This window comes from Xyrauchen texanus, chromosome 7 (assembly GCF_025860055.1).
Source record: "Xyrauchen texanus isolate HMW12.3.18 chromosome 7, RBS_HiC_50CHRs, whole genome shotgun sequence".
NCBI classification, from domain to species: domain Eukaryota; kingdom Metazoa; phylum Chordata; class Actinopteri; order Cypriniformes; family Catostomidae; genus Xyrauchen; species Xyrauchen texanus.
Window position 1 is genome coordinate 43118179 of NC_068282.1, and position 270391 is coordinate 43388569.

The 270391-nt window shown below is 38.1% G+C and overlaps 7 protein-coding genes and 3 non-coding genes across 17 annotated transcripts; 8 read left to right on the top strand and 2 right to left on the bottom strand.

Moving 5' to 3' along the window:
- The first annotated feature begins 1184 nt into the window (after positions 1-1184).
- Positions 1185-57327, top strand: LOC127646359 (myosin-9-like). The gene is made up of 41 exons (XM_052129917.1): positions 1185-1329; positions 13240-13571; positions 14838-14994; positions 15159-15186; positions 15808-15901; positions 18346-18366; positions 18685-18777; positions 18865-18928; positions 19059-19157; positions 19266-19409; positions 20714-20809; positions 22964-23235; positions 23351-23524; positions 23615-23788; positions 23896-24010; positions 27733-27923; positions 28017-28138; positions 28298-28367; positions 28479-28639; positions 29271-29379; positions 33445-33576; positions 33684-33890; positions 34806-34943; positions 36132-36255; positions 36463-36634; positions 36915-37127; positions 37461-37605; positions 37869-38075; positions 44794-44898; positions 44980-45132; positions 45866-46114; positions 46201-46413; positions 49356-49568; positions 49730-49891; positions 52209-52337; positions 52485-52573; positions 52708-52831; positions 53061-53269; positions 53463-53571; positions 55931-56103; positions 56244-57327. Exons 2-41 carry the CDS (start codon positions 13245-13247, stop codon positions 56350-56352), a joined length of 5886 nt encoding a protein of 1961 aa, XP_051985877.1. The 5' UTR covers positions 1185-1329; positions 13240-13244; the 3' UTR covers positions 56353-57327.
- On the top strand, positions 24093-24233 carry LOC127647108 (small nucleolar RNA SNORA79). Its single transcript, XR_007971000.1, has one exon. It is a non-coding gene; the product is annotated as a small nucleolar RNA SNORA79 (small nucleolar RNA).
- A 5451-nt stretch (positions 57328-62778) lies between the features above and the next one.
- On the top strand, positions 62779-85204 carry slc25a38b (solute carrier family 25 member 38b). 3 transcript variants are annotated; one of them, XM_052131115.1, is made up of 9 exons: positions 62779-62947; positions 63315-63404; positions 63596-63730; positions 69791-69915; positions 74306-74390; positions 75861-76040; positions 82422-82590; positions 82727-82893; positions 82977-85203. In XM_052131115.1, exons 3-9 carry the CDS (start codon positions 63716-63718, stop codon positions 83097-83099), a joined length of 864 nt encoding a protein of 287 aa, XP_051987075.1. In that variant the 5' UTR covers positions 62779-62947; positions 63315-63404; positions 63596-63715; the 3' UTR covers positions 83100-85203. The 3 variants fall into 3 exon arrangements, with proteins under 3 accessions (XP_051987075.1, XP_051987076.1, XP_051987074.1); XM_052131116.1 differs by having other exon boundaries at positions 63318-63404; XM_052131114.1 differs by lacking the exons at positions 62779-62947; positions 63315-63404; positions 63596-63730 and adding an exon at positions 64482-64591 and having other exon boundaries at positions 82977-85204.
- Positions 85205-87309: 2105 nt separating this feature from the next.
- rpsa (ribosomal protein SA) lies at positions 87310-92761 on the top strand. 2 transcript variants are annotated; one of them, XM_052130242.1, is made up of 8 exons: positions 87310-87390; positions 89748-89919; positions 90902-91020; positions 91349-91594; positions 91773-91901; positions 92071-92239; positions 92408-92449; positions 92606-92761. In XM_052130242.1, the coding sequence occupies exons 2-8, from the start codon at positions 89787-89789 to the stop codon at positions 92698-92700; spliced, it is 933 nt and encodes a 310-aa protein (XP_051986202.1). In that variant the 5' UTR covers positions 87310-87390; positions 89748-89786; the 3' UTR covers positions 92701-92761. The 2 variants fall into 2 exon arrangements, with proteins under 2 accessions (XP_051986202.1, XP_051986203.1); XM_052130243.1 differs by having other exon boundaries at positions 92411-92449.
- LOC127647107 (small nucleolar RNA SNORA62/SNORA6 family) lies at positions 89521-89662 on the top strand. The gene has a single exon (XR_007970999.1). It is a non-coding gene; the product is annotated as a small nucleolar RNA SNORA62/SNORA6 family (small nucleolar RNA).
- Positions 91126-91266, top strand: LOC127647106 (small nucleolar RNA SNORA62/SNORA6 family). Its single transcript, XR_007970998.1, has one exon. It is a non-coding gene; the product is annotated as a small nucleolar RNA SNORA62/SNORA6 family (small nucleolar RNA).
- Positions 92762-94587: 1826 nt separating the features above from the next.
- On the top strand, positions 94588-107071 carry ttc26 (tetratricopeptide repeat domain 26). Its single transcript, XM_052130556.1, has 17 exons — positions 94588-94966; positions 97631-97777; positions 97959-98051; positions 98192-98306; positions 98396-98445; positions 98536-98681; positions 100164-100335; positions 101138-101315; positions 101409-101464; positions 101568-101621; positions 101729-101792; positions 102398-102486; positions 102562-102645; positions 102749-102818; positions 102958-103064; positions 105511-105644; positions 106595-107071. Exons 1-17 carry the CDS (start codon positions 94964-94966, stop codon positions 106704-106706), a joined length of 1674 nt encoding a protein of 557 aa, XP_051986516.1. The 5' UTR covers positions 94588-94963; the 3' UTR covers positions 106707-107071.
- Positions 107072-108577: 1506 nt separating this feature from the next.
- ubn2a (ubinuclein 2a) lies at positions 108578-144414 on the top strand. Of its 2 annotated transcripts, XM_052130971.1 has the most exons (17): positions 108578-109192; positions 117386-117502; positions 119195-119296; positions 119572-119700; positions 119810-119910; positions 124572-125088; positions 125622-125692; positions 125810-125939; positions 128415-128524; positions 129001-129111; positions 129192-129332; positions 129426-129473; positions 129562-129607; positions 131279-132586; positions 133545-133752; positions 134027-134095; positions 142835-144414. In XM_052130971.1, exons 1-17 carry the CDS (start codon positions 108884-108886, stop codon positions 142879-142881), a joined length of 3564 nt encoding a protein of 1187 aa, XP_051986931.1. In that variant the 5' UTR covers positions 108578-108883; the 3' UTR covers positions 142882-144414. The 2 variants fall into 2 exon arrangements, with proteins under 2 accessions (XP_051986931.1, XP_051986932.1); XM_052130972.1 differs by lacking the exon at positions 134027-134095.
- Positions 144415-147435: 3021 nt separating this feature from the next.
- Positions 147436-230439, bottom strand: myh10 (myosin, heavy chain 10, non-muscle). Of its 4 annotated transcripts, none has more exons than XM_052130057.1 (43): positions 230291-230439; positions 228289-228663; positions 221516-221672; positions 194753-194780; positions 192380-192482; positions 189516-189545; positions 188536-188553; positions 185583-185675; positions 184920-184983; positions 183940-184038; positions 183647-183790; positions 181878-181973; positions 180858-180976; positions 177623-177775; positions 176887-177060; positions 176503-176676; positions 175729-175843; positions 166384-166577; positions 166045-166166; positions 165825-165894; positions 163808-163968; positions 163587-163695; positions 163285-163416; positions 162579-162785; positions 162190-162327; positions 161842-161965; positions 161541-161712; positions 160826-161038; positions 159924-160068; positions 159500-159706; positions 159029-159133; positions 157977-158129; positions 157208-157456; positions 156868-157080; positions 154544-154756; positions 154077-154238; positions 153714-153842; positions 153384-153472; positions 153085-153208; positions 151312-151520; positions 150392-150500; positions 149748-149920; positions 147436-148212 (listed from the first exon to the last, which is right to left on the bottom strand). In XM_052130057.1, exons 2-43 carry the CDS (start codon positions 228640-228642, stop codon positions 148077-148079), a joined length of 5979 nt encoding a protein of 1992 aa, XP_051986017.1. In that variant the 5' UTR covers positions 228643-228663; positions 230291-230439; the 3' UTR covers positions 147436-148076. The 4 variants fall into 4 exon arrangements, with proteins under 4 accessions (XP_051986017.1, XP_051986016.1, XP_051986018.1 ...); XM_052130056.1 differs by having other exon boundaries at positions 189516-189548; XM_052130058.1 differs by lacking the exon at positions 189516-189545.
- Positions 230440-234050: 3611 nt separating this feature from the next.
- pa2g4a (proliferation-associated 2G4, a) lies at positions 234051-255404 on the bottom strand. Its single transcript, XM_052131047.1, has 13 exons — positions 255201-255404; positions 252964-253092; positions 251940-252045; positions 249948-250017; positions 249723-249815; positions 249527-249590; positions 249085-249163; positions 244884-244962; positions 244578-244711; positions 238837-238931; positions 238609-238736; positions 238462-238515; positions 234051-235386 (listed from the first exon to the last, which is right to left on the bottom strand). Exons 1-13 carry the CDS (start codon positions 255283-255285, stop codon positions 235324-235326), a joined length of 1179 nt encoding a protein of 392 aa, XP_051987007.1. The 5' UTR covers positions 255286-255404; the 3' UTR covers positions 234051-235323.
- Between the last annotated feature and the right edge of the window lie 14987 nt (positions 255405-270391).

A 270391-nucleotide genomic window follows, 5' to 3' on the forward strand; every position in this document is an offset into this window, starting at 1 on the left:
GGGCGATGGATGAAGGAAGGTCCGGAAACATGATAGCAGGTGCATTCTTGCCAGTCTAATGTTTGGAAGGGTCCATCATGCAGAAGTAGCAGTTGCTTGAGTGGTCAGAGGGTTATCTCAACATTCTTGAGATTGTGAACATCATGGCTCTCTTTTCCCCTCTCCATGACTAATGTGTAAGAGATTCTCGCAACATTTTTTTTTCAACAACATTGAAAATTATAAAACTTTACAAATTTAAAAAATTTACAATTTAAAAAATTAACAAATTTTATGAAAATTCCCGGGCAACAATTGTCCATCTTACCTTCCAGAGTTTTTTTTTGCCATGCTCGCAGGTGAAATGAGGTGCCCAGGGTTTGTCTTGATCCCTGACGGGCATGCCGAATTGTGCCTTGTAGGCCTCACACATCTAAGCAGATGCTTCCACGGAGTACTTTTTTGCTCTTATCTTGATAAATTGGCCCAGACATAGCAAAATGCGTCTGCCAGATGCTTGCAGCCTCTTGATGCCATCTCAGATAAAAGCTGATGTGTATCCATTTAAGCAGCTGGAACTAAACTAAACTGGTGGGCTTAAGGCCCCTGTATTTATACTACTAATTATATTACTGGAAAGTTCTGGAAGTTACTCCAAGTTTACTCAGCACTGAATCTATCTGGAATGTTCTGGAAAATAGGTCAATTTCAAAATATCACTGTCCTGGTCACAAAAGCAAAGTTTGTGGGGAATAATAGCCATTTTCTATACTTTTGAGGCATAAACAATTTAGAAATAACACCCCTGGAACCAAAAAAATAAATAATTGTTACACAGTGTATTCTTTCAAAGAGCGTGTGTCCTGCAGTGGAAGCATGAATAGCCTACACATGGCCGATGTCCGAAATTCTGCCTTCACGCAGAATCTTAAAAATGTCTTATCATTTACAGGTTTAGATAAAAAAAAAACTAAAATGCAACGTGGACTCACACTTTTGGACCCAACGGTATTTGTAGCATTAAAGTCCACCTTAAGCTAACTGTTTTTGCACGCTGAAAAAAAAATCACTAATCAATGAAAGCGTATCTCTTTATTGACGCTTTCCTAGAAGGGTTAAATGAATAAAAGTAGGCGGGCGCTGTAGAGAAACCGCCACGCCCACACAGCTGATTTAAGAGTCAGAGGGAGTTTGTCTAAAGAAGAGAGAGGAAACTGGTGAGGCGAACGCAGATGAAATTATCACGAACTACACAGTTTTTCGGATAAATTCGTCGCATCCGTGCCATTCTCTGTAGCAAACTTGGAAATTTGGATCAAGCAGATCTTCTCAACTATAAGAAACCACCAGGTAAATGTTACATTCTCACCTGAGCGCGCACACCTGAACCTGTTCTTCACAATCAGCCATTGCTCGCGCTACTAAACATATTAACATTAAATAATACAATTCTTTCAGGTGTTTTAAAACGTATTTTTTTTGTTGGATACTACTAATAATTGTACAATTGAGAGACTTTGTGAAACATTTAGAAGATTGGAGTGTTCTAACGTACGACGTAAACATTTTTTTTGTTGTTTTTATTTTTGTATATATAAATGTTGTTGAAACCCAAAACATTGCATTATCGCGCAATTCAACATATTCCCCTCTGAGACTTAAGACGAGCTTGTTTCTGCGTGTGCAACACACTCAGCCTGCTTTTGAAAGAAGTTTCAAGAACAGACACGACTTCTGCTGATTTGCTCAGCCCTGAGGATACACATTCGGGGAACATGAGTTCTTTCAAGTTATGTAACTTTGAACATTTAAAAAAAAGTTATGATTATTATTACTAGCGCTATTTGACTGTGTGTGTGTGTGTGTGTGTGTGTGTGTGTGTGTGTGTGTGTGTGTGTGTGTGTGTGTTTAATGTGAGCATTGGTGTGTCTATGCTGCTTGTTGAATTTATCTCAGAGTTGATTGCATTTGAACTGTAAGCAAGGATTGAACATCAGGCATGGGATGAGAGAATGTGCCAATGGAGGGATCAAATAAGGCCAGTAATCACAGAAGAATCTGACTGCAGGACTGACTCCTTAAGGGTGAATCTCATGAAAACATGTCCAGGTTACATTTCACCCCTTATACATTATGTGTATGTACAGAAAATACTGTCTCGCTACAAAAAAAATACATATAAAAAATATTAGGCTTTATGTCTTCAGACAAAATATAATCTCTTATTTAATTTTTTTTTTTTTGGAGGGTGAAATATTACCTGTATATTTTCTTGAAAGATTTTGAGATTCCCCTTAACATATTTTGTCAGGTCTATTGTGTATTTGTGTTGATTAGACTAGTCTCATCAGGTTTGACAATTGGGAGAGGAGTGATTGTTTAGGTGAGTGAATGTCTTCCATTTAAACAATTAACAGGTTTGGGCTGATGCACCGTTGTCTGCTGTTCTCCTGTTACTTTTTAATAGATTCAGAGAACAAGCTGTAACGTGTTGCATTCTAAGGTCTTGCATTAAAGCCTCAAGCTTTGGAGGAAGTGTGTCAGTGTGATTAGGCAACTTCTATATCGACAGCCTCTAGAAACCATTTCACTATTTATTGTTCCCTAATGGATTACACTTGGTTCCTCTTTGCTCAACGAGTTGTTCGACCCTTTTGTCATTTAAAAGTCCTATAAAGAACTCCGTTCATGTCCCTTTTATACTGTATTGTAATCAGGTGACACATCTTCATTGGGAACCCAATAAGAGTGCACAACGTGCACACACACACACAGTCATTTGCATTTAATCACAGTGACTGTTTCTGAGCTGCTAATGAACTTGTAGACAGAGATGACACCCGGCTAATCTACTTATCCCTCTTAGTCTTTATCGCAAAAGTATGCCAAAGCTGTCTGTTAACAGTTTTCTTTTTCTAGCTACAGTACCTTTCTTCTACTCTTTCCCAGTCTCACCTTTGACCACATTCCACTCACCTCTCATGGCATCTTTTTGTTTTCTTTTTTCTGTCTCGCTGCGCTCCATTAGGAATTGGATTAAATTAGTATTTAGAGGTCAAAGGCAGTTAGCATGTTCATAGTATAAATAGGCAGAGGACTTTCACTCCAAGAAGCCTTGAATTTCCTCCCCCTGAGGGACCGGTAGATGTAGGACACTCGACACTGGCATACTCGAGTCACATTAGATTATTCCCAACTTCAGGGCATGAGTTGGTTATTGTGTTTGTGTGTATACATTTAATTTTCATTCACTTTATTACTCTCCCAGTAAGCACACAAATATTTTTCAACCAATTATTGATGGCGACCAACACTTTAGTTATGCTGCATCTTAGTCTCCGAATGAACGTTACTATAAATGCATTTTTGCATTTAAAAGTCCAGTTTTACATGCTGCGTTCCACATTTTGCTACAGTTACCTGGTGGAATTAACACGAGGCGCTACAACAATTGTGTATTTATTCACCTTCATACAAATCACTGGTACTATGGCTGTTTAGGACTTTATTGCATATTCTCATTCTCACTCTTACTCCGACCCTGCTATATTATCTCAAAACACTTACTCTTAATGCATCATTTGGAAAAACAATACATTTTAATGCTTGTACTACAGGCCCTCCTACATTTTCACATTTATTTCATTGTGATTAACTTCCTCAGAAACTCGCCTGATAGTGTTGGACTTAGGACTCGGAGACCAAGCCTCTCCCGAGCAAGGATGCTTACAAAAGTGAAAGTGAATTGAAAGTGTCATAGAAGTGACACTAATGACGTGGTTGCTTCAATAAGTGTGCTTTTAATGTCGAAATTGCTTTTAAAACCCTATCGTTAGGATTGGGTTTTGATTAAAGGTAAGGACCTGTAGACCGCCCCCTTCAAATTTTATATATGTCTATGTATAGACGTTGTGTGTTGAAGCAAAACAACAGCGATTGAGGATATTTTATTAAATCGGTTGTGCTTAAAGGGATGATTATCAAAGATAAATGGCATTTTATCTAATAATTGTGCATCTGCCTTGGTAGGACTGAAGGGTGTGTGGGCAATGGTCATAGGTCATGCATTGAAGAGAATGATTGCTTTGGCTGCTGTATGCAAAAATTTGTATCCCAAATGTACATCCATAGGGATTCACGAACTTAAATTCTTTAATGGGATATACCTTACACCGATGCATATTAAAAAGAAAATCATTAACACATCTGGTTTGTGCTTCAAGTGCAATAAAGTAAAAGGCATGTTCATTCACTGTTTTTGGTATTGTAACAATTTTGCCATACTAGGAGAAAATACATGGTATAAGAGATTTTGGACTGCATTTTTGATATGACCCCCAGTATGGGCACACAGTATCAACATGATGTAAAACGGCTATTTGTTATCCTGGTCTATTTAGCCAAAACATTTTTGTTGCTTTGGTTTGCACCACAGGCACCATCTCTTAAAATGTGGACCTTGCAGGTCACTATATGGTTACCACTTGAAAAGATCCCCTATGATAAACACAAAAAAATCTGACAAATTTTTACATATATGGTCTCCCCTTTGGGACAATTGTTAGGCATGTGAGTATTCTCATTTCCATGCACATTTTCCTACTCCAAACCATATAAAATTGAATGCTTATTGGATTCAATAATTTTCAGGTGGCATGTATTTGTGTAATGAGGGAGGGTGTGCTGAAAGTGACTAACCCCTTATATCAAGGTGTGCATAATTATTAGGCAGCTTCATTACCTTTTAACTGACTCTGAAAAGCGAAATATTGTAAAATGCCTTTCAGACGGATGCAACACTCTTGAAATGGCTAAACTATTGAGGCGTGACCACTGGACAATCAAATGTTATGTTGAGAATGGTCAACTGGGGCGCAAAAAACGCATCGAGAAGAAAAGTTTCAAATTAACTGCAGAAGACTTAGAATAATTAAACGTGAAGCTACCAGGAACTCATTAACCTCCAGTGCCACCATATTCCAGAACTGCAATCTAGCTGGAGTGTCCACAAGTACAAGGTGTCAAGTGCTCATCGACATGGCCTAGACAAGGTCAAGGCTGAAACATGACCACCACAGAATATATTCCTGAGGTGACGCGTCAAGATTGGGTTAAGAATTACAATTTACTATTGCGCACAGTCTCTGTGTTTACATCCACTTCTCACTGTACACGTTAGATGCACTCCACGCGCCAACTAGGACCCCTGGGCTGCAGACCACATAAGCCCGTGGAATAATGCAACCCTGATCACCACATTGTTTTGCAGCGCTGTTGCTAAACAGCAGTGCAGGAAACAATGAGAGGGGAGATATCTAGAGAGAATCTAGTAGTAAAAGGATTCATGTTAATCGGACCAGTACACAAAGATTGATCCATTGCTTTTCAGAATCTATACTGAATCGACCAAATAAAATAAAAAAAATCTTTTTTTTTTTATTCGGCTCTAATTGATACAGCATAGTGAGACATCGCAATATGTGGATGTGTATATAATTGTATCACTCCAGTTTTGGGTAAATTAAATTATGGTCACACGTTTTCGATTTTCCAATGCGAACCTACGCAGGATATTATCAAAATAACGATTTTTAACACTGTTGATCACTTGTAATCGTGACACGAGTTACCTAGAGAGGATCTACTGTATGCAGTGTTTTTAGTTCTTTCAAAAATAAACTTTAAACGTCAAGAAGAGATGCTACGGATTAAACCGTTTCAGCCCAAATTCCCAAATGAGTATGAATAACATCAACGAGGACACCTTAATTTGCTCCAAGGTCAATTCAAGCTAATAACTCAAAGTTAATTTGTATATTGTTTCAGTTCTTGGTAAAGGCAATTAATCAGTTCACTGCATGATAGTAAGAACAGTTCTGGTTACTTACATGCATGTTATCAGGTGTGTAATCCCTATCAAATTACAGTTTTCTCTTCAGGTGATTTTGAATTGGAATAAAAGAAAAACGATCATCAGTCTCCATAGTTTTCAATCAAATTACTGTGTAATTGAATGTTTTATTTTACAGAAACATCAGATAAATATGCATTCAATGACTCTTCAGCCAAGAATATTATCCAATGCATTTGAGAGAATGCATTCATTCCTATGGGGAGTTTGCAAAGCTTGTCAGAGCAAGGGGGCAGAGCTTAGCAAAGGGTCAATTCTGAATTTTCCACTAACGACTTGAGACTGCTTGGGAATTTTGTGCTCCCACCTCATAATTGCGGTATTTCTAACTCTACTTTAAGGCCGCTTTTGACTGGCATATGGAATCAATAATGATTTGCCAAAAAATATCAACTAGGTATTTCTGCAAACTCTTAAAGAGTGCAAGAAAATTCCACAAGGGACCGGAGGCACTTCATTACATTGTTAGTTTTAAGGTAAGTGTTTGGTTATGCACTTAATTTCTTTGCTGGCGGCTTGGCACTCCCGCCCCTTTTTGGAACTTGGCCTGCAGCTCTATCCTTCTCAAAAAACTGAGGTAGTACCTATTTAGAAGAATACCTGATCATGTGTGGGTATTATTTTTGTTATGGTATTGCTGAGTACAGGAATATGATACTTGATTGAGTCATGTAGAGCTTTGTATACAGTTCAGAAAATAAATTCTTACAAGATGCTGTCATGCTGCCTCATTCTCTTCCTGAAATTTAGTCATCTGATAGTCTGTGAGTGTTTTAAAAGCACAATGCCCTGCTGTAGAGCTAGGTTAAAGGAACTTTTGGGCTTGATGGCGTTTGACTGATCACTAAATATTGAATTCATAATAGGTATGGTATTCTTATAATCTATGCAGTCAAAACTCATATTGATGGAGCCTTTTAGGTTATGACACATCTTCCTAATGGGCACTGGAAAAGAACTGTTGCATAATTTATCAGAAGGCAAACTGTTTCATATTTGCCCTCCTGATTATTTCTTAAGTAGCCTCTTGTATTACAATGATTCATCTCTGAAAACGTAAAGCCATAGAGCTCAAAGCATTTAATATGGCATTATAAGCCATATTAGGTTGCATTTGTTTTTGACTAATGAAAAGTGTTTGCTTGACACTTACTTCTGAGGTCTGGAGTGTTGCACGGGATGTGGCATATAACGAGATTTTCTTTGCCCTAACTTGTTTTAGGAATTACTCCTGAGCAGATGTGCTCTCCACTTCAAAGGAATAGTAGTTGCCGTCCGGAGTCGGTGTACACATCAGCACACAAGATCTACAACATTGTTGGTGCTATTTTTCAAACCAAGAATTAAATATTGGTCAAACTATGTTTATAAGATGTCTAATGGACTGAAGGCTTTTTAAATGCTTGTAAAATGGTGAAATCTTTGTATTCAAAGGATTGCCCTGTCAAAAGGTGTAATGGTAATATGGGAATATTGTATTGTACCACCTTCCATATAGTCAGATATTTCCAGCCACACAATTTAGTCTTTTATAAAGCACTCCCTATTTAGCAATATGAAGCAAAGTACTCCACTTTGAGACAAAGTCTGAAATGAGTACGGGATTGTATGGATTTCCTTTAATGAGGGGTTGAAGGAATTTGACCCTGGTGTGGGGAATTATTAGGTAGGAGGATAGAAGATGAAAGATTTCAGATAGTGGTGGTAGTAGTACTGTCTGTTACAAAGTTTGTATTTTATCCAGGTGTTCTACGTATACAGAAAATTTGCATACTATGCACAGTATAACTACTGCATAGATATTAAGAGTAACTACTGCTGCTACATTTTTACTGCATTTTGTCTTGTTAAAAAAAAAAACAAAAAAAAAACATGATCGTACCATGTGTTTTTTTTTTTTTTAATTACTGGATTGCTGGTGTGGCTGTTGCATTATAGGGCAACATTCAATATGTTTATATGCACTAAAGTTTGACTTCAGACTAAAATTATAATTTTCTATTTATTTTTTTAAATGATTATACTTCGTTTCACAGCAGCTTTACAGGAAGTTATGCATTAACATAAAAAATCTATAAATTAAAACCGTAATATGTCAGTTATCATTGTGTGGTTTGATTTAAATGATTTGTAAAATATGTATAGAAATTAAATAATTGTTTAACCCCTGTGAGCAAGCTGAAGGAAACTGTTACTTTTAATTAAGCGTTAAGGTCCAGTGTTTTAAAAGGTTTTATGAACTTCAAGATAATTGACAAGACTTAAGTCCATCCTGGATTAACTGTGGAAGTTTACATGGATGCATTGTCCTTTTTGTTAGTTGGCTGATGAAGGCTTTTGTTGGCAATTAAACTATAGTCCATGTATTCCATTTCAAGAGTGTAGTCCATCAATAGACAAAGTTGATGCAGGCACAGATAAATGAGGTGCATTGCAGTTCAACCTGCAGGTCAGTTTGGTGGGGTCCATACTTAGTCCAAGGTTCAGGCAGTGGCACAAGTATCTGTCTTACAGTTGGAAGTTGGCATCAGTTCATCCTCTGAAGTCAAAACGCTGAAATGATACCTGGCTAGCACCGGCTGCAGTTTGTCATCTATGTGACCTGTAGCAGTGGAGTCTGACACAAAGCAGGAACAGAGCTGGATCTGGCAGGCTCTGGTAACCTTGGGATATGAATCTGGTTGAGACATGGAAACAAATAGAATAATATTGGCGTGGATGCCATTCAATTATATGCAGAGTTCTAGATCATGATTGATGTTTCTGCTTCTGGCAGACCTAACTAAAGCAGCCTAACTCTTGAGTTGAAGGATAAATTAGGTGTGTGCCTGGCTAAATAGATTAGTCTAGACTTAAACTGAGTGTGTCTGCATCCCGAATGGTGTTTGGGAGACTATTCCATAGTTTTGGCGCCAAGTATGAAAAATATCTAAATTTTGATATTCTTTGAGTTATTAACAAGCCAGTATTTGATCATAATGAAAGTGACAAACTATAGCATGTCAGAAGGTCACTAAATTACTGTTGAGCTAGACCATTCAAGTCTTTGTATGTTGTTAACAGAATTTTAAAATGAATATGAAATTGAACAGGTAGCCAATGTATAAATGATCAAATTGGGTTAATATGTTCATGTTACTTAGTTCTAGTCAATTGAAGTGTATTTATTGAACTTGCTGGACATTCTCCCAGTAATAAATTACATTTTAATCTGGACATTCTCCCAGTAATGAATTACATTAATCTAGTCTTGATGTAATTTAAATCATGAATGAATTTTTCGGCATCAGCAACCGCACATGTCGTAATTTTAGCAATATTTCTCTGGAAGAATGCTGTTCTACAAACATTTGAAATTAGATTTTCAAAGGACATATTTGTTTCAAATATAACACAAGTTCTTTGCAGAAGATGAAGTAACCGTACATCCATCAAGAGTCCGATTATATTTAGAGGTTTTTGGTCCAAGCATTAGTACCTCTTTTGTTGGAATTGAGTAGGACATTTCTGGCCATCCAATATTTAATTTCATTGATACACTGCTAATTATGAGAATTGTGAAATCTCTAAAAGTTTTGAAGAAATATAAAGTTTGGTATCGTTGAAATTTATTCCATGATTCCTCCTAATAACTTCCAGGGGAAGTATGTATACACTCTAAAAAAATATTTTGGCCTATTTGCAAGATGTATCCATTTCAATTGAAGAACAAATTTTCATCTAATTGAATTGCTTAATCTTTAACTAAATAAAATGTATAAATTTATAAAGTTTTATTAATTACATTTTCTTCAAGACCATTCCATTCAATTAGATGGAAATGTGTTATTCAACTGAATAAATTTCAAAAATAGGCAAAAATATTTTTTAGAGTGCAAGGAGAAAAGCAAAGGTCCTGAAACTGATGCCTGTGGCACTCCATAAATTTGTTTGATTTGACAATTCCATCGTTTACACACAAACTGTGGTAGCGATCTACTAAATGGGACCCAAACCATGCTAATGCAAGTCCACTAATGCCAAAATTTTTCTCCAGCCTATTCAAGAGAATGTCTTGATCTATTGTGTCAAAAGGCAGCATTAAGGTCTAAAAGCACTAGAAGAGAAATGTAGCCGTGATCAGATGAAATTTGTCTCTGTACTGTGATGGGGCCTAAATCCTGACTAAAAGTCTTCATATGTATTCCATTTCTCTGTAGAAATGAACCTTGTTGGGAGGACACTACCTTTTCTAGTATTTTTGTAATAAATGGTCAATTTGTTATTAGCCAATTATATAGTTTCTTGGGACATTTCCTGATAGCAAGGTGTTAATATTAAGAAGAGGTTCTGAGACGTGCTAGGTCTCCGTGGTAACTCAACAAGCCATGTGGTAAGATATGTGGATTGACTAAGTTGTAGCAACACCACCACCTCAACCCTTCAGGCAAGGCTCATGTTTATAACAATAACCAGAGGGAGTAGGTTAATTTAAAATATTCATCTGGTTTAAGCCAGTTTCAGTCAAACATAGCTCACCCAAACTATGATCTTTTAATGGTTTCATTTACAATTAGCACTTTGTTAGATGTTTAGTAGTCGTGTTTTTTTTTTTTTTTTTTTTTTTTTTTTTTTCTTAATGATTTGGTGAGTTTTGTTTTTGGAAGTTCGGGGAATGGACACGCTCTGTATCACCTAGATATCTCTGTTGTAGTTTGTGGCTGGTTACGTCTCAAGGCAGCTAGCAGCTGTTCAGATTAACCAGTTTGTCTGCTTCCTGACTTGGGGCCCCAGTTAGTCTCATACTATCATTTAAGACTGAGTAAAATTACTAGAGGAGAGGCGCGCCTTCCCTGGAGGGATGGAGTCCGTCGGTCTTAAGTCAGGTCTACCCTGAAAACTCTTCCAATTGTCTATAAATCCTATGCTGTTCTCCAGACACCACTCAGACCTCCATTGACACTTATCTACTATAAACCTCATGACAAGGAGTGGGCCTGAACATATTACAGTGTCTGACATCGTTTTTGCTATGGTTGTTCTTGAGTGGTGAGCGATTGTGAGTGGTTAATAATCAGATGTTGGATATTGTTGCAATAATCCATGTAAAACACAGTGGAGAAAACGAATACATGCAGTCGAGATGTGAGATATAGACAAGCAGAAAAGGAAATAAACTAGAGCAACTGTGCACGCAGTATAATACACCGATGAAACGGTAGAAAAGCGGAAAAACGCCAAGCATGCAGTAAAATGCAAAGGATAAAAAGAATGAATGTATAAGAATAAGAAATTCTAAGCTGTCTAGCAAGCTACAAACACTCGTGCAGCATGCCATAAGCAGCAATTTAACAGTATTTAACCTTATGCATTTGACTTCAAATATTAAATTACTCGTCACGTATACTTGGACAGATCAATGAAGATTGTACAAAATCATTGTACATATTTGTACCCTTGCTGTTGTACCTTAAGTGGTACCACCTGTATCTTGACTATAACTGAACTGGTAAACATACTGTAAGATTATATATGCAGAAGAATTCCACCAACTTGATTTGAAATGAGAAAAAAAAACAGCCTTTCACTTTGAAATGTTTCAATGTCATAAATCACCGGCATTCACAAGAACCCTCACCCAGTTAAAGCAGACTTTTCTTCTGTGCAAGGTTACCATCAGATTTGCACAATGTCTTTAAGACATTTCATCGTAATCTAGCCTTGCTAGATAATGCTGAATCACTTTGAACTGTGGTAATGATTGTACCGGACAAATTAATGATTATAGACTGATGGAACTCTTTTTAAAATGTGTGTAGCGACGTGCAATCACCTATTATTGATATAATCTTTAAAATTTGTATGATTCATCTCATTCTACTAGGAATGGTAACTAACGCTTAACTTGATAAAATACAATGTGTAAAACCAATGTGATTTTGTAACCAGGGATTTTCATGGTTTTTTTTACCTACATGTATAATATCCATAAAGTCATATTTGTTATGTAACCCAAATTTCATGTCTCTTGTACCATTTGCAAGATGTAAAGTTCATGATTAAATATGCACTTTTTAAGCAGGCAATGTTTGAAACAAAGGACCAGAACTTCAGAAAAGACAGCCCAGTTGACCATGTGACTCTGAAAATTCACTTCTGATTGGTGCAGGACACCTTTTGGAGGATGCAGCCAATTTCAGTTCAAATAGTTCCAAACAGGAAGAACACGTTCTCTTGCTTCGTCCTCTGTCTATTCAGCTGCTCTTGCTCTTTTCTTCGCTTCTCTTCACTATTCTACGGCCTGCACATGCTTCGTCTGGTCACTCTGCTTACGGCCAGGTCCTCCCATGTGAGATCCTCTGCCTCGCTTCACAGCTAAAATAATCTCATACAGACAATAAATTCGATCATACAGAAATTAAAACATTAACGGAAAGATCTTTTAGACCAAGAACCAAACATCACAAAGAATGCAAGGAAACGCCACAAAGACAAGCAAGTACATCTCCAATATTGTGCTCAATGTGCTGGTGTATTATCAAATAATTTGGGTAATCCGATAGCAAATTGATGTAGACTCCGATTAAATGGTTCTTAAGGTATTGTCAACTGACTCCGTAGAGGTGTGTGTGTGTGTGTGTGTGTGTGTGTGTGTGTGTGTGTGTGTAATTTGACTTAAAAATAGTAATCGTTTGTCTGTGTTCAAAGACGACTTGACTGGAATATTTTTAGATAAATAATCTCATCCCTGTTTCTGAAAGATTTCACTTCAAAGCTGTACATAAATATGTGTGATTTTATTATTTTCAATAAGCCATGAGAATAATATTACTCCAATAAGTGAATTAATCATAATTCACTTATTAAAGCTAATTCCTTGCAGTAGAAATTGTGAGCAGATACAACTAGACGTTGTATTACGATTTCAATGGTGGAGAATCTATTAAGACAAATAATCGAGTTATTCATCTAATTTATAATGGCTGTTGAACGCGACTAATTCCGTTATATATTTCCTTCCCTAATAAGGTACAACAAAGACCAATCTAGTCCATAGCTCACATACTCAAGACCCTAAATTTAGCATGCGTGCAAATTGCCCTACATACAGTAGTGGTAAAATGCATGCATAATACGCAGTCCACATCTCTAAATTATATATGTAATACCTTTTCAATACTGAGTGTTTGCAGGAGCATGAAACATGAGTAATCTTTTCATTTAACGGTTTAGGAGTTGAGGAAATTCTTAGAAACCGCTCCCCTTTAAATCTTCCTCTTTCCGTAACGTTATACTTATAATGGGGATGTGTAAAATATGAGAAGTTTGAAAAAAAACCTAACCACAAATGTTTTCTCTCCTACGTGTAGCCAAAATGTCAGATGCTGAGCAGTTCCTCTATGCTGACCGCAACTCTATCAATGACCCTTTGGCCCAGGCTGACTGGGCCTCTAAGAAGCTTGTATGGGTTCCCTCAGAAAAGCTTGGCTTCGAGGCCGGCTCCATCAAAGAGGAGACGGGAGATGAGTGTCTAGTGGAGCTTGTAGACTCTGGCAGGAAGATCAAGGTGAACAAGGATGATATCCAGAAAATGAACCCGCCCAAATACAGCAAGGTGGAGGATATGGCAGAGCTCACCTGCTTGAATGAAGCTTCAGTTCTGCATAACTTAAGGGAGAGGTACTACTCTGGACTCATCTATGTGAGTGTCAGAAATGAGGCTGTTTTTAATGTGGTGTTCCAATTTAGAAAGTACATGGGTGTGGTGGAAGTTACATTTAAGCATAGCTGTCATAACACTTATCGAATTTTAACTTTGTCCAGATCCATCATGGTGCATGTTGAACATTTGATGTCATAGAATGTCAATGCAGGAATGTAACATTCGTAAAAGTTGAATTTTATGACTTTGTAGTTTCAATGGAAAAATTTGAATATTGTATGACCATGTTACAAGAAGCATCTAGTGCAAATATTTGTGATTTGGTTACTGAGCTCTGTTCCAAAACCTAATGAGCTGCCTATATAGGCACTGCAGTACTAAAGGGGCAGTAAACCAAGAATTGTTTCTGCATCCATCTGCACAGTTTAAAAAATAAAATTCAGTGTGCGATGGAAATCTTTGACCATTTGTGCCTCGATTCTAAAATGGCATGCCAACACATCTCATCTCTGCATTTTTTTTCCATTTGTTGTGCTGTATCATTCATTGTTTTCTGTCTGAACAGTCCCCAAGACTGTCATAGAACCTCATAAGTGACTGATTTGGAAAGCTATACATAAGCAGCAGCTCTGTGCACCACACAAATTGCACACTTTATGCAACATGATCACATGGCATATCAGCATGCTGCTTCCGAATGTTCACGTACCATGAAATCAACTGCTCAATTGCTGACGATCGCCGTCCCATCAGACACTTTTGCATCAATCAAAAAGTATTCACCTTTCTCTGTGGCTTTACTGACAGCGTGTTGCGTGAACAACCTCAGAGACCGGTTCTTGTCCCATTGAAACCAGGAAGTAATGGTATTCACAAACCATGGTGAGCGCAATTTGGAGGCAGCATTTTCGCGCTTATATTTTTGCTCCACTGACAGATGGGGTTTGGGTTATAGATCAGGGTTTGTAAAATATGCGTTCCTTTTGACTACATTTCAAGTAAAAAAAATGTTGCCGTCACACTGTCGACATTTCACCTCAGCACTTCCAGCTTCGGCCATTGGTGGCAGTGGTTCAAATTTCGATAAACACTGATTTCATCAATAGAAATATTGACCTCATATTGTCGAATTCAGTGAGATCAGTCTGCTTCACATGACGTGAAGTTTACTCAATTAGTAAGGTTTGACTACCTCAATGCTCACTAGGTTTTGGAACGGAGCATTGGTTAAGAGTATTGGTCAATAGGAAAAAAACACAAGGTGCTTTTCATGTGAAATGGCATATTGCAAAAACATTGTTGCAGACATACTCTGGCCTCTTCTGTGTTGTGATAAACCCGTACAAGTATTTGCCCATCTACACTGAGGAGATCGTTGAGATGTACAAAGGCAAGAAGAGGCATGAAATGCCTCCTCATATCTACGCCATTACAGACATGGCCTACAGGAGCATGATGCAGGGTGAGAACTGAAGTATTACATTGCATGACATTTTGTTCAGAAACAATTAATTTTAATTTGGTACTGTGCTAAAATGGCACTTGCTTCATTTTACACTTGCTGGCTGGTTGCTCTGTTTATTCAGTAGATTTCAATGCTTATTCCTTTTTTCTTAATCTATTTAGATCGAGAGGATCAGTCCATATTATGCACGTAAGATCTACTTGACACTCCAAAAAATACCAAAGTATCAATATAGACATATTTTAAAGGAATTTAATGTCAAAATAATATCATTTACTATTGTTTTTTGTAACCCATATCACTTATGTGAAATGCAACAGGAGAATTTCTGAATATCTCAGGCCATCTTGTCAATACAATGCCAGTTGCTAGTGCATTACTGTTCTATCGAATCTCACCGATTTACATTACAAAAAGAATTAAAAACTAGCAAAGTGAACCAAGCTCATTCGCAAGTCCGACCCTCACATGGCACAACGCGACTCCCCGATATTGTTTCACTTTTAAGAAAAAAATAAGTATCATTAAAATTAGTTCATGTGACTTATGTCAAATTGCTTGAGAAACAACCCGACTTAAGTCCTTTTTCAGTAAAGATCTTGACGTCCATTGCGTGTGCATGAGAGCTCATTCACAGTGGCAGATTTGTCAAAGAACTTTCTTGTTATTTTTAAACATCGACCGCCGTATTTATTCATAGAGCATCTCCTTTTGTGTTCCACAAAGTCATACAGGTTTGGAATGATACAGGGAAGTTAAAGAATTTTAGTTTTTGGTATCAAAATGGTTTGTATTTTTTGTTTTATTCAGAGGTGAATCAGGAGCTGGAAAAACTGAAAACACCAAAAAAGTAATTCAGTACCTTGCATACGTAGCATCATCCTTCAAAACAAAGAAAGATCAAGTGAGTATCAGAGTCCTGAGAGTTGTGTGCTCATGGGGGTGCAGGTTCAAGTTAAGCCCTAATCCTGATCTTTCCACTTTCCGGTCTACTTCCAATGTCCTATATATGTAACTGTATAACACTTATTGTTATACCCACTTTTAATAGCAACCATTCTATCTCCCTGCTCATGCAAAATATTTTGTTCAATCTTTTTCCCTTTTATCCTCATTTCATTAGTTTTTTTTTTCTCTCCCCAAGTCAATCTAATCATTCAAATTAATGAGTGACATTATTTTTGTATTATATTTCAAAAATAAGTGAAATGACCAATAATATTGCATACTTTGACCCACTAAAATGCTCATTCTACAGTAAGGAATTGATTTTGAGATTCACGCAGACATCTGATCTATGAAACGTTAACACCTACTGTAATTTGAGGCTAAATTCTGACAATTGTAACTCCCATCAGGTTTTTGATTCAAATTCAGTCATCTCTTGGAATTTCTGAAGGCAAACAAAACCATTTATACAAGTACCGCTTGAGAACCCCTGCTCTACAGCCGTGGCCAAAAGTATTGGCAGTGACATCTTGTTTTGCAAAGTTTGTTGCTTCAGTATTGGTAGATAATTTTCACATGTTTCTATGGTATACTGGAAAACATTAAGCATTTCATGAGTTTTAAAGGCTTTTTGTGTGTATGTGTGTATATATATATATATATATATATGTGTGTGTGTGTGTGTGTGTGTGTGTGTGTGTGTGTTTTTGCCAATAAGAGTCAATATTTACAGTGTTGACCCTTGTTCTTCATAACCTCTACAATTCACTCTGGCATACTCCATATCAGTTTCTGGGCCAAATCCTGACTGATGGCGATCTATTCTTGAATTATTGCTGCTCTGAGTTGATCACAATTTGTGGGCTTCTGCTTGTCAACTCGCCTTTTTTAAGGACAGGTTCTCTGTAGGATTAAGATCCGGGGAGTTGCCTCTGTTTTTCTTGGAGAGAAGTGGCTTCTTTTGCTGCCCTTTTCACCAGGCCATTGTCAAAGTCTTTGCCTCAATGTGCGTGCAGAACAACCTGCTGCCAATATTGAGCGAGCTCTGCACTGGTGGTGACACGATTCCGTAGCTGACTCCTCAGGAGGCGACGGTCCTGGCACTTGCTGGACACTCTGGGATGTCCTGAAGCCTCCTTCACAGCAGTTGAACCTTTCTCCTTGAAGTTCTTGTTCCGGTAAAAATGCAGCAATTTTCTTGGATGTGAAGCCATTTTGATACAAAGCGATGATGGCTGCACATCTTTTAGAGGCAACCATTGCTAACAAGAACACTATTATTGGAAGCACTTCTTCCCTCCTTTTATAGCAATCAGTCTGATCTTATAATCCAATCAGAATGAAGTGATTTCACCTAACTAGTACACGTTCACACTTTCCCAGGTGCTGCTGATATGATTGAATTTTTAGCTGGTCGTTTTGTGCCAGGGCCAAAAACGGTGAAATTTGGGTTACGATTTATTTGTTAGTTTAGTTTTTTTGGCCAATGAAGCTTTTTGAAATTTATTTAAAATGCATCTGATCACTCTGCACAATCTAGAAACAATGTGAATCAACACCACAACAACTGAAGCAGAAAACTTTGTGAAAAGTTTCCTGACAACACTTTTTGCCACGGCTGTACATGTTTAAAAAAATGTCTTCAAAATTAACTATTTATTAAGGGCTAATATTTGCACCTTGATTTGGTTTTAAGGGGAATTTTCAGAGAAAGGTAAATCTCTAAATGGTTGTTGATGGGAGAAATGTCTAAACCAACTTGGAATATTTTAATAACCATGTCCAACAACCATATAAAGTGACATTTATGGGAGAAACTTGAATCAATTAATTGAAATGGAATGACAAATTACGTCTGTTGTCTCTAAAAACAAACACCAAGAAAAGTAATTGTAAATGATGTACAATTAATTTGATTTTTGTTTTTTGAGCGGATTTAAATTTGCCTCCATTTTTGGAATTGTTGATTTTAGTAATTGTTCTTTCCTTCAAATACAATTTCCTATTAGCCACACATTAAGTGTCTCTAGAGAGACCTAAAATAAATATGCAATAAAAACAAGAGACCAGTTAAAGAATTTTTGCACATTTTAAATATCTGGGTTATTTAACACTGAGACATTTATGCCCCAAGCCCGGTTTAATTTCTAACCCTGATTAGAGACTACTCTTAGACCAGAAAAGTTGGAATTCTGTCCTTTTCACATTCCTATATAAGGTGTAGACCTGTTATCAAGTGGATCTCTAATGACTATGCAGAAATGCCTGCAGTTTCGATCATGGAATACATCAAAGCCTTGTAAAGACTTGTTATGCCATGTGGTTGCCAAGTTTGGCATGTTTCTGAATCTGACTTTATATTTTAGCCTATATTTTGAAACTTTGTTTTTCATCCTCCAGAGCAACATCACCCTGTCACATGTGAGTTTTACCTCTGTCCAACCATATCTTCCTCTACTTTTAAAAAGTATACACCACCTCTTCTGGTCCTGACCCTCTGCAGGCTTAATTATATGGTGTTATGTTGCAACATCTAACTGCTTTAGCCAATTGAAATTCTAACACTGGATTAATAGCATTGGAAGAATGTACTCTAATTTGCAACTGCTTCAAAAATGGGTGTCTGTTTTCAAAGCTTTTTTTGAAGCTACACATTCACTTATGGCTTTTGGGTTTATACAACTGTGAATTGTATCTTTTTAGATTACTTTTTATTTTTTTTGAAATTCTGTCTGCTAGGGTGAGTTGGAGAAGCAGTTACTCCAGGCTAACCCAATTCTTGAGGCCTTTGGCAATGCTAAGACGGTGAAAAACGACAATTCCTCTCGATTCGTAAGTGCACTCAGACAAAAATCCACTTTGCTTCTCTGAAAGATTGCACTAAGCCTCAACACAAATCAATAAGCTTTTCTTTTACAGGGCAAGTTCATCAGGATCAACTTTGATGTCAATGGTTACATTGTCGGAGCCAACATTGAGACCTGTATCCTTTTTATTGACTGAAAAGTCACTTAAGTCAAAATTGAAATATTTGTTTGCTTGTCTCTTATAGCTCTGATGCATTATGCAACATGCTGACTTATTCTCTTAATACCTTAACAAGCAACTTTCAGATCTGTTGGAGAAGTCTCGTGCTATCAGGCAAGCTAAAGATGAGCGAACCTTCCATCTTTTCTATTACTTGCTCTCAGGAGCAAGTGGCAAGTTGTACAGTGAGTACCCCCTTAAATTTTACAACCAAAAATCAATCTCACCTTTGGTCTTTCTTGCCATTTTAACTCCCAAGCAAAACTTGTAATGTCATGTTTGTTTTTCTTCAGATGAGCTGTGCCTTGAGGACTATAATAAGTACCGTTTCCTTACAAATGGAAACGTGACCATTCCTGGACAACAGGATAAAGAAATGTTTGCAGAAACCGTAGATGCTTTTAGGATTATGGGCATCCCTGAGGATGAGCAGACAGGTATAGCGACTCCGAATAATGCATGCTTTCATCTGTGGTTATTGTAAAAAGCATGTAATTGCCTAAACAGTTCAAATTAGGGATGCACCGATCCGATATCTGGATCAGTATCGGCTCAGATACTGAAGCTTTTAAATGGATCGGGTACTGTCCGAGCCCGATCCAAATCCAATATGGTGTGTTTGTCATATTCGTTACTGTCAAGCTAAAAAAAAGACATGAAAGAACCATAAAAACACCATTTAAAGTAGTTTATATGACTCGTGCATTTTAATCCAAGCCACTTGAAGACAAGTGATAGCTCTGTGAATTACAAAAGGCTGTGTTAAGTAAATGTATAAAATGCACGAGGCAGCTCCAGCGCGTTAGTGAATGGCGCTGCTCTGTTGACTTCGGATCAGTATTGGCCAATACTGAGATTTACGATATCGGGATCTGAGAATTTTTTTTTTATCTGCGCATCCCTAGTTCAAATGTGTCATGGGTTTGGGTGAAGTTAAAGTTTGTGGCTTTCATGTGTTAAACTCTAGTTTTAAGACCAAAACAAACTCTATATGAACGGAGATAGTTCTAGCTATGCAAGTTAGATTTTGTGCACTGTTGTGTTCCAAAATGTGTCTAACAATTCAGAATACAACATTACGCATTGCATTCTCAACATTGCCACATGGGTCAATATAGCAATATTAGTCTGCTTGACTGCTTCTACTGTGAGTTTTGTCTTAAGACAACTACCGTTATGGTGGAGCATTAGATTGAAGAGATTATTGCTGAAAAAGTTAGTCAACATTTACAGTAACTCCCTAAAATAACACCAACCGTTCAATGGCACAGACGTTTGAAGGTAACTCTAGCCATTGCTGCTGATATGGTGTCAAAAACATAAATGAAGGTAACTATTGCCCCCTTGAGCACTGAGGTTTATTCTTGCCATGGTAACACTGCATGTTTGCAATGCATTTGTCATATTCGTGCGTAGAGTGTCTCAGCCTTTAGTTTTATTGACTGTATCTGAAGTTTTGATTTGAGTGTTGATCTGCTATTATCTCAGGTCTGTTGAGCTGTAACACCATGTCCTAATCTGCCAACGTGCGACAGAACATTTTGTTAATATTTTTGTTTCTATTTCTGTGGTGTTAACATGGGTAGCCCCACCCACAGTGAAAACTCATTGGTCCAAAATCCTGTTTCACATGTTTGTTAATGATATACAATGTAATTTTTGTAATTTGTGTGGCTGTGATTTTGAACTTGTGCCTGGTTAGGACACTGTGTAAGGTATGTTCTTTGGTAATGTGTCTCAGGTCTGTTGAAAGTGGTGTCTGCAGTGCTGCAGCTGGGAAATATGAGTTTTAAAAAAGAACGCAGCTCGGACCAGGCCTCCATGCCCGATGACACAGGTTAAATATTTTTTATTTATTTTTTTATTTAACTTCCAAATTATTTTAACTGACACAATTAAGCATTTTAAGCATACTTTCATTGCTAATTTCGTATATATTCTGCCAATTATCACATTGGTTCTCATTCACTAAAGCGTACACTATTTTTCTGTGTGCTTTAAAAATATTCATGGAAAATGTATGCCATTCGTAACAAGTGCATATGCACATGAATTAGTTTTTGACTTCATTTTAATGTTAATGAATCCAGATTATTCTAAATCATGCTACTGCAGTTAGTAATTTGCATAAATCAAGTGGTTGACCGATATAGCACCAAGGACGATTGAAAATGGCCACTTCTGAATGTTTTTAAATGATCTGCATTGGCCAATTTACCAAGGGGGCACCAAGAATCGCCTGCTTGAATGTAAAGGAGACCTATACAGTACTGCCGCTCCTATATGCATATTACAGTCTGCATACTGCACCAACTCAATAGGGGGACTCCGGAAGTTAACCGCCTGCCCTTTCTTGCACATACGTTATTGCTAATGCGCATATGCCATTCGTGGGTTGCTGGACTACCGTGTGCACAGTTAATATATTAGGAAGGAGGAAATAACTTATTCATGTGCAGATACATTACTAAAATTGGTTGACTTAGAAATGGGAAGAAACCGCTATCTTTAAAGCAATCTTTTTTTTCTTTTTTTTTTAAGATTCTTTTTACAAAGTTAGATTTGTGAGAACATGACAAAATATAGTGGTTAAGAGTTTATTAATATTTTTCGTTTTTGCAATTTTATGTGTTATTTACTATATTAAATTGTGATCTATCGGCCAGCCTGCACTCTGGATATCTGCATCGACCATTTAAAAAAAAAAAAAAAAACACCCGTCGACCACTAACGCGTTTTTATGTAGACATGGACTACACATTTTCAGCTGCAGACCTTTTTTTTTTTTTTGTTGCTCTAAAGTAAAACTTATTGTAGGGTCACCTATTAAATTTCTACTAATAATTAGGGATGTTGATGTAACATGTTAATTCAGTGAGATTTAATTGGATAAAAAGGGGTGTTGGGACAACTCTAAAAGGGTGTGTCATTTACAGTTATGGGTTGGGGGCTTCCAATCTTTGCTGGCAGTTTGGAGCTACTGTGACTTTTTGGATCTCTGTGTTCAGCTGTATCCTACTCACCAATGGATTATTTTAAGCTTGAAGTGCCACCTGTTTTATCCTGAGGGCAGCAAGCAAAACTCCAGCTGTATAGCCAAGGTGCAGTTTAGACAGGGAAGAAACCTCACTCGACGCTTAAGATGAGGATGGATGTGTTCTTGCGTTGTAACACAGTCTGGAGCACAAATTCTAAGGCAGAGATCTGAAGAAGGGATTTTCTAAGTTTTAAATGACGTTTAACTTGACACAGCGACTTAAAAACAGTATGTTGATGACATGACACAACCAAAGGCGCTCGAAGCGTCCGTCTAACGCAGGTGTACATTGAAGCCTCCTTAGACAAAGCCCTTAAAAATGTGATTGACGAATTAAATTGCATAATGATTTGCTGTGAACTCTAGGCCAATGATGGGCTTCTGTTCAATAATATGTAAATAAACAATATATTGGATTCTAAAGCCACTTTTTGTGCTGTCTTATCAGTACTTGTCTGCCACAATGTGCTGCATTTTAATTATCAATTGTTTTTATAATATAAATATTTGTAATTATTTCATCATTAGACATTAAATTGTTATTTGAGGGGCTTTAATTGCCATTCATTTGATTTAAAAATTAAGTGATTGACAGCTCAATTAATAAAATATTAAGAGAATTTTGGCTGACCACATTCTATGTTTTTAATGCTTCAGGAGTCTGATGTTGCTTCCATGTGTTTGCAGTTGGTTCTAAATATAAATTTCTGAATCGTTAATTTAAGTGCAGACTTATTGATGAATCGTGATTTCCAAGTCAAAATATTTAAACGCAGGTTCTCCTGTATGTTTAGTGAATGAGGCCCGTTGTTTAGTTCTCCCATTTGGTTCATCTTAAATGGTAAACTTACAGGTTAGACTTATTGATTGCTCAATCCCCCATTAAAGCGTTTTAAACCTTGCTTTGCATATGCTTGATTAAACCAGCCCTAAATGTCCAACTTCTCTCATTAGCTGCCCAAAAGGTGTCCCACCTCATGGGCATGAACGTGACAGATTTCACACGTGCCATACTCATGCCACGCATCAAAGTGGGCCGCGATTTCGTTCAGAAGGCTCAGACTCAGGAACAAGCAGAGTTTGCTGTGGAGGCTCTGGCCAAAGCCACTTACGAGAGACTGTTCCGCTGGCTGGTTATGCGCATCAACAAAGCTCTAGACAAGACCAAGCGCCAGGGAGCTTCTTTCATCGGAATCCTGGATATCGCCGGATTTGAGATCTTTGAGGTGTGATTGGTTGGAAAGCCTTTTGTGATCGAGAGTAATCTTTCAGATGTCTTAATTTGACGAACATCTAAATTCTGATTGACCATTTTACTGAAATCTCACTTTCTCTCTGCAGTTGAATTCCTTTGAGCAGCTCTGTATCAACTACACCAATGAGAAGCTTCAGCAGCTGTTCAACCACACCATGTTCGTCCTGGAGCAGGAGGAGTATCAGCGAGAAGGCATCGAATGGAGCTTCATTGACTTTGGCCTTGACTTGCAGCCCTGTATTGAACTGATTGAGAAGCCTGTGGGTTTATTCTTTCCCCTCTAAATATTTGTAGAAACATTTGTTCAATCATTTGAGACATTGACAATCTTATGTAATTTATTTTCTCAGACTGGTCCTCCAGGAATCCTAGCTCTTTTGGATGAAGAGTGCTGGTTCCCCAAAGCCACTGATAAGTCATTTGTGGAGAAAGTTGTCCAGGAACTGGGCAGTAACCCCAAATTCCAAAAACCCAAGAAACTCAAAGATGATGCTGACTTCTGTGTTATTCACTATGCTGGAAAAGTGAGAGCTCTTCTGAGTCTTTGAGGAGACACCTTAGTTAATTAACCCTTCTTTGAATTAATATTAAATCTTTGTTTAATACACCTTTTTTGTTTTGTCCATTACAGGTCGATTACAAAGCAAATGCATGGCTAATGAAAAACATGGACCCTCTGAATGACAATGTGGCCACTCTTCTCAATCAATCAACAGACAAGTTTGTGTCTGAGCTCTGGAGAGATGGTACGAGACTTTGAAGGCAAAAAATGTAGTGGTTTAAGGATGTGTTAGTCCTGACTCCTGATATTAATGGTCCTCATGAATTTGATGACAATCCACCTGCTACATTGAGCTTTTGTGTGCCAGGCTTTTAGGTCATCATAGAGCAAAATGAGTCTCGTTTTGCCAGTGTGTATTATGCAGGTGGTCTGCTACTGTTCATACTGGACACTAAGACTCCACAGTTCAGCATGAAAATTCTTAAAGAAATTTACCGGGTTCAATAAAAGTTAAGCTCAATTGACAGCATTTGAGATGTTAATTACCACTTTGGTAGTTTTATCTCATCCCTCTTTAAAAACAAAAAAATCACATGTACACTGAGGCACTTGCAGTGGAAGTAAATGTGGCCCATCCACAAAATATTGAACTACAGTTTCAAATGTATAGCTTCAAAACTTGAACATATTGTGTTAATGACTCTACATCATGACAAAGTTGAAATCTATGACAAAGTTGAAATATCTATCACACTAAACTCATTTTTATTGTCTGCTTGCATTCACAATGTCTGGCAATTTGAAAACCAAACAGAAATATTCAAAAATATAGCTGCAAGCCGCAATTCTGGGGCCAAGCACTGAAATGGCAAGTATTGCACAATATTAATCGCAACCCAAAGAACACTTATAATAAACCCTGAAAACCACACAAATTTCACATTGCCTCAGGATGATTTGAACCTACGACTTTGCTTTCAACAAGTCTGCAGTCCACTGCACCACAGAGCCACAACATTGTCCGTTACCAAAGGGTCATGCCAAGCATGAAGCAATCACAGCCAATAATCATAGTCGCCATATTCAACTTCGTATTTATGTAACTTTTCAACAAAATGAAAACCTAAAATAAATTGGGGAAAAGACTAGAAACCAGTCAGTAAGCACAACAAAAGATCTCTAACAACCGACATTTTAACTGCATGACTTGTCGCGGTGGGGCACAAACTTGAAGTTTCAAGGACATGAAACTTTTAAACTGTAAATGTCATAATCCAAGATGCATTGAATTTTAAAGTGTGTGGTTCATTTGAATCATTAAGTGGAGAGTAATCGGACAAATGGAAGGCTCAGACAAGTGACCAGCGGGCTCTGTGCCCTTTGCTAGTTTTAACACTTAGTGACATAAACCGAGATTTGATGCACACTGTTCCATAACTGTTCTAGGAGGACAATATGTAAAATAATAAAAAATACATTAAAAGAGGCTTGCATGCTCAAGTTGATGCCCGCGAGCTAGGGAGTCAATTTAGTGCGAGAAATGCGGCGAGAGATGTTGAATATTGTTGCTGACTTGGAGGCTCTTGCCATGATGTGTCGATCTATCACTGCCATGGAACCAAAATTCACTGAAATGGTTAAGATTGGTGATGTAGAGTGAGTGATCAATTATCTGGAGTAATCCGAGAGAGGATTATTTGCTAATGTGCTAGCTAATCTGCTAGTAAGGTGGATTGAGCGTGTCTGGGAGAAGTTTGAGGACATGGGGAACTATAGCCGGCGGAATAACATTGGTTTCCTCAGGGGGAAGAAGGACAGGATATGTTGAAATTCCTAGATGGGCTCCTTCCGAATCTGCTCGACATGGCAGGCCATAAACTGGAAATTGATCAAGCTCTGAGATCCGTGGAGGGAGGCACACCCCGATCAGTCCTAGCCAAATTTCTGAGATCATCCAATAAAGATCTTGTGTGATGCGTGGCGAGGAGTAAAGGAAGGCTTTCTTGGAATAATCGTAGCATTTTCTTGTTCCCAGACTTTGCAAATTCAACGAGAGGAACGTGATCGATTCAAGGAATTCAAGAAACTTTTCCATCAACGGAAGTTCACTTTTGCACTGATATTCCCAGTTAAATTGAGAATGAATGCTAAGGAGCACCGTAAAACTTTCACATTCCCACAAGTGATGTTTTTCATAAAGTCAATGGAGTAATCTTGTCGTACTCCCTTTGCAGCCAAATTGACTGGCTCACTGAACATTCGTTTTGCTCTCTGAAGCCAAATTGTCCAGCTCACTGAACATTCGTTTGGGTCTCTGAAATTAGTTTTTATTTTTTTGTGCTGGTTCTGCTGAGCAGCTGGAGGTTTTGTAGAGTGGCTCAACTTCATGGCAGTTTTATGGATGAACCTACATGCTCTTTGTACTTCCTATTGGCTGGAGTTTGTTTTATAGATTTATCTTTTGCTGTGTAATTCTGCATAAAAAAAAATTGTATAGAAACACCAGACTTGAGTAATCCGACAGCGAAATTGTCACGGGGGCTCGCGTGCGTGGACTGAGTTTGGTAGGATGGACAGCATGGCATTGTCGTGCGTGGGGTAAATGTGCGCATTTTTTATTTTTCCTGCTTTTGTTCTAGGGGAAGTTTGGGTTTTGATGTTTGCACCAATGTTGAAAATTGGTCTTTTTATAATTGGTGCATTTCATATGCTTGAGAAATAAACATTCTCTGCAGGAAGCTGAGTTGTTTGTTTTTTTTTTTATAGTGCTGGCTCGAGTAAGGGCAGGAGAGACATGCTGAAACATCTACAATTCAAATGTTTCAAACAGAGTAAAGATAAATTAGGAAGAGTCATTATTGTTTTAGCTGAAATTCAGGGACAAAGTCTTATTCTGACTAATTTTTACGCACCTAATGTTGATGATCAGGCCTTTTTTTTTAATAGATCTTGAAGGGATGTTTCAAGCCGCTGGCACCCCTCATGATATAATATTATGAGGAGACTTTCAACTTTTGATGGACTCCATCCTTGATCAAAGTGAAGCAAAAGTGTGCAAGCCCCCTAGAGCAACACTGACACTTCACAGGTTGTGTAAACATCTTGGTCTTAGAGATATGTGGATACTTTTGAACCCATCTGGTTTAGTTTTGTACAATTTGATTCTGCATTATCTGATGTTGATCGAATTAAAAAAAAAAAATGGAATCCATAAAAATGGATAATATAAATTTTCCTATGTACAGATCTATGGGCTGCCATAGACTCTCATTGTGTAGGAAGAATAATAATACTAATGTATACAATGGGTGCCACAGCGCCTTCGGTGCTTGGCCTCTAAAAAAAGCCTTCTGCTATTTTCTTTGTGAAACCAGGTGTGTAACACCTTATTGTTAATGTACTGACATAATTGCCCACAAGTAGTAACATTAATGATTAATAACTAGACATTCATCCACCTAGAACAGTAGTCACACCATAAAAAGGATGATTCCTTGGTGTAACATCCTCATGATCATTATAATGTGTGGTTCTCAGTGGATAACATGGTGAGTTGTGCGTGGATGCCACATGACGTTGATATACAAATATAAATGATCTAATCTGTTTACACATGGTGATTGTAATGCCAAAATTTTAATGAGTAAAATGCACAACAAATCATCAATTCCCATATTTTTATCCATTAAGTAAACTTTCTTTTAATGTATTTACCGGTACGCAAAATGGTAGTTTACACCATTCAAATGCATATGACATCAAATCAAGAATTAGGTCAGAAGTAATCCAAATGCAATCAGATTAGATTACTTTTCAAATTTTAAAATTGAGATGAGTCAATTATTTTGTTTGATTCTAAAATGTATGCAACAAATGCTGTCAAATTTTACCTTAACTTGTATTGAACCATTCCTTTTACAATTCTTGTTGGTTTCCATGTTCTGATTTGCTCTTGTCTTTTATTAGTGGACAAAATTGTGGGATTGGACAAAGTGGCAGGAATGGCTGAATCAATGCATGGTGCTGTCAAGACCCGTAAGGGCATGTTTCGTACAGTTGGTCAACTGTACAAAGAGCAGCTCTCAAATCTGATGACCACCCTCAGAAACACCAACCCCAACTTTGTCCGATGCATTATCCCCAACCATGAGAAGAAGGTGTGAAGGAATTACATTTGTTCTCCATACCAACAAATGTACTGAAAAGGCCTTCTTTTGACGGTTTCACACAATAATTAACTTCTCCCTTAGGCTGGTAAATTGGCTCATAACCTGGTTCTAGATCAACTGAAGTGTAATGGAGTTCTAGAAGGAATTCGGATCTGTAGACAAGGGTTCCCCAACCGCGTTGTCTTCCAGGAGTTCAGACAGAGGTGTGCATTTATAGCCGGATAAAGTTTTAATATTTTATTGAATGAATGGCACACTTAAATTACTTGCAGTGTGTAATTTAGTTAGACATGACCATTAAGTTTCTGTAGGCTCCCTTTGTCCTTCTAGCCTTTACATACATTTCCCCATTGTACTTTCAGATATGAGATCCTCACACCAAATGCAATCCCCAAGGGATTCATGGATGGAAAGCAGGCCTGTGTCCTCATGGTAACAGATTACCTCTTATCTCAGTTTGTCAATCAACACTCTATTAAAATGTTAATGTGTAAACATGTCTCTCTCATGTAGATCAAGTGCATATAAAATTATCTCCCTCAGATCAAGGGCCTGGAACTGGATTCTAACTTGTTCCGTATAGGTCAGAGCAAGGTGTTCTTCAGGGCTGGAGTTCTTGCCCACCTAGAGGAAGAGAGAGACCTGAAAATCACTGAAGTTATCATCACCTTTCAGGCTTGGTGTAGAGGCCATGTTGCGAGGAGGTATAGACTTTATTTTTATTTTTTTTCTCCCAATTTGGAATGCCCAGTTCCCACTACTTAGTAGGTCCTCGTGGTGGTGTGGTTACTCACCTCAATCTGGGTGGCGGAGGGCAAGTCTCAGTTGCTTCCTCTTCTGAGAATGTCATTCCAGGCATCTTATCATGTGGCTCGTTATGCATGACACAACGGAGACTCCGCATGTGGAGCTACTCTCCTCAAGCCACGCACAACTTGCCACATGCCCTATTGAGGGTGAAAACCACGAGGAGGTAACCCCATGTGACTCAACCCTCCAAGCAACTGGGCCAATTTGGTTGGAGTCTCACTGCACACCCTGGATTCCATCTCGTGATTCTGTGAAAATGCTCTGAGCTACCCAGGCCCCCCAGGAGTTATAGACTTAACATTTTATGGCTCTCCTTCAGCTATTGGGATTTGAGAATTACAAGACAAAATGATAATCTGTGTTTGAAGTTTTAATAGCTTTAACTTAATGTTGTCCTAGATAACAAATGATTGAAGATGTCTGAGCTGAACAAAATTCTTATGAGGTGTTAATTGAACAGGGTTGATTGACAATGAGAACATGTCTTGAAATATTATTTTTTTTTATTTATTTTTTTGTACATAGAGCCTTTGCCAAGAGACAGCAGCAGCTGACGGCCATGAGGGTAATCCAGCGAAACTGTGCGGCCTACTTGAAATTGAGGAACTGGCATTGGTGGAGACTCTTTACCAAGGTACATATCAAAAAATTAAATACACCTCAACTAGGAAAATTAAAAACTATATTAGTACACCATTGTGAAGTAATTTTTATTTATTTTAATTTTTCTTGGCCTTAAAAAAATAAATACAATTTGAATTCTCTCATTTACTCTACCCTCACGTCATCCCAGATATGTATGACTTTTTTTCTTCTACAGAACATAAGTGAAGCTTTTTTTGAAAGAATATCTGGAGATGTGTGTATATAAAGATCAATATAATGCAAGTGAATGGGGTCCAAAACTTTAAACTCAAAGGCAGCATAAAAGTAATCCATAAGACTCCAGTGGTTTAATCAATGTCTTCTGAAGCGATGAAATGGGTTTTTTTTTTTTTTTGGTGAGAACAGACCAAAATATATCTCCTTTTTCACTATAAATCTTGACATCAGCAGTCTCCTTGGCGATCATGATTTAAAGCTCTTTTACACTTCCTAGCACTCTACACACGTCAAGCACTAGGAAGTGCACATTGTGCTTTGCGACAGCAATGGCAAGATATTTTTTTGTATTTTGGCCTGTTCTCAACCAAAATCGACTGGATCACTTCAGACATGGATTAAACCACTGGAGTATTATGGATTACTTTTATGCAGCCTTTTGGTGCTTCTTGGAGCTTTAAAATTTTGGCCACCATTCACTTGCATAATCTCAGTACTGTAGGCACCTTTTATTCTTCAAAAAGATGGTAAATGTCTGAAAGCTATCATTCTTGAGAAAAAATTAATGTTGGCATAAATAGTTTGGTAATTTCTTTCTTAATAAAATAAGCAGTGAGCCAGTCGTTTCAGAATATTAATATTTGGAAAAAACATGCAGGTAGAGAATCTGTAATGTCAAAACGGAGGACCCATTTTGACCCTCACGACTGTGTGTAAAATTGAAAATGTAAGATTGTTGATATTTTTAAGAAACCCATAACTCTAAAGCTGCATTCACACTGCCAGCTACTTTGTCGCTGCATGTCACCAGTGGCTGGCGGTTGAGTCGAAGTTGTGTGGAGTCTATAATGAGCACTATTTTTTTAATTTTTTTTTACAGTTAATATTAAAATGGTAGGATCACATGAGCTCTATCATCTCTCGTATTGGCCGTCGCTCTTCATTTGCATAAAGATAAACATTTCTCAACTTTGTTGCGTCACTGGACACGCCCACATCTGATTGCCATCACTTAGTGTTGCCGGAAGTTGCCAGCTCACATTGAAAACTAATGAGAGGAGTTTGTCGCTTGCAGTGTGAACAATGCTTAAGACAACTTTTTTCATCGTAGTGACTAAAATAAATGTTATTCTTGCCTCTTAAAATGTTTGAATTAAGTTTTCAATTTTTCATGTTTTACACTAGATTTAAATATTTTGAATTATCTTTGACAACCTTATTTTTCATCCATCCATCTTCAACCGCTTATCCGAAGTCGGGTTGCGGGGACAGCTTTGCCTTTCGGCTCAGCTCTCTTTTCGTGACAACTGTGCGATAGAGCGAGTGCAATACCTGCCCCGATTCGCCGGCCAACCTCCCGCTCCATTGTCCCCTCACTTGTGAACAAGACCCCGAGGTACTTGAACCCCTTCACTTGGGGCAATACCTTCTTCCCTACCTGGAGTACGCACTCCATCGGTTTCCTGCTGAGAACCATGGCCTCAGATTTAGAGGTGCTAATCCTCATCCCAGCTGCTTCACACACTGCCAAGCTATCCAGTGAGAGCTGAAGGTCACAGACCGATGATGACATGAAGACAACATCATCTGCAAAAAGCAGCGATGTGATCCTCAGCCCACCAAACCGCACACCTTCCCCACCCTGACTACGCCTCTATATCCTGTCCATGAATATCACAAACAGGATTGGCGACAAAGCGCAGCCTTGGCGGAGACCAACCCCCACATGGAATGAACTCGACTTTGTGCCGAGGACCCGGACACAGCTCTCGCTTTGGACGTACAGGGATTGGATCGCCCTAAGAAGGGACCCACCCCGTACTCCCGCAGCACCTCCCACAGTCTCTCCTGGGGGACCCAGTCATACGCCTTCTCCAGATCCACAAAACGCATGTAGACCGGATGGGCATACTCCCAGGCCCCCTCCAGGATCCTTGCGAGAGTAAAGATCTGGTCCGTCGTTCCACGGCCAGGACGAAAACCGCATTGTTCCTCTTCAATCCGAGGTTTGACAATTGGCCGAACCCTCCTCTCCAGCATCAGCACCATGGAGTAAACTTTACCAGGGAGGCTGAGAAGTGTGATACCCCTGTAGTTGGCACACACACTCTTGATCCCTCTTTTTGAAGAGGGGAACCACCACCCCGTTCTGCCACTCCTTAGGCACTGTCCCGGATTTCCACGCAATGTTAAAGAGGCATGTCATCCATGACACCCCCTCCACATCCAAAGCTTTCAGCATTTCTGGTCAGATCTCATCAATTCCTGGGGCTTTGCCACTGCAGAGTTGTTTGACTACCTCAGTGACCTCCCCCAGGGAAATAGAATCTGATCCCCCATCAGCCTCCGGCTCTGCCTCTAGCATAGAGGGCATGTTGGGGTTTAGGAGTTCTTCAAAGTGTTCCTTCCACCGCCCAATAACCTCCTCGGTTGAGGTCAACAGCGTCCCATCTTTGCTGTATACAGCTTGGATGGTTTCCCGTTTCCCCCTCCTAAGGTGGCGGACGGTTTTCCAGTAGCACTTTGGTGTGGACCGAATGTCCTTCTCCATGGCTTCTCCGAATTTTTACCACACCCACTGCTTTGCCTCCCTCACGGCCGAGGCTGCAGCCCTTCGGGCCTGTCGGTACCTTGCAGCTGCCTCCGGAGACCTCCGGGACAACAAATCCCGGAAGGCCTCTTTCTTCAGTCGGATGGCTTCCCTGACCACCTGTGTCCACCACGGTGTTCGAGGGTTACCACCCCTTGCGGCACCTAAAACCTTTGGCAATGGAAGCTTTGAACATTGCCCACTCCGGTTCAATGTCCCCAACCTCCGCAGGGATGCCTGAAAAGCTCCGCCGGAGGTGTGAGTTGAAGATCTCGCGGAGAGGGACCTCCTCCAAACGTTCCCAGTTCACCCGCACTACTCGCTTGGGCTTCCCAGGTCTGTCCAGAGTCTTTCCCCACCCCCTGACCCAACTCTCCACCAGATGGTGATCGGTTGACCTGCCCCTCTTCACCCTAGTGTCCAAAACATATGGCCTCAGATCCGACGACACGATTACAAAATCGATCATCGACCTTCGGCCTAGGGTGCTCTGGTACCACGTACACTTATGAGCATCCTTATGTTCGAACATGGTGTTTGTTATAGATAATCCATGACTAGCACAGAAGTCCAATAACAAACATCCACTTGAGTTTAGATCGGGGAGGCCGTTCCTCCTAATCACGCCTTTCCAGGTGTCCCTGTCATTTCCCACGTGTGCGTTGAAGTCAACCAGCATCACTATGGTGTCCCTACTGGGGCCCTATTTAGGACTCCATTCAGGGTCTCAAAGAAGGCCGAATACTCTGAACTGCTGTTCGGTGCGTATGCACAGACAACAGTCAGAATTTTCCCCCCATAACCGGTAAGCGTAGGGAGGCGACCCTCTTGTCCACCGGGGTAAACTCCAACGTAGTGGCGCTCAGCTGGTGGCTCGTGAGTATCCCCACACCCGCCCGTCGCCTCACACCCTGGGAAACTCCAGAGAAGAATAGAGTCCATCCCCTATCCAGGAGTACGGATCCAGAGCCAAAACTGTGTGTCGATGTAAGCCCCACCAGATCCAACTGGTAACGCTCCACCTCCCTCACCAGTTCTGCCCCCCAGTGAGGTGACATTCCACGTCCCCAGAGCTAGCCTTTGCTGCCCGGGTCTGGTCCGTCGAGGCCCACGGCCTTCACTGCCACCCATATGGCAGCGCACCCGACTCCTGCGGTTTCTCCAATGGGTGGTGGGCCCAAAGGATGTTTATTTTTCAATGACAAATATTTCATGTTTATTCATTGGTATGAATGTATGTTTGTTAGACCATGATGAAAACATTCTCTTTATCACTTGGTTCTTTAGGTGAAGCCTTTACTACAGGTGACCAGAGAGGGAGAGGAAATGGCTGCTAAAGAGGAAGAGTTTGCCAAAATGAAGGAGAGACAGCAGCAAGCTGAAGACCAGCTGAAAGAGTTTGAGGCCAAACAAAAGCAGGTATACATGCCTGTCTCTGCAGATTTAAGTTGCTCTACAGCATATGTTTTTATGCCACTCTCTGATGACTTGTGTCTGTAATCTCGTTTTTTTATTCACATTGATAGTTAAATGCAGAGAAGTTGGTGCTGCAGGAGCAGTTGCAGGCGGAGACCGAGCTGTGTCAAGAGGCTGAAGAGATGAGGGCACGTCTTGCTTCACGCCAGCAGGAACTGGAAGAGATCCTACATGACCTGGAGTCTCGTTTGGAGGAAGAGGAGGAGAGGGTCACGCAGTTTCAAGCAGAGCGGAAGAAGATGCAACAGAACATTGGGGTGAGGAAGTCGAGGCAGGGCTGTAACTACCACAGACACAATGTTAAGATTAGAGGTCAATCAATATGGGTTTATAATGGTAGATATGCTGTTATTTGTAGACATTAGTCTTGAAAATGTTTTCTATAGAGTATCTGTTTTCTAGAGCTAAACCGTCAGTTCCAGAAGTAAAAAGCCCATTTTCTCCAGAGGCGAATTGATTAACAATAACTGAAAGCTGATACCTTAAGCTCGGAGGATGTAAATCGACGTTGAAACCGCTTTTTGCTATTTTATTTTAGTTTTTTAAAGACTATTTATTTCCCAGTGGAAAAACTACACTGCCCATTAATCCTGAAACGAAAACATCAACAATCAAAGAACCATCGACTATCCACTCGCATGATGCACTGCAAGTGATGTAATCAAGTCCATCTCCCTACACACACTATAAATGTATATTAATCGGAATATTTTGAATTGACTCAAATATATCGTTTCTATATTTAACTACTTTTAAATCAATAGTTTTATATTTTTCCACTGTCGATTACGTCATTCTCAGTGCTTCATGGGACATTTCCTCATGAAATGCCAAGTCTTTAACTTTTGACTTTGTCCAAATATTTTATTGCTTCAAATCAAAGATTCTGGTAGCGATTTCTCCTGAGTTGTTTGGTTTGATACATGTCCTAGCAATCTAATTTAATCAAGATTCTCTGGGAAAATATACTTACGAAACCAAGAGAGCTGAAGGGCGCTGCTGCACTCTATAGAACTTTTTGGGGTCGTTAGGTTCTTTTTAAGCTTAATTTTTATTTGAGAAATCTACCATTAGGTCATGCTGACGGAGAGTAAGACAGAGTATTTCTACCTTGAGATGATGTAAATCTGGACTAGCAATAAACTTAAAAAAAATTTTAATAATAATTTCAGGACCTGGAACAGCAGCTGGATGAGGAGGAAGCGGCCAGACAAAAGCTGCAGTTGGAGAAAGTCACCATGGATTCCAAGATGAAGAAGCTTGAGGAGGACCTTATGCTTATTGATGATCAGAACATCAAGATCTCCAAGGTTGGACTAAAATTCATTATGCTTTTGCAAGACTTTATTTCATAGTTAAAATACATTTCTATCCCAGCTTAATATGCAGAGATGACTATATGTAAGCCATTCATAAGTGAATTTTCTTAAACCGTGAACACCGTATCTCTGTGGTGCTGTGAAAATTCCTCTTGAGCAACACGTTTAGACAAACTCAACCAATGGTGTGATTTGGTGGCAGGACTGTGTTTGACCATAGCCAGGTGAGGGGTGTATTTAGAAAGCTGTTTTGAAAACTCTTTATTTTTGCTATTCCATTCGGTGGTGCTGGTGTGGCAGAAATTCCATACTTCGGGTTCAATACAAGTTGAGATGAATTTGTGGCATAATGTTGATTACCACATAAGTTAATTTTGACTTTGTGTAACCCAGATTGTTTAGTTTTTTTTAAGAAGGCCCTTAAAATGGAAGTGAATGAGGCCAATCTGTAAACAATAAAAGGTGCACCCAGTACCGTTTTTGTCTGTGTCCTTTTGGACTTGCACTGACCCCTAGCGGCATGGATGCAGCATTTCAAAGAAATTATTTTCAGTTTCAGATGCCATTGTGCAAATTTAGTGTTCACAGTCAGCCATGATTACTTTAATTGAGTGAGAGTCAAATAACAGGACGGTTACTGAGATTAAGAGAGGAGTAGTCAGCTGAGAGATTCATGTGATTCCAACATGGCATCTCCCGTGTGGGAACCCTCCATGCTTTTATAAGGTTACTGATATGACTGGAGTCTTATGTGAGTGGTCATGAGTTCCTACATGTATTGCAAAATTAAAATGTAATTGTCACTTTTTAAACAAAAATAGTTTAGCCACAATAGATTTTTTTTTTATTTTTTAAATCAATTAACCTTTTCTGTGTAAAGTTAGTTTCGATTTTACAACTTAATTGCCACGACATAATGACGTAATCCCTAAAATTGAATAATCAAATTATAAACGTCACATCTCTGGAAGTGAACCGGGCCAATTTTTGGAGGGTTTATAAGCAATGTAAGTGCCCCACTGTAACCAACATTTTCACTTAAAACATTTGTATTTGTTTTTTGGTAATCAACATTATGCCACAAATGCTGTCAGTTGATCTTAACTTTTATTGAATGATACTTTTTCCTTAGTGTTTTTGTCCTGGTGGTGATCATTGTGTACCCATCACTGTTTATAGGAGAAAAAGCAACTAGAAGAGCGACTCGCTGAGTTCACCTCTAACCTTGCTGAAGAGGAGGAGAAATCCAAGAGTTTACAGAAACTCAAGAACAAACACGAGGCCATGATTACAGACTTGGAGGGTAAGTATTGGTCTATCCAGGATCCTGAAATAAGTTTGCAACATTTTTATAAGATGCAAAAGTGCACATGGTCCAAATATAACCCAAAAGCTTCAGCTTTGTAGTAGTAGTAGTAGTATTAGCTTCATCTAAAGTACATATTTGCTGCCTTTTTTTCCATTTTTGTTACTTCTACCATAAATTTCCACCCCTTATTTGTACTCTCAGATCGCCTAAGAAAGGAAGAAAAGCAAAGACAAGAGCTGGAGAAAAACAGGCGAAAGCTGGAAGGTGATTCTACAGAGCTGCATGATCAGATTGCAGAGCTACAGGCTCAAATCGCTGAGCTCCGTGCTCAACTAGCAAAGAAAGAGGAAGAGCTTCAGGCCGCACTGGCAAGGTGAGTAAGCCTTTTTCTTATTGGCCATAAACCCAACGTACACCCAAGTCTGTAGAGGGATACATTAAAACTGCATGGCTACCATACTTTTCTGCCATGAGTATACGCCCTCAAACGTTTTTTGCAAGCTTAATTCCAGTCATGATTACACGGCTCTATTTAGTAAATTTAGATCACAGTATGGGTCAGTAGAGGCAAATTTATCTTGCCTTGAAACCTTGAGTTATACATTATTCATGCCTATATCTCTAGCTGATACTATAAATATTTCTGATTGTAGGATTGAGGAAGAGGCTGCACTAAAGAACGCTGCCCAGAAGACCATTCGTGAGCTGGAGGTTCAGATCTCAGAGTTGCAGGAAGATCTGGAGTTGGAGAAAGCTGCTCGAGCTAAAGCAGAGAAACAACGCAGGGATCTGGGAGAGGAGCTGGAGGCTCTGAAGACTGAGCTTGAAGACACCCTGGACTCTACTGCAGCTCAGCAAGAACTCAGGTCAGCCATGAGCAAAACTGATGGGGGTAGTAAAGAGCTGACTTCAGATCAGTTTAAGTGTAGCAAAGTGCTGTATCTTTTTTTTTTTTTTTTTTTTTTGGAAAGCTGCAGATTTCTTTCCCTTACAAAGAATAATTCTGCAAATCTAAATGTTATTTTCTTTCTGATGGTAATTATTCCTTATCTTGGCTTAATATGCAAAGCGAACTAGAAGTAAACTATTTTTAGATTGATTTTCACCTAAAAGTTTAACACTGGCACCATTTAAGCATTTATATTTTTGAGAAATATTCTGCATCACCATCTCCAAAATGCTCCCAACTCTGTCTGCAGGGCAAAGAGAGAGACTGAAGTTACTCAGCTGAAGAAGTCTCTGGAAGATGAGGGTCGTGCACATGAACAGCTCTTAGTTGAAATGCGACAAAAACACAACCAGGCTTTTGAGGAGCTCAACGAGCAGCTAGAGCAGGCCAAGAGGGTAAGAAACACCGGCCTCTCCTTAAGCATTGTTATTAATAATCCTGCTTTAAGAAATTAGGACATGGATATTGTCCTTCTAGTTACCACCTTCAGTGGTGATCCTGTAATATCACAGTTTGTTGTTGTATAAAAATGTGAATTCTAACTTGCCAATGAAAACTGGTGAAATACCAAAAACTCTTGAGTGGATCTCCTTTCCATCCACAAAATGACCTTGTTGGATGCGTTTACTAATTATTTTCCTGTTGTTGTGTCCCTCAGAATAAGGCGTCTGTGGAAAAAGCTAAACAGTCTCTGGAGAGCGAACGCAGTGACCTTCAGATTGAAGTTCAGTCTTTGTTGCAAGGTAAAAATGATTCAGAGCACCGGCGGAAGAAAGCAGAATCCCAGCTTCAAGAGCTACAGGTCAAACACGGAGAGAGTGAGAGACAGAAACATGAACTGGCTGATAAAGTGGCGAAGATGCAGGTATTAAGACCAAAAGGCCTCAGTTTTTGGGTGATTCTAACAAGAGCTGACAACAGTGCCGAGAAACTGCATTTGCACATTAATATAAATATCATTTGGATTTTGGTAATATTTCAATGACAAATTATAGACTTTAGATTTTTCCCCCGACCTGAAATAAAGACATCTGATTTTTAAACCAACGTTGTCTCTGTATGTTTTGTGATCTCTTATGGACAGCAAGGCACAGTCAGTATGACAGTCATTTTATTTTTTTATACAAGTTTGTGCTAGATGGACATCTTTGACTGTTGCGTAGTCTAGCTGTTTTCTCAGCATCTCGTACAGTGTTTTTATTTTATTTTAATTTTTTTAAAAAACACTTGTGAAACCCGGATCTCTTGACAACCACATTGTTTTAGTAGCACTGCATCTGTTTTAGGCCATAAATGTTAGTCATCATCTGTGATTGACACATGATTTAAGTGTGATCAAGTCACTTACAGACCTTTTCTTTGAAGTTATAGCCAATTTTACAACTGTTTTCATGACGAAGTAATGACGACAAACCCTAAATCGACTGTAATAATGACTATTTAAACACTTTACAGCTCTAATAATAAACAAGTTCTCTTACGAGAGGTTCTCTCGTATTGCGTAAGCTAGCTTACGCTACAGGAAAGATTAATCTTTTCTGAGATATTGAAGCCAAAATATGATCCTTAATTTTGTATCCACTGTCAACGCAGTGCAGCAGCTGCATACCTTGAGCGGGCTAGTTGGTTGCTCTGCGGCAACTGCTGCAGCCTATAGACGAACTTGAGTGAACTTGCGTCCAATGAGAGGCGCCTGCGCCGTCACTGTATCAAAGCCCGCCAGAATGGGTGTGGCTAGAGTGCATATAAGCGTAAGTTCGTAGGCTGGAACCCTGATTTTCATCTATTCAGCAACGCTCTTCGCATCTCTGAACTGCAGAAGCCGCGTCGCCGTTCGAGGGGCATCTAGCAAGCTTGGACAGCGCTCGAAGAAGCCGGCCGTCTTTGCCACCTTCAGCCATCCTGCAAGCTACGCCATCCGGCGACGTATCCTTTTTAGAGCAAGCTAGTTCCTCAGCGAACTTCACAAAAAGAGCAACGAGCGTCTTTTTAAAGATGCCTCGCACCACCTGCGCCTCATGCCGCGCCCCTCTCGGCGCCGGAGACCGCCTCCTCATCTGCGCTCTCTGCCTGGGACTGGAACATGCAGAGCTCGCCCTCGCTGACGGCGGATGCGACCTCTGTGAGGAGCTTCCGATGTCGACCCTGCGGGCTCGACTCTAAGCACTCAAGACCGAAGCCGCTGCGCCACCTTTCGTTTCGCCGCGCAGAAAGAAGCGCCGCTCCCAAAGGCTGGCGGAACCGGTGTTAGAGGCGACTACCTCGCCGGAGCCTCTCCCTCGAGCCTCGCTTTCACCCTCCCCGCCCCGTGGAACGCTCCTCTAGGCTCGCTTCGGTGGACGGCGCCACCGAGAGGGGCTACTCTTCCATCCCCCCCGGTCGAGGATTCGGTAGCAGCACACCTTTGCCCGCCCTCCGCGAGATGGTGGTCTAAGCCAGTGCTCCCGTCTAAGGCCTGCAGAACTACTTCCGCCTGTGTTGGCGCGCCTATGCGCCGCCCGCCAAGCCGCATCTGCTCTGCATTCCATGGCCGTCTTACAGATCCTCCAAGCGGACCTTCTTCGAGAGTGGGATGAGAAAGGCAGGCACCCAGAGGCTGTTTCAGATCTAAGGAGCGCGACGGATCTCGCCCGCCACGCCACCAAAGCTGCAGCTCAAGCCCTAGGGAAGTGCATGGCCACGCTGACTGTGACCGAGAGACACCTATGGCTAACGCTAGCCGACATGGGAGAAGCTGAACGCTCCACGTTCCTCAACGCGCTGCTCTCCGTCCGGTCTCTTCGGTTCCGCGGTGAGTGGCATTGTTGACCGTTTCTCAGAAGTCCAGAAAGCCACCCAAGCCATGAATCTCTTCCTGCCTCGTCGCGCTAGCTCCTCTGCAGGCCGCCCACGTGACCAGCCTCCTGCATGAGCCTCTTCACAGCGCCCAGCTCAGCAAAGCCAGACTTCTCAGCGTCGACAGGGCGGCCGCCCTAGATCGCGCTCAGACAGCCGCCGCAGACCGCCGCCCCCCCGCGGGCCTCTGCCTAAGATTGCGCTGAAACCTGAGCAACCGAAGTCCTCCTAGCTTTGTTGAGGAAGCGGCGGCTCAGTCCGCCCGTGGCGGACCACCGTCAAAGCTTAGCCCCTGTCAGTCCCCTTCTCTCAGGCTACTGCAGTGGTGGATTCAGCAGCCAACAAGCCGGTGATACTGCCCGCTTGCCTGCACTCAAATGCGTTTTCACGGCGACCCAAAGAAATCTTGTAAAAGCAAACATCCCTTATGTGTAGAAAATGTGCCCACAATCCAGTGTTCACCCCTACACACAAGCATTACACTTCCGTGTCCCTATCAGAGCCCACTCACATAAAGCGGGCACAGCCAGCTCAGTGTTGAGTCAATAAACACGCCCACGAGTCCGTCGTGGCGCCCTTCTCTGCCCGCTCTGTCACACGGCCAGCAAACACCTCTCTGTATGTAAGTCCCATGCCCGTGACTATGCTCGCACATCACTTAACAGATGTGACTTTCCCCATTCACCTCAATCGGGAAGTCACTCACAGAACAGCCTGTCCCTGCTGTCTGCGAGCAGTCATGCATAAGCACAGTAAGCGCTCTCACACATTTCTGTTCAGCTCGCTGTGTGCGGCAATCAGGGCGACTTGGCCATTCACCCTCTAGCGTTACGCTTCAAAGCATGGAAAGCTATCCCAGGGATATCCAAATGGGTGTTAAGCACAATAAAACAGGGCTATTTGCTACAGTTCGATCGCCGCACTCCCCGCTTCAGAGCTGGCTCGAAACTACTGTGAACACGGAAGCAGCCTGCATGCTTCGTTCAGAAATAGCAAACCTTCTGTGCAAAAGGCCATAGAGAGTGCCACCTTCTCTGAGCGAGTTGGGGTTTTACAGCCGTTATTTTCTTGTCCCCAAGAAAGGCGGCGGCCTCAGACCAATATTAGATCTCAGGGTTTTGAACAAGGTGCTCGCAAAAAGACCGTTCAAAATGCTTACAATCAGGAAACTCCTCGCGCATATGCGCCAGGGGACTGGTTTATTTCTCTCGATCTGAAAGATGCCTACATTTCAGATTCAGATAAATCCCGTCACAGGCCATTCTTGAGATTAGCCTTCAGCGGCCAGGTTTATCAATACACCGTCCTTCCGTTCGGCCTGTCTTTAGCACCCGTACTTTCACGAAGTGCATGGATCGCGGCGTTCGCACCCCTCGTGAGTCGGGGCTTGCGAATTCTGAACTATTTGGACGATTGGCTGATTTTGGCACAGTCACATCACGGAGCTTCTGTCTCACAGGACAGTTCTCCTCAGTCATCTGAACAGTTTGGGTCTTGCAGTCAATTGGACCAAGAGCTCACTACAGCCCAGTCAGGCAATTTCCTTCCTTGGAATAGAACTAGACTCCATGGCGATGGCGGCTCGCTTATCTACACAGCGCGCAGCGCCGTGTTCAGCGACTAGCAGCGTCCTTTCAGATGAACAGCCTCACGCCTCTGAAAAAATTTCAGAGAATGCTAGGTTACATGGCCTCAGCCGCAGCAGTACTTCAGCTGGGTTTACTGTGCATCGCCCGCTTCAGCATTGGCTAAACACCCGGCGTCTCGCCGGGCTTGGGCCGCGGGCGCCAGCCGATCAGAGTGACTCAGACTTGTATCTCAGCTCTGCATCCCTGGGCAGTGGCGAATGGTATCAGCGGGGAGTGATGATGGGAGCTGTATCTCGCCGAAAAGTCATCTCGACAGGCAGCGTCCAACACGGGTTGGAGCGCGGTCTCGCGAGGGCTCTCCGGTTTTTGGCCTATGGTCAGTTCAGGAAAAGCTTCACATAAATTGTCTGGAAATGATAGCGGTCGAGTGCGGCTGCGTCGCTTCCTCCCGGTCATTCAGGGTCACCACGTCCTGGTCCGTTCGGACAACAGATCTGTGGTATCCTATCTAAACGTCAAGGCGGTGTCAGATCCAGGAACCTCTTCCATCTGACAAAACGCATACTGAGTTGGTCTCAGTGCCACCTGCGCTCGCTGAGGGCGACTCGCATGCCAGGCCACCTGAACGATGGCCCAGACAGACTGTCCAGAGACTGTTTCCCCAGGGGAATGGTCCCTGCACGCTCAAACAGTCCAGAAGTTATGGAGCATATTCAGCAGAGCAGAGATAGACCTCTTTGCGTCAGAAGAGAACTCTCACTGCCCAGTATTTTTCTCAAAGCGAGGACGCGCTGGCCCAGGACTAGCCCAACCGCCTGCTTTACGCCTTCCCTCCCATCTCGCTATTGCCACAGGTAATGCAGAGGATCAGGAAGCAGCGTCACTCAGTGCTCCTCATAGCCCGGCTGGGAGAATCAGACATGGTTCCGGAGCTTACGCGGCTGTCACTGACAGCCCGTGGCCCATTCCAGTGAGAGCAGATCTCCTCTCTCAAGCTCGCGGCGCGATCTGGCATCCCCACCCAGAGCTGGGCTGCATGCGTGGGTGATCAGCGACTACCCATCGCTTTGCCAGGAGTAGTAATAAACACTATCATACGCGCTAGAGCCCCTTCCACGAGAAGACTCTATCGTCCAAATGGTCTGTGTTTTCAAAATGGTGCACCGACAGAGACCTGGACCCACGGACATGTGGGGTGTACGTGCGCTGCTCGTGTTTTTACAAGAGCTGCTGGATAAGGGCAGATCCCCATCCACGCTCAAAGGTATGCGTGGCGGCCGTCACGGCATTAGCTGAACCCTGCGCGCCAGTCACTGGGGAAAAAATGAGCTGGTCATCCGGCTTCCTCAGGGAGCTAGAAGGATGAACCCCGCGCCCCCATCGGTTCCTATCTGGGATCTTTCTGTAGTTCTCGAAGCTATGAAAGCCCCCTTTCGAACCGCTTCAATCCGTGGATTTGAAATACCTTTCACTCAAAACAGTTTTCTAACTGCCCTGTCATCAGTTAAGCGTGTGGGAGACCTTCACGCGCTGTCTGTCAGCTGCGTGTCTTGAGTTTGGACCAAGTGACTCCAAGGTCATTTTAAAGCCTAGACACGGCTATGTCCCCAAGGTGATCGGTACTCCTTTCAGAGCACAAATCATTTCCCTATCGGGCTGCCAGCATCCGATGTAACAGCGATGCCAATCTCCTTTGCCCAGTAGTACTGCGCGCTCCGCCTCTTTCAGGCGCTCTGAGCAGCTTTTCGTTTAGATTGGGGCGCACCAAAGGTTTAGCCGCCTCGAAACAGACACTGTCTAGATGGATAGTGGGCGCTATTGCTGCGGCGTCTGGCGTCAAAAGACCTACCATGCCCGTTAGGCATAGGGCTCACTCCACTAGAGGCATGGCCTCCTCGTGGGCATGGTCCAGCGGGATTTCCATTCACGACATATGTGTGGCAGCGGGCTGGGCTTCCCCTCCGCCTTTGTCAGATTTTACAATCTGGAAGTGCCCGCCCTGCAGGCAAAACTAGTAGTGGTTTAATACGCTACAGCTCCCTGGTGAGCTGCACTGGCGGGACACATTCCACACAGACCGGCACGCGCTCTGTCTTCCCTTCCCACTATGTGCTTCTGTATTACACACACACTGGCCGCACTCTTGCTGGCCAAATATTGTTCCCCACTCACAAGGGCTCCCCGGGTCCCCCACCCCGGGGCTCATGCAGTGGATGCTTGGCGCGCGGCGTTGACAATGGGTCCCGTGGCGTAAGCTAGCTTACGCTATCATGAGAGAACCTCTCGTAAGAGAACGAATCGGTTACCTAACGTAACCTCGGTTCTCTCTAGATGAGGAGCGAGTATTGTGTAGCCGGCGTGCTTTCGGCGTCACGGCGACTTTACGCTTCATTCAATGAAAACCAGGGTTCCAGCCTACGAACTTACGCTTATATGCACTCTAGCCACGCCCATTCTGGCGGGCTTTGATACAGTGACGGCGGCGCCTCTCATTGGGCCGAGTTCACTCAAGTTTGTCTATAGGCTGCAGCAGTTGCCGCAGAGCAACCAATGAGCTCGCTAGCTAGCCCGCTCAAGGTATGCAGCTGCTGCACTGCATTGACAATGGATACAAAATTAAGGATAATTTTTTGGCTTCAATATCTCAGAAAAGATGAATCTTTCCCGTAGCGTAAGCTAGCTTATGCAATACTCATTCCCTCATCTAGAGAGAACCGAGGTTACGTTAGGTAACCGATTCGTTTTAACTGAAGAATTAATGTAAGTGCTTTATACAATAAGCTTCAAATTTCTGTTTATACCCTCCAAATATTTGCCCCCATTCACTTTCATTGTAATTGTGTCACTGAACCCTTGATATTAGCTTTTTTTTTTTTTTTTAAGAAAAAGGAAGATAAAGTCGAAATTAATTTGTGATAATCAACATTATGCCACAAATGCTGTCGATTTGGCTTGTATTGAACCCGGAACATTCCTTTTTAATGCTCCTAAATGTAGGCTTAAGTATTCATGCAAAATAACATTTTATGTTTATTTGGGGTTAAATATAACCAGGAATATGCCCTTTTAGCACAGAAAGATGACAAATAAAAAAAAAACTGTAATATTGGCAATTGTCTGGTTCATTTATTTTTTTATATTTGTCTTTTTAATATTCAGGTGGAGCTTGATAATCTCCATGGCACCCTGAGCAAGGTGGAGAGCAAATCAATCAAAGCTGTAAAAGATTGTTCATCTGTGGAGTCTCAACTTAAAGACACACAGGTACAACTCAGTTATACATGCACCGTTAATTGCATCACTACTATCCAGTACACACCAACCTCTTGTTTCCTCTCTGGTTAGGCATTGCTGGAGGAAGAGACCAGGCAGAAGCTTGCACTTTCCACTCGTCTTCGACAGATGGAGGATGAACAGAACAATCTAAAAGAGATGCTGGAGGAGGAAGAGGAGAGCAAGAAAAATGTTGCAAAGCAGTTGTACACCGCTCAAGCTCAGGTGTGTGCCCTTCTATCTGTAGACCCATTCCTGGTGGAAGATGCTGATCTAAGAGCTCTCTTTGCATGTGAAGTTTTTATAAGCTAATATACATTTAGAAGCTGGCCAAAGATCAGCCAAACAACTCTGGTAGTAATGTCTTTGGTTATCTAGTCACAAGTGGACAAGAGCTAAATATAAGCATAAACTGGGTCGCATTAGCGCCAGCTTCGATTTTTGATGGGAATGACAACGAGGTTGTGAGGGATAGACGTACAGTCTCTTCAATAGGTTGTACTGCAGTTTAAAGTCTTAATCATTCTGTGGGCAAAACATTGAAAAAAAAATTCTAAGAACATTCAGTTGACAACTCATTACAACATCAATTGTGGAGTCATTGCAGGAAAACTACGACAAATCATGAATATAAAATGTTCCTCTTCTGTATGACATCAAAAGATGACATGTCTTACCATAGTCCAGCCACAGGAATCCAAGGGCTCTCTTAGTTTCAACCTAGGGGTTGGACTCGTATTGTAACTGCCCAGTCTACAAGAGCGTTACACAGAAAACGTGCGGCCTTGCATTTACGTGCATCAGCACAAAAGAGGATCAGGTAGTCTAGAATGTCTTGAACTGATCACAGTGGTCCAATGCTTGAAAGACCCCTTAATACACGTGTATGTGACCGTTTGCCTCTTACCACTTGTAAAACATCGGTCTGAGGTGAGTGTTTTTTTGTTTTGTTTCTCAGTTGACTGAGATGAAGAAAAAGGTTGAGCTGGAGGCCCAGACAGTGGAGAGTGTGGAGGAAGGGAAGAAGAAATTGCAGAGAGAGTTGGAGAGCATGATGCAGCAGTTGGATGAGAGGAATGCTGGCTTCGATAAACTGGAGAAGACCAAGACGCGTCTGCAGCGGGAGCTAGATGATGTCCTTGTAGACCAGGATCACCTCCGTCAAACTGTTCAGGAGCTGGAACGCAAACAGAAGAAATTTGACCAGGTAGGTAGCTTTCTTCAAAAAGTTGAGAGAATGGTGTATATGATCTGGTTATTTGTAATCTCCTTCAAATACCTTGATTTGTGCAGATGCTTGGAGAGGAGAAGAGTATCTCTCTGAAGTTTGCTGAGGAGAGGGATCGTGCTGAAGCAGAGGCCAGAGAGAAGGAGACCAGAGCCCTTGCACTGACCAGAGAGCTGGAGGCCATGACTGACTTAAAGGATGAACTGGAGCGGACCAACAAGCAGCTCAAAGCAGAGATGGAAGACCTAATGTCATCCAAGGATGACGTCGGCAAGAGTGTATGTGATGCTCAAGTGCTATAGACCCATGTCAAAAGAATGTGTTAAGACCATATCTGTTCCAAAAAGTGGTGAGCTATTTTCATAGACAGCATGATAAGCTTCCATTGCGAAGACTGGTCCAAAAGTGAGAGCTCGCTCTCAATTAATATATAAGATGATACAAAAAGTGGTTTTAGAAATCCATGTTAATTATTTCCATATTATTGTACATGAGCCTACAGTCCACAGCAATCCATATTGCAATTTAATTGGTCAGTCTGTCCTGAGATAAATTTATTATAAGGGCTTCTCAGGACGCCTCAATATGCACATGCGTGAGACGGACTCTTGGAGTGTCTCCATTTGGTTGTTGCATCATAAATACCTCCTTTTTTAGGTCACTTAAGTTAAATGTAGTTTGAAACTTTGAAAACCACATGTCAAATCCCTGCATTCCAAAATGTGCACAGTCCAGATTAGTTTGAAACCACAAGCCTAGAGTGTTTTTTTTTTTTCTGGACAGCTGTGCATTCCCTATACTGCTGGACTTTTGCTTACTGCCCCCTGCTGAAACAGGTGGTACTTCAAGCTTGCATTGTTCTGATCGTTGGAATATTTCTTATGGTCCATGGACATGATTATTTGCGGTCCAGGTTAGGGTTGCACCAGCTGTGCATAAGTTCTCACGTAAGTTAGAACGTAAAGTTCTCACTAAGGGCTTAGTAACCTCTAGTTAGTTTGTAACCAAGTAGGTGCTTAATTTGGTTGCACCACCTGATCTTAAGGCAAGACGTAACTAGTAGGTCATAAGCTCTCCGTAAAGTAATCTGTAGTCGCATATGACGTTTACCCGTAATGGTCCAATAAGCAGCCTTCAAATTTGTACACAAGTGTTAAAAAGCTGTGAACTTCAATCCGATCTTGTTATGGTTGATGTTTAAACAAAATCAAACTTGTTTGTTTACGAAACATCTCTCTCTCCTAAATGTCAGCATCATAAAATGTCTAAATGATTGCCGGTCATGCAAAACATGAGCTCACTGATCACAAAATATCAGTCTGCTGTTTTTATTCCACCCGTTATTTCTGGTCTGAGGCTTCCGTAAATATTTAGTTTATACGTAGGGTTACGTTCTACCTAAGTTTAATTGTGCAACGCTCAAATATTTAGTAGTGTGTAAATTGTGACTTAGTGCCCATTTATGCCACAACTAGTTTAAGTTTTAACTTGTGAATAGCTTGTGCAACCGGCCCCAGGGATGTGATTTTTAATTATTTAAAAATAATGCATTTAGAAAGGAGATGCAAATAATCACACTAATTATTAGGTATGTCAACTTAAATTGTTAATTCATAGATGCCACATTCTAAGGTCCGTTCATACCAAACTTGTTATGCGTTTATCTGCCTATGCAAGCTTTTCTGGTTCAGTCTTCTGAAAACCGTTTGCAAGAATTGGTTTTGTCTGAGAACGCTGCAAATGACCTCAGACCATCACAGTAGGTGCTCCATTTAGTTAGCTTTATTTCCAGTTTGCGCTTAACCTGCATGTTGAATGGAACACTACGGGTCCACATATATAAACTCAGCAAAAAAGAAATGTTCCTTATTCAGGATACTGTATTTTAAAGATAATTTTGTAAAAATCCAAATTACTTAACAGATGTTTATTGTAAAGGGTTTAAATCTTTTCCATGCTTGTTCAATGAAGCATAATTAATGAACATGCACCTGTGGAACGGTCATTGAGACAGTAACCGCTTACAGATGGTAGGCAATTAAGGTCACATTTATAAAAACTTGGGACACTTAAGAGACCCTTCTACTGACTCTGAAATACACCAATAGAAAGATGCCCAGGGTCCCTGCTCTTCTGCGTGAACGTGCCTTAGGCATGCTGCACGGTGGCATGAGGACTGGAGATGTGGCCAGGGCAATTAACTAGTGTCCGTACAGTGAGACTCCAAGACAGGGAGACCGGAAGGACAGCTGATTGTCCTCGCAGTGACAGACCATGTGTAACAATCTGCACTTCCGAATATCACACCTGCAGGACAGGTACAGAATGGCAACAACAACTGCTCGAGTTACACCAGGAACGCACAATCCCTCTATCAGTGCTCGGACTGTCTGCAATAGGCTGAGAGAGGCTGGACTGAGGGCTTGTAGTCCTGTTGTAATGCAGCTCCGTGCCACACATCACCGGCAACAACGTCGCCTATGGGCATAAACCTACATTTGCTGGACCAGACAGGACTGGCAAAAAGTGCTCTACACAGACGAGTCATGGTTTTGTCTCACCAAGAGTGATGATAAACGAGAGTCCGACCATCAAAGGAATGAGCATTACACTGAGGCCTGTACTCTGGAGTGGAATCGATTTGGGGTCAGTCTTGGTCTGGGGCGGTGTGTCAGAGCATCATCTGAACTTGTTATTGCAGGCAATCTCAATGCTGGGCATTACAGGGAAGGCATCCTCCTCCCTCATGTGGTACCCTTCCTGCAGGCTCATCCTGACATAACCCTCCAACATAATGCCACTAGCCATACTGCTTGTCCTGTGCATGATTTCCTGCAAGACAGGAATGTCAGTATTCTGCCATGGCCAGCAAAGAGTCTGGATCTCAATACCATTGAGCACATTGAGCCCCCCTTTTGTAAAGTAACACATTTGTTCAGTTTCTGTCTAACAGAAATTGAATTTCACAGGCATGTGACTTAGTTGTTGAATCTTTTTGTTCATACAAATACTTACACATGTTTAGTTTGCTGAAAGTAAAAGCAGTTGAAAGTGAGAGGATGTTTCTTTTTTGCTGAGTTCTATATCTATATATCAATCATAACTTGATCACTACCTCATTCAGTGCAGTTGTGTTTTTTTTTTTTGGCCAATTGTTAAAGATTGAGGCCACATTTTAGTCTTCGATTATAGCCCCCAACTCTGTTTTGTTTTCCTTCAGGTGCATGAGCTTGAGAGGGCCAAGCGTGGGATGGAACAGCAGTTAGAGGAAATGAAGACTCAGCTGGAAGAACTAGAAGATGAACTGCAGCTCACAGAGGATGCTAAACTGCGTCTGGAGGTCAACCTGCAGGCCTTGAAGGCCCAGTTTGAGAGAGACCTACAAGGCAGAGATGAGCAGGGTGAGGAGAAACGGAAGCAGCTAGTCAAACAGGTAATGTGCTAAACTCTACATCCCACAGACAAATTGTGGTATTAGGTTTGATAAATGATCAGCCTTTGACTCTTACAGGAGGAATTTGGAGAACTGAAATTGAACATACTGTTCAACTAATTTATATATAACTTTCTTTTGTTTCTCACTGTCTCTGTCAGGTCCGTGAGATGGAGATTGAGCTTGAAGATGAAAGGAAGCAGCGTGCTCAGGCTGTGTCTGTGCGCAAGAAACTTGAGCTAGACCTGTCAGAGTTAGCCGCTCAGATCGACTCTGCAAACAAGGCTCGAGATGAGGCCCTCAGACAGCTCAAGAAACTACAGGTACCTATTTATTTACTTTTTTTTTTTTTTACACTGAGAATTGTCATAAGGAACAAGGCAGTTATAAAGGGGATCACACCATGAAGAAGATTTGGGTTCCAAAATGTTATTTTGATACGTAGAGATGCAAATTAATCTAAGGTTAATTTAACAATGTATGTAGCTTTTTTTTTTTTTTTTTTTTTTTATAAAAGCAGCCCCCACTCCCCTGTAACAACAACGGCCAGAGTTTTTCTGCGCTTCAGCAGTGCTAACAGCAACCATGATTTCCCATGAGTTGTCCACTTGCTCTAGTGCTGGCTGGCTTGTATACAGCTTTTTTCTGCCTTTTATTGATTGGAACTAGGCATGTGATGGTATAAAATGTTCACGTCACTAATTGCTCAAGCTTATCAAGGTATTCAGTATTATCACTATTGAATTACATTACAAAAATGGATTGAAAGAAACTTTGAAAAAAACAAACTTGTTATAAAAGAGAAGGATGCCAAACTGCCCTTTTATATGAATCGATAACAAAGAACTTTGAAAATAACCCTGAACCTAAAAAAAAAAAGCCCTAATAGAACAACTAATTGGCTACAATAGTATGCATGGTTTTTCTGGATGGCAAGTCAGTTGCTTACATACAGCTAGGCGCTATCTACAAATTTTACAACTGCAAGTTCACTGGATGGTAATGTACGGTTACTTTTGCATTCCAACTTGAACTTTAATATCGATATAATCATTGTGCCATTACAGGACTTAGTATTAGCCGATTACAACTGTAATTTAGTTTAATTACATGATGCAAATGTAACTGTGTAGCTAGCAGAGTTTTAGCAATTACTCTTCAGCGCTTGAAAGAAAGATACACATCTGCAAATGGCAACAACAGTTTACTCTGTCTTGGTTGTCACTTAGCTTGTTGTCTTTTTAGTGTCCTCGCTCTCTCAAAAATTGCAGAACTGTCACAACTTCAATTTATATCGCTTATTTATTTATTTATTTTATTTTATTTATTAGTTTATTTGTCAGGGACCATACACATTTCAAGCCCTGTACCAGAGTTAGCTATACGGCTAATTTACATCTGTGGTCCCTGGGCAAGGAAAAGTAAAAAGACAACATAAACACACAGTACTTACATAAAAACCAGAATACAAATATACAATATATAAAAAAAGTCAATGATCACATGTCTGATTCGTCTTCAGCCAAGTCTTTACGGACATTTTAAAACTGCTAAGGCTTGCACAGTCTCTAATATAATGCGGGATTAAGTTCCACTTTTCAACCACTGCAAATGAAAAAGCTGATTGTCCAAATGTAGTTTTCCTAAATTGAGTGTAACAGTCACCTCTCACAGAAGCCCTGGTGACCCTTACATTATCTCTGCAAAATGACACACATTGCTTGAGTGGGGGTGGTGCAAGATCATGTATCAATTTATATACATCAGGCACATGTCAGCAAAGCTTAAAAAACTGTCAAAGGTTAATAAGTTGTATTTTTTTATAATGATACAATGGTGGGAGTTTCTCGTTTTTTTATCCAACACTTTCACCGCTACATTTGCATGGGATGATTGTCCAGCAGATGAGTGAACATATTTGAGTTGTTCCTGTGTTTTGCTGCCACTTTTCTGGTACTGTAGCTCAACTGGTGGAGCATGGCGCTAGCAATACCAAGATCATGATTTAGATTCCCAGGGAACACAAATTGATACAATGTATATCTTAAATGCACCAAGTCTCTTTGGATAAGTGTCTGCCAAAATGCATAAAATGTTTTACACAAATGAAAACCATCTTCGATCAACAATCTCGCTGTATTTTTATGGAACCAAAAATAATTCTGAATTACCATGTAAGAAAGCAGATAAAAGGTCAGCTGCATTCCTCCTTCAGCCATGCTTCTCATCCACATTGGTTTTGTTTACATCAGGGTGCACATTTTATGCAGTATGTGTTGTGAATCTTGATTCGTTGATGGGGAAAAATTGCATTGCAATCAGAAATTAAATGATTTGGCTAAAAGATTGTATAGAATTATTTACGGTATTTTGAAGAGCTCACAATAACAATATTGTGTATGTTATTTAGTGATGCACCGTCACATGCCTAATTGGAGCACACCATTTCTTTTAAATATAACTATATAAAATGTATATTTAAATATACAATATAAAATGTATATTGTTTGCACATTAAAAGTTAAACTTTTCTAAAACCAGGAAATTCACACCACAAACCCCAAATAAATATTGAAAACGGTGAACAAAACTATTAAATGAGTCCTTGGAACACAGTAAAACTCTGTTCTAACTTTACAGGCCCAGATGAAAGAACAAATAAGAGAGTTCGAGGATTTGCGTCTGTCCAGAGACGAGTCCCTTAACCAGTCCAAAGAAAATGAGCGCAAGATCAAGAGCATGGAAGCTGAGATTATGCAGCTACATGAGGTCTGTCTTATGCATTTTTCCTTTTGATGCATCCTGGGTCAGAATTGTATAAATTAACTCTTGAGTTCATTTCTAGTAGAGCACAACATTTCATTTTGTTTTCAGTAGGAAAAGCCATTTGGAACATGTTTCACTCTTTCTCTGTAGGATCTGGCTACTGCTGACAGGGCAAAAAGACAAATTCAGCAAGAAAGAGATGAGCTACAGGAGGAGATCAATAGCCAGAATGCCAAGAAGTGAGTCACCTGCTGTTAGTGTGATGTATTGTCTGGTAGGGTATCCTGCACATTGATGGGTAGTCCAAAATTCAAATGAAAGTTTATGTATATCTTGCCATGTAGAATGGCTTATAGTGGCTTTTCTGTGTCAGCTCTCTGGGCAGTGATGAGAAGAGGAGACTGGAGGCACGTATTGCTCAGCTTGAGGAGGAACTTGAGGAAGAGCATCTCAATGTGGAACTGGTCAATGATCGAGCAAAGAAAGCAATATTGCAGGTGTATCATTGAGGGGTTGATGGGGATGTATGAATCTAAGATTTGGAAAACATCAGATGTTTTATTGTATCTATATCAAGAACATTTTTTGTTTTATTCCAAGTCCTTCAGTATCACAATGAATGCAGTTTGCATTGGAATTGCGATTTGGCTGATCTGTCCCATAGAAATGAATCTTGATGTCATGAGGCTCTTTACTAGTGTTAATGGATTTTTGTTTTAACCTCAGGCTGAGCAATTTACAGTGGAGCTGTCTGCAGAGCGCAGTAACAGTCAGCGTCTGGAGGGAATGCACTCTCAACTGGACCGCCAGAACAAGGATCTCAAGCAGAAGCTGCAGGAGCTGGAAGGCACTGTGAAGAGCAAGTACAAGTCCAGCATTACTGCTTTGGAGGCCAAGATTGCACAGTTCCAAGAGCAGCTGGATACTGAGATTAAGTGAGTGATGGTAGAGATGGTTTGTAAAGTCAACTGTCATGCTTGACAGGTACTGGTGTAACTGACTGGCTGTCATTATGGACCATTTAGTTGTGAGCTTGAGTTACAAGATCTTCCTTATCAGTAAATTATTTGATGCCGTCTACTTAAGTGAAACTTTATTTACTTGGTGTCTGTGTGCTTAACTCTTCAGGGAGAAGCAGCAGTCCACTAAACAAATGCGCCGTATGGAGAAGAAAATGAAAGAGGTGTTACTTCAGGTTGAGGATGAGAGGCGCAACGCTGACCAGTTAAAAACTGAGGTGGGTCATAGTGTCGATTTATTGTACAATAAGCAATGTGAGCTTGTGTAAAGACAAGGGAGGAAATGGTAAGGAGGATATGCATTCTCTATAGATGTTCAGTGCATTCTCTTTTCCATACATAAAAGTGGATTTAGATTTATACTGCCAAATGCAAAAATTACAAAAGCGCCATAAATGCATCTAATATAAATTGTGCACTATTTTCCAAGCCTTAAAAATCAAATTGATTTGTTTGAGGGACAGAGAGGTAAAGGCTGGTTTATGCTTCTGTGTCGAACCTATGCCATAGGAATGGTGGCCTACACAGTGGGTTGCATTTTATAGTTTCATGTTGGTGTGTATGCTTTGTTCTGCGAGTACACCAGTGTTGAGCGAAAATGCCTTGATTTTGAAAATAATTATACATTTCATAAATAAACACAAATCAATGTAATGTGTAAATTCAAAAGGATCTAGTAATTTGGTATATATATATTTACACACGTGTGTGCATATATTATACGCATATATACACAGGGTTGTGAGGGTTACTTATGAAATGTATTTGACTAAGAATATATGCTGTAAAATGTCATTTGTAACATATTCTGTTAGATTACTCAAGGTCAGTATCGTATTCTAAATACTTCGGATTACTACTTCAGCACTGGTAGAGAGATACACATGTTAGAGATACACATGTTAAAAATACAATCTCTGAAAAACCTAAATATCTTATGCTGTGCTGTTTCTAAAACAAGAGAAATCAAACTGATCTTGTTTATGATTTTTGCCCTAACATTTTCTTGATTTAAAAAAATAAATAAAAAAATATGATCGTGCCTGGTAAAATGGCTAGAAATATAATTTTAGCTTGGCGCAAGCCTGACTATTCGCACAACATTTAATCTGCTCCCAACTAACTTCTCTGTCTGCTTGTATGAATAAACACATCATAAGTGTTTCACCACTGTTCAAATGCAATTTATGTATAAATGTTTTCCATCTGAAAGGACTGCATTTTATTGTCATTTTGTTTCTTTAAACATTTAAAGTAATCAAAATCCTTTTTGAATGTAAATATTCTAATTACAATTATTTAAATTGTAACTGTAATGGAATGTATGTAACTGTATATAGTTACATATACTTTGCATGTAATGGGATTACCTATTTAAAATCCTGTGTGTGTGTGTGATATTTATTTTTATATATTATGTTTGACTGATAATTCCAAATGCTGTCCATCATTTTGACAGACAAGAGAACAATTTAAAACTAGTGCGGTTTTTTTTTTTTTTTATATTTTAACCATTTTAGGTACTTCCCGCCCTTTCTGATACAGAACCCCTTATAGGACAGGGTGGGAATGTTTTTCTTATAGTTTTGTCAAGTTTACCATGGTTTTCCATTTTAACCTTGATATACCTAGTAAAAACCAAAGTAATAGACGGGAAAACAAAAACCTATGTTATGGTTTTACAACACATACAATGATATTTGTAGTAAAACCATAGTAACCACAGAATTACTATGGATAATCTATAATAAAACAGTGGTTACTATATGGATACAGTATACTGTATTAAAACTTTGGTTTCTGCCAAAAAACTATAAATAAAAAAAATCTACAACATTCATGGTTACTACAATATTACTATAGAAAATGTATCTCTGCCAAAAATATATGGTTACTACAGTCTACAACATTACAAATAACAATTTAACTATGGTTTCTCTAGTATAGTAAAACGACCACAATTATTTTTATTACCATAGTTTTTGTTTTCCTGTCATCACTGTAGTAAAAGTATGGTAAATTTATTGCGAGGGCACAACCATTTCAGAAAAAAAATTCCTGCCCTGTTCTCAGAGGGGCTCCGTACTATCCCCTCTGTGAATAATAATAATAATAATAATAATAATAATAATAATAATAATAATAATAATAATAATATAATTATAAAGTACATAATACAATTTTTTTTATTTATTTTTTTCGAAGTTAAAAGTCTGCCAAATGCGTTAATGTAAAATAAAAAAAGCATTCTTTTTGATCAAGTAGGCGCACCAGTTCTCCCAACTATTAGGCTATACTTTAATTTAATCTCAGCACAAGGTCAACATTTAGATCTGAATTCTTATTTTAGGGGAGTAGGGCGCTGGGAATAATCATACTCCAATTCAGACAGCAGCAAATATGCCTGGTATGAAAACCACCTGGTGTGCAAACTTATCATTTGTGTCACTTCATGTTGATATTAGACACCAAAATAAGTAACGTCAAGTTGATGTGTATGCATGTGCGCGTTTCCATATTTTCCAATCCGAAAATACATTATGATTCCGATTCATGATGTAAAATGAATTCTTTCAGACGGAGAAACAGAACACCCGTTTGAAGCAGATGAAGAGGCAGCTTGAGGAGGCAGAAGAGGAGTCGACTCGCGCTAACGCCTCCCGCAGGAAGCTACAGAGAGAACTGGAAGATGCCACTGAATCTGCTGATGCTATGAAGCGAGAGCTCGGCACCCTAAAGAACAAACTCCGGTGCGTACTCTGCTCCTTTACACTAATTGCATAGTATCTTTTTAAGCTCCCAAGTTTAAACATTGTCTGTGAAAGAATTTGTATACCATACATGATGTCTAGTATTCACAACTGTAATGATGATCATGTGACTCCTTCAGACGTGGAGATATTTCTACTAACGTACGTCGCACAGTTGGACGGTCTGGTGTGGGGAGTGACGAGGAGATGGACCTGAAGAATGAGGTATCAGACACGACCCCCGAGTAAACTGCCCAGTTCCAGAAGCCATTTTGCTTTCAGCATATGAAAGCTGAGCTCTTGGTTGTTACAGTTGAGGACCTATTTATTATATGCCACCAAGCTTGTGTTTTTTTTTTTTTTTTTTAAATGCGTTGAGGGCAATTGTACTGTTTGCTTAAACTACACAAATTGCGGTGAAACCCCTTAAATACTGATTTCTCAATCTGCATTAAAGACCAAGTTATGCCGGGCAAAAATCTAACTTTATCCTTCCTATGAAACTTAAATGGTTCATATGACAATGTCTACCCTGTTGATTGACTGCCTTAAAATGCATTGAATAAATATTGGCTATATGTATTTTACACAGGAGAATAAATATATGATATCCATTTCCAAAGTATTGAAATGTTAAGAAATATGTTTGCAATTTGATTGTTACCTATCAGCTAAATGGAGATTTAAAGCTATTGTAGTTTTTGTATTTTAAAAAAGCACCTCATCTCCAATTAAGCCTTTCTGTTATAGTTTTTCTTTGGAGATTTGTTTTTCCACTACGTTCACTCTGTTTTATTCACTCTGATAAAAAAAACTGTGCCTTATATCTATAAAATTGCATGTTTTTGTAAAGTTCTCACTCAACACTTTTTACTTTGTTCTAAACCGTTCACACTTTCTGTGGTGGGTTGTGTAATAGTTCAAAATAAATGTAATTTATACTCAAATTTTTGCTGCTTTTGGAATGTATTTTGCTAACATGCTGCTTTTCTGTCATGTTTGCCTGAATATTATGTTCTGCTGTATGTTTGTAATATTCCTCTTTTTTTTTTTTTTTTTTTTTTTTTTTGTCTTGATGGGCCTATAAACTGTCAAGAAATTTTCCAACGCAGTGATGAAATTAAGAAATTTCTTTGTATACTTGAAAGCCAAAAATTGTTTCCCTCTCTCTTAAAACCACATGCAAATTCATTGTATCAAATTATTAAACTTTTGTCTTTTATACCCTCATTGTACCCGTTTTGAGTCACAGTGGTATTTCCCATTGGGGTGGGGTAGACTAATGGTTAACTCAATGAAGCTGTGCTTATCTAATACATGATTTTCTAAAGCCTCTACATCAATATGATCAACCTTTTCACTGTTGCCTATATTTCAAAGTATGGGTATTTGCTGAAATGAAGCAACTTGCGCATGCTTAATTTCGTACATTATTTCTTAGAAAAATCCCATTGAATTGCATGCATCAAATATGATACAATGGAGGGTATTGTATATCTCAATCATCCAAAGGAGTAGATTTGGCTTGAACGTTGGAGGGGGTTCAGCGTGAAGCATTTACATGTTTCCATTGACATTGGTATAAATAATGGGGGTATACTCTCTTCCCTACACCCTGCAATCATCATTCAATTCCATTCATGCCCTCCAAAAAAAGAGCTTTGAAAATACTGAAAAATATTTTTTACAAGATGTATTTAAAGTGCGAACTGATACTTAATGTATTTTTCTATATGCAGCCTGCATTGTCATTTTAAAAATCTCATTGCTTGACATTACTATATATTATTGAGACCAATCAAAATAAGTTTTAAATGTCAATAGTGCTTTGTGTGTTGTGTTTGATGTGCTGAATGGTAATGTAATTTCTACAGACAAAGGTGAGGAAGTGGTCATGGCCAAACTCCCAAATTTATCTCTTTAAATTTGGCCAGGGTGTCCTCTTAAACTGATAGTTCACCCAAATATGAATTCTCTCATTTACTCCCCCGTCAGGGGTGGACTGGCCATGGGGAGCCCCGGGACATTTCCCATTGGGCAGGCCACAAAACTGGGCTGAACAGGTGGTGATAAGCTGAAATGTTATGTGACTGGCTGAAGAGGACTGCAAAACTGCACCGTGATGTGCTGAAGGGGGCAGGTGTTTATGGGTCTGGTGTTTGAACCACACAAACTTTTTTCCATTTGTTTTCATTGACCTCCATTGATTTTACATTGAGGTAATGTCATTTTGATCTTTATTTGCATTACAAGTTTAAGATGTAAGTTTTCTGGCATATTACAGCTTTCTTGTAAGTCTTTATATGAGCCAGGTCAAATTGACCTGAAACAAGTTCTTTGTTACTTCAAGAGTAACGGTCAGTATCTGGTGTGGCCACCAGCTGTATTAAGTACTGCAGTGCTGCATCTCATGGACTGCACCAGATTTGTCAGTTCTTGCTGTGAGATGTTACCCCACTCTTCCACTAAGGCACTTAGTGGACATTTCTGGGGGGAATGGCCCTCACCCTCTGATCCAACAGGTCCCAGATGTGCTCAATGGGATTGAGATCCAGGCTCTTCACTTGCCATGGCAGAACACTGACATTCCTGTCTTGCAGGAAATCATGCACAGAACGAGCAGGATGGTCATGGAGGGTCATGTCAGGATGAGCCTTTAGGAAGGGTACCACATGAGGGAGGAGGATGTCTTCCCTGTAACGCACAGCGTTGAAATTGCCTGTAATGACAACAAGCTTAGTCCGATGATGCTGTGACACACTGCCCCAGATCATGACGGACCCTCCATCTCCAAATCGATCCCGCTCCATAGTACAGGCCTCAGTGTAAACTTCATTCCTTAGATGATAAACGCGAGTCCGACCATCACCCCTGATGAGAAAACCGCGACCCATCGGTGAAGAGCACTTTTTGCCAGTCCTGTCTGGTCAAGCGAAGGTGGGTTTGTGCCCATAGGCGACGTTGTTGCCAGTGATGTCTGGTAAGGACCGGCCTTACAACAGGCCTACAAGCTCTCAGTACAGCCTCTCTCAGCCTATTGCTGACAGTCTGAGCACTGATAGAGGGATTGTGTGTTCCTGGTGTAAATCGTGCAGTTGTTGTTGCCATCCTGTACCTGTCCTGCAGGTGTGATATTCGGATGTACCGATCCTGTGCAGGTGTTACACATGGTCTGCCACTACTGAGGATGATCAGCTGTCCTTCCTTTCTCCCTGTAGCGCTGTCTTGGGCATCTCACAGCACAGACATTGCAGTTTATTGCCCTGGCCACATCTGCAGTCCTCATGCCTCCATGCAGCATGCCTAAGGCACGTTCACGCAGATTAGCAGGGACCCTGGGCATCTTTTTTTTGGTGTTTTTCAGAGTCAGTAGAAAGGTCTCTCTTTTTTTGTGTCCTAAGTTTTTATAATCGTGACCTTAATTGCTTACCGTCTGTAAGCTGTTAGTGTCTTAACGACCGTTCCACAGGTGCATGTTAATTAATTGTTTATGGTTCATTGAACAAGGATGCAAAACATTGTTTAAACCATTTACAATAAAGATCTGTAAAGTTATTTGTATTTTTTCAAAATTATCTTTAAAATACAGTGTCCCAAAAAGGGACGTTTCTTTTTTTGCTGAGTTTATATACACTGATGGCCAATTTTTATAAAAATGTACAGATTTTGCTCTTATGGAAAGAAATTGGTACTTTTATTCACCAAAGTGGCATTCAAGTGATCACAATGTATAGTCAGGACATTAATAACGTTAAAAGTTACTTTTGCGATTTGAAACAAATGTCAGAACTTCGACTACTTCAAAGTGTTCTCATAAAAAAGTCATCCATGTGCAGCAATGACAGCTTTGCATATCCTTGGCATTCTAGCTGTCAGTTTGTCCAGATACTCGGGTGACATTGCACCCCACACTTCCTGTCGGGCACTTCTCACGCACCTTGCAGTCTAGCTGATCCCTCTAAAGCTCAATGGGATTAAGATCCATAACACTCTTTTCCAATTATCTGTTGTCCAATGTCTGTGTTTATTTGGCGCCACTAACCTTTTCTTTTCTGTTTCAAAAGTGGCTTTTTCTTTGCAATTCTTCCCATAAGGCCTGCACCCCTGAGTCTTCTCTTTACTGTTGTACATGAAACGTGTTGAGCGGGTAGAATTCAATGAAGCTGTCAGCTGAGGACATGTGAGTATTTCTCAAACTAGAGACTCTGATGTACATATTCTCTTGTTTAGTTGTACATCTGGCCTTCCACAGCTCTTTCTCTCCTTGTTACTGTAGAGCCAGTTGTCCTTTGTCTTTGAAGAATGTAGTGTACACCTTTGTATGAAATCTTCAGGATTTTTTGGCAATTTCAAGCATTGTATAGCCTTCATTCCACAAAACAATGATTGACTGATGAGTTTCTAGAAAAAAATGTTTATTTATTTTTTTGCCATTTTTGAACTAATATTGACCTTAAGACTTGCCTGTCTATTGCATACTCAGGCAACTCAAATATTGTGTTAAGCTTCATTTAATGTATCAAGTAGCTTTCAACTGTGTTTGATATAATGGCAAGTGATTTTCTAGTATCAAATTAGCAATTTAGCATGATTACTCAAGGATAAGGTGTTGGAGTGATGGCTGCTGGAAATGTAGCTTGTCTAGATTTGATCAAAAATTACTTTTTTCAAATAGTGATGGTGCTGTTTTTTACATCAGTAATGTTCTGACTATACTTTGTGATCAGTTGAATCAGTTTGGTTCATTAAAGTACCAATTTCCTTCTGAAACAGCACAATCTGTACATTATTCCAAACTTTTGGCCACCAGTGTGTGAATATGAAATAATATGAAAATATATATATATGTATATATATATATACATATATATATATATATATATATATATATATATATATATATATATACTCACCTAAAGGATTATTAGGAACACCATACTAATACTGTGTTTGACCCCTTTCAGCCTTCAGAACTGCTTTAATTCTACGTGGCATTGATTCAACAAGGTGCTGAAAGCATTCTTTAGAAATGTTGGCCCATATTGATAGGATAGCATCTTGCAGTTGATGGAGATTTGTGGGATGCACATCCAGGGCACGAAGCTCCGTTCCACCACATCCCAAAGATCCTCTATTGGGTTGAGATCTGGTGACTGTGGGGGCCATTTTAGTACAGTGAACTCATTGTCATGTTCAAGAAACCAATTTGAAATGATTCGAGCTTTGTGACATGGTGCATTATCCTGCTGGAAGTAGCCATCAGAGGATGGGTACATGGTGGCCATAAAGGGATGGACATGGTCAGAAACAATTCTCAGGTAGGCCGTGGCATTTAAACGATGCCCAATTGGCACTAAGGGGCCTAAAGTGTGCCAAGAAAACATCCCCACACCATAACACCACCACCACCAGCCTGCACAGTGGTAACAAGGCATGATGGATCCATGTTCTCATTCTGTTTACGCCAAATTCTGACTCTACCATCTGAATGTCTCAACAGAAATCGAGACTCATCAGACCAGGCAACATTTTTCCAGTCTTCAACTGTCCAATTTTGGTGAGCTCTTGCAAATTGTAGCCTCTTTTTCCTATTTGTAGTGGAGATGAGTGGTACCCGGTGGGGTCTTCTGCTGTTGTAGCCCATCCGCCTCAAGGTTGTGCATGTTGTGGCTTCACAAATGCTTTGCTGCATACCTCAGTTGTAACAAGTGGTTATTTCAGGCAAAGTTGCTCTTCTATCAGCTTGAATCAGTCGGCCCATTCTCCTCTGACCTCTAGCATCAACAAGGCATTTTCAGCCCACAGGACTGCCGCATACTGGATGTTTTTCCTTTTCACACCATTCTTTGTAAACCCTAGAAATGGTTGTGCGTGAAAATCCCAGTAACTAAGCAGATTGTGAAATACTCAGACCGGCCCGTCTGGCACCAACAACCATGCCACGCTCAAAATTGCTTAAATCACCTTTCTTTCCCATTCTGACATTCAGTTTGGAGTTCAGGAGATTGTCTTGACCAGGACCACACCCCTAAATGCATTGAAGCAACTGCCATGTGTTTGGTTGATTAGATAATTGCATTAATGAGAAATTGAACAGGTGTTCCTAATAATCCTTTAGGTGAGTGTATATATATATATATATATATATCGTTTTTTCAAATTATTATTTCATATATCAAGCTTTATTAAACATAAACACAAGGGTGAACATATGAGCTTAGAACCAAAAGGTTGTAGGTTTGAATCCCATAAATTATTTATGCCCTTGAGCATGAATTTACCAGTAATATGTGTTTTACTTTGGATTAAAGCATTATCTTAATGACAGGTTAGTAAATTAAAATAATTAGTCTTCTGAATTTGTCTATGATTCAGTTCAAAAGGCTATTGATGTTTTATTCTGATGTGAAGCATTAGGGGTCTTTAATTACTACCCTTTTTTCTTTTTACCAAGGACCTACAACTGAATTTCAACCGAATTCATAACTCAATTTCGTACACCATTTATTACAAATAACATATGATGGTGTTCATAAAACATTTGCATCAGTTTTCCATTGGGGGTGATCAGACAGGAATATTCGAGCTGAAACCGGTTCACACCCGTTGTTCTGGATACTACTACGGAGATCCGCAAAGAAAACGTCTTTACGCAAACAACGCAGAACTGTCTTACGCAAGCGTGACTTCAAACTCACGGTCGGTCTCATCCGAAGAGTGTGAACATTCTTGTGTAGCGTATTCTCCCACCATTTTGCCGGAAATTTGTCTGTCCTGTCATAATTGGTCTGCCGTTTAGAAAAATACGTAGTTTTATACAGGAAAAAACGGAACAGAGCTGTATGTAAGTTAAAGTATTATAGTTTGTGAGGCAGTAAACGCTTAAGGCAGTGTTAGCATTTCCAGCTAACTTACAGAAATCAGCTAACGTGCTGTTGCGTCAGCTGTATCCCCCAATATTTTAGTGTTTTTGTATTTTACATGGAAACTAATATGGTATAAATTGTAAACATTTGCTGAATATTTAAAACAAGTTACTCTGGGTCACCACTGCAGTTGGCATTAGCTTGTGCTCAGATCTGGATTTATATTTAATATTTACATTAATGTTACTATAGTAATATATCTACACGTATCCATTAAACTCCTTGCATTAAATGCTGGTTAGCTGTGTCTAAATCGACTGTTCTTGTCTCGTGGTCTTCAACCAGCAGTCTGCGTGAAGTGTCAGAAAGAGCGAGAATCAGACATGATGAAGACCATCCCTCATTCACTCTTCTTCTTCGGCCCTTAACATACAGGTGAGACAGTTCAAACTTGTATAATTAACTTTAAACATCATTAAATCTGGCCACCAGTCACTTGTGTTTCTACTAGAGACTCTATGAGCTCTAATGCACTTCACTCCAGTTTCTCTGTAATGCATGCTTGGTTTTGTGTTACATTAGTGGTGCTTGTCTGATCAGGTTGGGTATTAATCTCTCTCATGCAGTCTGGAAGCTTTAAAGTGCCAGGTACCACAACGGCCACAGAGGAGAGGGAAAGGAGGGAGTTGAGCCTTTCCTCTGCGCAACCTTCATCATCACTATTATCTTCCTCCTCTCCATCTGCAATGGAGATTGCCCTGGTGAGTTTGTCATATTGCTGTTTTATTTTTTTTATATAGATATGTACTGTTAATGTTGAATAACTTATAATGGTGTGCTGATTTTTGTTTTGAATGTCTGAAATATTAAGGTTGCTTCAACAGGCGCATCACTAATCTTTCTTGTTAAACCAGACTGCTGATTGGCTGTAACATCAACATCGCAGTGGTTGATATTACTAATTATATTTAAAGGATGTTTCCTTCTAGGTAGGCTATTGAATAAGGAATCTGACTTTTGTTTGTCTTTTCTGTTGGAAATTTGGAGTCAGAGAGAGGGTACTTTGAATGATGAAACTGTACTAGCAGCACGCTGTGACAACACACAACATCTAACCCTCTTTAGGTGGAAAGAGCATATACAGATTTACAAGTCATTATTTTTCTTTGCTGTGCATTTGTGCTAAACCTATGTTGCAATTATAGAATACATGCATTCAAAGAATGACCCACATTTCTTTGTCACATCCACACAAGCCCCACAAACACGTATGCCTTCGGCAACTGTATGACTCATGCTGTGCTCTAAAGACATGATGTTTTGGTGAGGAGGAACACAAACAGCAGAGTCAGAATGTATGTTTAGGTGCGAGGCAACGATAAGGAGTATGGAAATGCAGAGCTTGGATCAGAAAACATGGAAGCTTGTTGACTAAGCCAGTGAGTCTCCTGATGTGGGTGGGAGGGGGAAAAGCGAGATTGCTGGGCTTTGTGTTTCAGAGAGGAGAGAGATGGGGGCTTATTCTGTCATGTGCTGTTAGTGGCAACAGAAAGAGTGAGAGAGAGAGAGAGATGCAAGAGAAAAAGGACCCACAGCCCAAATCTGCCAGCAGCCTTGGAAAGGTAGGGCAGATTAGTCAGTGCCTCACTGTGTATCTCTGTGGATTTTCCATAGTGTATGTTTTGTGTGTTTTTGCACATCTGTGTGTGCATCTGCCCACCATGGTCACTCTTGTCTTGATGTTTTCATGCTTCTGTATGAATCTCAGCACTTTGAGAAACCTGTCGGCAGTGCCGATTGTGTTGATACTTAATGTGTCAGTTTGTGGTCGTGCATTGTAGTTGGTGTGATTCACTTTTATTGTAAGTGTGTTTTGACCTTGCAATGCACAATGTATTGTTTTCATTTTGCATACATTAACATGCAAATGACACATTGCATTGTAAGATTTGGTCTCTATGCAGAACACCAAATGCAGGATCACTGTCCAGGTTGAATATTCTGTGCCTGAGAATATGATAATATCCTTTTATATCTGGGGTGTCAGTGTTGGTCACTGTGGTATTTTTGGTCTTTATGCAGTTAATGGTGACTGTTTGAGAAATTATGGCCATTTTTCTATTTAAGTCTGTTAAAGGGGGTATATCAACAGGATTTCCTTGGTCTTTTTAAATGAAAAAGTCCAAAGTACTACTTTAACATTCACAATAAAAAGCTTCCTCTGTGCACCCAGACCTTTTATGAAAACTAAGCTGCAAAAACAGATCATCCAGAAATTATGAGTTTTGTGACATCACAACCATGAGCACTTTATCATGAATTTTACCTGTCAATTTTACCTTTTGAACTTGTCCACCTATGGAATAGAGATCAGTCTGGTTCCGGAAGTAAAAAACGCATTTATTTTTATATTACAAATGATCTTATAAAACTTCTAAATATATACTGGGTATCACCAGCCATGATATGTATTGCGAAACAAGTGTCACGATACATATATCAAGATTTGATTTATCTTCATTTCCTGATTTGATTTAGATTTACAAGCTTTTAATTGCAATTCATTAGGGTATATTTCAATTATTATGTCCATTTTGCTCACAGTATGAAATAAATTCTCTTTCAGATAATGTTGTAATTAATAAAACAGGCGAACTTTTAACTTGATAAAATCAAATCTGTAAAATTAGTATTTCTGTAATTTACCACTTAGTTCTTTTATCATTTTAGTCATTATACAGTTTATTTTGCACAAATATATGCTGATGAGCCAAAAGGTTATGCCTAATATGCTGTTGGTCCTCTGTGTGCCGCCAAAACAGTGCCGACCCTCTGAGGCATGGACTCTACAAGATCCCTGAAGGTGTCATGGTATCTGGCACAAAGACATTAGCATCAGATCCTTTAAGTCCTGTAAGTTGCCAGGTGGAGCTGTTGTAGATCAGACTTGTTGGTCCAGCACATCCCACAGATGCTCAATTGGGTTGAGATTTGAGGAATTTGGAAGCCAGGGAAACACCTTGAACTCTTCATCATGTTCCTCAAACTATTCCCGAACAATGTGTGCAGTGCGGTAGGGTGCATTTTCCTGCTTAAAGAGGTCACTGCCATCAGGGAAAACCATTGCCATGAATGGGTGTACCTGGTCTGTAGTGATGTTTAGGCAAATTGAAGTCCACATGAATGGCCGGACCCAGGGTTTCCTAGTAGAACATTGCCAAGCATCCCTAGGTATACGGTACATGGCCATCCTTGTGATGTAAAAGAAAGTGTGATTCATCGGACCAGGCGGTCTTCTTCCACTGCTCCAAGGTCCAGTACTGATGCTCGCGTTCCCATATGCAGCAGGTGTGATGCACTGTGTATTGTGACACATTCTTCCCAAAGCCATCAGTAAAATGTTCTGTGACTTGTGCCATAGTAGACCTTCTGTCAGTTCGGACCAGACGGGATAGCCTTCATTGGCCTCACGCATTGATGTGCCTTGGGCACCCAACACCCTATCGCTGGTTTGTGGTTTGTCCCTTCCCGGACCGCTGTCTGTATGTACTCACCACTGCTGACTGGGACTCCACAAACCTTGGTGTTTCAGAGATGATCTGACACTGTCATCTGGCCATAACAATTTAGCCCTTGACAAAGCCATTCAGGTCTTTACCCCTGCCCTTTTTTCCTGCATTCAACATTTTGACTACGAGAACAGGTTGTTCGCTTACCATCTAATCTACCCAAACTTTGAAATGTGACCTTGTGATATATATACACAGTACTGTCCAGAAGATTTAGGCAAAATGTTGCATAGTGAGTATGTCTTCAAAAATAATGACATAAATAGATTTCATTTATCAATTAACTTCATACAAAGTCTAGTAAACATAAAAAAGCAGTATTTGATGTGACCACCTTTGCTTTCAAAACAGCCCCAATTCTCCTTGATGCAGTTTTTCTTGGTTGTTGGCAGATAGGATGTTCCAAGCTTCTTGGAGATTTCGCCACAGTTCTTCTATCTATTTATGCTGTCTCAATTGCTTCTGTCTCTTCATGTACAGTGAGGAAAATAAGTATTTGAACACCCTGCTATTTTGCAAGTTCTCCCACTTAGAAATCATGGAGGGGTCTGAAATTGTCATCGTAGGTGCATGTCCACTGTGAGAGACATAATCTAAAAAAAAAAATCCAGAAATCACAATGTATGATTCTTTAACTATTTATTTGTATGATAGAGCTGCAAATAAGTATTTGAACACCTGTCTATCAGCTAGAATTCTGACCCTCAAAGACCTGTTAGTCTGCCTTTAAAATGTCCACCTCCACTCCATTTATTATCCTAAATTAGATGCACCTGTTTGAGGTCGTTAGCTGCATAAAGACACCTGTCCACCCCATACAATCAGTAAGAATCCAACTACTAACATGGCCAAGACCAAAGAGCTGTCCAAAGACACTAGAGACAAAATTGTACACCTCCACAAGGCTGGAAAGGGCTACGGGAAATCGCCAAGCAGCTTGGTTAAAAAGGTCCACTGTTGGAGCAATCATTAGAAAATGGAAGAAGCTAAACATGACTGTCAATCTCCCTCGGACTGGGGCTCCGTGCAAGATCTCACCTCGTGGGGTCTCAATGATCCTAAGAAAGGTGAAAAATCAGCCCAGAACTACACGGGAGGAGCTGGTCAATGACCTGAAAAGAGCTGGGACCACCGTTTCCAAGGTTACTGTTGGTAATACACTAAGACGTCCACGGTTTGAAATCATGCATGGCACGGAAGGTTCCCCTGCTTAAACCAGCACATGTCAAGGCCCGTCTTAAGTTTGCCAATGACCATTTGGATGATCCAGAGGAGTCATGGGAGAAAGTCATGTGGTCAGATGAGACCTTTTGGTCATAATTCCACTAACCGTGTTTGGAGGAAGAAGAATGATGAGTACCATCCCAAGAACACCATCCCTACTGTGAAGCATGGGGGTGGTAGCATCATGCTTTGGGGGTGTTTTTCTGCACATGGGACAGGGCTGACTGCACTGTATTAAGAAGAGGATGACCGGGGCCATGTATTGCGAGATTTTGGGGAACAACCTCCTTCCCTCAGTTAGAGCATTGAAGATGGGTCGAGGCTGGGGCTTCCAACATGACAATGACCCGAAGCACACAGCCAGGATAACCAAGGAGTGGCTCTGTAAGAAGCATATCAAGGTTCTGACGTGGCCTAGCCAGTCTCCAGACCTAAACCCAATAGAGAATCTTTGGAGGGAGCTCAAAATCCGTGTTTCTCAGCGACAGCCCAGAAACCTGACTGATCTAGAGAAGATCTGTGTGGAGGAGTGGGCCAAAATCCCTCCTGCAGTGTGTGCAAACCTGGTGAAAAACTACAGGAAGCGTTTAATTGCAAACAAAGGCTACTGTACCAAATATTAACATTGATTTTCTCAGGTGTTCAAATACTTATTTGCAGCTGTATCATACAAATAAATAGTTAAAAAATCATACATTGTGATTTGTGGATTTTTTTTTTAGATTATCTCTCTCACAGTGGACATGCACCTACGATGACAATTTCAGACCCCTCCATGATTTCTAAGTGGGAGAACTTGCAAAATAGCAGGGTGTTCAAATACTTATTTTCCTCACTGTAATCCCAGACTGACTCTGTGTTCTTCTATTCTAAACCTTTCTATTTGGAAAATAAATGTTTGGGAGGCTAAAATGTATATTTCCTATTGACACTCTAAAGCTGAAAATATAATTAACCATCTTTAGACAAATGTTTTTGTGAAGCATCTTATGTGCCTAAGACTTTTGCACAGTACTGTGTAATATATATATATATATATATATATATATATATATATATATATATATAGCCCATCAGCGACCAGCCATTGTCATGACACACTGTTAATGAAACTATTGTGTTGATCTCCCTAATTTTTCTATACTAATAATCAGCAACCCTCAATGTACCTTATCACCAATCTTGTACCTTTTTTTTTAAATCAAAGTTTTGAATGTTATGTTTCACATCAGAGCTGATTGGATTGTTGCATGGCTTAGAACTCTTATGAAGGATTTGATTAAATCCCTATTGAAAAAATGAATGGGAAATGAATTAGTTGTTCTGGAACTAAGACCACTGAAAAAGTGGGCGGGCACTGTTGTGCTCTATTACATCGGTATTCAGAGGTCAGCCAATCATAACAGACATTATATACCCAACATGTAAGTCTTAAAGGTGCTTTGTGTAACTTATTAAACGTTAAAAGTTGTTCTCCCAGAGACCTCTATAAGAAAGCCATTCGTTGATTCCCCGAAAAGTGTAACACTCAAAAAACACAATGTTGCTTGTTTAAGCATCCTGACACATCACTCAATGGCCTGAGCTTGGGGTAGGACTACCTGTTTGTAAACCTATGGCAAATGGGGGAGTATTCGAGAAACCTGTTTGGTTCCATTATTTTTGCAATTTTGTTGGATGTCACTAATGGTGCAGAATTTGATACACATTTGATCTTTATAGTTATACAAGTAAAAACAACATGTTTGACTATAAATGTCAGAGAGAGAAGGAAAAAGGGTAATCCAAAACTAATGTATGACTAAATGGTTGCTTATAGCCCCTTTTAAAATGTAGCCTGAATTGTGTCCTGGATGTTTCTGTACCTTCTTATCTCGTCATTCTTCTCACAGTCTTTTAACTTCTCTTTAGATTTTCCCCCATATTTACTGACCACCCATTTTATTCTTCTCTTGCTTTAACCTTTGTCCTTCCTTTTAGTTAGTCCTTGCTTTCTTAAATTCTGTCTTTCTGGGTTTGTTCTCTCAGGCTCATCCTGCCCTGAAGGCCTTTATGTGTGGCTCTCTCAGTGGCACCTGCTCCACTCTGCTGTTCCAGCCGCTAGATCTGGTGAAGACAAGACTGCAGACCCTGCAGAATAACAGGCACCCTGGGTAAGACACAGACAACATCTGGGACCCACACTGACCACGTCTAGACATAAGCCTTCAGTTAGGCTGCTGTCCTTGTCTAATTGATCTTTGTCTGGTATTAGGTTTCAGAGCGGTGTTTCAACACATGATTGACAGATAATAAACATATTCTGTCTACACAGAAATAATGCATGGTACTTTAATTTAGCCTCCTGACGTGTGCTAATTAGTATGTCAAATTTAAATACATTTTAGTTCTGTCTAGGGAAAAGGCTATATAGAAAATGTGTCTAATGCCAATACCACCAATAATAACTGATGGATAACTGTTTAGTACTTTTGAAACCTTGTATAAAAAATTAAAAAAAGATACTGTTTGAGTTGGAAAAATTGAATTGAAATTATTCCAATATCAGACTAATATGAAGAAAGAAAAAAAAAAAATGCTAATATTGACGACATACCGATATGGTCACATGCATTGTGCATCCCTGTTTCTGTTATTTATAGTTGACTTAATGTGTCATTATTTAGTGGTTTGATTAGACAAGTATTCTTATTACTATTGTTCATTCCTGGGTTAGGGCCTATTCTCACAAAATGTCTGACGAGACACACTGCCAAAGAAAGGTCTATTCACACCAAGATCAAAAGGAATGAATAAAATCAAGTGAGAGGAGTTAAGAATGCTGTTGCATACGTCCCTTGTCTTCTTTCTTCATATTTTTGCATGAATTTTACTTAAAGTAAATTCCAAACCAAGCTTCTCATTGTTTAATGTCTGGGTGTTATAAAACAAGATACGGTGATATTAATTGCATGAAATGATGTTCATTAATTAAAACAGTATACCATAAAATATGAAGCATAACATTTAAAATAATATAAAAGACGTAGCCTCATGGTCTTTATTTTTATTTTTTCCCCCCTTTTTTTTCTCCCAATTTGGAATGTCTAATTCCCAGTGTACACACAAGTCCTCGTGATGGTTTAGTTACTCACCTCAGTCCGGGTGGCAGAGGACAGATACCAGCTGCCTCTGCGTCTGAGACAGTCTACTCGCACATCTTATTACGTGGCTCACCAGGAGCGCAACGTGGATGCACAGTGCGTGTGGAGGCTTCACGCCACCCACTGTGGCAACCATGCCCAACTCACCACGCACCCCACCGAGATCAAACCACCTTATAGCAATCACGAGGAGGTTACCCCATGTGACTCTACCCTCCCTAGCAAAGGGGCTAATTTTGTTGCTTGGCCCAGCTGGATTCACACAGCACGCCTTGGGATTTGACTCCAGGGGTGGTAGCCAGCGTCTTTTAACACTGAGCTACCTGGGCCCGCAGCTTTTCTTTATTTAATTATTGAATATTTGTATTGAATTCAGGTTTGTGGTGAGAAAAAGAGCACCATTAACGGAATACTTTGTGTTATTTTATCAATGCAATAATAATATCAGTGAGGTTCTGTAGTTTGTTTGTCTACACTCGTAGTAAAGTATTGCATGTAAAAAGTATTTTTATGTGTTATTTCACTATGTGCATAGTCGAACTGAATTGCTGCACCTCATTGCTATTTTTACTGCCTGGATAATATACGGTAACAGGCACGGTAATATAACTATGAAATAATGTACATTAAGACAAACACCATGTTATATAATATGAGGTATCGGCACACTACGTAAGTATTCTAATTAAGACATTTTTTGTTTACAGCTTCTGTATTGTTTATTTACTGCATATTTGCATTGAATTAAGAGTTTTTGTGCGTGAGACCAGTGAAAGAGAAAAGCACCTGTTTGCTAGTTGATAGGCGCCACCAATGCACTGGATTGTGCAGCAGCAGCAACTCTAGAAAAATGACAAACAGCTCATCTCTTTGATTAGTCAGTTTTTAATGCAGTCGCAAAAAAAAAAAAATCACCTGTTGTTCCTATTCAACAGCTTGTTCAGAATGAACATTTGCAACAAAAATTCGGTCTTGGTGTTAATAGGCCTTAAGTATTAACCTTCAATGGGCACATTCTTGTACTGGGCATATTCACTGGATATTGTAATGTATTACCATTTAGGCACATATCCACATTTATCTTGATCTTGAAATTTTCTGTAGCAATTTTCGGAGGCAAAAGGGAGGTACATTTTTTTTGTATGATGTGTTTTGATTGTGAGTGTGCCTGTGTGTATTTATATAACTGTGCCCTCTGTGTGTCTCTGTATGCGGTGTGGGTGTGACACTTTCTCTTATTAAACTGTCTGCCCCTCTCTCAGTTCTGCAGAGAATAACACCTTATCCATGACAATTTTTACGTACTCATGAATGGCTGTTATGCAACGCATGTTGAGAATATATATACTATTCTGATTTTATCATTATTTCCATGCACATTTTCCAACTTCAATCCATATAAACTTGAATGCTTATTGGATTCAATACTTTTCAGGTGGTATGTATTTGTGTAATGAGGGAGGGTGTGCCGAAAGTGACTAACACCTTATATCAAGAGGTGCATAATTATTAGGCAGCTTCATTACCTAAGGTAAAATGGGACAAAAAGTGATTTAACTGACACAAAGTAACTGTAAAATGCCTTTGAGACACATGCAACACTCTTGAAATAGCTAAATTATTGAGGTGTGACCACTGGACAATCAAACGATTTGTTGCAAATAGTCAACTGGGGCACAAAAAACGCATGGAGAAGAAAAGGGGTTTTTATAAAAAATTTTATCAAATTGAGGTTTAATAGCATTTTGGATTGACTGAGAGCATCGTGTTTGTTCAACAATAAAATTAATCCTGTGGAATAAAATTTGCATAATTGTGCACATACCGTATATACAGTATCATTTAACATATCCATTTCAATCTCCACTCCATACCGCATAATGATAAAGCAAAAACAGATTTTTAGCGAACTTAGCAAATGTATTAAAAATATATATATAAAAAAAAACGAAATATCACATTGACATAAGTATTCAGACCCTTTACCATGACACTTGAAATTTAGATCCGATGCATCCCATTTCTCTGGATCATCTTTTAGATGTTTCTATACTTTGATTGGAGTCCATCTGTGACAAATTCAATTGATTGAACATGATTTGGAAAGGCAGACACCTGTCTAAGCAAGGTCTCACAACTTAAAATGCATATCAGAGCAAAGACCAAGCCATGAGATCAAAGAAACTGCCTGCAGAGATCAGAGACAGGATTGTGTCAAGGCACAGATCTGGGAAGGCTACAAAAATATTTCAGCTGCATTGAAGTTTCCCACGAGCACAGTGACCTTCATAATTCGTAAATGGAAGAAGTTTGGAACAAACAGGACTCTTCCTAGAGCTGGCCGCCTGGCCAAACTGAGCAATCTGAGAAGGGCCTTGGTAACAGAGGTGACCAAGAACCCTTTTTTCTCTCTGGTTGAGTTTTTCAGAAATCATGTCTGGAGATGGGTGAATCTTGCAGAAGGACAACCATCACTGCAACACTCCACCAATCTGGGCTTTATGGCAGAGTGGCAGACCTCTCCTCAGTACAAGACCAATGAAAGCCTGCTTGGAATTTGCAAAAAAAAAAAACCTAAAGGACTCTTTTCTGTGAGAAACAAGATTCTCTGGTCTGATGAAATGAAGATTGAACTGTTTGGCCTCAATTCCAAACGTCATGTATTGAGGATACCAGGCACCACTCATCACTTGCGCAATACCATCCCTACGGTGAAGCATTCAGCGGCAGGGACTGGGGGACTGGTCAGGGTTGAAAGAAGGCAGCAAAATACACAGATATCCTTAATGAAAACCTGGTCCAGAGTGCTCAGGACCTCAGACTGGCCCGAAGGTTCACGTTCCAACAGGACAATGACCCTAAGGACACAGCCAAGACAATGCAAGAGTGGTTTAGGGACAACTCTGTTAATATCCTTGAGTTGCCCAGCCAGTGCCCAGACTTGAACCCAATTGAACATCTCTGGAGTGACCTAAAAATAGCTGTCCACCAATGGTCCACATCCAACCTGACGGAGCTTGAGAGGAATGGCAGAAAATCCCCAAATCCAGGTGGGCAAAGCTTCTTGCATCATACCCAAAAAGACTTTAGGCTGTAATCACTGCCAAAAGGGCTTCAACCAAGTACAGAGTTAAGGGTCTGAATACTTATGTCAATGTGATATTTCAGTTTTTTCTTTTTAATAAATTTGCAGTTAGCAAAAATCTTTTTTTTTTTTGCTTTGTCATTGTGGGGTGTAGATTGATGTGAAAAAAATAATAATTTGAAGCATTTTAGTATAATGCTGCAATGTAACAAAATGTGTAGAAAAAAAATGATGGGGTCTGAATACTTTCTGAATCCCTTTTTTGTCACTCTGTCCATTTCCCCATAACCATTTCTATTTTCATCTCTCACTCAGAGCTCCTAAAGTGGGGATGATTGCAGTCTTTTTCAATGTGATACGCACAGAGAAGCTGCTTGGCCTCTGGAAGGGGGTTTCACCGGTGAGTCCAGTGTGCTAGCAGAGGCTCATTTTGTTTTCAAGTGTAGATATTGACGAACTTCGTCAGAGTAGTTGCCATATTTCATTTAGTGAAAATGACAATAAGGCTGTGAAGGATGGAAGTTCAGTTCATTCAATACGTCATACTGTGTATCTGGACGGAACTTTGAAAATTTGCCTTTCGAACTCCACAAACAATTCAAACTCAAAAATATAAATTAGACCTAATCTTTGACTTTAAATGTATAGTTCTCCCAAAAAAAAACAATTCTGTGATTTACTTTTTATGTACTGAATGTCGATCCAAACCCGACTTCTTTGTAACACAAAAGGAGATGTTAGGCAGAATGTTAGCCTCAGTGGCCATTCACTTTCAATTCAATCTTTTTGACATATATTGAAAGTGAATGGAGATTGAGACTTTCATTCTTCCTAACGTCTCCTTTTGTGTTCCATGGAAAAAAAATGATTATACAAGTTTGTAACAACATGAAGGAGAGTGAATGATGAGAAATTGTTAATTTTTGGCTGAACTATCCCTTTAAGACATAAGACACCTTGACAGACATCTGATAAATTGAACAGATTGCACTACTCTCTAGGGCTAGGCGATATACCGAATATTCACTTTATAATTGCAGTGATTTTGCTGAAATATCAAATTAATCAATATTGCGGATATCACAATGAATTGAACACGCTTTTTATTTGGTAATTTAGTTTTATAGAGTGCCTTGGTATACTTATTTCACGAACCTTCAGGACTGCACAATTAATAATAATGGTCAAAAATTATTTAAGCGCAAATGGTGCGCTTCAGAAGAAACCAGTGACACGCTGATCGGTGTGCATTCGTGAGGTAGTGCTCGTATAGCAGTTCACTTTGCATTGTGAAGTCAAAGAACTGCAAGTTCAAGCATTCGTGCAATTCCAAACATTAATTTATTAATAACAATAAAGTTATGCTAAATCTACAAACCAAGCACAGTATAACAGAAAAGGTGACAGCATTTCACCAGATGCGGAACATTGTTAACTTTCAAATACACACAGGACTTTCAGTGTCAAAATAAAAGCTCCAGCTCAAGGTGAAGTAAATAGAACAGAAATATATTACTTTTGATTTAATAATTGTAAAATATTAAATCTACTTTGCTACAATGGCTGTTTGGATGAAATGATAGTTTATCTGATCAAAATAAAATCATAATAATCAAAACTTTTTTTTTTTAGATAAGATCAAATCATTTTAGATAAGATAATAATTTTTTTAAGCCATATCACCCAGCCCTACATCTACTCCATGGTCTATGCTGGCATGGCTAAGGCTTCAATTCTCAGTGATCCATAATTACATATTCATGACGTCTATGTATTGTCTGAATTAAATGCAAAACTTTATTGACACCTGTTGTTTGTTGCTTGATATTAAATAGAAGTGTTTCAATGTTTGGCTCTTTCTTTCCTGCAGTCATTTATGCGCTGTATCCCTGGTGTAGGGATCTACTTCAGCACATTTTACTCGCTGAAGCAGCATTTCTTCCAGGATGGCTCTCCAGGTGCTGGGGAGGCAGTGTTACTTGGGGCGGGGGCTCGTTGCGTTGCAGGCATTGCCATGCTTCCCATCACAGTCATTAAGACTCGTTTTGAGGTGAGGATCATTTCTGAGCACAGCATAAACTTTGAGAATGGAAATACAAGAAATATTCTCAATTGTTTTTCTCAGTTTATTTACTTTTACTAATTTGACTTTATTTAAAAGAAGACTTGTATATGATTTATTGCATTTCCAAGATTGGGTTTTATACAACTTCGGGCACTTTTATGTCCCAGGGGTGGATTTTTATTAATATATTTATTTGAACTTTTTATTTTTGTTATATGATATTGTATCAATACATTAGGTTTATGTATCGATATTTATATTAAACTAATTTCACTTTCATGTCCAAATTTTCAAGGAAGAAGCAGCAGATCGTTTAAAATAGTGCTAACTTTGAAATCTTGTTCCTCAGTGCAGTCAGGTATGCTTCTATGATGCGTGAGAGAGACTGAAACTGATCCTGTTTCTCCCGTGGACACGCTGGGCATTTCTCACGCATTTGAAATGAGGGCCGACATTTTTAACCCTTTTATCCTTGCTAGCTAATTTATTAAAATCTTCTCATTTTAAAAATATGTATCATTTAAAAGCTTGGAATTTGGACTTGCCGCTATTTAAGGTTTTGCAGATGTAACATGAACCAGAAATGTTCCTATATTAAAGATGTATACCAATTTGATTGAGAAATAAATTAAAATGTGAACCACATAATGGGAATAGGTAACATTATAGAGATTGAATAGTCATGATTCATAACCTTATAAGTCTCAACTCGTAAAATACAACAAGCACATTTGTGTCACTCACAAACTTAGTGTTTTTAGCCATCTCAAATCAAACCGTGCTGCAAGTAACGATGTGCAATTTCCCACTTTCTTCACTTCATGTTCCATTAAGTAAATAAGTGAAAATGATCTCACCCAAGTAACATGCATACATGGTTTCTGTTGCATTTTCATTTATTGTCTTATTAAACATAAACAGAATATGGGAAACGGCATGTCTTTGTTCACAGCAGGTGATCCCGAATTAAATCCAGAGCCAATACAATGTAACAAGGTGCAGAAATTTTTCTATACTCCTCACAGAGTGACATGAGGTTGGATCGCACTCTGTGTGCCCGAGTCTCTACCTGACGGAAAGATGCCAAAGAAGTTAAAAGATTCTCAGCCCCAACTAAATAAACCATACCAAATTATCATTGAAAATATTGGCGCTAATTTTATTATCGGCATGATGATATTTAGATTTTCAAGGTTATCGACCAATAATAAATCGGCAGCCGATATATCGTGCATCCCTTATAGAGCCCGACCAATATGGGATTTTTGAGACCGATACCGATTTTAGAGGGGGAAAATTCACAATTACTGATATGGTGGCCGGTATAGTTAATTTTGAGCTGGAATGAAAACAGACCTTTTCTATGTGGATTGTGCACCGATTTAGCACCGAAATGACTATGCAAAGGTACTCAGCTGCTTTCTTTAACAAATATTTCTATCAAAGAATATGTTATGTTATTATTATACATTGTCAACAAATTCTAGAAATGAAGACTTAGAAAATTAAGAAAAAATAACACATTAAACACAATAAACATCAGTACTGTATGTTCAGTATCAGTCAGTTTCTGATCATTAAAATAAAGAATAAATAATAATATAATAAACCGCTAAATAAAAAATCAGTACTGTATGTTTAGTATCAGTCAATATCTGATCATTAAAATAAAGAATAAATAAAATAAATGGCTAAATAAACATCAGTAGTACTGTTTAGTATCAGTCAATTGTTGACTATTTTAATACTGCCAGTCAATTAGGTGTAGGTTTTAAAACAAGAAGCATTTACACCTGCCGAGTCAAGAGATAGAACGGCGGCAGCGGTGTTACACAGTATTTTGCTAGACAAGTTCAACGGTGGAAAACCAGTCTTTTTTAAATATTACATTTTATAAATGCAACGACTGGAATTGTTCTGTTGAAGGGGTACCAAACTGTGAATCTTGAACAAAACAGTTTGGTGAATACATGTTTTCACATAAGCTTCCAATCAGCTGACAAGCTAAAGTAGCTACGTGGTTGTCTAGTTAGCTATAAGCTTGTTGCCATGGATAGTAAAAGATGGATGTTGTTTTATTTTAATTTCCAGCATTGCATCTCACCAACTAGGTAAGAACGTAGCGTGAAATCAACACTCAATAGACACAATCCACCACCGCACCGTTGTCTGCTGAGCTCCAAAAAGATGCTCTGATGTTTAGCTTTCAATCTGCTACTTTACTGACTGCACTGTCAAACTATAGGTGGCTAACATAGCAAACAGATGTGATAAACACAAGTAAAATGGACATTATTACTGAGATATACCCAATTTAATTGGAATTAAATGCTTGTGGATCAGAACTGGATCATGATATTGTGATATCCTATTGTGACACATGTATCATATAACTGTCATGGATTGAAGGATGAACACAAATGCTGAAAGGCAAGAAAATGGCTTTATTACAAAATAAGTCAAAAATACAAACCAAAACTCCCACAAGGGGGAAAAACAGAAAATAGAATAATCAACTTCAAAAACCAACCGAAGTCTTCAGGAAATCCAAGGAATACATCGACTGGAGATCCCATGACTCAACAAAACAAACTGGCACAGAACAGAACACAAGTAGGACAAAGGCACAGACTTAAGTAGGAAAAATTTGGATAGGGAGTAGGTTTTCAAATGTTTTCAAATGCCTCTTTATTTAGATTTTTCTGTTTTAACCTTGTCCTAGATCCAGTCTTTCAATATTAAACTATGGAAAATCCATTATAAAAAATACAAATTATTGCATATTATAAACTGATAATCTAAAAAAAAAAGAAAAAGAGTAAAGCAAACAATTGCAATATTTATCTTTTAACTGTCCAACTGTTGTGGTGTCATTTCCACCATGCCAAAAAATGTTGCCTCTGATAAAAAACAAAAATTCAGACTTTAGTGTACTTGTTAATATTCCGGGTTCAATGCAAGCTAAACTCAATGAACAGCATTTGTCATAATACTGATTACCACAAAAAATAAACTTCCCTTATTTTCCTTATATTAATTTGGGTTTCAGTGAAGCACTTACTATGGAGGTGAATGGGCCAATCCATAATGTTACAATACACACTATTTCAAATTGATGGCCTCAAGACATTTACAATAAGCATGGTAATGTAATTTTAGTGCAACAGAATCGCTTGAAAACCTTTTCTGTGTAAAGTTATAGCCAATTTTACAACTTCATTGCCATGACAATGTAATGTCAAGAAACCCTACAATGACTGTAAAAACAATGGTTACTTTAAACAACTTTACAGCTCAAATAATACATGAGTTTTAACAGAAGAATTAATATAAGTGCTTTTATAAAATTATAAGCTTCACATTTATGCCTTTTTTAAACCCTCCAAAAATTGGCCCCATTCACTTCCATTGTAAGTGCCTCACTGTAACAAATGTTTTCCCTTGAGCTTAACTTGTGTTGAACCTGGAATATTTCTTAAACAAAAGTGTGAGCGAAGAGTATGCTTGAGATTATACACTCACCTAAAGGATTATTAGGAACACCTGTTCAATTTCTCATGAATGCAATTATCTAATCAACCAATCACATGGCAGTTGCTTCAATGCATTTAGGGGTGTGGTCCTGGTCAAGACAATCTCCTGAACTCCAAACTGAATGTCAGAATGGGAAAGAAAGGGAAAGAAAGGTGATTTAAGCAATTTTGAGCGTGGCATGGTTGTTGGTGCCAGACGGGCCGGTCTGAGTATTTCACAATCTGCTCAGTTACTGGGATTTTCACGCACAACCATTTCTAGGGTTTACAAAGAATGGTGTGAAAAGGGAAAAACATCCAGTATGCGGCAGTTCTGTGGGCGAAAATGCCTTGTTGATGCTAGAGGTCAGAGGAGAATGGGCCGACTGATTCAAGCTGATAGAAGAGCAACTTTGCCTGAAATAACCACTTGTTACAACCGAGGTATGCAGCAAAGCATTTGTGAAGCCACTACACGCACAACCTTGAGGCGGATGGGCTACAACAGCAGAAGACCCCACCGGGTACCACTCATCTCCACTACAAATAGGAAAAGGAGGCTACAATTTGCAAGAGCTCACCAAAATTGGACAGTTGAAGACTGGAAAAATGTTGCCTGGTCTGATGAGTCTCGATTTCTGTTGAGACATTCAGATGGTAGAGTCAGAATTTGGCGTAAACAGAATGAGAACATGGATCCATCATGCCTTGTTACCACTGTGCAGACTGGTGGTGGTGGTGGTGTGATGGTGTGGGGGATGTTTTCTTGGCACACTTTAGGCCCCTTAGTGCCAATTTGGCATCGTTTAAATGCCACGGCCTACCTGAGCATTGTTTTTGACCATGTCCATCCCTTTATGGCCACCATGTACCCATCCTCTGATGGCTACTTCCAGCAGGATAATGCACCATGTCACAAAGCTCGAATCATTTCAAATTGGTTTCTTGAACATGACAATGAGTTCACTGTACTAAAATGGCCTCCACAGTCACCAGATCTCAACCCAATAGAGCATCTTTGGGATGTGGTGGAACGGGAGCTTCGTGCCCTGGATGTGCATCCCACAAATCTCCATCAACTGCAAGATGCTATCCTATCAATATGGGCCAACATTTCTAAAGAATGCTTTCAGCACCTTGTTGAATCAATGCCACGTAGAATTAAGGCAGTTCTGAAGGCGAAAGGGGGTCAAACACAGTATTAGTATGGTGTTCCTAATAATCCTTTAGGTGAGTGTATATGAGGCAGAAAAATTGAAAATGTAAAGTAAATTTCACTTGTGAGTAGGGCTGTCGATTTAACACTTTAATTCAGTGCGATTTAATTATACAAAAAAATAATGTGTTAAAAAAATGTATGCAATTAATCATGTCCCGGACTATAATAAGGAATATTCCTTCTGTCTAAGCTATTCAAGCATGAAGTACCACCTGTTTCTCCAGGGGCAGTAAGCGAAATTTGCTGTGTAGGCAATGCCCATCATATACAAACAGAACAAACCACACGAGAGCAACACAAGTTGAGAATAAGTTGATGGAGTGCAAATCATAAAGCAAGGATGTCAAGATGTGATTTTCTAAGTTTCAAACTTCCTTTAACTTGACACAGCAACAATAAAACGATATGTTTGTGATGCAACGCAACCGAGATGCTCCAAAAGCATCCGTCTGATGCAGGTGTACATTGACGCGTCCTTTGAAAAGCCTTTATAATGAATCACGGATTGATTGGCGAATTCAGTTGCAAAATCTATTGTTAACTGTAGGCCATTGATGTTCATTTTTTATGTTCACTAATATGAAAATAAACAATATATAGTATTCTAAACTAAAGCCAAAATAATGTAATGCATTTTAATTATCTGTATTTTTATTTTTTATAATATATGCAAAAGTCTTAAATATGATGCTTCTCAAAAACATTTGTCTTAAGATGGTTATTTATACCTTCAGCTTTAGTGTGTCAATAGGAAATATACATTTTAGACTCCCAAACATTTATTTTGCAAATAGATTAGAATAGAATTATAACAATTAAGAACTATATGGTCCCCACAGAGCCCCCCACTGAACATCAAGACAGTCTGAGATTACATAAAGAGACAGAAGCAATTGAGAGAGCCTAAACAGATAAAAGAACTGTGGCAAATTCTCCAAGAAGCTTGGAACATCCTATCTGCCAACAACCAAGAAAAACTGTGTCCAGGTGTACTTAGGAGAATTGTTGTTGTTTTAAAGGCAAAGGTGGTCACACCAAATATTGATTTAGCTTTTTTTATGTTTACTAGACTTTGTATGATGTTAATTGAGGAATGAAAACTATTTATGGCATTATTTTTGAAGACATCCTCACTATGCAACATTTTCCCAAGTGGCTAAAACTTTTGCAGAGTACTATGTTTATTTAAAATTATTTAAATATAGCTATTTATAATTATTGAATCATAGTATATTTAATTATTGTAATTTTAGGGACTTTCTCTGCAAATATTTATGAATGTGTTTAATCGCTATTAATTAATCGGCAAACCATGTAATTAATTTGATTACAAATTTTAATCGATTTGCTCAATCTACTTGTGAGCAAAATATTTTTATTGGGCATCAGTTCCAATTAATATGTAATTTTGCCAAAGTATGCAAAAAGTGTGAAAATATTTAATTGTTTGTATTTGTGATACATAAAACATTAGCTATGCCTTAGCAAGACAAAGGAGTACATTTCCTGTGATTTATGTACATATGCTGTTGAAAAATCTTTGTAGACTAAACAAACAAAAAAATTGTGTGAATTTGTTTTTATTCGATTTGAAATGAATCCAACGAATTTACAACTGGGTTTATTTTATTTCAGAGTGGACGATATAACTACATTAGTGTGGCTGGAGCTCTTAAAAGTGTGTTTCAGAATGAGGGTCCTAGGGCTCTTTACTCTGGGCTCACAGCAACTCTGCTCAGAGACGCCCCATTCTCTGGCATATATGTCATGTTCTACAGCCAGGCCAAAAAGGCTTTATCACAAGGTGGGTTTTATCACAAGGTGGGATACATTACAAACACTGTAATGTATCACTTAAATGTATCTACATTATCCATTTTGTTTGGAGTATGTACAATTGTTTTAAATGTCCCCTCTCTCTCTCTGTTTCCCTCACTCAGAGATTAGCTCGTCACCCTTTGTCCCACTGGTTAATTTTGGGTGTGGTGTAGTAGCTGGTATTTTGGCCTCTCTGGCCACTCAACCAGCAGATGTGGTAAAAACCCACATGCAAGTGAGCCCAACCCTGTATTGCAAGACCAGCGATGCCATACGCTTTGTTTATGCTGTAAGTATCACAGAACAAAACATATACTTTTTAGCATTCAGTGACCATTGTCAGATACAGTTTTATGTTTCTCCTCATTTTAGGAGCATGGCTTGAGCGGGTTCTTTCGGGGAGCAGTTCCTCGTTCTCTCAGGAGAACTCTCATGGCTGCCATGGCCTGGACTGTGTACGAGCAGCTGATGGCACGCATGGGTCTGAAGTCCTAAACCTGCCCTACACTCTTTATCTGTTGACTTTCATACTGTGTGTCGTTTACAGATAATGTATTTGCAGATAATTGTAGAAAGATGCTATTCTGTCAGCCTTTAAGGGTTTGACAAAAACGACAGCAGCTAGAACTGGGTACGGTACAGGAGACAGATAGGTTGTATGTGTGTGTGAGAGTGTCCGTGTATGTTTGTGTTTTCAAGTGCAGTGAGTCTTTACCCTGTGACACCTCTGAGAGTGACATTAGCAACTTGCCACAGTGTGTCTGTCAGCATAAGGCTGTTGACGCCTGGATATTCAGACGGGTGTACAATCAAGAATAACAATGAGATCTACACAGGCAAACCATGTACTGTCAGCTCACCCAAAACACTCCTTTCAAAAGAAGAAAATCCTCATTTTGGCAAACAACCAGTGAACTTACTAGGGCAAGTGCCCACCTTTGCTTTGTTGAGTTAGAAATGTGTAACCCAACAAAGCATCTTGTCTCTTGTTTCTGAGACAGTTCTTGAGCTTAGTTCTTTCAGTCAAAATCCTTTTTAGGCTTAACAGGTGTCCAGGGTACTGGCTTTACTGAACTGACTTAATTCTCCAGTGCTCAGACAATCAGACTGAATTACTCCAGGGTTAAGGAACTGAACTGACACTACATGAACGTCTTACAGACAGACTTAATCGGCTTTCGAATTATATTAATGCATTTTTATGCAATGATTTGTCCTATGCTACTGATCTCTGAGATAGGAGAGAATGGAAAGGTTTTTAGTACACATTCCAATACACTGGATTTCTTTGTTTTCTTTCACAAAATGAAACTGCAGTTTCCAGGGCACAGACAAAGCCAGGACTTGATTTAAATTTAAAACAAAATTAAGAGATAGACATGGAAACAAACGTAATATTATAACCAAAACATAGGACCTGTTTTTATAGTTACAGAGAAAGCATGATTTTTGAATGGGAAAGTAGTCAGACCTACAATACCTTATTTATTAAATTATTATTTGATTTGATTGATGTTGTTTTTTTTTAATATAATTTTAAGACACAATGGTTGCATCAGGTGCTCATTGTGAACACATCTGTGTAATGCTAATACTGCATCCGCCATAAGCTTTTTCCTCAGTCTCTTCAGCATTCTGTATTTTGCCTATGAATACTTTTCACATTTAGTGTTTGGGGTGTGACTTTACTCCAACAGTGCACAAATTAACCTTGAGAGTTCATATTTGCACTAGAATTGTTTTGATTGAGTTGCATAAACCATTATCATCAGTTCAGTACAAGTTATGCTCAGTCGATTGCATTTGTGACAATGTAGATTACCACAAAAAAATCATTTTGACTCATCCCTCCTTTGGGAGGAAAATAGCAAAATGAGGCACTTACAGTGGAAGTTAATGGGGCCTAATTGTTAACAGAGCTTAACTTTTATTGAACCCAAAATATTACTTTTAATCCTTACTGGAAGTGCTCAAGTCATAATTTCATACATTCATCAGAATTCACTCCAGTAATTTAATGCTGTTTTTAATGTTTAAATTGTTAACATTTGGTTGGTGTCTGCCTATATACTGCAGAATGCAGTTTAATCCCCATATATTATAAACTAAGTAAGTGTTGAGGGGAAAATGGAGCCAAATAATATTAAATTTTTTTTATCTGTTTTGAGGTGGATTTGTAAGTTTTTATCACACTGCACACTACATAAACCCAAAAGTCATAGTTTGTGAAAGCACTTTAAATTCTGTGACATTAACTCCATGAAACCTGAAGCTGGTTGGTATGTGTGTGTTGGTCAGATATGTTGTGGATCCACATTGCTGTGTGTATGTAAGCCATTGTACTTTGTGCAGTACAGTGAAGATATTATTTTGCCTTCATGCAATCAGTATTATCTCTTCAGCATTTATTTTCTTATTGACTTGATTGTTGACATTTTGTAAGTTTGTGGGTGTACTGTATTTGCACATGCAAATGTTGTGCCTATGTTATATGTGAATAAATCTGCCCCATTATATAAAGGGTAGTGATGTGTTTGCTGTTTTTGCTCAGTACATAAACCTACACTACATTTTTTTTTTTTTAGGCTTTTGCCACTGGATTTGAAAATATTGTGTAGTGATGATGGACAAAAATCTGTAATGTTCATTTTTTTCCCCCAAATTATGAGAGAACATAAAACCTTCCCAATTATACACATTAAACAAGCTTTTGTATATGTGATATTTCACTTTTATACAAGTGGTCAAGTATAAATGTCCCAAAATAGAGTCTATTGTTCTTTCTTCTGGGTGCTGCTGATGGCTCTGTCCTCAGACATCCAAACAGCGGAAAGTGGTGGGATGAGGATTCCTGGAGAGGCTAAATAACCACAGTGACACATCAAAAGGGGAGCATTAATTCAGGAAGACCTTTATTACTTTAACGACCATACCACATCAATTACGTTATCTATGAGTTATGGAGGGCTCCTGTCATCTTTTATTCACCCAAAATGTACAATGACCTTAGCATAAACCATTAAGTCCTTTTTAAACTGTTTATTCATAATGAAAACTTCACATCAATGTCCTTAGGTAGCCATAATATTTGTTTAATGGAGTGCTACAAAAAGCATAAAAGGGCAGCATAAAAGTAATCTATATGACTCCAGAGGGTAAATCCATATCTTCAAAAATTATAATAGGTGGATGAGAAACAGATCAATATTATATATATATAGATATATATAGATATAGATATTTATTTTATTTATTTTTTTTACAAAGGGGTCTCCGTTTGTTCCTGGGAAGCATCAGATGCCTTAACCCCGCCCCCACCCTAATCCTAACAAAATGGAGCCTGAAAAGGCCAAAGTATACTTCACTCATTCACTCTGCGCACAGTAAGTGTGACTCAAATTTCGTCCGCGCGCCACTGGTCCTCGTCAGTGTGCGTAGTCTGAGAGTGTATAAACGCTGCCCATTGACTGAACTAATAGTGTAACAATGCTGTTGTAGTATTACTTCAGAAAAGTATACTCAGAAAGGCAACGCTGGGTGCGATCCAATCCGGAACACGCAAAAACGAAGTATACCTGGACCTTAAGGAACAACCAGAGGCATATTTCTCCCATCGCCCCTTTGAATCTCCACATTCACTTTGGGGTGGAGCGGAATTATAGGGTTCAAAAAGTGTTACCATGAATGCAAACTTTTATACAATGAAAAATACTCTATTAGCATAACATAAATATATAATTCCAACATTATTTTTAATGTCCATGTACTTATAATAAAATATTTGATGCCATGAGTGTACCTTCATTTACTATTACTGTTATTTTGAATGGCCATGGAAAATGAAGCAATGTGATAACAACTGTACCTGGTCGCAAAAAAGTAGTCTGTTACCTGATGAACTTTCACCTTTTGCTGACCCTTTATGCTTTGCATAGATAATATGTGTTTCTAAATCACTTGCACCTTCATTACTAACACATAAGTGCCATCTTTACATGTCAAACATTCTGCTTCGCACGGATCTCAACCTGGACGAAAACATGGGATTTTTTGTGCAAATCTTCTGTAAATGTACACTTTAGTCCGGGCATTGTTTCCACTCAGCTGTATTTGGTGTTACTGTCAAGCAACTGTTTAATGCGAATACAACAGCGCTTCGTGCGTTCGTGGGGAGATAGACAGGCAGGAATTTGACCAATAGTTGCTGCAAGCCTCTTATAATTGACCAATTGGTGTGCGATAAGGCGGGACTTACAGGGGTTAAAGCAATTCAATTACGCGCGCACACACAATCAAGTATTAGACCAGATGCAAATCATAATGCACTAGAGCCGAATCCCCGACATTTTCGCAAATTTAGAAATCCCGGCCGGACACTTTTTTTAAGGTCCAAAAAAAGAGGACGTATGTTCAGCCTAATAGTCACCCTAGGATAGAGTGGTCTCTAATTATCCTTAACATCACAACCAAGGAGCCAATATTGCCTCTAAATGGAAAAAGTATTTTTTTGACCCTGTTGTGGACCCATTTTTATTCACTCAACAAGGGAAACACTTAATAAATCCTTAATTTAAAAAAAATCGAAACAGTTGTGGCACGCTCAGATATGCTATCATCCACCAGTAGGAGGTAGTGCGAGTTTGAATCGATTTGATCGATGGAGGGCAGAGAACAAGAAATATGCGCTGTTTGATTGGTGGAAACCCAAGTATATATACTACGTAATTTCCTCACACCGCCCTCTTTTTGCCGCGAGGTGCAGAACTCCATACGGCGTTGTCTCGTGGTGAGTTGAATTTTTGCACATTTGCCTACTTTTGAACGTTTTTCCGAGTCAAACGTTTCTCGGTGAATGTTATTATTGTATAAAAGTGTAAGAAGTCTAATTACACATGAAACCCCCGTTTAAAATAATGTTTAAAATACAAAGGCCTTAAATGTGATGTCACGCGAAGAAGCGTGAGCACTGTAGTACAGTGCGTACGGTGGTAAAGTATCAGATCTAAACACGAGTTTAAGGCTCATTGTGGGGCAAATAGCCGTTTCGTAAACCCGGTTTACCCGGGACAGTCTGATTTAAGATGTGTCCCGACAATTCTCAAAACAAATTTAATTTATGTCCCACTTCATCTGGTAGGCTCACTTATTTATTCGTTGTTTAAATAGCCTCATGATCCATCTCACTATTGCGTCTGGTATCTTTTGCAGAAAAAATTTCTGTCCTTTAATCAAATCAGATGAACTGTGTGGTTACCTGGACAACGTCATGAGCTTGGCACTCGTGCTCATTGTCGTTCTCTCAGTCAGCGCTAGTTCGAAATGCCCAAATAAACATGTTTCAACAACGAGCTGAAAGCCGATTTATTTATTCACCTGAAATGTGAACACGTAAACTGTTTTGCTGTAACGGTGAATGAGCACCGTTAAAATAACAAAACTATATATACAGCTAAGTGCAGAAGTGTGCATACTCATTTTTGTTTTACAAGTTCATGCGCCCATTTCAGAATGTAGACAAATGAGAGAATCTCATTTGTTGTACTACCCAACATAACACATTTACTATAATTTACACGTCCTGTTAAAGTTTGCATCCTCTTGTTTCTTGTGTTGCCTTGAGCATCAATGAATGTTTGCACCTTTTGTAATGGTTATGTATTCCTTGAATTGTAAAAAGATGGATGTCAATATCATCTAGCCAGTGCTTAGTAAAAGATTACATGTAATCTGGATTATGTAATCAGATTATAAAAATAAAGTACATTTTGATATATACAAATAGTTCTTTAGTTCTTTTTCTCAAAGGAATGTCTAAAGATGAAAAGTTGTCTGAAATTACAACTCCTTTCACTTTTATTTTATCCCCTTTTTCTCCCAATTTGGAATGCCCAGATCCCACTACTTAGTAGGTCCTCGTGGTTGCACGGTTACTCACCTCAATCCAGGTGGCAGAGGACAAGTCTGTTGCATCCGCTTCTGAGACGTCAATCTGCACATCTTATCACGTGGTTCATGCTACTCCATGATCCACGTGCCCCATTGAGAGCGTGAACCCCTAATCGTGACCACAAGGTTACCCCATGTGACTCTACCCACTCTAGCAACCTATTTGCTCAGGAGATCTGGCTGGAGTCACACGGCAAACCCTGTATTCGGTTGGTAGTCATCGTCAATACACGCTGAGCTACCCAGGCCCCAACTGTTTTCACTCTTAATAAATAATTTGCAGGGATAAGGTAGGGATGTGAAAACTACCAATGGATTAGTCAGTGCGTTGTCTGAGCTAGAAATTACCCACTACTGCGCATGAATACCCTGGATGTCCGATTATAAATATTGCTGATGCGTGACATGTAGTTTACGCAAATCCACCGGTTTGAGCCTTTTTTACAGGTAAACCTTATTAAAGCAGTGTCAGGCAGAATAACTTCTTACAAATACGCTCCACAACACCTCTCAAATTAACTTCTGGATTATGCTTAACAACAAACTTTGATCACAGCATAGGATTTTGAGGTCCGACAGTGAACAAACGACACTTGATGGCTTATGCATTTGACTTAGCTTGCATGGAGAACTGTTCCTGTATGTTTTGTGTACAGTATGTGTGTGTTAAGGGTGAGACTGTGCAGAAGAGATTCACCATGGTTTCAAGTGTTTCACATAACCAACTGTATGGTGAGGTTGTGGCTAACAACAGCCTTAAACGCACGCACTGTGTTTAAATCCCTTTTCTGTAAACGCCTCATATTAAAACACCTTTTTCGAAACCGGCGTGGCTATACACGCACTAAACCAGACATCAAACATGACGTCTTGTGCAACTAGCCCATTGCCCCGTCACGCACTAATGTAGATGAATATTGTAGACCATTTATTTTACTTTACAATTTTTTTTTAAAATATATATAAACATTATGCACACTGTTAAAGCCTGGCACTGATGTTGGTGTTTGGGTGTCGGAAGTGTGCTAGAGTGATTTAGCTGGGTTTTCGCTAACGCCATGAGGGCTGATGCGCCCCATGACTGGAGTTTGATAGTGACCTGAGCTACATAAAGTTAGAAATACTTGTTGGACTTATAGCCTTACATGGTTTAGTTTTTTTCTGATTAGTGTCTGTGGTTCTGCATTTCCCTTCCAGCTCTCCCACTAAACTCGTTACGCAGGGAAAGTTGTCACGATGTCCGGAGGTCTGGATGTCCTTCAAATGAAGGAGGAGGATGTGCTGAAGTTCCTGGCTGCAGGAACCCACCTGGGAGGAACCAACCTTGACTTCCAGGTGGAGCAGTACGTCTACAAGAGAAAGAGTGACGGTAAGCGGTTCAGGATGACTGAAGATCAGCTAGACTGAAATGAGTTTAGACCAGTGATTTAAAAGTGCTGTGTAGGTATGGCCAGCTGAATTGACTTAATAATTTGCAGGATAGAAGTTGTTGAATTGCTATTTATATTATGAATGGAATTATTACATGTGAATGTAAAAAAAAAATCCACTAGAGAAAACGTTAATTCTTGATAACAAATGACGTCGCAGAACGTCACTTGCAGAAACGCATTCCTGATATAAAAATATCTTTTCAATTTGTAAATTAAATCTTGAAATTGGTAACTGCATTTTCACTGGTAGAATTTCACAATGATCTGTCATTCACACATCAGCAATGCGCATCTTGTAGAAGTGACAGTTACTAGTTCAAATGTCCATTTCTTGATATCAAATTTAATTACAACTATTGAAATGTTTTTTTTTTTTTGTTTTGATATTTATAAATCTTATCCAAAATAGTATCCAATTAAAGATGTCTAAAGGTTTTTTTTTTCGAACAACCCATTACAGATATCAGAAATTAACATTGCCATTAGTGAAAACCAAATACTGTTGTTATAAATTTCCATTTCCACTAGTTGCAATTCCATTCTTTATATAAGGAATGGACATTTGTATTTGTAACAGTTTAGTTATTAATATATTTTATTAGCAAGAAATTTTAGAAATCCATTGTTTTGAATAGGAGTGGATGGCATCAGTCTACTAATCTACTGTGTAAATGCTGCTACTGAAATCAGTTAGTTTTTACTCGTTGAAAACATTTTTATATAATGTATATTTCTGTGAGTGACTTTTCGGTAAAGATTTAGCTTTTTAACTAGTAATTCTAATAAATGTTTAAGCATTTAACTAGGTGGATGATAATTACATAGATAAACGCATTCTAAGATTCACAAATCTAGATCGTTATTAGATAGTGTCGGAAGAACCTTTTGGTTTGTGAATAAAACCTTTCTTTTCTGCAGGCGTGTACATTATCAATCTTAAAAAGACCTGGGAGAAACTGCTGCTGGCTGCTCGTGCCATCGTTGCCATCGAGAACCCAGCTGATGTGTGCGTTATCTCATCCAGAAACACTGGCCAGGTACTGCAAGCCGACTCTTATTACCAGTCAGTCATGCTACTTTTATCTGAGAAATACTCATTTAAAAATGAATTGGTGCTTAGACTTAAATTGCAACAATTTCAGGTTGCACATTATTAAAACCCAGCACTGATATCGGTGTTTGGGTGTCGGAAATGTGCTAGAGTGAATTGGCTGGGTTTTCGCTAACACCATGAGGGCTCTTTGCCCCATGACTGGGGTTTGATAGTGACCTGAGCCACAAGTTATTCACCTCTCAGTTTGAGTTGTGCTGGACTTAACCATTTGCATTGAAAATTGTTATTTTCACTCTTGCTGTTTCCTCAAGAGAGCTGTGCTCAAGTTTGCATCTGCCACTGGTGCTACCACCTTCGCTGGTCGTTTCACTCCTGGAACCTTCACCAATCAGATTCAGGCTGCTTTCAGAGAGCCCCGCCTTCTGATTGTGACAGATCCTCGTGCTGATCACCAGCCGCTGACTGAAGCCTCTTACGTCAACATCCCAACCATCGCGCTCTGCAACACAGACTCCCCTCTGAGATACGTCGACATTGCCATCCCATGCAACAACAAGGTACTAATGACAGAATAAATCCACAAGGTTTGTGTTTACATGGAATTTAGGTGTATTTTTCTCTAATGTGGAATAATGGCCCAAAACGTGGAATAATGGCCCAAAAGGATAATTTGTTTCTCATTGTATACTGTGATTGCTCCATGTGAGACTTAATTGTTCTGAATGCTTGTTTCAGGGTCACCACTCTGTTGGTTTGATGTGGTGGATGTTGGCCAGAGAGGTGCTGAGGATGAGGGGCACCATCTCTAGGGAGCACACATGGGAGGTCATGCCTGATCTGTACTTCTACAGAGATCCCGAAGAGGTACAATGCTGTCCTTTGTCATTGTTAAATGCATGCTTGCCTCCCTTGATTCATGCTTACCGATGTTTTCTGTTTGGAACCCCAGTGCCAACGCATCCTTCTAGTTGTCATTAAAGCATAGCTAGTACTTTGTTTGTAGATCATCACTAATTCTTTGTTCCACCTCTAGATTGAGAAGGAAGAGCAGGCTGCTGCTGAGAAGGCTGTGGGTAAGGAGGAGTTCCAGGGTGAATGGACAGCTCCAGTGCCCGATTTCAACCAGCCTGAGGTTGCTGACTGGTCTGAGGGTGTTCCGGTTCCGTCTGTGCCCATTCAGCAATTCCCTGCTGGCATAGAAGGTAAGTTGATTATGTTTGGATATCATAATTTTCAGGGGACATCAGCAATTTAGGGCTGTAGTTTTAACTTACCTTCTCTGTAGTCATGAGATTAGCTCGAGTATGTTTGTGGGCAAACCTTATGATTCTGTGAGACCACTGGACTGACTAATATATTACCATTCACAGCAGATGCTCCTACCAAGGCTGCTCCAGCAGAGGCATTTGCAGGCAAGTTATTTTTTCCTGTTTATTGCTGAATTTACATTTACTCGAGACAAACAAATGAGGGTCAAATTCACAAGAATGTCATAGAATGTACTGTAGAAAGTCTGCTTGTGGAATATAACATTGGGTGTAATCTTTAAACCCTTCTTTCTTAAACAGAGGACTGGAGTGCTCAGCCTGCCACTGAAGACTGGTCTGCTGCCCCTACAGCTCAGGCTGGAGAATGGGGTGGCACCACTGCAGACTGGTCTTAAGTGAAGCATCTACCACGTGTCTCTGTAACGCCATTGAATCAATAAAATTGATTGTTTAAAATCTTGTTTCTTATGTTTTTTCTTTATAAACTGTATAATTGCTTGAGTAGCAGTTAGGGATCATAAGCATAATAAATATTAAAATGTTTGTTCAACTTTTAAGCATCAATTAATTCTTATGGACATGCTTAAAGGTGAAGTTCACCCAAAACTGAAAGTTCTGTCGTTACTTGCCCTCATGACATCTCAGATGTGTATTACTTCTGCAGAACGCAAAAGATAGAGTATATCTGCCCTGTAGGCCCATGCAATGCGAGTGAATGGTGGCTAGAACTTTGAAGGTCTAGAAAGTATTTAAAGGCAGCATATAAGTGATCCACATGGCTCCAGTGGGAAAATGCATATCTTTAGTATGACAGTTGTGGGTGAGAAACCGATTAATGTTTAAAAGTGCACCTGGTAATTGTTTTTTCCTCAAGTTTATTTCAAGACATTAATTGTTAATTTTGTAAGCCAGAGCTGTATTTTGCAATATACTGTATGTGGGAAATGATGACCACTCATAAAAAATTAAGACTAGTCATTAACTAACCTGTATAATAAAGCAGTTTTATTCTACATGGAGAGGGGCTGCCATGTTAGAATCGCATGACCAGCCGAATATTAATATTATATTAATATTAGGAGGGGTGCGGGAGAGTCCAATATTTTGGGCTGCAGTACCCATTTTAAAAGCTTGATGTCACTGTTACATATTTCTCCTTGAAGGACTTTAAATCACTACTTTCACATTCATTTTATTTTTGGCAATTCACATTTTTTGTGCATATCTCCACCTAGTGTGCGGGGAGGAGAATTTATTGTAAAAAGGGACTTGACTATTATTCAGTTTCTCACCTACACCTATAATATCGCTTCTGATTACATGGATTTATCCATGTGGATAACTTTTATGCTGATTTAATATGCTTATCAGACCTTCAAAGTTCTGGCCACCATTCACTTGCATTGTTTAGACCTAAAGAAATGAGATGTTCTTCAAAAACACATCTATGATGGCATGAGGCTGAGTAAAGGAGAGAATTTTCATTTTTGGGTGAACTTTACCTTTAAAACCTAAATGCAAGGTTGATTTAATTGATAACACTGTACAATAGCAATGTGTTTGTTAACGTGAACTAACAGTGCATTTGGACAGTATCTTAGTAAATGTTGATTTCTACATACGGACATTTTTGTAAACACACAATTCATAAATGCTGTAAAAATCTAATTGTAAGCGCTTGATACCTAATGCATCAACTAATGTTAAATAAAACCTCATTGTCATCCATTTAAATAATAGACCTATTGTGACATCCATTTCAACAAGTATTTCACCTGTATGGGTGGTGTTTTGAAGCTGAAGTAACCTTTTGATGCACTATCAAGAGAATGCACCAATTCACAGTGTTCATTTCCTTTTTATTTCTTTAACATTTTTACACCTTTTGACACCCTTAGTATAATTACGTGTCTATAAAGGTTATTTCAAACTTAGCATGTTTCGCAGTGAAATTATTTTAGCACCACAGATTTATCCAAGCAGTGTAGAATAAATGTTAATGAAATGGAGAGCTTTAGAGATTTTCTCTCTCTCTCTCTATATATATCAACATTTCTAAAATATCCATCAGGAATCTTTGTCATAACTTATCAAAATTTCTTTAAAATCACAATTTTATTCACATTTCTATTAAAACGACTAAACTGAGCAAGTACCATATCACATGCCCAGACCACCGATCTATCTATATAGATCAGTATATGATATATCTATATAGATCAGTGGCCCAGACGCCCACCTCATATTTAAAAACGCGTTGCATAGCAACAGCGTGACGCAACACCGCTAAACATGTCAAACTCAGGCGAGATTAGCTAATTAGAAGAATATACACCACATAACGAGCACATTTATTTACATTACATTTATTTGATTTAGTTCATAAGGTGTTAGTGGATGTGTTAATGTAAAGAAAACGCGCTCTGTTGAAAAACTCGCACAGAAACGCAGGCTTGTTCGCTAACCTTAGCTAGCTGGCTAATTCACTCCAACCAGCGAAGTGAATCTGTATCTGAATCTGGGATTGATTAGTTTGTTATTGGTTTGTACTTGTAGCTCTAGTTGTCTGCTTTATGAGTGCCAGGGAAATGACTGTCTAACCATCTGCGAGTTTCAGGATTTTGTTTTTGTTGGAGAAATTGAAGCATCATCATCATCATGGTAAGAAGAAGCTATCAACAAACTCATGGACAAGTCTTGTTTATGCACTGGTTTTATGTGTGTTATTTAATTTATAAAATAAAAAGGACAAGCAAACACAAGTTTTAAGTTGACGTTAACGTATACATACAAGACATTTTTAATGTGGATGTTTTTTTTTTTACCTCTACTGCCAGTTATTAAATGTAACGTTCATTTTTATAATTTTTACAATTATATATATATATATATATATATATATATATATATATATATATATATATATATATATATATATATATATTATACACTCAGCAAAAAAAAAAAAAGAAAAGAAATGTCCTCTCACTTTCAACTGCTTTTATTTTCAGTAAACTTCACTACGGAAGAGGATTAGGGCCAAGCAATAATTAAAAAAAATAAAGCCATCTCGAGAATAAAGTCATTATAATGCGAGATTAAACTTAACGAGTTTTTTCTCGAAACACAACGACTTTATTCTCGATATTTAATGAGTTTATTCTCAAGATTGTATTTCGACTTTTTTCTCGACATTTAACGAGTTTAATCTCGCATTATAATGACTTTAATCTCGAGATGGCTTTATTTTTTTTATTATTGCTTGGCCCTAATCCTCTTCCGTATGCTTCTGAGATGTATAATAATAAAAAAAATGTTTTAAATAGATTAAATCATCAAATGTTTAAATGCTACTTAACGTAAAGAAAAGTTGTTGTTTTTTTATTAATTTTTTTATGTACAAATATGCATAAAAAATACACAAATATTTTAAGCTTATTAAAATTATTAATTGATTATTTTACCATACTTCAATGCAGTGGTAATTTAGTATTCAATTTAACACTACATCAGGAGACTTGTTTAATAGTAAAATAAAATATTTGGGAAAGAGATTCTAAAAGCTTATTTTAATGTTGGCTGCAAAGTGGACACGTTTATTTTATTCTCAGAACATTATCAACCTGTTTACATGCTCATGGGCCATGATTTGGGTCTTGTCAATGTTTGGCACTCTATTCAGCACACCACTGAATAAAACAGGCTGCATGACACTGATAAATGTTTACTGCCAGAGTAACATTCACATACAGGTGTGAGGGACATCATCAGTTTACAAATAACACAAAGTCTTCCCTGTAATGCCCAACATTGAGACTGCCTGCAATGACAAGTTCAGTCCGATTGTGCTGTGAAACCACCCCAGACCATGACGGACCCTCCATCTCCAAATCAATCCCACTCCAGAGTACAGGCCAGGTGTAATGCTCATTCCTTCTACGATAAACTCAAGTAAGATCATAACCCTGGTGAGACAAAACCATGACTCGTCAGTGAAGAGCACTTTTTGCCAGTCCTGTCTGGTCCAGTGAAGGTGGGTTTGTGCCCATAGGCGACATTGTTGCTGGTGATGTCTGGTAAGGACCGGCCTTACAACAGGCCTACAAGCTCTCAGTACAGCCTCTCTCAGCCTATTGCGGACAGTCTGAGCACTGATGGAGGGATTGTGCGTTCCTGGTGTAACTCGGACAGTTGTTGTTGCCATCCTGTACCTGTCCCGCAGGTGTGATATTCAGGTGTACCGATCCTGTGCAGGTGTTCTTACACGTGGTCTGCCACTACTAGGATGATCAGCTGTCCATCCTTTCTCCCTGTAGCACTGTCTTGGGCATCTCACAGCACAGACATTGCAGTTTATTGCCCTGGCCACATCTGCAGTCCTCATGCCTCCATGCAGCATGCCTAAGGCACGTTCACGCAGATTAGCAGGGACCCTGGGCATCTTTCTTTTGGTGTTTTTCAGAGTCAGTAGAAAGGTCTCTTTAGTCTCCTAAGTTTTTATAACTGTGACCTTAATTGCCTACCGTCTATAAGCTGTTAGTGTCTTGATGACCGTTCCACACGTGCATGTTCATTAATTGTTTATGGTTCATTGAACAAACATGGAAAACTTTGTTTAAACTTTTTACAATAAAGATCTGTAAAGTTGGATTCTTACTAAATTATCTTTAAAATACAGTGTGCTGAAAAAGGGACGTTTCTTTAGTCCCTCCTTTTCTTTAAAAAAAATAAATAAATTCTGGGTTTCAGTAAGTCACTTACAATGAAAGTCAAAAGGGGCAACCTGTAAACGTTATAATACTCACTACTCAAGTATAGCCACAAAATGTAAACAATGTGCATGTTAACATGATTTTAGTGTGATAAAATCACCTGCTTACATTTTCTGTGTAAAGCTATAGCCAATTTGACAAAATGTGTTGCCATGACGATGTTATGTCAAAAAACCCTAAAAAGAAAATTTAAACAACTTTACAGCTCAAATAATACAGAAGAATTAATGTAATTTTTATAGAATTATAAGCTTCACATTTCTGGCTTTAAATGCTCCAAAAATTGGCCCCATTCACTTCCATTGTAAGTGCCTCACTGTAATTTCGATTTATGCTTTTTTGTTTAAAGAAAAGTGGGGATGAGTTGAAATAATTGTTTGTGGTAATTAACATTATGCCATAAATGCTGTCAAATAAGCTTAACTTGTATTGAACCCGGAATATTCCTTCATAGCAAGACAATAGCAAATAGTTTGAATGAACTTGTCTAGTAGTTAGGTAACTTAAATGGTAAGGACTGCTCCATGGTAAAACTGTTGTTTCTGTTCTGAAGCTCTTGTCTCGGATAAAACCTGCAGTTAGTGGCGAGGTGTCCTCCAGTTCTAGCGAGAAGAAAAGAAAAACTAAAATGAAGAAGATTCCAAGACTTGAGGATTATCTAAGCCAAAGAGACTACATGGGAGCCCTGACTCTTTTAGAGGTACGGACAACAACCACCTAGGTAAATGAGACCGGCTTCATTTATTCCATTTTGAGTTGTATAATTGCATATTATTGGAGTGTTTTCTCACAAACTATTTAAATAAGCAGTAAACAATGGAGTTCAAATTGTGGTGCAGCTTCATAATATTTGCATGACCTTGAACTCTCTGTATCTTCAGTTCCAGCATAATGGAGGTGTGTCAGTGGAGCATTCAGACCTTTGGATCGGCTTCTGTGCCTTTCATTTGGGGGACCACAAGAGAGCAATGGAGGTTCGTGAAAAAGAGAATAGTAATAAATTAATGAGCAAGATGAATCTGAGAGAGTGTGACTTTATGAATGATTGTATTTTGAAAAAGAAGTTGCATTTAATGCATATGATATTTTGTTACATTTATTTATATATGTTTAGGAGTACAAAGCCCTCACTCTGATGCCAGATTGTGCAGTTGATGTGTGGGTATATCTGGGCTGTGCCCTCTTTTTCCTGGGGCTTTATAAAGAAGCTGAAGAGGCAGCACTAAAAGGTCTGTCATTCCCTTCACATGCCACTTCATTTTCTGCACTTTTCATGCAAGCAAATTATGCAAACAATGCCTGCTTCAATATATTTCAGGGCCGAAGACTCAGCTTCAAAATCGCCTGCTATTTCATTTAGCACATAAGGTCAGTTCTCCCACTACTTTGCATTATCATGATGTGTAAATAATGGTACTGATGAGGACATCATTATCTGCTTTGTTTTTTTCACTAAAGTTTAATGATGAAAAGAAGCTGATGGGTTTCCATCAGAACCTGGAGGATGTGACAGAAGATCAGCTGAGTTTGGCCTCCATTCACTACATGCGCTCTCACTATCAGGAGGCCATTGACATCTACAAACGGATCTTATTGCAAAACAGGTGTATCAGTACCTTCCTAACCAGCACCATCAGCAAATCTACAGATGAACCATTAAATCCCGACAGAGACACATTTCCATTATAATGCATTCATATTTCTTACAATTAAGGCATGGTCAAAAGTAACTTTACACGACAAAATTCCGCAGGCAAAGAAGGTGTTGCCAGATGTTGATCACGTGAGAAACCAGCAAAAAATGTATTGCCATGCAGCCTCTTTTTAATGCTGCACATTATACTCTAGGAGAGTGAAGTTAAAAAGAAACTTGCCGCTAAAATTATATCCTTGTTGATTGTGAATAGCTGTGTACAAGCACTACCCACAACGAACAACTTCCTATTGGTCAATTGTTGAATTTGCATGTCAAAGTTCACTAAACTTGTAATCCACACGAAATGCGGGAGGGAAAATTCTCCAAGACCTAAGTCCATCGCACAATATTCACTATCACATCGATTCCAGTTGAGATTACTGTATTTCATACAAGGAATTTCGCTGTGCGAAGGTAAATTTGACCGTCTCTGTAAAGGGATAGTTCACCCAAACATTTTTACTTTGAAGGTCCAAAAGCACATAAAGACAGCATAAAGGTAATCTATGTAATCCAAGACTCCGGTGATTAAATCTAATCTTCAGAAATAATATGATAGGTGTGTGAGAAGCAAATCAATATTTAAGTCCTTTTACTATAAATTCTCCCTGCCCAGTAGGTGGCGATATGCACATAGAATGCAAATCGCCAAAATCAAAAGAAGAATGTGAAAGTGAAAATGGAGATTTATAGTAAAAAATGGACTTGAATGTTGATCTGTTTTTCGCCGACAATATGTGAGAAGAGACCACAAAGTCTCCAGAAGGTGTTTATAGTGCGAAAATCTGACTGCACATTAACCCACTATACCCACATTTATTTATTCATTTGACTTCTTGACAAATGAATAAATAAATGGACATAAAATATTGATTTGAGTTTAAATGATTTTATTAGCTTGCTTGTAAAAATCATAGAGTGATATGAGAAGGAGAGAAAGATGACTCACTATACCCGGATGACTGTGAAATATCACTCAGTCACCGGATGTGTAGGCATTATTGAGAGTTATAAGACCACTGGATGTTGTGATTGACCAATCAGAATTTAGATTTCCAGTGAGCCGTGTAATAATCCCTTTATACAACAGTAACGTAATTGTCATTATATAACAATATATGTTTAGCTATTTAGTTTGTTTTCGCTCCAACCCTGAAAATAGTTCTAAAAGAACTATAAAAGATGCCAAAGCAGGATCATAATTGGAATTCTATACAAATAGTGAAACGTTTCAGTGCTGTTATAGGAAATATAACTACTCTTGAAGCACACGTATCCAATCAGATAGTAGTAGTAGCAGATAGTAGTCCAGAACTAACAATTGTCTGATTAGAAATATGATTAAAAAGAGTAATTTTGAATAATCATTTTTATTTTTTCTATTCCACAGAGAGTTCCTTGCCCTGAATGTGTATGTGGCTCTGTGCTACTATAAATTGGATTATTATGACGTATCTCAGGAGGTTTTGGCTGTGTATCTGCAGAGTATACCTGACTCTACCATCGCACTCAACCTTAAAGCCTGCAACCACTTCAGACTCTATAACGGCAAAGCTGCTGAGGTCAGCCGCACTACCATATATGTTTATACACTGTTTTTTTTTTTCATGACATATGGGCCTAGGGATACATCATTGGTAATAATTGGACTAATACAATAAAAAGTGCAGGTTACAGATAACTTGTATTGTAATATTTGATCATCTTATTACCACATGTAATGTACCATGCAAATGTTATTTTGATGATTAAGATTTTAATGACATGAATTCATGATGTATTTAACTTTAGTAATGTGACATTTTGAATCAAAACTTTATATTTAGCAAGAAATAAATTATGGCAGATCTTGAGTTTATCCATCGGAATTTGGTTGGATCATGGAAACGTTAGGCTATGATATGCAAGGGATAATGTACACTTGTCATATTTTCCATGAACAGTCCACCAGTTATTATTTTGTGATAATGACTTGTTTAATGTACAATATCTCATATATTACATGTCTATTTAAAGGAATAATTCACCCAAACATTTTAATTCTCTCATCATTTACTTACCCTCATGGCATCCCAGATGTGTATGACTTTCTTTCTTCTGTTGAACACAACAACATTTTTTAGAAGAATATCTCAGCTCTGTAGGTTCATACAATACAAGTGAATGGTGGACAGAACTCCAGTGGTTTAACCCATATTTTAGAAGTGAAGCGATAGGTGTGGGAAAAACATGCACTAATAAATTGCATTTATTAAAAGGTAAATTGGGTCCTTTTTTATTTCAAATAGTGTTTTATTTCATGTGTGTTGAGGATGGAGGTTGCTTAAATGGATACAAAATAAAAATTCCCTCTTGGCTCTACAGACGGAGTTGAAGAACCTGATTGATATCTCCTCCAGCTCTTTTCAATTTGCTAAGGAGCTTATCCAGCACAATCTGGTGGTGTTTCGAGGGGGTGAGGGGGCTCTCCAAGTTTTACCTCCTCTGATTGACGTCATATCAGAGGCCAGACTCAACTTGGTCATCTACTATCTCAGACAAGGTGTGATGATCAGGCATGTTCTCTTGTCTTAAGCAGATACACTTGAGACTGGCTTATCAGGTTTGTTTAATAACTTTGTCATTTCACCTCTAGATGACATTGAGGAGGCCTACAAACTAATCAAAGACCTTGAGCCCACCACACCCCAGGTATTTATTTGACTTCTTTTCATCTCTTTATTTATTGCCATTGACTGAAGTAGGGTTCTCTAGGTGTTTAAAGAGCGTTTTTAACCTCTGATGTCATTCGCAGGAATATATTCTGAAGGGAGTGGTAAATGCTGCTTTAGGACAAGAAATTGGATCGGTTTGTAACTCTTGTTCATAAAAGTCTTTTCTCACAGCATTATCTTGGTGCATGCTTCCACTAGTATGTGTTCTCAAATCTCACTATATGCTTATGTATTTTTACAGAGAGACCATTTAAAAATTGCCCAGCAGTTTTTCCAGTTGGTTGGAGGCTCAGCCAGTGAATGTGGTAACATCTTTGTTTAGGCTAACAATAACAGTATTAGTGCTGGTTCAGCAGCCGGCCCCTGTAGTCTGTGGACAGAAGCCAATGGCAGATTTGCTGTTAATCTAATCCTAGAATGAAAAGCACCTTTAAAGGTGGCTCTCAATTCAGTTTCCTCTATATTTTATGACTAGTTTTTTTGTTGTTTTGACGCTAAGGATGCACCGATACAAAATGTGTGTGCCAATACAATATCTAATTATTAATAATAATTAATATCTGCCAGTACCGAAGGTTTGGTGTTTCTGCTTTTTTATGCTACCTTGTTTCAGATCACTGATAATTAACTACAGAACTTTGAAATAATTTAAAATAATACCTTTATTTTCTATGTCTCTGTATGGCTTCCATTTTTAGAGTGTATGGTCTTGGTTAAAAAAAACAAAAAACACATTATTACTAACTCACATTAAAGGGATAGTTCACCCCAAATTGAAAATGCACTTACACCCTTGTGCCATCCCAGATGTGTATTTTCCCATTGTGGAAAAGCACTTATAGTTATTTAGATGTACAGTTGTAAAACACAATTAATGCAGTTTCTCCTCTCTCTTTGTTGATTCCATAAGACACAATACCTGGAAGACAGTGTATGGCTTCTTGTTTCTTCCTGCTGAAGCAGTTTAAAGATGTGTTAATATATCTCAACTCAGTCAAGGTAATTTACATACTCTATCATTGTGTTTGGATACAGAACAGAAACATATTAAATACCCATATTTTTCCCCTGTAGAATTACTTCTACAATGACGACACTTTCAACTTCAACTATGCCCAGGCCAAGGCTTCCATGGGAAACTACCGGGAGGCTGAAGAGGTACGACATGAGTGCAGTTCAGTACATTTGATTTGGCAAACACATCTGAGTATGTTGATGATTCTCTTGGGCTTTGGCACTGAATCTGCATTTATGTGAACAGGTGTTCCTGCTCATCCAGAGTGAGAAGATCAAGAATGACTATGTTTACCTTAGCTGGTTGGCACGCTGCTGTAGGTTCAACAATATTGCTTCTAAAAGTTTCACTTTTTAAAGTTGTGTCTCAGATCCTTGGAGTGCTTTTTTTGTTTAGTCTTACTTTAGATTAACCAGACCACTGACTCACTGATGTCATTGTCCTCTCTGTTGTAGACATCATGAATCAGAAGGCTCGTCAGGCCTGGGAGCTTTATCTGAGGATAGAAACCTCGTCTGACTCATTCAGCCTTCTGCAACTCATCGCAAATGACTGCTATAAGGTGCTTGAATATGACCTTAGCAAATGCATATTGGAGTTTCATTCTGACATTGCCAGTCATGACAACAAAAACATTATCATTTATAGATCAGCTTCAACGTATTACTTTCAGTTGCTAATTTTAAGGGATGTTCCGTGTTCAATACATGTTAAACTCAATTGACATCTGTGACAGGGCGGAGGGTGGGGCTGGGTTGTGATTCCGCACACCCGGCCTCTAATCAGGCTAATCAAGCCTCAGAGATGGATAAAGGCCGACTGGAAGCTGCAGCGCGACAGAGAGAGAGATTTACGGACAGCTGTCCAACACCTTTGTGTGTTTGTCTTTTTGTTTAGTTCTTCGTTAAACTATTATTTATATCGTCAAGCCGGTTCTCACCTCCTTCTTTCCTTTAATCCCTTTACAACATAATTTGTGGCATAATGTTGATTACCACAAAAAAATATTTAGACTCGTCCCTTGTTTATTTAAAAATACAAATATTACAGAATATAAAATGTAAGTGAATGGGGCCAGTCCATAAACATAAAAAAATACACATACAGTATTTCAAAAGTATAGCCACAAGATGTAAACATTATACATGTTAACATAATTATGAAGTCATAAAGTTGCTTACTATCCATATCTATGTAAAATTGTATTCAATATTACAATTTAGTTTTCATGATGATATAATGCTGGTAAATGCCATAATGATGGTAAATCATTGATTTTATGACACTAAAGCCATTTTTACACATATAATGTTTACGTCTTGTGGCTATACTTTTGAAATACTGTATGTGTATTTTTACATTAATAAACCGGCCACATTCACTTCCATTGAAATTGCCTTACTGTTACTGCGATTTTTGCATTTTTGTAAATAAATGACGGATGAGTTTAAATTACTTTTGTGGTAATCAACATTATGCCACAAATGCTTATGATCATTACTTGTATTGAACCTGGAACATTCCTTTAAGTGTATTTTCTATCAACCTCCTGAGTCCTGAGTGTGTCTGCTGTGTGCATTTTCCATTCCCCTTTTTGATTTGCAACTAGTAGCCTCTAAGAGACATGCCATACCAATTTTTTATTTTTTTGACCAAATACTTCTCCAGCTTTTGGATGGATCTATTGATTCTCAATGTGATATTGCACAGTGAATCTAGGATATTTTAAGGAAAATGAGCCCATAGTCCACTTATGTGGTCACTGTGTTTAACAGCGTGCCGTTTCATGATAAATCTGTAAAAAAAATATTAAAATGGCATATCGGATGAAACTAGAGACTACTCTTTTGACTCTAACCGGGTTTAATGTAAAAAAAATTGCGTTTTTTTACCAGATGTAGTTTTGTTGGCATTCCTACAAAGACAAACTCAGCTGAGATCAGTGCCATGTTGTTTTTTCACATGACTGGGTGTGTCTAAAGTTTAACCCTTTAATGACAGACTAATGACAGCCTAGAGTCTCCTGAACTGAGATCAGTCAGTTTAAATGAAATTAAATTATGCATAGCATATAGCAAAGCCAAAACATAATGTCCACACATGTGGACGTGGGGGTCTCAGGAGCATTCAGCTACAAGAGGTCATATGTTACAGTGATTTTACCACAGGTAAGTGTGTTGTTGAGCACAAGCAAAGCCTTTACCATGAAAAAGATCACTGTAATGGCACGGCCAATCGTGGCTTATAGCATTTAAAAAAACACTGATAAATGATAAAAGACACAAAAGGTCAACTAGATAAGTAAAGTTTGTCATGACAAATTTGTTTAAAAGTTTAAACTATAAAAGCTTGAATTTTGAACGGTTCATAGGCTCTGAAGTCAGTCAGTCATATAGAGCGACAGATAAACCACGAAATCTCAAACATTCTCTGACAGTCTCAGCCCATTTGAACATTCCATAGATATCCACTGTGAGAAAACGTTTAAGTTTGAACATTTTGAAAAGTTGTAGCACACAAAGCCAGAACAGTCTGAAGGTCTGTCCCAAGTTTGGTGGATGTTGCTTAAAAGCTATTGGAGGAGTTACAATTGATCATTATTTGGTCTTTGTTTAGGGATTTTGGAAAAACCATAACCAAACCTGTAGAACAACAGTTTGTTGGCTTTGTCAAGCCAACACAATAAATAGTTCAATTTTAAGCAATGCGGTCACAGATTTGTGTATATCAGCTGTTCTACGTTAGCTTCGGATGTGGTAATAATAAATCATAATAATCTGTAAAATCTGTCGTAATGATAGAATATTAGAGTTGTAAAACTATTCAGGCTGAATATTCTTTAGGGTGATCTGTAGATAGGAACCTGTCTGATCATACAGTTACAAAAGGGTTTGCTGATTCAACTGACACTATAAAAAGCAAAACTACCTTTTGTTTCAAAAGTGTTTTTGTATGATACAAGGTTTCATTAGATGTGTAATACTGTATATATAATGTGATCTTCTCAGATGGGGCAGTTCTATTATGCTGCTAAAGCATTTGATGCTCTTGAGAGATTGGATCAAAACCCTGAGTACTGGGAGGGAAAGCGTGGAGCATGTGTCGGGATCTTCCAACTCATACTGGCAAGCCGAGAGTCCAGGTATGAATTTATCCCATGCATTAGACATGACATGGTAGATGCAAGTTAAAGGTGCTGTAAGCAATTTTTTTCATGGAAAGGTATGCAAAATGTTTTCCTACTCCCTGGAAGATATTAATGAAATAAGTGTTGTAAGATATCTCACCTGTCTCTGTGACAGCACTAGACTCTGTAAACAGCAAAAAAAAAAAGATTGTCTGTGAACCACAGACAATGATGCTCTCGACCTGTCAATCATTTTGCATATTCTCATAGTGTTGTAGTTGCAGTGAATTATTGAGGCTTACTGCCAATTTTAAGCTATGTTTTTCATAACAGTTGACAGTAGAGGGCACTATTTTGCTGCTTTTGTTTTAGACAACAGTTTCTGCACAATGTCAGTCTCAATAAAGCTCATTTGTTATCTTTGGAGTGCAGTTTTTGGAAAGAGGGGGTGTGGCTAACTGATTGTCTGAAATTGCTTACAGCACCTTTAAAAGGGATAATTATTAGATTTTTAATGCTTAAAAAAATTATAAAGTATTGCAAAAGCAGACGTTATAGTCTGAATCTGTGCCTATTATTATATTTGGATTGTGTATTTTTATTTGCAGAGTTTTTACAAAGAGTGTTACAAATTAAATATAAATAAACCATCGTTTTTTTATATCTGCGTTTTTATGTTTATTACCGATATGCCGATATTTAATTTGGTTAAAGAGCTCTTGTTATGGTTTTTCAAATATTACCTTTCATAGAGTGTGTTATATAGCTGTTTGTGAATGTAAAGAAGTTTAAAAAATCAAAGTGCACGAAATCACACAAGTTATTGACTCCCAAAAGAAATAACCGATTCTGAACACCTGAAACGAGTCGTTAGTAATTCCAAACTTACTTCCTGTACTAACCTATGTAATTTGGTAACAAAAACCCACCTATGCTTATACATATTTGGTTTTTGTTTGTTATAGAGAAACACTGAAAGAGGTTTTGCCAATGTTGAGGAGCACTGGTAACCCACAAGTTGAATACATCATCCGCATTATGAAGAAATGGGCCAAAGACAACAGAGTGGCACTCTGATCGCCATTTACACAATACCTACTGCAATACTTGTGTGCTTGAGTGTGTATAAAATCAATGTTTTTTATGTCTGCTTGTTTTTATCTAAAACAAATATGACATGATCATATAAAAAAATATTAGTTTGTCTAACATTAGTGTCATGTCATATTTTCACAATGCTACAATAATTCTATGGCCTCAATTTAACTTAAAGCAGTTAACTCTATGAAGTGTTGTGTTTGTTACCTTATAATTGTTTTTATATTGCCATTGTCACAAAGAGAAAGCTTTATATTTACAATGTATCCACATCAGTTAATGTACATTTTATATATATATATATTTTTTTTGATGAACAATGCAACAAATAAAACATGTCTTATCATACATCATGTAAAATATGCCTTTGAATGTTTTATACCACAGAAATTAGAGCTCACTGAATGTCTGCCAGTGTTTCAATCTTACAATTTTAACTGAATGGACTGTGGATCTCCACAAGTCTGGTTCATCTTTGGGAGCAATTTCCAAATGCCTGAATGTAGCACATTCATCTGTACAAACAGTAGTATGCAAGTATAAACACCATGGGACCATGCAGCCATCATAAATGTTTGGCCATAATGACCATTTTTATGTTTGGAGGAAAAAGGTGAGGCTTGCAAGCTGAAGAACACCATCCCAACCGTGAAGTATGGGGGTGACAGCATCATGTTATGTGGGTGCTCTGCTGCAGCAGGTAGTGGTGCACTTCACAAAATTGATGGCATCATGAGGAATATATTGAACCAACATCTCCAGGAAGTTAAAGCTTGGTCACAAATGGGTCTTCCAAATGGACAAATGGACAGTGACTCCAAGCATACCTCCACAGTTGCAGCAAAATAGAAGCTTGTGGAAGGCTACATTACATTTCATTAACGTTACAATCATTTCTATTTGTTAACATTAGTTAACATGCACTAACAATGAACAATATTTATTATCTATTTATTAATCCTAGTTCATGTTCAGTTCAACATAGTAAAGAAAATGTCAAATTAAAAGTTGTTTTTTTATTAACATCAGTTAATGCACAATGAACGGACAATAAAATAACTAACACCAACAAAGATTAATAAATGGTGTAAAAATGTATTGTTATTTGTTAGTTCATGATACCTAATGCATTAACTAATGTTAGCGAATGTAACCTTTTTGTAAAGTGTTCCCAACATTTCTTTTGTAAATCTTTTGCACGAGTGATATTGATGACTAAAGAAATTCTGTTTATGAAATAAATGACCATTTTAAAGAGAAAAAAATAAGCAAATATGATATCAACGCACCAATAAACATCCTTCAAAAATTTAAACTAAGAGTTTCTCTTAATTTTGTCCAGAGCCCTGGCCACATTTTGTTCAGAAAAATGACACCAATAAAATGCCAATACAATGTAATATATTGGTATTATATATATGATAAAGTTTTGTGGTGTGCTATTGACATCGTCTTGTTATCCTCTCCATATCATTTATTTCGATAATTGAATGCACTTATTTCAGACAGCCACCCTTTCAAAGGATTAACCTGTTCCTCCTTCAATGTCAAATCCAAATAAATATAATCACCTAACATCTTGAACAACAATCTCTCAAAAAAAAACAGTTCCTCAATAAGTTCTATTTCTAGCTATTAGTTCAATTTCAAGGGAATCCTTTCTCATCTCTAATTGCTCATTGAGCGTCTGTTGCCGGGAGGCCCGCCTCTGATTGGACACGCGGTTGCAGTCGGCGTCCTCCGATTGGCCAGTCCGACCTCTCTGTCGTGCACGCCGCTTCCGGTGTCCGTGTGCGCGCAGACTCAGTTCGCTCGTCTCAGGTCTTTTATTTACTCTCGCTCATCTAAGATGGCTGTTCGGAGTGCCTCGGTCCCGCGAGCGTAGCGATCGAGGATGCTTGCGCTTCCAAAATCAACTCTCACCCGGCCATCTCTTCCCATACGCATCCACCCGTGAGGTGCGGAGGGACTTGAGCATCCGTAAAGCCTCCAAACGCCCCTTCCATCCGGCTTGAAGCTCTTTAAATCAAGTTGTTTGGCGAAGTCAAGCCGCACCACTGAGTGAGTGAGTGAGTGAGTGAGTGAGTGAGTGAGTGAGTGAGTGAGTGAGTGAGTGAGTGAGTGAGTGAGTGTGACCAAGAGCCCTGAACATCCAAATGGCCGAACCGAGAAAAGTGCAGTTTGTCACCATGTCGGCCCTGGCAGGCGGTCAGTGTGCGGAGGGCAGGAGACGGCTTTTGGAGGAGGACGGGTCTGCGGAGAGGAGCTTTGACAGAGAGAGCGGGATGAAATTGACGGGCACCGCGGTGACGGCTGCTGCTGCGGATGATCGCGGGGGTTTGATCGGGAAGAGAGACAGTGATGAGCCCAAAGGGAAGACAGTGCGGCTCAATCTGTGTCTGTCCGAGCCCAACGAGCAGTGCTCGGCCGAGTTCAACTACAGCGAGCTCATCCACTCTCAACAGGTACCGAAAGGAGGGGGAATAACTATTCGGACCAGTTTAGGGAATATTAGATTATACTGTATAACCTTTACTTGTTATTATAAAGAGACTGCGTGTTGCATTTTCTGCTGAGTTTGCTTATGCATTAGCCTGTTAGCAGACCTTATATGGGAAAGGATTCCAATAAAACGTTCTCACTACTAGAGCTCAATTTAAATGGCAAGTGTGGCAGATTTTATGAGGGAGTGTGTAAGGTAATATGCGGTGGATTTAATTTATGACGTGTGGTAGATCCCGTTTCATTTCATGAAGCTCATAAACTTTAAACCACTTTGTTGTGTACGTGACCCTAGTTGCCCACCAGGGTGCCTTTAGGAGTGTGCCCATAGATTGCAATTCAAGGAATAGTTCAGCTAAAATTGGATATTTCTCCCTGATGTCATTCTAAACTCATGTGACTTTCTTGCTTCTGTAGGGATGTTTAGCAGAATGTTGATGCTGCTCTTTTCCATTCAGTGGAAGTAAATGGGGACTGAGTTTGTGGCGCCACCAACACGCCAAAAAGTTCCATAAAAGTAGTCTACAGTAGAGTTCTGCTTCTGGCCCGAACCGATGAGTTCGGGACTGTTCACACTGAATGGGGTTTTGCATGTGTTTGTTTCTGTTCACTTGTTTTTCTATGTAAACGTGCTGGATGGACTTCTTTTTTTTTTTTACCTCTTGCAGTTGCCTACGATGCTTAAAGCTACATTATGTAACTTTTTTGTATGTTATTAATAAGAGAGTGCAACAAAAATCCAACTTTCAAACCATGTCTTTACCCAAATACACTTTGATAAACCTATAATAATGATTTATAATTTCAGAGTTGTTGGGATGGATTTTGTGGGAAATTACATACATGCGCCTTTCGCCTGTGCGCGTTCACGTCATATCCGTACACAGAGAAAATCGGCTCTGGCTACTGTAGCGTGAGTATGGTGTGGGAGTAGCATGAAGCTGAACATTTGTCACAACGAATGAGAAAATTTATCATGGATCAAGTTAAAATGGCAAACATCCGGGGAATAACCGGTTGTAAAAACAAAGAAACCCTGAACCGAGCAGAGTCTACAAGCAAAAAGGGAAAGCGACATAGTCCTTAATAAATTCTGAATCCACATCGGCTTGGCTTTTCAGATGTGTACAACTTGGAGATCTGAATGGATTTAAAAGTGGCCCAGAGATGGCTTATTTCTTACTCAACAGGCAAGATATTTTATTGATATGGTTTATGTATAGTTTCATCACAATACAATCTTATATCGATTCTCTTGGCCTGCAAGCCGATATTTGCCAATACTTCAAAGTTTGCCCTGCGATCGATATTATGTGCTTATTTTACGCATTCAATAATTATTATTTTTTTGCCGTCAAATGCAACCAAAATATAATTTGTATATTTTTTTCTCTGAAAAGTGCAAATTTAGTATCACATTGGGACATCCTCAATAGGTATGCACCGATACCACTTTTTCTCTTCTGATATCGGAAATCTCAGTATCGGCCGATACCAGTGTTTTTTTTTTTTTGCATAATCAGTTTAGAATATCTTCATTGTATGTAACTAATTGGGAGTACTCTTTAATATGTAATAAAACACAAATCTCTACCTACACATTATTTCAATATAAATGTATAGCTTATTAATAAACACTTTATTATTAACTAGTATACTGGATAATGTAGCAGCAAAATTAACAGTAATTCCAGTCTTCAAGCCTTCTGTAGAAAAGAAACCAGTGTTTTATTTTTGCCTTTTTTATTTATTATTTGTTTCCAAAAATGTTTCAACTTGCATCTGGACTTTAAAGGATTCAGATCTCTTTTTTTTGTTCAATTTGGTTGTAAGACATCAGTCCACTTTTCATTCACACAGTTATTTTTGGAACCCATTTAACTTAAATATTGTTATAAATTGTAAACAAATACTAATGATGGCAATAATAAGTTGTTATTAATTTTAATTTTAAATACAATAGTAATATATTTAAGTTGTGCACTTTTTAAACCCTTAGGCTTTTATTTTGACATTCTGAACTCTCCAGGAAGTCCTATATGTGTCTGTTTGTAGGCAAGTTCACAGTAGTTTAATTCTCTTCTTATTGAAATTCTGGTAAAATGCACCTTCGGTGCCGTTCTAAATGCATATTATATGTGAATCGAACTATTGAGCATCTACATCTGAGATGTTGTTCTTGAGTAGCGCTCCTATTGCGCACTGTGTAAAGGCTAAAAATAGCCACGAGTGAATCACCCAAGGGCTGTGTGTACTTATGTGTGTGTCAACAGAGCAGCACCAACATTCACTAACGTGCTAGCACTGCACGTGAATACTACAGTGTTTCCCACAGGATTTTGTGAGACTATGGGTGGTGGACCTCCGACCCTCTAGGGGAGTCTGGGGGTATGCTCCCCGTAAGAAAATGTTGTACATTTTACAGTTAAATACTTCCCTCTGGTGCACTTTGAGAGCAAAATTATGAGGCTAACCTTGTACTCTTGTAAACCGTTTTGTGCTCTTAAAGCTACAGTAGGCAACTTTGAAATAAATTTAATTGTGAGAAGCAGCGCCCCCAATTCTACCATATAAATGATGCTCTTCACCCCCAGCCAGGGTTTCTTGGCAGCTGTTCTCAAACAGAGCCAAGGCCTGCCTTTCACTGAGTCTGTGGTGCTAACTAATTTCTCACAGGGCCTCATTTAACTTTGACACCATGTTCTTTATATAGAATTATTTTTTTCAACGAATAAATACTTTTCGTGCTCTAACCATTCTAAAAAGCAGGGTACAAACTAGTGATGTCAGTTTCAGCTTTTAATCTTTTATCGTTACCTTAGCTTAGACTGTTAATGATAGCTAGCTAGTGAAGCCATAAGCAGTGTAACTTTATGCCAACTAACCTAGTAATGCTAACTTTAATTAATCATCATGATTGTAACTTTTTTTTTTCTTTTGTAACCCAGCCAACCTTTATAGCTATTATATTACATTATATTGTATTACATTACACTGTAAAATACATTACAGTATATTGTATTATATTCATTATATTATGCAATAGTCAAATATTTCTGCCTTCAATTCACTTTCACACATTATTTTTAGGCTCACTGATTAACTCACAATCCCTTATTTCTCATGAAGGAAGACCTTGAGATTCTGTTTCTTAGATGTATCATCTCCACAGAAATAAAGCAGGGCATCTCCTCTCTCTCTGCCTATTATTAAACTGTGAATAAACCCACAATGACCACGAATATTTGACAGTACCTGGCTGTTATAAGTAAAACTGGAGTGCTTTTTTTTTTTCTTTTTTTTAAATGTATTAATACGTTTATACCTTGTTTATATTTTTGCGGGAGTTTAGTGCAAGTCTCTGTAGACGGCGTGCACATCAGAGCGCTTGCGAAGTGGTTCATCTTCACATGACGTCCGCAGTGCGGTTCCCTGAGATTCTCGGAGTTCAACTGAATGAGACACGTGTTTTTTCCTGCACTCATGAGACATCATGCAGGGAAAGACGAGGCTGAATCTAGCTTCTTAATCAACCGCTTTTTATTTAGTAAAAGGGACTCTGTGCTTTGAAACTACACAACTCTATCACTGGAGAGTGAAATGTTAATATTTACTTGTTGCCCGTAGCAAATAACAGACATTTTTTGGTTGCATAATGCGACATTAACTGCAATGTAGAGGGCTGGTTAACGTTACTTACCTCAAAAAAGTGTCATACTCCTCAATCAAATAACGTTACACGGATCCAGGAATACTCCAGTGCAGGTGTGTGTGTGTGTGTGTGTGTGTGTGGGGGCGCGTGAGTTTACAGCAGCGGGGGAGGAGCTGACTGGCGCATGAGAGCGCAAAACACAACCTTTTATTTTATGTTATTATGAGACTGAGAAGTGCAAAAATATTTTAGATGAGAAGTGTACACATTTTTTCGGTTCATTATGAGACCTTGCGGGGCAAATTGAACTGTGGCGGGCGCCATAGTCTAGTCAATTTATGGTAAACACTGTACTATATTACTATAAAATATAATATACTATTTAGGCTACTTATTAAACACAGCCTTTTGTGATTCACAGAGCTATCGCGTGTCTTCAAGTGGCTTTGAGTAAAATGCACGAGTCATATGAACAACTTTAATGGTGTTTTTATGGTTCTTTTATGTCATTTTTGGAGCTTGACAGTAACGAACATGACTGGTGCGTACACACTGCCAGCGACTTTGTCGCTCCAGGTCGCCAGTGGCTGGCGGTGAAGTCGCTAGTGGGCGTTCCCACTACTGGTTGCCTAGTAACATTTATAAATGACATTCACGGATGTCATTCCATTGCTGTTGACAGCGAATCTCTTTTCTTGCAACTAAAAACAAACATTTTGGAGGGAAAAGACTAAATATAAATGGAATCAGTACATAAAATGCTTTATATCAAAGATGAAATAGAAACAACCCTAACCGCGATCTCAGATACACTTTTCCATGCAGTATTTTTCTTAAAAATGTCCTTGTACGTGGGAAGAGACATATCATAGAGCACTGGAAATTTGCTAACAGCAAGAATTAGCCTTTCATCCATCTTTCCGTTACTGCAGGAGCTGAGAGCGAGAGAGAGAGAGAGAGAGAGAGAGAGCAGAGAGAGAGAGAGAGAAGGATCACGTGAGCTCTCCCGCCTTCTCTCCTATTGGCTGTCGCTTCCGTAAGTCGCTCTTCATTTGAATAAAGTTGAACTTGTCTCAACTTTGTCGCGTCGCTGGACACGCCCACATCTAGTCGCCAACGGTCGCGACAGCTCGTGTCGCCGGAAGTCGCTGTGCTCTCATTGAAAATGAATGGTATGGAGTCGCTGTCTCTGTGTACGCACCTTTACACACAGTGTCGGATTTGGATCGGGCTTGTCGGACCGACACCCAATCCATTTAAAACATCAGTATCAGAACCAATACCGATCCAGGAAGTGATCATCAATCGTTTGATTACAGCTTTATTTTTCAGTTTAATCCAAATCAAAATACTTACATTCCCATGACTTGTTTCCAACTATCCGTGCTATCTGCAATTTTCTTGGCCACAACTTCCACAGTTGTAATACAAATTCAGTTACATTTAACTGGGATAAATGTTAGTAAGGGTGTTGTGTAGATGTTTAAAATATTCTTACTGTTGCTGCAGCTGAGCAGGTGTTTCTCTTTCCCTCGTTAGTGCTGTTCAGAATGTCGGTGTTGTCAAGACGTTTAACATGGTTGAACTTCTCCATGGTACATTTAAATAGCAAATTCTCATGTAAAATTCAAATGGGTCGCATGCGCAACTATATCGATGGAAGCCTGTATTAATCGCGCATGTGAGCCGCTCTGCATTTATCGCGAGCACTCACATTTTAAAGGTGCGTACACACTGCCACCGACACCATCCCATTCATTTTCAATGAGAGCACAGCGACTTCCGGCGACACGAGCTGTCTCGACCGTTGGCAACTAGATGTGGGCATGTCCAGCGATGCGACAAAGTTGAGACAAGTTCAACTTTATTCAAATGAAGAGCGACTTACGGAAGCGACAGCCAATAGGAGAGAAGACGGGAGAGCTCATGTGATCCTCTCTCTCTTAGCTCCTGCAGTAATCAGGGGACCTGATGTTTATCGCCGCAGATAAACAGAGGCTATGGCAAAGAGCACGCCTTGTTTCTCATTCATCTTTGATATAAAGCATTTTATGTACAGATTCCATTTATATTTAGTCTTTTCCCTCCAAAATGTTTGTTTCTAGCGGCAAGAAAAGAGATTCGCTGTCAATAGCAATGGTATGACATCCGTGAATGTCATTTATAAACCTTACTAGGCAACCAGTAGTGGGAACGCCCACTAGCGACTTCACCGCCAGCCACTGGCGACCTGGAGCGACAAAGTCGCTGGCAGTGTGTACGCAGCTTAAGGAGCGCCCGGATGAAGTGCTCGCACTAATCCTGTCACTGGTCTGCAGCTCGCGTTTCGCAAGAAGCCCGGTTAATGTGCACGCACTGATCCTGTCCCTGGAGCTCTCGTTTCGCGGAAAGCTCAGTTGACGCTTGCGCACTGATAGCAGAGCACAATTTGGCTTCACATACCCTGTGCACATTCTTGTCCCACATGAAAAGCATATTTAGCGCTCCTAAAGTGAAATTAATGTAATAAGGTTGCTTCATCACCTGATGGAAATGCGTACGAACGTGGCTGACATGAGGATTAAAATAACGTTGGATCATTGGTTAATGGATCGATGGATCGTTACACCCCTATTGACCACTTGTTGGTATCAATTACATTTGATAAATTAGTTAACTCAAACCAGCTCATCTGGCACCAACAATCATGCCATGGTCCAAATCACTAAGATCACGTTTTTCCCCATTCTGATGGTTGATGTGAACATTAACTGAAACTATTCCAGTCATTCTTAATACTTTTTTTTTTTATTTTAAAGAATTATGTAGAAATGAGAAATGCAATTCTTATTTTATTTACTACCCTCTGCTGTCTGTTATCAAATAATGAGATAATTTAATATTTGTACAGAGCAGATATAACAAATCAGAAATACATTTAATACAGTTTTTGTAAAAGGTGTGTTTTTCAGGCTTTTTAGAGACATAAATCCAATGCAATAATAGATCCTTACTCCATTATAAATAAAGAAATCTAAATCAACACAAAATGTGATGGCATATTTAATTAATTATTTTATAACATTCCACTTATTACAACAAAACTTGTGTAGCTTTAATTATACATTGTCATGTGAACAACCAGTCATTAACTACACTTCTTGATTTTAATAGAGACACAGGTCATCAATAAATAACCAGTAACTGTTCCAGAGACCGTTTAAACTGTGTTTTGTAGCCTAATGTTGTACTTCAAGCTTGTGAGACTTCAACAATTGGACATTCATACCTTGCACCTCAGTATAAGATTACATTTATACTGGAAGCGCTGTATGTTTTGTACTGTAGATTCAAAAGAACCGGCTCATTAGGTTGGTTCTTGTGGGATCGGACTATACCGGAAGCGGCATATGTTTTGCTCTTTTGATTCAAAAGAACCGGCTCCTTTGAATAATTATTTCAGGAATCGAACTGTACCGGGAGCGCATGTTTTGCGCTTTAAAAGGGCCAGCTCAAGACTTGTTCGATTGGGAGTTAAATACACTGGTCGAACTGTGTGTTTTTACGCTGTAGAGTCAGTAGAGGGTCAACACAGTATATGAGGACAATGTTCCAGACACATTGTTGGAAAATTGAATGCTGGAGAACGTTAATAGAACCGAACGTCACAAAGATCATATGATTCCGGTATTTTTTTAAAGAAAGGTCCTGAACAAGAACCAGTTCTCAACCCTAACGCAGTGGGATTCGTACATCAGATGGAATCAGTTTTTGGTATAGGATAATTTTTATAAGTACAAGTAGAGTGTGGTATCGGACCCGATACCAGTATCTGTATCAAGACATCCTTAACTTTTGCAGTGTTTCATTGTTTGGAAAGAACAGCATGAATATTTTTCAAAGCATCTTTTTTGTTCCACAGAAGATAGAAAGCCGTATAGGTTTATAATGACACGAGGGTGAATAAATAATGACAGCATTTTGCATGAAATATTTCTTTAACTTTTTTTAACGGTGTTTGTTTTATGATAGTAGACCTCGTTTTTGACAGCTGCGTTTGTCAAATGTCAAACGGATTGGTTTCTTTAAACTTTTAAAGAGTCCAGAAACCAATTTTATTGTTTTTGTATTGGTCCACGGTGTAGGGACCTATATATATTTACACTCTCAATTTATAATTGAAATTTATGCATGCATTCCCCCAATTTTGTGGAGAAAATCATTTATTTTCTAAGACGTATACCTTAAATGTGAGTCGTTTCCCTGAAAAGTCTAAACCATGTGACACTATCAAAACATTGCTCTTTATTTGAGCATCCAAACCAGCCAGACATGGCAGTGTTAGCTCAGTTAATGTTTTTTTTTAATCTTTTTCTGTGGAGCTCTGTTTGTCGACTTATGGAGTGTTTAGAAAAAAACAGTTTGAAAATGTTTGCAAATTCACATGTTGATGATTCCAGATTAGTAACAGCAATTACACTTTCCAATACCCAATATAATGGTAACATTTGTTGTATTTTCACAGGCCAAGAAGAATCCACCAGGATCTAAATCTTCCCTGGATTTAAACGACCCCTTCAATGACAATGAGAGAGAACGTCTAAAGATAGAGGCCTTGACTAAAAAGTTTGAAAGCAAATATGTAAGTGTTTTTATATTGATTCTGTGTTTATGAAAATGCATTTTCAAATGCAGAAGTGGGCACTCAAATGCCAAATGAGAGCTTTCTAGACTTGCCACGGTATCATAATTTTCACACTGGTGCGGTGATCATGTTTAAACCGACTAACATCGGTATTACCACTGGTTGGATGCTAGGTGGTACTTTTGGGTAATTTTTGTTAAGCAATTGCCTGCGCAACAACGCAAGGCAGCTTGATTTCAAACTTTGAAATTTATTTTTTAGTTATTTTAACTAAAATATCAAATGAAACAAAAAAAAAAACTGAAGTGCAATTAAAATGTGTGTTGTTCAACTTTTTGAAAGATGGCTTTTCAATAGTTGTGGAGGGCAACATCTCTTTGGCAAAGAACCTACTTCATCTGTGCATTCTCTCCATCCTGGGCTGCCGGTCGGCTATTTCATTGTCCCGGCAAATACATCACTTCTTGTGGGTTGTTGCAGGTTTAATGGTGGTGTTTTATTACCTTTCATCCCAGGACCCAGTTTAGCTGCTTCGAAAGAGTAATGACTTTGAATGTGTGAATATATTTGTTTTGTTCCCTCTTAGGGCTGGGCGATATGCAAGAAATATGTTCATGATATTTTTATAAAAAAAAAATATATATATATCACAATTTCCAGTTACATCGTCAACCCCCCTGCTGAGGAATCGGTGAATATTCTTGCTTTAGTGATTTTGCACTATTTTGATTTATTTAAAAAACAAAAAATTTAAACCAAAGACATTTCAAATTCAAATTGCACTTCAAACGAAACGAAAAAGCAATTAAAATGTATCGTCAGGCAAGAATTCGTCTATGACAATGGTGGAAAATTACTAATGCATATTAAGCTCTAAAAACAATTCTAAATGTAAACATAATAATAATTATAATGATGATCATAATCACTGAAATATATATCATGGTTTGAGGTGAATGTGTGTTTGTATTATTTTAATCACAGATGTATAGTCTATACTGTATATAGAGTGACCCTGCAGAGTTGCGTTCACAACGAACTGCTCTGTGGAAATAAAACTCAAAGCTCGTCCTGAGCTGAGATGAGGACATTTACAGCATTCTTATAGACGATACTATTTCAGAAGACTGAAACAAAGAAAGAGTGAGAACCTTTTACATACGTTTGTTCCACGAGACTGCATGCCTCCAAACAAACAGTGCAACAGACATGTACATTGACGGCTTTTCTGTCATCTGTTCTAAAAAATATAATAAAGTGTGTATCTTCAAGCGCATGTCTGTGTGTCTTAACAGCATTTCTCATGTCATTCTGAATCCGAGACGATTTTCAGTTACCCACCATGCATATTATATTCGCTACATGCAATTAAACATCTTCTGTCAGTGCGTGTACTTTGCTGCCGGTGTAATTTGATATGTTGGTAAAGAACATCTGGCTTTCAATGCATTATTTATGTTCATTTGTCATGGGTCACAAACTCTTCATTAGGCAACTATTCTTTATTTAAGGCTATTCTATTCGTTAGGATATTGTTTTGATATTGGAATTTCCATTCATAATGTTTCCACCGGTATAACATTTCACACCGGTTTTGTCCCTTGTTTACTGCGTAAAACCGATAACACCGTACACACTGGCAACCCTAGAGCTTGCATAAGACATATCCATCATTTTCACACTTTACAGGGTAACGTTGGGAAAAAGAAGCGGAAAGATCGGATGCAGGATTTGATTGACATCGGCTTTGGCTATGATGAGAGTGACCCCTTCATAGACAACTCAGAAGCTGTGAGTGGGCACTTGCCATGGCAACAAGCATTGGCATTTAACATGCAGTTTACCAAGTCCCTTTCATTGTGCTCAAAACTAAAAAAAAATTCATATTAAGATGGTTTGTTTGAATAAGTGTCATTGATGGATTCAGGCTGTGCTTTGGTTTGAAATATGTGGTTTTAAAGATTACTTTTTAAGTTTCTGAATTCATAGAAGCCTCAATATTTGACATACAGGCAAGACGCAACCAAACGTACCACTAGCGTAAATCATTGTCGTCTTTCTATCAGTATGATGAGCTTGTACCAGCGTCTCTGACCACCAAGCTTGGAGGATTCTACATCAACACGGGTACTTTACAATTCAGAGCTGCCTCAGAATCTGAAGGAGAAGAGGGAGGAAAAGATAAAAAAAACAGGGTGAGTTCCCCTCATTTTTAGGTGACACAATAGATATATCATGGATCTGTTAAGAGTCTGTTTTTCATAATATCTATGAAATATTATATATGATGCTCTCTGTTTGTAGATGAGTGATGGAGAGGAGCCACTGATAAAGAGAAGGAAGAAGAGGGATGACACCAGTATAGAGGAGAAAAAACCCAGGAAGTACAATGTAACCAAACAAGGGTGAGAAAGTGTTTTTGTACATATGGAGATAAATAAAGCAATAAGTCAATTTAAAGGAATAGTTCACTGAAAAGTCTCTCATTTACTTGACCTCTTGCCAAAATGTAACTCGTTGACTCAGACTCCAGGTTGGGAACCACTTTAATATGGTTTCTTATCCTCGTAATTGATAAGTCACAATCTTAGCCATTTGCATTTGTCACAACCCCTGCAATTAGCTCCTATCTCTCTCTTTTTTTTTTTTTTTTTTTGTTAGTTTACATTTTAAGCCAAGGCAGCCTTCTATTTTTCTTTTTTCTAACTTTTTGAGACTTGTTATGTAAAGTATTTGAATTCCCAATTATAATATTTATTATATAGAGTACTGTGCAAAAGTTTTAGGCACTTGTGAAAAACAGCACCAATTCTCCTAGGTACACCTGGACACAGTTTTTCTTGGTTTTTGGCAGATAGGATGTTCCAAGCTTCTTGGGTAATTCGCCGCAGTTCTTCTATCTATTTCGGCTGTCTCAATTGTTTACGTCTCCATGTAATCCCAGACTGACACGATGTTCAGTGGGCGGCTTTGTGGGGGCAATGCCATCTCTTGCACGGCTCCTCGTTCTTCTATTCTAATCTTTTCTATTTGCAAAGGTAATGTTTGGGAGTCTAACATTTATATTTCCTTTTGACACACTAAAGCTGAAAATATAAATAACCATCTTAAGATAAATGTTTTGTTTTTAAACATCTTATGTGCCTAAGACTTTTGCACAGTACTGTATAATTATTTTAAGTTTTATTCTAAATTTCCTTTATTTGTGGGGCCTTTTGCAGTAAATGATATGAGATTAATTGCGATGAATTGAATTAATCGGCACATGTAATTAATTGCTATTGAAAGCCCTAATAATAATCCAAATGAACATTTCTTCAGCACAGTAATGTAGGCTGTGTCTCGTTTGGAATGCTGCGTCCTCCGGAGGCTGCATTTGTCAGCCACATACGTCATCGAGGCTGTCTTATATAATAATTTTTTTATTGGGAATGGAAAAAAGTTTAGCAATTGTATAAATGTAAGTGCATATACATAAAAGGCATTAACAATAGATAGAGAAAAAAAAAAAAAGAATTGAAATGAGACGTATGCGGCCGACAAATTCAACCTCCGGAGGACGCAGCCTTCCAAACGAAACACAGTGATAGTTAAAAGTGCTGTAAGCTATTTTTTTTTTCGTGGAAAGGTATGCCAAAAAAAAATTCCTACTCCCTGAAATATATGTTAAAGTAACTTTTACGTGGTGAATTCCATTTAAAACAGGCTGGGTTGCTGTATTGGACCTGCACTATTCATTAAATTGTTTTCAATAAATATGACTTAAATATTCACTAACATTGATTCGGTGAATGTGTGTCATGTTCTATATTTAATGTACAATTATCAAAATTCTAGCCAGGCACGTCGCAGGTAAATGCCCCATTTCAGTGGAATTTAGCTTTGGATTTGTAAAAGATTAAGCATTTTAAATGTGTCGCATAAACCAATCTGAAGGTAGGTTTCTTTTTAGACTAGTCGACTTCAAAATTTTCATTTAAACATCAGTAAAATTTGTCTGATGCTTTCTGTCTGTCAATAATTTGTGTTCTCAAAGTATTGTAGTTTCAGTGGATTATTGAGGCTTAAATGCCATTTTTATGCTATGTTGTTCATAACAGTTGAGGGTGCTATTTTGCTGCTATTATTTTTGAGAACCATTTTTGCTCTATATTGGTCTTGATAAAGCTCATTTGGTATTTTCGGAGTGTAGGGTTTTGAAAAAAGGGGCGTGGCTAATCCAAGGCTTCAGCTTGTGGAAATTCTAGAATTGCTCAAATTCGCTTGCAGCACCTTTAACTAGCAGAACTGTTGGCTGTTTACAGTTGCCTATCAACATGGCAAATTGCTGTATTAATATTAAAGGTAGATTAATCTTTGCCGATATTTTCTTTTGGAACTATCTGGTATAGAACGGCTTGGATCTACAGTTAAACAGCTGCCTTAGAGGTGAAATAAAAACAATCACTGACACCTCACGGGGACTTCTTGCTTTGAAATCTTTTAACATTGACCATATCCATACATATTTTTATCCTTCAATGCATATTTTGTTCTTTTTTTATAGATAATAAACTGTCCTAAATTAAAGCGAGCGCATGCAAAGAAAATGCGACCATATAGAAACGTGCCCTACAGCACATACATCGTGTCACCAACTTTCTTGTGAATAATAATAATAATAATAATAATAATAATAATAAAAAATCCTTTATCTGGTCAATATAGGTAATAAAAGTTTATGCATAAAATCCTCTTTCTTTTCATTTCTTTCTTTTTCCTGTTTATTATTGGGATTTTGGTTGCACAAGAGACTGCATTTGGAATTTTGTTCATTTTGGACAATTGTGGCCTTTATGTTGGTGCCTGTCATAGATGAAATGTTTTTTCTTTTAAAAACTATCAGCCAAATCCACTTACGGTCGACTTCTAATTAAAATAGTTTCCGCAGGTGTCTGTTTATCAGGACTTTACAACGGCCTTGAGCACAGCTAATCCAATCAGATTTTAGAGTCTGAACTAATTGTATAAAATGTAGTTTTGTAAAATTGAAGTGTTTGTTTGTTTGTTATATAACCCTGGAAAAAAATCAAGAGACCTCTGCAAAATGATCAGTTTCTCTGGATATACTATTTATATGTAAGTGTTTGAGTAAAATGAAAACAAAAATTTTCTTCTATAAAGTACTGCAACATTTCTCCCAATTTCCAAATAAAAAATATTGTAATTTAGAGCATTTATTTGCAGAAAATGACAACTGGTCAAAATAGCAAAAAAGATGCAGTGTTTTCAGACATTAAATAAGGCATGGAGTATTGTCCTGCTGGAAAATCAATCCTAAGAGTTGGGGAAGATTGTCACTGCAGAAGGATGCAAGTTTTCTTTCAGGATAACCTTGTGTGTGGCTTGATTCATGCATCCTGCACAAAGATGAATTTGCCCTATTCCAGCCTTGCTGAAGCACCCCCAGATCATCAGCGATCCTCCACCAAATTTCACAGGGGGTGCCAGACACTGTGGCTTGAAGGTTTCTAACCATTAGATGACCAGGTGGAGGATAGGTGATGATCTGGGGGTGCTTTCTGCAAATAAATGCTCTAAATGACAATATTGTTTGGAATTTGGGAGAGATGTTGTCAGCACTTTATAAAAAAAAAAACAAAAAAAACATTTTGCGTAAATATTACACACGCATTCCTATAAATAGTAAATCCAGAGAAACTGATAATTTTGCAGTGGTCTCTTGATTTTTTTTTCTAGAGGGGTGTGTGTGTGTGTGTGTGTGTGTGTGTGTGTGTGTGTGTGTGTGTGTGTGTGTGTGTGTGTGTGTGTGTGTGTGTGTGTGTGTGTGTGTGTGTGTGTGTGTGTGTGTGTGTGTGTGTGTGTGTGTGTGTGTGTGTGCCTATGAGCCCAAAACATTATGACCCCTAATGACGCGAATAACATTGATCTTCTCCTAACAAGGCCACGTGTCAAGGTCTGGGTAGATTTAGACGGTAAGGGAACCATCAGTTCTTGTAGTCATCGTGTTGAATGCAGGAGAAATGGGCAGGAGTAAAGACCTGAGTGACTTTGGCAAGGGCCAAATTGTTATGGCCTGATGACTGGGTCATCTCTGAAACGGTGTGGCTTGTGGGGCGCTCCCAGTCAGCAGTGGTGAGTACCTACTACCTACCGACAGTAGTCCGATGAGGGACAAACCAAAAATCAGCAACAGGGTGTTTGGTGCCCAAGGCTCATCGATGCTCGAGGGCAACGAAGGCTAACCCGTCTGGTCTGAACCGATCAGAAGGCCTACCGTGGCACAGGTCACAGAAAATCATGCCTAAAATGCGCACACGAGCATCAGAACTGGACCTTGGAGCAGTGGAAGAAGGTTGTCTGGTCCGATGAGTGTACGTGTGCTCCATTTACCTGGTGAAGTGATTGCTTCAGGATGCACTGTGGGAAGACAACAGGAGAGAGAGTGATTCTCTGGGCAATGTTCTGCTGGGAAAACCTGGGTCTGGCCATTTAAGTGGACATCAATTTGACACGTGCCACCTACCTAAACATTGTTGCAGACCAGGTACACCCCTTCATGGCAATGGTATTCCCTGATGGCAGTGGCCTCTTTCAGCAGGATAATGCGCCCTGCCACACTGCACACATTGTTCGGGAATGGTTTGAGGAACATGATGAAGAGTTCAAGGTTTTGCCCTGGCCTCCAAATTCCACAAATCTCAATCTGATTGACCATCTGAGGGATGTGCTGGACCAACAAGTCCAAATACACAGCGGCTCCATCTCTTAAATTCTAGGACTTGAAGGATCTGCTGCTAATTTCTTGGTGCCAGATACCACAGGTCTCCTTCAGGGGTCTTGTAGAGTCCATGCCTTAGTGGGTTGGTGCTGTTTTGGTGGCACATGGAGGACCAACAGCATATTAGGCAGGTGGTTATAATGTTTTGGCTCATCAGAGTATATCATATGAATCAACAATATGTTTCTTCAGTTGAGTTTCATTAAATTAGAAATATTAAGTATTGTGAATTAATGCTTATTACACTTTGTATCTGTGTGTATGTGGCGTGATATTTGCTCACAGAGTGGCTGCTCGCAATCTTCACCGTCCTGAGAAAAAAAAGAGGAAGAAATTGATGAAGGATTCGCTTTGTCTGGCTGCAATGCTTCGCCGTTTCACACGAGAGAAGGAAGAAATGTGGAAACGAGACCCCAAACCGACTCATCTGGGCCCTGGTCTCACCTGCACCCCCAACCCCAACAACTTACTACAGAACTCTCATCTCCACAGCAAAGCCAACAACCATGACCTTTCGCTAACCGACTTGACAGCCGATCCCGCGATGATGTCATTGCTAGGTACGGCCAATGAAAGTGAGCTTCAGGATCTCATGCAGGACCTGGACTTCAGTTTTTTGGATGCAGTAACCCAGATGCCCCAGCCAGGCAGGGAGAACGGGCAGATCGGTGTGGGGTCGTCATCTGAGCACAAGATTGGTGGAGGTGGGCTGAGTCGAGGGCAGGCGGGGTTCATCTCTCCTCCGCCTCTCCCAGAAAAACTTCCAGCCCCCTTGATCAAACGCATAGAGGACCTACGGACTGTAAGTCTGATTTTATTTACATTTTTTTGCTGCAGTCTTTATTTTAGGTAAAACGCCATTCCAAGCATTTTGAACATCCAATAAATGTCATCGGACCCTGTTTTTTTGTGTTTGGATGAATTTATGAAAATAATATAAATGCCACTGAATATTTTTATGATAGTTGCACATTATGCAACTGCATTTTCTATTTCCATAACCTCTAAATTAGGGGTGGGTGGTATGACCAAAGTCTCATATCATTGAATGAGGAATTTTATGCAATACAAATGGTATATCAAGATGTAGTTATTTTAGACATTTTTAATCGAATACTTAAGGTACTTTATTTCATTTATTTTCATTTATTTGTTCTCTTTATTTGTAACTTGAAGGATGCCTCCAAAAGATAACATTATTTTAATGGAAATAATGTAAAGCAGTCCTGCACAGTAATATAAATGTAGATTTCCATTTTTAAAGCACTTCAGGGAGTTCATGTTCTGACAGTAATGCCATTCTCCTGCATAACTTCTTAATTTATTTGAACTCAGGCATCGAGGCAATTTGATCAGGAAGGCAGAAAGAAATTCTTCACTCTGGATATGAATAACATCTTGCTGGAGTAAGTCAAATCTTAGTCTGATATCATTTAAACTTTTATTAAAGAACTTTAAATGCTTAGAATGATATAGACTGAATATATCTTTTCTTGATGAGTACCATTTATTCCTCTCTTCAGTATTGAGCTGCAGGTTCAGGAACAGCCAGCAGATGTGCGTTCGGAGGTGTACGCTCACCTGGAGGCCTTTGTGCCCTGTAACAAGGAGGCACTACTGAAACGACTCAAGAAACTGAGCCTCAACATACAGGTGAGGAATTGAGATTAATTTAGTTTTTCTGGGCTGAAGAGGCTAATAAGATTTTACAATGGAAACAGAGAAGCCTACTTAGAAAAAAATACAAAATATTAATAACTACAGTCTTGACCAACACATACAAGGTATCGTTTAAAGCTTAGAAGCTGAACTTTACCATGCATGTAGGCATTATGACAAAACTGAACAAGTGCATTGAAATTTGCAGACAAATAAGCAGTGATGTTTTGATATTTTATTAAAGGGGTCTTGAAGTGATATTTTTTGATAATTTCTTTATCTTCCCTGAGGTCCAATGATAATGTTATACGTTTTTTCGACTAAAAATCGTAATTTAGTATTACATGATCGTTTTCCACCCTGTTTTTGGCAGCCCCTCAAATTCAGCAAACTCAATCAGAAGATAATGAAAAAGCCCCTCAACATTATCAAATCAAATTGCAGGGTTTACACACAATGCAAATCCAACACATTGCATCTGAATATATTAAACTGTTCATCTCCAGCACAACTGTTAATACAGGGCACCATAAACTATCAAGCAATCATGACATTTAAAACATTAATGAATTAAATGGTTTAGCTGTCCCATGCTTCAATAACAATTCTTTTGCAAAGCTGGAATTGTATTATGATGAAATGACATACATACTGTAACGCACTAAGGTGCACATTGCCGGAAACACACCAAAACGGTCAAAGACATCCATCGTAAAAGACGTCCTATGTTTACATATACCAACAATTCAAAATGGTGCATGCATGATGTGTTTGTGCTCGAAGCAACACAGGCAGCAACTGAATGAATGAGAATTGCTTCTCCCTTTCAATGTTGTAACTTGACACCGCGATTAGATACATGGTAGCGGTCAAAGAGTTGTAGTTCATTGTAACAGTTCAATGGAAAGGAGGAAGCGAGAACCAGCTTGACAATATAAGTAATATTTTAATCAAGTACTGAACCAAACAAGACCCACTCAAAGGTGTCGGGCAGCTTCCCGTAACTCACTCTCTCTGTTGTTCTCCGGTCGCCTTTATCCCTCTCGGGCTTCATCAGCCCAATTAAGGGCTCGGTGTGCAGAATCACGACCCGGCCCACCCTCCGCCCTGCCACATTCATGTTCATATACAAAATGATTCGAAATAGTCCAGATGGGTCACTTTAGATGTTATGTTAGGAATAGTTAGCCATGGAAGTCCCGCTCTCTTGACTTGGCGGGCCAAGGGTGCAATGACGCATGCTCTGCGATGTGTAAATAAAAATGACCAATGTGACGTCACGAACAGACAGCTTTCAAAATCAGATTTTTCAGCAGGGTGGCAACTATAAATGCTCTTTTTAGACCGGGGATTACATTTTGAGTTCTGAAATTTACGGTATGTTTTTATAGTACGGTTACGTCTTATAAATCTAAATATCAAGGTAAATGGATTCTCCATTTTCACTGTAAATATTATTGAAATTGGTAAAAACATCTAACTGATCAAATAGCCATGTGTCATATGTCGTTGGAAAGCACTCAAAGAGTAGAATACAACCAGCTTTTTCGGTTTACTCACAGATAAAATATAGCGAGTAATGGCTAGGTACATGTCTTTGATATACCTGTTACATGTAAACAGGTGTTGCTTTATCCTTTATAGCCATGTTTTCACTTATAACTTCACGAAAAATAAACGCAAAATATTCCATAAAAGGAGACGAGACACTATGTAATTGAATACATATTTCATTATATTATCCACATGAAGCTCAATGTGTATCCGACTTAAACACTAGAATAAATTATATTTGTAATTTTACAACTTTTGAATGCTTTGTCGTATCAACACAACATTTTAGCGTGCCATGGGTGACATGATTGGGAACAAAATAAGAGCAGTTTTTTGGAGCTACCATATTTAAACCCTGAGATATTTAACATAAAATAAGAAAAAAGTAAATTTTTGGCAATTTTTTTTCAGCAGTTTCTTAGGCTGAGAGTTTCATAATTTATCATAATCTATATCATTAAAAATTTGAAAGGTTTTCTTTAAAATGATACAAAACAATTTAACTTTTTGTGTGTGTAGGGTTATAAGCCTTTCTTTTTGGCCAATACCACTGAAACAGGAAATCTTTAATACCTTCAGAGCTTAAAGGGTTAAATAACAGGACAAATCTCTCAAAAACATGTCCAAGCATGTAACATTTGACCTCAAAATCAGGGGAAAAAAATATATTTTACTAAAGAAACTGAAGCCTATTTTTTATTTTTTTTTCCATTTACAATTAAGCAAATTTCCACTCAAATTGTCTTTACCTAATAATTCTCTTTATACATTATGGTTCTCATTAGATTCTAATAACTGCAATACAGTGATTTGTGAGAACGTGCTTACCATAATTTAACTGTACAAAAAAACTTGCCTGAAAAAACTTTTAACACGTCTCCATATTCTCCTCTTCTCTTCCTATCTGTTCTTCAGGATGACCGTCTACGCACACCCCTACTAAAACTCAAGCTGGCCGTGTGCAGTGTGATGCCAGAGCAGATTGCCAGATATAACATGGATTGCATGGCAAAAGCTGCAGCCAAGTAAGCAAAACATTTTTCAAAGCTACAATATATGCTGGAACACCTGTATTTCATTGTTTTTATCGTACTATTTTAGATTTCGGTCCACTTTATGTTAGGTGTTTAACTACTATTTACTGACATTAAAATACATACAATGTACTTATTGTGTATCTACATGTTGTTCTGCAAAATTCTCACAAGATTTCCATTTACTGCTTCTGAGGTGGAAACTGAAAAGGTTGTAGTTTAAAACCCCAGAGAGCATGATTATTGAACCACCACCATTATGCTGTTAATTAAATATCTTATTGTGACATTTTAAAGTGGGATGTGTGCTTTTATTAAATGTTGATCAAATGCGATTGATGAAAATAAGAATTAGCTTGGTTTGACTTTGGAAAATGTGTAGCAACAATCATAATGGTGTGGATTTTTAGAGCTCAGAACTGAAGCTTCATTTAAGACGTGTGTGTGTGTGTGTCTCTCTCTCACAGGCAGCAGAGTGAGGATGGAGAGAAAAATGGATCAGAGGATGATGATGAAGAGAAACCGGGAAAGAGGGTGATGGGACCAAGGAAGAAGTTCATATGGGATGACAAACTCAGGTTTGTTCTGCTTGAAGCTATTGGTTGTCAGTTGCGGTATTTAAGGTTTCCCCATAAATGTTTGTGTTTGCTTTCTCTAGGACTCTGTTGTGTAACCTGGTGCGTGTGAAGCTGAGCTGTTATGAGCTGGAGCAGTGCTCTATGTCTTTGGAGGACTATCTCAAAGCCTTCATGGAGAATGAAGTCAAACCCCTCTGGCCTAAAGGCTGGATGCAGGCTAGGTGTGTGCCTGAATGTGTGCAGCTAATATTGTGTGCTGGGTTTTAACAAAAAGCTGGTAAAATATGTAACTAGAAACATTTTTGTTTTTTTAGGATGCTTTTCAAAGAGAGTCGTGGGGTACATGGTCAGCTTACAGGCCTGTGAGTATATCAACCTCCTTGTATGTATTTACATTTGTATTAGGTTCTTATAGATTTGAACTCCTGATTTTGATAATTTTTTTCACAGGGGCAAGAAAAGGATTGTTCCATCACCAAAAGCTGCCAAAATTACGGTATGTAAAACAGGGGTGGGAATCAAAAGGGACCTGACAATACCAATTTATATTGATATCTTGGTCATGACATAATATTGTCATATTTGTTTAATGCATTATGATGCAAATCTATAATTGCAAAAAAAAAAAAACATTTTTCATCTGCGCTTTCACTTCAGTGGTTTTTGCAATTATGTTCTTAGCATGTTCTGAGTTTGGATTCTGGTCAAATAGAAATAATCGAGTGTAGGTTGAACTAATGGTGCAGTACATTTCACCTTCATACAGGCTTGCTCTGTCAAAAATGTTAATGTGAAAATGGTAGTTAAAATACTGGTCCCCACTTTATATTAGGTGTCTTTAGCTACTATGTACTAACATTAAAAGACATGCAATACAATGTACTTATTGTGTAACTACATGTTGTTCTGCAAAATTTTCACAAAATTCACATTTGCTGATTCTGAGGTTGAGGTATGGGTAGGCTTAGTGTTTAGATTAGGATTAAGTATGGGGTAGGGTTAGGTTTTGGTTTAGTGATAAGGTTAACAGTGTAACTACAGATGTAATTAGATGCTAATTCTTGAAATGCAAGTACAATGCAAAAACACACATGTACAGAAGTGCAATGCATCAAATTCTTAAGTACGTTCCAGGTTTTAATAGAAGAACTAATGTATGTGCTTTTATAAGCTTCACATTTCTGTTTTTTAACCCTCCATTCACTTCCATTGTAAGTGCCTCACTGTAAGATCGATATTTGCTTTTGAATAAAAAAAAAAATGTCTCCCCAATTTTGAATGCCCAATTCCCAATGTGCTCTAAATCCTCGTGGTGGCATAGTGACTCGCCTCAATTTGGGTGGTGGAGGACGAATCTCAGTTGCCGCCTGAGACCGTCAACCCATTCATCTTATCACATCACTTGCTTAGCGTGTTACCACGGAGACATGGCGTGTATGGAAGCTTAACGCCATCCACCTCGGCATCCATGCACAACTCCCCACACGCCCCACCCAGACCGAACCACATTATAGCGACCACGAGAAGGTTACCCCATGTGACTCTACCCTTCCTAGCAACCGGGCCAATTTAGTTGCTTAGGAGACCTGGCTGGAGTGATACAGCATGCCCTGGATTTGAACTCGCAAACTCTAGGGGTGGTAGTCAACGTCAATACTCGCTGAGCTACCCAGGCCCCCCAATATTTGCTTTTTATAAAGAAAATGATTTTTTTTATGGTAATCAACATTATGCCACAAATGCTGTCGATTGAGCTTGACTTGTATTGAACCCGGAACATTCTATTAAGGTTCAAGTTTAGGGTTACATTATTGAGAGGCATTTGCATGACTCACTCTACCATTTCTGAATATGTTGAGCTCTATGGCGTAAAGTGGCTGCATTGCCCCTGGTTCTGTGCTGTGCTCAAGCATTGTAACGCGGTACTCAGAGTTCAAACAATTTCAACTTTGACCCCATTGCCTCTGACCCTTTGACGTGTCGGTCAATGATTACTGGACAATATTTTGGCAATGCCAGCACTAAAATCAATAGGAAATTCTATGCAATGTTTTTCATCTCGTTTGACAGTGATGTTGAGCAGTGCGTTGATCCTGATTACTTGACTTTGTTTTTGTATGGTGTGATTACTTGAGTTCAGTATTTGTATTTTTCTTCCCACGATCAGATCCAGGAAGTTGGCTGGATGCAGAAACCTGCTCCAGGTATCGGAACCTCTTCTGCCTCTCCTGCCTTACCTGCTACTGTGTGCAGACTGCCCTCCTCCCCCTCTGAACCAATCTGCCTCTCTGATTCACTGGATGAGGATCTGGCTGCTAACTCTCTAGACTCAATTTCTCAAGCTCTCGCTCTTCTCAGTAATGCTGCCAAGGGCCTCATGCCAAACAATGGCATTCCCACCTCCTCTCCTCCCGGAATCATCGGATCCTCATCTGGAGTCAGCCACTACTCTACTCTCTCACATTCCTCCCTTCCAGCAAAAATGGAGCCTTCGGGTATCTCTCTGGCAAATAAGAGCAGTTTAAATACCTCTCCCTCCCTCTCCTCTCCTCTAACCACATCTCCTTCATCTTCCATACGAGGAGAGACCATTGGGTTGCTAAAGGACAGTGGGTCCTTGCAGATACACCCAGTAACGTCCACTCACAGAGCGGGAATGAATGTGGGACAGTCTGCTAAGCCTCGCCCACCCCCTACAGCCTCACCCCTCTTGACTCCCCAGCAGAGGTCTTTTGGGGCAATGGGAGTGAAGCCGGTTCGGACTCTGCCTCCTTTTGGACAGGCGAAAAACTGTGGTAACAAATCTGGTACTAGCGGCAGTGTAATATCTGGTACTGGTGTTTCTCAACAGCCTCGTATGAACACTTACCCCTCTCACATGAACCCCAAAAGCTCTCAACAGTCACGGGTTCCCAACTCTCCCCAACCGACACCCTCTTCCACTTCCACCCTGTTGTCGCAGGCCAAGCCCCCCACTATGCCGCACAACCAGACAAACTTTATTACGCCCATGCAAGCCACGCTCACTAGGTCTTCCCACAGTAGCAGCTCTCCTATTATCAAACTAACACCACGCCCCCCTGCACCGACTCCTCCACCCACTTCCTCTCCCTCGCCTTCATCCTCCCTGACTCATCTGAGACCCCAAATGATCACCAACCCAGGCCTCAGACCGCCGTTTAACGCACAGGGATCTGGAGTGAAATCCGGATCAGGACAGGCGAGCTACAGTTTCACGAGCGGACAGAAATCCAGTAGTCCATCCAGTGGTAGTGCAGGTAAAACCAGTACTACTCCAATGGCCACACCCATGTCTGCTGGTGTCCAGGACAGCAGCCCCTCCCCTTCAGCAGTACCAGCTAATCACACCCAGCGGCAGAGGACAGTGGGAGGGACTAGTCAGAGTGCCAAGTCGTCAAGTCGGGCATCAGCCATGACACTACCCTCTTCAACTGTCTCCTCTCACCTGGCACAGGTGTGTGCAGCACCCTCTGTTCTTTACAGTCTTTTACTCCATTACAATGCCCAAAACTTGTTTTATACATATGCATAGCTATGATAAACCTGTTTCTGCAGTTAGCCCTAAGTGGAAGCTGTTTACATGTACATTTAGTAGACTGCTTTATCCGAAGCAACCAATGTATACATTTTATTAGTATTTGTATTAGTGTTGTCAAAAGTACCAGTACTTCGGTACCAAGGCAGAGCACTAACCTACTTTAAAGCACATATACACATGTACAGTAGACATGCACACATGTACAGTAGACTATATATTTATGTACCGGTAATTAAATCACAGCATTTGCACTTTAATCTCAACTCAACTTTATTTAAATAGCATTTAAAACAACAGAGTTGACCAAAATGCTTCACAGTAATAATATTTTCAACATAACATTTAAAAATGACCACATACACAAACACTTCAAAACTGGGACCTACATTTAATTTGTCAGACTCAAAGGTGACTTAACAGTCTTCAGTGATCCCACTAGGCCATGTCACAAACTGTTTATCTGGAAAAGTGAAGCTTCCATCAAAAAAAGAACGTCATAATGAAAGCAGGATTCATAATAAATTAATTTACTTTTTATTTGTTTGAATAATAAACAATTAATTCATGTGCCAGATTGTTTTCCATACAAATTTAGCATTGGTGCAAACATTTTTTGCAAATGTAGTTTGTTTTTTTTGGTTATTTCTTTTTAATTGTTTGGATGGCAAACAGTACAATCAGGTGTCCAGCATTTGTTTTCAGAGAATCATAAGATTTGACGGGACAGAATTTTAAACTTTTTTTGTTTAGTCACACTGGACTTTGTGTGAAAAGGGCTTTATGTTTCTTTTTTAAGTTATTAACAGATGAATGTCTAATATTTCCAGTCATTTCTAAAACAATGAAGCACTCGTTGAATGCTCTCCTCCTCCAGGTGTCTACAACTTCAGGAAGTAACCAGTTGGGCTCAGTACCCCCCTCTCTCCCCCTGGGTTTTGGGATGCTTGGGGGTCTAGTGCCTGTTTCTCTGCCCTTCCAGTTCCCCTCGTTACTCAATTTTAACCCCTCAGGCTCTGGAGTTCCTGGCTGCAGCAACATGGGGACGTCAGCCACTACAATCTCAGGATACACCCTGGCACAGAGTGAGTGACTTAATGTGACCTGACATGTACAAAAAAGTTTTCCTCTAGTAGTGTCGTGCTTGTATGTTTGCTTGTATCATATTTTGATGTGTTATGCTTGCGTTTTTCCTGCATCTCCCTAACCCTTTTGACCTTTTATCTGTTTTTTTCCTTCAATTTTCTACCTTCACATCATCTGTTTGGTGCTGTTTTTCTACAATCTTATTTGCTCCTGGAATGGTCTGCACTCCTTTGTCCATCTTTCTTTCTACCTGTCCTGCTGTCCTGTCCCCAGATCTGTTTAAGCGTCTGCAGCAAGGGTCTCAGGTTGCTCTACCTCCCCACTTGCAGCTTGCTTTCTCAGGTAAAAGCTGCAAAAAAAAAAACCTTCAGCTCACTGTCTCTGTCTTGTTATAATTTTGGCTCGTTGTAAGTTTACCCCCCTAAACTCCCCTTTGCTTGTAGGAACCCTCTTTCTTTGCTTTATCTAATATTTGATGTCATAAAACCTATTGAGCTGCATTGTTTCAATCATCTACGTAGGCAGTTCCCTTATTAAAGTGGAATCTTAAGGCCAAAGTATACTTTTATGGTGGGGTTGTGCAGAATGAATGAATAGGTACTTAATTAATCTAGTTATGTTTATATGGTTATAATATAGCGGCCTAATATCTATAGCCCAATATTTGTGATTTTAATAGTAGTAATTTAATAAATACACAAACATTTTCAGTCATTAAACACACTATGAAGAACTTTTTATTTATTTGTTTACTCCCGTTAATGTGACACTTGGGACTGCCGCTCTGAAATGATGATGTCCAGAGATTGGATTGCATTCGTAGATTGGACTAGTACGGTCTTTAGCTCCAATGCATGGAGCTAAAGAGACCTTGTTAAAAAAATAACTTCATAGCATTGGTGGATTATTGTGATTGGACTGCTAATAATTAACATCAGAGAAATGCAGCCTCTTACTTGTGGCCGTTTATGGGAACCTGAATATATTAACATGATTCAACAATAGAGGCCACTGTTGTCCCAAACATTGCAAATGTACAGTTCTATACATCTAATTGGTAATTTGTACTCTGACATAAAAGATCTCGTGATCCCGCAGACAATGATCCACAACCCACTTTTGGGTCTCAACCCAGTGGTTGAGAAACCATGCAATGATATGAACAGTGCAAAATTATTACCTGTAATCAAAATGAAACTCTTCTGATGTGTCTAGATTTCAAAGAACTTGTTCAGTTTTGGTCATAATGCCTACATGCACTTCACATTAATGCTTCTATGCTTTAAAACAACACCTGTTTTGTAGGCTTGGGATCGATGCCTTTTTCACACGTTCTTTTCACATGGCACATTCTAAAATTCTAAATAATTATTTATTTTCTACAAAGGTAAGCACACAACGCCAACGCTCAGGGTCAACATTCTGAAGTACCACGGAGCACATGTCGCATAGTTTACAATTAAATTCGACCCAAATCATTATCAAAGGACAAAGCTTATTTACTCTAGTATAACTGGATGATGCATTGTGTATAAGTATCTTTCATAGAGCCTACACAAGGTATTTTCTGTAACAAGTATGTCTTTTTGTGGTTTGACAGCTTTAATGAAAGTCTTATTCAATGCTACATACAGAGAAATTTCATCACAAAGTTTCACTAATCTCACTAACCTGCAAACTCTTCAACGTCACTGTTCATTCTTGAAGAAGTACAAAAACTGCCATCTGTGCCACTTCAGCTTGTCATGTGTGTGATCGTGACTGGTACCACCTTCACTAAATGGTATATCACCCACTTGTGGTCCCCCAACGCTATTATGCCAGACTGTTAAACAGATGCCAACTGAGTGAATTAGAAAGCACGCTAATTAGGCTTCTAATTTAAATGTCGGCTAATATTAATATATCAATGGCTTAAAAATATATTGATAACATGCCAATCAATATATTGATATTTTATGACATACCTACTATTTTGTGTTGGTCAAGACTGTTGTTATTAGGGCACAAGGACTAAAAGTGCAGAAACCCTGTTGTTCTTCTAAGGATTGTTAGGTCCCAAGCACTGAAAGTGTGGAGGCCTTGTTGTCCTATTGTTCTTCTGAAGATAATTATTATTAGGGCCCAAGCACTGAGGTCAGTTATTATTAGGGCTGAAGAACTGAAAGTGCGGAGGCCCTATTGTTCTTCTAAAGATTCTTATTATTATTATTAGGGCCCAAGCACTGAAAGTGCCGAGGCCCAATTGCTCTTCTAAGAATTCTTCTCCTTTTCAAGGTTTTCTGTACTTTTGGGGTACTTAACATGTGTGAAATCTCTTGAAAGTTTGCACACACATCAGAGCCGTCGGCCATTAGGGCTGGGCAAAGTTCCCTTTAAAATGGGCATGTAAAGGGGTGTCTGTAGCTAGCACCCCCATTTTCACCTTGTCACCAAAATTGGTACATATATAGTTCTCATCAAGCCGGACAACTTTCAAAACAGGAAGTTGGCCATTTTGAATATTGCAGTCTCTGAACTTTTGAATACTCCTCCTAGGGGATTCATCAGTGTTACTCTGATTAAAAAGGCATATAATTGCAGTTGATGAAAATGTGTAAAATGACAAAAACATGTAAAACTTTAACAGACCAAATATTTGAACACGTGTTTTAGCCATTTTAGGATATTGTATTGTTTTTATGGAAACTACGTATTTGCAACACAAGTTACGCATTCTGGCCAACGTAAATTCTATTTATCCTCGTCAATTTTTCATCTCGTCTTCGTTATTGTTCACAAAAAATAAATACATTTTTAACGTTTTAGAAAAACTTCGTATACCTTAGCCTTAAGGCAGCATATTTTTCTGCCTCCTGTTTTAAATAGATTTGATGACTAATAATGTTGCTTAAATAGGCAGCTTATTTGGTGTTGGAAGTAGGGCTGAAATGATTAGTCAACATTATCGACAACAAAAAAATGTCATTGTCGAATAGTTGTTTGATCTCATTTAACATGTTATCATATAAAACTAATGACGGCGAGCGAGAGGAGCACTGCTGCTCATGCCTGATTGAGGAGAGGAAGAAAACACAGCTCACAGTCCATACGCACTCCAAACAGCTTAAGGTGATGTAGATCGCAAAGTCTCAAGAAATTATACAAAATAAGTAAATACAGAAGCACTGTCATTGTTAAATAAAGCAGAGCCGGAGCTGCTGTCCCGCTAAAGTAAAACTTGCATGTTGAACGTCTTTAACCCTTGTGTAGTCTTAACATTCTGTATACTCTCCTTGTCCTAAGGGTCAAAAATGACCCACCTTCACCAGACCCCTAAAATAAAACCGCTTAATTGAATTTGAAACCCCATCTATTTTGCATGAAGAAACAACCTGTCATTCATCACAAACTTTGTGAATATGTGGGTTTTACCTCTTCACAGTGCAGAAACGCATGTTTTTATTACAACACACCTGTCATAATTGTTTTCTTTAGTAAAGGATTATTATTATTATTATTATTATTATTATTATTATTATTATTGATAAAGGTACTGCATAGGGGTAAACAGTAATTGTTTAGCAAGATATAGCACTTGTATAGCCTAAGAAAGTAGCAGAAATGTGCAGAAAGTAGTTTTGAATGCATTTTATTGAAGGGGAACAATAACAGTCTTGAACTTTTTTTGACAACATAGTGATATATTCTTATGTATTGTACAATGAGGATTTCAACTACAATATACTAGTCTTCTCCCATTTTTCAAATCATTGCACCCACCCACAAAGTGTATTAACAACAACAATGAATAAGAATAAAATAAGAAGATAGATACAAAACAAAAATGTGAAGAACATAAATCAATCAACTCTTATTTAGCACACGTAGGACAGTATGCAAGTGTGTGCACGCATGGACTTTGCAGATGTATTTCTCACATGTGCAGCACATAGTATTTGTTTTACAGTCTTTCTTTGAGGGGCAGAATTGGCATCTCCTCCTCTTGCCTGCTGCAGCCTCAGGTGTATCAGGACAAGATTCAGCCCCTGAACAGCTTTCACAAGCGCTGCAGAGGCTGCTGTGCGGGGAGGCGCTCCCTTCTTTGCATGTGTAGGGTTACAAGGGCCTTTACCAGCTGCTCCAGGAACACCCTCTAATTACGCTTATCAGGCATCCAGGTAGGGTTGATCTTGTTCCATATCATGAAGGCATTGTATGAGGACACATCAATGATGTTATGGAAGATGACCAGGCGCCAACGGCAGTCATCCTCCTGCAGCTGTACGTTCCAATCACCTTGTCCTGGTAGTCCACGCCTCCTTTGTTGTGGTTGTAGTCCAGGATGATAGCTGGCTTCCTGTCCTCACGATCACTGATCTCAGCCGTTTTGTGCAGTGTACTCAGGAGGACCACATTCTTGTTCCTTTTTGGAAGGTAAGAAACTAGAGTGGTGGTGGTGGGGGTGAAGGCAAATTTAGATGAGAAGGCCTCTCTCCACAATGTTGCAAGGAGTCCAGGGGGGAGCTCAGGCTTGTTCTTTCTTACTGTGCCAACCATGGTGATCTTCCTATTCAGGAGCTGCTGGATGAGTTAAAAAGAGGTGAAGAAATTGTCACCCGTGATATTGTGCTCCCTCAGTCCATCTGTCACATCAAGCACAACCCGCATCCCCTGGTTCTTCTCCGGGCCTCCACTGGTCGGCTTCCCTGTGTGGACTTGCATCTTCCAAGCGTAGCTAGATTGTGCACCACAGGCCACCCATATCTTGATGCCATACTTTGCTGGCTTGCTGGGCATATACTGCAGGAAACGACAGCAACCTTTTGACAAAAGAGATTACTATTAGTATAAGTGTCACATAAATGATCTAATGATATTACAGCAATACATAATAAAATTACAATGAAAATAAATTATATTACAGATATGAAAATAAAAATGTACCTCTGAATGGAACCAGTTGCTGATAAACTGTTACTTAAGGCCCAGGGTTGTAGAGGTATGGCTGCCATACCTCTACAACGCTCCACCCACTTCTCCCAGACCTCTCTTATGGCCGCCAGTTTGTCTCTTATGCGTCTTGCAGGTCTTGACTCATGGTTATCAAATTGTAGCATTCTTGAGAAAGTGTGAAAGACTTTCAGTGGCATCGTGGCATGGAAAATCGCCCTTCCACTCTCTGCATTCCAGAGACTACACCTGCTGAGATTGGCAATTAGGCACACGGGTCAATCTAATCCATCCTTTTCCAGTTGTCTCCATATTTATGGAAACCCTCCAAATTTGTCATCTATAGGATTATTTTTTCAATGGATGGTGTGATGAACATGTAGAATATTGAGGCGATGTCCTGGGCATGGGCAACTGCATGTCTTGTGGGCCCTGGGGTCATCCTTATGACATTTTTGCAGCCATCCTGCCCTGGTTGACATATGGTGACAAGGACCATGTTATTTTGCTGTTCTTTGACAAAAATGTCTCTTTCAGCTTGGGGGATTTCTTCATCTGAAGATGATGCATCGTGCTCTGGGTTGTATTCTTCCCCATCTTCTTCAGATACCTCCTCTTCTAAATCATTGTTCTCTTGCTCCTCCTGGACATCTGAAAAAAATCAGATCTATGACCTGTTGGGCACTGAAATGTGCACTCATGGCTTCAGCAAAAAGAGAACTGGGGGTACTGTTATTTGCAGCAACTTTATAGCCTCTGACTGCATTCCCCATGAGTAAACAATGCTTTCAAGAAATGTTTATTTTGTCTGTGAACTTGAGTCATGTGTGGGGTCGTGGAGGGGAGATGCTGCACATGCACAGAGTTTTAGTTTTGTCTGAGTTCAATCAGTAGCACACAATCTCAATTTCTCTCTCTCTCTGTGTGTGTCACTTTGTGGGGACCAAATGTCCCCATAAGGATGGTAAAACCTGACATTTTTGACATTTTGGGGACAATTTGTCGGTCCCAATTAGGAATATAAATCATACAAAATTATGTTTTTTGAAAATGTAAAAATGCAGAAAGTTTTCTGTGAGGTTTAGGGGATGGAATATAAAGTTTGTACAGTATAAAAACCATTATGTCTAAGGAAAGTCCCTATAAAACATGGAAACACAACGTGTGTGTGTGTGTGTGTGTGTGTGTGTGTGTGTGTGTGTGTGTGTGTGTGTGTGTGTGTGTGTGTGTGTGTGTGTGTGTGTGTGTGTGTGTGTGTGTGTGTGTGTGTGTGTGTGTGTGTGTCTCTCATTGTGGTTTTTGTGGTGTGTAAATGATTTGATAACTGCTGGGTCAATGACCCTAAGACCTTTTGTACCCTGGTGGCGTACAGCTTTCATGGAAATATGAACAAAGGCAATGTTTCACTTTCTAATGTTGGGATTACTCTAGGAAAAGTCATAAATTTCAAGTTGAAAAATAATTTAGCTGGGTTTTCTCTGCTGGTAAACATAGTGGCGGGTCATTTTTGACCCTTAAAATAACACAAGGGTTTAGGAAAAACCAAGGCGTTATAACTTTAATGCATCATTTATTAAAGTTCAGATAATAAGGAAGCAGGTAATTTAATAAAGTACAAATTCCAAAACTGGCATTTCTGTGTGTTGTCCGCACCTCTTCTATGAGGAGTGAAGTGATGCACCCTCTTGCGTGGAGAAGCTTGTCCCTCGTGCATGCCCTTGATGACTGCAACAAAAAACGTTGTTGTTGTTTTGGCTTGTTTTCCACTATAAATATCTAAAACTCCTTTAAAACAAGGTATATTTACTTTAGGAACTATACTGCAGAAGAATAAAATATTATCAGAATGTTTTGAATGTATGATTAAATATTCGTTACATTTTTAGACTTGCTTTCAGAGAATACATCTTGAAAATACATATATTTTGACTACTGCACTGTCAGAAATATAACCAAGTAAAAAAATACACTTATATTTAAGATACAGTCAGGTCCATAAATATTGGGACATCGACACAATTCTAATCTTTTTGGCTCTATACACTACCACAATGGATTTGAAATGACACGAACAAGATGTGCTTTAACTGCAGACTTTCAGCTTTAATTTGAGGGTATTTACATCCAAATCAGTTGAACGGTGTAGGAATTACAACAGTTTGTATATGTGCCTCCCACTTTTTAAGGGACCAAAAGTAATGGGACAGATTAACAATCATAAATCAAACTTTCACTTTTTAATACTTGGTTGCAAATCCTTTGCAGTCAATTACAGCCTGAAGTCTGGAATGCATAGACATCACCAGACGCTGGGTTTCATCCCTGGTGATGCTCTGCCAGGCCTCTACTGCAACTGTCTTCAGTTCCTGCTTGTTCTTGGGGCATTTTCCCTTCAGTTTTGTCTTCAGCAAGTGAAATGCATGCTCAATCGGATTTAGGTCAGGTGATTGATTTGGCCATTGCATAACATTCCACTTCTTTCCCTTAAAAAACTCTTTGGTTGCTTTCGCAGTATGCTTCGGGTCATTGTCCATCTGTACTGTGAAGTGCCGTCCAATGAGTTCTGAAGCATTTGGCTGAATATGAGCAGATAATATTGCCTGAAACACATCAGAATTCATCCTGCTGCTTTTGTCAGCAGTCACATCATCAATAAATACAAGAGAACCAGTTCCATTGGCAGCCATACATGCCCATGCCATGACACTACCACCACCATGCTTCACTGATGAGCAGTTCCTTTCCTTCTCCATACTCTTCTCTTCCCATCACTCTGGTACAAGTTGATCTTTGTCTCATCTGTCCATAGGATGTTGTTTCAGAACTGTGAAGGCTTTTTTAGATGTTGTTTGGCAAACTCTAATCTGGCCTTCCTGTTTTTGAGGCTCACCAATGGTTTACATCTTGTGGTGAACCCTCTGTATTCACTCTGGTGAAGTCTTCTCTTGATTGTTGACTTTGACACACATACACCTACCTCCTGGAGAGTGCTCTTGATCTGGCCAACTGTTGTGAAGTGTGTTTTCTTCACCAGGGAAAGAATTCTTCGGTCATCCACCACAGTTGTTTTCCGTGGTCTTCCGGGTCTTTTGGTGTTGCTGAGCTCACCGGTGCGTTCTTTCTTTTTAAGAATGTTCCAAACAGTTGATTTGGCCACACCTAATGTTTTTGCTATCACTCTGATGGGTTTGTTTAGATTTTTCAGCCTAATGATGGCTTGCTTCACTGATAGTGACAGCTCTTTGGATCTCATATTGAGAGTTGACAGCAACAGATTCCAAATGCAAATAGCACACTTGAAATGAACTCTGGACCTTTTATCTGCTCCTTGTAAATGAGATAATGAGGGAATAACACACACCTGGCCATGGAACAGCTGAGCAGCCAATTGTCCCATTACTTTTGGTCCCGTAAAAAGTGGGAGGCACATATATAAACTGTTGTAATTCCTACACCGTTCAACTGATTTGGATGTAAATACCCTCAAATTAAAGCTGAAAGTCTGCAGTTAAAGCACATCTTGTTTGTTTCATTTCAAATCCATTGTGGTAGTGTATAGAGCCAAAAAGATTAGAATTGTGTCGATGTCCCAATATTTATGGACCTGACTGTACATTCTCTTAAAGCTTGTCTAAATATCTTATGTTGCTTCTCAAGTAAATGTATCTTGTTTTAAGTATTTATTTTTATAAATGGAAAACAAGACAAAAACACTTGATAATATACCTTTTATTTGCAGTGAATTGTTTACTAAATTAAACTTAATTAATGGATTAAAATGTATGTATTTTTTCCCTTTAATTTAGTGAATTTCATTTAGAGGTATTTTTAAAAGATTATTTGATCCTTTATTGTTAGTAAGCACATTTAATACAACCTTTTAAGTCGAGGCACAAGCTGAATATTCGGTTAAGGGCCAATAATTAATTGTTGCAATAATCACCTGAATAGTCAAATAATCATTAGATTAGTCATTTATCTGATTAATCGCTAGTTGCAGCCCTAGTTGGAAGATGATTTTGCAATTTGAAATTCAGATTTCTTTTTGGATTGATTTCTCAGAAATCAAAATTCAGATTTCTCTTCTGTCATAGTAAACTGAATTGTGTCAAGATCACCATGATTCAACATTTTGTTTTGTTCTTACAGATGCAAACCAAAGTCAGGGGGGAGACACAAAGAGGAAGCCCCACTGACTGCGAACCAGAATGTACACTTTTTTACGGATGTTTTCAGCTGCTCTGATTCTGAATGGAAACGTTTGAATCGTGGATTTACATGGAAGGGGGAGGGACGTCACTACACTCTTTCAGATGAAATTGAAGGACTAATTTGAATTTCAATGCTTTCCTCAATTACCGTCATTCTGCTTTTAATTGATCAGTGTTCTGGATGATTGGAGTGAGCTGGGTGGATTTATTATTATTATTATTTTGTCAACATTGTTTACACAAGACCTTTATCACTGTGGACATAGAGATAATAGAGAAAGTAAAGAAACAAAGCAACATAATATCTATTTAAGTTAATGTCGGCTGGAAACGTGCATTCATGTGATTTATTTTCTTAGTCGATTTTTGTTTAAAACTCCTAAAGGGATGTTATAGTCCATCTGTTTCCTTCTACAGACTGTTAGAATAGTAGCTATTAATAATGATACATATGGGTAAATTATTTATATTTTTTTGACAGGGATATTTTATGATCTTAAAGGTGTGTTAGTAGATAAAAATGGATATGTATATAAAATATACATAAATATTATGTGATCTATTTTTTTTTTCAAGGTCAGTATGTATGTTTATATCATCATCTGTGTGTGTGTGTGTGCGTGTGCGTGCGCAGATGTCTTGCTGTCTTTTGTACTGTGTATCTCACTGGACCTTGTAAAAGAAACAAACTTGAGTTTAAAGTTTAATTTGTGGATGAAGAATTAATCATGTATGTGTGCAAGCTTTTCATAGAGGCAAATTATGAGATTATAGCCTACTTGAACTCTTTAATTTTATTCATATAAGTACAAAATCTCCCACTACTTTCAAATAAAAAAAGCCTTAGTTTGTATGTTTTAACTATGCAGGACTGTTAATGCTTCAATGCAAAATTAAGCTGTTGCTTAAGCTCTCCACTTTAACAATTGTGTGTGTTTGTGTGAGTGATCTGTCTGTCGCTACATTTGATCTGCCATTTTTGCCCCATACCTCACTGGACAATTAGTCCTTCCTTTCTTTTCATCCCATCTCTGTGCTCCATTTCATCCCGTGCTGCATTTTTCACTAAATACATTTCATTTTAAAATGTCTTGCCCTACATCTTATGACTGTTAAAATGAGAAATGGCACCAAAGATGACAGTATTAGCTCAGAGTTGACAAGCAACAGGTTAGGTGTATATGTGTGCTCATTGTAATATCATGTATCAATTTTGTAGGCCAACATTAATTGGTTATCGCTGTGAATATTGTGATGGACAGCATTTTGAAATTGAATTTTATATATGGCTTTATTTTATTTTCTAAAAATACTGAATTAGGGTGGGGGTGATTTCAACTGAAACTAGCATTAAAAAGTCATTATTTGGGTAGATTTTTGTCTTGATTCTGAAATAAAAATGCTGTCATTTTTGTCTTAAGTACAAGCTCTAAAATAAATTCAATAAAACTTTTAGCTGACTTTCATTGTACTAACTTATATTCACAATACAATCATTACCTGGTGAATAAAATTAACTCTTGCCCTAAGTTGTTTTTCGTTACATTTAATGTGTCTATGTAAAATGGGTTGTGCCAATTCGTGTTGACTTGTAAAAAAACAACCCATTGGGTGATTCTCATGAAACCTGTCATGAGTCATATTTAATCCCAAATCAATACAATGCAAAATATAAATTAATATTTATTTTAAGAAAATTAAGCAGATATTGAACCATTAAGATGTTTTGCATTGTGATATAGTTTACAGACACCTGAGCACATTTTACCACCCAATTATCATTACTGTTACACATCTGGATGTTTTACTTCTACTATTCCCATTGTTTTCCTAAAAAAGATTTTAGAGAGACTTGTGTCACTCCAGAACAAAAATGAGCATTTCCCAATCAATGAGTGTTTTTCAACTACTTTACACAATTTGTCTATTAAATTTATATTCTGTACTTCTTTTGGATAGTTCAAAAGAACTTCCCTTCCAGTTTTAAAACACCCAGTGTTCACTACATTGAGATTCCCTACTTTTCGTTGGATCCCGGTTTTAAAATCCCCACTGATAACATTAATTGAGATTCAGTATTTTCATTGGATAGATGAGAAATGTCCATCCGGGTTTGGAAATGTCCACAGATTAATATATTGAGATTACCTATTTTTATTGGATAGTTGAGAAATTACTGCATTGAGATTCCCTACTTTCATTGGGGAGTTGAGAAACGCCCCTCCCGGTTTGGAAACGCCCACCGATTACTACATTGAGATCCTACTTTCTTTGGCTAGTTGCGAAACGCCCATCCCGAGTTGAAAACGCCCACTGTTTACCTACTTTCATTAGTGTGTTTCACTTAATGCGGCGCTGTGCAGACCGATCGGCACTGGACTTGAAGCAGTGCATGTCGATTAGAAATTTTGTCCCGCGCCACCGTTACGTATGCCATCAAAGTCCCGCGAGAGCGACTGGAGAGCAGCCGGCTGCTCGTGCACTAATGACGACACAGCTCATTCAGGAATGGCCAGACTCACAACATGCAATTGAATGCTTCACATACTACTTCTGCTATGTCAGTGTATGAAAGAAATAATAGTATGGCAGTATACCATTACCATGGTGTTTATTCTGACACCACCAGTTCGGCGAAAACTCATACTTCTCCGTGTATTTATAACAGTATATCATGTTTATAGAATGTTTGTCATAGTAACATTGTTTATTAAGCAAAAACAATTCAAAATGATTACAAATACCTGACTCCTTATTTTATATTAAAATAATAAAGCTTTTATTGTACTTTCTTGCACACCGAATAGGCACTGTATTATGCCGCACATAACACATTCAAATTAATAATGTTTCTGATTATTTTGTGTAAAATTCAAGCATCTGTATCACATTTCGTCTGCAAAGAGTCCGGCTTGACTGCTCGCTTTTCAACTCCTCCCCGGACTGCAACCGGCAAATCTCGCCGATCGGTAAATCGAAATGCCGTTCAAGTCGAACATACCTATTGTATAGTTGAGAAAGGCCCATCCCACTTTGGAAACACCCACAGTTTGGTACACTCACACTAATGTTCCGCAGAGACCTATATACATCAAAACGAAAGGCAGGATTTAACTTGTGAAAATCTTAATTTTCTTTAAGTTTTATTATTAATTTTTTTATAAAACAGGACCAGAATATTTTTCTGACAAGTTCTGTGAGAATCACCCCATAGACTTTAATCAATATTTAACAAGAAACGATAATGAATTCGGGTCTTTTTTTTATTTTTTTACTTCAGTCAATAAGAAATCAAGACTTCATTCAGACAAGTAAAAAAGCAAGCTTCTTCTACAATGAATGTTTTATTTGTTCCTTTACAAAATGCACTGTCATCTAGAAATAGTTACAGTATAGTTACAAGAGAAAACAGGAGACATTTGCAGTTGAATATCTGGTTGTCAACAGCCAGTCCAATAACAGAATTGATAATATAGCAATAATAATGTAACTGCAATAATAGTAACTAGATCATGGATGATAAAGCTTTAAAACCAAACAAATTGAGCTTTCTCTTTGCTGCCAGTGGCTTCTTTACCTTCAAGTCAAAAACACTGATTTTTTTCCACACGCCTTAATGAGAATACAAGTAATATGCAATCTATATAATGGATATGATTCATAGCACAGTTGAGAAAAAAAAAAAGAAAAAAAAGGGAGGGTTATATAGCATTGGTGTTTTTATGTAAATTTCTTTCAGCCACGTTTGCCTTCATGTTAGTGTTTCACCTTCATTGCTGATGCGTGACATACTTCATATATTCCTGGATGTATTCTAATTAGTGTCTAAGGCACTTTAAGAAACACGCCATTAAATGCTAACAGTGGAACAGATTAGGACAGTTCCCATTCATCCTCTTACATTATAATACTGATGAAAGCAATTCTACTAAAGTGTTTGAAGCATAACATCCATATCTATACTCTTAACACCAAACTAAGTCTTTAAGGATGATGGTCTTGATCAGCCAAAGTGCCTGTGAATGAACGCTTTAAACATTTCTTTTCCAGCTGACCATAGATTAATTAATCTCTCATTGACCTCTAAAGGTGTTGAAAACGATTGTTTTCCTTCACCTAACTCCACTTATTTTGGAGGCTGTATTTACTTGTAGTTTATCTAACCATAGCTAGAGCAGCTGGATTTGAGAAGTACCATCAATAGGTGTCACATATAGGGGAAAATAAACTACAGAGATTACTTTCATAAATGTAAAAGGTTGTAATTCTTCATTGTGACATGCATATGCTTCCAGAAAACTTCATATATCCCTTCCAGTTAAAGTGGCCTTGTATGGCTTTTTCTATGATGTGCAGTTCATAGTGATTTAAAGTTACATTCAAAATTCTTAAAAACACAAAACGCCACCGTCGACTGAATCTTCCAATAGTTTTATCCAAATAAAATCAAACAGGCCTCAACTTAAATGAAGATAAAATCACAAAAGCAGTAACCTGCAATATTTATTGCATTTTAACGAAGTTATTTATTCAAAGCGTTTAAATTGTATGAAGAGATGCTGAAGCGAGTAGCTTTTTCACAGTTTTTCCTTTGCGATCCGGTCCAGGGCTCCAGGACTGTTTTTTCTTTTTTTTTTCTTTGTTAACTTGTAGCAAACGAGCAGCACATGCATCTCCATCGACCCGAAAATCAGCAGAATGTGTGTTTATTTGGAGAGCTGTATTGTACAACCCAATCCGTCACATTTGCTTAGCTAGGCGATGAGTTTACATCATTAAAACTAGATTCGAGTGAGTACTTTCATTGCTTTGTGGACATGAATAGTTTGATGTGAATGCACTTCTAAAGTGTTCTATCTTCAGTGTAGTATTTAATGTAATATGAAGGCTACTGTTGCACTGTAACACTTACTGGTAGATGTACGCCCAGTCTTGAAGCTTGTCATATTAAGAGTAAGGCAGTTGATGCTCCCTTGTTGAGAGGGGATAGAAACAAAGGTTTAAGGGTAGCATTTATGTGTGGTTAGTGGTGTTTTTGTGTGTTTATGTACACATCGCTCTCACTGGTCCTTTTTCTGTACCGCTGACCCCATATCAAGAAAGGAGAGAACAGGTGCTGCATGATGACATTTGGAGTGATGGAAGCAGTGGGTCTGAATGGCCACAGGAGGGCGCCAGCTCTATTCTGCTTGAGATGGCTGGTTCTCATTCAGGTCGCTGGCCTTGCTGTCTGCATCATCATCAGAGAATTCTCCTTCCATCTGCAGCTGTCTGCGTCCAGGGCGGCTGGATGAGAAGCTAACAGGACCTCCTCGCCTGCAGGAGAACGGGAGAAGTCAGAGGATTTCCATCCTGCTTCATTCAGCCATGACAATTAAGCGACACAACCAACCAGTCGCTGAACTTTAGCCATTTGTATCTTCATATGCTATGATTCACTCTTGTCCCTTTCGTCAGTTAAATAAGTGAGGTTCTTGCATTGCAATTTAACATATGCATTATGAAGCAATTTTTACAAAACAACTTTGTTTTATTACACGGCTCTCTGAATTACTTGGTTCTAATCGGACAATCACAGCTTTCTGTGCTAACATTTTTGATGATTTGATTTTACAATAACTGACCAGGCAATCGATTCTGACATAGCTGGGCTAGTTTCATGTCTCATATATCACTCAATGGTTTCTTCTGACATGATGTAAAAACTTCTACTCAATATTTAATGTCCATTTATTGAAGTAGCTGTGTAATAAGCAGATAATGTACAGTCAGCCTGTCATTATCACAAAATAAACAAATAAGAAGAGCATGAGAGCCCAGTGGAATAACTAGTAAATGTAAATTGTACGTAAATTGTAAATGTGCGTGTATTTATCCATTCGGAGATTGCAGTAAAAAATTTGTCCATACGCAGCTTTTAGTGAGAAAGGGATTTACGTTAAATAAACCATTGTAAATCCACTGTTTTGACTGATATTATGGATATTTCAGTGCTTCGTTATGGGAATAAGCTGAAGGCCCAGAATGCAGCAAGCATTATGGGTAATTTTGCCTCCAGTAAAAATCGTGAATAGTGGTGTAGTATTCAGCAGCGAGATCCTTGCATTGTTTTTCTTTTGTTCTGTGTAATGTGTGTGTCCAAAGAAGAGATCCACTGAATAATGTCTTTTTTAACTCACTTTCTGTTCTCTAGAGTCAGTTGTTGAAAAACAACAAAAAAATGAATAATTATCATTAAAAAAAATATCATTAGTAAAATGTATATTGTTATAATGTATCCTAGTTAGAAGGTCCCCTGTATAATTAACAGCTATATTATAAAAAAGCTGGGAGAGAATTTCTTTCATATGCAAATGGACATTACAACTGAAATATACCCAGATGAATCAATATCGAAATCAAATCGAGAGCTTGTTAACCTGTATCAATACTCCACTCTAGTGCTCATGTAGTTCTCAGTAACCGTCTTGAGGAGAGACACAAAGTGCTTATAAGCTGCTCAGAAAAAGTTTCAATGAGAGTTATGTACGGAACGAAGTGTGTGTGCAATTGAAGAGTGCAGCGCGCGTCTGTGAAGTGGAAGCTGTGAGGGTGTGCACTCCGGGGCACGTTAGAGAACCACGCCGCACATGTACGTCTAATTTAAAATGTATACATTTTAAAATACTGTACACTGTTTTGCCAAATCACGATGAATACATTTTTTTGCATTTTAAACTAATTACTGAACAACACTAACGATTCTTGATTCAAACATTATTATTTCCAAATCAAAGCATCGAGAAAACGAGTGAATCATTACACCCCTAAGTACTGCTGACATCTTGAGCTAAAGTACATGTGTGTTTTACCTGAGGCGGTTTTTGAGTGTGTTGACTTCACGACTCAGACCCTCGCTGGCTTCAGTGGCGTCATCCAGCTCTCTCTGAAGCTTCCTGCGAGAGGCATTAGCTCGAGTTGCCTCCTCCTCCGCCTCCTCCAGCTGCCTCTTCAGCTGCTTCATGCGTGAGTTTGCCTTTTCCATCTAAATCATACATACACAAATTGTAAGCCTCTTTGAAATCGACAGGAAGAAAGAGAACAAAATTGTGGGAATAAAGTCTAGTGTTGCCACACATTCCACTATCGGCATAAAGTTGACGCACATAATATTTAAACAGGAAAGACATTTAGACAAGGAAGTGCTATCTGACTAAAATGTAAAATGACCAACTAAAGCTTGCTTTGAAGAATATCTTCAGTGTGAGGTTCATGTCAATTTTTCTTGAAAACTTTCAGTAGCCTGGGACATTTGAAAAGAGATTTTGTTTCCTAACAGACGATTTCAGCCAGCTCTTGCCATTTTCTTTGTGCAACATGCATCATGGTGTGCAACATAGCCATGCTATCCGATACAGAGAATTCAGCTTGAACTGCTTTGCATTTATTCAGTAGAAGCAGTTGGGGACTCATTCAATTTAAGCAGAGCTGGTTTAGGATTAGGATTTCTGCTCACCTGCTCCTTGTACTGGTCAGCATGACGACGCTCATCCTCCACTTGCATGAACACCTCCTTAAGTTTTTTTTCTGTGCGACGTACAATCTTGTTGGCTGCAGCTCTCTCCCTGTGAAGTGCATAGTGTGGGGCAATATGGCCAAAAATCTTATCAAACAATTTTTTTCTTTATTTTGTTCAATATCAACATTTATCATGATATACATTTCATACCATTAATAGGGAAATTCAATCCATGTGTTTGTTTGATCTCAAGAATGACTGTAAACATAACTTTTGTTTACAAGTAAACCCCACATGGTACAATTCAAATGGTCATTCATTTTAAAGTTTCCGACAATGTTCTTCCTGGTTTTGGGATGTCGCATGTGAGCTACATAACCCCATACATGACGTTGTTGCTGTAGCCTAAATGTCTCTGTCCACTGAAAGATATTTTTTCCTGTGTCACTATGGATCATGAAAAAATGTATAACTAAATGGTACATAAATAACAGCAACTCCAACATGAACACCATCCGTTTATGTTCAGTCGATTGCATTGTCAGTGCTGTCTTTGGTACATGTCGATATCATATTAGCCAGATAGCTAACTAGCGGCTACTTTGCCTCATTACTGATTTTCATGCTAGCTTGGTAATACTTCCTAACAATCTGATTTCATGACTGTGATTCAGTTTGCTAGATATCTGTATAACTTTGTCGAACTGCTTGCGTTTTTAACGACATGCACCTGATCTGATCGTCTAGATGTAGGGCATAAGCTAAATATGGAAATTGACACTAAAAAAATGTATCATCGATAAAGGATTTTAGTTTCTATATACATTTTAAGATTGTGTAAAAGAAGCACTGAATAAGTAGGGTTGGGCGATAAAACAGAGTTAGTGCCAATAATATTATATATATCTCTTGCTTACTTTGCTTCCTGTTCAAGCTGCTCCTCTAGCTGGATAATCTTGGCCTCCAGGGCAGCGATAGAGGCCTTGAACTTGGATTTGATGGATCCTTCCAGTTCCTGCAGTTTGGATTTCAGCTCTTTGTTTTGTCTCTCCAGCTGCTGACGGGCATTTTCACTTTTCTGGGCGGCACTGCGCTCTCCTGTCAGCTCTGTGTTCAGAGTGTCCACCTGAAAATTCAGACACAAGGGTTGTTACTGAATTTGAACTCTGTAAATGAGATATGAAGGTGTGAAATGCAGCTAAAAATTATTCAAGGGAAATCCCTGGGTAAATGGCTTTATAATTGTACACCTTACAAAGCTCACAGGAGCAGAGGTCTGACATCAGTTCTTTAGTTCCTAAAAAACATCACCAATTCAAGAGTCTTCAGTCAGTAGAGTTTCAAAAGTCCATATGCATCATTTTATGTTGTCTGTTTTCATAGCAGAATATTGAATTTATCAGTATATTTCCAATTTGGTTAAACAAATGAGTGTTTTTTTGTTTTGTTTTATTAACTTATTTTTTGTCTATTTTTATGTTAAAGCAGAGGCTTTCAAACTGAGATCCTAGAACACCAAGGGGGCTGCGAGTGGGGGCTAGAAGGTCCAGGGTTATATTTCAGAGAAATATTTAATTTGTATTATTTTAAATCTGATTTATTGATATTATTGCCATTTCAGTTTAATCAAAATGTTTCTCTTCAGGTTTATACATTTAACTACTCAACTATTTGGTAGAAAAGAAAAAAAGATATGCTCTAAACATATTACAATGTAAACAGATTTAAACAAAAACTATAGGCTGATATCGATACTTTGCCACTTACCTTTTTGTCATCAGATCACTGTTTTACTCAGGAATTAGGTTTAAAAATGTACAAGGTACAAAGCCATTTTACTTTCAAACAACAAATAATTTCCATTGAACATGGATTGCATCTGTTAAACACATGACAGGCCAACATTTTAAAAGAGCCACAATGAAAGATAAATACAAGATAAAAAAAAAAATATCTCTTTACAACAATGATATAACGAATATTACTTATGATTATTGTATTCAACTAGGCCTGAATTTTACAATGAAATGTTTTGTAAAGACAAAATCTTTAGCTGTAAAATACATTTGATCACATTTAACATTATGGTCATTCAACATTTTATATTCAAATATTTTAAAATATCTAAAAATCCTTTAAAGAAGATACATTTACCTGAGAAGCAACATTTATGATATTTAGACTTGCTTTCAGTGAATATATCTTGAATAAAAGTGTATTTTTTTTTCAATGAAACAAGTCTAAATATCTAACGTTGCCACTCAAGTAAATGTATCTTGTTTTAAGGATTTTTAGATATTTAAAAATAAAAAAAATAAAAAAGATGATTCAATTATTTTTTTGCAGTTACATTTTTATGAATTAAACTTCATAAAAATTCAGTGACTGTCATTTAGAAGTATTTTTTCCAAAAAAGATGATTTTGTCCTCTTTATTGTATGCACGTTTAATACAACCTTTTAACTCAAGGCACAAACTGAATTGTCAGTTAACTGCTAATGAATAATCATTGCAATAATTGCCTGAATAGTCGAATAATCATTAGAATATTAGATTATCAAAATAATTGTTAGTTGCAGCCCTATTCAACATTTCATTTATTTATTTTTAGAGGTATTTCTTTATAATACACTGAAAAATTATTACAAACTCAATGCAATAAATCTAAGTAATTATAAAAAAAAAACAACCTGCATTGTGGTCTTACGGAAACGGTCATTCAAGAGCTCCATATTGCTCTGTTCCTCCTCTAGTTCTTCCTCCAACTGCGCGATTCGAGCCTCTAGCCTCCTCTTCTCATCCAAAAGTGCTGCCCTTTAGTAAGAACACAAATAGACATGATTGAATGATAAAACTTGCCTATGATCAACTGATGAACACAGAAGAAAATTACAAAACTATATGACATATTGAGAAATATTCACTGTATACATTTAGCCATCCCATTAAATCCCACCAAAACCACTATTTTTGCAGCAAAATGACCCACTTTCCAGAAGCGCTGTTGGAAATCTCATCTGCAAGCTCATCTCTTTCCTGTTCAGCATGGCGCCTTGCTCTCTCTGAAGAGGCAAGATCCTAAAAACACATTTGAAGCATAATTTGGGATAGATTCAAGACCTAAGTTCAGTCTCACTCTAATTGACCGTCTTGATTATAACAGTGTAAAAAGTAAAACGCAACAGATTCTCTGGAGCAGAGAGCAATTTCCCAGTCCAAACTGAGTACGGAATAAACAAGATCCTTTATTGGATGGAGTTGAACTCAGAAAGTAAGGGTTTTGCAGCAAAGTATTTTTGGTTTTGTGGTGTTGGCTCACCTCTTGCAGCTGTAGAATCTCAGCCTCGAGACTCTTAAGTTTCTTCTCGTTCTCTTTTGACTGAGCGAATATCTCATCGCGAGAGGAACGTGCTTCCTCCAGCTCCCTCTGGTAGTCCTTCATCTGGGCCTGGTTTCAAAAATTAAAGAGATATGCCAATTTGTTCAAACCCTGGGAATATACTGTATCTGCACTAATTCTTGTGGCTTAATATTTTTTCTAATGCAGGCAGAGAATATCCTTTGACAAATCTCTCTCTGATGCATTTCAGCTTTTAGAAGCTTATGAAGACAAATTAGTTGTGTTTTTGTAAATGTATCATTTCACTGATCATGTGTGAACTGCAACATTCAAATGATATACCTGGAGTTTGCGAAGTTGTTTGATGGCCTCATCACGGGCCTTGTTTGCAGCCTCGATTTGTGCTTCCAAATCTTTTAGGTCAATCTCCAGTTTCTTCTTGGCTGCTACGGCGAGAGCTCTCTGCTTCCTTTCATCTTCTAGCTCTGCCTCCATTTCACGCACCTGAGAGAGCAGGGCTCATGGGTCAAAAGGCTATCATATAAAAACAACTACAGCTTGTCATAAGGGCATTCGCAATCAATACATTTTGGCTGATTAATTATTTGCCATACAAATAATTGCTGTTAATTCAATTTTCAACAGGACCAGAAGGAGACAAATGTCTCAAATGTTTTAATGTGGAGACTAGTAGTATAAAGTAACTTGCAGAAGTTGCATGTGAATAAACTACCTTTGATCTCTGAAAAGCCATTAGTGTTTATTGAATTATCTGTCCTCAAAACGTCTGAACAGTAAACTCCACCCACCTGTTTGACCAGAGCCCTCTTCTTCTCCTCATTCTGCTCATCTCTGGCCTGTAGGTCTCGGTCAAACTGGGCCTTCATGGCCTGCATGTTGACCTCCAGGCGCAGCTTGGCATCTTCTGTGGCCTGCAGCTCATCCTCCAGCTCTTCAAGCTGAGTGCGCATTTCCTCCACCTGTTGCTCCAGAGTGCGTTTGGATTTCTCTAGCTCATGGACCTGCAGATTACAGGTAAAAAGAACAGAAAAAAGAAAATAAATAAATAAATAAATAAATATATATATATATATATATATATATATATATATATATATATATATATATATATATATATATATATATATATATATATAAATAATGCAATCTGTTGCAGAGTTTCCTAACCAGTCATGATACATTAGGAGGCATTAAATCCCTATCTTCCATGTTAAAGGGATAGAAAATCATCTCATCATTTACTCACCCTCATGCCATCGCAGATGTGTATGACTTACTTTCTTCTACTGAACAAAGATTTTTAGAAGAATATTTCAGCTCTGAAGGTTCATACAATACAAGTGAATGGTGGCCAGAACTTTGACGATACAAAAATCTGAAAGGCAGCATAAAAGTAATCCATATGGCTCCAGTGGTTAAAATTCTTATCTTCAGAAGCAATATGGTTTGGGTGAAAAACAGATCAATATTTAAGTTTTTACTATAAATCTCCACTTTCACATTCTTCTTCATTTGTATTTGGCAAATCGCGACCTACGAGGCAGGAGAATTTATAGTCAAAAAGACCTATAGAACTGTTTCTCAACCAAACCTATCATATCTATACAGACTTAAGTTGTGTGGATAATTTATGGGATTTTGGAGCTTCAAAGTTCTGGCCATTATTCACTTGTATTGTATGGACCTACAAATCCACAATGTTCTTCTAAAAATCTTTGTGTTCAGCAGAAGGTGGTCATATACATCTTGGATGGCATGAGTGAGAGTTAATGAGTTGTCACTATTAGGGTTGGGCATTTTTGTCATTTTGTCTACTCTGACTAATTACTCGAGTACTCGTCGAGTACTGAAGGGGCAGTTACATTTTCATAACTGTATATATAATAACATGTCTGACAAACATTTATAGCCGCATTGCGTCTTGTTCCAGTGTATCGCCTATTCATTATTATAGGATGTTAAAAATAGTATGTTACAAAAGGTTCAAAAGATTGCATAATCAAAATATAATGAATCATATTTTGTCATAATGTGAAGATTCTTTGTTCAACTCTGAAAGAATGTGCACAACGTACATCTGTCTGTTCTTCCTTCAGGTTACCTTATTAATCTTAGTAAGTGCGCACCAGTTTTTTTTAGTGACTGTATGAACCAACAATTTTCAAATAACATGAGATGCCATAACTATTGTGTTTTTTAATATGCGTGTTAAGTTGAAGTTCAGTTTTGAAGATGCTGCATTGTGTTCTATTTAACTGCACTATGTCTAGCTATTTGAAACACTCGTCTGCGGTACACGCGTCTGGTGTGTGTCCAAATGTTCGCTCTTGTGAGGAAAGCCGCAATGCTCTGTATTGTTGTTGCTGTGATTCAGGAAGCATTCCATTCAACTCGGAGAGCCTGAATTTCCACCATTAAACTGAGGAAAGTGCAACGGAATGACACTTCATATCGGATATCTAACTTGGATACTCGAGCGGAAATCTTCATTAATTTCGTCAAGATGCAGGTGTGTGTACGTCATGCAGGGCAGGGGGGATTAGTTAGTGACAATCATTCACAAAGTTCTTACGTTAAATGATAAATCAAGCGTTTTTAGCGAAGGTTTTGCAGAGACAGGTGTTCAAAACAAGGTTAATTACACTCTCTTTGATTTGATTAACGTAACGCTAGCATTGCAGCATCGCATCAGTTTGTTTGCCATGAAAAGTCTCTAATAATCAATGTACCCCTCAAAACCACAACGTAATAAATCTAAAAATTTCAAATAAGCTCCCTCTTTGACACGTTTGTGTTTAGTTGTCAGGTAATTGTCACTAGATTTCGAATTAAGTGAAAAGTCACATCATGCGTGATCACTATCGATTATCGTTTTCATGATCGATCAATGCTGCCATGTCCGAGTACCTGAGTCCTCTTACCCATCCCTAATCATCATCCACATTTTCTTTCCCTCAAAAGTAATAAAGGTTGTGAATGCCATTTCATGTTGACTTTAGAAGTAATAAAGCTATCCAACAAAATGTACCGTAACCAAAATCTGTACACTCGCCATGACTATTCAGATGAAAAACATTACAAACTCCAGTTGATAATACCAGAGTTTACTTACATTCTTGCCAACATCATCCTTGGAACTCATCAGGTCCTCCATCTCAGCTCGGAGCTGCTTGTTGAGCCTCTCAAATTCCTCTTTAGCCTCCAGAGCCTCGTCCAGGGCCCGGGCCATAGACAGAGCTTTGGTATCCTTCTCTCTGGCCTCAGCCTCTGCACGGTCCCTCTCCTCAGCGTAACGCGCCGAGATGGTCTTCTCTTCTGCCAGCATCTGTCACATATGTCAGAAACGCTTTACGTAAATACAATGATTTCAATACTGATAAATGCTTTATATCTGTATTTAAAGATACTCAATGAACAAGCATTAAAAATACTTAACCAAAACGAATACATACCTGGTCAAACTTCTTCTGTTTCTTCTCTAGGTTAGAGACGATCTGTCTCTGGTGGTCCAGATCGACCATAAGGTCATCAAGCTCTTGCTGCAGTCTGTTCTTGGTTTTCTCCAGCTTGTCAAAAGCGATTACCTTTTCTTCCAGCTTCTGACTGGTTCCCTCCATGTCCTTCTGCAGCTTCCTCTTGACCTCCTCCAGGCCCTCCAGGGTTCCCACATCATCCTCCAGCTTTTTCTTGGTCTCCACCAGCTATTAAAAGAAAATGGAGGATTACAAAGGAGCCCAGGGCTTTTTGCTACTTTGTCTTGACAGGATAGTGGAGAGAGGACATGATATGATGGGGAAAAAAGGATGGAACTGGATCATGAAATGACGCAAGCTGGAATTAACTTGTGCTGCACACTTGAGGTCCACGGCTCAATATGTTGCATTACATATCTTTTAGAAGTATTTTTTTTTTTTACACCAGCATTCTGAAGGTTTACAGAAAGATTTTCTTTCAGCAAAAGCCTGAAAATTACAGACCAAAATTCTCAATAATACTAATACTGTAACTATTGTTCCTTTTGTTGGGAAGTTATCAGGAACTCAGCAAAAACAAGCAGCTGTGTCAAACATGACAGCCTTTTGTGAGGTTCTAGCCAATATGTAAAATGCAATAGCAACATGCAAAATTAATAACGATAGTGTGTCAGCTGATGCACTTAATGTGGATATGAACAGACATGAACTGTGTTCTCACTGAAGAATATGGTGTGATTGTGTGTACCTGGGCTTGTAATGTTGACAGTTGTTTCTCTAGGTTCCTGCGTGCCTCCTCTTCCTCCTCTTGCTGCTCCAGCAAGCTGTTCTTCTCTTCCTCCAGCTGGCGGATACGGCTGCTAAGGTTCAGCTTCTGACGCGTCTCCTCTTGAAGCAGTTCCTGCATGCAAACAGTTTAAAACAATCATGAATCTTCAACCTCTCCTTGTGTTCCTCTCCAACAGCTCTAAAACATTGTTTTCATTGAAAATGTGCATTGGCTGTTACAGTTTCAACAATTAAATTGATTGGGGATCATCTTAAAAGTCAACCAGGAAGTATTACATTTGATGGCACTGTTTTCACACTGCCAGCGACATTGCGCGCGACAGTGACTCCATCCCATTCATTTTCAATGAGAGCACAGCGACTTCCGGCGACACGAGCTGTCGCTGTGGGCGTGTCCAGCGACGTGACAAAGTTGAGACAAGTTCAACTTTATTCAAATGAAGAGCGACTAACGGAAGCGACAGCCAATAGGAGAGAAGACGGGAGAGCTCACGTGATCCTTCTCCCTCTCTCTGTCTCAGCTCCTGCAGTAACGGAAAGATGGATGAAAGGCTAATTCTTGCTGTTAGCAATTTTCCAGTGCTCTATGATATGTCTCTTCCCACTTTCAAGGACATTTTTAAGAAAAATACTGCTTGGAAAAGTGTATCTGAGATCGCAGGGATTTTGTGGACCCAGACAGACCGGCATTTGCATTTTCGCCACAGATAAACAGCCACTATGGCATAGAGCACGCCTTGTTTCTCATTCATCTTTAACATAAAGCATTTTATGTACTGATTCCATTTATATTTAGTCTTTTCCCTCCAAAATGTTTGTTTTTAGCAGCAAGAAAAGAGATTCGCTGTCAACAGCAATGGAATGACATCTGTGAATGTCATTTATAAACATTACTAGGCAACCAGTAGTGGGAACGCCCACTAGCGACTTCACCGCCAGCCACTGGAGACCTGCAGCAACAAAGTCGCTGGCAGTGTGTACGCAGATTTACTGTTTGCAGAAAGATGTTACCTGAGTGTCCTGCAGCTGACTCTCAAGGCTAGAGGCGTCTTTGGCCAGTTTGATTCCCTTCTTCTCAGCATCTTCCAGAAGAGTTGAAATATTGTCTAGCTCTGCCTACAACAAATGCCCCCCAAAAAATTAGAACTTGTAGATACAGACTAATGCATTATATGGTATAAAAATTATGGTATTGATTAATGTACTGAAAATTATAGTATTAAAAAACTTATGGTATTGATTAATGTAGGGACCATTTTTAAATGTAGTATGTTCTTTTTCAGTGTTGTGAATGTCACTCTTTAGTTGATGAGAGGAAGTGTAGCAATTCTCTTGGTATTTTGAAACCATAACATGTAAGGTGTATAGCAGCATAAATCTGTTGTTTGTGAGTGGGTGTGTACCTAAAATGATCAGTAGTTTGAGCGAGGGATTGTAACAGCACTGATCTGTACTTTATTTCAGGGAAATAACAGCACTGACCTGTAGTTTATGGGAGCGGTCTGAAAGTTCTCCTTTAACCTTCTCTCCCTCGTTGAAGCGGGCCATGAACTCCTGTAGCTGAGCATCTAGTTTCTTTCTCTTGTGCTCAGACTCTGACTTGGCCTGCTGCAAACTCTTCACCTCACTGGCCAGCTCCTTATTATCACTCTCCAAAGTCTGTTTGTTTTTCTCCAGATTTGCCTTAACCTAATGTAGACAGACAGATCGTGAGAGAGAGATCGGGCAAGATTTTGCCTTAACTGTGTCACTTGGAGACTGTATTGCATTAAATAAATGAAAAAGGAAATTCATTCTAAACACATCATTCTTACAGCGGCCGACTGGCAGCTTTCCAATCTAGACATCAGAACTGAAATCCCTCCCAACAGTAATGAGTAATTTACTCAGAATCTCAGTGGCTTACTCTCTTGGCCTGCTCCAGCTGCTCAGAGATCTCCTCCAGAACTGTGCCGTGCCTCTGCCTCATCTCCTGGACCTGAGACTCGTGGTTCCTCATTTCGTCATCAATGGCCTTCTTCAGCTCTGCCACCTCCTGCTCTCGTTTGGTCCTTTATACAAAATTGAGTACAACACATTTGTTTAAAGACACCAGAAGCAAGTTTTACCAAAAGGCCCATTTTGTGGTAGCATTTCTATGATTCTAAATCACTCCAACACATTGGACCAATTTAATAACTAACTAATAGGCTTTTTTATTTGGCTTTTACTATTTTTAGACAGAGCAGTGGCAAGTAACAGGCAAGTAGTTGGAAGCGAAGGGAATGGGATCAAGAAAAAAAAAATAAATCGCAGGCTCTACTCAAATGTGTGTAGAGCATGTGCACTAACCACTGCACCATGGTTCTGATTGTATTCAATCCTTAAAAGAAAAATAATAATTTTCTTCCAGCTATTTTACTGGACACAGATTAAAACTATCCCTTATTTAATAGATTTTTCCCTTTAAATCTCGAGATCTGCCATCTCCTTGGCGATTATCATTTTACTAGAGACAGCAATGGCAAGATATACATTGAAAAAGGAGTTATATTTTGGTCTGTTCTCACCCAAAACCAATTGGATCGCTTCAGAAGACATGGATTAAACCACTGGAGTCTTTTATGCTAAATTAATGTGCATTTTGGAGCTTCAAAGTTTTGGTCACCACTAACTTGCTTTGTATGGACCTGCAGAAGTCAGTCATATACATCTAGGATGGCATGAGTGTGAGTAAATTATTCAAGAATTTACATTTTTGGGTGAACAATTCCTTTAAGATGAACAAGTTTGTAAAATGTAATTAGTTCCTGGAGCAAAGGCTTGTACCTCAGCTCCTGTTGAGCAGCAGTGGTGTCAAGGGTGTCTTCCAGCTCAGTCTTCAGAGCCTCCAGCTCCTCACTCAGATCTCTCTTGAGTTTCTCCGCTTTGTTTCGGGCTGCTTTCTCAGACTCTAGATCTTCCTGCAGTTCAGCTAGCTGGGCCTGCATCTCCCGCACCTGCTTCAGGGCATTGTTCTTCTGAACAACTTCTTCATCACCTCTAAGGAACACATATCAAAAGATAAGGAGGACTATTTGGAAACACAAAAATCCCTTTTGAAACATTGTAAAAACTAGATTATAGTTCATCTTTAATATGTTTTACACAATGCTTTGAATTAAACAGGCTTGCTTAGAAATATACTAATGAACAGGGATTTAATATGTAAATCTGATAATTACAAGGGAGTGTCCAAATAATTTTGGCCATGTAGTTCATGTATTTTCATGGTTGCGTTACCATGTCTTGTCACAGCAAGATGGTAAGCTTATGGTTGTTGATAGACAGATACCTGAATTTCTTCACAATTGGGAAAAGTAAACAAACCCAGAGGTCAAGAAACAAACATTCCATGACTAATATACCAGTTAATTTCATCCTAACATAACTCAGCCTACCATATGCTATTGTTTAGACACGGTCAGCTGCATGATAGCAAAATTATTTTTGCTCCAAGAGAACACCCCTCCCACCATGTGTTCCTGGTTATTCAGAGATTCACCTGGCCAGTACAGCCTGTAGCTCCTCTTCTTTCTTGGCCAGCTGGATCTTGAGTTCCTCAATTTGGGCCTGAAGCTCAGCTATCTGATCTTGTAGGTCTGTGGTCTCACCATCCAGCTTTCGCTTGGCTTTTTCAAGCTCTTGCCTTGTTTTCTCTTCCTTCTTCAGACGCTCTGAGATTCAAACATGCCAACAGAAACAAGCTAAATCATAATTTCCATGCACTTGACAAGTTGGAAATAGTATTCCAGTTGTATGCCTTTCCGAATAATACAAATAGCTAGATTCAACACTGTCTTCACCTTCCAGGTCCACCATCATCATTTCTTGCTTGTTCTTGACTTTGCCAAGGTTCTTGGCCTTCTCCTCTTCCTCAGCCAGCTGGGAGGTCATCTCATTGACACGGTCTTCCAGGAGTTTCTTCTCCTAAAGGATAGGGAGAGAGGAAAGTGTTCCGATTTGAAGCACAACAGGGGCCAAAGAAATGTTTCAGTATTTTTCCATTTAATGAAAACACTTGACAGATGGATGGCTTCCCTGATCCTTTGTCTTGCAAAATTCCTTCACAATATTCAATTTCTATCTCTTTGTGCATCATTAACACAAATATATGGCCTTTGGGTTTCAAACAGTCTGAAGCCTAAACTGACCTTTAGGAATTTGGAGTTCTGGTCCTCCAGCAGCAGAATATCCTCCTCCATCTTTTTAATCTTAGCTTCAGCTGTTACCTTCTCCAGCTGAAGTTTCTGTCGGGCAGCCTCCTCTTCATCCAGCTGTTCCTCAAGGTCCTGTTAGGATACACAAAGACACATACATATATTTGGCTAATGGACAACAATAGTGTGATATTCAATTCCACTAAATATTTGTATACCTAATATGCTATACATTGCTTTTTGTGTACCACATTCCTTATTCTTACCCAGAAGTGATTGGTTATTTTCTATGTTACATATGAATTTAGACTTCCTTGGCACTCTGAGCATAAATTAGAGTCTATAATTGATCCAATATTATATTTCCTCAGTTAAATCTTCACCTGTATGTGCGACTGCATTTTCTTCTTCTCATTCTGCAAAGACTGGTTCCTCTCCTCTTCCTCCTCCACGCGCGACTCCAAGTCATGAAGGATCTCTTCAAGCTCTTGTTTTTTAGCCACCAGACGAGCCCTCATCTCTTCAGCTTCAGCAAACAATTCCGTCTCAGCCTGGAGTTGCTCTGCCAGGATGTTCTTCTCCTCTAAGAGCTGAAGGGAACAAAACAAGAAGATCTTATCCCTCCGCTTCTCCAGTCCTTCATATTTTTAGGTTTGAACTTGGTCGACAAGGTCACTATGCTCCCGTAAGGCTGCAGAAGATTGTAGAGATTCCATAAAATGGAAAACATCCATGAGAGGCCATGTGTTACTGTTATTTTACCAAGGAAAACTGTGTCATAATCTGCTACGAAAAATGGAATAACCCCTTTACCATGGGTAACATAATCAGCAATATAAATTTAATGAACATTGATATTATCACAATAGCCAATTATGCCAAGAAAAGTTGTTCTGTATGATTTGTAGTAACTTAGTGTATTAAAATAAAGCACACACAGGTGTGCTTCAATCAGCTATTTTACAATGTCTTCGAATGCAGCTCATTTTTGGGCCAGACAACATGTTGTGTAACAAACAGTTAATAACACTGTACAGATCATGAATCTAATAACTATAATAACAGAGGGAGCATTATGTGTGTGCTAACCTGCTGGTGTTTTCTCTCCATTTCCACAAGCTCGTTCTCCACTTTCACTTGCCTCTCCTTCACTTTAATGAGCTCCTCATCCTTGGCCTGCATTTCCTCTTCCTGACGGGTCACCTGCAGGAGGGGTTTCACCTGCAAACACAATGATAATACAAGCCTCAATAGAAAGCTAAACATATCCATAAACACAGACATCTTATAACTATTATCAGTTTCTCTAGTAACCACAGAGACACACACAAAAGCTAGTCAAATGATTTAAACATTTATGAAAACAGCCTCTTTTTAGAAATAAGACCAACCTTGGTGAAGAGTCTCCACCATTGCCAGTGGCGCAGTTTCAGGTAGGCGGCACAGTTTCTCTGCAGGACTTTCAAAGCACTGAGCTGCTGTTGTTTTTTAGAAAAGGCTCTGAGGAACACAACCACAGAACAACCTTCCTACATAAGGTCTCGTAGGAGTACATTTCCAATATTTCCAGTCTTTAAACTGCATCACTGTGGGTGTTTGCATTTGGACTCACTTGCGAGCCAGGTACCCTCGACAGACTGACTGAAAGTAGATGATGATGTCTGTTATTTTCAGGTCTCGCTCTTCTTCCAGGTGTGCTAAAACTCCAGTGCGGAAGAAGATTTTACTCTGACCGATCCTGTAGAGGTTTGGGTCAAGCTCCAATGCTCGGATCTACAGATGAGGATGTTAGTAAGTGATACTAGCTAGTATTTAGTACATGTTTTCTATTTATGCATAAAAAACATTCTATGGAACTATGGACGGCCAAATCAAAATGACATGAAAAGTTAAAGTAATATTCCAGGTTCAATAAAAGTTCATCTCAATCAACAGCATCTGTGGCATAATGGTGATTACCACAAATTAATTTCACTTGTTTGTCCCTCTCCTGTCACTGGTTTAACCCCTCAAATCTAACCTTTAACCAAAATTACATATAAAAAGTTTTTCCATGAAAATAATCTCTTTATGCCTTAAAATGTCTTAGATATAACTCTACACCTTTGCCTCATTTAGTATGCGCAGATCTATGAATATGCAAATTAGTGCCCGTCTCCATCTCCCACACCTCTGCACCGCACACCTGCAGTTTGGGCTCGCTGTGTCCCCAGGATAAATTGATGGCACCGCGTTGGGCTTTAATATATGTTTAGTGGTAAAACCCATTTGTTTTTGGGTAAAAAAATAAAATTAAAATAAAAATTCTGGCAAATGACAACAGCAAACCAGAGTTTTCTCTGGAAGTTTTGCTGAGACATTATGATTTTTACAAATAAACTGCATCCATTTATCTCAGATTTTCAGCTCCTTTGGTAATACATGAAGGATCACCATTTGTCCTTTGACAACTTTGCATCCGAAAGCAGAATATGTCTTGCAAAATACCGATAAATAGCTACACCTGGCTTCTCCAGATACCCCTCGCTTCCCTGTAGCGTATGCTATTGATATAGAAAGCCCCACCCCGCAAATTGACAGGACTGCAAATGCTCAGCCATGGCATTGACTGCTGATTTCACTCCTGATATGTCTTCTAGCATATAAAAAAAATAAAAATGGACAAGGTTAAAAACTTAATTTTTACCTGAGGTGGTCTTTTTAAAAAAAAAAATAAAATAAAAAAAAATAAATCAGTGATCAGTTTCAGTGAGGCACTTACACTGGATGTGAATGGAGTCACTTTGTGTACAAATGTGAAGCTTCTAATTTTATTCAAGCACTTACATTAATACTTCTGTTAAAACTTGTATATTATTTCAGCTGTAAAGTTGTTGAAATCGTAATTTTTACAGTCAATTTAGGGTTTTATTGATTACGGCTTTATGTCGTCATAGCAACAAAGTTATAAAATTGGCTACAACTTTACACAGAAAAGATTAGCATGTAACACTAAAACCATGTTAAAACCCATATCGTTTACATTTTGTGGCAATATTTTTAAAACAGTGTGTATTTGAAAGTTTACAGATTGGCCCCATTTTCTTCCAATGTAAGTGCCTCAATTTTTTTTTAAAGGAACGACAAGTCGAAATAAATTGTGGCAATCAACTTGTGCCACAAATGCTTTCAATTAAACTTACCTTGTATTGAAACAGAAAAATGTATTTAAATCAATAAATAAACATGCTTGTTTATTTTTTTTATATTGTAAGTCCCCCCCCCACAGTTTTATGAAAAACTATTTCATAAAAATAATTGTATTACTATGCAAAAGCTAGGGCACTTTGTGGGTTCTGAAATGCAGGATTCCTCCACTGGCTGTCATTTAGAAATTAAGCATATTATAATTAAAGTGAAATACTCATTTTTATAAAAAAATATTTAAATGCTGTACTTATTTTATGAAATGTTTCAAACAATAATTATAATTTTATAGAATATTAAAAAATGCATTGGAACATCAACTAAGAATGTAATTATTCAATGATTAAATTATTTGAAGTGGAGTATTTTGGTCCTCCATATGGTCCTCTCTGATGGGAAAATGTTTTGCCAGTCATCTGAGAGTAAAAAAAAGAAAACCTCACCATTCTCTCACAAGCCTGCTTGCCATCCATAAAACCTTTGGGAATTGCATTGGGAGTGAGGATCTCATATCTAGGAAGGAAAAAAATACAGTAGTTTTATCACTGGTAAACTCCAAGTATAGCACATTGACACTACTGCACTAAAGGAGGAAAGTTGTCCTTTACTCTTAAAAGATAACAAGATATCTAATTATCCATTAACAAGACTTCTGAAACAGACCTCTGTCTAAACTCTTGGAAGATGATACGGTTGGGGAATCCCTGTCTGCAGATCCTGATCCCTTCTAGAACCCCATTACACCTCAGCTGATCAAGAACCAGGTGGGGCTCCAGTTTACCAGCCTAACAGAGAAGAATGGGAAAGCCAATGAGGTGTATGGCCGTTTGATACACTTTAATAATAGTTCACAACTAGTTTATGTCCAAGCGTTCAATAGTTGCAATGAATGACAATACAACAGTGAATTAACAACAACAGATGGCCTTCATAAGCATAGGTCATGTTTACTTTGTTAAGAAACCTGCCATATGAAAATGAAAGGGGATAAATGTCACTTACTCTTTTCTCATGATTGGGGATGATACATCGGACGAAATTGGGGTTGGTGTTCCTCAGTGTGGCCATCAGTTTTGTAAGAGACTCTTTATAGAGCTGACCCACAGTACGGAACATGCCCTTCTTAGTCTTATATGTGGCTCCAAACGCGGTCTCATTCATTCCTGCCACTTGGTCCAAACCAACAATACGGTCCACTGCCATGAAGAGCGAGAACGAAAGAAAGATTTGGAACAGCTGTTCTTCAAAGTTACCGCTACAGAATATAAAGTATGGTCACACAGCATAGCCAAATCATGTATAGATAAACATGGGAAGTCTACAACTAAAGCTCTATTTCAACAACAAAAAGCAGAGTGTCAGGGTCAAAATACGCTGTGTATTTTTGCAAAGAGCATTTAAAGCAATGTTCCATTGATTCGTTCAGGCCTTTAATCATCTAAAGTTATATTTCCCAAAAGCAAACAGAAAATAAATTTCAAAAAGTATTACAGTGTATTTTGACTCAATGCCACAAGTTCAGAAAGCCAATTCATGAGCCATTAGACTCTACAGGTCATGGCTGACTATGCCAGCAGGACCAGAGCTAGGCAAATGGAGACATGAAATAGATGAAGAGTGCCAAAGGCAAGACTACATCTAAAAACAAGCACAAGCTGCATAAGAAAGAAATGAAACCACTCAGCTCCAAATAAAGAAATCATCTCACTGGGATGGCAAATCTCACAAAACCGATCTAAATCATGTTTAACCCCACAATCAAAAGAAATAAATACAAAATTATACTATGCTTAACAAAAATGAAGCCTATATTTAGGACCATTAATTTTCATTCAGTTTAAAGAAATCCAAAAAAATAGGCCTTTTTTATTATTCGTTCTTTTGTATGCATGACGCTGTAAACATAGATTTTGTTTTTCAAGAGCGCTCTTTACTCCTCTCACTTGCACACAATAGGTTAAAACTAGTGATGGGACAAAATATGGAATTTTGAAATATTGTGAACAAAAATAAAACAATAAATATCAAAGTTTGATATTTTGAAATTTGCAACAAGTTTTTCTTTCCATGTGATCAAAAATAAATGACTGTCAAAGATCAAGATCTCTCTTTGGCTTCTTTCTACACCATTTACAGGGTTCGCAAAAGGACCTTGAAGTGCTTAAAATGCCCGAATTTAGCTTTTAGAAATTCGCTGTATGTTAAAAAGTGATTGAAATTCAAATTTCTGATGCGTAATGAGTGCATTACTTTAAACAGTGACAACTCAAATCATTATTATATATGCTAGTTCATGACAATATTAATTGATAGAAATAAAAACAAGTACATTTGTCCCTTGAATGTTAAAGAGGAGTTTTGATTATAACCCATCATATTTTTCAGGACATATTCTGTTCAGTTCTATTGCTTGTCCTGCACTTGATCGATCCGTCTGAATGTAGCCTATTGAAGGTTAATTTATTTGTGATCTTTTCTTATAGAGAAAGGTATATAATAAACTCTTATTAATTGAGCTTTGAGAATTTATATTGTGTATTAGAGAACTTTATTTTGATAAGAAATTATAAATGTGCATTTTGCTCAAAGTTTCCAAAGCATAAACAATTTTGTGTCATACCTTTTAATTTAAGTATTGTTACATATACAGGATTGAGATTATATTGAATCATTAACCTCATATTGTACACTGATGAGCCAAAACATTATGATCATTCACAGGTGAGCGAATAATGTTGATTATCTCCTAACAAGGCCACATGTCAAGGTCTAGGTAGATTAGATGGTAAGCGAACAATTAGTTCTCATAGTCAACGTGTTGAATGCAGGAGAAATGGACAGAAGCAAAGACATGAGTGACTTTGACAAGGGACACATTTTTATGGCCAGATGACTGGGTCAGAGTATCTCTGAAAATGGCAAGGCTTGTGGGGTGCTCCCAGTCAGCAGTGGGGAGTACCTATCGACAGTGGTCCGTGGAGGGACAAACCACAAACCGGCGACAGGGTATTGGGTGCCCAAGGCACATTGATCCATGAGGGCAATGAAGGCTATCCTGTCTGGTCCGGACCGACAGAAGGTCTACTGTGGCAAAAGTAACTGAAAATTTTAATGATGGTCATGGGAGGAATACATAACACATTGCATCGCACCCTGTGGAGTATTGGGCTGCGTAGCCATAGACCGTTCAGTGTGCTCATGATGTCCCCCGTCGAAAGCGCATACAAAGGATATGCATGCATTGGAACTGGACCTTGTAACGGTGGAAGAAATTCACCTGGTCCGATGATTCCCCTTTATTTTGTTTTTACCTCACACAAACGGCCGTGTACATGGGTGCCAATTACCTGGGGAAGTCATGGCACCAGGATGCACTGTGGGAAGACGACAAGCCGGTGGAGGGAGCGTGATGCTCTAGGCAATGTTCTGCTGGGAAACCCTGGGTCCGGCCATTCATGTAGACGTCAATTTGGCACATGCTACCTACCTAAACATTGTAGCAGACCAGGTACACCCCTTCATGACAGTGGTATTCATTGTTGGCAGTGGCCTCTTTCAGCAGGATAATGCGCCCTGCCTCATTGCACACATTGTTCGGGAATGTTTTGAGGAACATGATGAAGAGTTCAAGGTGTTGCCCTGCCCTTTAAAATTCCCCAGATCTCAATCTGATTGAGCATCTGTGGGATGTACTGGAACAACAAGTCTGATCCACGGCGGCTCCACACGGCTCTTGCAACTTACATGACTTTTATTTTTTTATTTATTTAACAGGGACCATACAGTCAAACATAGTTACAATACAAAGCCTGTAACTGATGCGCAGCATATAGAGTTTATAGCTAATGCTAATTTTCAACTCCTGTCCCTGGTTGGGCATTTTTAAGTACATTATAAAACCGATACATAAAAATAAAAAACATTCACATTTCTTTAAACACAGACAGACAGACAGACACAGAAAAATAACAATAGTTAAAAATGGTTACAGTTTTGGTTTGCCTTTAGCCACAACTTAATCCTGGAAGTGAACTTTTTCAAGTCATATATGTCCTTAATGTCAGATGGTAACGAATTCCAGAGTCTGCTCTTAACAGAAAAGGCTGTCTGTGCGAAGCTTGTCCTACAGTATGGTATTGTACAGTTATGATTTGTGCTGCTTCTGGTAACTCTTTTGCTGTTCTGTATTTGAATAAATGTACTAATTGGCTCGGGTGCTAAATTATTAATACACTTGAAAATTAATTTTAAAAAACATAAATTACTGAAGCTTTCAAAGCTTGATAGATTATATTTCTCGAGGATGTAACAGTGATGGTAACGGATTGGTTTCTTTTCCATAATTTTTATTGCTCGACTGTAAAGTGAACCAATGTGTTTTGTTGCAGACGGGGCTGCTTGCGCCCAAACTGTCATGCAGTATGAAATATGCGAAAAGACCATTGCATGCATGTACAGCAGGGCTGCCTGGTTTGGTATGTAATTTCTGATCAGTTTAAAACAGTTAAGATTCCTTTGTATTGTTTTAGAAATTTTCTTTATATGTTCAGCAAATTTAAGTTGAGGATCTATGACCAATCCAAGGTATTTAAATTCTGTAACAGATAGAATTTTTCCATTTTGTAAGTTAATTTTAAATCTTTCACTAAGATCAAGTTTCTTAATAGAAAAACACATGGAGACTGTTTTTATAAAATTTAGCACCAACTGATTTTGATTGAGCCACTGTCTAACATCAGCCATACATCAGCAGCCAGCTCTGGTGACTTAGTGGGTGCATAAAGAACTGCATCATCTGCATAGAGCTGGAAGATGGCACCTGAACAGTTCAATGGTAAGTCATTTATAAAAAGACTGAACAGCAAAGGACCAAGTATGGAGCCCTGTGGTATGCCCAATTTGATGTTCAAGAATGAGGATTTTTCTTGGGCAACTTTAACACACTGTACTCTAGCCTGAAGATGGGACGCAAACCAATGTACTGCCTCAGTAGGGAAATTAAAAGATGACATTTTAGTTAAGAGCAAGCTATGGTTGATTGTGTCGAAAGCCTTTTTAAGATCAAGGAATACAGCTCCCACCACATCACCCCTATCTAGGGATTTTTTCACATTTTCAATAAAACAGCAGTTTGCAATTTCAGTTGAATAACCCGATCTAAAGCCAAACTGCTGTGGGTGGAGGAACTGACTGGCTTCTAAATAGTCAACCAATTGTGCTGATACAACTTTCTCGATTACTTTAGATAAAATAGGTAAAATAGATATGGGACGATAGTTACACATAGAGTCCTGACTTCCTGATTTAAATACTGGCACAACGACTGCTTTTTTCCATCCTAAAGGAAATGTACACGTTCTTATAGAAAGATTGACAAGATGTGTCAGTGGTTTAACTAACACAGTTCTATATTTTTTTAAAAAGCAACTATTCATCATATAGATATCATTTGATTTGGAATTTGACAATTTATTAATAATTTCTGCAATTTTTGTCTCCGTACCCTCTGTAATATAAAAGGAATCTGCAGAAGTCACTCCAGTTGAATAATTGAAATCTATAGACTCAAAATCTTTTGTTAGTTCTTCTACTGATTGCACAAAATATGAATTTAACTCATTAGCCATAGTGGCATTATTATTTATATTCTTTCCATTTATGGTAAGTTCCTTTATCCCTTTGTGTTTATTTGTTTTATTAGTCAGATTGTTTAAATGTCTCCAAATGGAATTATTATTATTGCCCTTAGCATTACCTATAAGTTGAGTATAATAGGAAACCTTTGCTTTACGTAGTTCTAGTACCACTTTATTTCTTAAACATTTGTAAATTAACAGATCAGTATTCATTTTTGAGCATAATGATTTTTTCAGAACCAAATCTCTCTTCTTCATAAGCTTTCTGATTTCATTACTTATCCATGGTATAGTAGTTTCTTTCTGACTACATCTTTTTTGTTTTATAAATGTATCTATTAGTCCTGACATAGCTGTAGTCATAGAATTACAACACTCGTCTACATCATTCACAGCCATGATCTGCTCCCAATTTAAGTTAAGTTCTCTTTCAAACTGCACAGTTTTAGCTTCAGGAATGATAAATGTTAATTTATCACAACCAGATTTGCCAAAATACTGTAGCCTCTTTCTAGTCAGTTTTCTAGCTGTCAGAATCATGTTGTGATCTGAGAGACCTGTTATCAAATTGTACGTCCTTGTTATACGTTCTGGTTTATTAGTAAAAGCCATATCAATAAGTGTTTTGGTCTGCCTTGTTATCCTAGTGGGCCCTTTAATCATTTGTAGATAATTACATTTTGTCATGATTGTTTTTAATTTTTGTTTACCATTTTTGTCAGTCCAATTAATGTTAAAATCACCATACCATATAGTCTCTCTATAAGAATCAAGTAGTTTAGCTACAAAACTTAAAAAGTAATGTTATGAGAAGGTGGGTTATAAAGAACAACAATATTAAAATTCATTGTAGATGATAAAATTACATTCAAAGCTAAACATTCCAGAGGGGTTTTCAATTCAACTGTATGACATTTAAATGTATCTTTTATGTATATTAAAACTCCTCACCCTTGCCTACATCTCTGTCCTTTCTGAAACATTGATATCCAGCAATCCTTCAAACTTGAAGGATCTGCTGCTAATGTCATACCACAGGACACCTTCAGGGGTCTTGCAGAGTCCATGCCTCGGCAGGTCAGCTTTTTTGGTGGAACGCGGAGGACCAACCGCATATTAGGCAGGTGGTCTTAATGTTTTGGCTCATTGGTGTATGTTATACTGAATCGTGAGATAACCATATTGTCCCACCCCAGCAACAAAAGAGTTTGTATTCTTCAAGCTGCATCAAAACACACAGGCAAACTCACGCATGGCACTCAAACCTGCAATAATTCAATAATAATATAACTTCTCGCTCACTTTTTTTTATGCATCTTGTGTAAAGATGTCGTTGCCCTGCATGTTCTCAGCTTTCACGTTTCTATGAATGTCGGTATTTTGCTTCTGGGTGATATTTCACTTGTTTAGCATCAATGATGATTAAATTCCACCATACAAACATTGCAAATTACTTTTGTAAAGCGTTAAACATTTACCTCCTCCAACATACTGTTAATTAAGCAATTAGAAACACTTGTTAGTTTTGACTCAATGGGTGCTGGCAAAGTCTAGCTTCTACCTCTACAGCTACAACTATATTTTTGCAGCATATCAAATTTGCTCAACAATCTTTTAACCATTACCTTCTAGTAAATTCCAGCTTTAAGAACTGCTGATCTTATAACTACTTATGTTCTTTTCTTAACAGGGGCCTCTATAAAAAAAATCTACTGAGTGGTCAGTGTTGACTGGCACAGGACTGAGCGAGTATTTTGGATTCCAATGAAACAAGATCAGTATTGTTCCAAGTTCCCAGTCGGAGACACTGCAGAATTCCTACCCCCCTCACCCAAACGTCAGCTCCCTTACATGGCCCATCAATAGGCTGTCTGGCACTTAAATCAAATACGCTGTCTGAACGCGAAGTGCAAGGGCATGTCAACATTATCACACATACTCATGTTTTGATGAGTTTCATGAAAACACGTCCAGGTCATATTTCACCCAAGGAATATTATATACCTCTTATAATTATATTTTTCTTAAATGAAATTAAGCCTATTTTCACAATTTTTTGTTTACTGTGACACAGTATTCAAATTTCTAATTACCATAATGAGCATGAGCGTTTTAATGTTATTTTTTTTATTTTTTTGTAATTCTCATTTGCAGTCATTCTCAAAAAATAACAAAAACATCTTAAATGTCATTAAAAATAGGCTTCATTAAGCTAAATATTTATTTTGTCTTTATGATTTTGAGTTGAAATTTGACCCGGATTTGTTCTCAAGTTTTGTAAGATTCACCTGCTCATCTGTCAAAATGGCCTTCAACACAAATGACTAACAATACTCCTTAATAATGTGTCCAGATTTAATAATGAGTGCATTTAATTGCACACTAATAGCTGCCAACTAACAAAAACAACTTATTAAAAATTAAATTTAAAAAATAAATGAATCAGACAATGGATTATTCTCTGCTTTTAACATCAAAAAGTAAACAGTGGATAATATTAAAGGTGTTCACATGCAACGCAAAATCGGGGTAATGGGCAAAAATCAAACCCCTGCTTTTTTCTTAAACCGTTTATTATCTTATGAGGGGAAAAATAAATGCTTAAGAGCCTTTACATGTTGTTGGCTTCTTAAGCATAATCATGCATGTAAACACAATCAATGACTTTATACTTATATTGTTGAATATTTGCTAGAGCTATACAGGGAAAATACTTAAGGGCGATGTGAAGTGGTCGTAATTGCTTAAATAACTCAATAAATAAAAAGGGCCCAATATCCTTGTAGCTAGCGCTTAGAGTTACCCAGATTACACTGTAAAAGTGTTCTGCAGATTCAATATTGCAAATTAAGTCACTTTGCACATAATTTCAGTTTTCATGCCATCGTGATTCATGGTCAGTTTGGCCATCTTATTGAATCAGCCAAGTCAAGCTTCCTTCCAAATGAATCCAGCAAACTCTAAAGTTAGCCAGCTAGAGGGACCAGGGCCCAGGTCTACAAGCCATGGGAGTGTTTGAAAGTACACAATGTGCTGGTAAGCAGAGACCTACAGCATCGTATACCTTCACCTGGCGATTCATGGAGACTAGAGACATCATAAAAAGACGCTCTTTGGAAATTCTGAATCTCTATGATCAAGAGACAGAAAAGGGGGCAAAAGGGAGATAAACAATGAGCAAAATAAACACAGCTAGCACAAAAAAAAAGACATAAAATGGTAGTAAAAACACTGGTTAGTGCTGTACAACACAGGTGAGAACAAGCAACAGTATGTCATCATTCCATTTGCACTAGCTTCAGATATTCTGGAAGCATGTGTACTTATAATGTAAACATTTTTAAATACTGCCGATCCATCTTATTGCACAAACAAAAAACTATAAATGTAATGTAATATTCCAGATTCAACGCAAGTTTTTGAGTTAAGCTCAAATCAACAGCATTTGTGGCATAATGTTGATAAACACAAAAAATATTTTTGACTGGTCCCGCCTTGTCTTAAAAAAATACAAATAAAAAAGATTCACTGTTTCACTGAGGCACTTACAACACAAGTTAATGGGGTTGATCCGTAAATGTTCAAATACTCACGGTTTCAGCAGTATAGCCACAAGATGTTAACAATACGTGCGTTAACATGATTCTAGTGTGATTACTTACTAACTTTTTCTGTGCAAAGTTACTTCCAATTTGACAACTTTGTTTCCATGAAGACATAACGCTGTAAACCTTAAACCCTAAAATTGTTTTAATAGAAGAATGAATGCAAGTGCTTTTATGAAATTATAAGCTTATCATTTCTGCTTTTAAACCCTACAAAAATTGGCCCCATTCACTTCCATAATAAGTGCCTCACTATAACACAAGAAAAGGAGGGATGTTGATGGTCAATCAACATTGTGCTACAAATCCTGTAGATTGATCTTAACTTGTATTGATCCCAGAATATTCCTTTATGGTAATTCATTATTGTTAATACCTTGACCAGGTATGTGCGAAATGACTAAAACTAATATCATGTTAACAGTATACCGTAAATATTGCTTAAAATTAAGAGAAAATATTTTATAATAAAAAAAACATTATATACACTTGGTGGTTATAGAATATACTGTGTACATTTTAGTTAAAAACAAAACTCAAAATAGTAAAACTAATATGGCAAAACAAACTCTAACTTCTGATTGGATGAGGCACATTCCAAGCCGTTGTAAAATCGGCAATAAATGCACATAATTCAAATTCTATGTTAACGCGGCAAGTCGCCAAATTTTTCGGCAACTGTAAACTCCACGTTGACAAACAAAACTCCTTAATAACAAGCCATTCCTTGTCTTGACTCACTTGGGACATGTCCTGCTCTGTAATATCATATTACTTTATAATTCATCATCACTGTATACAAGTCATGCCCACTAAAAGCCGCAAATAAACCTATCTGGTATATACAGTACAACAAAATCAGCCCTAACTCTGACCCTTTGTAGCTGAATTAATAGTAAGGACTTTGTTTTTGTTAAAATATTTGTGTCAAGCCACCATAATGCATAACAAGCAGTTTTTACGTGGCAGAAAAAACATGAAACTGAACAGTTAAAACAACAGTCTCTTTCTTCACAGAGTGGGAGGGTAGAGCCATAAAATCGGGCAGTTAAACGTTTCATATGTCAGGGGGAGTTGGGAAGGCACTCGAGAAGGAAACAGCTTACCATCCTTCCACAGTTCAGCCACAAACTTATCTGTGGACTGGTGCAGGAGTGTGGCCACATTGTCATTTAGAGGGTCCATGTTTTTCATTAACCACTCATCTGCCTTGTAGTCAACCTGCAGAGGACAAGGGAAATAAACACCACGTTAAAACATTAAAACATTCAAGATGGAAATGATCAGTCTGCCAGTTCAACGATCATCATCCAGTTCAATCTGTGTGAATTGTTTAAAGGTTTAGCAGTTCAAGCTGTCATTGTATGTTTGTATAATGTTATGCAGCTACTGAAAGTGAGTCAATGAACTTTTTTCAATTAAACAACAACAAAGCACCCTCTCATTTGGTGGCTTTTAACCTGAAGAGAGCTCAAAAGGAGTGAAAAATGTTAAGCTCCCCATTTCATCCAGTGTCAAGTTACTATTGCAAACGGCCTGTTGATCTGAAACAGATGTGGCCCACAGCTGGAAGCAGCTACGCTTGAAGACAGTATCACAGCATTTCACTGCAAGCCAATATAGCCAGACTAAATCCAATTACATAAGGTCAAGATGCATTCCATTTTTTTTTTTACTGGAACAAGAACAACAGACCTACATTATAAAATATATAATTCTCTCATTATCTAAACATTCTACATCATTTAGAAACAGATACAAATGTAAGTTGCATTTTGCCAAACTTTTCCTCTTGTGTTCCACATGAGAAAGTCATAAGGACTGAATAAAAAGTGAAATCAAACATTTGTATTGTAGCACTGATATAAATACAGACATACCCTGCCAGCATAGTGAATGATGCAGAAATCGGCCTTGTCTTTCAGCTGTCGTGGTTTCTGGAACTTGGTGTGAGTTCCCTGCTCTTGCACCAGTTTGTCCACAAAAGTTTTATCAGTGGCTTTAGGGAACCAGCACTCCTCATCCAACAGAGCCAACACACCAGGAGGATTTGCCTTGGAAAGTGACCATATCAAAATGATTATTTATAGAGGAGTCCAAAAGCACAGCACTAAAAGCCCCTTACATCACAACATTCTTTACAGTGGCAACAATAACTTCTAGCACATTACATTCTGTAAATGCTTGGGGTAGAAAATATTTTAGTACCCTAGAATAAGAAATCATATGGATGTGTGCAAAAAAGTGTTGAGGTGAGAGCTCACCGGTCTCTCGATGAGGTCAATACATGGCTGCAAGTCGAGTCCAAAGTCGATGAAGCTCCATTCAATGCCTTCCCGCTGGTACTCCTCCTGCTCCAGTATGAACATGGTGTGGTTGAACAGCTGCTGAAGCTTCTCGTTGGTGTAGTTGATGCAGAGCTGCTCAAATGAGTTCAACTGACAAGAGATGGATGAAGCAATAATATAGATATACATTTTTAGTCCCAGAACAGGTTAAATTGGTACTTATGACCAGTATCAACAGAATACAGCAGGTACTTGTGTTCTAAAGTAATCCAATTGTACTAGTTTAATTACTCAATTTAGCAGATGCGTCTTATCCAAAGCATGCTATAACCACTCCACCCTGTGTAGTACAAAATGGCAGGATTTCCATGGAAGGAACACTCATTTCCTTCAAATATGAAATAATAAAGTACTGTTCAGACACTTTATGAAAATGCGGTTTGGCACAGTCTGATCATTCTCCTTTTTAAATGCATTTTAGAACTGAGCATTATGGTTTAGTCTGGTTTTGATATCCTCTATTTTGTCCCAATCAGTGCGTTTAATAATCTGTTTTGAATTCTTTTCCCCAGTACTTTCGGTTTTTTGCATTTCCTAGATATTTAGAAAGACACCAACCATATCAGAAGCCCCCTGACTTGTTGCAGTGTACTGATTCATGCCTACGATTTAGAGCAGAGATGGCTAAATATGAAAACCCAGGAAGCCGCACCTGGAATATCTCAAAGCCAGCAATGTCCAGGATGCCAATGAAGGAAGCTCCCTGGCGCTTGGTCCTGTCCAGAGCTTTGTTAATGCGGTGAACAAGCCAACGGAACAACCTTTCGTATGTGGCCTTGGCCAGGGCCTCCACAGCAAAGTCAGCCTGCAGAGGAACAGGCTCAATGTAATACAGACCTCACATTTACAAACAATATGCATTAAAACATTTGCTGATCACACTGTTGATATAAAGTAAAAGTTTAAAGGAGTTAAAGCAAAAAGCTTTATTACATTATTAATATTAAAATTAGGGCTGTCAATGGATTACAATTTTTAATCGAATTACATGGTGTCCCGATTAATTAAATCGCATATACAAATATTTGCTGAGAAAGCCCATCATATAACAATAATTCAATATATAAAGATGAAATAATAATACATAGTTATCTTAAAATATTTAAAAATTATATAAATAAAATAAAAAATATTCAGATAATTAAAATGCATTACATTCTTGTGGCAGAAGTGTTCATCATTGATAAGTGGCTTTAGAATACAGTGTATTGTTTACTACCATATTATTGAACATAAGCCAATCAGAATACAGTTCACAGCAATCCATTACACAAGTGAATTTGTCAATCAGTTGGAGATTTATTATGAGGGCTTGTTTAAGGGACAGTCAATGAACAGCTGCGTCAGACATGCTTGTGTAGCGTCTTGGATGCGTTGCATCATAAACATAAAATGTTTAGGTCACTGTGTCAAGTTAAATATAGTTTAATACTTAGAACACATATTGAGATCCCTTAGTTCGGATTTGCGCTCCATCAAGTGTTTTGAACGCAAGAACGTAACACATGTTTGTGTTGTTCTGTCTGCTCAAGGGTATTTTTCTTCACTATATAAACTGCGCATTGCCACACAGCTGAAATTTCACTTACTGCCCTCTGGAGTAAACCGGGGGTACTACAAGCTTGCATTTCTCAGGAATCTTCCATATTACTGTCTGGAGGCATTGTGATTAATGACGTAAATTTTTTTAATGCGTTATTTTTAATCAAATTAATTGCACTGAATTGAAGCGTTAAATCGACAGCCCTAATTAAAATACAAATTCCAATTTTTTTACTATGCATTAAATCTCTTTAAATAATACTTTTGAAAAGTAAAAGTACTTTCGATTAGGAAACACAAAAAATTTGTTACTGTCAAATATTTATCAATTTCAGTTGGTCTCTCTGCTACTGAGCAGTTTGGAATAGCAGGAATTAAAAGAAATCACTAGTACTATCAGTCAATTAAAATATTAAATTGCGATTACCGTAATTTCCGGACTATAAGCCGCAACTTTTTCCCACGCTTTGAACCTCGCGGCTTATACAATGACGCGGCTAATATATGGATTTTTCCCACTTCAAATTTTAGAAAAAAAAAATAAATAAAAAAAAAAATAAAATATATATATATATATTCTGTGACGTGCTCAGTTTTTCGGCAGCGTGAAGCTTTCATTAGACCAATGAAATTGCCGAACGGGTTAAGGTCAAAACAACTTTTTTTGTTTACTGTTTAGATTAAATCGAGCGCGCTCAAACTTCCCATCATTCTGATTACGGTAGTAATTTTGTCACCCTCACCATGGCAAAGACATGGAGAAACGCATATGATGCTGCTTTCAAGTTGAAGGCGATTGATCTGGCTGTTGGAAAAGGAAATAGAGCTGCTGCACGGGAGCTTGGTCTTAATGAGTCGATGATAAGACGTTGGAAACAGCAGCGAGGAATTGACTCAGTGCAAAACGACAACTAAATCTGAGGCTATTCAACTCCGACATCGAAGGAGATGACTTCAGTGGTTTCAGTGCACAGGATCGAGGAAGATAGTGACCAATTACTTTCTTGGTAGGCTACTATTTACTGCAAATGTTTTATTACAAGCCGTGTGTGGCAGCGGGGCGTGGTCAAGCGCCCGTCCGGGAGAGAAAAGCTGTAAGAGCGCTTACACCTGCGCTAAATTATGTCTAACACCGGTGTCTAATTTCAAGTGCCCTGCTTCACGTATCCTTGGGAAAACTGTCACACGGGCACCAGTGTGACAGTTTTCAGCAGGGCACTTGACGTTCCAGGTAAGGCTTTTAATGGCCACAGCAATGTTTACAATCAATTTTATAAAGTTTCTCAATTCTTCTATGCGCCAACACTAGACTGACGTGTGTCACTCTCTCAGCTCTGTGGCTGCTGCCTTTTTATGCCGCTCTCCCCATGCTTACTGAAATTAGACACCGGTGTTAGACATAATTTAGCTAAGGTGTAAGCGCCCTTACCGCTTTTCTCTCCCGGACGGGCGCTTGACCACGCCCCCGCTGCCACACCGTGTTTCGTTAAAGCCTATTTATTTTTGTTACAAGCCGTGTTTCGTTAAAGCCTGAATAAAGTTCATTTGTTTCAATGTACCGGTAGGCACCTGCGGCTTATAGACAGGTGCGGCTTATTTATGTTTAAAATAATATTTTATTTAAAAATCAGTGGGTGCGGCTTATATTCAGGTGCGCTCAATAGTCCGGAAATTACGGTAATCACATTATTTTTCATAGTTATTCGCAATTAATCACAGATTTGTAAGTGCTTACATTTTATTAGATATGTACTTTTCCTGTTAAATGCATTTATTTTCTTTCTAGAAAGGAAAACAATATGTACAAATATTGCTTTATTAAAATTTCCATACAAAGACTTCTACCATATAAAGATAGAAATGCACTAAAATATCACCAATTCAAATAACATTAAACGTTTCACAAAGTCTAAGTGGGAGTTTGACTAATTGAAAGAACTAGTCCCTATAGGTTGCACAGTCATTGGAATGTACACTAAATCTCTTAAACCCTCATCCTCCACAATATTAATCAATCAACACACTCTGGCTATCCACTTTGGATAAGGAATTCAAATGATTCACATTTGGGGGTTGCCCTACAGACAACAGCCGTGTTCAGAATGGCATATTATCCATACTACTCTTACAGCTTCTATCATATTTATGTATGGCAAAATTGTTGCCTATTGTCGTAAATGGACACAGAAGTGAAAAAGGAAATGTGGCATGTGCAAATACACAGCACTAGTCCAAGATCAGCCCAAAGCCAGCACTGACAATTGAAGACTAGTGAAAATATTGTTTCATAGATGAGAGGATGGGTGATCTAAAATATATACAGTGAGAAGGGAAGAGTTCATTACCTGTTCTTTAGTTTGGGCCTTTTGTACATAGTCTCTACCCACTTTGATTCTTGGAGACAAGATAGCACGTGTGAATTCCATGACATTCATGCCAAGCAGGTGGCAAAGCTTTTGAGCAGCTGAAAAACAGAAGAGGAAATATTCAAACGCTTATACAGACTCACCAAAAATGGTAACATTCTTTTCTGTTTAAAAGCATCTGCTTAAATGGACTTAAAAGGTGGTGAGAGAACAAGTTATTTCTGAGACACATTTACTCGTGAGTATGGCTATTATTACAATTTACTGACTTCTAAAACCAGTAATGCCTGTTTAGCAGCAAAACAAACCCAAAGTATCCCCTTTAGGATCACTGGCAGGACATTAATTTTCCAGTTTCATGTTGTGAATGAAATGACTTGGTGGCTTGAGCAGCTGAATCTCTCCATATCTGACCATGAATGGTGATGGTAAAAACATATTCAAAATGCCAGTGGAATAAGTTTGTTGGAATGCACCATCCCCATAAAACGCTGGTTGCTTTTGAGTCTCTTATGTAAGCATGTCTGATTTAATGCAACTTAGCACAACTATTCTGATATTTTATTCTCATATGAAATGTATCCAAAGAACCAATCAAGCTGTCACCATGGGAGCTCAAGATAAGTTAGTGGGGTAATTTGTCAAAACAGACCAACTCAGAATTGTGCAAAACCAACCAGTTGGGGGATTAGATCGGAGGGTAGTCTGGACACGGCACACACTTTAATGCTAGTGCAATGCCAATAGATTTACAGAGTTGAACTATTATTTTTGCAATTCCATTGGGTGACCCTAATGGAACAGAAATTTTGCACGGCAACTTTAAGATGTCAATAAATTGCATAACAAACAAGTAAAGGCTTCCTGTCTGTGTAAAAATGGAAATATCCCTGTAATCAATTAAAAGACATTCTCAGGCATTTACTCAAGACTTCTTCATGCACGTCTTTGATCTAGTAAACACGTCAGTGTGGTGTAAAAAGAGCGTTTATGTAGTACCGGTGTTTTCTGGCATTGAAGCCTGATCGGTGTTTCTCTCCTTCTTGAACACAATGTTGCCAAACTGCATAACAGCCGACACCACTTTCAGCATTGCTACAATGACAGAGAAACAGCCTAATTTAGTCTGTAGATATTTTTGTAAGCTTTATATGAAAACAAAACAAAACAAAAAACAGCATGTCCTCATTTAAGTAAATGTGTGCAATTCTAACAAAAACGGTCAATAAAATGTCCTGGTGATATTTATTACCAAATCAACAGAAAGAAAATTGCATTTTATTTTGCATAAAGAAAATGAAGCCTATATTTAGGACCACTAAGATTATTGTGACATCATTTTTTGATATTTCAGCACATTTTGCTCCTCAATTGTAACACATCCAGGACAGTATACAATTCAAGCTTGTAGGATCACCTGTTTTCTCCAGGGGGCAGTAGGCGAAACTCCATCTGGCAAGCAGCTTACACAGACAGGAAAAAACGCATTTACCGAAGGCAGACAACACAAGATGAGTACACGTTCTTGCATTAAAACACAGCTTGATGAGAGCGCAATCCGAATGCAGGGATATCAAGACATGTTTCTTAATTTCGTTTAACACAGCGACCTAAAAACGGTGTGTTTATGTCGCAATGCAACCGAGACGCTCCCAAAGCCTTTGTCTGATGTTGGTGTACATTGAAATCCTTAGACAAGCCCTTATAATAAATCTCGAACCGATTGATTGCAAATTTGATTGCTACAGACTGTAGATCAATAACAGGCTTATGTTAAATAATATGTAAATAAAATATATTGCATTCTAAAACCACTATTTGTATTGTCTTTAACACTAGTGTGCCAAAATAACGTAATGCATTTTAAATGACCTGCATTATTATTTATATAATATATACAGTATATTTTATTTATAATTATTTAAATATAACTATTTATAATTGTTTAATCATTATATATTGAATTATTGTAACTTGAGGTGCTTTCACTTCATATTTATTTATGCGATTAATTAATCGGCAAACAATGTAATTATTTAGCTAAAAAAATTAAATAAATTGGTTGACAGCCCTAATTGTTTTATTTTACATTGCAATAATGTAATGATGATGATGACTATTTGGTTCGTTCTGAGCAGAAACTATATTTTGTTCATTCTGGTTGAGGCATTCCGCCTGCTCCTTTCCAAATAGTAAACGGTTAAAACGAAAAAAAAAGAATGGTTAATAATGTTCCTTTTAAAATGACAGTCCTGGGTAGCTCAGCAAGTAAAGACGCTGACTACAACACCTGGAGTCGCAAGTTCGAATCCAGGGTGTGCTGAGTGACTCCAGTCAGGCTTCCTAAGCAACCAATTGGACTGGTTGCTAGGATGGGTAGAGTCACTTTGGGGTAACCTCCTCGTGGTCGCTACAATGTGGTTCTTGCTCTTGGTGGGGCGCGTGGTGAGTTGTCCGTGGATGCCGCGGAGAATAGCATGAAGCCGCCACACGTGCTATGTCTCTGCGGTAGCGTGCTCAACAAGCCACGTGATAAGCTGCAAGGACTGATGTCTCAGATGTGGAGGCAACTGAGATTTGTCCTCCACCACCCGGATTGAGGCGAGTCACTACGCCACCACGAGGACTTAAGAGCGCATAGGTCTTAAAATAAAAAGTCTTAATGGCCCTAAACAAGGCTTAACTTTCCATATGCAAAATAGATTTTCTTTATTTTCATTTTTATTTGAGTAAAATTGTGTGTATGTGTGTGTTCCATGTAACCTTACATAAAATTTCATCATGGGAAAAGCTCATAATATGCATGGCCTCCATGGTCTCTTGGAAATTGTCCTTGTCCTGTTGTCCAGGAATGGTAATGTTACCATTGGAGAGAAACCGATAGTTATTGAAGCCCTCCAGGAGTAGATCAGCTGTCAGTGGAACAATAAGCATTAAAAAAAAAACAATGGCTGCTATTTTCTGCTCCACACAGTTTCTGCTCTGTGACATCAAACTGCTTCACAGTCTCCATACTCACTCTGATGCCTTTATACATTGTGAGAATACAGGATGTACTTACATTTGAGATGTTCCCCTCCACCAGCCAATAGCTGGTAGAAGATGTGGAAGGTGCGTTCATCTTTGGCTTGGCGAATGGCCCTGGATTTTTCAAGAAGATCTTACAGACGAGTTAAGGATTAGTTATGCTTTAAGTGTTCTCATTTACAGCTCAACTTCCCTTGTCAAATCATTAGTAGACTTAATTTAAAGGGATAGTATACCCATAAATCTAAATTCTCCCATATACTCAACTCCTTTCCATCAGTGTATGAATTTCTTTATTCTACTGAACACAAACTAAGGTTTTTAGAAGGATATCTCAGCTCTGTAGTTCCATATAATGCAAGTGAATGGTGGCCAGAAATTTGAAGCTCCAAAATTATTATCATTTAAATGTCAGCAAAAATTAATGCATTTTACTCCAGTTGTTAAATCCATGTCTTCAGAAGTGAGAAACAGATCAATATTTAAGTTCTTTTTAATATAAATCTCCACTTTCACTTTAACATTCTTCTTTTATTTTTTAAATAATTCGCATTATTCATGCACATCATCACCTACTAGGCAAAGAGGACAATTTATAGTAAAAAAGGACTTAAATATTGACGTTTCTCACCCACACCCATCATATCACTTCTGAAGACATGGATTAAACCACTGGATTAATTATATGCTGCCTTTATGTGCTTTTTGGAGCATCAAAGATCTTTCCACCATTCACTTGCATTGTATGGACATAGAGAACTGAGCTATTTCTCTAAAAATATTTGTTTGCATTCAGCAGAAGAAAGTCATACCCATCTGGGATGCCATGAGGTTGAGTAAATGAGACCATTTTCATTTTTGGGTGAACTATGCCTTTAAACTTTTATAATATGAGGATGCATGAAGAAAGGAAATTTGAAATAGAAAAATCCTGAATGTATATTGCAACAAGTTTCCCTTTAAAGATCAATCATTGCTTAAATAAGTGATTCAACTGATATTAATTCAGGATACAGGTTTCAATGTTGGCCCCCACAATATAACCGGTTACATCAAAGTTAATGCGGATGAACTTTCCCTGTGGAAAAACAAATACTTTGTTGTGGTTATAATGATCAGGCTCACTAAAAACATACCTTTGCATCATGATATATTATGGGCCTAATCAACATTTTAAGGAATCCACTGGAACAGACGGACGATGGACTCTTTCATCATTTGGTATGTGCGTGATATGCAGCATGTTTAAAAACAGCTCTGCATTACAGAGATCTAGATTCAAAGTGTGCGTTAAAGGCTAACAGACACACTTATTAGCTGCAAATGTCCCCAAAATAATAACCTACCAGAGTGCCTGAAGTATCAGAATTGCTCTGTGACTTTTGAATTGTTTGTATCTTTAAAAGCATTCTGCTGACTTTGACACATGCCAGCTAACACATCCCATTCAGCTGGCCAGATGAGCCGACGCAAGATAGAGAAAAAGATGCTTCGCGCTTTCAGAGTGCTGAATGTTAATTTTAGCTAGCCCGATCTTTCCAGGTGCTAAACATCAAATATCCTGTCCAAAGTTGTTACAAACATGAATACAGCAAAACAGTGTGGATTTTTCCTGTATGTCACTGAAGGGAAAAACAAAGTTTGGATAATCAGATCAGTCCTAATAGACCAACTTACAAAGCGCGAAGAGTTGTCATTTTTCACTGTCTTGGCATTCCCAAAGGATTCCAGAATAGGGTTTGCCTGCAGGAGTTGACGCTCTAACTCTCCCTGTAATGCAAATGTTAGAAACATTTTCAAGATATATGATGAAATGGATGTTCATACAAGAAAAACAGATATAAATGACTTCAAGTTCAAAAGTGGAGTGTAACTCAAATAAAAGAGTTATTAAATAATCTAGCCTGAAAAATTTGCCCAGCATGATGGAAGACCTTGAGAAGACATCAAGTGAAGGTCTGCTATTAAACACTAATACACAGGGTGAAAAGCAGACAAGAAAACATTTCCAATCTGTCTGACACATTACATTATCTTAACAATATTATAATGTTCATTTAGGGTTAGTTTGCATCAGCAAGAAAGTCATACCCATCTATCTTGAGACTCAAGTCTCGTTTTAAAAATGCCTTTTTAACAGGGAAAAGTTTTTGAGTGTGTCAAATAACTCAAAAATAAATGCTCCATCTGATCTAGACCACAAAACACTTCTGTTTGCTGCATTCTCTGTATCATTCTGAGTATTTTATTGAGAAAGCACAATATTGTGAAACTCCAAAAAGAAACCAGATTGCTTTACAGAAAAGCCACTTCTCTGCATTTGACCATCAAACTAGAAGCATATCATCTAGATGGAAGTAAAAATACACTACCATGCAAACCTAATTAAAGCCTGGGCAGCCGTGAGAGGGTTCTCTGTTTTATGTGAAGACATTTTCACTGGCCGCCTGAAATGTGGGACATCTACGTCTTAAATTCCCCAGCCCCCTACATTGTCCATGTCACCCTGACAGGAAGTTTGTACAGGTGTTCCATTGTTCCAAAACGCTACTGTTGTCATAAGACAGGAGGATAATGTCAGAGAAGTGGGTGGAGAGCTGCAGTGATTTTTCATCTATGTGCGACCTCTGACTGCAGGGAGCTGTTCCCATTATGTAACCAAAAGCCAAATGACAGCAGGATTTTTTTGTGGTTTAGAGTTTGAGCAGTTACTGTATTATAAAAGGCCAGCAAAGGCCTAAAATAAACTGTGCCTGCTTTAAGAATTAGGTAAGGTATACCTAAATCAAATTAAGTGTTTAATGGTATATTAATAATTTTAGCATGATTGGGTGTATGTCTAGAAGGAACAAACAACAGCCAGTAAATAAAGACTTTTTAAAGTGTTACTACTGATGTTTAATAAATAAATTTAACAACTAATTTAGGAGAAAAAAGGCTGTAAAAAAGGTAAAAAGAAAATTACATATACTGAATTTTACTAACTGCTGTTTATTTATGCTTTCAAAATAATACAATTAAATTTCAATTAAATGTTTCTCTTTAGGTTCATAAATCTTACATTACTGTAATAGTGGGTTAAAATATATCAATACTAGTGCTGTCAGTTAATCACATAATTTGTTTGCAGATTTTAAAAGTGCTGAAATTTGACTATTTATACTTGTCAAAATGTATTTATCTCCATCTTAGGAAACAATATGTAGCAATATAATTCTTAACATTTTTCAAACAAAGCCTTCAACAATATAAAAGATAGAAATGCACTAAAACATCACCAATTCAAGTAACATTAAACATTACCCAAAGTTTACATGGGAGTTTGACTAATTGAATGAACTTGTCCCCACATAGGTCGCATATTTGAAAATGCACATTGTAATGGGCATTAAATCTCTTAATCTCTTACCCTCCACAATATTAATCAGTTGGTAGACTGTGGCTATACACTTTGTTACTGTAATAGTGAAGCTGCGTTCATGATTCGCATTAGAGCTCGCTTTGAACTCACCATGAAAAGCGCTTGCAAACAAACACGTCTCATTCTGCGTTTTGGTGATAGTTAAGATTTGGTGTGCTTCTGTGGTCATTAAAATGAGCCTTGCATTGTCTAAAAATACTTGAATTCTATCACAAGTCCAATATGGGTTTGTTTTGTACATCAAATAGCACTAAGAGTTCATTTCTTTATAATTTTATCACTGAAAGGGAAGCACTTTCAGAGATTCTTTTATTTACTGTGATAGCAACCTCTGCGGCTCCATCATAGGAGAGACCATAACAGTCAACTAGCATGTTACAAGCGGTCTTTAAGAGCTCCTTGGAAACAACATTACAGCCCATAGAATGTCATGTTATGCCGTTTTACGTTAAGCTTGTAGGCACTGTTGTGTGTGTTTGTGGTGTGCGTCAGTGTAATGACTCCGGGCCTACAAAGGTGCTGCCCTTTACACCAGTGTTTATGCTGTATTAACAGTAAATGCGTTAAAACGCGATTAATGAAACATTTCAAATTAATCACAAGCGTTAATGCGTTAATTCTGACAGCCCTAATACTTTTTTTTTTTTACAAACTTAATGACAATATAAAGGCAATTATTTCATTCTGCAATCAACATGTTGTCTTTATAATATCATATTATATTAAGCCTAAAAGGTACTTTCATCAATTACAGAAAGTATGCCAAGAACTACAGGCATTTGAGTGTCTCTTTGTAACAGAGTAAATGGACATTCCAGAAGCTTTCAACTGCACGCATGGACCCAGATAACATGTGACTAGTGAAATGGGAATTCAGCACCATGCCCAACACTGCACCATCATACAATATTCTACTTATATGTAACACTTTCTAAAGTTTTACTGTTATCGCCCCCAAAAAAGGACAGTAAATGTACATTAGAGCCACAGAGAACATTCACAAAAAGAGAACAAAAAGCAGATGTTACACAGTAGAATAAGAAGTCATTAGTAAAGAAACATTAAATCAATAAATAAATCATTCCCATATAACATTAATAAGACAGTAAAAGTAATGAAGGTGAAGTTTACTGTGCCCTCTAAGGAATTGGTGCAAGATATAAGAATAAAAGAAACAAAACAAAAAATAAGGGACTACAAGCTACTCACATAAGACAGGATTCCGCTCTGTAATCAAATGATTATTGTGGAAACACAGAGGTGTTAATGTCACAAATAGAGGGAACACACACATATGCTTGACATTGATAGATTGTACACATCAAAAAATGTTCCAGGTTCACTACAAGTTGGCTCTTAATTACAAGTCAATTCGAGGGTTTAAGAGTAAAAATTTGAATCTCATATTTGTTGAAGCGCTTGAATTCTTACCTAAAAACTGTGACATGTACTGAACCTGGCACATTTCTTTAAAAGCATAACAAAAACAGTGTTGGGAATATCATCTGAAAAATGCATCCTCATTTTATGTTCAAGGTTTTTTCTCTGCTGGTTTAGAATGTTGCATGTCTTTGTTAGTCACTATGTTTGGACAAACTAATCAATCAGGTGTCAACAGAACAGATTTGACTGCATAAGGCTGTTAAAGATCCCCCCAGTTCGCAAACAACAGACCTGACTGACAAACATTTTAGTTTTATGCGAAAATCAAAAGATCACTAGCTTATTTTTTGCTGCAAAGTGTTTAAACATGCTAGGAACGGCAAAATAATTCTTCTTAGACATCAAGTCAGACTGTATATGACCAAATAGTTACTGTGCTACCCGGTTACTATGTTAAAAGATGAAAATGTCATGAAAATGACAGGCTAAAGAAAGAACTGCTTTGCCCCAAGCCACCGAGATATGTTAACTAGGTTAATCTCTTATGTTTGTCTCCAATAGTAAGATTGAAAACTTCACATCTCCAAGGCTGCATACATTCAAAACCATTTAGCAAGAGACAGTGCAAATGTGAAATGCTACAAGTAAATCAAAAGAAACCCATTTAAACCCCCAAATTAATGTGTTTATCATATATAGTGCAGAGAAATTCCACCTTGGATTGGCTTCACTCCAGTCTGTTTCTAAAGCAGGTTAGTTTTGCATGCACAAGCAGAGCAGGTATAAAAAGCTTAAAGGGAACTTGCCTGGAGTTTGACTGCTTTAGGTGATTCTGGCTGCTTATATATAATAAACAAATGTAATATGTTAGAAGGTATCAGGGGCCACATTCTCAAAGTATCTTAGACCAAAGGACAGATCTAAGCCTTTAGTAAACATCAAATATTCGGCCATGCGATTACAGTACAATCAATGACAGGAGCATGTAAAATTGTTCAGCCAATTTCATGCCTTTATATACATTTATGCATTCATTTACCGATATAAATCTACATGTATGGCAAATTACAGGCCAACACTGCATCCTCCAAGATGCTTTCTAAATACAGGCCCATGTGTACCAATCACACACACACACACACACACACACACACACACACGTTGTGTTTCCATGTTTTATGGGGACTTTCCATAGACATAATGGTTTTTATACTGTAAAAACTTTATATTCAATCCCCTAAACCTAACCCTACCCCTAAACCTAAACCTCACAGAAAACTTTCTGCATTTTTACATTTTCAAAAAACATAATTTAGTATGATTTATAAGCTGTTTTCCTCATGGGGACCGACAAAATGTCCCCACAAGGTCAAAAATTTCGGGTTTTACTATCCTTATGGGGACATTTGGTCCCCACAAAGTGATAAATACACGCACACACACACACACACACACACACACACACACACACACTTTGAAGGCCCCGGTATACTTCATATGAAATTGAAGAACAAATGAGTGAGATGTCATTGCGAACAAAATCTGTTTTGGAGTTTGTTTAGGTGGTTTGTTTCAGGAAAACTTCGTACTGTCTGGTAAACAACTACTTACTGCCATTGGTACATGTTATTGTTAGGTGTAACCTGGAGCTCCATCTACTTCAAGGCAGACAGCTAATTCTAGATACACTTTCAGTCAGTTAAAATCAGTCAACATGAACACACCGTTGCTTAACGTTATAAGCGAGCTGTTGCAAACTTACCCAAGTCTGTATTATTGTTCGTGTAGAGACCTTTTCCAAGATCATGTCATGTGATTTTTTCTTTTTTTGTAAACGTCTACAAAAGGAATCAAATCTACACAAATAATTTTAAGTGCCCATTCACTCTGTAGTTTGATATGCTGCTTCAATCTCTAAGTTGAAAGCTATTCGCAAATCTGCCCAAAGTAAGATATCATTATTATTCTTTTGTCTATTCTGCTCATTAACAGTCTTATAAACCCATCTTTGCAGTAGTATTAGTGACCATCTCAACCTGCAGCTGAAATGTGCTGCAATAGTGGGATTTCCCTCTTCCGTAAAACTCTGGGATTCCCCAAATGTATGTGCACATATATGCAAACATGAGGGACAGTCGATATTCTACATTGGTGTATATAAATGGGTATGTGTGACGAGGAGGCATGGCCGGGCCTTGAGGGTGTACGGCTGGCACTGAATCAGATGATCGGTGGGAGAGCGAGATAAAGGGGGGCCAGAAGTGCCAGTTCGAGACGCATGCGGCAGCGCTGCATGTGTGTCCATGTTTATTTTAGGTTCTTTTAACGAGTTTTACATAAAAATTTACATCAAGTGTTCAGCCGGTTCCCGCCTTCTCCTTGCCCGTCCTTTAACTGTTACAGTATGGTTTATATTGTATATGTATTTCCCACTGTATTCCCCACAAATGTTGAATTCTTTCTGCAGTGTTGGGCTATGACATTTGTTATTCGGTCTGTTCACGCACATGTGCACTCTTCAAATACCCATCAGTACGCTGCTTATGTGTTTACATGGCCACATTAAGCTGCGTTCTCAAGGAGAAACCTTGGTGTGTTAAACTGTCTTTTCTTAATCCCTTAAATGGCTTAAGGAAATTGGCGTTCTCGTTTACATGACGTTTCAGAATACCGCTTTCTTCAAAAATCCTGGAATAAACTTTAAGTGCATGTAAACGTGGTCAGTGGTGGGTAACCGGTAGATTCTATGGCCGCATGCAGCATGTTTGTGGATTTGCACCAGATCCGCAGAATGTAAACATGACAAATTACACATTATCTACTGCTTACAAATTACTTTAAATCATCATTGAGTGGTTAAAACAGCTTCTTTTTTTTAACTGATCTCATATAAATCCTACTCAAAGAATGAGGTATGAAGTCATTGATTACACATTTAAATGTCACATTAGTTATGGTTTTACATGTAGTCTTGTGAGCAAGCTTTTTCAAGTTTGCCGTGAGTATACCAGGGCCTTAAGAGTCAGCAGTTCAACTTTAAGGTATTACTGAATGAACATCTACAGAGCCAACACTGACAGTCTACACACATCACCAGCAATGACATTCAAGTGCAAGTCTGTTAATTTTGTTAAAACTACTCTTTTAGCAAAAGAGCACCCTGATGTCATGTACGTTTAATTTTAGATTATAGCTTAAAGTTTTTACAAGTTAATAGTAAACTATGAGAGCTTCCACCATAAATGCATTACTTGAGTTCGAGAGCTTTAGGTGATTCCTAATCAGGCATAGACTGAAATCTGCAAACTTTTTTCCGTTTCTTCTGATTTTTGGTGAAAATATGTGGAATGCTGCGAAATAGATTTAAAAGTTTTTAAATGGAACTGGGTGTAGTATACTCTTGCTGGTAGCTAAAAGCCTAATCAAAATATACAAAAATTAAATAAACACGCAAGCATGTGTAGAACTTTATTAAATACTGGCATTCCAATGCTGAAGACATATGCAGAGCTTTTACAGAGTTCATACCCTACTGAGATATGACAGTTTCCCAAAAATTAGCCATACGTCCTTTCCTCAATTAAGACCCCACATTTATTAGTGTGTATATCCAAGGGGGATCCCCATGAACAATGTGAATCGAGGGATATCTTATAGAAAAGGAACTCACTGGAATGTTGTGATCTTTCCTTCCTTTGTGAGAGGATGCAACGTGAGCCAGATACTGAATGACTTTTTTGGTGTTTTCAGTCTTTCCAGCACCTGATTCCCCACTAGGAGAAAACATTAAAATCATAACACACACCAAAGCATGAGACAAAGTAATCATGTTTTTCTTTTCTTTTTTCCAAATAACAAAACAAATAAAACATATATTTCGTCACATTTGTGTTATAAATTACAATAAGCCAATAGGCTACATCCTGTATCACAGGTCTGGTAACTGTGTGTTTTTCCAGCTGTAGTTTCTTTAAGCAGTTGAGACTCTGATTAAGCAGATTTTGGCCTTGATGCTGACAACTGCTACATTAACAACACTACTTTTACTAGGCATGTGTTAAAAAGTCTTATGTAATATTAGTGGAATGTAAAATATGGTGTTTTAATTTCTATTATTTTAGTAATCCTGTTTTTAATGAAAAGTTAATGCATTACACATAACTGATTCAAATATTCTTCTTGCTCAACCCAAACCTGCCCATAAACATAAAACATCTTAAGACACAAATCCAGACTTTTTCTATAAAGGCCTGTAAAGCAATTCACTTAAAACTGCAATTGGTATAACTCATGAAAATTGTCAAGCAACATCATATTTCATATTTTTAAGTATATTTAAGAAAAAAAAAAATATATATATATATATATATATATATGTAGGCAATGCTACAAAATACTACTACTAAAGCGTACGTAAACTTCTAACCCACTGGGAATGTGATGAAAGAAATAAAACATTCTCGTTATCATTATTCTGACATTTCACATTCATAAAATAGTGATCCTAACTGACCAAAGACAGAGAAAGTTTTCTATGATTAAATGTCAGGAATTGTGAAAAACAGAGTTTAAATGTATTTGGCTAAGGTGTATGTAAACTTCTGATTTCAACCTTATATTTCATAGAACCTAAACAATGCATTTACAGCTACAAGTATGACATTTTGTGGTTTGTATGTAGCATTGAATCGGTCTTTCATTCAAGCTGTCAGAGAAATTGCATAAATAGCTTTTTCTAATCATTCAGCTTGTACAGTTACACAGTTTCATACGCTAACCTGCAAACTCGTCAACACCAGCTTCACTAAATGTAATATAGCCCCCTTGTGGTCTCCCAAAGCTATTACGTCAGACTACATTGAATGGAATGCAGTGAATGTCAGTGAGTTGAAAGCACACAAACTAGGCTTCTAATTTAAATGCTGACTGATTTGAATATATTGATGCCTAAAAAATGTATCAAAATGACGTGCTGAACAATAATTGATATATTGATATTTAAAATATTTTATATCAATTGCCATCCCTAATAAGAATAAAATACACTTCTTTAAATTCTTTTGATTTTCAGGTGAAATATGATCTGAACATTTCTTCATGAGATTCAACCAAAGTAAGAGTCAGGTTGTTCAGGGCTTTCAAGTATGTCAGCTTTCTGCTTGTCTTTAAGCGGTTAACACTGTGTTTTACAGGACACGAGCGGCACATCAACAGTAAATTGCTCACATTATAATCAATGATGCTGTCTACACTGGGTGTCTCCATGAATTCTTGTGGAATTACATTTTTCATTTGTTATACAATTAAATAACTTCTGACTGTTACATCAATTCCAGTTTGTGTTGTTTCAGGTCTCTGATTTACTCATTTAAATTATTTTTAGTTTCTAACCACGATATACAGTTTTAGCAACAATAACAAATACATTTAAAAGTACATTTTTATAATGGTTATTTTGACCATTTAACTGTTGCTGAAGTCTACTCGAGCACACAGCTGATTGGTTCATGTTTGTTGAACGTCATTTAGGATGTTTACTTTGATGCGTTAAGTGTAGACACCCTGAAGCCATTGTGGCGAATGGATGCTTCCGTTGTAGACTGGGTATAAGTGTGAGATTCCTTGACCCTGCATTCTAGCCATAGAGATCATGCATTTAGGCCTATAATCTGGGCATGCAGTGTGGTATGTGCAAGAGGGAATCTGCTCAGAAGCTTTCAGAAAACTTGTTAAAACTCACTCTCACAAACAGATGAAGACTCTTACATTGCTTTTGGCAAAGTTTCTCAAAGTCACATGGACAAGAGAGAGAGACCCCGTTATTGACAAAGTGCAATGGAGAGAACATTTCTACAGAGGAATTCATATAGTCTCACTCAGTGTGAGGTGCTCTACATGCCAAACAGCTGAAGCTACTGACATTTAATGCCAAAATGATACATGATTGATGTTTTCAGGAATGGTTGTACATGGCTCTTAATGTAGTTCAAAAACACACATTCACAAAACTCCATTGCAGCATAATGATCTAATGGTTACTCACGTGCAAAGAATTGATTGGTCCTCACGATCTATAAAAGAGAAGACAGAGAGGGAATATGAGTCAGCATTTTTAGTTAAGTTCACCAGGGATTTTAATACAAATCAATGCACTTGACATCTAAAAGGGCTTAAAACTGCACCATTTCACCAGAAAGTGATTTTCATCAAATACAGAAAGACATTAATATTGATGTAATCCTAACTAAACTATAAATGTTTATGCAAGAGTATTTTACATTTTACAAGCTACGCCATATTTTTATATACTCCAAGACCATATATTAGGACCATATTTTGAATGAGAAAAAGTCTTAAAATAAAAGAACAGCGAGGAGGAAGACGCCTTGGTTAAAATGGAAATGCAGTCCAACAGAAAATGTCGTGTTGGCCTAAAGCATGAGCCAGAAAACATCTGTGAAATACATCGTCACATCTCGTCTACATTCAAAGCAAGTTTCCCATGAGCTTGTCAGTCTTCTGTTAATCTCACTTCATAAACAGGTTGGTCTTACACAAAATGGTTTAAATGAAAGTTCTATATCAAGCTGGTTTCTCAAAGCCATTTTTAAGCAAATAGAAACATCTGCAAGAAAAAGATAAGGATTTAACCAACTTCATATGACCACTTATTTGGAGGTGTTCAGAAATGGTTTTGAACAGTGTGCATCCTGATTCGAATATGATTTGGAAGTAATTTCACTGATCTATATGATCATATTATGATTTAGCTTTACGGTGACAGGTGACTCAAACCCTATACATTTCAGTTACCTGAAAAAAAAAAGTTGAACATGAAATTGTAATTGTATGCATCCAATTAGATTTTCAACAACATTTAGGAGAAAATCTCACTGAATCAGTCTGAAAAGGAGTCCAAAAAGTCCAAAAGTAGGCTAAAACCATTCCAGCCTTGAACATGCTTTAAGTGCACTTATCTCGATAGCTTTAGCTCATTTTAATCAAACAGAGATGAATCCCATGCTGGGAGATCATCTGAGCTGAGACTGGGTGTTGTCTCAGTTCCCAAATCTGTAGATGCAGAATGTGGCTAATGGAGGTAGATAACTTGTTGCACTGTTAAATTGTTACTTTTGCAGTACTCTGCTGAGTCAAGACCCTCCTTAATAACTTCAGGAATTTGTGTGTCTTGATCTATCCGTTAGCATCCCCATTCATCTCTATGACTGTGTTCAGCTAGCGCAGGGTTCCCAGAAAACTAGCGAAATGGAGGCTGCCATCTTTGCTCATGGGTGTTCAGTTCTGGGTTTGGGTGTCACGTGAATGATCACTCATCATTGGGAACAGATAGGGAAAAATATAAATCAATTACATGCTTTTAAGAGCAATTCAAAAACAATCCATCACCAGATGACGATATGCTATAATGAAACGAAATGATTTAAATGGTTCTTTGAAAAAATTATATAGTCATAAAACACGGCTTCTTTTGAATGGCTGTCTATAGAGAAACATGCTTTTTGCCATCTGGTGGTGTAGTTCCAGCATCTACCAGCAGGTGCAACTGGGACCACCTAACCAGCCAATTCCTGACCCCCTGGTCTGGTAGAACCAAGTAATACTAGATAAGATAAACCTGCCCAACCCATCCTAAAAAACAGTGGTCACAGACAACGTTTCTTTAAAGCAAAACAGAAACACAGCATGGTGTAAGTACAATTTCTCTGAAAAGTCAATAAAAATAAAAGACATTTAGAACGAAGCACGTTATTAAAAACATATAACTAGATTTTAACATTTACAGGTGTGCTACTACTTGGACTTACAATTTTCATCTTTTTAATCAGCTGTTTTAATATTGTTTATGTTTCACAAACTTACAAGCAAATTTGTGACAAAAAGACATATGCGTTTACAACTTATAAATGATGCGTTTTTGTTTTTTTGTTTTTAATCTGGGCTTTTACTCGATAGATAAAACAATTTATTTGAATCTTACAGGCCTTAAAAAGAAGTCCACCTATTGGAACAGAGGATGCCTACAGATAAAATAGTGCTGACTGCTTTCCTGTTCTAGCAGCAGGAGGTCAGGGCTGTCTGGGATGGAGAGGATCTACAGCTGGGCTGATCCTCAGTATGGGGTTTCCTCCACCTGGCCTCAGTTTGTTCACTAAAAGCCTAAAACCCTGCCCTTAAATCAAAGCCAAAATGCATAACAGAATGTTAGAGAGAATGATAATGCCATAAAAAAGGGAATTTGTAATGTTGTAAAGCTGGAACGCTTCATGTTTAAAAGTCTGATCACAGAAATCACAAAAGACATTTGGTTACAAAAGGACCGATAACTGGTGCCGATTCTCATGCTGCTGCACTACTTAAAATAATTTTATTTTATGCAACAAAACACTAATAGTAAAGGGAAATGTTTCTCTAACCCTAACCTAGCTCAACCATAACCCCTAAACCTAAGTCTACCCCTAACCATAGTAACAGCAATTGCAAGTCTCTCGTGACTTTTGCAGTGCATCCATTTCCTTCCAGACACAACCCTTTCTAGACTGGTTGTGGCACCGGCACCCTATCGGTGGAAAAGGGGCTTCTTTAACAAGGAATAAATAAAATCAGGATGCTGGATTGATGACATCATAAGCAGCACTATAAAAAGTGCTCCAAAGCAATATTTCAAACCAGTATCCATTCCCAGGGCGGAACTTCCTAGAGAAACTTGTGTTGTTAATTCCAGTGTGCTCCGAGACATTTCCTTTTGTGTGGTGAACACCAATCTCTGGTCGTTCATGACCCTATCTGTCTCGGATTACAGAGGCACAGATCTGGCAGTCAAGGATTCGGAAGAATGGCCTCTCCTATCAGCACAGCTGCAGAAAAGGGAAGGATATAATCAAGTCAAGAGAGTGCTCTTGACTTCTTTTCACTGCATCCTTTGTCAAGGCCTTAGCAACTATTCTCTGTATAATGACATGGTGATTGCAGAGATGCCAACACAAGCATATGGGCATAATTAAGGCGCATTTCAAGACTGGATGATTGTGTGAAATAGGGCTGTCACGATTATGAAATTTGGCTGATGTTTAATTGTCAAATAAATAATTGGTATTATGACTATTGTTTTAGGGCTGAGACAATTAATTGTCTTAAGGGATTTCACGATTAATTGTCATATAAATTGTCATATTTATAAATATATTAATCAAAATAAAAAAATGAGAACAAATCATTTCCTTTAAAAGGTTTTAAAAACTTATGAATGAAAAATAATGTTTTAAATATAAAAAAATATTTCTAAATACATAATACCATGTCTTTTTTTTTTTTAGTCAACTTTCCATTTACACTCATTTTCCTATATTTTATACTTTTGTAAATAAAAATTCTATTAGATTTTTTATATGCATTTTATTATAATTTTATTATACAGGGCTCCAAACTGCAACTAAAATAATTGATTTTGACAATAATTTAAAATCTAGTCGCCACTAGCGACAGTCGGGTTGTGTGTGTCCATGTGCGGTTTCGTCAGATATCATGTTACGAGTTGTTGAATACATTTTTAGAACGTGCACAAGTGTGTCTCCGTCGCTTTTGACCAGTTCTGTTTCTGATGAACATGCTGCACCGCACTCTTTTGAACCTGGTCTTTTTCATGAATCACCTGAAAAGAACTGAGGGTTTGAACTCAGGAGCTCAGGTTAGCAGTTTGAATCAGATTCACTTTCTCAGTGAATCAGGGGTCAGTGAGCTCACAACTGGGAGCGCAGACATTTCAAGATAAAGAGTCCCACGTGTAATTCGGGCTTCTTTATAATTAAAAGTCCCATATTGCGTACCACTTTTTTCTTCATCTGTTAACTATTAATTGAAACAAGATGTGTAAACTGTTTTGTGTGTAAATCAGATGTTTATAGTTATTGTCATACTGCTATGTTGCTTGGAACTGCACCCAAGACTTTCACCCACTGTGGCACTTGTGTATATGGTTGAGTGACAATAAAGGGATTTCTTTTTTTTTTTTTTGAATTGGAGTAACACAATAAACTGCATCTGGGATTTCATTCAATTTGCACTCTTGTAGTCTCTGTGTCTGGACCATCCAGTAACAATAAAAAGTAAGGCAATATTTTATTATTATTATTGTATTTATGTATCTTTTGATATTACTTGGTGAATTTTTCATCAATCTCCACGCCTCCCCTGACATGCTCTCATGCTTCCTTGAAAACTGTCAAACATATTATTCAATGAGCGAGGAGACCATGCTACTAAATTGTTGCACATGTAATATACAGTAGGTAGATATTAGGCCTAATCTATGAATTAAGAATGTGGATAAAAGCATGAAATTAGACAACCCAAACAAGACAACACCGACTAGGGCTGGGTATTGTTCCAAAAATGTTGATATAGATACAGATACCTTAACTTCGATACCGGCTCCTAAACTATAATTTTTCCGATACTTTGGTCGAGAAAACAAACTCAGCAGGAAAACGACGAACAAAATGTTGGTATAATAAGCGGTATTACCGCTGGTTGGAGGCTAGGTGGTACTATGGGATAATTTTCGGTAAACATCGTTAGGGTTAAGCTTACACAATAAAGCAAGGCACCTTGATTTCAAACTTTGAACATAATTTTTTATTTATATTAACAAAAATTTCAAATGGAACTGGAAAAAAATAAGTGCATTTAAAATGTGTTCAACTTTTTGAAAAATGGCTTTACAACAGTTGTGAACATCTCTCTGGCAAAGAAGCTTCATCCGTGCATTCTCTACTCAACAGGTATTTTGTTATCCAGGAAAATATATCGTGTGTGAATACATTCGTTTAGTTCCCTCCTTCACAATATATATATATCCAATTACATTGGAAACCTCTGGTCTCAGGGATTGCTGGGCTCTGAAGGAGTGAATGTTTGAATTTTCCACTGTTCCACTTGTTTGAATTTTCCTGTTGGAAATGTAAGCGAAACAGTAAGGCGTCGGAGTTTTATAGTTCTTATGTTACTGATATCAGGTAATGTATTACCAAATCCTGGTCCTTTTAATAATACTTCCCTAATGTTCAAAGTTCCTGCTGATTTTAAATCTAGATCAGGATTAGGTTTTATTCATATGAATGTGAGAAGCCTGCTTCCTAAGCTGGACTTGGTGCGTATCTGGGCAAAAAATATCAGTGCTGATGTTATAGTGATATCTGAAACATGGCTTAAAAAAACAGTTTCAGATAATGCCATAGATATTGATGGTTATACTGTTTATAGGACTGACAGACCAAAAAGGGGAGGGGGGGTAGCAATCTATGTTAAGGACAGTTTTGACGTTACTGTGTTGCTCTCTGAGTCAGTAGTTAAAAAGTATGAATTATTAGCTTTAAATCTTATCGTTTCTAAGACTTTACATCTTACTGTAGTTGGTTGCTACAGACCCCCATCAGCTAGTACTGATGCCATTTCCTCTCTGATGCACTCGGTGACTTCTTTGAATTACAAGGAGCTTGTTCTTCTTGGTGATTTTAATGTGAACTGGCTACAGTCAGTATCTGATTGTTTCAAAGCAATTTGTGACTCTTTAAATCTCTTTCAGCTAGTTGAGACACCTACTAGACCTAACTCGAAGGATTACAAAAAGTCCACATTAATTGATCTTATTTTTAGTAATTTGCCTCACAAGTATTCTTTGGCCTCTGTATATGCTAATGATATTAGCGATCACTGCGTCATTGCCATAGTCAGAGATACCAAACTACCCATGCATAAACCACGTATTATCACTAAACGCTGTACACGACATTTTAATGAACAAGCCTTTCTTTTTGATGTAGCACGCTATGATTGGGACAGGATTGTTCTCATTCCTGATGCTGAGTCTGCCTGGTATTACTTTTATGATGGATTTTTATCAATCATCAACAGGCATGCACCTTTTAAAAAATTCCATGTTAAAGGTAGGGATAATCCCTGGTTTTCTGAAGCCCTTTCTGTTCAAATTCGTGAGCGGGATGTGGCATGGGCAAAAGCCAGACAATCTGATGTTGGCTCCGATTGGATCCGTTTTAGGCAGCTCCAGAATAAATGCACAGTCGCTATTAGAAAAGCAAAGGCTGATTATTTTATTGAAAAAAACACTATTAACTCAAACAACCCCAAGAAATTCTGGCAGAATATAAAACTGATATCAGGTAGTAAAAACAAGTCTAGTTTCCCATCATGTATAAAAATGGATTCCACTAGCATATCAGATAAAGAACATATGCTCAATTGCTTTAATAAGCATTTTGTTGCCTCTGGGTCTCTATTTGAACCACTAAATCTTATAGGTTCTGATTCTGATTTTATTAATGCAGAAAGTCTTCTAGAAAAGGAAGAGTTTAGATTTAAACAAATTAAGAGCACTGACGTTTATAAAGCACTCTGTCTGCTTGACATAAACAAATCTCCAGGTCCTGATTGTGTGGAGCCTGTGTATTTGAAACTAGCAGCAGATTATATTACATCTGCTTTAACTTATATTTTTAATCTTTCTTTAAACACTGGTGTTATTCCAGAAATTTGGAAATCAGCACTTGTTGTTCCTTTATTAAAAGGGGAGGATCCCACTATAATGAATAATTACAGACCTATCTCAAAGCTCTGCGTTTTATCTAAGATACTAGAAAGCCTCATTGGTGAACAGTTGACATGCTACTTGAATGCAAGTGGGGTGTTGTCTATCAATCAATCTGGGTTTCGCAAAAAACACAGTACTACAACGGCTATTTTGAAAGTTATAAATGACATTGTAGGGTCAATGGATAATGGTGTATCTTGTGCCTCGCTTTTCATCGATTTATCTAAGGCCTTCGATACAGTGGATCACGGTATCTTGCTGCACAGATTGAAGGTTGTTGGTTTATCAAGTCACGCTATTCCTTGGTTTAAAAATTATCTGAGTGGAAGAACCCAGTGTGTTCAAGCCGAAGGTAAACAATCTGATTCATTAGAGATTTCAAAAGGTGTTCCCCAAGGATCGGTGCTGGGGCCCCTTTTATTCACCATTTATATAAACAGCCTTGATTATGACATTCAGGATGTGAACTTACAATTTTATGCCGATGATTCTGTCGTGTACAGCAGCGCTTCCTCCGGACAGCAAGCCTTGTCTAAGCTTCAGTCAGCCTTTAATATTATTCAGTTAAGGCTTCACAGTTTAAAACTTGTTCTGAACACTGATAAAACCAAGTATATGTTATTTTCCAAATCAAAAAAACCTGAAAATAATTCAGTATCTCTTCAGACCTTTCAAGGAACAGTGATTGAATTAGTAAAAGAGTACAAATATCTAGGCATCATAGTTGATGATGCCTTATCTTTTAGTTCTCATATCACTCAACTGAAGAATAAACTGAAAATCAAGCTTGGGTTTTATTACAGGAACAAGTTTTGCTTCTCTTTTAATGTAAAAAAGAAATTAGTCTCTGCTACTTTTCTCCCTGTCCTTGATTATGGTGATGTTGTATATCAGTTTGCACCTTCTTATCTTCTTTCTTCTTTAGATGCCTTTTATCATGGTGCTTTAAGGTTCATATCAAATTGTAAATCTTCAAGCCATCATTGCACCTTGTACCATAGAGTAGGTTGGCCTGTCTACCAGAAGAAAAATGCACTGGTACTTAATTATTTACAAAGCTATCTTGGGGTTGTTGCCTTCCTATCTCTGTTGTTTTATGCAGCAGAAAATTATCAAGAATTATTCTCTTCGTTCGCAAAACTTCTATACTCTTTCTGTTCCTTTTACTCGAACTGAGTTAGGTAAGAAGTCTTTTATGTACGCAGTGCCGTTTCATTGGAATCTTTTACAATCTAAATTAAAATTAGAAAATCTGCTGACTCTAGACCATTTTAAATCAGTTATCCGGCGAATAGAAGCTGATCTAACATTATGCAATTGCTTTTAAGAGTTTTTAGTCTGTCTGTGTGATGTTTATCTGTAATGGAACTGATTGTACTGCTGCACATTTTGGCCAGGACACTCCTGTGAAAGAGATTTTTAATCTCTGAGAGCTCTTCTGGTTAAATAAAGGTTAAATAAAAAAATAAAATAAATTAGTGAATATTCTTGCTTTATTAATTTTGCATTTAAAAAACGAAAAATTTAAATACATTTCTAAATTCAAATTGCTCTCCAAAAACGAAAAAGCAAATAAATAAATAATAAAGTGATAAAATAATATATATATGAATATATACGTAACCACCTTTCCATTTACCGTCAGGCAAGAATCTGTCTAAACATGCAGGCGGAAAATTACTTATGCAAATGAAGACATAAAAACAATTATAAATGTAAAAATAATAATTATAATGATGATAATAATAACTGAAATATAAATCATGGTTCGAGGTGAACGTGTTTTTGTATTATTTTATACATTTTGTATTATTTTACAGGTTGCAGAGTTGCGTTCACAATAAACTGCTCTGTGGATATAAAGTGAACTGAACTCCCCCTGAACGGAGATGTCTGAGGTCATTTGCAGCACTCGTAAAAAATAAAAATCGGAAGGCAGAAACAAAGTGTGAGATCTTTAGATGCGCATGTTCCACAAGACTGCACGCCTCTGTATCAGCGTGTCATATATGCCCATATACGGCTTTTCTGTCATCTGTACTTAATAATATAATAAAGAGCGTTTCTTCAAACACTTGTCTTTGTGTCTACGGGCAAATTAGTTGTTATATTAATTTGATAATAATAATAATAATTTAATAGATTAATGGGAAAACGAGCCAAATATAGTCATGACGTGGTCAAAAGGCATCAGCTATTGGTGATCAATCTGACCATCATTGATCCCGAGATCATCGTCAGTTTGCTCAACCGAATGCACATTTCTCTCTATAAAGTGACAAAATGTTCAGACAGTCTCTTGCTGGTTTTCCAACACATTTAGAATCATTACTGCAGCTTGCTTCGTGTGTGCGCTTGTAAAAATTATATTTTAAAGGCTCATTATTACGGTTTAGTATTTCTCTGTAATGTAGAACAGTGTTAGCAATGTTACGGATAACATTCTTTCTCAGCCCTGGAAATCAAACCATTTTCTGATACTAGTGTTTTTCCTTGATGCCTAAACACAGCTAATCACCCGCACTTTTAGCTTTGGGCACATCTAGCATGCTACATGCTTATCACTGACGTTGAATAGATTAACCCCTTAGGTATCGTAATTTGGTACCGAATGACAAGACATTTTTTGATACTCGATTGTTTAGAGGCAATTCGGTCGGTGCCTAAAATGTATAGAACTCGATACCCAGCCCTAACACTGACTGATCCACAAAGAACAGAAATACCTGCACAGTCCAGAAATGAGAAATGTTACGTTTGTTATGAGGATATGAAGTTGGCTAGACTGTTTTAAATGAACAGCTCTGAAAATAATAGCACAGTGATTTTGCTTCTTTTCATTTCAAACGCCATTAGAATGTCGAATTAATGTTTACGTTTTGAAACATTGCCTAATGCAGCTCCAATATCCAACCATGTGCATAACCGGGGTTTAAAAAATGTATTACGTTTCATTCAGTGCGTCATCTCTAAAGGCAAAATAATGAGAGAAATAATTTAATTATTTTTTACTGTGGGAACAATACAAGCGCTCTGTCCATTTACAGGTGAGCATGAATGCTAAACAGGGTCCACGCTGCACAGAGAGAGATGGATTTACAGTCAAAAGAAAGACTTTACTGTGGATCTGAGTTCCAATGTGTGGATTACTAATTTTCACCAACACGAAACAAAATGTGGGAATTTCGTACACTGTGAACATGGAATGTGCGGGGATTCATGAAGTGTTTTTTCAACACATTGATAATTGTTGCTGCTAAGACACTTGGTAAAGATCGAGGACAGTTCTAGGAGAGCACGCTTGTGCGTATTTTGGAAGCTAAAAATAAATCGCACTAGCTTGTCTCAAAATATTTATATGGCAAAGCCACACTCACATTTTGTACAGAAAATGAACAAATTTAGTTTGAGAACAACGTTAATATCAGGGCAGCCTATTCCTTCATCTGTCAAGGTCCACAGACGTCTACCATGACCGCTATACGCTTCAACTCCAATTCACCTACAACAGGACACATTCTTCACATACCAGACCATATAACTGCCAGACACCAAAGAGGAGGGTGGAGACCGACAAAGAGAAAAAAAAAACCAATCCCTTTCAACCCTATAGCTACATTCACTTTCCTTTTGTTTAAACGTGATGCATAAACATTCATTACACTTTGTGCGTATGCCAGAGATAGTGGCAATGCACATGAAGTATGGAAAAAAATAGCAAGCATACCTTTTGAAGAATACATTACAGCTTGAAATAACAAAGACTTTGGAATACTTACAACTGTCAAAACAAAAATGCAATACACACCCAGGAAGTTTATCCATTAAAATTTTTTTTTAAAAAATCCCCAATGCTCTGTAGAACAGAACTGTTGCTCTAGTCAAACAATAAACAACCACCACACCCAGAAGAAATTATGAGAGAGCTAAAAGAAAAATATCGAGAACATCAATATAGAAAATGTGGTGAAGACAGTTCTAAATCTGAATTTGCAATGAGTCCATGTTTTCAAAACTGATCAGACAGTTAAAGCTGAAGTATATAAATTCTGTGACACTAGCGCCACCGAACGGTATTGCAAAAATAAACAATGTTTTCAAAACAGCTTTACAAAATACACCCCCTAGTCTTTTGTTGTTCAAGTCGTCAGATTGTCCCGTCCCCAACTCACATATTTGTTAAGTAACTTTGCTGGGGTGGATAGAAGCAGGTCTCTCAAAACAAAGCGGAATTTTAGAGTGACTACATTTGCATGGACACCAGAAATCGTCTTATTGTGAGAAAGTAGCCTTCTTGTTTACATGCACTGCATAAATGGCGGACTCCCGTGTACATGCGACTCTGTCAGTATGCAGTTTTCTCCAGTGCAAATTAATTATCCCACGACACTCGTGTATAAAACAAATATGGAATACGAGAAAGACATTGATATTTTATTCTCAGTTGCTTCACTTTATTTCCAGATATTCCAGAGTTGCTGCTGTGTTTGTTTCCTTACCTTTCTATCATGTCCTGCAGCAGAATTGCGCTTCAATAGTGGGGTTTACCTTTACGTAAATCAATCAATATTTGAGCGCATATACACAAACATGAGGACTGTCAATATTTATATATATTACGCCATTTATATATTTATAATTTTATATATATAACGCCAATACAGTGGCGTTTATAAATGGGTATAGTTTATAGTGTATGTGCTTTTCACACTGTACTCCCAGAAATGCTTTGACTTGTTGTTGGGCTCCATCCTATGACGTTTGTTATCTTCAAACACATATACAGGAGTAAAGTGTACACCGCATTTCCAGTACATTTAAACTGGAATAAAGCTTTCTTGCAGTAAACCCCATTCTCAAAATATCCCGCTTTTTTGGACAGAACGGTTTGCTCATCAAATGTGATCAACTTGTGTCCAAACTAAATAGCATCACCCAGTGCATTCTTTTATACCTGCCAGTTTTAGTTTGTGTGTTCAGGATTTAACATGCATCTCACTGTATAAGCTGGCAAAGCAAAACTTTGTGAAATTCGAATCGTATTTTTACTATTCTAATAATAATTGCAGAAAAAATACTCAAGTATTTGACTACTCGTGCACATCCCTACTGCAAACTGGAGAGTCAGGGACGTCACGCTAGTGAGAAAGGAAATAAGAGATATTTTTGTGCAATGCATATGTTTAAGTGCTCATAAATAAGCCTGTTAGTGTCTCTAGCAGTGACTATCTGTGGCTTCTGTTAAATGTACCACAGGCACCCTCTTCCCACTCATCAAATATCTCCCTCTCCCTCCATCTAAGCTCCCCAAAATCACGCTGTGGATCTTTGCGATATACTTCACTGGAATTGTAAAGCACCATCCCAGCTTATATTAGCTGATTTTTTGCCATGAAAATAACCTTCGGTGCATGACATTACTTTCCATGTATCTGTCCATCTGTCAAATTATTTTGATGTGGATTTTCCACGCCCACCTAAGCATAGCTGGCAGGTTCCAGGCCGGGTTTTAAGTCTGTTTTGCCATAATGGTGATGCAAAGATGCAAAGTAAACAAAGCGTGTCAGAATGATTACTCAAGAAGATGATACAGTAGTTTATGATTAGACAAAGTCTGGCACTCATAAGCCTGCGTGACCAGAGTGTGTATCTAGTTCAGAAGAATTTGCTTGTGTAGACACATGAAGAGGTGCTAGTAGTGTATACAGAGAGCATAAAAGATGAAATAATACAGTTTGGACATAGAATAGTTCAGAATATTAAATTCTATCCCAAATGTTAGATTTGTGAAATCAGTTTTGAAATACACCTCAATGTGTTCCCAATCCAATGAAAAAACGAATTTGCAACTCATAATTTTGACATACTATCTAATAATAAAAATCTAACTGGGTATGGGGGGCATTATGGCCATTCTGTCTATGCAAGTACTTATCAAAAGTCACCGTAATTGAAGAACCACCCACAAGTTTATTCTTTAAAATAAATTATTTCAAACTTAGTAAATAATTTCACATTGTGAATTATGACAGTTAACAACATAGGTTTGGCATTAAAAATTAAAAATGGGGCATTGTTGTACCAAGCAAATAACAGGTAAATAGATGAAGAGCAGACTCATGAGCTTACAGATGTCAAAATAATCTGTCTTCAATGAATGATTTGTATGAACTGCTGTACAAAAGCACAAAGCAACAAGAGGAAAAGCCTTCATAACAGAAAAAGCAACCCATCTGCTGCAACTGCGATCTGCAGACATTTAGCATGTAGCTGTTTGAAGTTACAAGCCAGTCAGTCACATACTGAGAAACATGACTCAGATGCTACTCATTAAGTCAAGCCAGATATGGCCTGATCAGACAGTACAGATAAACGAGCACAGACTGCACCTTATTACAATGTAGATCATCACATTTGCACTGACACACATTGTTCCATATTTAATTAAAAATCAAACAATGTAAAATAACTAGAGTCCTTTAGACAGTACACACAAAATAAATCAATCTAAAAGGTGGATTAATTTATAGACAGGAGATAAAGATGGTCCCTATTTATAGAGCCTGTTGATATTAAATAATAAATTGTATCATGTGTCAGCTGATGTTTAGCGAGCTAAGAATATCTCATCTGCTTTGTCAAATGCTCAGCTCACAGAGACATTATGGGATGCTGTAGCCATGCTGTGTAGGATGGCAGTTGTTGCTTGATCCCTGTTGTGAATGGGGAGTGTTCTGCAATGTGGGCAGTCGACCTCACGCTACAGAAAAAACAAACACCTCACTCAGAAGGTCATGGCTGTATGACACAAATAACCCTGGTCACTCCCTGGAGCTTTATGTTTGTTTGTAGCTACATGTGGATGTTCAAACAAAAAAAACACTTTAAATGCAAAACTCAAGTCACAAATACTAATTAAATACTATCGAACAATGTTCAATAGTTTACACAGAACATAAGGTGAACTATTCCTTTTTCTCTGCCTACTTTTTGCAGATCAGATTTGTGATTACATATTTCCTGTCAGAATTGTAATTTACAAATAGTTTTCTTTTGTGAAAAACACAAACCTCTCATGTAGGTGGGCTTACAGGTAACGGTCAATGTTCTCAATGACTGGAGAGTTTAGAGCTCAGATTTCTTTTTTGTGTGTTCAGTACGTTTGGCACAAATGTAGTCCCATAATTTCCAGGTGCATTACTGTATTGTTGCACAGAAAACATCTCAAAAGACAAGTTACATTAGTTAATACTGATGAATAGCAAAAGGTTGAAAAAAGGTTTGAACGTGGATATTTTGGGTGGTGCTTAGCCTGAATATAACTAACTAAAAAATTACTCAACTATCAAAAAGGAACAAAAAAACTGGCTTGCATAAGAAGGTAAAGTAATATTTATGGTCCTTCAAGAAACCCCTTGGTTTGCTTGGTTATTGTGTGTAAGAAGTACTGAAGAAACCACAACAGATTGTAAAAAGGTACCAAAACGTTTCTGAGCTCATCTTGGAATGCCTTTGAAACATAGAGTCTCTGGTCATCGTAATCTATACAAGATCTGTATGTTCCAGTAGGCTCAGGATCTATAAAATCTTTCTCTGAAGACCTGGACCAAGTTCAAAGGGCAGAGTCATGAAATCTATTACTGTTCATTACACATCTATTGGTTACAGGTGGGTCAAAACTGTCAAACTCCACAGAGATACTATGTTAGCACACAATATGACCAAGTTCCAAAAGCTAAGCAACATAAGTATGCTGTCTTCTAAGATACCTTCTAAGTGTGCATCGCATGCATCCTTCATGCAAAAAGCGACCACATAATGCATTGCAACAAGAACAGTGAAAAAAATCCTGGTGGATGAAGCAAGAAAAACGTTGATTATAAACAGGGTCCGAAATGTACAACCACCAAGCACAAAATGTTTTATTTGGTCGCTGAATTTATTTTTCTATCAATGTCTGTGTCAGCTAAAGGAAATGCAACACATTCCAGTTTTGTTCTCCAGGGGGATCTGTCGGCCTACAGTCAGCAAAGCCACAGGTGTTTTTAGAGAGAATGGCCCTTAGCTAGTTTCCTTCTACTCATTGATATCTTCAGTTAGCAGTATGCTTAAAAGTGTATATAGAAGCAAGACGACCGTTCTTGCCATCTTGAAGAAGGGAAGACCACTCTCAGATTTCAGGTGGATGTGTGAGTGAGTTTGAATTACCCACCACACACACACACCTTGTAATAATAGCATTATATTACCAGAACCGATTGATTTTCATGACGTCCTGTTAACGGTTCTTGGACGTGCAGCCTTTCAGGTAAAAATTAATTAATGCAATTCTTTAAAAAAGCAGTTCACTTTGTACAGTATAGTTTATTTGTCAAATCCACTTGTAAAACGCAACAAATTATTATTTATTTTTTTTAAATGTCCGCCAAGAAATGGCTATTTCGGACCCCGATTCTAAATATACTAATAATTGATTAATAAACGAATAGCATCAATAAAAATAGTTAATGAATTTTACTTATTTCAAATATGTAGAGTTTTCCATATCAGTCATTAATTAGATTCAATCTAATTTACGATGGGCGGTGTTCAAAAAAATCGATACGAAGAAACATTGTCATGTTCTCCTTGTCGATGCAGCTGCCACCGTATCGGTATTATGCAACTCTTTGAAAGTATGAGGGTAGCCTATCATACGACACGAGTAGGCCGTTTCAATCACTTGAGCAGTAGTCAATCAATACTAAACCACTACATTTGAAATGGAAGAGAGACATGCAACTGCCGGCAAAACTAAAATCTAAAATAAATGTGCATTTTGGCTTTTTGCCAAAACCAGCAGTTGGGAGTAAGACATGTCTCACGTGATCAAACACTACTAAAATACTGCATAACATAACGAATCTCAATCTAGCAGTACATAGGTACTGGTACATGACACTAGGCTTGGGAGGGAGGCCTGGGCTCAAACTGGTGTGATCTGCATTCATGCAGCTGTTTACCAGAGGAAGTGAAGCAGTGGTCATAATGGAACAGCTGCTCAAAAAGTCTTTTCAACGTCACATTATCTTTACATTTTGTCTCACAAACATTCAAATATTCACAAAATAAGTTTATAGCGTTACCATCTGAGCTGGCTGTTATGATGCACTGATGCTTTCTGACATCAAACTAAATATGTAGGCTATAAACTAGTTAGTCCACTTGAGCCTTCTCCCATTTTTGTCTGTCACTCATTCTCACCACTTCCAGGGCAACAATTGGAAGGGCTAGTCTTTTAGAACCATCTATGCTTGATGAAATCAGAATCCCATGTAGAACTGCAATGGAAACACAATTTTGGTGCACATAAGTCCCCTAGTACATGTTCTACTGTGTAAAGTGACAATACAGCATGCATTAAATATCTCGCGCTGGGTGATGAATGAATGAATGAATGTTATACTTTTCTGACACTACACTCAAAGCACTTTACATAGTGAACAGGGGACTCTCCTCACCCACCACCAGTGTGCAGCATCCACCTGGATGTTGTGACGGCAGCCATAGTGCGCCAGTACGTTCACTGCACACCAGCTGTTGGTGGAAAGAGTACATTTATATAGCCAATTCAGGAATGGGGATTATTTCAGTACAGCAAGATCAGTCAGTACAGTAAGAACTTGCATGCAAAGAGGTTAAAAGGGACATTATTCAATGGAAAATCAGTTGCGTGGATCTAGTCTTTGGGCAAACTTTGCACGGAAAGAGTCAAACCAAACTTTTTCTCTCAACATGCCTTGAAAGGATCTTGGTGCCAAACTTGTTAGCCACTTTAATGCTCAATCAGTGCAGAGAGAAATATGAACTTTTACAAGTCAGTGGTTAATTATAGACCTTTTTAATTGCATAACATGAAATTTGGTTGCATACGCAAGTGATTTACTTGCATTGTCGTGAGTTGCACATACAGCAGAGTAAAAGATCAATATTTTTTACACAGCCCTACTTTAGAAGTCTGCGAACACTGCCTAATGGAATTCTTTGCCATCTCCCAACTGAATGGTAAGGTATTCCAGCACATTAATTTAGCAACCAGTATGGCATCGTTTTGCTTTAACCAAATAATCCATTCAGAGACTAACTGATAAATGTGATGACTACATTTTAGCTTGACTGAAATTTAAGCGTGAATCTGGGTAAATGTGGCTGCAAGATTGCGGTTTTACATTTTGTAATGTATATATTTCAGACATAACATTCCTGTCAGTGACTATGTTTGTAGGTTTCATAGCTTCTATACACAGAGCAGCCACAAAATTAAAACCACCTGCCTAATATTGTGCCGCCAAAACAGCGCCAACTCGCATCTCAGCATGGCATTCTGAGATGCTGTTCTTCTCACCACAATTGTAAAGAGATTATCTGAGTTACCGTAGACTGTCTGTTCGAACCAGTCTGGCTATTCTCTGTTTACCTCACTCACCAGCCAATCAGCCAATTGTGTGGCAGCAGTGCAGTGCATAAAATCATCAGATACTGGTCAGGAGCTTCAGTTAATGAATGGGGGAAAAAAATGTATCTCAGTGATTTGAAGCATGGCATGACTGTTGGTGCCAGGCGGGCTGGTTTGAGTATTTCTGCAACAGCTTATCTCCTGAGATTTTCACACACAACAGTCTCTAGAATTTCCACAAAATATGATATTTTCTGCCACTGATATTCCTAGGATTCAGTAGAGAGGGGTCTTCATAGTAGGGCTGAAACGATTAGTCGACGTTATCGACAACAAAAACTATTTCGGCAAAGATTTGTTAAATAGTTGTTTGATCTCATTTAATGTAACATGAGATCACATTAAACTGTAATGATGACGCGAGAGCAGCACTGCAGTTCACGCCTGACTGAGCAGAGGAAGAATTACACAACTCACATTCCAGATACGTTCTAAACTGCCCAAACTGCTTCAGATGATGTAGATTGCAAAGTATGAGGGAATTATAATGCGAAAATACAAAATAAGTAAATACAGAAACCCTCTCGTTGTGGAATAAGTGGAGCTGCCACTCCGCCGAACCAAAACTTGCATGTCAAGCATCTTTAAAGAAAACACCCCAGCGTTATATCTTAAATGCAGTTATATATAATGCGTTACAGCTAGGGCTGGGGCGGTATGGATTTTTTCTAACCGCGGTTGAAAAGCAAGATATTCCCGCGGTATAGCGGTAAACCGCATTAAATACATTACATTGGATCAGAGAAGTCCCCCGACAGACTTTGGCGCACACATCAGAAGTACGCTTTTGATAGACAGACTTTAAATATTGTCACCTACATCCGAAGAAAAAAGCGAGCACAATTTTAAATAGTCAAATTTTCATCAAGCAGTAATTTGGCATGAACTAATCACTGTATAGATTTCCTTATTTAAGATTATTCTCAGATACATTCATATTGAAGATGGGTCAGACATGATTTTGACCACTTTATTAAGTTTTGTTTTGTAGAAAGCCTTTCTTTAACTTAAAATTTCGTTTTGTATAAATTGTATCTTAATTTTAATCACTGTTTCATTAACTAATTGCCTGGAATTAATAAATAAGAAGCAAATATAGCAGACATATAATCAGCAGCAGGACGTGGAAGCACCGATCGCGATCTCTTGCTGCGTGAGCTCTCTCATAAATGAACCGAAACTCGCGGCTAGGCCTACTGCCTCACAGACATGAGAAATAAATAGAAATCTTAAAATGCATTTTAAACAAAATTCAAAACAAAATGATAAAATTTTAGGCTACAGTAGCCTAGTAGTCAGGTTTGCCGATGTGCGTTACTATTTATTTATTTATTTTTTATCCCTGTGCTCAATCGGAAACGGACTTCACTGCTGATATTCTGGGGATACAACATAGCCAATAGGCTATAGCCTACTAGGGACTTTAGCCTTTAAAATATCTTTGCTGCATTGGATCAGTCTCCTTGCTGCATTGGATCAGTCTCCTTTCTAGAACAGCCAAGAGCTTTCTAGCCTCGCGGCAGCAGCGCCTTGCAGCTCAGACCTTAAAACAGTCAGCGCCATGGATGCGGTTTTGAAAATTTATCAAAAAGCGTTGGTGCGGACAGATGAGTTTTGTGATGCGGTTATGGATTAAATAATAATAGCCCATCCGCGCATCTCTAATACAAATGGAATGTTATTATGTGTCATGGAACATTGCGCTCCCCAACTCGCGAAAGGTCGGATTTGCTCCATATTTTGATAAGTTTTGTTTAGAAAACCTTGAATCCATGTAGGCTAATATCATTAGACATAATCCATGTCATTAGACACAACGAATCCATGTCATTAGACACAACGTGCACACATGTGCAGGCCAATGTTTTTTTTGTTTTTGTTTTTTTGCGGTGACGACGGTGACAAGCTCAGACCCGCGGTTGGAGTCACGTGACCGCGGTATTGCGGTAATGCGGTAACCGTCCCAGCCCTAGTTACAGCTTTATTAAAGTTCAAATAATATGGAAGTAGATCATGTAAATAACTACAAAATCTAAAACTGGCATTTCTCTGTGCAGTGAGTGCCTAGGAGTTGTGCAAATGTCCCGATCTAAGGAGGAGAGATTGAATCTTAGCCTGGCTGAGGCACACTCTGTTGCGGGGATGCTCATCCCTCGAGTATGCACGCTTAATGCAGCTAGATTATAACGTGATGGCTCGTGACTTACTGAATCATAATATATGATTTTTATTGTGAAGAAAATTGGCAATACGCAGTTTTATTAATAAGGGAGTATTTTTGGGGAGTTAAATATGGATTGAAGAGAACAAAAAGGTGAGAAGGTAGTCTTTGCCCATTATACACGTCAACAAAATATGTTTTAGATTTTTGTTCCTGGCTTGTTTTCCTATACATATATCTAAAACTCCTTTAAAACAACATATATTTTCTTTACCAGCTATTCTGCCAAAAAAATTGTTATTTGAGAATGTTGAATATAATACTAAAAATCACAAATATTAAAAAAATATATGGAGGTCCCGAAGTGACCTGTGCAAAAAAGAAAAATCAGGGAAACCTTCGCGTGCGCACGCGTTACAGTTTCCGGTGTGTATAGCTCTTTTCCGATTGCGACATTGCCATCTTTCATTTACTCAAAGATACTGAGAGCATGGATGCGCATGAATTTATAGAGATATATTTTAAACTTGGCCTTCAATACAAAGACATTACTGTCTATGTCATTTATAATACTGTCATGGCTGAGACACGCTTTGATCTTCCAAAAGGACACTAATCAAGCAATTGACTTGTACTTGCATTTAACACTAGAACTACCGGAATTCTATAACTACTAGAATGGCCATAGCGGTCATTCTGACCGTTCATACTAGACTGTACCAAATGTAATTCGAAACGTCTATTGAGGTTTTAGAATGAAGCTTCTGATGTCTGTCATCATATTTTATGACGTCATCACCCTAAAAAATGTAAAAATCCTCAATTTGAATAAAATAGAATAATATGGATTAAATGGAGCACGGAGCGCCAAGTGAACGCAGATAGTCCTACATAATATGATCTGTTTTTGTAATATATAATAGTGCTAGACTATACAAATACAAACATATATATATATATATATTTTATAGCTGCTAGACTGCCCCCGAAGGTGCATGGCTCGCTTTGTGTCCAGCAAGTTTTTTTACAACAGTGAAAATGGTTTTGAAAGTCTAAAACGCCAACAAACATGGATTGAGAGAGAATATTTCGTTAGATAAAAACATGTTGTGAATTTTGGAAATTATTACATCTATCCTTTTTCAAAACATGTTGACTTTTGGACTTTTGTACAAATGCTCTGGAGTTATTGGAAATGTTTGGACAACATGAATCAGAAACAATCCTATGCAGTCACCACTGGAATCAAAATCCATGAATAAATGAATCTGATATATTAATAATAAACACCAGGACATTAAATTTCAATTCTAATTAATGTGAACATTTATTAGTTCATCGACAACCACAGAACTTGCTATTGTAGCTTATTACAGATACAAATTTTATTACTTATATTCTATTATTTTCTTTGTAAAATAAAAACAAATCAATACAATAGCTTATAAAAACATCACCAAAGTGTATTTCAATGCATAGTAAAAACTTTAGACATGTATGAAACACATATAGGCCAAACCTAAAATGGCCAAAACGGTTAATAAAGAATATGAACATTCGCTAAACTGTGGGAAAACGAACTGATTTAGAAAGCAATATTTGTTTTACTGTGAGCAAAAATATCATGCTGTAAAACTATAATGAATATAGTATGCTGTAAAATCATTTTGAACGAATTCTCCTAAAAGTGGGCTCACTATGGCCATTCTAGTAGTTATAGAATTCCGGTAGTTCTAGTGTTAAATGCAAGTACAAGTCTATTGCTTGATTAGTGTCCTTTGGAAGATCAAAGTGTGTCTCAGCCATGACAGTATTACAAATGTCATAGACAGTAATGTCTTTGCATTGAAGGCCAAGTTTAAAATATATCTCTATAAATTCATGTGCATCCATGCTCTCAGTCTCTTTGAGTAAATGAATTATGGCAATTACGCAATCGGAAAAGAGCTATACACACACCGGAAACTGTAACCGGAAATTCCGAAAAAATATATAAAAATCCTTAAAAAAAAAAAAAGATGCATTCACCTGAGAAGCAACATATAAGATATATGCTTTTAGAGAATAGATCATGAATACAAGTACATTTTGTCTTTACTGCCCTTGCAGAAGTATAACCTAGTGAACAAATAAACTTATATATAAAAAAAACCACTTATATTTAAAATACATTCTCTTAAACCAAGTCTAAATATCTTATTTGTTGCTTCAAGTAAATGTATTTGTTTTAAGGAGTTTTAGACTATTTTAAAATGGAAAACAAGACAAAAACACTTGATAACAATAGGATTTTTTGCAGTGAATTTCTTTACTGAATTAAACTTAAAAGTTTTTTTCCCCCTTTGTTTCAGTGAATGTCATTTACAGGTATTTTAAAAAGATGATTGTGTCTTCTTTATTGTTAGTAAGCATGTTTAACACAACCTTTAAAGTTGGGGCACAAGCTGAATAATAGCTTAAAAATAATCGTTCTAATAATTATTAGATTAATCGATTATCAAAATTATCGTTAGCTGCAGCCCTACTCCATAGCAGTTCAGAAATATTTATTGAAGTGAACCTCAGCCATTTCAAAGTTACCAAAGCTGTTATAATTAGCCCTGGGTAACAGAGTTCAGTTAACCAGAGTGTTAGGATATGCCAGGTTTCTGTATTACTAATTAAAGACAGATGTGAATGGGTGTGTGGCTGTGTAATCCTGTGTGTCAGGGGATGTTATAAAATTGACCTTGGTTTGAGTTTAACCTCATTTAACCAGCTGCTTGTCATAAATACTCAAATTAATATTCCTCTTTGATAAATATTGTCAAAATACTAGGGGTGTAACGGTTCACATTTCTCCCTGTTCGGCATTTATGCTCAGAAAAAAAAATATAATATAATATAATATATATATATATATATATATATATATATATATATTTTACTGCCAAATCCAAAGTAAAAAATATTGTATTTGGTAACAAAAACTTCAAGAGATTTGCCCTCACTACAAATCACCATGGTTTTACTACAGTAACCATAGTTTAACCATGGTATTTTTGGTAAAAACATAATTAACATTGTTACTTTCATGGTTCCAATACTATAGTAAGATCATGGTTACTATATGTCTACTACAGTATTACTGAATAAAACCATGGTTAATTTTAGTTAGTGTCCTTAACTAAAAAAAAAATGTATTACCAACTCAACATTTAACTTAAAAAGGAATAGTTCACCAAAAATGAAAATTTGCTGATAATTTAAATCACCCTCAGACCATTCAAGATGTATCGGAGTTTCTTTCTTCATCAAAACAGAACTTAAGACTTTTAGGATTTCATTTCAGGCCTCCTCCTTTAAACAATGCAAGTGAATGTACTCTATTTGTCAACTGGAGTCTTGATTATTTTGATGCACCCTAAATATGCATTTTGGACAGTCAAAAAATACAGTTCTTCTGAACCCAAACGATTGATTATTTTTAGAAACAAAACAATACTTATATAGTTTTTAACTACAAATATTCAATTCCATACATCTCTGTGACATGCGCTCATGAGAAGGATGACGTCGGCTCGTTGGTAAGGTCACGCGTGACGTGGAGGAGGAGTCAGGAATCACGTCATTGTTTACATAGTTTTTTATTATCATTTTTATTTGGAAATTATTTTTTTTTATTTTATATTGTTTTGAAATTGTTTTGGTTTGTGAACGGCGCTTGGTCTTGGTCTGTGCAAGTTTCTATTGTAAACAATGACGCGCTTCCTGCCTGAACTAAAAACTGATGGTCAACAGGATATGGGTTTTTCAAAGCCCTATACATATAGGCCAACTGACTTTGTTTACGTGGACAGCGTAAACATTTCTGTTTATTGCCAGACAGCAATTGAAAACAGAAATTGTTATCCATTAACGAAAGCTGTTGGAAGATTTTGAAACTGACTCAAATGGAAGCTAACACTTCTGTTAGTTGGTTAAGTGGACATGGTTATTATGCCGATAATGTCACATTTCTAAATATTATCAGATTACTCAGCCTGACCAATTTGTTGTCTATCTCTACAACAGACTAAGGATATCAGCACCTAAAATGCAAAACTGATCAACAAATGGAATTAACACAAGGAAATGTGCCAAACATTTTGTAACACATACTCTAGGCTACTTGAGAAAGAGCTAATATCTCATCATACTTGATCACATCCTTTGATCAAGTTATTGAGAGTTTAGGAAATGGTGCTTTGTTTAAAGAGTAATAAAATGGCTCCCAACCATAAATGTGATTAAAACCACAAGAGCACTTGCACAATAACTGTAATGAAGCCATCAAGAAAGTAAACATCCTATGAGGAATGTAAACAACTTGCTGTTAATCCCTGTAGATCTAAGGATATCGGCACGTGTATCATTGTTTGGGGTGTTTCCTCCAGAGTCAGACACCGGGATCTGTGTATCCAGCCACACTAGACCTACTAAGTCACAGCTTGTACTGCCCTCCCCACCATCGATACACAAAGGCGTCATTATACCCCACGATGAAGGTCAGCCTCTCCTCCCCAGCATGGGACGGCTCTGGTTCCCTGGCCTCTGAAAGATCAGGACAACTGGCCTGTCCTTCCTCTGTGCCAGAGAGACAGCTTTGGTTGAGAATTAAACATTGCATTAATGCCAAATGCTGGACTACTTCATTTTGGCATCCTAGTTTGTTGATAAACTCCATTCACCAATATATCTACTTTGAGAATACAGACTTCTCTGCCAGACTCCACATCTTAATCTGTGACACAGATGCCAACTCAAATATCCAACTGCCCCAGATTTACAGAGACATGACAGCAGTAGAAAGTAGGAAAAATCATGGGTTGAGTGAATCATGCCATTAGCCTAAATCTCCCAATCTTTTTTTACTATTACCCCATCTTGTCCACCTCATTGAGAAGAGACCCAGTAAGAAAACACAGAAAAGGAAGTGGTCTGAAAAAGCTCCATTTGTCTGGGATAAGAAGCAATGAGGGTATTTTGAATGATCTCATGCTGTGCTGGGCAGAGGCTTAGTATTCATTGCTATTGATACATGACAAAGAACAGAGTCTCCATTTACACATTGCATTAACATGCATTTCATATAAGGATAGTATTGGGATATTCTTTAGCTGGATTGCATTTAGCTACACCTTGCATTCAAATGAGTCTCCACTGTGATTGGATAGAGATCCAACCAAAGTTACCCGTGCAAAATGGGAAATGCTACATAGTACACCAGTAGCTATGTTTCCATCCAAGTTGGACATTGAATACATGTTAAAAAAAACATAATATCGCAAAAACAATAAAGCCACGTTTCCATCCCATGTTTAAAATATCTAAATTGTCACTTCCAGAGAGATTTTAGCCACCGTGCGTCTTCTATTAATAAAACACTTGCAGTTTAGGGCACACAGACAAAATACTCTAGAAGAACTTGTCTCATGTTCTGGGAGCACTATGTGTGTTCATTCCTCCTTATGTCTTTACAGAGCGGATCTATAAAATATTTTTTAAAAGCATCAATAAACCTGTTCTTCAGCACAGTTCAAGTTTGTATTCAACTTATTTTCTCTGCAAAGTCTTTGCAGGCTTGGGATTTTCAGTACATCTGTATTTCAGGATGACCAATGCAGCATTTCAGATTATTGGTCCTCTGGTTAGTTCAGTTATTAATTAATTATTCAGTCACATGACTTTTTTGATGCACATCTTGTATTCTTAATATATTCAATCGAATTTTATTCTGTAAAAGGCATTTCCATCATAGTTTTTTCTTATCGAATAAAAAAAAAAAACACCTCAAGTGAGTGTATACGTTTTGAGTGTGTTTTATTCATATCTAGGTGTTTCCATCCAGCAGTTTTTATGTGATATCCCAAAATGCGCATACAAATACGTGGATGGAAACCCAGCTAGTGGCTTTGGTAACAGAGCATTCTCCGTCTTCTAGTGAATTTCAAAAACACAGATGGATAATTCAAATGCTTTCAACAGTCAGGGTTTTTCCTTCATTTAAAATTTTTTTGGCAGCCACCAAAGCTAAATTTAGGGTTGCCCAGTCAAATTTAATGATCTATCTCGCATTCGGTACTTTGTAAGTGCTAAATATGCTTCTCATGTGAAAGGCACGAATGAAGCCTGATTTCACATGAGTTAGTGGGGATTTAAGGAGACAGAAAATATATTTCAAGTGTATTCCAATGGAACAAGTCATAGGATATTGTTCATCATTCGGGTGACAAGATTCCAAGATGAGAGGGTATGTTGTGTTTTTCACATTGTGATGGCAAAATTAACAGAAAAAGGCAAGAACCCACAACAGCACTTTAACAACAAATGAATGTAGCATAACCTCATCACATAAGTAATTACTTATGTAGTTGTTTCTGGATAATGAAAATGCATTTAAACCTTCTTTAAATGTGGTCAGAATCTATCTCTGACCATCTCTGAATGTAGTTTTAGTGATCCGATCATGATCCAATCACAATGCATCTTGGATGCATTTATACCTGACATTTAATGCGTTGAAGTGCTATTTGATACCGATCCGATCTCCGAAAACGCATGTTAATGCAAGGTGTAAATGAGGCCACGGTGTTGTTTTAATGGCCAACGCATGTAGAAACAGCAATACTGTTATTCCAGCGCTAAAACGATTATGTGATTGATCAATATTACATGCTCCCAGAGCAAAGGTCTTCTGTGCATTTTGATTGCACACGTTTAAGATCAACGTGCCTAAAAAAAAAATTATATTTCCAGAGTGCTCGGTAAGTACATTGAGTGACAGTGTAGAATAGAGTAGTTTAATGGTAGCTGAAGAATACCAGGTCTGACACAGAAGTTAGAGATATATATTATCTTACAATCCTTTTTCAAAAATACATTGCTTTACAGATTGGGTAGGGAAAACTCAAGCCCACCGCAGAGAAACATGGAAAAAAACAGGCCCTTTTTCTTTCCATTCTCAAAGCGTTATATCAACGCGTTCCAGGCTTATCAAAGCATTCCAGATGTGGCAGAGAATATTTATTTATCTCTTGGGATGGAAAAACTAAGTAAAATAGATTCTTCTGGAAATATTCACCGTTACATCTCTCCTTTCTACATGATGATACTATGAAACACAAATTACAGCCAATAAAATAAAATTGGCTGGAACTGCAAGTAAAAAAAAAACAAAAGTGATTGAAATTCTGGTGAAAAGTAAGAATCTTGAATTGCTTAAAAGGACAAAAGAGGAGGAACTGTCTTAATTGAACAAAGGGATGTCTCATTTTTGTGAGGTTATAAATACAACTTTTGCAAGACTTGTACTATTATTCAGCTCTCCCTTGTTGTTAATTTAAATAGCAAGTTCTGAACCATAACACACGCACTATCATACACCCTTTTCATTTTCACATTATCCTATTTGGAAATCCACAACTTTTCAGCCAAAACCCTTATTTCTGTAACACAAGAAACCACCGATACAATCAGATGGAATATTTGATATTTATGGTCTTACCTTGAAGCATGCATCTGTAGGCAGATTCAGAAATGGCATAAATATGAGGTGGCATTTCGTGCCTCTTCTTGCCCCTATACATCTCAATGATGTTCTCAGAGTATATGGGGAGGTTTTTGTATGGGTTTATGACCACGCAGAAGAGCCCCGAGTATGTCTGCAGAGACACAGGAACACAAACAGAAAGGAAAATATAAAGTTTTATTTTTAACAACAAACGGAAAATCAAGCAAATCTCCATGTACAATCTGAGAAAAATAAGCATTTAATTATGACCCCTTATATTGGCATGACTGCACAGAACTTCACTACACCGTATCCAGCTGAGAGATGGCCGTCCATGAAAGGTACTAGACAATCAGCTGCATCACTAGGCAGACAAATTGCTCTATAATAATGATAACAGACATTTCCTCTCAAAGCACAGTCAAAAATAATGAATGTTGGTATTCCTTTTGAGCACTTATGGCACGCTTTTACTGCCAGTGCAGACGTCCTGCAGTGAGCATACACTTCATTAGAGGAAATTAACAGAAAATTAACCCTGTCCTTCAGGTTGTTTTACATAAGACACTCTAACGGAGTGCAAGTTATGTTTGCTTGCATGCGTTTGACAACTGTTGCATGATCCAGACACATTGTGAAGGGGCAAATCAGGGTAGAGGTAATACCTGTCTGCTGAAAGAACATTCTGTTGGCAAAGTTTGTGTTTATGAGTGTGCATATAAACTCACTGAGCACTTAATAAGGAACAATATGGACCTAATAAAATTCCCGATGTGGTCTTCTGCTGGTCTGCAGACCATTCGCCTCAAGGTTCAATGTGTTGAGCATTTGGAGATGCTATTCTGCTCACTACACTTGTACAGAGTGTTTATGTGAGTTACCGTAGCCTTTCTGTCAGCTCGAACTAGTCTGGCCATTCTCTGTTGACCTCCCTCATCAACAAGGCATTTCTGTCCAGAGAATACAGCTCACTGGATATTTCGGAGTAAACCCTAGAAACTGCTCTGCATGAAAATCCCAGGATATCTGCAAATACAGAAATACTCAAACCAGCCTGTCTGGTTCCAACAATCACGCCACGGTCGAAATCACAGAGATCACATTTGTCCGCATTCTGATGGTTGATGTGATCATTAACTGAAGCTCCTGACCCATATCTGTATGATTTTATGCAATGTACTGCTGCCACACGATTGGCCGATTAGATAGTCGCATTAATACGTAGGTGTACAGGTGTACCTAATAAAGTGCTCTGTGAGTGTATGTGTGTGGAGGAATAATTGCAGTGCACTGAGGACAGATTCAGTGTACATCCCACTCCCAAATCCCCACTATACAAATCCGCCCTGCCAAACAAGATCACAGGCGTGAATAATAGACCCAGATACTTATTGTTGCAAAAGTTGTTTCTCCGCAATGTCATTCTGGAAAGGAAACCTTAGAGTTATGCTCAACAGTAATCATGACCAGTGTAACGGTACTAGTTTATGGAATTGTGATTTGTCACGAGCCTAAATATTATATGAATTGATCTTGTGTTTATATGTCTTGGGATAGCACATACTCTCCTGCTGTGGGTAAGTACGTACTTTGGTTTTGAAGACTTGCTTGACTATTGTAGAGATGACAAATTGTCATTGTAGTGTTTCCATCATTAGACAAGGCAATGAACTGTCATCAAATGATTGATGATCACATCACATGTATGTGACTTTATTTTTTATATTATTTATTCTTCTGCATTTTTTTTTTTTAACAAAGTACTATATTTTGTTGTGGCTGTCCCAACATGTATTCTGGGTTTGTACTTTTCAGAGTGCTCAATAAAATATTCAAATTCAAGGCATATACTTGTTGTTTAGAAACCAGAAAGAAAAGTGAAGAAAAGACAGCTGATATCTCATTAATCTGAGGTATAATATACAGTTGAAGTCAGAAGTTTACATACACCTTGGCCAAATACATTTAAACTCAGTTTTTCACAAGTCCTGACATTTAATTGTAGAAAACATTCCCCATCTTAGGTCACAAATTAGGCACATAATATCGTAATATCGATAGCAGACCCCTGAATCAAATCAAAATCGTTATCAGAGCAGACTTTGAGGTATTGCCAAACATCAGATCGCTGGCTAAGAGAATCGATATAAGATCGTATCATGATGAAACTGCTGATTTACAGCCCTACTGGACACACACGAAACATCTTTTATTTTCAACATGCAGTGAAAGGATCTCCCAGCTGAATACTCCACCACTATACAACACACTTCATTCAATATTGAGTAAAATCTAAACATTTGCCAGCCAGTTGCCAAAATTATACATTTTTTTGTCGAAAAGTGCGAAATGTAGGGTTGCGCAGAGAGCAACTATATCTATATTTTTACCCACCCCTAATCGGTACCAATACAAGCACAATTTCAGGATTCTCGATACCAATTTCAGTACCAAAGCAAAAACAGATCATACGCTATTGAAAACACTTTTTTTTAGCCAATTTAAAACGTTAAATATTAATGTAAATAAAAAATTTCAAGTGTTTTCCACAAGTGTTTTTAAATTAAGTGTGCAGGTATCGTGCATGTATTGAATCAAGTCAATGCACGGTACTACCGGTAATGCATAAACACTGGTATCGTGACATCTTTTTTATTCAAGTATCGACTTGGTAAAGTACCACCGGTACATTTGACATCCCTAATTAAGATATTATAAAACTTCCTTTCCTGGCAGAATTTAAACACCAAATGGGTTGACACCAATTTTTTTTACCTATTTTATCAATTCTGTCAAAATCCCTGAAACCCAATAAAGAAGAAATATCAATTGATTGCCAAATGAAAGGTGAGATCTTCATTATGAATATGCCATCAGTTTAAATGAGTCAACAAAGATCTCAACATCTCCACTCTGCAATGCTTACAAGTTATGATGTGGGCTAAAATAATAACTACATATTTTCCATATCATTAGAGTATTATGTACTGAAAGATCAATGTTAATTCACCCATACATTTTATTAAAAAAACAAAAAGTCCTGTAACATGTCTGTCATCTCCTCTCATGCTATTCAAGAACACAGGGGCGTGGGTGAGCAGAGAGGAATGCAGCAACTCCACATCTCTGCCCACACAGCAGATATGAGTGCACATACCAAACACCAGCCTGAGGTTTGGGAACCATCCACGCACAGTAGAGTATATATAATACTTAGTTAAATACATAACATTATGCATTCGCTCGGATTTAAAACTGCCTATATTTTTTTTAAACACAAGCTTTAGCCAACAGTAAAAAGAAAACTGGAAATTTTGGAGACCAAGGAGGGGAATACAGAGTTATGCGGGTGTTATCAACAGGCAGTCTGCATCTTGACATCTTGCCAAAGACAAGGGCACTGTTATAAAGCTTCAGCTTTTACTAGGCCAAGCATGGGCCTCTACAGCTAATTACTGTAATCTATTAGGAGGGAGCACAGCAGCCACATGGAACAGAGGCTTAAACAAAAAATGCCCACTTAAATGATGGGAACTAGCCTTACAATCAAGTCCAACCATGGTAAAAACAGCTATGGGAGTTTGAGAGAGTAGTCCTCTCTAAACTAGTGCAACAAAAACTAATCGATCAAATTGATAATGAAATTGATCAATAATGCATTTCCTCATCGATTAGTTGGATACGTGCAATGTGCACGTCGAAAGTCCAGTGACGTTACTTTTGAGTAGTGAAAATGTGTTTGCAAACTCGTTTATATAATGGCGGAGACAAGTTGTTCAGCGCATGGGAGCACTTCATGTTAAACACTGTAGAAGCATACAGTTTAATGTGAGCCGGTGAGCTTGTGCTATTTGATGCACTTGAGAGTTGCTTCTCTCCAGTGCATAACTTGCATTATATTTTATAATGTATAAATGTTTTTCTATAACATTTTTCCATCTTGCAAAACAGTTTGTCTTTACCACAAGTCTCCGTTAATCTTCACTGAGCAACAAAGCAGTGAACAAGAGTACAATTGCAACAGAAAGAATACAATCTGTGATTTTGATTGCACTGTGCCATTTAATTAACATTAGCAGGGTTTTACCTGCATTTACATTTTTGCGGAAGCATGCTATACAACACTTTGGGATACCAAAGCAAATTTATCAAGCAATGAATTCATCTTTGAGCACTAAATATGCATCTGAGCTGAAACGTACATCTGCACATGGCAATTGAAGCCTGGTTTCATGTGTGTCCTGTGATCCGCTCTACGTTGTGTCAGCCAGGCCTCCCTTGTTAGACAGGATAGAGCTGAGCAGATCCTTCACACCAGTCAACCGAGCTTCCGATGATATTGTGGTGCAGACCATAAAAAACATTTTTATTAAATTGTAAAACTTGCATTTGTTTTTAGACTATCTTCACTGATCAAACCACAGTAATGAGGAGCCATCCTTGGTCTTACCTGTGGTTATTTATTAGCCTATATATTATAACAGATGCCACTGTTAAACAATGGAAGAACTATGGTAAACATAAGGGCAAGTACAATGTTAATAAAGGACTTTAAAAGTCTGGATCTTCAAGAATTATGAACTAATTGTGAATAAATATTTCCTTGTTTAATATACAAGTATGTTCTGTTCTAATAATGTTTTATATTGGGTAACAGACTGGCCTGGTTTGAAATTAGATATTTCCAAAAATGTACTTAAATTATTAAGAGACTATTCATGGATACCTTTATAACTTAAGTTAGTTTAGTTTGGTTTCCCATAGCACCTTGAAGTAAAACAAAACTGTTCATTTTCAAAAGGATCCAGATGCTTAGATGATCAGAAATAAACCATATTATTTATATATTAGAAATATATATATTTACAGCATTTATTCAATTTAGTTAAATGTTAGTTAAAAAAAAATACAATTGTTCATTGTTATTTAAAGTTAGTTAATAGTACATGAACTGTTATTAACATATAAAACCTTTGTAGTAAACTATATGTTGAAATTAACATTAACCAAGATTAATAAATGCAGTAAAAGTATTGTTCATTGTTCGTTCATGTTAATAATGTTGTTAACTAATATTAACAAATAAAACCTTTTTGTAAAGTGTTAACCAATCATTTGTTTTTTTTTAATAAATGCATTTTATAAAATACAGGAAATATAGTAATAAGATTACAATATTTTGATGTTGCCGGATATTGGCCATTAATATAACTGCAGCTGATATATTGTACATCCCTAATTGTTAAGGTGCGTACACACTGCCAGCGACTTTGTCTGGTTGTCTAGTAACGTTTATAAATGACATTCACGGATGTCATTCCATTGCATTACAGCGAATCGCTTTTCTTGGCGCTAAAAGCAAACATTTTGGAGGGAAAAGACTAAACATAAATGGAATCAGTACATAAAATGCTTTATATCAAAGATGAATGAGAAACAAGGCGTGCTCTATGCCATAGCGGCTGTTTATCTGTGGCGAAAATGCAAATGCCGGTCTGTCTGGGTCCACAAAATCCCTGCTATCTCAGATACACCTTTCCATGCAGTATTTTTCTTAAAAATGTCCTTGTACATGGGAAGAGACATATCATAGAGCACTGGAAAATTGCTAACAGCAAGAATTAGCCTTTCATCCATCTTTCCGTTACTGCAGGAGCTGAGCGAGAGAGAGGGAGAAGGATCACGTGAGCTCTCCTGTCTTCTCTCCTATTGGCTGTCGCTTCCGTTAGTCGCTATTCATTTGAATAAAGTTGAACATGTCTCAACTTTGTCGCGTCGCTGGACACGCCCACATCTAGTCGCCAACGGTCGCGACAGCTCGTGTCGCCAGAAGTCGCTGTGCTCTCATTGAAAATTAATGGGATGGAGTCGCTGTCGCACGCGATGTCGCTGGCAGTGTGTACGCAGCTTTACAGTAGAACCTGGATTGGATTGCATTTATGCCTCTAAAATGTGTTCGAACAGTCATTAGAAAGTTGGTGGAAGCAGGTCTTTTTGCAAGAATTGTATAAATTTAGCTCATTTGATATATCTGCTTTGATGAAATTTGAAATGATCTCATCATTTGACAACAGACCGCTGAGGGCAATAAATGCAATCAAACTGAATTTTTATTTCCAAATATTTCTTCCTCAAATGTAAGAATCATTAATGAACCCTTAAGAAATCAGATTTAGAACCATTAAATTCCATTACTATCCCTGTTTACCAATATCCTCTTCAGACAGACAGTGCGAAGAAAAATGGCCACTCTCATTGAGATGCCATAATGATCTCATTGCAGCACTTGTGCAATGGGGGACACCAAGGAAAGATGGAGCTACAACACCAATCATCTTGCCTAACACTCTGTCTCTCTAGAGTTATAGAAGTCCCACAGTCTGTCTTAGTATATGCTATAAAATGGGTCAAGATCAAAAGGAGGAGACATCCGCCAATGTTCAACCAGTAAGAATAAAAAGAACCATGGTACTAAGCACATCAAATTGAAAACATGTTAACTGTATACAAATTCTCAAAACAGGCTGATGGAAATCTCGTCTTCAACATAAGGGTGAAGTGTGTCATTTCTGTGCAACTAACACCTCCTAACAGAATTGCAAAAATAATAAGTGATCGTTTCCAGAACACTTAAACTGGTCTACCACTGGTCGGAATGTAGATAGCCCCACCCCAAATTCACACCATTGGTTGAACAAGTGTTGCTAGGTCAGGCTAGTCAGCATGCTCAAGCATAACAAAGTGTTTTCAGATGATATCATACTTACGTATATGAGCCCAGAGTAGTAACGATCCTTCAGGTTGTGTAACACAGAGGCTTCATTCAGGCAGGTGAGTTCTGCCATATCTTCCACCTTGCTGAACTTGGGTGGGTTCATCTTCTGGATGTCATCCTTGTTCACCAGGGCCTTCTTGCCATTTTCAGCCAGCTCTACGAAAACCTCCTCTCCACGTTCTTCTCGGATGCTGGCAGCCTCGAACCCATGTCGCTCAGAAGGCACCCAAACCAGCTTTTTGGCCGTCCAGTCAGCCTGGGAAGCTGGGTTGTAAACCACTGCCCGATCCACAAAGAGGTACCGCTCAGGGTCCTCTTGCCCACTCCGCTGTGCCATCTCCGGCATGAGGAATTAAAAATAGGCCACCTGATGAAAAAAAAATGAAAAAAAGAGAGTCAGAGGGAGTTAGTGAGGGAAGAGCACACATTTATTCAGAGTACACATTTATTCAGAGTGTATCCAATATGACATAGCCTCGCCATTATAGAATTAAGGGTCAAACATTTAATTTGTTTTACATGAATACAAAGACACTTTCAATAACATTCTCTCCTAATTTACTCACTCTCATGCCATCCCAGATGTTTGACTTTCTTTCTTTTGCAGAACACAAACAAAAATCTGTAGGTGCATACAATGCAAGTGAGTGGTGGCTAGAACTTTGACCGAAAACCATATAAAAGGAAGCATAAAAGTAATCCTTAAGACTCCAATGGTTAAATCCATATCTTCAGATTTTACTATGATAGGTGTGGGTGAAAAACCGTTCAATTTTTAAATCCTTTTTTACTATAAATTCTCCTCCCTGCGCAGTAGGTGGCGATATTGGAGAATGTGATTCATCAAAAACAAAAGAAGAATGTGAAAGTAAAATTGGAGATTTATAACAAAAAAAGGATTTAAATATTGATCTGCTTCTATCATATCACTTTAGAAGACTTACCACTGGAGTCATACGGATTACTTGTATGCTGGCTTTATATGCTTTTTGGATCTTCAAAGTTTTTGTATTGTAAGAACCTACAGAGCTGAGATATTCTTCTAAAAATCTTTGTGTTCCACAGAAGAAAGTCAGTCAAACACATCTGGTATGGGATGAGGGTGAGTAAATGATGAGAGAATTTTCATTTTTGGGTGAACTACTCCTTCAGGATACAATGGCATGATTCATACATTAAATATCACATAAGGTCTGTAAAATATGCTTTATAGAAATACTACATCCTCAGAATAAACAACTGAACCAAGTTAATATATTCCTGAACACATCAGATTATACTATCTCATCACCACTTAACCTCCAGTGGGACACTAAATTTGGTCGCATTAACTAAAAGATTCAACCCAATAAAAACATGAGACAGATGGTCGTCCCTCTATTCTGACCAGATGGACTAAGAGTCCTAAAAATAAGACAAGTGGGGGGAAAAATTGGGTCATCATGCCTGTACAGACACAGTCGAGTGCCGTTATATGAGTGATGAATCAACGGTAAACTGAAACGGGGCCAAGGCAGTCCTTCAAACATTAATTCAATGATAAACTCCCTCACAACCATCTTTTCAAAAGGCCCCTTTAAATCACATATCTTAAAATTAACACGAAATATGTTACATTGACAAGACTATCAAACAGGCGACGATGTAAACGTAAACTGCGGTAAATTCGCGTAAGTTTTTGCGTCTGTTAGTTAGCCGCCTAGCGCGTGTTCATTCCTCGCGCCTGCAAACCGGGTGTTGCACGCGCCTTCTCTTCACCATCATCACCTCCCGTTAGACGGCCTGACGAAGCAAACAACCCTTTTATAAGTGCATTAGACGACAGATAGCGCTCGGGGCTTCCCAGGTTTTACCAATTCTATTATTTGGAAATGTATCAATCTGTTGAAACCAGCTAACGTGGTTCTCCCGTCGCTTGAAATGTAATGCGAAAAATAATCCGTTATACGACAACGATAAAAACGAGAACAAATTGAACAGACGCGTGAACTTACCACGGGCAGACAGCGATGAGATCTATGTGCACGAATAGAATAATGAGTTGCTATCCAGTGCGTCCAGCTTTTATAATCCAGTTATTTTGAAAGTCGGCCAAATATTCTCTTATTTCGCCCCTTTGCACTGATGCCACCGTCCGCAGCCCCTCTTCTCTGAACTCCTCAACCGAACTCAGCACCGCACTCTTTCTGCGCCCGCCTCTCAGTCCTCTTTCGGTCACACCCACCTGGTCCCTTTTGGAATGGGGATTGGATTGTAACGGGCCTTGACCACAAGCTATTGGTTTGTGAACATCACACCCCACCAACACAAAGTGATTGTTCATGCAAGCTTTCTTCTAGCGGCAAGCGTGAGTTGGATCCATAAAAATAAATTGGTAGAATGGCAACGAGCGTAAAATATCTGGCATAGCTAAATAACATTATCAGACGCTGTATACTATTTTTTCTTGTAGTAAAACATAAAATGCGTAAAGTATAAAACATTTATACAAATTTTTTTTCAAATAATTGTAATTATTATTATTTTTATAATTTTATTGTAATCTTATTTTATTTATTGCAATGAATTAAATAAAATTCTGGCAAATGCAACTTTTTTAATATAAACATTAACTCTTTTATTCAAAAACATCAACAGTATATATTTTTGTATAATTATAAATATTAAACATTATACTGTAACTGCAAGATATGTATAAAACTACGTTTATATACTTTTCAAAATAATAATAATAATAATAAAAGGAAAAAAGAGAGAAAAATGGTGCCAGTGGGGAGATAATAATATACAAAAAAATAAAATAAATGTACAAAGAATACATATATAATTCAAATAAAATGAAAATATGAAATACTTGAAACTACTTATTTATTTTTTTTTTTTACCAATATCAGTGCTGGGAGTAATTGGATTACAAACTAATTAGTTATTGTAATCTAATTACTTTTAGGGATTAAAAAGTAGTGTAATACATTACATTGTAAATCTTGTAATCAGATTAGTTACAGACTTTCAATGAAAGAAATTACTTTTAAGTATATTACTTGGGTTACAAATGTTTCTATAAATATATTTATGTGTAATACAATTAAAATGTGAATTCATGTTCATATGTACATCTCTTTGCTTTTCTGTGACAGCTGAAAGGTGTGTGACAATGAACAAGGAGAAAATACACATTTTGTATTTGTTGAGCGGAACTAAATGTTTGTGACTAGTGTTTTAGAAAGTAAAATAATTAGTTATGTGAATATGTTTTCAGTGATGTGATCAGTAAAATAATATAGTATATATATAGTAGTTAGTAACTTACCCAATTCTGACCAATATAAACAACTGCACAATTTTTTGGGTTGGGGAGTAACAGAATACATGTAACAGGAGTATGTATTTAAAATACAAAATATAAGTAACTGTATTCAGTTGGAAAACATTTATACATATAAATGATGCGATCCAAAGTGCATTTTAACAGCGATGAAACACTTTCTTATGATGTGTTACAGTCATACGAACAGACAGACAAGTTTGGAGTAGCAGAAAAAAAAAAATAAACCTTGTGTGAATTGTCTTGTGAACATTTAGCTTCGTGCTAATCTACAGGTGAAACTCGAAAAATTAGAATATCATGCAAAAGTTCATTAATTTCAGTAATTCAACTTAAAAGGTGAAACTAATATATTATATAGACTCATTACAAGCAAAGTAAGATATTTCAAGCCTTTATTTGATATAATTTTGATGATTATGGCTTACAGCTTATGAAAACCCCAAATTCAGAATCTCAGAAAATTAGAATATTGTGAAAAGGTTCTGTATTGTAGGCTCAAAGTGTCACACTCTAATCAGCTAAACACCTGCAAAGGGTTCCTGAGCCTTTAAATGGTCTCTCAGTCTGGTTCAGTTGAATTCACAATCATGGGGAAGACTGCTGACCTGACAGTTGTGCAGAAAACCATCATTGACACCTTCCACAAGGAGGGAAAGCCTCAAAAGGTAATTGCAAAAGAAGTTGGATGTTCTCAAAGTGCTGTATCAAAGCACATTAATAGAAAGTTAAGTGGAAGGGAAAAGTGTGGAAGAAAAAGGTGCACAAGCAGCAGGGATGACCGTAGCCTGGAGAGGATTGTCAGGAAAAGGCCATTCAAATGTGTGGGGAGCTTCACAAGGAGTGGACTGAGGCTGGAGTTACTGCATCAAGAGCCACCACACACAGACGGGTCCTGGACATGGGCTTCAAATGTCGTATTCCTCTTGTCAAGCCGCTCCTGAACAACAAACAACGTCTGTTTTCTGATGAGAGCAAATTTTGCATCTCATTTGGAAACCAAGGTCCCAGAGTCTGGAGGAAGAATGGAGAGGCACACAATCCAAGATGCTTGAAGTCCAGTGTGAAGTTTCCACAGTCTGTGTTGGTTTGGGGAGCCATGTCATCGGCTGGTGTTGGTCCACTGTGCTTTATTAAGTCCAGAGTCAACGCAGCCGTCTACCGGGACATTTTAGAGCACTTCATGCATACCTTCAGCAGACAAGCTTTATGGAGATGCTGACTTCATTTTCCAGCAGGACTTGGCACCTGCCCACACTGCCAAAAGTACCAAAACCTGGTTCAATGACCATGGTATTACTGTGCTTGATTGGCCAGCAAACTCGCCTGACCTGAACCCCATAGAGAATCTATGGGGCATTGCCAAGAGAAAGATGAGAGACATGAGACCAAACAATGCAGAAGAGCTGAAGGCCGCTATTGAAGCATCTTGGTCTTCCATAACACCTCAGCAGTGCCACAGGCTGATAGCATCCATGCCACGCCGCATTGAGGCAGTAATTAATGCAAAAGGGGCCCAAACCAAGTACTGAGTACATATGCATGATTATACTTTTCAGAGGGCCGACATTTCTGTATTTAAAATCCTTTTTTTTATTGATTTCATGTAATATTCTAATTTTCTGAGATTCTGAATTTGGGGTTTTCATAAGCTGTAAGCTATAATCATCAAAATGATATCAAATAAAGGCTTGAAATATCTTACTTTGCTTGTAATGAGTCTATATAATATATTAGTTTCACCTTTTAAGTTGAATTACTGAAATTAATGAACTTTTGCATGATATTCTAATTTTTCGAGTTTCACCTGTAAAATAATTTTTATAGAAATTTTACCACTCTTATTTTTTATCAAGAAAATAAACATATATTTGTTTTCTCTCTTGTAAGACATTTTATATTAGGGCACAAATCTTATTCTTAATTTTTTTTCTGTAAAAATATTTTAAAAAAATCCTTAAAGCAATATACATTTTTATCTTGTTTTAGAAGAAACACTGCATAAGATATTTCAGCTGTGTATTTTGTCTTACTGTACTGGCAGAGTTTTTAATAGTCAAGAGTTTATCGATTGTACTATCCAGTCTTTTCGATTTAAATAATAAATTGCTTCAGTAAATTGAAGTCTTCGGACTTGAATGAACTTTATGAGATTTTAATATCTAGTTCGCACAGCGCCCCCTGTGTGCAGCTTACTATTTCCCAATTAAATATACAGAAACCCGCTACATATGTGTAATTATCTAACTTATATATTATCGACACAAAACCACCAAAACAGAGTCATTGCATCTGCCTCTTATAGCTATCAAACGTTCATGGGTTATTTGTCATTTAGAACAATCCTGATAGGCCTACAACAACAATGCAAATACATGGCATATGGTGTATTTTCCACCATTAATGAAGACATCCCTGAAGAAAAATGTATCCAAAGTTTAGTTTTATTGTATTAGTTGTAAAATAGACCCATATGATGGTTTGTACTACAAAAACAAGATTGTGTCAATCTCAAACCTCTGGCCTCCTCTCCCACATAAACCTTTTGACATTGTCTAAGATAACAATCCAGGAGCAAAAAGCGAGCAGGAAAAAAAAAACATTTCAAATTATGACTAAACCAAATATCAATGAACAAATTCAACTAAAACCCAAAAATGAGTCCGATCCAGAATTGTTCTACAGCTACTTCCCATTCCCATTAATTACAGAATGCCTCAAAAGCTCCTAAAATCCTCAAGTTCATGCCCAGTTGTGAGCTAAATTTTCATTCTAGGCTCTATTGCTTTGTAGAAGTAGAGAAAGTGATTTGTTTGCCCTTGAGAAGTGGAAGATATAGACCTCTTCATTCGGTTTAGGCATTTCAGAGGGTCAAGAGAAGTAGCTTTAGTGTATTTTGGAACACTTCCTTTACTGAACCCCTAATAAAACTTGCTTTCTATTACCTTGAGTGATAACATCTTGAAATTTGTTGGGGAGATTTCCCTGTATCATCAACAGAAGCTTAATGAGAAGACATTCAATAAGCAAAAGAGGAAGTGGGTGGGTAAGGGAACGAGAAGCATTTAAAACATGTTCTTCAGATGAAAACACAGCATAACACGAATAGAGAGGGATGGCAGTTTGAGTGAAGAGTGTTTTTTATGTTCCTGTATCTTCACAATAATGGTGTGCAGGAATACTATGCAGAGTTCCAATTCGATACCCCTGTAAAACATGAACTTCTCTACCATTTGAATTAAGAAGTACTTTTCAGCTGAGGAAGATTTCATTTTTTTTTAGTGGTTTCTCAGGGTTGAAACTTAAAAATTAGCTTTTCCAATGTCCAGCCAAAGCATATGATATCATTGTCAACATTACATGTTTGTGAAAAACGCAACTCTACAAAAGAATTGCGAAGCTTTTTAATTACATTTTGCAAAAGGCATTACGCTGCAGTTGAAATGTAAATTGAGTGCTTGAAAAGAGTAAATAGATTCATTATGAAAGTACAAATTTGTTGCACTCGCTTGGGAGTCCAATTCTAAATGACACATTTCTCCATGACAGGAGGGAAAAAATCTGTTAAACACACATGTTTTTAACAGACTTGAGATCAAAGACTTGATGATGAAGAGGTTAAAACTGTGGGGCAAGACTGAAATTTTTGACATTTTTGCTCTTTGAAGGGTTTTGTGAGAATGTGGAGTCGAGTTGCTTCTATTTGGCTGCAACCTCTATCTCAGCTGGTTGGCCTGTAGCATTCTCTGCAGTTTTGGAGGCCTATAAAACAGAATATAATAGACAGAAAAGGGGTTTAAAGGGATAGTTCACCCAAAAATGAAAATTCTGTAATTATTGACTCACCCTTGTGAAATTATAAACCTGTATGACTTTCTTCTGTGGAACTCAAGGAGATGCTAAGCCGAAAGAATACTTCGGTTTTGACGCAAACGCATAACGTGTGCTTACAGTCGAACGTGAGCCAGTCAAAGTATACTTCATTTTACTGTGCGCACATGCACAGGCGGTTGGGCGCATACGTGCAATGACTTCTACGAGATACTGGACTCTTTCTCCTCAGGAGTTGACACAGAGATGTCTTTATATTCTTGGGACTCAAGTTATACAAATACAGGTATCTTCTGACCCCCTCACAGACAAGCTCTTGACTTGCACATCTAATGTTGCCGTTTCCACATTAGTTTCTATTGTTTATCAGTGATTACATCTTCTAGTGCTTCTTCGTGAGTGCAATGGCTCAAATTACTGCAAATAATTACAGGCGCATGCACACTCTGTGCACTCAAAGCACATGCACAATAAAAAAAAATAAAAAAAAGATTGGACTGCATGCGTTCAGTGCTCGAGCACTCTGCAGATGACAAAAATTGCTGACCGAAGTATACTTTGGGCTTTAGGCAGAAGGTTCACACTGATCTTTTACATGCAATGAAAGTGATTGTGGATGGACTTTGTTGGGCACCAAAAATGTCAAAGCTCCATAAAAAGGCCATATGACTCATGCACAATATTTAAAGGAATAGTTCACTCAAATATGAAAATTCTCTTGTCATTTACTCAGCCTCATGTCATTCGATGTGAATGAATTTCCTTCTTCAGAGAATGGTGGCCAGAAATGTTAAGGTCCAAAAAAGCACAAATGCAACATAAAAGTATAAATCCATATTCTTTAGAAATGATATGATAGGTGTGGATGAGAAAAAGATTATCATTTAAGTTTTTACTATAAATTCTCCCCCCTGCCCAGTAGGTGGCAATATGCACAAATAATCGCCAAAAACAAAAAGCGGGATAATGTGGAAGTGAAAGAGGAGATTTATAGTAAAAAAAGGACTACAATATTGATCTGTTTCTTACCCACACCTATCATATCACTTCTGAAGACATGGATTGAACCACTGGAGTCATATGGATTACATTTATGCTGCCTTTATATGCTTTTTGGACCTTCAAATTCTTGTCAACATATATTTATGAATCTACGAAGCTGAGATATTCTTCTAAATATCTTTGTGTTCAGTAGAAGAAAAATTCATACACATCTGGGATGGCATGAGGGTGAGTAAATGATGAAAGAATTTACTTTTATTAAATTTTTGGATTAACTATCCCTTTAAAGCCTTCTGAAACGCTAAAATAGCATAACAACTTGCATTTTAGTCTCTTCCTCTCACAAAGCTACTGTATGGCTTAAGTTGACTTGAAATACTGCATAAATTGTATGGACTACTTTTATGGAAGATTAATGGTGCTTTTTGTGTCACTTATGGAGCTTGACAGCATCGGTACCCACTTTCATGTTATGGAAAATTAATTTGATGTATTTTGTGTTACGAATTCATCAATTCAATTCATAATTTTCCTCAAAATTCTACAAACAATACCCCATAATGACGACGTGACAGAAGTTTGATTGAAATCTTTGCAAATTTATTACAAATAAAAAACGGAAAGAAAAAAAGAAAAAAGAAAAAAAAGTTCAGAAGTATTCACAATACATTGTTGAATCACCTTTGGCACCAATTACAGCCTCAAGTCTTTGTGTATGAGGCTACAAACTTGAAACACCTATTTTTAGGCAGTTTCTCCCATTCTTCTTTGCAGGACCTCTCAAGCTCAATCAGCTTGAATGGGGAGTGTCAGTGCACAGCCATTTTCAGATCTCTCCAGAGATGTTCAATCGGGTTCAAGTCTGGGCTCTGACTGGGCCACTCCAGGACATTCACAGAGTTGTCCTGTAGCCACTTCCTTTGTTATCTTGGCTGTGCACTTAGGGTCATTGTCCTGTTGGAAGATTAACCTTCGACCTCTGAGGTCCAGAGCACTCTGGAGCAGGTTTTCATCAAGGATGTCTCTGACTACTCGATCCTGACTAGTCTCCCAGTTCCTGCTGCTGAAAAACATCCCCACAGCATGATGCTGCCACCACCATGCTTCACTGTAGGGATGGTATTGGCCAGGTGATGAGCGGTGCCTGGTTTCCTCTAGACATGACGCTTGCCATTCAGGCCAAAGAGTTCAATCTTTGTTTCATCAGACCAGAGGATTTTGTTTCTCATGGTCAGAGTCCTTCAAGTGCCTTTTGGTAAACTCCAGATGGGCTGTCATGTGCCTTTTACTGAGGAGTGGCTTCCGTCTGGCCACTCTACCATACAGGCCTGATTGGTGGAGTGCTGCAGAGATGGTTGTTCTTCTGGAAGGTTCTCTGCTCTCCACAGAGAAACGCTGGAGCTCTGTCAGTGTGACCATCGGGTTCTTGGTCACCTCCCTGACTAAGGCCCTTCTTCCCCGATCGCTCAGTTTGGCCGGGCAGCCAGCTTATGAAGAGTCCTGGTGGTTCCAAACTTCTTCCATTTATGGATGGAGGCCACTGTGCTCATTGGGACCTTCAATGCTGCAGAAATGTTTCTGTACCGTTCCCCAGATCTGTGCCTCAATATAATCCTGTCTCGGAGGTCTACAGGGAATTCCTTGGACTTCAATTCCTTGGTGAATGCCTTTCCAAATCACGTAAAATCAACTGAATTTACCACAGGTGGACTCAAATCAAGTTGTAGAAACATCTCAAGGATGATCAGTGTAAAAGGGATGCACCTGAGCTCAATTTTGAGTGTCATGGCAAAGGCTGTGAATACTTATGTACATGTGATTTTTTTCATTTTTTATTTTTAATATATTTGTAAATATTTCAAACAAACGTCTTTCACATTGTCATTATGGGGTATTGTTTGTAGAATTTTGAGGAAAATAATGAATTTAATCCATTTTGGAATAAGGCTGTAACATATCAAAATGTGGAAAAAGAAGCGCTGTGAAAAACAAACCATGTCTTACCTTCTTTTTCTTCTTCTTCTGTGCTTTGCGACTTGCAGAACTCTGTATCAGAGACTGTAATAGAAAAGGACAGAGAGGAGACCAAAGCATTAAAGTTAGGAAACAATTTTTATTTATTTATATAGAACATATATGGGTCTATCATACCTTGAGTTCAGGATCCTGTACATCATGTTCAGACTTGTACAGTTCTGCTTCAAATGGTCCACAGGTGATTCTTAAAGGCCCATTGGCCATCAGCAGCACTGTGAACTTAAACTGAGCCACAAACTCACCTAAACAAAGAGGAAAAACAGGCAGAAAGAGGATTTTATCCATTAATCAGGTAAATAAGAGGTCAATGCAGAAAAAAAATGGGTCAATGAGAAGACTCACCTTCTTTCTCATTTAGTACGCTAAAAGGCTGCAGTAGCTCATGTTTGGCACACTCCACAACTCCCAAACGAGCTTTTCCTTCATCCTCAAATGCCCTGCAAGACAATTATTTAAAAATAATTATTTCTAATTCTCTTAACATTAAAATGTCTTAAAAGTAGAGAAAACAATCACATGCATCTAGTGCAAATGTAAATAAAACAGCTGCTTCCTTCAGAAATTAATATAATATCTATGTAAATTAGGCTCACTATACAGGGCTCAAGATTAAAAAAAAAGCCATTGTCTCCTAAACTGAAACATTGAGCCAAATGGCTGTTTTTAGTCGGCAAATCACAGAATTGTTCAAATTTGATTGCTGTTCAGAAATGAGATAGAAAGCCGAAAAAAGGAAGACATTAATCGAAGGTTTAATAAACAGTATATTGTTGAGAAGATAAGTTTGGATTATCTTTTGTCTCATAAATGTTCACACCCCTTTCATAATTTATACAAATATAAGAGATATTTTTTATTTCATACTGCCCTTCAGAATCTACATTACAGATATTTACATAAAGTATAGTATGCATATATTAGTGTGTCGTCTTGAGCATAAATGAATGTTTGCACCTTTTGTAATAGTTGTGTATGAGTTCCTCAATTATCTTGTGTCAAAAGTGTGATATATATATATATATAAAGTTCCTTTTCAGGACAGTATTATAGAAGACAATTCTAAAAATACAAATAACTTTACAGATCTTTATTGTAAAGTGTTTAAACAACGTTTTCCATGCTTGTTCAATGAACCATAAACAATTAATGAACATGCACCTGTGGAACGGTCATCAAGACAGCTTACAGACGGTAGGCAATTAAGGTCACAATTATAAAAACTTGGGACACTAAGAGACCTTTCTACTGACTCCAAAAACACCAAAAGTAAGATGCTCAGGGTCCCTGCTAATCTGCATGAACGTGCCTAAGGCATGCTGCATGGAGGCATGTGGACTGTAGATGTGGCCAGGGCAATAAATTGCAATATCTGTACAGTGAGATGCCCAAGACAGCACGACAGGGAGAAAGGAAGAACACTGGATCATCCTCGCAGTGGAAGACCACGTGTAACAAACCTGCACAGGGTTCACACCTATGGGACAGGTACAGGATGGCAACAACAACTGCCCAAGTTACATCAGGAACGCACAATCGCAATCAGTGCTCAGACTGTCCGCAACAGGCTGAGAGAGGCTGGACTGAGGTCTTGTAGGCCTGTTGTAAAGGTTTGTACACACTGCCAGCAACATCGCGCGCGTGACAGCGACTCCATGCCATTCATTTTCAACGAGAGCACAGCGACTTCCGGCGACACCAGCTGTCGCGACCATTGGCGACTAGATGTGGGCGTGTCCAGCAACACGACAAAGTTGAGACAAGTTCAACTTTATTCAAATGAAGAGCGACTAACGGAAGCGACAGCCAATAGGAGAGAAGACAGGAGAGCTCACGTGATCCTTCTCCCTCTCTCTCTCTCAGCTCCTGCCGTAACGGAAAGATGGATGAAAGGCTAATTCTTGCTGTTAGCAATTTTCCAGTGCTCTATGATATGTCTCTTCCCATGTACAAGGACATTTTTAAGAAAAATACTGCATGGAAAGGTGTATCTGAGATAGCAGGGATTTTGTGGACCCAGACAGACCGGCATTTGCATTTTCGCCACAGATAAACAGCCGCTATGGCAAACAGCACGCCTTGTTTCTCATTCATCTTTGATATAAAGCATTTTATGTACTGATTCCATTTATATTTAGTCTTTTCCCTCCAAAATGTTTGTTTTTAGTGGCAAGAAAAGAGATTCGCTGTCAACAGCAATGGAATGACATCCGTGAATGTCATTTAGAAACGTTAATAGGCAACCAGTAGTGGGAACGCCCACTAGCGACTTCACCGCCAGCCACTGGCGACCTGCAGTGTTTCTCAACTGGTCTATTCAGACTGGGTTGTGGACAGTAGGGAAAGAACAATGCCATGGTTCTCCCATTGAAGATATTTCGGTGGCCGCCTAAGTGATAGACTATTTAGGACTGCCGATGCAGATTTAATGATAATCTCGCAAACAGCTAAATGCTTCTCATCTACACATTCGCACGAGTGTAAGCTTGTGATAATGATCTGCTCTTCTCTCTGGCGCACGCGTGCAACAACTGGGCTTCCTTCGATATTGCGGAGTGCAGACCTCAAAACTGATGTTACCAATTTCAATTCTAGTGACTTTTCTAGTTTAAAGCATTACAGAGGAAGTTAAGTCGAACCACTCAAACAGTAGGCAGCCCTGACATACAAAACAGCACTGAGGAGGAAAAGAGCAACACTAAGCTATGCGCCAAAAACAATTATAATTACACACAATCACCTTTACAAATTAGTTTCAGGATTTTACATGAGTAAAAGTAATTGTTATATTGTGACATGATGTAATGGTTTCACATGAAATAATTTAAAAAGGTAGAATCTATTAGACATCATTTTATATCAACAGTGGCAGATTTATTTTTCATAAATACTATAACTTTTTATTATTATTACCATTATTTAAGACTAGCTACACTGACCTAACCATGGTAATGAGGAGCCTTTCCTTCTGTGTAATATGTGTATAAATATGTAATATTAGTTAACAAATGGGATAATAATGGGCTCATATAAGTAAATATGCTCTTCAATTTTTAAAAGAGTGAGAGACAACTTCCTGTAGATTTTGTTGTTGACATCAACAACAAAAATAATGTCACTTGATGCATGTCCTTGTCCTGGAAAACCATGAACAAAACTATGCAACATAAAAGAAAAGAAACCCAGGATACATTAAATACAGGTTATGTTTAATCTATGGCAGGTCGACACTTGATTTCCAATGTAAAATCTGTCCTGAAGCAAAACCAGTTGAGAACCACTGAGATAAAGTTACAGACAGGAGCAGTCTGACTGTGCTGTCGTGCATCTACAGTATATATTAACTGTTAATAATCATATAGGACATTACTTTAAAAGCTCACACAGCTGATGTTATTTTTCATTGAGTAGTTAATTTAACATGCTATGATAACATGTAAACTAACATGCTTTTGTTATACAACACGTTAATAGTTACATGCTATTTCTTTCATGTTTATAATTCAGTTTATTATTATAATTCTGTTAGTTTTCTTATTTTTTTCTATTTCAAAAGGGTGACTTTTTTTTTTTTTAAACATACTTCAATAAAAAAAAAAATGGTTTCAAGTTTCAATTATAATAGTGTTTGCTCAAAAATAAATACATAAAATAACCCTTCTGTTTTCACTGATAATAGTAATTGTGTAATACCGTAAACGTGATATTTTCCGAGACTGTTGTCGTACCGTGAAAATCTCATACTGTTGCAACTCTAATCAGAAGGTCAGAAGTATTTAGTAGCATTTCCTTTAAATTGTTTAACTTGGGTCAAATGTTTTGGGTAGCCTTCCACAAGATTCTCACAATAAGTTGCGGGAATATTTGCCCATTCCTTCAGACAGAACCGGTGTAGCTGAGTCAGGTTTATAGGCCTCCATGTTCGCACATGCTTTTTCAGTTCTGCCCTCAAAATTCAAATCAGATTGAGGTCAGAGCTTTGTGATGGCCACTCCAATATTTTGACTTTGTTGTTCTTAAGCCATTTGTCATAACTTTGTAGGTATGCTTGGGGTCACTGTCCATTTGCGACCAAGCTTTAACTTCCTTGTTTTGAGCTGTGGCTTCAATATATCCACATAATTTGCCTTCCTCATGATGCAATCTTTTTTGTGAACTGCACCAGTCCCTCCTGCAGCAAAGCACCCCCACAACATGATGCTGCCACCCCCATGCTTCATAGTTGGGATGGTGTTCTTCAGCTTGCAAGGCTCTCCCTTTATCCCCCAAACATAACGATAAACATTAAGGCCAAACAGTTAAATTTTTGTTTCATCAGACCAGAGGACATTTTTCCAAAAAGTAAGATCTTTGTCCCCATGTGAACTTGAAACCTGTAGGCTGGCTTATGGTGGACTATTGTTTGTACAGATGAACCTTAAGGCGTTTGGAAATTGCTCCCAATGATGAACCAGACTTGTGGAGGTCCACACATTTTTATACAATTAATAGTATACAATTTATACATGTAAAGTTTTGGTAATGCAACCTTTGTCAGGCAAATTTAAAAGTATAGATTGGCCAATGGAAAATAGCTATAAAGAAAAAATAAGTGGCAACCTAACCTTTCTACCATAGAAAGATAAAAGGGGGAATAAACCTCCAAGTGGCCATTACAAAAAACCATAAGCTAAATTTACAATGTTGAGTAGACATAAAAAACAACTTAATTCATTTGTTGCCCTTGTAGTCTTGGGTATGTGAGAAAAACATCTAGATAACTTAACACAATAGTGAACCTTAAAAGTTAAATTAGACAAAAGATATGAATCATCCAGTTGCAGTTCATTTAAATCATTTGAAACTGTGGCATTTCTACGTCAGCATTGGGAAAATGTGAAACAAAACAGCTGCTACCAAGTATTAGCAGAAGGGTCGCGTCGTGCAATAAAAAACAAATCAAGAAACAGATGTACGTTGTAGGGGAGGCAGGACATTTTTTCTTCATTTATTTGATGCAGATCGCTGATGAAACAAACTAAACACTGACAACTGTAAATACCCCCATAGACCTTATATTAGAGATGCAAAGTCCTTTGGATTTATACTCTCCAAACATTAGCACCAATGGGTCTTGATGATGAACTTCCTTTTAATGTTTTGCAGTGAGGATGAAATTCAGATGTGTTTTGTAAATGCAATGTTGTTTAATGCATTGTTGTCTGTATGAAGAAGTGTTGTAATAAAGTAATATTCCAGGTTCAATAATAGTGAAGCTCAATTAATTGTCTTTTTTGGATGTCCAGTAGGAGGTGTATTCCTCTGTTGTTTGTCTATGTTATAATGTTTAGTTTGTCACCTTTTTTCTGATAGTCACTGGCCATGACTGTTGGTAACTATTTTTAATTGGCTACTCTATATTATACCTGTGTAGGTTTTTATATACCTGACAAAGGTCACATGACCGAAAAGTTGTATTAATAAACTGTATACTATTTGCAAGCAGCAGCAAATTTCGGACCAGTTGATGTTGTCACTACATTTTACGTATTTTGTTAATGTACATGTGTTTTTATGTCATGCAAACTTAAACCTTAGGCTTTCTTTGATGTAAATTGTTAAACGTTGTTATGAATTCAGATCATCTAAATATGTCATCAAGGAAAGTTATCTAGTTGGATAACATACATGAGGTTGTCAAAATTGAGAATGACACGTGAATGTTTTGCACCATAAGCCATTGTTTACCAGCATATGAATTCATAACAATACAGTTAAATTATAGTTGTATAATTTCCAGCTATTATGGCAAATTAAAAAAATAACAAACGTTTTGTATATTTAAAAAACACAAAATTCAAATAAAAAGTAATTAAATGTATGAAAATTATAGATTTTTTTTTTTACATAAAATATGTTGCTAAAATTAAAATGTATAATTTTTTTTAAACAAAAAATTGGTTTGTAAATGAAAATCCTTATCATATCAACAAAGACATGTGTGCTACGATGGAAGCTCGACAATATAGCTTCAATCTTGTCTATTGCTTAATGAAATGGCAAAGAATATAAACGGACAGGAAACTGGAGGAAACCGTGTAAGCTACCTGAGAGTGAAAGGCATAGTGTCGAAACGTCTTTCCACTTCACTGAAGAACATTCTGGAGGTCTTCATCTTCAGTCCATACTGCTTATTGGGGTCCCGTTTATAGATGGTTGTCCTTTGGCCTCCATCTCTTGCCTAAAAGAGAGTTTGAAAAAAGCAGGGGCCACATAAACATTTTGTTCATAGGCATAATGCTTAGTCTCCATCATGGTAGACGTATGTATACCACTCCTATGAGTCTATTGAGACAATCGGATTATATAAAAGCAGAATAGATATTATTCATGAGTGTGGGAACATCATTTACCTTCCCCTCTCCTGTGCTGATCAACACATCCACGGCATACACTTCATGAACCTCAAACTCTGCCTTCTCATGGTCCTTCCTGTTATGAGACAAACAAACCACCAGTCAAGGCCTTGATATGAAGGTTTATTCTAAAGAATTCTCAAAAACAATTTGAATTAAGCAATGCTCCATATGTTCGATAATGTAGTACAATAAATACTAGAGGTGGGTGCATTAGTCACAACTGTATTTTGAAAGATTAGGAATCATATATATATATATATATATATATATATATATAGCAAAATGTCAAGAAGTCATGACGCAAAAACCAGTGACATTTAATGATGATTTTCAACGCTGTTATAGACTTCAGTAATGATTTCATTTGAAAGTGAATAACAACTTGGGGAATTTTCACACCTAGCTCGTTTGGAGTATTTGTTTTGGGAATCTGGTGTGTTTTCTCCCTCAGTTCAGCTCATTTAGGCATACACTGGCAGCCAAAAGTTTGGAATAATGTAAAGATTTTGCTCTAATGGAAAGAAATTGGTACTTTTATTCACCAAAGTGGCATTCAACTGATCACAAAGTATAGTCAGGACATTAATAACGTGAAAAATGGCAATTACAATTTATTTTATTTTTTTCAGAACTTCTTACATTACTTCTCATAAAAAAATCCTCAAGGTGCAGCAATGACAGCTTTGCAGATCCTTGGCATTCTAGCTGTCAGTTTGTCCAGATACTCATTTCACCCCACACTTCCTGTAGCACTTGCCATAGATGTGGCTGTCTTGTTGGGCACTTCTAATGCACCTTACAGTCTAGCTGATCCCATAAATGCTCAATGGGGTTAAGATCCTTCACACTCTTTTCCAATTATCTGTTGTCCAATGTCTGTTTCTTTGCCCACTCTAACCTTTCCTTTTTCCGTTTCAAAAGTGGCTTTTTCTTTGCAATTCTTCCCATAAGGCCTGCACCCCTGAGTCTTTACTGTTGTACATGAAACTGGTGTTGAGCGGGTAGAATTCAATGAAGCTGTCAGCTGAGGACATGTGAGGTGTCTATTTCTCAAACTAGAGACTCTGATGTACTTATCCTCTTGTTTAGTTGTACATCTGGTCTTCCACATCTCTTTCTGTCCTTGTTAGAGCCAGTTGTCCTTTGTCTTTGAATGTAGTGTACACCTTTGTATGATATCTTCAGTTTCTTGGCAATTTCAAGCAATGTATAGCCTCAAAACAATGATTCACTGATGAGTTACTAGAGAAAGCGGTTTCTATTTTTGCAATTTTTGATCTAATATTGATCTTAAGACATACCAGTCTATTGCATACTGTGGACATTCAAAAACAAACAATGTTAAGGTTTATTTAACAAACCAAATAGCTTTCAACTGTGTTTGATATAAATGGCAAGTAATTTTCTAGTACCAAATTAGCAATTTAGCATGATAACTCAAGGATAAGGTGTTGGAGTGATGACTGCTGGAAATGGGGCCTGTTTAGAAATAATGACTTTTTTCAAATAGTGATGGTGCTGTTTTTTTACATCAGTAATGTTCTGACTATACTTTGTGATCAGTTAAATGCCACTTTGTTGAATTAAAGCACCAATTTCCTTCCGAAACAGCAAAATCTGTACATTATTCCAAACTTTTGGCCACCAGTGTATGTGAACATGGAAATTGCACTCTGATCGGTCAATGAACACAGGAGCGGTTCACATGTGGTGAGAATGCAGTCTGATCCAAAGGACCAACGAACCAAACAATATCCCTATAAAAACCAGAAGCATAAAACCCTCTGCTGAGAAGAAATTTGTCGTTCAGCACATCATGCAATTCATAATCAAATTTTGCACACCTGTTCGGCCTTGCACTAATATTTGTATTAAATAGAAGTACAAAACAAACACGTAAATAACGTTAAATGTCATAGAAGTGGAGTACCAGATGATGGGGACAAGGATTTTTTTCAGGCAATTGACAACTTATATATTTTCAATTTGACTACTGGTCATGGTTCTAGCTACAAACGCAACTGAATAGCGCATCTCGAAACACTGTCACAGTGTGTTAATACCGTTCTTCTGCACCAGCAGAAGAATGTACAGTAGGTTTTTGAACCGTTAACTGATCTGACAGTCATGAAAATCATCCGGTATTTTTATTTAAGCAGTTCTGAATAAGCATACAGCACACACAGAGAGAGAGAAGAATGCAAAAAAATATTCAAAGAAATCTTTTATTCTCTATGGTTCATGACAAGAGCCCTGTGAGAGAGCAAGAAGCGGGAAGATGGGGATGTGTTTGGCTGTAGCAGTGACATCGTGCTTTTCCGAAAATAAATACATGTAATTAATTAAATGATTTAAGCAACGTATTTAATGAATTTCAACAATTCAAGCACTTTAAGCACATCTTGGTAAAAATTGCTATTTTCAAGAGTTTCCAGGACTTATATTTGAAAAAGTTAAATTCAGAGAAGAACCTTCTAAGAACCCTACATTTTGCATAACCGTGGCAAGCAATGATAAAAAAATTTGTAACGGTTGACACATTTGTACAGGTTTTTAATTTAACCGGTATATTGACATATGAGCTAAATCCCAGAGCAGTGCACAAACATGGTGACAAATATATGGGGATGTTTGCTCACATGTGACTTTTATTAACACAGATTTGGTCGGTTTTGAAACGTTGACTTTTTGAACGGAACTAAGAAAATGCACGGTTAAAACTTTTAGCGTTTCTGAACAAAGAAAATGAGCTATAGGTCTGAAAACACCCTTAAACTCATGCAACCCCGTGAACACATGTATGAAAGTTGTACTTTGGCTTTGTTAAACAAAACGCATAACTTAAATTCATTTAAACTGACTGATCTCAGTTCCGAAAACTCCAGGCTGTCAGTAAAACGTTAAACTTTCGACATAGTCATGTGACAAAACAACATGGTGCTGATCACAGCGGAGTTTGTCTTTGGGAGAAACGCCAAGAAAACTACAATTGGTAAGAAACCGAATGAAGTTTTTACATTAAAACCTGTTTGAGTCAAAAGATTAGTCTCTAGTTTCATCCAATACGCCATTTTTATTTTATTTTAGCAATTTATTGCAAAACGCCTGGCTACTAAACACATTGTACACTAATGTGCCTCTTTTCCTTTGAAATCCTATATTTACAGTGCATTTTCACATTGAGAATTAATGGGTTCATCCAAAAGCTGAAAGATTTTGCTTTCAGAGGCTTTTTATATGGAGTTAGGATGAAAATAAGGGTCATTTTGAACTTTTCTGAGACCAGTTCAGAGAAACTGCATACTGATGATTTAGTAATTCACTAAATATGGAGCAAGTGGACATCCTACAGCTTTCCAAGTCCATTCACTCCTAAAATCCGACCAAAAGTTCAGTTTCAGGCTGTAGATGATGTTTGGCAGACATGGGCCAATGGTAGTACATAGACTCAGAATTTGTTGGCAGTGATTGGATGATGCTTGCCTTTACATCAGAAATTAGCATAAATTATTCTGATTCAATGTCTGTAACATCACAAAAACATTAACAACACTCCAACAAAATCAGACTTTCTATAGCTTGGTATTATTAAAAATTTCACAACTTAGTACCGCTGTCCACATATGATGCCATCAATTTACTTTTTGCATGTTTATTAGGTGCTACTAGTTACAAATGAAAGCGAGAAGAGAGAAAATGGAAAATGCACAGCACTCACGCTCGAGTCTCAGGAGGTTAATTACGGTCTGTTCATCATGAAGTGTTTTTTTTTTTTTTACCTTCAGAAGACTTGGTTTATGACGAACAAGTCGCATGGACAACCTTTGGGTGCTTTATTATGCATCAATAATGAGTCACTATGTATTATGTATTGAATTCAGCAACACAATGTCCATTAAATTATTTCCCTTAGTGTTTCACAGAAGAAAGTCATACATGTTTAGAATGACATAAGGTAAGTAAATGATGACAGAATTTTCAGTTTAGTGTGAACTATTCTTTTCGGTGCCAAAGATTAATCTTTAGTATTATATTCTAAGTAGGAGCAACAGTAATAGTGATACCTACCTAAGCAAGCACCACTAATTACAAAACAATTAACTTGCTCTAAAAATAAATTGAGAGCCCAAGAATCAAAATTGAACCATGAGGTAAAGAATGGCATTTCAAGCCTGCTTGTCCATCTAGTTTATACCTTTGTTGATCTGTAGGGTTCTGGATAATGGTCTTCTCTCCATCAATAACATGTTGCTTTAGTTGATGGGAAAGCATTCCTATGAAAAACAAGAGTCAAATTGAATAATGGAAAATGTTTCTATGAACAATGTGAACAATACAGCCAGACATTCCTGTTGACTTCAAAAGTATTTTGGGTTGTTCACTTCCTTTCATGTCCGTCATCTGTCATATGATTAAATGTTATTAAAGCAAATGGCAGATATGAATGCAGTTTTTGTAGAAATAATGAGCATTTAATCGCAGTTTTGTTAAGTAATGAATAATGAGAATTAAGTGTACTCGGAATAGTCACACCTTAAAACATTAACTCTACAATACAAATCCTCTCTCTGGAAGGATAATGACAGTTTGTTTTTAAAGTGGTGGGGCTGTCCCAAATGAAATAAGAGATAACTTACCCTCAATTGGATTACACTTGAATGACTGGGCAATCTTGTTCCAGGCCTCAGTTACCTGTGTGTTCTGCACAGGCAAATGGGACAGAAAGAGAAGACAAAAAGGACTTTGCATGTGAGGTGATGGCAACTGGTGCGCTCCTTAACTATTTGTAAGACAAGATCAAACTCTCAACCCTTGAACAAAATATCCATTAACCTGGTTGCCAGGTTTGACGAGACGCAAAGCTGCCTCAGCACACAGGTGTGCTGCCTTGATGACATCAGCTTTCCTTCCCGTCACAGGTGCTTCCTACAAGAAATCAAACCAGTATGACTTAATTACTTAAGAAAATAACTTCAAGATGTCCAAACAGCTATTAAATTGAACTTGAACTTCTATAACTGTTGTATCAGTGTGAGAACATTTTTTGCATGTACACACCTTAGTTGCTCCTATAACAAAGCTATGGGCAACATTGGTGATGAAGCCATCCACATGTACTCCGAGATCTCTGTTGAGAAAAAAGGAGAACTTTGAGTTAAGGAAATAGAGGGAAACAGGGACAAAAGGGAGCAGGGAAAAGTTTTTTTTTACATGAAGATAGCAACAAATAGTAGCAAAATGCCTTCATAATTCTCATCATATTTCATACATTCAGAGAAACAACAGGCTCAAACGTTTGTGGAACTTCAGAAATCAGAACTGTGATAACCTTGAGCATCTTCAAAATAATACACTAATACACAGTATTTGAAGACCCCATGAAATCTAACCTAGAGTTTGGGGTTTTAAGTCCATGTCTGTTAACCCTCTCGCTAAATTATAAAAAACACTGGTCACCGATAGAACTGGCAAAATATATTGATTTTCTGATGCATTGCGATTTTCATTTGAACTATTTTGATATTGATTCTTAAATCTCAAAATCAATCTTTTACTATACGCACAGCTCTCTACAATGCGAGTATATCACTCGCATAGGAGACCAAATGTCGGGCTATGCGACTAAAAATATCTGTGATTGTGAGCCTGGGTAACTCAGCGAGCATTGACACTGACTAACACCTCTGGAGTCGTGAGTTTGAATCCAGAGTGTGCCGAGTGACTCCAGTTAGGTCTCAAGCAACCAAATAGGCACGGTTGCTAGGGAGGGTAGAGTCACCTGGTTTAACCTCCTCATGGTCACAAATAAGTGGTTCTTGCTCTCAATAGGGCATGTGGTATGTTGTGCGTGGATCGCAGAGAGTAGCATGAGCCTCCACATGCGGAGTCTCCGGTGTCATGCACAGCGAGCCACGTGATGAGATGCATGGATTGACCTTCTCAGAAGTGAAGGCAACTCAGACTTCTCCTCTGCCAACCAGATTGAGGTGAGTAACCGTGCCACCACGAGGACCTAGTAAGTAGTGGGAATTGGTCATGCCAAATTGGGGAGAAAAGGGGATTTTTTAAATATCTGTGATTAGCCACTGGCTGGTAAATGTTCAGATTTTCACTCGCAAAGAAGCTCAGCATCCTTTCAGTGCATGTTGAGGGTAAAAGTTTGGTCTGACTCGTTCCCGTGTTATAATTATTTATAACCACAAATAGCACAGAGGTAAAGAAGCCATTTGAGTCCTCTCTAGTTAACATGCGCTCATTCAAAGACGCTCTTTACAGAACTGCCGGTTTTCTTAAAGAGACAGTACCGATTTTTAGCACGTGTTCCACAAATCAATGTAAATGGTTGTAAATAGTATAAATGACACTTTAAACTAGAATGTGACTAAAATGATGAAAAACAAAAAATATAAATTTGTAAAATTCATATTTTCGTAATGTACTAAATTATAAGGTCCACAGTATAATTAACAGCAGTAGCTGGGAGAGATTTTTTCATATGTAAGCAAAACAGACATTATAACTGAAATATACCCAGATGAATTGATATAGAATTGAATCAAATCAAGAATGTCAAGAACTTGTGAATTAAAATTGAATAGAGAAATCTTTATCAATACACAGCCCTAGTCAGTGAATAAAAAGTAGCAAATCATGATATTGCCAGACAATGATAAAAACTAATAACTTTTAAAAATGGACCGGCCCCAACTTCCTGTTTCAATGGAAAACGCATCGACACAGGAAAAAGATTAACAGACAAACGATTTCATGGGGTCTTTAAAAGTGATTAAATCGCTGAATAAACATTCAATGTTAATTGCGACATTTACATGCACGTTTGCGAATCACAAAAAAACCAGGGAACAAGCAGGAAGACAGTTGGGAGAGAGACAGCACTGGGAAGTCACTAATGGAAAAAAACACTGCAGACTGGATGGGAAATTTCAGGCTGAGTAAGAGCAGGGGGAGTGACTTCAAGAAGGAGAGGAAGGAAAAGAGATGGGGAGGTTAGACAAACTTAGCCGTAAACTGGATAAGGGGTTTGCCTACATTTTGACCAAATCTCCATCTTTCAGCGTGTAGTCTGGGTCGCTCTTCAGGGGAGAGAAGTGGCAGACACAGTTATTGACTGACACGCTGGTGGGGAACGCAATGCCTGCAAGAAAGGACAACCACCAATTCTCAACAAAAAGACTTTCTGTGTAATGTACGGGGAGAGAGATATTTCAAATAAAACCTGTCTAAATATAAACGTATTGACTGTAACTAAAATGGGTTAAAGCAATGTTCCGGGTTCAATACAAGTTAAGGTTAATTGACAGCATTTGTGCCACAATGTAGATTACCCCCAAAAATGATTTAGTCTCGTCCCTTGTTTATTAAAAAATAAAATCAGTTACAGTAAGTCACTTACAATAGAAGAGAATGCAGACCATCCATAAATGCCTAAATATACACCATTTCAAAAATCCAGCCTCAAATCTTAAACATAATATGCGTTAACATTAGGTGCGATATCGCTTTATAACCTTATCTATGTATCCAATATTACAACTTTGATGTCATGATGACATCATACCCTAAAACCTACAATCCCAGTAAGCAATTTTTTCACACTTTTTACTCATGTTTTTTCAAACTAAAATCATGTCAACACCTAATGCTTACCTCTTGTGGCTATACTTTTGAAATGGTGTATGCGCTTTGAAGTTCATTTACTAGCCCCTTTCACTTCCATTGTAGGTGCCGTTCTGCAACCATGATTTTGGCTTCTTTTTTTAAATAAACGAGGGACGACTCTAAATAATTTGCTGTCGTAATAAACATTATGCCACAAATGTTGTTGACTGAGCTTTAATTGTATTTAACCTGGAACATTCCTTTACGCTACTGCCTGCAGAAGATTTATTCTGAAAGCTTCAATAGCTGGAACATCTCTCAATAAAGCATTACTTAATTTAAACCAATGCCATAGCTCAGATAATTCACTCTCTTGTACAAACCACAAGCATTTAGCTGCATTTAGATGTCATATCACTCCTCCAGACCTTCGACATCACTTTTTCCCCCTCACCTTTCTTCATGTCCTTCTCCCTCTTGAAGATCTTCCCAGTTTCTGCCATGATGAAAGCATCTCCTTTCTCACAGAGGCTTAGAACGGATACGCCTGGTGTGGCTGCCTCAATGACCACCTTCAGTGCCTCTGCAAGAGAAGACAATACAATTCATGAGAGCAAGTTGAAGCTTAGAAACTATGGAGTCATATGGATGGGAGGTATGATGATGTATACCATGAAGTGGTATGAACGCACAACCAAGATTTTGTTGTACCATTAATACTGAGGTATAACTGTGGCACAGTTACCTTGCAAATATTGTAGAAGACTTTGTTGATTACAGCAAGAATAACTTTCTTTTTACACATTGTAATGCATCACCTGTTACCACTCCAAGTAATGTTGCAATTAATTGGCGTTTTAAAGGTTTAAGTTAAAGGGATATTTCACCCAAAATTGTTAATTATCTAATCATTTACTCACCCTCATGCCATCACAGATGGGTATGACTTTCTTCTACTGAACTCAAAGATTTTAAGAATATCTCAGCTCTGAATAGTGGCCAGAAATTTTAAGGTCCAAAAAGCATATAAAGCCATCATAGAAGTAATCCATAAGACTCCAGTGGTTAAATCCATATCTTCAGAAGTGATATGGCAGGTGTGTGGGAGAAGCAGTTCAATATTGAAGTCAGTTTTTCTCCTCTTTGCCAGTAGGTGGCGATATGCAAGAATAATGCAAATCACCAAAACCAAAAGAAGCATGTGAATGTGCAGATTGATAATAAATATTGATATGTTTCTCACTCACACTGATCATATCACTTCTGATTATATGGATTAATCCACTGGAGTTTTATGGATTATTTTTAAGCTACATTTATGTGCATTTTGAAGCTTCACCTTTTTTTGCCACCATTCACTTGCATTGGACCTACAGAGCCGAGATTTTCTTCAAAAACTCTTCATTTATGTTATGCAGAAGAAAGTCAGATACATGAGGGTATGTAAATGATTAGAGAATTAAAATGTGTGGATGAACTACTCCTTTAAGCTCACTTCACAGTATTTGTGTAATAATGTTGATTACGCCAAAATTACTTCAACTCATTCCTCCTTTATAAAATAAGTGGTTACAGTGAGGGTCTTACAGTGGAAGTGAATGAGACCAGTCCATAAAAACTTGTATACAAACGGTCACAAATGTATAGCCACAACACATAAACAATATAAATGTTTACATGATTTTAATGTGATATAACTTTACACAGATAAGGTGAGTAAGAATTCTATCAAATATTACATCTTTGTTGTCATGACAATGACACCCTCCTTGTATCGGATATAACTTAACACAAATACAGTTAGCACTTTTATCATTATATCATGTTAACATGTATAATGTTTACATCTTGTACTTTGGAAACAGTATGTATTTTAATGTTTATAGACTGGCCCCATTCACTTCCATTGTAAATGCCTTTCTGATACTTATGCTTTATTTTAATTAACAACTGGAGAGTCAAAAAATAAAAATAAATAATTATTGAATTATCTCATTAATGACCACGGAAGTTTGAGTAATGTCACAAACTTTAAATTACTGAACCCTTAATGGAGTTCTATAAGTAGTGAGCTACCCTTCCAAAAATACAATTATCCAGTCACAGACACCAGCTGCCCTACACTGACAAAGTCAAAAGCCCCGTCAGCATCCCCTCAAGAGAGCTCTAGTTCATCCTGAAATAGAGATTGTACCTTGTGTCCATGTTGTTCACTACCTGTATGAACAATGCGCGATGGGTGGACAGTGACAGATAGGATGTGCAAGTTTTCTTGTCAAGTTATTGATCCACAAAAGTAGGCAAACATATTAATTTAGACAGCTCACTAATAATATATGTCATTGCATATGCCCCTACCACACTCCACAAGTGTGCACTGAAATGCACGGAGGGCTAAAGCTAGTTAGCATTACTCCAGCATGAGTCCCTCCATACAAATGAAGGACTGCAGCATATCGCACAAGGTTTATAGATAAATTTGGGGTAAAGCCATGTATGTATGCATGCATATATATATATATATATATATATATATATATATATATATAGGGATCTTATGTGGAAGCATGTAGCATAAGGCCAATACACTGGGATCTCATTCCCACGTTGCTCTCACATGGTATGAGTGAGTACAGCGTGGAGGCCCGTGACACCGACCCAGCACCTCCATCACTCAAACGTCAAACTTACGGTTGGCGATGTCACCGCCCATCTTGTACTTGGTCACGACCAAGTCCTCGGCGATGGTCTGCTCTTGCTGTTCGTCGTCGGACATCGTTCCACCGCTTCTTGATATGTCTCTGTTCCTCTATCCGATGAGCGGGGTAGCAGAAATCAGTCACGCTACTACCAGGCGGCTCATCGACCGTCGCGCTCCGCCCACGGCCTCCACACTCTGCGTGGCCACGCCTACCACGCAGCCGCGTCTACGATGTCGTCATAATAAAGACTGGCGCCAAAACCAACCGAGGCTAGTTTCCAAAAAAAAAAGGGAACAATCCCTTTTTCTATATATTATAGAAGTCTTTGATCGCTGTGAAATATTCTATAACATAATAGATACAAATGTATATTGTTTTATATATTTTACTTTATAATTAATTAATTTATTGTTTAATTTAACAAAAGATTAATTTGTCAAGGCTAAACAGCCGAAAAAGTTTTTCTCACTCTGTAAAAGTATTATGACTATAATTCCATGTAAATGTCAACTTTGTGTGAAAATGCTTTATGTGCGTGCGTCTGAAATGGGGCATTTTAGGACAAATTCTAGTTATTACTTTCGTAAAGTTGTGAAAATAGCATTAGAGTTTGATTAATTTTGCAGGATACGGCGTGGGCATCCTGAATTTTTTAATGATTAGAGAATTAACAATATTCCGGTTCTTTCGACCTGCATAGATCGCGTGAGTGGCATTTCTAATAGAGAACGGCAAACACGTTATTAAGAAACTTTAGACAAAAAAAAATTATAATCGTAATTGTTTAAAAGTTACTTGATCATACTTCTACTCCGTTTTATGCTTTCATATGTCATCAAAATGCCATTTAATGTAGACAATCTGGCAGGATTGGATCGGAAAGTCAGTGTTTTTACATTTTAAGCTTTAATTTAGCAGGAAACAGACCTCACGCGCAGGGGCGAAAATTTCATCAAAATGTTGGGGGGACAATAAACATAACAATTCTCAAGAGCAATTTTTGAAGGGGACACCAAGGGTTTTTTTGTTGTTGCCCCGTTTGCATTTGTATTATTTTATTTATTTTTTTAAATTTTTTTTATTTTTTATTGCAAGTTAACAAAACATTGTAGTTTATACAAGATAAAAAAAAATCAGTGAATTATATACACATACAAAAGAAAGAAAGACGTACATGGAGCACACACAAAGTAAACAAAACAAAAACCAGCAAAAAAAAAAAAAAAAAACACGACAGAAAAAAAAAAGCTAAATATAAATATATCGATCTAGTGATGTATGCAGGTACATTTTTAAGTTTAAGCAATGGGATATTTTAGAGATTTAGATAGAAGCAATATTGAGATATTCATAGTAATTGTAATAGTAGTAGAAGTAGAGGCAGTATTCATACTAATAATAATAATTATAACAAAGATAAAAATAGTAGCGATAGTAACGGTAGCAGTGGCAACAAACAGCATTCATGATAATAATAGGTGTAGTAGGAGTAGTGGTAGCACTGTATTTATAATAATAATAATAGTAATTATAATAATACATATAGATCAGTAAATAAAATTATTGTGAATATACACTATTCTCTAGGGCTGGGAGCCATTTTACTGCTGCCAGTGAGCACAACCAACAGACCTCCCCGACATAGACCCCCCACCGTCAGCGACACCCAACCTCAACAGTTACGCCTCTATGTTTCGCTGAGTCTTCCTCCGCAGAGTAAGATGGGGCACCATAACAGGCACCTCCAGACCAAGCTCACCTAGTCTGGTTGTGACCTGACAGGACATAAGTCAAGTTTGGTTGCCCCCCTTTTTCTTTCCCTTGTTTTTTCTGTTCTTTGTTTTTTTCTTTGGTAATCTGTGGCTTAGACCCTGGTGTGCACTGGTTAGCTCCCTAGCCAGATACACCACATCCAGCCCAGATATCTGTCCACCATATTTATTTTGCATGACGGAAGGGATTGGGGGCATGGGCATGTTACTAGTGTTACTAATGACCATGTCGACAAGATGTGCCAGTCGGACCCACCAACAGCACCTAGAACAGCTGCCTGGCCCAGGTCCTTTATATTTACTGGGAATATAAATGGTTTTATAATATCAATACCACCATCCCTACTACCACCATCTCCAAAAAAACAAACAAAAAAAAAAAAAAAACAATAATAATAATAATAATAATAATATTAATATGCGGTTTTTACATGAAAAATGAAGAGTATAACTTGTCATAATATATACACACACATATATACACACATGAATGATGTATTTAATAACACTCTTATTTAGATTAATTACTTAACTTATTTATTATAGGGATAGTTTGTATTAATGCATACTGAATATCCTTATTATTAATTCATTCTATATACCAAAGACTGTAGATTTTAGTTGAGGCATCAACGCCCTAGCTAGTTCTAATCAATATTTAAGGATGAGAGCAATGGATTGAAAATATTATTAAATTTGTATAGTTGGTTTTTAATTGCTAACGTTTGTTTCTCTTTAATAATATGATCCCTTAGTAGATGTAGCCATTGTGTAATTGATATTTGGTATTTATTTTTCCAATTGAGTAGTATTGTTTTCTTGGCGATAGCTAGAGATAAGAGCAGAGGTTTTGAGTGTTCAAAGGAGGGGTTCATTTGAGATGTGTCACCTAAAAGACATAATAATGGGAGTGCATTAATTGTAATTTTAAAGAATTCTGATAGTTTATTAACGATATCTATCCAGAACTGATGAACCGGTGGGCATAGCCAGAGTGCATGAAAGTAAGTGTCCGGTGTATTTAAACTGCATCTGTCTGAAGTTACTAATCCCATTTTAAACATCTTACGCAGTGTTATGTGAGTTCTGTGTATAATTTTATACTGAATTAACTGGATGTTTATGTTTGTACTTAAGATAAAAGTGTTTCTGCAAATTGTTTTACACAATTCCTCATTTGTGTAGATATTGAGATCTTTTTCCCATTGTTTAACTGGTACTACTATTGTTTTAGTGTCTATAGATGATATTAGAGTGTATAATTTACTAAGTGTTTTTAATGAATTACTAATTGTGGTGATATGTTTTAGAATTATTTTATTTCTTAAACAATTATTTTAAGAATATATCATTATATTATTTACAATACACATATTTCAATGATATTTTAGGGGGGGACAACCCTCAGATGGGGGGGTCCTGACCCCCCCGCGATTACCGCCTATGCTCACGTCTCAACCTTTTCACCCCTATCTTGACTGTGTATCCCTGAAAACGTCTCGGTTACATAGAAAACCTCGGTTTCCTGAGACTCAGTACACTTGACATTGTGTAGCTACGCATATGGGGCGTGCCTTCTTACACGACCTAGTTGAAACCTCTACAATAATGCCAATATTCTAATATTGGCTATGGTGTTTGACCCCCACCTGTTTTGTCGTGAAACTGTCCGCTATAAAAACAGGTGTGCATACACCATTTCCTCATAATTTCTGACTGTGAACAAGGAGCACATCGCTTGTGCCTCAAGAATGTAGTGCGGCCAGCATTCACAATGTCTCGTTCCCTTCATTTCAGAGAACCAAGGTTACGTACATAAGACATTCCCTTATGACTCAGTACACTTCACATTGCGTTGCTACTCATATGGGGAACAGAATTCTATCACATCACACCACACTACACGGCATAACTTCCCAGAGAGGAAACATGGCGGCGCAGTCTTGTGGGATGGCGAACGACATGAGTATTCTGCAGTGAGTGATCCTCGTGTTAGCCAGGAGGAGAGCACTCATATCGAATTAATGAACTATAGTCAAATAGTATGAATTAACTCCTTATGAACCCATCAGGAAGGGAGTTTATTTATAATAAAAGTGCTTGTGACTTTATGGTAAATTATAACGGTCTGAATGCAGGAGGTTGTACAAATGATGGGGAGCCCGTACTTATAGGGAACAGCATTTGTGTATATATATATATATATATATATATATATGTATGTGTGTGTGTGTGTGTGTGTGTGTGTATATATATATATATATATATCGGCGCCTCATCAGGCCGATTGGGGACCGGGCGCGTGATATTCCGACCCGGCCCCGCCCCCCTCCGCTCCACACTCCTCACGGCGTTATCTCAGGCCGGGGTGCCACCGGCATGACGTACACCCCCCATCCCTGGGGCGGCCCTACCGCTCCGGGCGGTCGGAGAGTTTCTTCCCTCCTCCCCTCGTGGACGCCGGTCTCCCTCGACCCCTCCACATTTCTGGGGACGGCAGGGCACTCCTCCGCCCCCGGCAGTGGCTCCCTTGCTCCAGGCGGTCGGGGTATCCAGTCCCCACTTGCCCCGTGGACGGTGGCCGTTCCCCGCATCTGGGCGGTCGGGCTACTCCGTCACCCGGCAGATGGCAGCGGCGCTCACCAGGGTGGACGGCAGTGTCGAGGACTCTGCGACAGGCATCCCTCCTCCTTCCCGGGCTTCGGCACCAATGTAACACAGTTAAAGGATGGGCAAGGAGGAGGCGAGAACCGGCTTGTCAATATAAATCATAATTTAATTAAACTTAAACCAAAAGCATAAACAAACACACACATGACGGACATGCCCGTAATTCTCTCTCTCTCTAACCATCGTCACCGGCCACCTTTATCCCCCGCTCCACACACATCATCAATAAATACAAGAGAACCAGTTCCATTGGCAGCCATACATGCCCACGCCATAACACTACCACCACCATGCTTCACTGATGAGCAGTTCCTTTCCTTCTCCATACTCTTCTCTTCCCATCACTCTGGTACAAGTTGATCTTTGTCTCATCTGTCCATAGGATGTTGTTCCAGAACTGTGAAGGCTTTTTTAGATGTTGTTTGGCAAACTCAAATCTGGCCTTCCTGTTTTTGAGGCTCCCCAATGGTTTACATCTTGTGGTGAACCCTCTGTATTCACTCTGGTGAAGTCTTCTCTTGATTGTTGACTTTGATACACATACACCTACCTCCTGGAGAGTGTTCTTGATCTGGCCAACTGTTGTGAAGTGTGTTTTCTTCACCAGGGAAAGAATTCTTCGGTCATCCACCACAGTTGTTTTCCGTGGTCTTCCGGGTCTTTTGGTGTTGCTGAGCTCACCGGTGCGTTCTTTCTTTTTAAGAATGTTCCAAACAGTTGATTTGGCCACGCCTAATGTTTTTGCTATCACTCTGATGGGTTTGTTTAGATTTTTCAGCCTAATGATGGCTTGCTTCACTGATAGTGACAGCTCTTTGGATCTCATATTGAGAGTTGACAGCAACAGATTCCAAATGCAAATAGCACACTTGAAATGAACTCTGGACCTTTTATCTGCTCCTTGTAAATGGGATAATGAGGGAATAACACACACCTGGCCATGGAACAGCTGAGCAGCCAATTGTCCCATTACTTTTGGTCCCTTAAAAAGTGGGAGGCACATATACAAACTGTTGTAATTCCTACACCGTTCAACTGATTTGGATGTAAATACCCTTAAATTAAAGCTGAAAGTCTGCAGTTAAAGCACATCTTGTTCGTTTAATTTCAAATCCATTGTGGTAGTGTATAGAGCCAAAAAGATTAGAATTGTGTCGATGTCCCAACATTTATGGACCTGACTGTATATACGTATATATATATATATATATATATGTGTGTATGTGTGTGTATGTACATTTTCTGTGGTCTCACAATTACCGTTATACACGTTTACCTTCCTATTGTTTATTTCCGCATTCAATAAGTTCTGCTTTTATTTCACATTCCAATGGCAGGAAAGAAGAAAATAAAATCTAGAAAGAGGTCAATCTTTATCTTGAACTGTAGGATTAAAATGAAGTTTTACTGCCTTTATGATATATGCAAATACAAATAGAATATATTCAATTCCAATAGAACTTACTCTATTACCCCCTACCCCATTAAAATGACTTCAATGGTAACCATTCTTTGCCAACTGGGACTGTATCAAGATTGCAACTAAAAATTAAAAGAGGATCACTATGAAAATTATATTCCAATTCACTATTTTATGAATCAAAGTACATCAAAATTGCAAACAACCTGTTACATTTTCCAGCGTTATAACCTTGATATGCCTCAAAGACTTTGGTCATTTTACTTAACTCAGTTTTTCCCACCAGATTTACAATGTAACGTAAACATTAAAATACTCACTGTTTCAAAAGTATAGCCACAAGACATAAACCGCATATGCGTTAATGTGATTTTAGTGTGATAAAATCACTTACAAACATTCTGTGTAAAGTTATATCCAATTTTACAACTACTTTTCCATAACGACGTAACGCTGTAAACCATATAATCCCGGTAAATGACAATTTACACAACTTCACAACTGAAAATAATACATTAATCTTTAACAGAATAATTAATGTTAGTGCTTTTATACAATTAAAAGCTTTACATTTCTGCTTTTAAAGCCTCTAAAACTTGGCCCCCATTCACTTCCATTGTAAGTGCCTAGCTGTAACCTTCATTTTTTTTAAACAAAATGTTTTGTGGTAATCAACATTATGCTATCGATTGAGCTTAACTTGTATTGAACATGGAATAATCCTTTAAAGGTCTCACTTTACACTTATTCATGCTATATAAATAGGCTAAATTAATTTGGTACTATACACCTTTTATTATAGGCAATGCTTAAAATAGAAAATGTACAAATGAGGATGACATGTTATTGTGAACAGATACACAGCTTTGAAGCACTATAAAGCATCTAGTATGATAGAATGAAGGTTATCTCGGCAGATGTCAGTAGTGCAATGAATAAGCAGTGCAAAAAAGTTAAATGTGTACTGTAAGATACACATGTCAGTGTATGAAGTCAAACCCTAACCCTAACCCCAACCTTAATGAATGACCAGCTATTGCATCCTCTGATACAAAGATGCCAAGTAAAAAATAGTCAAGCATGATTGAAAAGAGACAACAAGCATCAAAGATCATTTTTAATCAATCTTTATTGATGTTTAGTCATGCATTAACATGTATTGTGGGCAACATAATCATTCTCTGTGCAGAGATGTTGTACCCATATTCAGGGGAGAGGGGAGAGGGGAGAGGAGAGAGGAGAGAGGAGAGGGGAGAGGAGAGAAGGGAGAGGGGAGAGGAGAGAGGGGAGATGGGAGAGGAGAGAGGGGAGAGGGGAGAGGAGAGAAGAGAGGGGAGAGGGGAGAGGGGAGAGGGGAGAGGGGAGATGGGAGAGGAGAGAAGGGAGAGGGGAGAGGAGAGAGGAGAGAAGGGAGAGGGGAGAGGAGAGAGGGGAGATGGGAGATGGGAGAGGAGAGGGGAGAGGGGAGAGGGGAGAGGAGAGAAGAGAGGGGAGAGGGGAGATGGGAGGGGAGAGGGGAGAGGGGAGAGGGGAGAGGGGAGAGGAGAGAGGGGAGAGGGGAGAGGGGAGAGGAGAGGGGAGAGGAGAGAGCTTTTGTTTTTTCTTCGTGTTTGCAGAGGGGATTTTTTTATGTGTGTGGACGGGGGATTTTTATGTTGAACTGGATTTATTTTATGTGTGTGGACAGGGGATGTTTTTTCTTTTTAGCACAGAGAATGCACAAGTAGTGTATTCACAGTTCAGGGGCAACACTGGGACAACAACAGCAGGTGAATGTTTGTTTTATGGCCCTCCAGGTTCTTCTCAAAAAGGTCTTTATTCCTTTCTTCTTGCTAATTGGAGGAATATTGGAGATTTCCGCTGTTTCTTGTGCCTCAACTTCACGAGTCAGACTCTCAGAGCCTTCTTTTTTTGGCTCTGCCTTGAGGATTTCCAAGAACAGAACATCTGAAAAATCCTGTAGGAACTTGTTGGACCGTACACTTATCTCACTCTCCATAGTCTTGCGGTCACCATAGAGCACCTGGAGCTTTGAAAAAATGGACAGTGCCAGCTCAGACATCTCTTCCGGCTCAGGGTGGGCATTAACTTCTTCCCACTTGTCGGTAACTCTCACCTGGCTGTTTTCAGGGAGCTGTTTTAGCAGATCCTCTATAAAATCGTGATCTGCCAGGTCAGTGGTGAAATCCCTCTGCAGGATATGGCCGAGGGTACTGCGGATGATATCTTTGATTGTATCTCTATGCATCATTGCAATACCTTCAGGTGAGGATATGGGGCTGGAAGACACAACTTGTCTCCGCATATCTGTTATTATATCCTGCATGAGGTCTTGGTCCTCTGGAGTGATTCCCCGCTCAATCTCAAGATTCCCACTGGCAAGTTTACTCTGGATCCCCAGTAGTAATTCACTAATGAATCTTTTGACTTGGTGTGTCATTAGGTCCCGGGAATCCACACTTGAGTTTTGGCTCACACTTGCAGAGTCTGAGGGAATACCCTCACTGCACAAATTTGAGACAACTTTGTTCAAGGCATCTTCTACGAGGACTTCTGCAACGGCGATTGCTCTTGGAGTGCTGATGTAAATTCTTCTGACCTCATCTGATGATGTCGAGGCCTCTTGGTCATTGCACCAAGTCTCAACGATGGAGTCATTCTCATCGTCTTGAATATCAGGACTGCCCCGGATCTCAGCTCCTGGACATTCTCTCGCCACTCTGAGTGTCTCAGTGACAATCCTCATCACCACCTTTTCAATTTCAGACATTGTAGCTGCCAAAAGAATTTCTAATAGTTAAAAGCAGAATTAAGAAAAAATGCATTCCAGTGAAAAGAGATATTGGTCATGTTCCCCCGTTATTTTAATTTGAACTAAAGGAAACTTAATGAATTAGACTCATGTTTCATGGACATGTTTAGATGTGAAAATCTGGCAAACACGCAAGGTGATCAGAGGGGGACACAAGTAACACTATGTTACAAATGTTCCCACGCCATAAGAAACATGGATTTAAATGCTCCTTGTTAAGTAAATGTTTTGTTAGATTTTATTTTGTCAAAAAACTTCAATAAGTAAGCCAGACAAAGGCATGAAGTGATAGAAAGCCAGATAGACTTAAATTCTACAGATGCATTTGTTTTATTGTTAGACATATAAAGGCATCTTGTGTGAAAAAAGGCATGCTTATTGTATTTGTGCAGTATAGCAAAAAGTGTTACTACTGGACTCGGTCAATCTTAATAAATCGTTTAAAATAAGACAGACCTATAAAAGATCATGAAAAATAATGGATATTTCTTTTTAGTCTTCAGTAATGCTTACAGAATCATTTCAAATAGTAGGCTCCTCAAAGCTTTACCGAAATTATAATTTAATGAACGGACTTGGCAAAGCAGCTCGATAGTAAATTTAGTGCGCTATTTTACTATTGGGTCAAATTAAATATAAATATAGCCGTTTCCCATTATTATGTGTGTGTGTGTTTAATTTAATCGGATTATATTACAGTATATATTGTGAAAATTAGCTGCGGTAAAAAGATATAATTGTACTGACCTTTGCGATAAGTAACCGCGATCTGTAGACTGCAAATAAGTTTTCTGCAACTTGCGCTGGTTTCTATGCGAGCGGTGGAACTTCGTCTTTATGACGTCACAATTACAATTGGCTGGCGTTCTAACGGAACAAAACAGTCATCGCATTCTGATGCGTAGTGTTGTTATGTGTGTTACCACTACTAATACAACGGGTGTAAATGCCCCCCCCGGGGTAAAAGCCATATTTGATTTTCTCCTAAAATAAATAGCATCAAAGACTTTCCTAAACGCATATTAGTCACTTTACACTACAAAATATCCCTGATCCATATGAGATTATTGTGTGAAATGTCTATTGGTTGATTTTTAGGTCATTTGATCTCATTTTTAATCATATTTAAAATGTTTTACATTTTTGTTGATGATGAAAATCACTGAACTTCTCACTTTTATTTTGAGAAAAATACTTATTTGTCATTTTCAATTTTGTTCAAAGTGTCAATTTCTTTTAATAATAATAATAATAATAATAATAACAGTCCAATAAGTGAAAGGATAGTATTTGGGGTAAAAGTAAAATAATAATAATAATAAAAAAACCTGTTGCAGGGGCCATAAAACATATTGTTTCTTAAGTGGAGCTAATAGATTTTTTATGAAGAACGTTCAATGGTCTCATATTGACTGATCCAATCACAATAAAGACATATATATAGTATTATTATTATTATTATTATTATATATATATATATTTATAGTTTAGAAGATGTACAGTAAAGAAACACCAAATTTGTTTTTAAATGAAAAGCAAATAGTACACCCTTTTCCCCTGGGGCCTTTTAACCTTGGTTTTACCCTTAAGGTGTGCTTTTAACCTCATTGTGCTGTACTACTACTACTGTTACTATACTGCTGCTACAACAACAACAACAACAACAACTACTACTACTAATCTACAGGAAAGCATTTTTTCTTTATTCTGCTTTAAATTTTCAGATGACAGCTACAATGTCTGAAATTGAAATATTGGTGATGAGGATTGTCGCCAAGATGCTCAATGTGGCGAGAGATGATGAAAATCGTCTCGGTTACGTACGTAACCTTGGTTCCCTGAGATGAAGGGAACGAGACATTGCATTTACTAACGCATATGGGGAGTGCCTTCATATACAACCTTTTTGAAACCTGTCTACAATAATGCCAATATTCTAAAATTGGCTATGGTGTTTGAGCCCCATCTGTTTTGGTGCGAAACTGACCGCTCGTTCTGGCAAAAACTGACCGCTATAAAACAGGTACACGGACACCATTTCCTCAGAATGTCTGACTGAGAACAAGGAGAGCATTGCTCGTGTCTCAAGAACCACGTCTCAGGGAACCACGGTTTTATACGTAACTGAGATGTTCCCTTATGACTTCAGTCCACTTGACATTGCGTTTACTAACGCATGTGGGGAACAGAATCCCATCACGCTGCACTACATGACATAACTTCCTAAAGAGGAAACATGGCGGCGCAGTCTTATGGGACAACGACCGACATGAGTATGCTGCAGTGAGTGATCCTCATGATAGCCTGGAGGAGAGCACTCATAATGAATATATGAGCTATAGCCATATATTATGAATTACTCCTTATTGTTAGTTATTGCACAGGGGATTTATTTATGTGTGTGGAAAGGGGGTGCCCGTAATGATGCGGAGCCCGTAGTTAAAAAGGGGGCATAAGTAAGTATCTATCTATCTATCTATCTATCTATCTATCTATCTATCTATCTATCTATCTATCTATCTATCTATCTATCTATCTATCTATCTATCTATCTATCTGTCTCTCTATCTGTCTGTCTGTCTGTCTGTCTGTCTGTCTGTCTATCTATCTATCTATCTATCTATCTATCTATCTATCTCTGTCTGTCTGTCTGTCTGTCTGTCTGTCTATCTATCTATCTATATTAGTGCTGTCGATTTAATGCATTAATTCAGTGCGATTATTTAACAAAAAATAACGCGTTAAAAAAATTAACGCAATTAATCGCACTTTCCACGGACCATAATAAGGAAGAGTCCTGAGAAATGCAAGCTTGTAGTACCACCTGTTTAGTCCAGAGGGCAGTAAGTGAAATTTCAGCTGTATGAGCAACGCGCAGTTTATACAGTGAAGAAAACACTTCAGTAGGCAGAACATCACAAAGATACGTTACATTCTTGCATTCAAAACACTTGAAGGAGCGCAAATACGATCTAAGGGATCTCAATAAGTGTTTAAAGATTGAGTATTAAACACAGTGACACAGTGACCTAAACATTTTATGTTTATGATGCAACGCACCCGAGACGCGACACAAGCATGTCTGACGCAGGGCGTGGCTGGGTTGAGATGGTGCAAAATTTGGAAATTACCCATAAATATTTAATGACTAATAAAATCAAAGAAATTTCCTTCAAGCTTATTTATAAGTACTACCTCACTAACTATTTTCTTGTAGAGAGGTTTAATTTTGTGGTCTGCAGGCGGAAACATTTTTTCATTTATTTTGAATTTGTCCCTACTCGACTTGTTTTTGGTCTGATTTCTGTAAGATTGTTAGAGATCATATTATTCCCAGCTTTCAACTTTGTTTTGAAAATGTTTTATTTGTTTTCTTTTAGCTATGACATGTATCTTCATAAGGAATATTATTTGATACATTTTCTGCTACTGGCGACCTGTCCAGGGTGTCCCCCGCCTTTTGCCCAATGTTAGCTGGGATAGGCTCCAGCCCCCCGCGACCCTGTACACAGGATAAGCGGTTGACGATGGATGGATGGATGGATGACATTTTCTGCTTTTGTTGGCAAAGTTTAGTATTCATAAAAGTATGGTGGTTATAAACCACTAGTTTTAATTTTTAATTCAGAGGTTTAGCAATACCTAAGAACAATTTCCAATTTTAGTAACAAGAAAGCTGTAAAGTGTATTGAAATATGTAAACAATTTTATATTTTTATTAAACTGTTTATTTATTTATTTTCCTTTTTGTTGTTGTTTGTTTTAATATACCTCTTGGCTCTGGATGTAAAAGTTACGTAAGCATTAGTAAAAAATAAAAATAAATGTCTGACGCAGGTGTAAATTGAAAGGTCCTTAAACAAGCCCTCATAATAAATCTCCAACTGATTGACAAATTCACTTGTGTAATGGATTGCTGTGAACTGTATGCCAATGAATGCTTGTGTTCAATAATGTGGTAGTAAACAATACACTGTATTCTAAAGCCACTTTTTGTAATGTCTTATCAATGATTAACTCTTCTGCCATAAGAATGTAATGCATATTAATGATCTGAATATTTATTTATATATACATATATATATATATATATAACATTTTTTAATATTTTAAGATAACTATGTATAATTATTTATTGATATAAATATGTATAATTATTATATATTGAATTATTGTTATATGAGGGGCTTTCTCAGCAAATATTTGTACATGCGATTAATCACGATTAATTAATTGGGACACCATGTAATTAATTTGATAAAAAATTATAATCGATTGACAGCCCTAATATATATATATTTGGCCAATGAATAGCAAGTGCTCTAAACAGAGGGGACTTGTGAAGAAAGAGTTGTTAGGTCTAAAACTTTGCATCGTAAAACCTTGAAATGCAGGACCATCCGGCTGCAAAACATATGTCTTGTAAGCACACACAATTCGTCCATGCCCATGAGGAGGCTATGCCTCTAGCTGAGTGTGCTTTAACACCAATTGGGCAAGTCTGACCCTACGACTTATAAGCCAAGGTATTTGCATTGACAATCCAGTGAGAGAGCCTTTGCTTGGAGACGGACAGTCCTTTGTTTGTCGTCCATAGCATATAAAGAGCTGATCAGACAGTCTGAACTGGCAAGTATGCTCAACGTATGAATGTAGTGGCCGCACAGGGCATAAAAAATGCATTGATTGTTCCTCATTCATATGAAATGGAGGATAGAAGGAGGACTGATGGCGAACCACCTGCACTTTGAAGGGCGTGGTTAGGACCTTGGGTACATAGTACATGGCTCTTGAAAGACCAGGGCCAATCCCCAGACATGAATTGTTGAATGATAGTGTATGCAGGTCACCTACCCGTTTTACTGAGGCCAGAGCCAACGGAGAGCATGCGCAAATCAACAGTGTCCAAAGGCTCGAAGGGGGGCCATGCGAGAGCTTTTAGGACTAAAGTTAAGTCCCAAGTCGGGACTGTAGCCGGCCGAAGGGGGTTTAATATTTTTGCTCCTTTAAGGATCTTTATGATTAAATCATGCTTGCCTATAGAGGCGCCGGATTATTGTGTGTGATTACATGGATATAGTTGCCACATACACTTTGAGAGTTGACAGGTTGAGTCCTGCTTCTAATCACTCTTGAAGAAAAATTAGAATTTCATGAATGGGGCACTTTACTGGGTCCTTGCCATGTAAAAGACACCAATCAGTGAACACCTTCCATTTTAATGTATAGAGGCAACTTTTGGATGGTGCTCTGGCTTCTAAAATGGTGTTCATGACCGAACGTGTCAAATCTGGCACGTGTAGTGCACCCCGTTCAGGGGCCGCACATGCAGGTTCCACAGCTGGGGCTGGGGATGCCAGATTGTGCCTTGAACATGAGAGAGGAGATCCCTCCTCAGTGGTATTTCCCATGGTGAGCTGTACAGCATCTCCATCATTTCCGGAAACATTGGCTGGTTGAGCCATTTCGGCACAACTAATAGAACTGTTTCCTTGTCCTCTCGGATTTTGCATATGACAGAGTGAATCAGGCATACCGGGGGAAATGCATATTTGCATTTCACTGGTCATTGATGTGCCATTGCGTCCGTTTCTAGTGGGACTTGGGACTTCGAATACCAGAGGGGACAGTGGGCGTTCTCCACTGAGGCAAATAGATTGATTTCTGCTCTGCCGAATATTTCCCAAATCCTCAATACAGTTTGAGGATGAAGTCTCCATTCACCTGGTATCACCCCTTGGTGTGACTGTAGGTCCACGGCATAATTCAGGCGGCCTGGGACATATGTCGCTCTCAGTGTGAGGAGATGATGCTCACCGCAAAGGAGGAGGCAACGCGTCAGTCTCAACAGTGACGGTAAATTAATTCCGCCTTGGGGGTTTATACATGCCACAACTGTTGTGTTGTCTGAGCAAACCAGGACATGACCGCTTGTTATTCCTGACTGAAAAGCCTTTAAGGCTAGAATTAAAGCTGATAGCTCTAGGCAGTTGATGTGCCATGCCCATCTTGCACCTGTCCAGGTGCCGAAAGTCAGGCATCAATCGCACACTGGCCCCCCCAACCTGTGTTGGAATCATCCGTAGTCACCACTTTCTACCTGACAACTTGCCCCAGTGCGACACCTCGCTGGTAAAAACGCAGGAGCTGTCCTTGGTGCTAAACAGCTATACATCGAAGGGTTATAGTGATGCACATGCGCCCTTGGTGCCAAGCATGTTGTGGCATGCAATGCTTCAGCCAGAACTGAAGAGGTCTCATATGTAAGAGACCTAATGAGATGATAGTAGATGCAGTCACTATAAATCCCAATGCTTTCTGAAACAGCTTCAGAAGAAGTGTTCTCCCCAGTTTTAAATGAGACCGACACTGTATAATGACAGCAGGTATGGGGCTTTCAGTCGGGTGCTGGCTTGAAACTGAGCGATGTGATATACTCTGTTTGGGCATAAAGTGTCTCATAGCCGGTTACTGCTGCTGAGTCGCGACGTGTTTCATGGAAAAGT

What these genes read in the sequence shown, in the direction of transcription:
- LOC127646359 (XM_052129917.1), top strand. Translation starts at nt 13,245, where the DNA reads ATGTCAGATGCTGAGCAGTTCCTCTATGCTGACCGCAACTCTATCAAT. An exon ending in AGAACATCAAGATCTCCAAG is followed by an intron (nt 34,944 to 36,131) that starts GTTGGACTAAAA and finishes CACTGTTTATAG; the next exon opens with GAGAAAAAGCAACTAGAAGA. An exon ending in TGTACACCGCTCAAGCTCAG is followed by an intron (nt 45,133 to 45,865) that starts GTGTGTGCCCTT and finishes TTTGTTTCTCAG; the next exon opens with TTGACTGAGATGAAGAAAAA.
- slc25a38b (XM_052131114.1), top strand. Translation starts at nt 64,541, where the DNA reads ATGCAAGAGAAAAAGGACCCACAGCCCAAATCTGCCAGCAGCCTTGGA. An exon ending in CAAAAAGGCTTTATCACAAG is followed by an intron (nt 82,591 to 82,726) that starts GTGGGTTTTATC and finishes TCCCTCACTCAG; the next exon opens with AGATTAGCTCGTCACCCTTT. An exon ending in CCATACGCTTTGTTTATGCT is followed by an intron (nt 82,894 to 82,976) that starts GTAAGTATCACA and finishes TCCTCATTTTAG; the next exon opens with GAGCATGGCTTGAGCGGGTT.
- rpsa (XM_052130242.1), top strand. Translation starts at nt 89,787, where the DNA reads ATGTCCGGAGGTCTGGATGTCCTTCAAATGAAGGAGGAGGATGTGCTG. An exon ending in TCTACAGAGATCCCGAAGAG is followed by an intron (nt 91,902 to 92,070) that starts GTACAATGCTGT and finishes TTCCACCTCTAG; the next exon opens with ATTGAGAAGGAAGAGCAGGC. An exon ending in ATTCCCTGCTGGCATAGAAG is followed by an intron (nt 92,240 to 92,407) that starts GTAAGTTGATTA and finishes TACCATTCACAG; the next exon opens with CAGATGCTCCTACCAAGGCT.
- ttc26 (XM_052130556.1), top strand. An exon ending in TATATCTCAACTCAGTCAAG is followed by an intron (nt 102,487 to 102,561) that starts GTAATTTACATA and finishes TTTCCCCTGTAG; the next exon opens with AATTACTTCTACAATGACGA. An exon ending in ACTACCGGGAGGCTGAAGAG is followed by an intron (nt 102,646 to 102,748) that starts GTACGACATGAG and finishes TTATGTGAACAG; the next exon opens with GTGTTCCTGCTCATCCAGAG.
- ubn2a (XM_052130971.1), top strand. Translation starts at nt 108,884, where the DNA reads ATGGCCGAACCGAGAAAAGTGCAGTTTGTCACCATGTCGGCCCTGGCA. An exon ending in ATATGGGATGACAAACTCAG is followed by an intron (nt 129,112 to 129,191) that starts GTTTGTTCTGCT and finishes TGCTTTCTCTAG; the next exon opens with GACTCTGTTGTGTAACCTGG. An exon ending in CATGGTCAGCTTACAGGCCT is followed by an intron (nt 129,474 to 129,561) that starts GTGAGTATATCA and finishes TTTTTTTCACAG; the next exon opens with GGGCAAGAAAAGGATTGTTC.
- myh10 (XM_052130056.1), bottom strand. Translation starts at nt 228,642, where the DNA reads ATGCCGGAGATGGCACAGCGGAGTGGGCAAGAGGACCCTGAGCGGTAC. An exon ending in TGGAGGGGAACATCTCAAAT is followed by an intron (nt 183,791 to 183,939) that starts GTAAGTACATCC and finishes TTCCACTGACAG; the next exon opens with CTGATCTACTCCTGGAGGGC. An exon ending in AACAACTTCGCAAACTCCAG is followed by an intron (nt 153,843 to 154,076) that starts GTATATCATTTG and finishes TTTTGAAACCAG; the next exon opens with GCCCAGATGAAGGACTACCA.
- pa2g4a (XM_052131047.1), bottom strand. Translation starts at nt 255,285, where the DNA reads ATGTCCGACGACGAACAGCAAGAGCAGACCATCGCCGAGGACTTGGTC. An exon ending in CAAGTGTAATCCAATTGAGG is followed by an intron (nt 249,164 to 249,526) that starts GTAAGTTATCTC and finishes TGTTTTTCATAG; the next exon opens with GAATGCTTTCCCATCAACTA. An exon ending in TACAGGATCCTGAACTCAAG is followed by an intron (nt 238,516 to 238,608) that starts GTATGATAGACC and finishes TTTCTATTACAG; the next exon opens with TCTCTGATACAGAGTTCTGC.